This window comes from Betta splendens, chromosome 14 (assembly GCF_900634795.4).
Source record: "Betta splendens chromosome 14, fBetSpl5.4, whole genome shotgun sequence".
Taxonomy (NCBI): domain Eukaryota; kingdom Metazoa; phylum Chordata; class Actinopteri; order Anabantiformes; family Osphronemidae; genus Betta; species Betta splendens.
The window spans coordinates 9,721,128-9,965,153 of NC_040894.2; the positions used below are offsets into that span (position 1 = coordinate 9,721,128).

General features: G+C 43.4%; 26 protein-coding genes and 1 long non-coding RNA gene across 63 annotated transcripts; 8 read left to right on the forward strand and 19 right to left on the reverse strand.

Moving 5' to 3' along the window:
- Nucleotides 1–16,889: 16,889 nt before the first annotated feature.
- On the reverse strand, nt 16,890–21,562 carry znf346 (zinc finger protein 346). Of its 5 annotated transcripts, none has more exons than XM_029173923.2 (7): nt 21,419–21,562; nt 20,207–20,310; nt 19,826–19,921; nt 19,490–19,637; nt 19,107–19,340; nt 18,893–18,992; nt 16,890–18,779 (listed from the first exon to the last, which is right to left on the reverse strand). In XM_029173923.2, the coding sequence occupies exons 1-7, from the start codon at nt 21,543–21,545 to the stop codon at nt 18,572–18,574; spliced, it is 1,017 nt and encodes a 338-aa protein (XP_029029756.1). In that variant the 5' UTR covers nt 21,546–21,562; the 3' UTR covers nt 16,890–18,571. The 5 variants fall into 5 exon arrangements, with proteins under 5 accessions (XP_029029756.1, XP_040929723.1, XP_055370672.1 ...); XM_041073789.1 differs by having other exon boundaries at nt 19,490–19,640; XM_055514697.1 differs by lacking the exon at nt 21,419–21,562 and adding an exon at nt 21,284–21,394 and having other exon boundaries at nt 19,490–19,640.
- An 876-nt stretch (nt 21,563–22,438) lies between these two features.
- LOC114869581 (heterogeneous nuclear ribonucleoprotein A/B-like) lies at nt 22,439–26,847 on the reverse strand. Its single transcript, XM_029173927.3, has 9 exons — nt 26,698–26,847; nt 25,626–25,810; nt 25,257–25,425; nt 24,798–24,956; nt 24,329–24,460; nt 24,106–24,205; nt 23,682–23,828; nt 23,199–23,286; nt 22,439–22,796 (listed from the first exon to the last, which is right to left on the reverse strand). Exons 2-8 carry the CDS (start codon nt 25,784–25,786, stop codon nt 23,216–23,218), a joined length of 939 nt encoding a protein of 312 aa, XP_029029760.1. The 5' UTR covers nt 25,787–25,810; nt 26,698–26,847; the 3' UTR covers nt 22,439–22,796; nt 23,199–23,215.
- Nucleotides 26,848–28,462: 1,615 nt separating this feature from the next.
- btg4 (B-cell translocation gene 4) lies at nt 28,463–30,439 on the reverse strand. Of its 2 annotated transcripts, none has more exons than XM_029174541.3 (4): nt 29,955–30,439; nt 29,495–29,632; nt 29,131–29,404; nt 28,463–28,936 (listed from the first exon to the last, which is right to left on the reverse strand). In XM_029174541.3, the coding sequence occupies exons 1-4, from the start codon at nt 30,125–30,127 to the stop codon at nt 28,757–28,759; spliced, it is 765 nt and encodes a 254-aa protein (XP_029030374.1). In that variant the 5' UTR covers nt 30,128–30,439; the 3' UTR covers nt 28,463–28,756. The 2 variants fall into 2 exon arrangements, with proteins under 2 accessions (XP_029030374.1, XP_029030373.1); XM_029174540.3 differs by having other exon boundaries at nt 28,463–28,966; nt 29,955–30,434.
- Nucleotides 30,440–30,678: 239 nt separating this feature from the next.
- On the reverse strand, nt 30,679–41,293 carry slc25a14 (solute carrier family 25 member 14). Of its 2 annotated transcripts, XM_029172944.3 has the most exons (9): nt 41,159–41,293; nt 40,474–40,575; nt 39,755–39,893; nt 39,265–39,359; nt 36,395–36,480; nt 35,844–35,939; nt 35,514–35,638; nt 35,186–35,399; nt 30,679–34,938 (listed from the first exon to the last, which is right to left on the reverse strand). In XM_029172944.3, the coding sequence occupies exons 2-9, from the start codon at nt 40,535–40,537 to the stop codon at nt 34,897–34,899; spliced, it is 861 nt and encodes a 286-aa protein (XP_029028777.1). In that variant the 5' UTR covers nt 40,538–40,575; nt 41,159–41,293; the 3' UTR covers nt 30,679–34,896. The 2 variants fall into 2 exon arrangements, with proteins under 2 accessions (XP_029028777.1, XP_029028776.1); XM_029172943.3 differs by lacking the exon at nt 41,159–41,293 and having other exon boundaries at nt 40,474–40,770.
- Nucleotides 40,766–46,428, forward strand: LOC114869089 (glucose-dependent insulinotropic receptor). Of its 5 annotated transcripts, XM_055514518.1 has the most exons (4): nt 40,766–40,863; nt 41,025–41,088; nt 43,363–44,905; nt 45,129–46,428. In XM_055514518.1, exons 3-4 carry the CDS (start codon nt 44,344–44,346, stop codon nt 45,803–45,805), a joined length of 1,239 nt encoding a protein of 412 aa, XP_055370493.1. In that variant the 5' UTR covers nt 40,766–40,863; nt 41,025–41,088; nt 43,363–44,343; the 3' UTR covers nt 45,806–46,428. The 5 variants fall into 5 exon arrangements, with proteins under 5 accessions (XP_055370493.1, XP_055370492.1, XP_029028772.1 ...); XM_055514517.1 differs by lacking the exon at nt 40,766–40,863 and having other exon boundaries at nt 40,957–41,088; XM_029172939.3 differs by lacking the exons at nt 40,766–40,863; nt 41,025–41,088 and having other exon boundaries at nt 42,312–44,905; nt 45,129–45,196; nt 45,277–45,489.
- A 136-nt stretch (nt 46,429–46,564) lies between these two features.
- On the forward strand, nt 46,565–51,525 carry LOC114869088 (NLR family CARD domain-containing protein 3-like). Of its 3 annotated transcripts, none has more exons than XM_029172935.3 (7): nt 46,565–46,638; nt 47,317–47,535; nt 48,355–48,453; nt 48,647–48,724; nt 48,824–48,932; nt 49,018–49,258; nt 49,347–51,525. In XM_029172935.3, exons 2-7 carry the CDS (start codon nt 47,339–47,341, stop codon nt 50,945–50,947), a joined length of 2,325 nt encoding a protein of 774 aa, XP_029028768.1. In that variant the 5' UTR covers nt 46,565–46,638; nt 47,317–47,338; the 3' UTR covers nt 50,948–51,525. The 3 variants fall into 3 exon arrangements, with proteins under 3 accessions (XP_029028768.1, XP_055370491.1, XP_029028769.1); XM_055514516.1 differs by lacking the exon at nt 46,565–46,638 and adding an exon at nt 46,662–46,929; XM_029172936.3 differs by lacking the exon at nt 46,565–46,638 and adding an exon at nt 46,949–47,086.
- Nucleotides 51,526–51,640: 115 nt separating this feature from the next.
- Nucleotides 51,641–52,918, reverse strand: LOC114869092 (interleukin-1 receptor accessory protein-like). Of its 3 annotated transcripts, none has more exons than XM_029172945.2 (5): nt 52,734–52,918; nt 52,621–52,662; nt 52,475–52,537; nt 52,237–52,366; nt 51,642–52,070 (listed from the first exon to the last, which is right to left on the reverse strand). In XM_029172945.2, exons 1-5 carry the CDS (start codon nt 52,783–52,785, stop codon nt 51,875–51,877), a joined length of 483 nt encoding a protein of 160 aa, XP_029028778.1. In that variant the 5' UTR covers nt 52,786–52,918; the 3' UTR covers nt 51,642–51,874. The 3 variants fall into 3 exon arrangements, with proteins under 3 accessions (XP_029028779.1, XP_029028778.1, XP_055370496.1); XM_055514521.1 differs by having other exon boundaries at nt 51,931–52,125; XM_029172946.2 differs by lacking the exon at nt 52,621–52,662 and having other exon boundaries at nt 51,641–52,070.
- Nucleotides 52,919–52,973: 55 nt separating this feature from the next.
- rnf121 (ring finger protein 121) lies at nt 52,974–59,608 on the reverse strand. 2 transcript variants are annotated; one of them, XM_029172941.1, is made up of 10 exons: nt 59,525–59,608; nt 58,863–59,036; nt 57,864–57,901; nt 57,516–57,657; nt 57,143–57,297; nt 56,921–57,028; nt 55,853–55,973; nt 55,635–55,768; nt 54,620–54,721; nt 52,974–54,192 (listed from the first exon to the last, which is right to left on the reverse strand). In XM_029172941.1, the coding sequence occupies exons 2-10, from the start codon at nt 58,938–58,940 to the stop codon at nt 54,072–54,074; spliced, it is 999 nt and encodes a 332-aa protein (XP_029028774.1). In that variant the 5' UTR covers nt 58,941–59,036; nt 59,525–59,608; the 3' UTR covers nt 52,974–54,071. The 2 variants fall into 2 exon arrangements, with proteins under 2 accessions (XP_029028774.1, XP_055370495.1); XM_055514520.1 differs by lacking the exon at nt 59,525–59,608 and having other exon boundaries at nt 58,863–59,108.
- An 88-nt stretch (nt 59,609–59,696) lies between these two features.
- Nucleotides 59,697–64,615, forward strand: LOC114869905 (ribonucleoside-diphosphate reductase large subunit-like). Its single transcript, XM_029174458.3, has 19 exons — nt 59,697–59,886; nt 60,515–60,603; nt 60,713–60,890; nt 61,098–61,198; nt 61,280–61,339; nt 61,422–61,461; nt 61,549–61,711; nt 61,802–61,943; nt 62,025–62,108; nt 62,200–62,361; nt 62,506–62,585; nt 62,666–62,867; nt 62,953–63,102; nt 63,200–63,421; nt 63,502–63,578; nt 63,673–63,808; nt 63,895–63,990; nt 64,072–64,260; nt 64,350–64,615. The coding sequence occupies exons 1-19, from the start codon at nt 59,868–59,870 to the stop codon at nt 64,539–64,541; spliced, it is 2,382 nt and encodes a 793-aa protein (XP_029030291.1). The 5' UTR covers nt 59,697–59,867; the 3' UTR covers nt 64,542–64,615.
- A 390-nt stretch (nt 64,616–65,005) lies between these two features.
- LOC114869904 (short transient receptor potential channel 2-like) lies at nt 65,006–69,422 on the reverse strand. The gene is made up of 12 exons (XM_029174457.3): nt 68,751–69,422; nt 68,455–68,655; nt 68,216–68,380; nt 67,963–68,137; nt 67,677–67,877; nt 67,445–67,607; nt 67,265–67,357; nt 66,971–67,163; nt 66,766–66,893; nt 66,619–66,691; nt 66,410–66,527; nt 65,006–66,333 (listed from the first exon to the last, which is right to left on the reverse strand). Exons 1-12 carry the CDS (start codon nt 69,420–69,422, stop codon nt 65,513–65,515), a joined length of 3,003 nt encoding a protein of 1,000 aa, XP_029030290.2. The 3' UTR covers nt 65,006–65,512.
- Nucleotides 69,423–70,876: 1,454 nt separating this feature from the next.
- On the reverse strand, nt 70,877–84,095 carry rb1 (retinoblastoma 1). Its single transcript, XM_055514556.1, has 28 exons — nt 83,828–84,095; nt 83,373–83,493; nt 82,836–82,939; nt 82,358–82,492; nt 82,215–82,253; nt 82,049–82,098; nt 81,752–81,862; nt 81,520–81,659; nt 81,336–81,413; nt 80,986–81,095; nt 80,802–80,879; nt 80,576–80,663; nt 80,374–80,490; nt 80,231–80,287; nt 80,086–80,117; nt 79,853–79,929; nt 79,513–79,733; nt 73,989–74,107; nt 73,711–73,865; nt 73,473–73,618; nt 73,266–73,370; nt 73,071–73,184; nt 72,817–72,965; nt 72,690–72,720; nt 72,420–72,562; nt 72,192–72,238; nt 72,007–72,067; nt 70,877–71,197 (listed from the first exon to the last, which is right to left on the reverse strand). The coding sequence occupies exons 1-28, from the start codon at nt 83,935–83,937 to the stop codon at nt 71,122–71,124; spliced, it is 2,814 nt and encodes a 937-aa protein (XP_055370531.1). The 5' UTR covers nt 83,938–84,095; the 3' UTR covers nt 70,877–71,121.
- LOC114869636 (lysophosphatidic acid receptor 6-like) lies at nt 75,417–77,921 on the forward strand. The gene has a single exon (XM_029174023.2). The coding sequence runs from the start codon at nt 75,788–75,790 to the stop codon at nt 76,883–76,885; it is 1,098 nt and encodes a 365-aa protein (XP_029029856.1). The 5' UTR covers nt 75,417–75,787; the 3' UTR covers nt 76,886–77,921.
- Nucleotides 84,096–84,858: 763 nt separating the features above from the next.
- Nucleotides 84,859–90,964, reverse strand: slc6a7 (solute carrier family 6 member 7). The gene is made up of 14 exons (XM_029173429.3): nt 90,728–90,964; nt 89,440–89,641; nt 88,930–89,061; nt 88,610–88,820; nt 88,068–88,206; nt 87,822–87,956; nt 87,632–87,735; nt 87,433–87,557; nt 87,232–87,344; nt 87,019–87,156; nt 86,852–86,951; nt 86,615–86,733; nt 86,344–86,517; nt 84,859–86,206 (listed from the first exon to the last, which is right to left on the reverse strand). Exons 1-14 carry the CDS (start codon nt 90,797–90,799, stop codon nt 86,036–86,038), a joined length of 1,935 nt encoding a protein of 644 aa, XP_029029262.1. The 5' UTR covers nt 90,800–90,964; the 3' UTR covers nt 84,859–86,035.
- Nucleotides 90,965–91,333: 369 nt separating this feature from the next.
- LOC114869305 (SLAIN motif-containing protein-like) lies at nt 91,334–94,823 on the forward strand. The gene is made up of 7 exons (XM_029173430.3): nt 91,334–92,380; nt 92,563–92,696; nt 92,781–92,885; nt 92,973–93,068; nt 93,149–93,448; nt 93,592–93,720; nt 93,807–94,823. The coding sequence occupies exons 1-7, from the start codon at nt 92,034–92,036 to the stop codon at nt 94,070–94,072; spliced, it is 1,377 nt and encodes a 458-aa protein (XP_029029263.1). The 5' UTR covers nt 91,334–92,033; the 3' UTR covers nt 94,073–94,823.
- A 149-nt stretch (nt 94,824–94,972) lies between these two features.
- Nucleotides 94,973–107,342, reverse strand: taf1 (TAF1 RNA polymerase II, TATA box binding protein (TBP)-associated factor). Of its 6 annotated transcripts, none has more exons than XM_055514555.1 (41): nt 107,023–107,342; nt 106,538–106,652; nt 106,232–106,355; nt 106,035–106,151; nt 105,718–105,840; nt 105,219–105,460; nt 104,907–105,122; nt 104,576–104,818; nt 104,239–104,473; nt 104,042–104,149; nt 103,764–103,931; nt 103,523–103,650; nt 103,158–103,265; nt 102,798–102,971; nt 102,531–102,704; nt 102,287–102,391; nt 101,979–102,179; nt 101,753–101,894; nt 101,410–101,540; nt 101,241–101,321; nt 101,011–101,160; nt 100,804–100,923; nt 100,556–100,731; nt 100,234–100,466; nt 99,931–100,138; nt 99,684–99,849; nt 99,294–99,505; nt 99,101–99,209; nt 98,921–99,019; nt 98,651–98,828; nt 98,500–98,567; nt 98,272–98,394; nt 98,053–98,145; nt 97,866–97,950; nt 97,687–97,754; nt 97,172–97,288; nt 96,730–96,837; nt 96,470–96,565; nt 96,065–96,293; nt 95,794–95,965; nt 94,973–95,531 (listed from the first exon to the last, which is right to left on the reverse strand). In XM_055514555.1, exons 2-41 carry the CDS (start codon nt 106,649–106,651, stop codon nt 95,309–95,311), a joined length of 5,967 nt encoding a protein of 1,988 aa, XP_055370530.1. In that variant the 5' UTR covers nt 106,652; nt 107,023–107,342; the 3' UTR covers nt 94,973–95,308. The 6 variants fall into 6 exon arrangements, with proteins under 6 accessions (XP_055370530.1, XP_029029259.1, XP_029029258.1 ...); XM_029173426.3 differs by having other exon boundaries at nt 99,678–99,849; XM_029173425.3 differs by having other exon boundaries at nt 104,239–104,485.
- A 573-nt stretch (nt 107,343–107,915) lies between these two features.
- On the reverse strand, nt 107,916–112,602 carry fam76b (family with sequence similarity 76 member B). Of its 2 annotated transcripts, none has more exons than XM_029173907.3 (10): nt 112,080–112,602; nt 111,087–111,151; nt 110,946–111,000; nt 110,658–110,813; nt 110,397–110,581; nt 110,241–110,291; nt 110,068–110,145; nt 109,798–109,930; nt 109,595–109,696; nt 107,916–109,039 (listed from the first exon to the last, which is right to left on the reverse strand). In XM_029173907.3, exons 1-10 carry the CDS (start codon nt 112,164–112,166, stop codon nt 108,950–108,952), a joined length of 1,002 nt encoding a protein of 333 aa, XP_029029740.1. In that variant the 5' UTR covers nt 112,167–112,602; the 3' UTR covers nt 107,916–108,949. The 2 variants fall into 2 exon arrangements, with proteins under 2 accessions (XP_029029740.1, XP_029029739.1); XM_029173906.3 differs by having other exon boundaries at nt 109,798–109,933; nt 112,080–112,600.
- A 1,286-nt stretch (nt 112,603–113,888) lies between these two features.
- Nucleotides 113,889–119,276, reverse strand: mtmr2 (myotubularin related protein 2). Of its 3 annotated transcripts, none has more exons than XM_029173905.3 (16): nt 119,028–119,274; nt 118,559–118,661; nt 118,465–118,482; nt 118,287–118,350; nt 118,100–118,194; nt 117,928–118,029; nt 117,654–117,758; nt 117,490–117,573; nt 117,260–117,409; nt 116,967–117,155; nt 116,608–116,793; nt 116,304–116,510; nt 116,113–116,205; nt 115,917–116,030; nt 115,645–115,821; nt 113,889–115,552 (listed from the first exon to the last, which is right to left on the reverse strand). In XM_029173905.3, exons 1-16 carry the CDS (start codon nt 119,105–119,107, stop codon nt 115,388–115,390), a joined length of 1,932 nt encoding a protein of 643 aa, XP_029029738.1. In that variant the 5' UTR covers nt 119,108–119,274; the 3' UTR covers nt 113,889–115,387. The 3 variants fall into 3 exon arrangements, with proteins under 3 accessions (XP_029029738.1, XP_029029737.1, XP_055370645.1); XM_029173904.3 differs by having other exon boundaries at nt 118,287–118,353; XM_055514670.1 differs by lacking the exon at nt 113,889–115,552 and having other exon boundaries at nt 115,913–116,030; nt 118,287–118,353; nt 119,028–119,276.
- Nucleotides 119,277–119,927: 651 nt separating this feature from the next.
- On the reverse strand, nt 119,928–122,121 carry cwc15 (CWC15 spliceosome associated protein homolog). The gene is made up of 7 exons (XM_029174610.3): nt 121,966–122,121; nt 121,362–121,506; nt 121,018–121,130; nt 120,815–120,918; nt 120,632–120,742; nt 120,388–120,518; nt 119,928–120,256 (listed from the first exon to the last, which is right to left on the reverse strand). Exons 2-7 carry the CDS (start codon nt 121,490–121,492, stop codon nt 120,127–120,129), a joined length of 720 nt encoding a protein of 239 aa, XP_029030443.1. The 5' UTR covers nt 121,493–121,506; nt 121,966–122,121; the 3' UTR covers nt 119,928–120,126.
- Nucleotides 122,122–124,643: 2,522 nt separating this feature from the next.
- Nucleotides 124,644–128,505, reverse strand: LOC121202727 (uncharacterized). 3 transcript variants are annotated; one of them, XM_041073748.2, is made up of 2 exons: nt 128,451–128,505; nt 124,644–127,733 (listed from the first exon to the last, which is right to left on the reverse strand). In XM_041073748.2, exon 2 carries the CDS (start codon nt 127,612–127,614, stop codon nt 126,316–126,318), a length of 1,299 nt encoding a protein of 432 aa, XP_040929682.1. In that variant the 5' UTR covers nt 127,615–127,733; nt 128,451–128,505; the 3' UTR covers nt 124,644–126,315. The 3 variants fall into 3 exon arrangements, with proteins under 3 accessions (XP_040929682.1, XP_040929684.1, XP_040929685.1); XM_041073750.2 differs by lacking the exon at nt 128,451–128,505 and adding an exon at nt 128,352–128,412 and having other exon boundaries at nt 124,644–127,618; XM_041073751.2 differs by lacking the exon at nt 128,451–128,505 and adding an exon at nt 127,760–128,337 and having other exon boundaries at nt 124,644–127,618.
- A 3,463-nt stretch (nt 128,506–131,968) lies between these two features.
- LOC114869765 (uncharacterized) lies at nt 131,969–132,480 on the forward strand. The gene is made up of 2 exons (XR_003788211.3): nt 131,969–132,131; nt 132,212–132,480. It is a non-coding gene; the product is annotated as an uncharacterized LOC114869765 (long non-coding RNA).
- Nucleotides 132,477–137,290, reverse strand: plp1b (proteolipid protein 1b). Of its 2 annotated transcripts, none has more exons than XM_029174239.3 (7): nt 137,118–137,290; nt 135,011–135,197; nt 134,757–134,913; nt 134,351–134,528; nt 134,064–134,137; nt 133,823–133,888; nt 132,477–133,187 (listed from the first exon to the last, which is right to left on the reverse strand). In XM_029174239.3, the coding sequence occupies exons 1-7, from the start codon at nt 137,119–137,121 to the stop codon at nt 133,116–133,118; spliced, it is 738 nt and encodes a 245-aa protein (XP_029030072.1). In that variant the 5' UTR covers nt 137,122–137,290; the 3' UTR covers nt 132,477–133,115. The 2 variants fall into 2 exon arrangements, with proteins under 2 accessions (XP_029030072.1, XP_029030071.1); XM_029174238.3 differs by lacking the exon at nt 137,118–137,290 and adding an exon at nt 135,512–136,076.
- A 2,052-nt stretch (nt 137,291–139,342) lies between these two features.
- LOC114869577 (neuroligin-3-like) lies at nt 139,343–153,451 on the reverse strand. Of its 3 annotated transcripts, none has more exons than XM_029173917.3 (7): nt 153,311–153,451; nt 148,893–149,564; nt 147,068–147,127; nt 146,219–146,368; nt 145,224–145,409; nt 142,896–143,685; nt 139,343–141,511 (listed from the first exon to the last, which is right to left on the reverse strand). In XM_029173917.3, the coding sequence occupies exons 2-7, from the start codon at nt 149,371–149,373 to the stop codon at nt 140,722–140,724; spliced, it is 2,457 nt and encodes an 818-aa protein (XP_029029750.1). In that variant the 5' UTR covers nt 149,374–149,564; nt 153,311–153,451; the 3' UTR covers nt 139,343–140,721. The 3 variants fall into 3 exon arrangements, with proteins under 3 accessions (XP_029029750.1, XP_029029749.1, XP_029029751.1); XM_029173916.3 differs by lacking the exon at nt 153,311–153,451 and adding an exon at nt 152,743–153,101; XM_029173918.3 differs by lacking the exons at nt 147,068–147,127; nt 153,311–153,451 and adding an exon at nt 152,743–153,103.
- Nucleotides 153,452–156,481: 3,030 nt separating this feature from the next.
- cchcr1 (coiled-coil alpha-helical rod protein 1) lies at nt 156,482–162,237 on the forward strand. 2 transcript variants are annotated; one of them, XM_029174512.3, is made up of 19 exons: nt 156,482–156,570; nt 156,831–157,134; nt 157,222–157,389; nt 157,496–157,613; nt 157,791–157,985; nt 158,240–158,403; nt 158,497–158,611; nt 158,762–158,872; nt 159,255–159,398; nt 159,494–159,604; nt 159,815–159,921; nt 160,010–160,122; nt 160,201–160,273; nt 160,483–160,601; nt 160,706–160,894; nt 161,146–161,247; nt 161,412–161,530; nt 161,617–161,758; nt 161,834–162,237. In XM_029174512.3, the coding sequence occupies exons 1-19, from the start codon at nt 156,501–156,503 to the stop codon at nt 161,941–161,943; spliced, it is 2,574 nt and encodes an 857-aa protein (XP_029030345.3). In that variant the 5' UTR covers nt 156,482–156,500; the 3' UTR covers nt 161,944–162,237. The 2 variants fall into 2 exon arrangements, with proteins under 2 accessions (XP_029030345.3, XP_040929675.2); XM_041073741.2 differs by lacking the exons at nt 161,617–161,758; nt 161,834–162,237 and having other exon boundaries at nt 161,146–161,314.
- Nucleotides 162,238–169,876: 7,639 nt separating this feature from the next.
- gria3a (glutamate receptor, ionotropic, AMPA 3a) lies at nt 169,877–209,535 on the forward strand. 5 transcript variants are annotated; one of them, XM_029173896.3, is made up of 17 exons: nt 169,879–170,293; nt 170,643–170,801; nt 176,791–177,030; nt 185,363–185,550; nt 191,480–191,533; nt 191,801–191,962; nt 192,240–192,407; nt 192,492–192,596; nt 193,841–193,948; nt 195,291–195,497; nt 196,488–196,861; nt 198,574–198,772; nt 202,015–202,262; nt 202,977–203,091; nt 207,652–207,900; nt 207,991–208,060; nt 208,099–209,535. In XM_029173896.3, the coding sequence occupies exons 1-15, from the start codon at nt 170,203–170,205 to the stop codon at nt 207,895–207,897; spliced, it is 2,664 nt and encodes an 887-aa protein (XP_029029729.1). In that variant the 5' UTR covers nt 169,879–170,202; the 3' UTR covers nt 207,898–207,900; nt 207,991–208,060; nt 208,099–209,535. The 5 variants fall into 5 exon arrangements, with proteins under 5 accessions (XP_055358057.1, XP_029029731.1, XP_029029732.1 ...); XM_029173897.3 differs by lacking the exon at nt 202,977–203,091 and adding an exon at nt 206,491–206,605; XM_055502082.1 differs by lacking the exons at nt 207,991–208,060; nt 208,099–209,535 and adding an exon at nt 206,491–206,605 and having other exon boundaries at nt 169,877–170,293; nt 207,652–207,791.
- Nucleotides 209,536–209,658: 123 nt separating this feature from the next.
- Nucleotides 209,659–227,339, reverse strand: thoc2 (THO complex 2). 2 transcript variants are annotated; one of them, XM_029173895.3, is made up of 39 exons: nt 227,183–227,339; nt 225,154–225,209; nt 224,280–224,371; nt 224,018–224,069; nt 223,833–223,903; nt 223,519–223,640; nt 223,279–223,412; nt 222,881–223,041; nt 222,690–222,782; nt 222,134–222,289; nt 221,642–221,814; nt 221,318–221,513; nt 221,196–221,234; nt 220,948–221,078; nt 220,497–220,598; nt 220,258–220,342; nt 219,683–219,776; nt 219,443–219,523; nt 219,214–219,310; nt 218,932–219,049; nt 218,657–218,836; nt 218,342–218,506; nt 217,907–218,182; nt 217,527–217,668; nt 217,123–217,280; nt 216,897–217,025; nt 216,606–216,737; nt 216,326–216,510; nt 215,744–215,919; nt 215,420–215,522; nt 214,884–215,269; nt 214,711–214,769; nt 213,139–213,174; nt 211,982–212,113; nt 211,782–211,848; nt 211,553–211,695; nt 211,288–211,358; nt 210,614–210,660; nt 209,659–210,514 (listed from the first exon to the last, which is right to left on the reverse strand). In XM_029173895.3, exons 1-38 carry the CDS (start codon nt 227,245–227,247, stop codon nt 210,633–210,635), a joined length of 4,686 nt encoding a protein of 1,561 aa, XP_029029728.1. In that variant the 5' UTR covers nt 227,248–227,339; the 3' UTR covers nt 209,659–210,514; nt 210,614–210,632. The 2 variants fall into 2 exon arrangements, with proteins under 2 accessions (XP_029029728.1, XP_029029727.1); XM_029173894.3 differs by having other exon boundaries at nt 209,659–210,660.
- Nucleotides 227,340–227,745: 406 nt separating this feature from the next.
- Nucleotides 227,746–240,051, reverse strand: stag2a (stromal antigen 2a). 3 transcript variants are annotated; one of them, XM_029173635.3, is made up of 35 exons: nt 239,727–240,051; nt 238,977–239,091; nt 238,212–238,340; nt 237,995–238,073; nt 237,582–237,740; nt 237,321–237,417; nt 237,122–237,198; nt 236,767–236,971; nt 236,510–236,661; nt 236,235–236,308; nt 235,902–236,025; nt 235,709–235,807; nt 235,554–235,633; nt 235,170–235,277; nt 234,803–234,911; nt 234,488–234,605; nt 234,272–234,375; nt 234,094–234,186; nt 233,764–233,853; nt 233,469–233,672; nt 233,313–233,383; nt 233,084–233,171; nt 232,920–233,000; nt 232,753–232,845; nt 232,467–232,641; nt 232,228–232,367; nt 232,039–232,140; nt 231,660–231,808; nt 231,431–231,559; nt 231,144–231,352; nt 230,800–231,031; nt 230,597–230,707; nt 230,395–230,509; nt 230,191–230,268; nt 227,746–229,802 (listed from the first exon to the last, which is right to left on the reverse strand). In XM_029173635.3, exons 3-35 carry the CDS (start codon nt 238,253–238,255, stop codon nt 229,779–229,781), a joined length of 3,813 nt encoding a protein of 1,270 aa, XP_029029468.1. In that variant the 5' UTR covers nt 238,256–238,340; nt 238,977–239,091; nt 239,727–240,051; the 3' UTR covers nt 227,746–229,778. The 3 variants fall into 3 exon arrangements, with proteins under 3 accessions (XP_029029468.1, XP_029029469.1, XP_040929664.1); XM_029173636.3 differs by lacking the exon at nt 238,977–239,091; XM_041073730.2 differs by lacking the exon at nt 238,977–239,091 and having other exon boundaries at nt 239,908–240,046.
- Nucleotides 240,052–240,183: 132 nt separating this feature from the next.
- epd (ependymin) lies at nt 240,184–241,678 on the reverse strand. Its single transcript, XM_029173637.2, has 6 exons — nt 241,521–241,678; nt 241,405–241,436; nt 241,169–241,306; nt 240,891–241,077; nt 240,728–240,809; nt 240,184–240,621 (listed from the first exon to the last, which is right to left on the reverse strand). The coding sequence occupies exons 1-6, from the start codon at nt 241,594–241,596 to the stop codon at nt 240,495–240,497; spliced, it is 642 nt and encodes a 213-aa protein (XP_029029470.1). The 5' UTR covers nt 241,597–241,678; the 3' UTR covers nt 240,184–240,494.
- Nucleotides 241,679–244,026: the final 2,348 nt, after the last annotated feature.

Genomic DNA, 244,026 nt, shown 5'->3' on the forward strand with positions numbered 1-244,026 from the left:
CGATGGTAAACCTGCACCGGCTACAAACGAGCTGCACCCATTCATTGTGATTGGGACTAATCTCCAATCCAGAACGCGTGAAGTCGGTGAGGCCCATTCGTCCTCCAGCGGCGGTTTTCAGCTCCTGGTTCACTGTTTTCAGCACGAGCACCGTCCGAGAGCGCCGCTCTGTTTGTTGGAGCAGCACCGGACCCATTGTCATCACGGCCTCAAGTATGAAGTGTCAAACCAACGTTTCACCTGGTGTCTGTAAGCTCAGAGCCATTAAGTGTGACTGCAAACAGCCTCCGTTGAGTCTCACCCGTCTCCCCTCGTCCTCATTTATATTGTTTTCCCATCAAGTGTTCTCCGTGTGGGAACCACATCACCCGGATCGCGTGGCCGTTGCCCGACCAGATCATCCTCTGCGGTTTGTCACCCCCCCCCCCCCCCCCCCCCCCCCCCCCCCCCCCCCTCCCGTGGCTCAAGAAACCTTCAACAGAAAATAAAACTGGATAAGCCAAAACCATTCAAGAGGCTTTCAGCCGAGTTCAAGAGGTTGTCAAGTCGGGCGGAGGACGCCGCGCAGCGATTTGTTTTTCTTTCTGTTTTTCAGAGGTGTAAAGGGAAAACAGACAGCAGATGCCGTGCAGGCGGGGGGCCTGTCTGGCTCTTCCCTCCCAGTCCTGATGACTTCTTACCACTCGCTGAGCCCGTCTGCGTCTTTTCTCATGTTAACTGCTACACGTGGAGGGTCACGGCGGAACTGACATGTTTTCATTTCGTTTAATTTCAGGGCTCGAATTATAACTAGTAGACTTTACTGGCTTGTTAAAAAAATGGGTGACAGTTTATATATATTTTTTTAGCTTTGTGCAGAGTTAATAAACGAAATGACAATTGACATTGAAGTCATTAAAATAAACCCCCAGTTACTGGCATAAGAGAAGATATAAGAGTATTGAGGTTATATAGACTTTAGTTTACCATTTTAGACTTACTAATATTAATATTAAGTTCAAAACTGAACTGTACAGCACAAACTGCCAATAAACTGGATGTGAGTACATAAAACCTTGTGCAGCTCTTTGGTGTGCGGAGCCATCGTGACGCCCTGGCTCAGCGGTTTTCAGGACCTCTGCTTCATGTCTGTTAGTGCTTCGGCGACCACATCACAGGTCCATCCACACATGGTGGAGAGGTTTCAGAGCCGCGGCCATGTGTGCGCTGCAGTAATTGGTGGTGGGTGGTAATTGTCCCGGCGTCACCGAGTGGGTGTGTTTGCGTGTGTGTGTGTGTGTGTGTGTGTGTGTGTGTGTGTGTGTGTGTGTGTGTGTCTCCACAGCGTCTCCAGGTCTCTGGTGTCTCCAGGCTGCTGACAGTTTCTCATTAGACACTTCATTACTGTCAGGGCAACAGCAGCAGACCATCCAGCGCTCGTCTCGTTCGCTCCTCAGACGTCGGCTCCAGAGACGTGATGGAGACGTCAATGGGAGGAGGACGGAGCCCGTGGCCAGGTTCTCCTCGCATCCACTTGAATACGTGCAGTGCTTGAGTACATTTTTTAACTTTCTGTCTGAGTTTAGTTTTCATTCTTTCAACTACATCTCTGACATCTCTCTGTAACAAAGCTTTAACAAAGGGAAGCAGTGTTTGAAACATTTATCCATTTTGGAATAGTTATCCTTGTTTTTCTGTGTCATTCAATGTAACCAGATTTTGTACTTTAAGCCAAATGGGAAAAACTCAGAAATGCTCTTGGCTTTGTTTTGATGCATCAGCTAAAGGTCATCCAACCACAGGAGAATCAATTACATGGAACTGGAGGCTGTGGTGTGCAGATATTTCATCTTTCAGGAAATCCAAAAACCACGTTGGGTCTGTTTTGTGATTGCACTGATTTGCTCCTCAGTCAGATTGCGCAGGCAATTTACTTAATAAATGTGTTTATGTAACATCTAATACAGCAGCTCTCCACAAGCATGTTTGGGGCATTGAGGACACTAAGCAGTGATTTCTGGTGTTAAACTCACAGGAGACTGTGGTAGCAGAGACATTTTTCCGCGATATTACTGTTTTTACGAGCCATAACCAAGCTGTCAAGCTACTTTTAACCTGTTGTTTCTGATATTGTTAATGACAATGATGTTCTAGTGCCATTTAAGACATGCTCCAGTTTAATTGGTCGTATGAGAAGCTGTCGACAAACAGCTCAGAGGACTCAACCGAACCCTCCTCTCTGCTTCCTCCCCTCGTCCTCCTCCCAGGTAAACGGACTGTGACTGACGATTAGGCTAATTCATATCAGATCCTCCTCTCCACCTCACTTCTCCTGCAGGAAAACAGGAAGGAAGGATTAGAGCGACGCGCTGTGCTCAGTTCCGGAGAGGCTGGACGAGTCGCTGGGTGGAATGCACACACGCATCGAGAGAGTGAGAGTTCTGAGTCACGCTGAGCACACGCAAACACACTTTCTCTCAGTGACTACCGCACACACTAAAACCCCTATTAAATCCTTTAAGTGATCATGAGCAAACAAATATCACAAACAGCCGAGGGAAAGCTTGCTGGATGGTGGATCTAATAAAGAAGTCACAGGGTGAGGATGATGATGATGAGGGGGCCAAGACACAATAGGGTCCTCAGACTGGAGCCAAGAACGGCAGCAACATTTACAACCTGCATTAGGGTTCAGACGCAGTCATTACAGCCTTTTACAAGAGCAAATAAACAGTCCCCTGTGACTCGCATTTGGGTTAAGACACAACAATTCCAAACAACATGTAAAAAATACACTGTGGCTGCAGTTGGCCAAGGAAACACACGCAGTTATCTTGGACAGATATCTGTGACCTTGAAAGGCGGTAATTGAGCGGAAAGAGGATGTTAAACATCCGCTGGTGGGGTTTCGTGTGACTGCACACACACACACGCGCACACACACGCGCACACACGCACACACACACACACACACACACACACACACACACACACACACACACACACACACACACACACACACACACACACACACACAGCAGTGGCAGCAGCGTTAGTCCCAGCCTGGCCTCTTTCTGGCATTATCTCATAGCCTGAGCACTCCCGCTCGCGCTGAGGTCGGCCAGCTCCTGCGTACAGAAGCATTACGCGCATCTGCCTCGCATTAATCGGCAAATTATGGTAAAACAGCGCGTCAAAAGACATTACTGAGGGTCGGAGTGAGGTGCTGGGATGTGTGCTTTTCTCTCATTCCTCTTCTACATTCATTTAAGCATGGGTAATTGGGTTTTGCGTAAAAATGTATGTATTTATTTAGAAGTATTTAGTTCAGGAAGGCTTTTTTAACTTGAAATTATATCAACATCAAATACTGATGACTGCTCAGATAAATAGGTCACATGGACCCTGCTTCCACGTTCACAGCCAGCCTCTCTGCTTGGGGCCTCCGTGACGCTCGTTGCCATGGAAACTATTCAAAGCCACAGCCACCCCATCCGTGGGCAGCTAATAACACATGTACATGGTTTCATCCAGTTTTAGGTGATTTAACAATCGATGGAAGCTGCAGTCTAATGTTGCCAACTGTAGCAAATTATAAAAGTGTGAAACAAGTGGGTCTAAATTGGACCAACACACTTGGTTCTTTTAAATTTCTTTTTTTTTCTAAGTCTAAGGTCAGCAGGACTTGTCCTAGCAGCACCATCTGACCTCTGAATGCTCCCAGTGGTCAGGTCTCCCTCCTTCTCGCAGACATCTCTACAATGAATAACCTCTCTCGCCTCTCACGTTCACTCCTAAATACTGTGTGTGTGTTTGTCAGCACTTTGCTGTACTCATCCTCCACAGGTGGTGACTCACACTCCCCCGCCTGGCAGTGTCACTTTGGATTTAGATTTAACAAACTGTGCCAGAATTCTCCATAGTTCACAGAATTTTAAATTGTTTCATTGTTTATTTATTATTTATGTCTGTGTCAGTGATACATATAAGGCAGGAGAAATAAATGGAGCCTGTGTAAAGTTGACAACCTTTAATCCTGGACTTGCTTTTTTTGCAATCTGAGAGAATTAGAATATGCCTGATAAAGTGTCACCTTTTAGATGTTTGGCATCCTGACATATGCACGTTTTACTGTGTGCAGGCCCAGACATGTGAGGGGTCACGATGCCTGTGGCACACAGCCTCCGATGTCAGGCCATTCAAATTATTTCTGGTTTGAAAGACCTAAAAAGATCTAAATTAATAAAGAGTTCATAAAATAAGTATTTATTTCCACAATTAAACTGAACAAAAATAAAATGTGATCTGCAGCAACAAAATGACACAGTTCTGTATATGTGTAGGCTGCAGTAAATCAGCTGTTCATGACTAGTTTTCCTCAACAATCCAAAACTTGCTGATGCTCTACTGGCTTGTTCTTAGAAGTCTTCCTGGAATTTCTTATTCTCTCCTCCTCTTCCCTTCTCCAAAAACCCCTGAGGTTTATAAGTTCAAATCTTCTCGGCCTCATCTCTCACAATCTCATTTACATCCCAAACAACTCCAGTTTGCCATTTCCTGCAGAGTCAAAACCGCAGTTTAATTTGCCTCGTTAAGGCTAAATGTGGAATGTATGTAATGTGTGGGTTTGCGTTGCTCGGGCAGATGTTTCCGTGCCGTCCAGGAACCACAGTGAACACAAGCAGCAATAATGAGAGGGGGCGAGAGATGCAGACCGGCAGAGTAGGAGAGAGAGAGAAGGGATGAGAGCGAAAGTGAGAAACAAAGAATGAATGAGTGGACTGGCTCACTGTGAAGTCTAATGCATTACAATGCAAACTAAAAGCTATTAATTATAAGTGTAACCACACCCCTCTAAAATAAACTGCACTGTTTGTTATGCTTTAATGGCAGCAGTGCACAGTGGATGTTGTTCCAAGAGCAGGTGCAGATGCAAAGATTGCTAAAAGCTCCTCACGAGCTTTCTAGTTGTCTGGGTTCCACTGGTTTGGTCTGAAACATGACGATGATGCTCCATAGCAATGTCCTCTAGCAGATGCCTGTAGTTTTTGAGATCAAACATTACAGCTTTGACTTAACGTTACAAAGATAAATTCTTCATAACTTAATCTCTATGTAGCGAATGGGAAATTAAAGAAGCTTGACTCAACTTGTGTCTGACGGTTTAATTGTGCTTTGACTGCTTTATTACCTCCTGAGCTCCAGGTACTTGGCTCCCCTTAATTCTCTCAAGTGGTGTGTTGACAGTGAAAACAAGCCGGGGAACAAACGCCAGGAGGGATCCAGGGATCTGATTGCACGGCCTCAAGCCCCCTACTTGGCCCGGGCTACAAGAGACGTTTGAGGGAGCGATGGACAGTCATACAAAGGCTTTGGAGTTCAGCCAGTGTGTAAGTTCTTTAAAATGCGCCTGCTGGAATGCCACCTCAGTGAGAGCATGCTCACTTTTATGGGGAAGCGTGCTTTGATTTTGTTCCAAATTAGAGCGTGGAGCCCAAACGGAGGCTTATTCAAGGAGTGTGGACTCGCGCCAGTGTGAAAGTGAATACGTGAAATTGTTTTACAATGATATCTGTACACACAGTCTTATACATAATAGACAGGCTTGACATGTTTTTAGCTTCAAGGACAAATTTATTAAATTACATTGTTTCAAATTAACAGATATGAATCCAGATTTTGTTGGACACTGTTTGTAAAGATCTGTGCTTCTTGATGTCTTTTGATGAAGCCAAGAATATGTCCACTGTCAAGCTAAATGAAATACAATAACTAGGTATGTCAATGAAAACAGCTGTGTTTTGTGGAATTAATTCTAGTTTCTTTGTGAAAAGTGCTCTAATAAGTTTAGGTTCTTTATTTAGGCCATAAACCACTAAAGGCTTTGTCCAGATGCTCTGCACCAAAGGCTAACACCCAGTCCTCCTGTGTGGTTATACATCCATGTATTCTGATGTTTCAGTACACACTTGTCTCTTTTTATTTATGATTTAATACATTTTGTAGATGTTGAGGAAAATAAACCATAAATCATAAAGTATAGTCAAAAGTATAATTGTCAGTGATTTACGCTGCTGACATGAGACTGAAAAACAAGTCTGTGGCATTTCATCATTCCAACATTCTTAGTAAGTCTGATACTGTCGGCCAACACACGTTCACATATTTACCCAGCGCCTCATGTATTTATTGGAAAAGGTGGAAAACCAGTGACTCCAAGATGCAAAGGGAAATTTAACAGACTTGACAGACAGGAAGCTGTTGATGAGGAGGGGTTTGGTGCAGGAGGGGAAATCAGGTGAAATAGATTGCTCCAGTAACACACATAGGAGAGAAAGGAGGAGAAAACCTGCTAAGGACAGACTGACAGTTGGATAGAAAATCTATGACCAAAACTACAGTAAATCTCTGGAGAAATATCTACTCCTCTGCAGTGACGCTCCACATCCTCCTCCTTCTCTACTTCTGGTCTTCACACACCCTTCCTCTTAGGCAAAGCGATGTCCCTCAGGGATTTATGACGTTTTTTTGAATCTTGACGGTTGAATGTCTTCTCCCATCCTGGCCCCACTTATCTCACACGGTTTCTCAATGCCAGCTGTTGTTTTGAAAGCTGTGAGTGGAAGGTCTGCAGGTCAGGACCTGGGCAAGACTCCTACACTTCTCAGTCTGGATAAATGCAGGCATTGTAAACGGATGAGAACATGCGCATGAATATATATATTGCTTTATTGTATGTTTATTGATAACGCTGTTTTAGAGAGACCGTTGATTTCTGGCCATTCAGAAAATATAAAGTTGTTTTCTTAGGCTGAAGCAGAATTGCCTGGATGGAATATCACTATTCCCTTGAAACGGGGTCTCGTAGGCTTGACTCAATGTGAGCTTTGTGCTCAACATCAGGGAGGGGAAGGTGAGTTCAGGCTGTCTGAACCATGACCTTTGAACCTATAGGTCACATGTCCCTGGAAGCCATTTTTGAGGCCCACAACTACACAGGGCAGCTGGGAGGTATCTGTCTCACCCAACAGTGAGAGTACAGATCTGTGGCAAATATTCTTCAGAGGTTTCAAACGAGATTCTGTCATGAGCCCAACGTTCCCACCCATCCACCCCCCGCTTGATGCCTTTTTGCTTCACAGAGATCCCATTTCATAATGGGCCAGACAATGAACTATTTAATTACTACTGTGTCATAGAACTGAGAAACAAACAAAAAAATGTAGATTTTAATGTTGAAAGAAAACTTAATATTAGGATAATATATAATATAATATATAATAATGTAAAAGGAATGAAGGGACATTCCTTCATAATTTCTATGCAGAGAAGTTAGCATTTATTCTTCTGTTAAGACACCTCGGCAAAACTACAACTAGTGCCTCCTGATTTCCTCTGTACCTGCCCCAGCAATGATCAGACTGAGAGGGGGCGGAGCCAGATTGAGAGGGGGCAGGTCCAGGCTGAGAAGGGCGGAGCCCATCTGCTGGAGCGGAACTGCTCAGTCCGCCATTGTTTTTCCTCGCATACGCTTACAGCACTAACATTCAATGGCCATAGGTCATGCTGTAGATTATTTAGTAGACACCGAGTACTTCAGCACAGTCTGATATTCGTGGTTAGTTGTATGAGCCAGAGTACAGCGCTCCAATATATTACTTACTCGGTGCTCATTCCACCGTTGTGTCCTAGCTGTGTTTTCTGGTTTCCTGTCGGCATCCTGAACCTAGTTTCCAGCTCCTCTGAAAGTATCTAACCCAAAACTGATCACAACAAATACACACAGCCAGCAGTAGAAATCGCAACTTCGTCCAAGAGAAGCCGTCAGCCGTACATTCATTGCAGCACTGGGATATTCAGCTGTGCTTCTATCAGCCCAGAGAAGAGACACGATGCATCTGGTGGCCTGTTGCTGGACACCTGCTCTCTGCTGCAGGCGGACTCATCCTCCTCCATACAGCGTAACTTGTCAGCGCTGTACTCTGGCTCATACAACTAACCACGAATACCAGACTATGCTGAAGAACTCACTCCCAAATCTACAACGGGACCTCTGATATGTTTCAGAAGCTGGATATTTCTTTCTGTTGTTTAAGTTATCAGCAGATGATTCAAAGACTGGTCCTAACAAGGCTCTCCTTGAAAGGAGAGAAAGAAGAAAGGTGGGTTTGGTGCCTTTGTGTTTTGACATTTACAGGTCAAATGTCCCCAGAGTCCCTGCAGGATTCAGTTTTGTGCAACAACCAATTTAAAGAACAGCCGGGTGAAAAGCTAAATTAAGAGGGTACATTAGATGGCGCTGTCATATAAACACAAATATTTTCATGCATGATACTGATTTGCAGTGATCAGTTAATGTTTAATGTGGGTAGAACATATAGGCAGTGTGAACCATGTGATCCTGGTGTGACCTTGGTTTGCAGAAGTATACATACATTTTGTTTGGAGTGGAAAGGGCGCCATCGTTTTAGGCGGCCAATGTGAGCTGAGCCTTGACCTTTAACCTCTAACTTAGACTACATGCATGACTCTATAAGCTCAGGTCTGCTTGTTCTTTACAGGCATTTAGCAACTAATGGTTTGATGCCATTTACATTATAGCTAAATATAACCAAGAAAACAAAGTAATTAGTTAGTAGTTATTATTGTCACCGTTATTTGAATTTATTGAACAAAAAAATCCTGCGGAGCGTTTGTGCTTTGTGCTTTTGGTTCAAGTAACCTACATTCACCCAGTAAGAATTCTACAGACCTACAGCAGAAATGATGCAATACAACCTAAAGAGCATAACTAATCTGATGTCTGGGTGGTCCAGGCATCTCTCATAGGAAGTGACCAGCAGCTAACGACAAAGTTCAACTTGAGCAGTTAAGTCAAGCCATGTGGCTCTGGGTGAACAATGAACAGAACCAAATCCCGCACAGATCCTGGTAATGTGTCGGGACTGTGATGCAACGTTCTTTCTGGCCTCTGGGTCAGGATATGGCTAAGTCAAGCAGCAAAACCTCACCACTGTGCCCAGTGGGTTAAGTCTAAGCCCCATTCAGAAACCATCATCACAGTCCAGTGGCGGCGGCTTCCGTGTGGAGACAAAGTGCAGGAAATTTCTTGTCTTTGTCCACTAACCTGCGCTCTGTGGCTTCACCCTGTGTCTGGACAGGACAGCTGTACTGACTTCCACAGCAAAACACCAATTCTATATTTTACAGGCTACTGTTAACCACTAAAAGGCATTTCACACTCTCTGGCTGCCGCTGGAGGAATCCCAGCGAACGGGCACATTCACACCCATCACATGCACACAACACAACAAAATGTGGACAGGATGAGACAGCGGAGCTTTTTTGTTGTATCTGATTGAATGAGATATTTACAATTCATCTGTGTGTTTGTTTAAATTTACAAATCATCATAAATATGAATATTTTAACTTGCTTTCTGTGTCCTCTGGTGCCTAAGCCCAATATTTCATTTTTTTAGGAGCACATTGTATTTTAAATTAAATTGAATCTATTTCACAGTCTACTTTTACTGGCCCTTTTACTCACCGTGGGTTCTAGTCTAAGTGTTGGTGTTGAATGTTCTGGTTTTCTCAGTCTATCATATATTTTCACCTCACTGTTCTCTGATTATTTTATCAGGCAACACAAACACACTGAGGCGAGGTGCCAGGAGCCTGTCATCCTCTTCTCCGTGACCATGAAACTGTGTAGACATTGCTCGTGTTGAAACACGAGGCCGACATCCTGCTGTGAATAATGTGCTAATTACATTTGGCCTGTGGTTGTTGCCGTAATAAAATCTATCCGGTGCTTCAGGGCCCAAAGGTTGAAATCTGATCTGAAATCCAAAATATACACTTGGACAGTCTCTCCAATCTGTTTCCTCTCAAGTCCTGGCATGTTGGACTATCTCTCCATGCAGAGTGTGTTAGAGTTAGTTAATGTGTGTGAGAGAGACAGAGGAAAGTGTCTGAAACTGTAATTATTCTCATTTTCTTTCCTCCTGCTTTTCTTTATTCTGCTCTATAGTGAGTGAGATTTAATAATATCTGTGCTACATGTCTAGAAAACATTTGCTATTTCTTAAAAATACATATTAAACAATAAACGTTTAAATAAATGTTTGGTTTTTTTGTTGTTAAATACCATTAAACCTGGTAAAACATTACTACTAAAATGAAAAAAAAGATTCTCTACATCCTCTTCTAGTGCCTTTAGATTTTATCAGTCCTCTGCTTCACTGTGTTACGGATCCACCTGTTCCTTGTGCTCAGATCTGCTTCCTGATGCGGATGTGGGTGCACGGGAATAGGGATGACTCCGCAAGGAAAAGAGTCGAGTTGTTGTTTTTTTTTGTAATCGGAAGAGTGTGTGTTATTATCCTCCGGATGGGTTTTGTGGTGGAATGTGGCAGAGTTGAAATTTTGAACAGTCTTGATCTGTTTTAGATACACCGGAACAAAGGATGTGCTCACGTCTCGTGTTTTTGTTGGCTTTGTGTTTTACTGTTAAATGTGGTTTTGAGCTTCGTGCCCCCCCACCACACACACACACACACACACACACACACACACACACACACACACACACACACACACACACACACACACACACACGTTAAAGATTCCACAAACAACCCCTTTCCTCTGCCGTTGCACAATAACAGAGCAGAGGGCTGTAATCTGTTAATACTGGCATGATAGCGTGATTGTTCAGCGTAGAAAAAAAAAAAACATTGCTGGTCCTTAAGTGTGATGGAGGTGGGAGAAACAGATTACACAGAAAACCACTTCCAGAGTGTGTTTTAATGCTGACAGGGTTCCTGCGGAGGCTATTATGCTTATGCCATTAAACGCAGCAGAACGTCCTCGGTGGAAGAGGGGAAATGCACCATGAAAACCTATAGGTCCGGCCAGAAGAGACAGAGACAGAGGGAGGATACGCTGCAGAGGAAGCACACAGGAAGCAAACACGGCATGTTTTTTATCCCTGCAGTGCCAGCACCGCTCCACTCTTACCCTCCTTTGACACAGGATGGGGGGGTGACATCTTGTTTTCACGCACACCACACACACACACACACACACACACACACACACACACACACACACACACACACACACACACACACACACTTCACCACCACATTTTACAGCTGGATGAAGAGCATCAATGGGAGCAGTAATCGATTGGCCAGACAGTAGACATGGTGTCCACGCCGGCACGCCAGCCCAGGATTTCCTGGCTTATTCCACAAAGGTTCCACCAGATCTGCAATGAAGAAATAAAAAAAGAGCATGTTGGGAAACCTTCTAAACAGGTGGCGGAAGCGCCGGCCTGTGCGATGGCTGGTAGCAGGACCATATCAGCTGGCGAGTCACTGGAAGAGCTCAGACCGTCGCACACAACAGGTTACAAAAAAAAAAAAAACAAACAGAGGGGGAACGAGCGGCACCTTCAAACGCCGCCGCCGCCGCCACATCAAACGCTCCGAAGCGAAGCCAATCCTCCCTTTCACTGTGGCATGAGCCTGCATGGAAGCTGTCAGGCCTCGTTAGCAGCGAGACGCCCACAGCCAGCCTGTCTGCCGTCCCGGCCGCCCGCCGGCTCCTCGGCTCCTCGGCTCCTCGGCGCGGGACTCGTCCCCGGGTCTCTTTGAGCGGGGTTGAAGGGTGCGTGAAGGCGACGGAGACGGAGCCTCGCAAACAGGAGGGAGGTTATATAAAACGATCCACTGGCACGTTCGCATTGAAGGCTTCAACAATGAGCTGGGATCCCCTGTGCAGCATCCTCCACTGAGGAGCTGAGCATCGGTGACTCCCTCATCCTTCCTGTCCCCATTCTTAGCTTCTGCTTCCTCCTCCGGAAGGAAGCCTCTTATCAATGTATGTGGCTTCGAAGGGGAGGGGGCGGCCTTTCCATTGTGTGACCAGGATGACTTTCAAAGTCAATTTACATTCGGCCTATGAAGTCTAAAAGCCGTAATCACTTGCCCTAAACCTTAGTACAAAACTACAAAACCAGCGAGATTTAGAAGGCCGCTTCCATCCCCAGGAGCATACTGTAAATCCTGTCTTACAGGTGGCTCAGTCTCGCCCCAGGGAGCTGAAAACTCCCCCTCGTAGAGTACAAGAAACAGAGGGGGGTTTTGTGCTGAAGGGAAATGAGAGAGGCGGTTGATTATCAGGCCCAGAAGCAAAGGATCCCCATCCCCTCATTCTTAAAACCCCCTGAGCCCGGCTCTGAAGCCTAATATGCTCTTTTATCCCCACTGATTTGAAACACAAAGGCACTTGGGCAGCATGATGCTGAGGGAGACATGAGGTGGAGGGAGGAGGCGGAAAAAAAAACTTTATCACTTCCTTAAGTAAAGCACAAAACACAGATTAGCTCATTCTGAGTTTTTCATACCCATTCAGAATCACTGTGTTGTTGTCAATGATGCAGTGACGTAGCGCAGAGGCAACGCATCAACCTGAGGCTTTGTCGCCTGGACGTTTCCTGCAGGTACTCAGCAGACCCCCCCTCAGGTGAGAGGGAGCGGACGGAGGGTACTGACCCGCAGCTCCCTAAACGCTCGGAGGTCATGCAAAACAGAGGTGTTGGATTCAGACGGGCTCTTTGTTTCGGCACATCGTTGAGCTCTGACCTGCAGACTCCTGAAAGGCGGCCATTGTACTCTGGAAACCCGCCTTCCTGTCTCGTTGTTTTCACTTCATGTTATGAACTAAATGAGGAGCATTTACTGCTCTGGGCGTTAAACAGTTACAGCTGTGAGTCTCTACAGGCATCTCACACCTGGATTTGGCTGCTCATCCTCCCCTTCCTTTCAGAGCTTCACTGGATGGGCAGCATCTGTGAACTGGGACTTAAAAATACTTAAAATTGCTTTATGTTTGGATTGAGAAGCAAAAAAATCAAAACCAATCAAAACCAGAAATAAAAAAAAACGCATTGAGATCAAGTTAACACCTTCGTGCTCGCCCCCAAACACCCACTGACTGTCGAGCCTCTGCAGATATATTCACATCTCTCTCCCGCGGACACGCTGGTCGTATTAGCGGGCGCTGAGCCTGGTCCGAGATCTGCTTCACATTGACAGGATCAAAGCCTGGAGAGGGAGCTGTAGGGCAGTAATGTTTTCCTCGGGGGAGTCCTCTCCCTGGGAAAGTGCAATAGGTTAGAATATCAATGAGACGTGCCTGAGAGCGTAACGGCTCACCTGTTGTCTGACTGCGGCTCTGGCACTGCTGCGCCGTGGTCTGGAGGCCTTGGCTCGTCTCATGTCCGCCTGCTCCACGGTTCCCAGCAAACATTCTGACACCGGATAAATCACCCACCGCAACCTGCGCTGCAACTCGAGAACAGATGGGGCCGACAGTTTTCACTGTGTCTGGGGTAAAAACACCCAAAGCACTCAGTTCAGGTGAACGGTGATCACACAGACACCTTCAGAACTAGAACCTGGCCCGTCTGGACCTTTGAGCTGATATGAAGATGTGAACCATATGAACCCGTGAATCAAGAATTAAAACACTTTCTCATTTTACATTCACAGACGACTGCACTGTTTCATTAGCGGCATGTTTTTATCAAGCGCTATTTTTATATGTGCAGTTTCTCTCTGTCTGCAAACACACACACACACTGATACCACAGGGTGATGGCAGCCTCGCGATACAGCGCTCTGCTGTTTATTACATCAAGGCCTGACACAGGAAAAAACTGAACATAAAACTGCTCTCTGTTTATTTTGCCCTCCGTTTAAGAATATAAATCTTATATCTGTAAATATTCAGGGGATCAACTTCAGCTCTCTGACCATAAAAGGATCTAAGAGAAAATGCAAAGCCTCAACATCTGGTAAAATAAGGCAATCACAGCATGTCAGCATTAGTCCATAACTGCTTCATGGTGGCGAGAAGCTTAAATTTTACTGATTGCCCCTTTAAGACTCCCGAGTCCCTGCTAGAGACAGTCCTCACAGACCTGAGACAGGAAACACAAAACGGAAACATTCAGTTGATCCAGCTGTTTTCTCCCTTTCTCCCCTTCCTCCTCTATCTGTTTCTGTCTCATTCACCCCTCCTCCTCCTCTTCCTCCTCCTCCTCCCTCACTTTCTCTCTCTTCTGTGTATCAAGTGTCTGGAGGAGAAAAAATAGGGCAGTGTAGAGAGAAGGAGGGGTATGAACAGGTGTCTGCTGACGCTCCCAGCAGCCTGCATACTGGTTTTACCTTGTGCTCCCAGCTGCTGTCTCGTGCACACGCACACGCACAGGTGCGCACGCACACACACACACACACACACACACACACACACACTCCATGACATCTGAAAATTCCTATGGATTACTTCTAATTCTCTTGACAGATGGACACATGGTGCTTGTTTGTGTGTGTGTGTGTGTGTGTGTGTGTGTGTGTGTGTGTGTGTGTGTGTGTGTGTGTGTGTGTGTGTGTGTGTGTGTGTGTGTGTGTGTGTGTGTGTACTTAAACTGGGGTTGTAACCCAACCACCCAGCCACCTGCAGCAGACGGCTGAGAAACCCCTGAGAAAAAAGGGTCCACACACACTCGCTTGCTTTCTGTGTGTGTGTGTGTGTGTGTGCGCGCGTGCGTGCGTGCGTGCGTGTGTGTGTGTGTGTGTGTGTCTCTACATTATTGACATGGCTGCTAAAGTCATGTAAAAAGGCCCCTTACAGGAAAGAGACCTACTCTGACATAACTGTTGCCACATCAGCTGATTGTTCAGCACTATGTTGACCGTTAACCCCTCATTAGGACCTTCACTTACCACGGTTCCGCAACCAACAACCATTATTAAACAACTAAACTTGAACTATTACCAGACCAACAACTCTAGATGTTTCTCAATTTAAGATAGTACTGAAATCAAACAAAAGCTTGCACATCAGAGATACAGACACAAACAGAGGATATGAGTGATTAATTATCAAGGAAGACGCCACACGCCCCCCTATCCAGGTGTCTGCCCCCACCCAGGTGCACTCCTGCAGACATCAGGTAGCACAGGAGGCAAATGCTGCTGGTCCTACATGGCTGTCTGTCAGTAATAAAGTGGCTCGCTGACTGAAGGCTGATGGGAAATGAGACTGCTGCATGCTGGGGAACGAGCTGATGACAGCCAGATTGGCCCCACTTCCTTTTGGCTGAACATTTCTTCCCAGCGGTCTGTTGGGTTAGCGCCCTTAAGCAGACAACAGAAAAGGATAAATAATGTACATCAAGAAAACGAGCTATTACAAAAACCTCAGTAGACACGCAGGGCCGCTCTGGTAGGCACCGTGGTGTTTTCTTTTGGATGCGGGATGTGAATCGGAAACCCTGCAGACAGATCAGATGCCATAAAACAACTTCAGGGGATGAGCCTTGTGATTTTATCCACATATGAACCACAAAGTAGAAGAAACCGGATAAGGCATCACACGTGAGACGTGAGTAGCAGCTCCGTGTTTGCTCCGTATGAGCCAAAACCTCCACAAACAAACTTCCGTGTTTAGGAGAAATGTAATGATTGAGAATAATGTGAAGGCCGGGCCAGCGTTTAATAGTCCAACATACAGCACAGCTCATTAGAAGCAGAATGGAGCCTCTGGCTGAAGCTTCCATCCAATGCGTTGGTTTTACTCTAAGAACAAGAACAAAAGAGAAGAACATCTGGACTTGATGGATGAATCTGCATTCAAACACACATCATTGTAACCCAGCATTAGGTTTACATACAGACAATGAGAAACACAGAGTGATTCGCTTTTCACACAAGCTTCTCCCAAACACGATCCGACAGCCGAAGCATTTATAAGGACAGGCAGGCAGATGCAACTGACAGGACAAGAGCATTGATTCAGACTCATACACGCATGGAAACTGTAAGACGATACTGTTGGAGTATAAACATTAAAGCTTACATATAAAGTTCTTGTTTTAGTTTAATTAATATCATGAATCCCATTCTTCAGTCTCTATGTGCAACTGAAGGTTCAGGCTTGTTTACGCAAGGCCTCCGACAACTTTGACTCCTAAGGAGCATTTTGCCAGGAAGCATCTTATTGTGAAATTCTGCTGTGTGCAGAGCCAGCAGCGGACTGAAGCATTACATAACACACAAGTCACATAGTTAATGTCGGACACGTTCATTAACAACAGTGATCACTCATCCACAACTGCAGAACAACATTGTGATTGCAGCAAGTGATGAAATAAACTAATATCACATTTGTTTGTTATTGGAGGAGATTCCTAAAGTAATGTCTGAAAGCATCTCATATGAGATTGGGCAATAAAAGAAAGGGATGAGGGACGATGTAGAAAAACCTGCTCTCAAACATCCCTCGGCAAACTTTAAGATTTCCCGATTTTAAGGTTTCCTGTGAGATTAAAGAAGCCACTGATGAAGCAGCAGCAGCAGGGTTAGAGCGCCACCAGGTGGACGGGTGCGACTAACGTCTCTTGGCCTCGTGTAATCCCACCTCCCCTGTTTTTACACGCATTCTGTACGTTGGCCCGCTCCAGCTCGTTTTTCTGCTTTCCCGTCCATGGCTCAGTCCACGCTGCTCTCCTGGGACCTCCTCCACGCCGTGAAGACTGCTGTGAAACACATCGGACGTTCGTGTAACGGCACATAGTCGCGTTCCAACTCGGAGCAACTGGTCTACAACCTGTGCAACCTGCCTGGGCTGCAGATATTACTGCCACCAGCTGTGACAACACTAGTAAAAGAGTCAGGACACGAGGAGAGAGCATTTGTCTTGCCCGTGTCTCCTTGTTGCACCGAAGCAGGTGAAACTGAGTCACAATCACTTCTGTTTTTAAAGTTCAAGTGACTTACTGTCATGTGGTGATGGGAAAACCCTTGTTCCACCAAACCCTAATAAAAACAAAGTCGCTCTCTTAAAACACGTATTTACTTAATGCATATTCACAGAATCTTTGCCCTTAAGTACATAACCTAAACAGAAAAACAACACAATGATGGTGAAAAGATATAGGCCATTTGTCTTTTATACATCATAAGCTGCACAATATGGAAGAGCCCTCTTTGTGACAATACTTCAAAAAAGAACTTCCTTTTAGCTAAAAAGTTAAATATTAAATACTAAAAAAAATCTATTGTCAACTTAGAAGCAAACAACAAAAACTATTTTTGACATCACTTTCTAATTTGACATCACTCTTTAAAATCTCTGCGGTAAATATTGTAATGTTTACTGTTGACAGTATTTATCAATGTACTGATCCAGAAACTCTATTCATCTGAAATATGACAGTTTTCATACTTGCTGTAAATCCTCTCATCTCTTTTTTGTAACATCCTGTTTTTTTCAACTAAAACTCTTCAAATTAAAAAAAATCATATAAAATGACATCAGCTCTACAAAATACAAATAAAGACTGACAGTGTGGATTTGATGAATGTGAAGACATCGCAGGTTTGTGAACTTTAACATATTTCATCTCTTAAATAAATGAGCTGCTTGCAAAGATTTTTACTGTCACAATATTCTATGATGAAATATTTCACTATTTTGCAATGTGACCAATTATAAAAATAAAATTATTTACATTGACCAAGAAAAACAATGCATAAATAAACCTTTTAGGAAAATGCTTGAATAAATTATTTTTCAATTATTGTTCAGTTTTTCACAACTACAGTACTAAAATGAGAAAGAAATAAAACATGCCGGGTCAAAGAAAATAGAAAAAGAAAACTTGCAAAGGAAATTTGGACCAAATGGAACTAGTGTGAGTTTTATCTGGACTCAAAGGTTTTACACAGTTAGACAGCAAAGACATTATCAAAACTGGCCACAGTTACTGACCTCCCTGTGCAGATAAAATTAAAAAACTACAGACATGAAGGGAAAATGGCAACAGGTACATGTGGTGCAGCTACTATGAATCGGACACGTTGGTGGTGGTCAAATTATTATATTAGCCAAATGTATCAAACTGACAGGACTCCACGAAACTGCATATTGATGATGTACACGAATCACATCCAGGCCAAGTTTCTAACCTCACTTCCATTTTGGTAGAAGCTCAAATGAGTCCAACAGCATAAACTACCATCGTGGCTGTAATCGGATCTGATTTAAAGTATATTTACTAATTTAAAGCAAAGTCTAAAATATGAAATCCTATACAATGTACGAATTTCTTGCATTACTTGGCCAGTAAAGGTGATTAATCAAAATCAAAAATAGCATTTAACTCTTGTTGAAGTAAGGTACTGGGAAAAAAAAATTCTAAAGAAAGGTTTTGTGTCTGTAAAAAAGTTGAAGCCGCAGATGTTCTTTGCTTGTTCAACACTGCTGAATCTCTGATCACAAACACACACACGAGGTCAACAGAGGAGAGAACTTCAATAAATAAAAGAAATTCATGTTTCACAACATGTTTTAAGCTGGGAAAGTGATACTTCTGGTCTTCTGGTTTGGGTAGAGAACCTACTGAGAAGCTGGAGGTCCTCGGAGGCTGATGGATTTTTAATGTGTTAAAGGGGCTGGTTGTTGTGTCTCATTCCAGGTCCTTGACGCAAACCCGTACAGTCCCTCCCAGTCCAGCCTCAGGTGTACTGGTACGCCTCGGAGTACTCCGTGTCCTCAGGCGTGTACTGGTTATCTCCAGCTGTATACTGGTCACCTCTGGTGTCATACTGGATTTGCCCAGTGGCATTGCACTGGTTGTCTCTGCTTGCAAGCTGGTTTTCACCTACGCGTGATTGTTCTGCTGGGTGTTTGTTTCCTGAAACACTCAGGCCTGTTTTCTTGACTCTAAAAAACAAACAACAACAAAAAATAAGATGATTTTGTCAGGTTTTTCTGGGGTCAATGAATGAACCAAGGTACCTGAATAAAGAAACTATTGAGTTCAGGTGAGTACTTACTGGTTCTTATGTTTGGCTCCACTTATATGAGACTGGTACTGCTCCACAGAGTTAAGTTCAATGTTGCAGACAGTGCATGGGTAGCCCTTTAGTGTTGAAGCTGTAGACACACACACACACACAAAAAAGGCAATAAACTACACCCTCATGTCCACAGCATCCAGCAGTGACGTGTGTTCCATAACTCTATGAGGTCCTGACTGTGGGGTCTGACCTGGTGCTGTAGAGGGGCCGTACGTCTCCATCAGTTTGAGCTTGGTCATCTGTTTCCGATGCTTCTTGCCGACGTAGTGCTGCTGGGCCATGACGGGGTTGTTGAACGACGCCTGGCAGATGGAGCAGAAACGGTGTGGGTCGCTGTCGCTGATGTTGCCCACTGTCAGGACACTGCTTGTATCATCTGCACTTTGCTTTTTTAGCTGAACTGTTGGTGCTGATTGGGACGCTACTGTTAAAGCCGAAATGCAATAAAAGACTTTCAGGGAAAAAAAAACAAACTGATTTAGACTGAACTTTTAAAGAACAAACAAAGGTGGTGGAAATAAGATGAAGATAATGGAAGGTCAAGCGCTAGAGATTCGGATGAGTGCTACATACCTGGGGTCTGAGGAACAATGTTTTTCAACCTCAGGTTCTTGGCGTGAACTTTGCCTTGGTAGTGTGACTCGGCCACCACAGGAGCAGAGAACGTCATGTTACATACATGACACACCTTCAAGCGGTCTGTGTCTCCATTGTTGCAGTCCTGCTGACACAGCAATAATTTAGTAGTTTAACGTATTATTGTGTTTATTTCATTATTTTTGTTCTCTTATGTTCTAAAATCCACAATATTAAATATTGTAACTTATAAATATGATATATATTACAATATATCCTCATAATGGTTTGCAAGATTTGTGTTGCTTCTTGAAATGTCAGAGCACTACTCACAGTGTCAGGTGATTCTGACTTGAGCTTTTTAAAACCTTCCTCCTTCTCACCACGCAAGGAAATATAACGTCGTACTTTGTTGGCATGTTTCTTGCTCTAGACAGACAGGCATAAATTAATAAAGTGAGAAACACGTACCTTCTCATTAAACAGCTTCACCATTTTCACAGCTTCTGTGTTGAAATTACTGTACATAAAACGTTTCCATGAACAATGTAACAATGAATAACTAACATGAGTTGCATTAATAACCATATCTCGCAGCTTACGATTGGGCAGCTCTGCCTCATGTCACTGAGCAATGGAGCATAGTAGCACTGTTAAAAATAAGCAAGGTCCCCTGATATGGAAACAGGAGCAGCAGACTGTGAGCTCACTGACCTGGTAATGAGTCAACTTCTGAGACTCGGAAATTAGGACAGCACTGCAGATTTTACACTGGGAGTCAGAAAACAGGTCGCTGTGCTCCTTTATCATCTTATTTACTGCAGGGAGGAAAGAGAAAAACAGGAGGTTTCAAATTAGGCTACGTCTTCTGGGAAACAGCATGGCACCAGTTCAAGACACAGAAGCAATTTTTCTCTGACTGAGAGACTGAGTCATTGTTCCTGGCGAATGCAGTTTGATCTGGGAGGAAAAACTGGGGAAACACTACAGTGATTTAACTAGTCCGAGGCCTCATCTGGTTAAATATGACATTGTAGAAGGATATCAGACCTTAATGTATATTACCTCAAGAGTTTATATCAGCAGTATTTATTCTAGGGTTGCTAAGACAGAGGCAGAAACACACAACAACCACAAGAGAGAACACAAAACACGTCGTTTGGAGATTGAGTGAGAAAACTATTACTGCTTCACAACAAAATCTTTCATAGTGTACAAAAGATGTATAGTACAAGTGCCAACCTACCTTAAAGACAATGTATCTTTAAATCAAATCACGTGGCCACGTTTAAGTATTACTATCAATATCCTATAAACAATCCGATTACTTCTAAAGATGTTCATCTAATATGTCATCATGACCACATGCGCTTTACGAGCTGCTGAGCTTGCAGTTGTTCTTGTTTGTTTTGGCATCACATGAGAGGTGCAGAATGAAGTTACACAAATGGAGAAACATGCAGGCAGGAGGCTCTCATTACAACCCGTTTAATATTAATGCACAGATATAAGACATCATTTAAAATAACTCAACTCATGCACAGCTTAGCTCCACGGTACCCAATCAAAAGTTCTAAAGTATCTTGCACGTGTCAAACAGGATAAAGTGCAGCCCGCATGTCGTCTTAACCTAACGTGGAGGCGCCTGTCTCGAGCTCCATGCTGCTCCACATGCAGGCGACCCCTTCACTGTCACCATGAAGTAAGATCGGATACGGAGTTGCTCTCATCGACCTTGGAGCCCCACCTGCTACAGCTAGCTTAGCTCTACGCGAGCGCACGTTAGCAAACCTGCTCCCTCATTCTGCGCCCAGGGCTGAACCACATGAAGGTGACAGCAAATAGGATAAGTTCGTCTCCACTGTGCACACCGGGCGCACTGTTATACTTAAAGAGAGGCAGCGTTGGTAGAGAAACAAGCCATACCCTCCGCCGGCCCCGAAGGTAAATAAGGAAAATCATCGGAGTGCATCGCCTCGGCCATTATTTCTACCCGCAGCCAGTAGAGTCCTGCTGCTGCTTCTTCTTCTACTGATTTAATGACAGCTGCCATATAGAGCTACCGGCCGTTACGACACCTACCGCGCCGGAGTGTGGCCAGGATGCTTCCTTCAAATTCCTTTAGATAGCGTTAATATTGCTGTAATGTAGGTATCACTCACTACATTTTGATATAAATATGATTTACCTATTTATATTTAAATAGCTATAGCAGTTGCACAGGATTGTATTGAGCACTGGTCGGCGTGCGCCTTTAGGGTTTCCGTAGTGTAGTGGTTATCACGTTCGAAACCGGGCGGAAACATGTTTTTTTTTCTGTCAAAACCTACTTTAAGCTTTTTGTCGTTTTAATACCGTAACTGCCAGTTAATTGAGCGTCTTCGTTTATAAAACGTGCCGTGCCTTAAAAAGATTGCCATAACATTTCTATTTTATGCCTGTTTTAATGCAAGGTAATAATTTCATTTACACTATTTTGTCACATTTGTAAATAGTTTTTAATGAATATAATTAAAAACTATGCAATATCCATAAAACTAATATGAATTTACACAAACTCTGCTACACTACACATGGATGTTGGTGGTGGTTCTTGGGCATTGATCTAATATCCTTTTAAAGTTTAAACCATAAATAAAGCCACATTGAAGAAACCATTAGGTACCAACAACTGCTATTTTATCAATTTAAACAAATATATGATTTGAATCTTTAAAAGAACCAATGTCAGGAAAGTGATTCAAGTCAGAACAAATCTTAAATGAAATGTCTCATACTGTTGGCACTGTGCTTAATGCGCAGATAAGTAATTTGCCTTTTTACAAATATTTTTTTGTACTGTGCAAATGATCCTTTTTAAAAGCCTCATATTGACTGGTGCAATACATATGGTTGTCCAGTGTGTGTGATGCTCATATCGAATAAATAAACTGAATTGAAGAGAAGTTACTGAAAACTGTTTTATTTGTCAAAAAAGCTCCTTTACAGCGCCAAGATTTCCAACCTGTAAAGCCAGCAAACATGTAAAATACAACCCTTACAATACAATAGAATCAAAACAGGTACCAAAAAGTACAGTAAAAATTACACTTCCACTGATGGAAATGTGGAGGAAGTAAAGGGGAAGGAAAAGAAGAGAACACCAAAGGGGAAAATAAAACCTAAAAAAAACAAAAAAAACAAAAAACACATGGAAAAGTTACATTTCAGATGTTTTCTGTACAAATGGTCTTCTGTCATAAAAGAGGTCGCGTTAGGCCCAGCAAGTCTGTTCAGCCGTCGGTGTTAATACATCACTGAAGTCCTGTGGAAACAAGTAACAAGTTTCAGTTTTTAATGCTACATAAAAAAGGACAGGAATAAATCGGCCTGGACGAAAAGGATATCCAACTATACCAGAGAAGGTTCTATGTGTGTTGAACACATAAGGCACACCTACTCAAAAAAAAAAAAAAAAAAAAAAAAAGCCTCTTATTTGGTTTTTTGACAAAGACACTAAGACCACACATAGAACACAAAAAAAGCATCTAGTAATTTTTACATACGCAATTGTGGCAGTCTAAAACCTGTCTAAAACCTCACAGATTGGGATGGCCTCATTAAAATCAGGTACATGTTAATACAAAAACAAGTCACTAATTGCAGAAAAAGTAATTTCAAATGAATAAAAAAGTTAATAAAAAAAAAAAAATAAAAAATCCCATACCTCGCAATACCATGTGATCAGTATGGCTTGTAGCTGGTCTGGTGTGCCCCCCGTCTTGGGGTTTTCCCATAGTTAGCACTGCCTTGGCCTGTGGGGCACAGGTAAATAGACCGGTCATAAACCTGGCCATTCATTCTGCTCCGCATCAAAAAGTAGACATTGAGCATAGGAAGATCTAGCAAGATGCTAAGGATTTCTGGGTGGGCAGGGGTAAACAGAGTCTACTCTGTGAGATATTAGAACCTGGCCCTGTTACAAATGCAAAAAGTAAAAGCTCAAAAACACGAATTTCGTTTACAAAAATGCAACGCACTAAGTGAATTTACCATATCTCTGCAGCAATGCTGACCTTATGGACAAAATTATTGTTGTTACTTGGATTACTGCGAGCATTTGAAACAGATTCGCAAAAAGCATAATTGCTTCATCTGAACATGAGCATTTAACCATGGGTAACTCATGTCATAGTGCTTGTGTACTTACTGTAATCATATCCCGCTCCATAGCCATAGTAACCAGAAGAGTAGTCATAGTTGCCATAGCCACTGTATCCACCATAGCCATAGCCTTGGTTACCGTAGCCCTGGTTCCAGTAGTTTCCATAGCCCTGATTCCAGCCCTGGCTTTGACCTGAAACAAAAAGTTTTTTTACAACCCAAATGTTCTGAAATCACTGCAAACAGACAAAGGTCACTAAGGAATTTGGTCAATATGCTAGTCCAGCATTTCTTCAAAATCACTAGCAGAGGTAAATTGAAGTTAGACTCTGCTCTAAAAGACAAAACCTGTATGTAGTAGAACATAACAGCATCTGGTTACAGTCTTTACATAAGAAAATAGTCAGAGACTGACACAAAACAAACACTAACATAACTCATCCTAATGTAATGTCCTGATGTTCCCATACCTCCTCTGCCCCTGCCTCCCCGACCTCCGTAACCACCACGCCCACCTCCGTACTGCTGCTGCTGGTACACCTCCTTTGGCTGGGCGATCTTTAGTTCACACTTAAGAGACAAACACGTTGCAGTAAAGCATGAGAACCTTGACAGTTCTAAATAAAAAACAGTTTTCACTAAATAATCAAGCACTGATAAGTTACATTTTGCATCCTAAACCACGTGACTTACCCTGCCACCCTCAATGTTGTGGTATTTCTTCTCCAAGCACTTCTTGACGCTGGCTTCATCTTTAAATGTAATGAAAATGAACCCCCTCCTTTTCTTTGATTTGGGGTCAATGGGAAGTTCAATAGTTTCAATCTAGGAAAGAAAAATACTGGTTATTCAAATGACAATATTTTCAATAGAAAATGAACAAATTAAGCGGCTTTTGGGTTTTCAACCACCTACTTGTTAAGACAGTAGCTTAATTAAGGTACTGGTGTCTGGTTCAAATTTAACAACACTCCACTGCTGTGGACCAGTAGCAAAACTACTAGCAATACTTGTATTTCGTGTGCGCATATATAAACAAATATATAAAATCAGGAGCTGCCAATCCTTCCAAACTTCTGCTTAAAACATTACACTTTAAAATTAGCCAATGGCGGAGCGGGATCTACACTGGAAAAATCAGGTGTGTAGGACTACAACTGACCTCGCCAAATTCCCCAAAATATTCCCGGATTGCATCCTCTGTAGCCTCAGGGTTCAAACCACCGACAAAGATCTTCTTGACAGGCTCCTTCTTCATGGCCATCGCCCTCTTAGGATCAATCTGGCGTCCATCCAGTCTGTGTTCCTTCTGTTCCAGCACCTGCAGACCAATGTGTTATCATGAAGCACTACTACACAACATTTAGAGCAACCACAAAACCAGGAAAGGGGAAGTGCACTCTCATTAAAACTAAAATCAAAATGTTAAATAGATCTGCACTACTGTGGTTGTATAATAAATAGAGTGTTTGTGGGCATAAAATAGTTGTCTTACACCAGTGCCCGATAGCACCATCCACACTTATCTAATCTAGCAATATTACACTGATTGATTTCTGCATTACTGCGCTGACTGACAGATTACAGACAAACAGTTGTACCAAGTTTAAAGATTACTTACTTTGTCAACACTGGCAGAGTCTTTGAAGAGAACGAAGCCAAAGCCTCGGGACCGACCGGTGTTTGAGTCCATTTTGATAGTGCAGTCTGATACTTCGCCAAATTTACTGAAGTAGTCTTTCAAGTCCTTTTTACTCGTGTCCCAGCTGAGGCCACCCACAAACAATTTCCTGCAAGAATAATTAATTGAATAACACAATTGTGCTATTAATTACTTACTCACTCATTACAATGATTAATTTGTAGTATGATTAAAATGCACAAACAACAAACTTGTTGAGTTGGAAACTACAAGAAAATTCTCTTTAGGTGAAGTTTATATTCCCATTTACTTGTGTAGTGAAGTGTAGCTGTTGTACTGCATACTAACCCAGCATCCTCCTCCTCTTTGCTGGCATCAATTTTTCCTCCATCGGTCTCATTGTCCTCATCAGCACCCATCAGCTCCTGCTCGGCTCCATTTTGGTCATCCTCTCCCTCATTGCCGTTCTGCTCTGATGTCTCCATGAGCAGACTATCAACATCTGCCATTGTGATAGTGGTTTCTTGAAGAGACTGGAAGACACAACAAATAGGCAAACTTTTTCAGTGCAAATTAAATTTGTGAATGTGACAACAAATATGAATGACCAGAAAGTAATAGAATATGTACAATGACCTCCTTACCAATTAACCTTTTATTAAAATTCCATAATAGAAGCGACAGAGGCACAATAAAATGCCTGCAAATACGATTTTAACATCACTTCATCAGTAATCAAGCAATATAAAACATACTGTGCCTAAAGTTGAACAACATGGTCCTAACAATCAACACCCCAACCATCTGAACAAACAACTTTTTTGTGGGATCTGCAGCTACTTAGAAGCTAACACAACGTAAAGGTTTCGCTGCCGATGTAAACGTCTTATTCTGAAACATGCCACCAACATCAAAAGCAATCAATACACAAATCAGCATCAGTAACGTTAGATGTAAGTTAACATACGAGTTATAAAGATATATTGCTGGCGAACACACCGCAGGACTACACCAGCGTGACGGTGCTTATGGTGTATTCAAGCAGACCGCGCTTTGCTGTTACCGCTCGCTGAACAGATTAGGCCGGCCTAGCAACTTGGCGGCTAGACCAGGGTAAAGAGGCCTGTGAAATCCTTCTATAAGCTACAAGTAAACCCTCAAATAATTAGTCATAAAAGCTTATGAGCTAAGATTTTTACCACAGTAGCTAGAGGAGTTGTTTACACAGGGTAATATGCACTTTAACGTGTGCTAACGCTGCTGTGGCTAACAAACTGCTAGCTAGATATTGAGTTAGCATGAAGTCGCTAGCCATATAATAGTAGGTCGCTGGTAAACATCGGATGGTAACGATCTATATATTGAGCTGCACAGCCTCGTTCGTTTTAAACAACACAAACAAAAATAAACGCGCGCTTACTTTAAAGAAAATACTGGATACGCCGACTTGCTGCACAAAATGGACACTCTCCAAATTCGCCGCTAACTCGTGGCAACATATATACGACCGGATGTGACCAAGCGCTAGAGCATGTTGCAATGACAAAATTTGTGATTGGATACAATGCACTTAGGTGACATTGAACACGTTAACTGATTGGCTGAATGCATGCGCGACGGACGAACGCAAACACAACCTGTCGTTCCTGCTTCCGGTGTTCTAAATCCTTCTAGAATCGTTTTATATACAATGAGACAAATTAAGCATTGCGTAAATAAGTGCGGTGTGCTATTTTTATAACAACGATGACATTTTCATATTTCTGCTGAAATACATTGAAACTGCGAAACAGTTCCACCAACGAGAGCTAACGGAGGGGATTTAGGCTCAAAAATTAAATTCCGGGCTCTCACTGATGCAAATCCTTCGTTCCCACTTATGTCAGGGTGAACTTATAAAATTAAATAATTTGTGATTATTATTTTGTTCTTGTGATCGTTGTGCAATTATATGGCAGTTATATATAATGGACTTGTTCTAAATGAAAAAAAAGGCTTGTTATGCCTATTAAATGTAATAATTTGGCTATACATCGACATTTAGTGTATCCATCCATCCATCCATCCATTTTCTACCACTTACTCCCACGCAGGGTCGCGGTACTGGAGCCTATCCCAGCTATCTTTTGGGCGAAAAGCAGGGTACACCCTGGACAGGTCGCCAGTGCATCGCAGGGCTAGTGTATTCATATTTGTTGATTATTTTGTGTGTAACAGTCTAAAAACAAATAACATTTGGAAAGAATGAAGGATGATCTGGTAACCGGTAACAATAAACTGCGTTTTGGAACCCATAAGCATTAGATGAATTCATTTTAAAATAGAACCAACTACATTACTGTAGGTATCGAGTACCTGCTCATTTGACTTCTATGCACACTGCAAATATTTTATGACTTATATATTATATCAGGATAAGCACAGTTAAAACTACTTTCAATTACTACAGTGGCTTATAATGGAGCACACATTCAACAGTAAACCTGCACTCAGCAGTCATAACCTTTGTCATTTTACTTGTGCTTTTTCTGCAACGACTTATCTCGTTCTCCAAGAAAGAAACCGAGCTAAATACCAAACATCCTGGATTAATACTGAAGGGGGTAAATATGGATGAAATCTAAGAATGCTTTGCATGCATGAATTAATAGCAAATCCTTTTGCTTTTGTTGCCACTGACCGCTCACCCTGGCAACGTGATCCAGACCTGCCAAACACAGGCAAGTTGAGGCATGACTGGAGACATGGAGCAGAGTCTAGTGTAGCTGTGGAGACGTTTCTCCAGCAGTGGTCACTTGTGGTAAACAGATCTAAGAGAACTGCAGCGATCGCAGGTAAGAACTCTTTTCACAGTTCAGGAATAGTGCACCATTGTTCTGCAATTTTTTGATAGAGTTCTCTCTTAAGTTATCAATATGAATTGGTCAAGTCCAACTGTGAACAGATAATATCCTGTTGCATTTAGAAAAAAAAGGAACAAATGTATTAATATGTTTATATTAACAGCATTTACTGCAACATTACAGCTTTGTGATGGACCGCTTGGGGTGGTTGTGCAGGCAGTGTTGTTAGCCGATTGTTGTTTAGGAACAATCACTAACTACACTACCAGTCCAACCACCACCACATTCAGCCACTCAGTGGAGATATAAATTAAAGAAAATTAAAGAAAAGGGAAACGCCAATAACCAGCAGAGCAGACAGACGCTTTATTTCTTTTCAATGACAAGTCCATGTTACTTTATTCACACTTACTTTTAGTTTAAAAACATCTAGAATGAAGGGTTACATTAAAATACTGAATATTTCACAATTTAAAAAGTTAATGCTTGACCAGCATTAGTCACATACATATATTAAACTTATTTCATTTAAAGAGACACCACTACCCTGTAAAGTGTGTTGGGGGTTGATTCAGCATCAGAGCTCAGATCCTGAGCAGGACCCCAGTTCTGTGTGTAGGCAGGAGACTGGGCTGGCTAGCGGGATTTGCTGACCCAATGGTACTTGTCAACCCGCGGCCCCGTGAAGGTGAAGGTGGCTCGGTAGGAGCTGAAGCCTTTCTGACCAGAGAACTGGGAGACTGGGCCTCCAGCTGGGGGAGCGTGAGGCGAGAATGTGTCCCCAGAAAAGGGCTTCCTCTTCTCTCTTAACCACATCTGAGGAGCACCAGCAGAAAACTCACTGAACTGGAGAAGAGCAAATTGTTAGGACACAATGGGAAATATGTGTATGAGTCTGGCATTTACATTTATACCAACTATACTTTTATCATTAAACTCATGTTGATGTTTTTACTTAATTTCTGTGCATGCAACCTGGCAACGAGGATGAAAGTGCAGGCTGTACCCACCCGATAGACGCTGTTGGGGTTGCTGACAGTTGGGATGGTCTTGGGTTCAGGGTTGGTGGGTGGTACCGCAGCAGAGCAGAGAGCTGACAGGCTGCAGCAACTGCTGCTCAGGCTGTTGTCTGCACCTCCATCCTCCTCATCGGACGAGTTTCCTGATGGGATGTCCAGGCTCGCGCGCTCCACGGCGTCATGGATGCGACGGGAAAATTCCCCATCCCCCCGACGGCAACTGTCCACGGCCGAGACGCAGAACGGAGCGCTGTGTTCACCGTATCTGAAAGGAGGATGCAAGAAATGTAAAGTTATGTTTGACTATAACTTTATGCCCCCCCCCCAAAATTAAGATGGGGTTTAGTGGCCTGACCTGCAAGAAACCTCTCCTGGGTCGACCCACACCGTCAGCTCCTGGGGGAGGCCGAGATCCTCGTACTGCACCAGACTGCGCTCGCAGGCCTGCTGCAGCACTGGGTCCCGGAGCCACACGCGGTTCGTACGCAGACACCTGGAAGGTGTAGGCGGTGGCAGGCAATTGTTTTTTTTTTTAATGGAACATTTTTGACTTTAGAAGACATGTGTTCACATTTTACCAATTTTATTTTGTAGCAATAAAATGTTTTTTAGCAGACTCATTTAATCATTCAAGATTTTCCAGCACACAACTGCATTTTTAAAAAAGATAGTATCACAATGGACATGATGTTTTTAAAGATTTGTAGTTATAACTATTGTGTAAGTTATCCAACCTTAGATTAGTGGAATAATGAAGTAAAGCTCATCAACCAACGCAGCCCAGACAGTTGTGGACTGACTGGAGGTTCACTGACCTGTATGCCTGTCCCTTTATTGGAGCTGCTGGGTGCCAGTGGTTCTTGTAGTTTTCAAACAGAACAGAGGTGAGGGCAGCGGCAAATCGCTCTCTGCTGTCGTTGTCCAAGCAGCCGTATCTCTTCACCAGCCGAGCCACAAAGAACACGGCAGCAGCAATCTCCTCCTTCATGACTACACACACACTTATCTAGACTCTAGTTAAATAACACAAAAAACTAAACTCAAAGCCACACTGTTAAAACCACAATAAAATGTGTAGGGTGATCCTACTGTTCCAGGTAAGGCCCAAAAATTACATACAGTAAAAATGACAAGAAAAACTGTGAATCAAACAGCAAACATATTTGCTGCTGAAGCTCTAGAGAGAACTCAGCTGTGACTTCTAATACTCAAACACAAATAAATAACCAGGCCTATAGATTCACATGCATCTGTGTGTGACAGTAGCTTGTTCAGTCACTGACTCTTTAGTCCTCTTGTGGGTTTAATTAACCACAGTTCAGGTGGGTGACAAGGTGACACAGCTGAATGTGGTCTGACTTGATGACTCTGTGTGTGTGTGTGTGTGTGTGTGTGTGTGTGTGTGTGTGTGAGTGAGTGAGTGAGTGAGTGAGAGAGAGAGAGAGAGTAAGGTAACTTATGTTGAAACCTTTCCTTCAAACCTTTTCTTAAGTCAATGCCCAATAACCTCATTAGCCATAAATAATAATAACCCAGAGAGAAACCAGCACGTTATATTTTATTTGAGTGATCACTGAATTAAAAAATAATAAAGCCAATTTATTCATTCACATAAAAATGTAGTACTTTGTACCTGAATATGGTGCACCACCATAGAAATTCATAAAGTAAAATAGTACAGAGGCTGTAGATATCAAGCTGAGCGGAGACTGGAGAGCACAAGCTCAGTAGAAGTGATAACATCATTAACAAAAAGACTTGACTGGCACACAATCTGTGGACAAACAATGGCCCCCCTAAAAATTCAGAATGATGACACATTTGGACTGAACTGTAGCTTGTGACCAATGGCGTCTCAAAAACCTGATTTGTTTGTAGATTTCACAACTTTGGCCTTTAATAGATGAAATAATCCTTAAAATCTTAGTGAACATTCAAAATAAGACAAACATTTCACCCATCCTGGTTTTTACATAAATTTAACCATTTAATCATAAAATCAATGAAAATCAGATCAATGAAAATGATCAAAACAGAAAGAGATAATGTTCTAAGGGAAAGTGAATATTCTGTGAAATGGATGATTGCTGTGATTAAATGAAAGGAGAAAACCTTCAATCAGATATCATAAAACATTTTCTCTCAACTACAGTAACATTTAATATCATGGGAGCGCTACCAATACCACCTGTGTAACCGTTTCCTGGAGTGTGATATTACACAGCTGGAGACAAACCAACAACTTAAGCTGTGTGTTATCTACCAACTTAAACAAAAGCAGGAGAAAAAGCTGTCTGTTTCCAGCATTGACTGCTTAACAAGCACCATCTTCACCATAAACTGTACAACCGTGGCATCATCATCAGTGAAAACCATCTGATCATGAAAACTGGACAGTTGAATTGTTCATAGAAACACCAGTGTGTTGTCCTTGATGAAATATCATACTATCAACCTTTCAAAGCCAAGGGCAGACGTTTATCTACTTATCTACTAGCTGCAGCTAACGAGATAGAAAACCAGAGGCTCCTTTTCTGTCATTGAATGATGAAAAATATCAGTGTTTACTGTGGGGTAACAACACAAGATGCATTTTATCTTAATGCATCATTTCATGAACTAATTTCTACAAATTAATAAACTAAATGAATGGAAATTAATAGTTTGCTTAATCTACACAGAGAGAATGCAGTGTTTTGAAGCTGGTTGCTGGCTGCAAAACATGCTGAAGCACATAAACCCAACATGTGTTTTGGACTTTGGGGGAGCTCACATTTTGGCAAATGAAATCGATAAATTAGATCAGATCAAATAAAATATATCATAAAAAGGAAAAAAAAAACATGGCAGCTTGAGCATGAATCGCTTTTATAAAGAAATCAAAGCAGGAATGAAAAGCAGCATCAGCAGAACTGATTATATTATAAATAAATCACTGTAAGGCATCAACATAAAAAGCAAAACTTCCAAATAATTTCAAATACATAAAAATCAACATGAGCTTAAAAATGAAACATTTTTAAACATATACTTCTACAATCTGTTTGTAGAAATTACATCTCCCACAACACACAAGTTAAACTACAGGACATTCAAGTGAAAACTGAAAAACTAAAACCTTTGGACATTTTAAAGGCTGGACAGTTCTTAACATGAAACACAAAGTGAATACACCCTGTTGATGTAACAATAAAAAGAAAAGATGAGAACATACCCCCACTTTCAAAATAGATGAATACAGTACAATAAAAAAGAGTACACAATAGCACACCTGCTGATTATCATCTGACTCAAAAGAATGTAAATGTTTGATGAACGTGATTTTTTTTTTTACTCACTCTGTAGGAGAAAATTCACCTTCCATTGTTTTTGGGTTGTGTGTGAAAATATCGGAAGCCAGGTGAAAAAGGCATATTTAAAAATGTTTAAAAATAAACAAATTGATGTCTACATGTCAAAACAGGTTTCCAACAACTCTTCTCAGATGTTTGATATTTATGTTTTAAATCCAAAACTAAACACAATAGTCGTATTCCTAAAATCGTCACTGGGCTCAGTGCATCGCTGCACTTAGACCTGTTGTCACCTGAAGCTAAGTGGACAACTTAAGGTTACTGGTCAGGACGACAACATAGCTTTACAGGAAAGAAACATTGACAGATGAAGTGGGGCTGGCAGTGGGTCTGCGCTCTACAACTATGAGAAACAGTTCATGGACGGTTTAAACGGCTCAGTAAAGCATGAGGACTGAGGTAACGGAACACATCTCCTAAACAAGCTAAACTCTGCTAAAAGTCTCTAATCTAATCTAAACTAATCCCACAATGTGATTAAAACATAAGGCTGTAACAGTGCAACTCGTCCAGGACTTCATCATAACAGAATCCTATTAGACACATTCGACACAATTTACAACAAGCTGCGCTCAAGCGTCAAACACAATCAAAGACTCTTCAGTCTAAGAAAGGCTGAATGAAGTCTGACACTATTTTCTACCTGTGGTCTGAGCTGCACAGTGGGAGAACAAAGCGAGCACCAACTTAAGCTGGTGTGATGAACATGACACACTTGACTGTCATGAAAATCAGAAGATCAAATGGTAATGAACAACTTACTCTGCTTTGGTGAATACAAAACATCATAATAGTAGTAAATATAATAGAGATTACATTTAGACTGGAAACACTTTCATTTTGGATTCTGCAGTGGATGTGATGACCTGCTGTGATCTGGTAAAATGTATTCTCCTTTAAATTAATCAAATGTTCCAACAGTAGGTTAATAATTTACATAATTTTACATTAAAAAGAATGGTCATTAGAAAGGATTGGACGTATATGTGAGGGATAAGTTATTTATATGTGTCCTGAAGTCAAAACACAAGGAAATTCATATTTGCAAATAATAATAAATTATATATTATAATAAATAAAATTGAATCTGTTGCAATTATGTTTAAGAAATACTGAACAAATAAATTGGGTTTGTTTTCTACTGACTGATTTTAGTGAATGTGACTTGCAGAAACATGTCATAGATGTCACAGCACTGTATTCAGTTGCATCGCCTCCCCAATACTCCAGGCTTCTGCAAACCAAATTTTACAGGAGATGCAGCATCCAAATGAAGCCCACCTGCAATAAGCAGAAGCTAGACTGGTAGAAACATTTGGCATAAAGAACTAGTATACCAGCAACACCAGCGACCTCCTTCCCACCATGACAGAAAAAAACAGCACAAAGCAACTTATGTACATGTGAACATGCTGAAGATTAAATACATGCACATTAACTGTGTGGGAGAGTTTGTACAGTACTGGATCATTAAAATCCTGCTCGTAAGTCATGAACTCCTAATACTGCAGCAGACTGAACTTCTTTGAGTGTGACGAACCTGGATTCAGCCCAACAATAAATAATAATTAAAAATGTCACTTTGTTGAGAATAGAAGCTTCTATATGTTCCTCATTATTTCAGAGTTGGAGAAGGGTAAAATGTGTCTCTGGTTTGTGACATTGTACCGAGACTAAAATCACAATATGTGGTGCTGTATCATGTTCAACACAAACCCGAACTTATCTGCTGCTGAGCATTTTTTCTACACTGTTCCTTAATGAAAGAGTGTAGTTTGTTCTCAGTGTAACTACAGTACAGTAACAGTCACTTTGTCTTTTGTACCATTCATGCAATTCCTCAACATTTCTTGCCGAGATTATTCATGCATTGCATTTTCCCCCTAAATTACAGGGTTCCCACACATCAAGTCTTAAATTTTAAGCTTCACAAAGTGCTTAGTCACAAATGTCTAGACTAACAACCCAGAGGCTCAGTACTGAATTCATTGACCTTCTTCAAATCAAACATTCATAAACATCCTTTTTACTTGGGTTTCCACTCACCCAGACCCCAGTGGCAAACTCCACCTTTCTCAACATCTCAATTCAAAAAGAAAAAAGAATCAATCTTCATATACAACCAAACAATTAGCTTAGCTGCCTGGGGAGTGTCAAAGGTGACAAAGGGTGGGAGTAACCATCAAAGCATAGGTCCTTAAAACTGTATGAAAACAGAACTAGGGGCAATATAAAGAAATAAAAACTTAATTTGGATAATCATGAGTAGAGACAGTGTGTGCTGTATTACTGATGTGGATTAAAGGAGACTGATTATACTTGTCAAATCAGGTGCTGTCGTGCTCACATCCCACTTTTCCCCACACAGTCTAGTAGACCGCTGAGGTCCAATATTCTGCTCCTGTTAAAATGGAAGCTTCTTCAACTGCTCAAAGGTGATGAAAAACTGAACAGTACATTAAGGAACATTTTACGGTTCATATGAAAATTTAAGGCTAGAGACTTTCTGAAATTGAGTTCTTTGTACAGCTAAGAGTTTTCTCAACAGGCTCTCAACACAGTAAGAATTCTAAAGCGGACTTGATGCAACACATTAAAATTAATTTCAACATGCACCTCCAGGCCAGAGCTGATCATAAGTCTGTTTCTGTTTTTTCCCATATAAAGAACTTATGTACATTTTAAAAGGATACAATGATGTTCCAAGGCCCAAGTCGCAGCCAATTAGGCCAGAACCCCTTATAGAGGGCAAAAAAGCCCTCGTTCTTCCAAGTTTGCATCACTCCGTCCAGTGTTCCTTTGTATAATGGGTTTCCTGACAGAACTCGCTGATTCATCATGCGGGTCCGGACCACGTCGACAGGGTTGGAGGCCAGCGCCCCCGCCAAGCCACACGTGAAACTTGAACTGCACACAAATAAAAATCTTAATAGACCACTGCAAATATGTAAACCAATCATTGAATAAGAAATGTACAGCATTGGAAATGTTTCCACATTTGTATACAGTATATAAACGTACATGAAATGCGTCAGAATAGTGTCTCCCATGAGGCCAGAGCGAAGCAGGTGCTTCTTTGTTATGTCATAGACAGGAAGTTCCACCCCAACAACAATGGCTGCACGCTGTGCTGTAGGAATGACACCCTGGGGACCAGATAAAGAAAATGAGGGTCAATAAGGCTGCTTGTAAATGTATATTTGAGTTTAGCAAACATTCAGAATGGTGATAAACTGAGATGTCTTTAAATATCACAGTTTAGCCAGGTACGTCCAATTAAAAGCTGGGCCAAATAAAGCAGCCGATGCATATTTTGATCTATATCATCTTCAGGCTTAATCCAACACTCACTCTCCACAGCCCCCGGGTTCCCTCTGTCTGGTAGATGTTAATGAAGTTGGACATCATGCTGCCTTGAAGCAGGCTGCCCTGTGCCTGCATTCTGATCTGAAACAAAATAATAACATTTGTCTGACAGGGGAAAAACAGTACTTCATTCTGTGTCACACTGGGATTTGTTCATATCATAAAGATACTTTAAATCATCTTAATGCTCAACACAGCAATGTTAATATATTTTCCTATATCAGTCAATATCAATATTTATTGAATAGTTGCAGAATCTTAAGGCTTGTTTTTCTTGTAATCTCATTAAGAGTTAAAACAGTAATAATAAATTAATTGATTTCAATTAAAAATATAATCTAAACAAATAAAATTATTTACTTTAAATCACTAATCATAAAATCCTTTTCAGCTTGTATTGACTCTCTGGTTATATTGCATTAATGTTGTAGGTTATTATTATAGTAGCATAATATAAATAAATAGAAGGTCATAAAAGTGTCTAGATCTGTTTTTATCACTAACAGGCACTAAAAGCTATAAACTACAGGCTTCACCTTGAGGACATCAGTAGGGTTGGCAAGAGAGGACGACAGGACTCCAGACACAACACCACAGAAAACATTGATGACCATAGTCTCATCTGTCCAGGAAGAAACAAAAAAGGTTGCTGTTTATTTAGACTTCGTGTCAAAAGCTGCAATAAAAGACACCAACAGAATCCCAATAAAATTCCTAGACGTACATTTAGATTAACAGGCATCTGGAAGGATTATATATGCTCCCAGATCTCAAAAGATCAATCATGCATGCCAATGCCGATATAAATTATCTATTTACTATAACTTTACACACGTAGAAAGTATGATGTCCTCATGGTCAACAATCATCATCAGTTATATTATCTCTAATGAAAACTGTAAGCATACACTGCTTTGGACAGTAGACACAAGTAGGTGGAGGTAACAGTTTTAACCCATGAGAACCTGTTTGCACACAGTTAATTTTTACACAAATATTTCCTTTACGTAAGAATGGTTTTAGGAGTTAAGACCAATTAGTGTCAGACTAAACAGCTAATTAGAGCTAACAGAGTTTTTATCAATCCCACAGTCTTCTATTAATCTCATGATGTGTCAAACTCCACCCACCTTGCACTGCAAGCAGACCAAATTAAAACAACATTTTTCATGTTACGGCACATTACGGACACTGGCAATAAATTAACAGGAGCAATTGTTAGCAATTAGTCTTTGCAGAGTTTTCCAGTGTTAGGATGTGGTGGATCACATTAGAGTGGAGGAAGAAGCAAAAAGAGAGGTAGACAAAGTAATAGCTGAATTTAGAACAATAGTTACAGTGATCCTTGACCAATCTGTTAAAGTGGGGTCCCTCCACCTCTCATTTTTTTGGGCAGGGGAACGGGCCTTCGATCCCCACCACAACCACAGGACAAACCCAAGCCTGTATCAAAACAAGCATTCAAGACACAGTGGCACCATTGCAGCAAATGGCAGGCAGTGTGGAAAGGCAAATAATCAGGGGTGTTTTGTATTTTGGCAAATTCTTCAACAGCCAGTTATTAGTGTGTGTCTTTCACCCACACACTCACTTCTGTTCTCCTACTTTGATCTGTTCTATTATTGACATATCTAGTACATATACCAGTATACACAATATTATTATTAAATATTAACTATGAAATGTTGACAGGAATAGAGGAGAAGCAGAAGGAGTGAAAACTGAACTGAAATGATCCTGAACTAAGGGAGAGAGTGTTCGTATCAAACGATGAAAAAATAATGAACGAGAAAAGGAGAACAAAAAATAAAAGCCAGATATAGAGGCAATAAGGAAGAGGGGGCCTATGGCCAGAAACTTCCTGAGTCCCAGAGCTGTGCTGGCGCCAGCCAATTGTTGATAAATGTAGCACAAACCCATTTTCACTGATAACTCAAGGGGTTCTTTTTGTCTGTCAACAGAGAGGAGGATTATTTGAGTCCACTTTATTTTTTATTATGACTTTCAAATATGATGTGTGCACCTTTATTCATGTAAACAAAACACCTCAACTCTGCTAATACACAGTTCAGTACTTGGGATCTGAGACACTTACTGTATCTTACCAGTTGTGAATGGTAAGATACAGGTACAGATACATGAAACAACACAAGATCGATGAAAGTTACAATTGGAAAAGTTGCTTTTATTTAGCTGCAATTTAAAAAAAATTTGAAATAAGGCTGTTACATTTTGAATTATTAACAAAGAATGTCACCTTCATACAGTTATACCAATATTACACACAACAACAAATATAAGGTTGTTGTGTAAAGCAGAAAAGCTAAAACCAGAGACCAAGAATGAAATAGAAAACAATTTAGGGTAGTGAGAGCTTATAGCATCAGAATGAGTGTAGTTGAGTTCTCCTTTCCTCTCTTTGTTTCTTATTAGGATTGCAAATTAGTGCTGGTAGGTTAACAATGCTTCCAGGCAGGTTAACACAGGTTGCCACAGAATATCCAACCTCATACTTGTTGGAGCAGTTTATATAGCAGTACGCTCAAAGCCACGTATGGTTTACATGCTGCAAGTGGACTCTATTAGCCACAGAGACAGCCTACTAACAAAACATCTGCACATGCAAAGTGTCCAGATAAACAAAGAGCAAAGCAGGGCTACAAGGTGCTCGTGTGGTTTGAATTCATTTGCATCTTCAACTGGAGTAAAAGAGACTACATTTTCAGAATAAGAATTAATAAAACATAGAAGGCAACCAAAGCAGATGAACAAACATTTTGGTTACCTGCCTGGTAAATTTAAGTTAAGAAACATAAACCAACAATTTTTTTCTGAAGCCTAAAAAGGAGTTTAAGAGGAATTTTAGATGCTACATAAGCAGACAAAATGAACCATTCCAGAATTTGAGCCATTTACAAACACACACACTCACTATGGAGGGTTAATAAGAACAAACAGCTCCACTTTGGTCACATCTATCCATAGTACATTGTTGCAGATGAATCAGCTTTCATGGTCTTTTCAGGCTTTCACATGGCAATTATATGTGTTCTGAATTTGCATTGTGTTGTCAAGGACTGTAACTTTCAGAAATGCTTTCTACTTGTCCATAATCTTTGCCATCGTAAAACATTAAATTCTAAGTGAATTGGAAATGGTTTTAATGTTTTTTTATGCAGGCACAAATGCTGCCTATAAATCAGAGTTACACTTGTCCCTCTTAGCATTGTATCAATACACACCTGACTGCTCCAGCAGCCCTCACCTAGGGGTGCTATGATGAAATATGACAACAGTTTATACACGATACCGCTTGCTGGCAGTGTTGCTAAATCAGGTGTTTAACCCAGGCAGAGCTTAGAAAGGTAGAACACAAGATACTGGAGATACAAATAGTTTCACCAACCTTCTGGATGACTGACAAACAGCCTCTTCAGGGAGTTGTAGGTTCCTATCTTAATAGTCCCATAAGACGCTTGTCTCAAAAGAGCAGGGGAAATCCTTAGAGAACAGAAAGAACAGGCTTAACCTTGACCTTCTGGGAAAGCATTTATTATTAACTTTCCTCGCCCAATTTGACTGTCAATGCCTGGCATGCTCATTCTCATATCTTCCTCTCCCAGCTTTCAAAACTCAAGAATATGCTTTCTATTTGACTTGATTACTTTAGAAAAACTATAATTCAACCACCCACAATCTTCTGCAGGTGTTGAACACATGCTGTGCCTAACAGCATGGAGCATACTGTACCATAAATATGTAGCAAGAAAAGGTAACCAGACTTAATTCACTAGGGTAAACCAAAGTAAATCTGGTGTGATCTTGAAAAATGAGTAAAGGCCAAAGTGTAGATAGTCAGACACTGTTATATGTACAGAGCCTCAAAAGGTTGTTACCCAGAATAAAGTGCCCGAATTCCTTCTTCTTTGCCAATCCTGAAGAGGGCATGGAACATGCCTCTGTAGCGCACCTCTGTGTACTGGGACTGCCCCTGGACCTGAAGCCGGGTCTTAGTTAAGTCAATAGGAAATGTCCCTAAGGATTAATAAAACAGTATTATTAATATAATACAACTTGAAATAACATCAAAAACAACTGAAAACTAAAAATAACGGCATTCAGGGGACAAATGCTTGATTGTATGAAGCAGCATACTGCTGCTATATTAGAAAACAGGCTTTCAGGCAACGTTATCTATTCAAATAATAAACAGCACTACAACACAACGTCTACAAAAGTGAAGAGGTCTGAATTAAGCTGAACACTGAAAAGCATATAAAACAGAATAAATGTGACAAACAAACAGATGAAAGATACACACACACACATAAAATTAGCAAACACTGACTTATCTCTAACTAACTAAGTGTAGTCGCAGTTGCAGGACAATCTATAAAATGTGCAGCATACAGCTTTGATATGTGTTCAAGTGGATGCATCATTCCCTTTCTACGCTACCATCAGCTCGAAGACGCAGAATTTCCTACAGCTATACTTCACTGAATTAAAAGAATATTGGTAGAAACCGTGCATATTGCTTATATCGTGATAGAATGTAATATCGATGATACACAAATGCATAAACAGCGTCTGCACGCCGTGGTGCATCACGTACCAAATTCTGCGACAATCGAGGCCATCCCTCCGTAGATGAACGGCTTCCAGTTTAAGTTGGACATCTCCGCGGCGGCGGCTGCTTCCACCTGCTGCAGCCCCGCTAAAAACAAGAGTAGGCCGCCCAGACAGAGGTCAACACAGTGCTGCAACTTCAGACAATACAACATGTCGAAAAACATTGAGTCCTAATGATGCTACAGATCAACGAGGCTTCCCAGCATCAGCATCCCAGCGTACTGCGCCGGAAAGAGAAACCGCTGTGTTGAACACCGCCAACAGAGCCGTCGTATTAGTTTTGTGGTTGCTTATTCGCTGTGACGTCCTTCAATCAAAATTTGAAGCGATTCAATTGGCTGCTGTGCCGGGTAGGGCAATCCACGAATAACAGGTCGGGGACAGTAGCACTGTTATGAGGAAATTAAGTTATTTATTACCGTAGGCGCTATTTATGTTGTCAAGCCACTCGCCGCCTAATTAACGAATAAAAGCTAATTATCTCCCTGCTGTACAGTTTGAAGAATATAAAACGTGTTTTATCTTATCTTATAGATAAGGTCGTACCAACTGTTTGGAACAGTTAGGTCGAAGCAGATGGCTACAGCTAGGCTAACAGGTAGAAAGCTAACACTTCTGGAAATTACTAGCCCGCTTCTCCTCGAGGTTACTGATTATCAACTAGTTACCGTTACATGCAGCCGTGACGTCACGTTTCTGTGGTTTGGATAAAATCCGCGAACGGTTATTTCGCCCGGTTTTCCATGTCTTAACACGGACGCGTGTCTTGACTTTGACAAAGTGCACGCAGAAAACTTCTCGCCTGCTGCTAGCTTGCTATTTTAGCCAATGTCAAAGTAGACGCAACAGAACGGGCAGAAACAGGATGTTCGGCGGAACTTTCAAAATAATTTGCGCGTCAGACGTCTCAGTTCGTTATTTTAGTACAAGACGTTAATTTATAAAGACAAAAAAAACGTGGACCTCTGGACCTGATGGTTACCGATAAACACAAAAAACAATAGAATTCTTTCACATGAACTTGGCTTTATTGTAATGGAACTCTACAGTACATTCAAATTAGAGTCTGCTGAAACACGTACGCAGTCACTGGCCTTATTTTGGTCTGATGTGGTCGACAGCATTTGGGGTCAGGTCTGATTTTCCTCAGCTCATGGACTTGTGTCACAAAGCAGCTCTGCATGATTTACTCTAATGTAGCTGTAAGTGAAGAACAAAGCATCCAGTGCAGGTATTGCAACCAGTAGCTTCCTTCTTGCAAGCTTGTTCTCTCTATGTTCTTCAGTCTTAAGCGTATACAGACATTAGAGCTGCCAAGTTCATAGTGTGAGCTTGAAATACATTTGAATGATTGGGGGCTGTTTTGCACCTCTTTCACCACACTGCAAATACTGTGTGTCCAATGTCAACCTTCATGAGGAAATTCATTCAAATATATCAGCGCAGGAGGTCAGACACCACTGGCTTGATGGATATCTCTACAGTATAAGAGTTGAGCGACACCAGTGGATCTACTGGGAGGCATGTTTGATCACAGCGTGGTGCGCAGCAGTCGAATGACACGCTGGTAAAGCTGCTGGACGACTGACACCAGACTCCTGTGGGGGGCCAATACAAGAGTAAGGGTGGAGTAAAGCCTATAGGTTTAATATGTGAACACTCAGACTCACCGAGCTCTGACAGAGAAGCAGTTGTTGCGGTTTGGGTGGAGACAGACGAGCGAGGCCACGCAGTAAACACAGCACAACAACATGGACAGCAGTCGTCTCTTCAAAGACATCTTCAGTCTGACAGAATCACAAATGCAGTCTGTCACTTTCACTGTTTCCAGCCTCACATGAACTGGAAAAATGGTGGTGGAAAAAGCACAAGGCATAGATGTTATACTTTACAGACCACATTCTTCAGTCAAGAAAATTCTTCCCTTCAAAAAAAATGAATCAAGGCAGTTTGTTGAAAGTCAAACGACCAAAACACCAGGACCTCAGACACAAATCCAACTCTGCTGTAGACATCATCAACATCACCTTAACAATCCTGTCCAGATGAACCGCTTCCTGAGCTGTTTCTTAGTGAATCCAAAACTTTGTCGACGTCTCACTTGTCAAAACACTTAGAAGCTCCTAGAAGCGAATTCCAGGTCCAGGTAGCGTTACAAGGATCTGTCCCAGCGGGCGGAGGATGGCAGTAGATCTAGGTTCCCTGGCTGCTGCCGGGCCCTGCACACAATTACTGCTGACCCACGCTTTGTGGTGAAAGGTCCTGAAAGGTCTAGCAGGGGTGAATAACATCCCTACATTGTGTGTCTGTTGAAGTTATTTTGGTTTGTTGGCAGGGAGAGGGTATGAGTGGGAATAAAAAGAGGATCCTTCCTCTCAGATTGATGTGAACTCATAGTGAACCCAGTGAAACTGTGCTCCAGTGTAAAAGTTTGATGATATGTTTGACTAATTGAGTTGGATAGTGTGAAAACAGTCAGTGCTTGTTGAACATTTTACCTAGGATTTTTTTTTCTATCAAGGTCAAAGTTATTATTTGGTTAATATTTCCACATGCAGCAGTGTTTAAAATGCCTTTTGAGATACTCACTTAATCGTTTTTACTTAGAAAGTGATTCATGAACAGTCCTGTCTTGACTTGTGTCCAGGTCAGACATCCTGTTTTAGCTGGACACAGTCAAGATGAATTATTAACCAGTTTAAATTTAGCTGTTGATGCCTCAGCTCTGTGTGTTTTGTGTTTTTCTATAAATATTTCCTCTTAGCCTCATATCAGCTACTAGTTTGAGAAGCTGGTGTGATGCCAGATGATGTTTTGAGTTTGCACAGTGAGAAAGCATCATTAGCCGGATCTATTTGTGTGTGCATCCTAGTGGAAAATGGTCCCATCATGCCAGATGTCTCTCCCAGGGATTCTGGGTCCAGACCAGGATAAGAGTTTAACTCAGCTGTTTGCCGTCAGAGCAGACAGGGCTCCACTCCTCTCCACTGACGACGTGTTCCTAAACATTACTGGCTCGCAGAGCACAGTTATCTTGAATGGACATGGTGATAAGATGTCATTACACTTAGTTTTATATGCGTTTCTCCTGCCGTAAAGGACTGGATATCTGATGGTTTAAATGTCAAATGCTTTTAACAAGCAGCAGCTTGTTAAGTGATGTTTCAGGCCTCATGTGTAATTTTATAAGACATCTTAAAAAAATACATTACTGTTTTTGTGTTGAACTGATACTAAGGTCTGGAAGTTGACTCCGACCAATAAAAACTACAGGTTTTTGGGTATATATCTGTATGTACATATATATATATATGTGTGTGTGTGTGTGTGTGTGTGTGTGTGTGTGTGTGTGTGTGTGTGTGTGTGTGTGTGTGTGTGTGTGTGTGTGTGTGTGTGTGTGTGTGTGTGAGGGGAGGGGAGTGGAGTGGAGTGGAGGGGAGGGGACAGGCTGCAGATAATTCTGTGAGTGTTTTCGTCCTTGTGCATTTGTTGAGGGATCTTATGGAAGCGGAACACAGGAGTGGGATCAAATAAATGTTTTGGGACCAACCTTCCGTCAAGATAAAAAGATACTGGATTAAGCGCTGGAGCGTTTTTACATTCTTCATCAAAAACCTTTTAATGCTTGCTGTCAGATGTTTAGCAGCTGGACCAAGTTGTTTGACATGACATTTGATATTTTATTCTTCGTTTTTACACAGACTCAGTGTTTCTCAAAGTTTTGTTTGTTTTGGAGCATCTGGTAATTTGTTATGATGGACTGTGACCGGTATCAGCCTTATTCTCACTGACGTGGTATCAACCCAAAGCAACAGCACACAGTCTTTGTGTATTTGGGCTTTTTGTTTCGTAAATGTCATATTTGACTGGACCAGTGAGCGCTGAACCCTCAGTTACAATGACTCCTGCCTGTGTGGATTCCAACGGGCCAACAGCCCAGACCGACGTGAAGCCTCGGATGATGGGTGTGATCCTGACCATCGCTGCCTGCCTCATCATCTCCACAAACCTGCTGGTGGCAGCTGCTCTACTTAAGCTGATCCTCAGAAAGAGCAGCCAGAGCTGGTGCTTTGTCCTCAACCTGGCACTTGCCGATGCCCTGGTGGGTGTCGCCATCACTGGCCTTGCTACAGAGAACTTCACCTATGTCACTCGGAGCCAACACAACCACACGACTGCTGACACCCTGACAAATGGCACCCTTCTAGCTAAGGGCAAGACGCGATGTTTGATGCAGATGGCCTTTGTGGCGTCCCCCTGCACGGCGTCCATTATGTCCATGCTCCTGATCTCACTTGATCGCTATGCAGCCATCAAAATGCCCCTGAGGTATTCTCTGCTTTCTGGGAAAGCGACAGCAGTCGGGTCCTTGCTGGCTCTTTGGATTAGCTCCATTGTTGTTGGATTCTTGCCAGGTGAGACATGCAAACTTGAAAATGTATAATTATTCTTTGATGAAACTATAATTAAAGTGCATAATTTTATGACAAAGCATTTAGCTGATATTCATTTGAGAATTACAATTAAAGTTCAGGTGAAAAACAGTGGTAGTGATGATGGTGTGCAGGTTCTTGTGTGGTATCATGTACAAGAGAAACCATTGTGGCCTTGAAAACGATTTACACTTCTTCCCCTCAGTCATGGTGCGGCAGCTGCAGACAGAGGGGTACAGCGGCTTCTGCGCCTTCTTTTCTGTCATTCAAGAGGTGGGCATCATCATCCTATTCAGCACATGCTTCTTCCCCGTGCTCTCAGTGTTCGTCTACATTTACCTGGACATCCTCAGGATCGCCTGCAGCCACCAGAAGCAGATTTGCCAAGTTCGAGAAGCAGGCTCCAGGACGGCTGACGACCAGGACCATCAGCAGTACCAGCATCTGCAACACAGGAGCGGTTACTGGAGTCATGTCAAGGCCCTTAGGATGGTGGCGGTGCTCGTGGGCTGCTTTTTAGTTCTCTGGTGCCCCTTCTTTGTGGTGTGCCTAGTGCACGTTCTGTGTAAAAGCTGTGAACTCACGGATGTACTACAGGATTATCTGTGGCTGCTGGGACTGATTAACTCTCTCATCAACCCGCTGGTGTATGCTTTTTGGCAAAGGGAAGTAAGGATTGAGTTAGCGGCCATATTTTCCTGCTTTACAATGAGGTCACTGGCTTCTGGACCAGCAGGTGTCATAGAAAGCGACCCGCAGCCTCCTGTGCTGACTCACACCTGTGTTTCGGGTGGAGATGCCCTGAACCCTTCAAAGTCACAGCTAATTACCTGTATCGACGAGTCTCACACTGTGCCACTTTCAGTTACAACTAGCTTGTAAAAGAAACTCCGAAACCAGGGAGTGTGAATATGCTTTTAGAGAAAAGGACGTGGTGATTCCCCAGAGTGGAAATAAAAACAGACACCTCAAATAACACAACTTAATTAACAGTGGTACTGTGTTCACTGGTTCTGTAGTAGAATCACTCTGTCCTGTGCAGAGACACAGGGGTCTCACCCCAATGTGATAATAAAGTATAAACTACAAAACATCTGTTGCTGTTTTCTTAAGTCTTTACTTTGAATAATCAAGGGTTTTGAGTAATGCATGTGCAAAATACATACACGAACAAATAGGATTGGATGATTATAACTTATAGATTCAGGAACGTTCAGGAATACTGTGTTTTACTCATAGCCTGTGGCTGTGAGTAGCTCTTATTAAGTGGATTAATACTTTTATAACTATTAACTAATAATAATGATTAGATAGCAATTAAATTCAAACTTTTCATTATATTTACTTTACATAATATACTTTTAATTAGGGGTATGCAACTAAAATTTAAAGAGGTCCTGTTACACAAATTTCTTGGAAGCAAAGGTCCAGAAAATTCTAATGTCTAACTATTTACTCCAATATATTATTAAGTAGCCTGCAATTTACTGTTATGTAACATCAAACTGAGCATATATTAACAATGTTATCTAATTTAAAAATGTATATATATAATATTTTAAAAATAGGCAAGAATAAAACTGTTCTGTTAAATAGAACTGTGGCCTCTAACGTGTATTTCCCTCCTCTGGCCAATAGGGGTCAGAACTCGCTACTTACATTTTCCATCTGATAGAAGAAGAAGCTTTGACTTCCTGACATCGGCTATATGGAAGGTAGGGTCGCGTTTACTAATGTCATAAAGGAAAGCGTAATAGCATTATTAAATGTCTACTACGAAAACAGTTTTTTATTTAATTGTGCGTAGAACATACTGGCAGTATTTAGGTTTGAGCCTTTCAGCTACAGTGTGTTTATCCCACGTTGTAAGTTCGAAGCTAAGTATAGTTAAACTAGCAAAGCTAATGTCAGCCGCCTCTTGGAGGATCATAAAATACTTTGAAACACCATACTACAATTCCAAAAATACCATACTACAATACCAGTAATACCATACTACAATAGCAGTAAGTATACTTTAAGTGCGTGTGGAGAGAGGCGTGTAGCAGGCTGTGGTCAGACAGACACTGTCGCCAAGAACAGCTGAACAGTTTCAGGTGGATGTGCTCACTACACGTTTAGGTGAACACATTCAGATTAAGAAGAGGAGGGAAACTACGCACAGTACGTTGTTTTTGTCAGTCTGCTGATGGGGTTTTTAATATTGGTTTATAACTGTATGAAGTTAAAACAAAATTCCACAGATGTGGAAACCTGTAAATCTGGTTTGGTGTAAAGTTTCCTGTTCTACACAAAGAGGACTTTGACTGCTCACGTGTTATTTTAGTTCTGCGGGTACAGGAGAACGACCATGGAAGACAGAAAGTGATTACTGCTTGTGTTTTTCCTGTTAGTTGTTGGCTGACCCTCTGTGAGATGATGGACGTCACTGAAACGGAAGTCACACCTCCAAATAGCGCTTCACTTGGAGAAGCAGCATCTGGACGAGGAGAGCCTATCTCTAATGACGGAGAAAATGATGGTGGTGATGATGATGATGATGACCTCTACTACATCCCTGAGAGAAGACCTTCTCTGGACCTGGGACCAACTCCAATGGATACAAGCCACTGGTACACGTTTTCCTCATTTGTAAACATTAGTATATAGAGGTGGGAATATGGTTTTACATTCCCAACATTTGTCTGGCTTTAATGGCTGGCAGGAAAAATAAATGTAGGTGCAGTCCAAAGAATCTTTGTCACACATATACCTATACTTCTATTATTCTGTATCTAACAGGATGGCGTTATGGTAGCTCACTAGTGTCCTCTACTGGAACTGAATGAAGAACATCTTCATTCACATTATTAAATTAAATTAGTTTTTTCCTCTCTTAGTTTTAGGAACAAAATTACATTAAGCACAAACATATAAATGAGGCAGGAAGAATAATCTGAATACTTGTCTTTGTCAACTTTTCACTGACTTACATGGTTTTAGTGCCTGGTCCAGGGTTGTTCTTTTTTTTTGTTCTTTGTTGCTGTACACCAAGTCACCTTTCCAGTTTCACACACAAAAAAAAACTAAATGAAAGAGAAAACATAAGTACAGATGCCTTTCCATCATCAGCTGTTGACCAAGACTGGTTTTGTAAACAAAGCAAAGCACTAATAATATAGCACCTGAACATGAAGTTTACAAGTTTCCTTTGAAGTAGTAGTGTTAACTGCGTTTTTTGTTGACTTGCAAGAAATTTGGCATGTACTCCAACATGATACTTTTGAAGGTGCTTGACTGATTGACATTATGTTGTATATTGCACATCTGCCACCTGAAGTATTTCTTTTGACTGTATTGCAAGTAACTATCTGACTTGGCAAAGCTTAAATACCAAGCGGAAGTGTTTACATGTCATGAATTAACAAACTGACTGTCATGCATCTTCTCAGGCATAACATTGACCAGGCCTTGTCTCCAGCTCTGAGCTACAGCTCAATGTCAAGTGAGCAGGACACAGATAAAATGGAAATGGACAGTTTGCCAACAAGGTACGAAAAGACAAATTATTTGGCAAAACCCTAAGTCTGTAAATCTATGCATGCACTACATTATAGACACATTAAACATGAGAGGCAACATTATACTGTACTTTGTTGTTACTGTCAGTGTGTCCATGGAGAAGTGTATTAGCATTTCATGGTAACATTTTTTAATATATTATTGTCTTTTCCTCGACTTTAGGGTTCAGTTTGAAAGAAGTGGTTCATTTTCAAGTTGCTACACCTTGGACAGTGATGATTGTGAAATAAGAATACCTAAGTATTGACAAATAGCTACGTGTTAGTGTATTTTCTACATATTACATTGCTTTGATAAATATGTTTTAATCTGTATATACCTCTACTGTCACCCAACCAGGGTTAAAAGTGAAGAGGAAGTGGTGTCAGAACCTTCTGAGTCACCAGAGGTATTGGAAGACATAAGTGAGTTTAGGCACCCTTCTGTGACAGTGGCATTCACCTTCAAGGTCAGTTTGTGTTCATCACACTTTCAAAACACCTTCTGGTTCACAATAACCTAATAATTGAAAGTCATCCATGTTTTGGAAACAGGTTATCTGTAATACACTTAAGAAGCTGACAGAAGGAGATCTTAACACATTTAAGACGATGCTGTGGAAGCGCTACCCCCAGGCATTCATCACTTCTCCCCAAGGCATGGACATGCTGGACCTTGTGGACCGGTTGCTTGAGTGTTACAACCTTGAAATGTCTTTGCAAATTACCAGAAACCTTCTTCTGGAGATGGGTCTGAAAAAGATGGTCGACTATATGCAGATTTCGTGCTTCAGAAGTAAGTTCTTATATTGATATATAGTATATTATGTACTACTTCTGTTTTTGCGTTGAAACCTATTCAGAAACAATGTCCTTTTTTTCAGATGAAGTCCGCCATGGTTTATGTGAGATTCTAAAAGAGAAATACAGTGAAGTAGATGAGGATTTTTCTGCACAGGGAGAGAAGAGGCCTTTTGATGATGTCTTTACAAAACCTTACATAACTTCGACATGTAACAATGGTCCAAATATTGACCATGAAATCATGACCATAGACAAGCTGAGCACCAATCGAGATCCGGGGAAGGAAATACCTACCAAGGATATTTTGAATCCTGAACTGATGCAGAAATTAAATGTTAGGTTCATGCTAATCATTGGAGCGCCAGGATCAGGGAAATCTATGGTTGTCAGAAAGATAATCCTCGACTGGATAGAAGAGCGGGCCCACAAGCATGTAGGTTTTCTGTTTCCTTTGCCATTCAGAGAACTCAAACAGTTCGAGGGTTTGCAGGTTTCACTATTGGACATAATACAAAAGCTCTACCCACCAACAATAAAACTGAAGGAGGAAGATTTTCGATCTGAAGACTGTAAAATAATGTTTATATTTGATGGTCTTGATGAGTATCCGGAAAAGATTGACATGGACAACGCTGAGCTGCTCAGTAACCCCGTACATGTCAGCCACCTGAATGTCATAGTGGTCAACCTCCTCAGAGGGAGACTGCTCTATCGCGGCCTATTCATTGTCACTACTCGGTCACAAGTAAAACGCTACGTTCCTTGGGACACACATTGTGATGAGATAGAGCTACGTGGTTTTCATGACCCTGACAAGGAAGACTACTTCCAGAGGAAATTTAAGGACCCAGATCAAGCAGCCAGAGTGATTGAGTACATCAACTCTTCTAAAACCTTGCGCATTATGTGCCACCTGCCCTTGTTCTGCTCACTGGTTGCTGATGAATGCCAGGCAATATTCAGAGAAAAGGGAACTCAGGCAGAGCTGCCAAGGAGCATCACCTACATGTACACAAAGCTGCTGCTTTTGCTCATACGCCAGCGACGCAAATTCAGAGTTCCAGATACTAGCCCAGAAAACGAAAGAGACTTCCTCATCAAACTTGGAAAGTTGGCCCTCTCTATGCTGGAACAATGCAACTTCAAGATAACCAAGACTGACTGGAAGGAGTCAGGAGTCAGTGAGGAGGAGGCAGTGTTGCACAGTGGCCTGTGCATACATTACACAACAAAGCCATATGTCTTGTATCAGGAGAAAGTCTTGAGCTTTATCCACCCAACCATGCAGGAGTACCTGGCTGCTCTTTATGCATTTCTCTCCTTCACAAATCAGACAAAGAACCTTTTTGACCAGCAGCGGAAAATTAATTTGAAGGTAATGTTGGGGAAGGGAACCGACTACATGGAGCTGTACAAGAGCGCCGTGGACAAAAGCCTGACGTTTGAGGATGGCAGACTAGACATGTTTCTGCGTTTCCTCTTTGGGATGGCTATTAAGCCTAACGTGGAACTTCTCCAGCCGTTCTGCACGTCACCTGTAAAGTGGCCAACATTCGTCGAAGATGCTGCTGCCCTCATTAAGAAGAAGTTGAGGGAAAATTTGCATCCCGGTAGGAATGACAATTTGCGGCACTGTTTGGAGGAGCTAGGTTTGCCATCATCACAGGCAGCATCCTCATGATCAACGTATATGTCAAGACTCACATTGGGCACCAAAACTGCCTGTTCTAGCAACATTTAATTTAACCATTATTTACACTAATGGTTCGATGTTTAAGCATAATAATAAGTCAAACATGATCGCTTCTAGGTACATTGATGAACATGAACTGTGGTAACAGAATCTTTTAAACAAATGTATGCCTGAGTGTGTTTCAATTTGTATGTGCCTTCTTATAATACACATTAACCAAATGTTCCTGGTATTGGAAATGTAAAATGTATTAATTACTAATATTGTTACTAATATTGTTACTACTGCTGTGTTTTAAGCATTCAGTTTTTTAAAGTAAACTGTTATGGGAAATTACTCTACTTTTATATAAAAAATTATTTTGATTATTTTTGATTTTGTGTTTCCACGTTCACCACAGTGCATGAGGAAGGCTGCTTAGATGAATATTTTGGTATATAATAATAATATATAAAGGAACTGCTTACAGTGTTTGTAGTCCGTATCACTTCCCTCGCATCACTGACCTTTATGGAATGCGTTCTGCCAGTTCATCTAAACTAATTAAATAACTGAACTATAGGAAGCATCAGCATCATGTCCAGTTCCACCTGTGTGTTCAATTACTTGTGTTAGTGAGTAAAGTAGTAGATTGATTGATTTGATTAAATGACTCATTATGAGCTAAACTTTTATGGTTCAATAATGTATAGTAAGTACACATGGTAAATATTGTCGCCAGAAAAGACAGATTTCTACATTAAAGAATGCATTGAGTTCTATGTACTGTAAACAGTTTTCTTTAATAAGCTACAATGCATTATTAACAGTGTTAGGGTAGCAGGGAAGAATATTTATTGTCAGTTAATATGTTATTTCATTTCATTTTTAAATGGAAAAACTTCATGACTCTAGAACTTATATAGAAAACAAGTCTTACAATCTGCGTTTTCTTTTTCGTGATTTGCAGTCTGGATTTTTCAGATTTCTGGCTTCTGACAGTTTCATGTGCTTCCTGGCCATTCCAAAAGCATTTGTCACAACACAGGTGTAACTGGACTTGAGGTCCTCTGATGTGACATTCTTCAACAGCAAAGTCCTCTGTAGGATTGCACCATTCTCCAAAGTTGTTCTAAAATGGTCATCACAGCACAGGTACAGGGTGTGTTAATGATTTATCTTCAATGCTTTGTAAAAAAAGAGTAATCTAGTTAAAGAATAATGCAAACTCAAGATTTATGCCTAACAAATTATGCATGGATTGATCTATTCAAATATCTGATGTGTTGAGTACTTACTCCTCTGGTTCAACTAGTGTGTCATTGTAGGGTACGTTCTCAGGGAACTCATTATTGACAAGCCAGTAAATAAGTGTGACACCATCTTCAGAATTTGTTACTGCATCGCAGTGAAGAATGAGCGGCTTACCTGCAAGGCGACCAAACACCGCTTCAACACATGTTCATAAACAGCTTTTGAAAAGAAAGGTCCTGTAAACATTAAATATTAGACAACACATAAATGCAGTGGTATTACCTAGACATGCATGCATGTGGACATGGCGTGGCCCAATGATCTCTGGAGATCCACCATGGGAACCTGACAAATGAATTTTGTTGAATATAAATGTATCATTTTTTTTAAATTAAATACTACTTTATAACCTGTAAAATATACTGTACCAGACAGTCCATCTGTAAGCAGCAAATACACCGATGCCAAAGCTGTTGTAAAATACAATACATGAACCAACCCTATAATACAGTAACATGAAGTCTTAAGTATTATATACTACCTTTGACAGCAGATGACAGCCTCATAGTGATGTCACAAGATGGATTTGGCATCTAACTGCTGTTTGGGAACTATATATACACAAACCCCTGGTGACTTCCCTACGCCTACACATGTGTGTACAATGGGAAGTTTTCTAAGGTTACATGAAATAAATAGCCCCAGTCGTGTGATTTCAGTGAATGAAACATAATGTCACTATTAAACATTGAGCTGAGCCAAAGGATTCTTGGACAACCACTAAACCATGAAACATTTATTAAGTCATTAAACATTGACAGTTTGTGTTAGCCTTTTGTACAGTCCTGATGGTACTGAACAGTGCCTGTAAAACCATAACCAGCCTTTACCTTACAGCGACCTGAGAGGCCAAGTAAATGGGAGCTGGATCACATTTAAAGTAAAATTGGTACCATCTAAACTCCCAGTGTGTTGAAGGATCATTCTAGGAAGCTTTTCATCCTCGTGTTTTCAGATATAACTACTGTAGCTTGAACAGTAAACAATTTTTTAAAATAAATGTTAATTGAATTATGAAACCATGTATGCTAATCATGCAGATAAATTTTTGTTTCATGTGGTAAAACATTCTGTGGCCACTTTAATATAATGGAGAGTAATAAAATTTAACTAGTAGGACTCGCAGCATGGAAGAGGGAGTTTAACGGACTGTATATGTTGTTTTTCTAAACCTGAGTATTTCAAAGAAGGTAGTAAAAAACACTGGTGAAGCCAAAACAATTCAACAGAGCCAGATATTGTACAAGGGAAGCTGCAGTAACTAAAACAGTCCTATTTTAAGAAGTACTGTGCAAGGAATACTTCGTTTCTCCATGACGACAAGGCCTCACATGATGTATGACTTACACACACAATATGATTAATGACAAGCAGGTCTCAGTCAATGACACATTTCCAATGCAGATCTGTAGATTTGGTTTCATTCCTTTCTAGAACAAAGGGGAGATGGTTTGTTTTGATTTTTATGGAGTTTATTACGCTTGTGATTTACATGACGATGAAAATTTCTAGTAAGATCCCTAAAAATAAGTATTAGCTAACACTTAAGACATAAATTAGTCCCCTCTAATGGCTTTGAGAACCACTTTACTAGACCATAAAATGCACAAACCAATTAATACAGTGTGAATCCTGGGAAATTGACAAAAAAATTTAGATTACTAATAAAACTCAAATAAACCGTAAATACAGACAATATGTGCCTATAAATATGGACAAAAAGTAGAGTTGTTTGAGTTGTTAGGCCCTCAGTCTTTTGAGCCTCTGCATATCTTCTCCATATGGCTAGTGTGTCCATTTCCAGTGACACAGTTCCAGATCACTCCAGACCCAGGATATAGTTGATACCTTGCACAAATCCAATAATAACTGGCTGCCAGGCCACCAAGTACCGAAGCCAATCTAAAAGTTGTCCATACATGACATGTGGCCGCTCCCAGCTAGAGGTTGGTCAAGGATAAAAGTCTTTATTAGCAAAAAAGAAGGGTGTGTCTTAACAGGAGGTTCCAATGTGAACCCCCACTAACTAATCAGCATGAGTAATAGGATTTGTTGTGTGGTATTGCCTGGAAATAATGATTCATCCCACATAAAAAACAGGAACTACAATAAAAAAAATTCACACAGCAAACGTTATGGTGAACTGAAAGAAACCCTTTGAGTAATTTCATGACCCACGGGGTTCCTAAACAATTGTAACATGTTATGACTGGTCAAAGCTGAAAATTACTTTGTAACTTCCACTTGTTTGCCTACTCTACACAAACTGTATATAAATGTTATTTATTATTCTACCTATGATTTAAACAGATTTACAAAGAAAAACAGTTAAGCTCATATGTGAGGATTAGAGGCTAGAAAGGATACGGGTTACTAAACATCCTCTTCAAATCCACCTTCTCTTTGCAGTATGGGCACATCTGCTTCTTTCCGACAATACACCATCCTCTGATGCAGAATTCATGGAAACTGGATACGTAGTTAAGGCTTCATAAAGAAGTTCATGAGAAGCAGTTAAAACAGAGACTTAAGATGTCTTACTCACAATAGTCACAATAAGAAAATAAAAGCATTTAATATTTGTACACATTGTGTATGAATCTGTCAGAATTACAAAATATCAAGCAGAAAAGGGGGTGTATGCAAATTTAAGCTAAATATAACTGATCATGAGATGATAGTGGCCCCATTTTAGATGATAGGGGTGTGTTAATCATGTGATGACTAGTGACTGGTAAACCTTTGTCATCATGAATTCAAGGCCTGTTAAAGCCAAAATGGATGTAGTATTAGTGAAGTGGTCTCTATACAAATGACAGGTTTTATAGGTAGAAAAATATCTTTAACTTATATTACATTTGTAATTTTCTGCTGCTGATTGTAAATCGCTGGGTAAACAACTCAAATGACCAATTTGAAATTAAACCTGTGAAAATTAATGTGAATACTAATTAATACTAAGGATTTCATTACCCATTTGTTCCCACAACAGGAAAATTATACTTGTTTAATTGTACAAAGTGTACAAAGTTGTCTGTTTACTTTTGTAAATATGTTTACAAATTACAACTGAAATTAACAGAATATTCCAATTATAATAATCTAAAGTCATAAAGTAATAATTAGACATAAAAAAATAAAACAGTAAATCTGGAAATTTTAAATTTATGTCACTCTAGATAATATAACAGACATGACCTTTACCTAGTATAAGCAGACAAACATAATCGTGGGGGAAGTAATACAACTCAGAAAGGTCAAGCTAGCGGAGTTCCCTTTGGCCTGTTAAGATTGACGCAGTCCTGGCACAAGCCCATGACTACCGGTACAAGTTTTGTACTATTGTCCACCATGACAAAATCATATTTCACCAGAAGGATACACATGGTTGCAGGATAATCTGTATGTATTCTCAATAATTCCCTCCTCACTGACGTCCACGAGGATAGGCTGACCACACACAGCACAGATATTATCAGAGAGGTGCTTGGTTGGCATGCCGGATGCACTGTAATACTAAAAGACAAAAAAACAGGACAAGAAAAATGTCACATGTATTTGATTTTATAACCATTACCTTCCACAGTGGGTCTACTTTACCCCAACAGTTGAAGCCATGAAGTCTGCACACATCTCTGCAAAGTCCCGTCCTAGTACCCCATAGTACAGACCATAGAACAGCAGGGAGACACCGAAGTCCATTGCATCCTCCGGCTTTATCCTACACAGAGAAGGCACTGAATGAAATCATGGCTCTGACTGCAGCACTGTTCAATGTCAATTTTGGTTTAGGCTTTGGGACTAATAGGAAAAGCTTATATGTTTTTTAAACATATCCAGCTATGCAAACATTACCTGTACATACATTGTATTTTGATAATTACTGAACACTTGGGAAATTAGGCCAATGGCTGTGCCTAAAATGCAGTTAGTAAGGTGTTGTAAGGAAGTTATAAATTTGTTGTGGCCTATAATTAAGGAAGGACACCGACAAAGTTCTCAGGTAGCTTCCCCCTAGACTGTAAATAAACAGTCCTCCGACAAGGCAAACTGTGAGCCACGTTAACGGTCATAAGTAAACTTTGTGTGTATGAGTAACATCTTCAGGTCTTCAACTCCATTAGAACCTGCATAATTTTCAGACTGGCTAAACAAGAAACAATAGCCCAAACAAGGAAGATGACTACTGATTATCAATATAAACCATATACTAACTGTATACTGGCAATAGCCAGTAAATGATTAATTTGATCACAATTATGCATGATGCATCAATTATTAGTGTTTAAACCAAAGTGACCTAAAGTTATTGCCATCCAATTATTGATTATTTCCTATCATCTCATTTTGTGAGACCAAAAGACTGAAACCTAAAAAAGGTTTAATTTACAAAGAAGTCTTACAAAAGACTATTTTATCAATTGTTTTACAATTTTCTATCCCAACATCTCTTCAAAACAGATGCATAAAACAGTTATCCTTGTTACAAATTCAACCATACAGTAATAATAACTTAAGTTTGATACAGAAAAAGGACGAGCACTATTGAGATTCAGGTAAATAATGGATGTTGGGCATGAGAGAGTTAGAAAAACAACATCACCTAGTGGATGTTGTGTGCTACAAGTAGGATCAAGACCAGGAACAAACTCATTTCACTATACATACCTGAATATTAGGTTAATACCAAAAAGTGTGAACATGACGACACTGTAGCCAACTATTCCAGTGGCATAACTGATCTTGTAAAGGAGGAGAAACCACTTGTACACCAACCTACAGTAGATAAACAGGAGTATTTAAGAATAGGTTATCCACACTACAGTTAAGGATTAAACTGTGCATGATCTTTGTTTACAGGCATTGGTAAATTGTAAACAATGGTTGTACCTTGGTGTGGTGCAGGCCAGTGGCTTGCGAGTGGCACGGTAGGAGATATACGCGGTGATGATAGAGAAGATAAACCATGAGGTCAGGAACCTCCACCAGTGAAGTTTGGTAGTAAAGTAGAGAGGAACTACCCACATCTGGAAGAGGGTCACCAACTGCAAAAAAGCAGAGTGGTTACGTTAGATGCATTTACATTAGATATTAATTATTAGAACCATCAATAAATGTGTAGACATAAAACAGACACTACTGACAAAATTCCACATTTAGATTGTGTGAGACAGGATGGAAAATACTGCACAATTTATTCCATCATGACATAAGGGTATACAGAGTTTAAATGCATTACGTCGGTGTGTCTTTTGTGACTTACATTATATGACTTTGGATGTCTTTGTTTCCACTGCACAAGGACTAGCTGTGCAACAACCAGGGTGACTATAAGGATCAGCACCATCTCAGCATGCATGGCCTCATGGCCTTTATGTTTAGCGTGCATTCTAGCGTGCTCCACCCTGCAGAAGAAGATGATAACTAGTTAAACTGTAGGAACTACACTGTTATTCTTTGTTAACAAATCCAATCTCTCAATTAGAATCCGTACATTTTTTTCATTACAAACATCTCATTGTGTATTTTTGGTGAACAGACAGGAGGTAAAAAAATAATCCTGAACTAAAAAAGGCTATACGTGTTCCAAAACTAAATTATAATCACTGACCTCCACTTCTCCTCTGGTGAAAGCTTGGACACATCGAACTAAAGGAAAAAAAACAGTAAAGACAAAATAATAATACTTTTCAACAATTAAGCGGCAAAAAATAAAAATTAAAAGATCTTAAAATCTACTAGTAAGGACAATAAATAAACTGGTAGAGGATGGGTACACACCCTATTTATGAGCTCTGCTATGTGCCCTGGTTACAGTGAGTCACCACACTGATATAATTGAAAAAACACAACAATACATTGGGAGTAGCTACCAGTCCATCAAAGTATAAGCTGTGTACGTGTCACATACTGAAAGACACAGGGCACAACTGCTAACAGGTGACATTATTCATTTACAGCTTTAATTTCACACCATAAACACGTGGATCTAATGAACAGCATAACAGCTCAAGTTGTGGCTTTCAGTTCACTTTGTAGTGTAGCGTGAGCTAATGCTCTGACATCATCTAGGCTTGTTGTACCATAAACTGAAATCCCACAGGAAGTGATTTGGTTGCTTTTACAGCTTGACGCCGATTAAAAAAAACAAGACTATGCGTGACCTTTGACCCGATGAGCCACATCATCTTTACACAGTCAAGTAATCACAAATTTTAAAGCAATTTTCATGAGAATATAAAAACTCTACAAACACGCTTAATAAAATAACAAAACACACAGCTACAGACCTGTTAGCGAAAGGCCGACATAACTAACTACAACCACTAAAGGATTGAAACGTTAGCCGGGTAGTTAGCTTAGCATTCTTAATGTGCTCTCAGGGCGTTTTAGCGTGCACTTTTGTCTATGTGAAACAAAGCACAACCATTCACGTTTAGTGTAAATACCATGGATCAGCAGGTTAACATGAACAAACAGCGGGCGGCTCTCTACAGTAGAGCTAAACCCGAGTACTAGCTAGTTCATGGTTGACAGATTGTGGTCCAAGTAGGCTAGCCTCCAAATGCTTTATATTTTGTAATAAATAGCTGTAGCACGTTAGTCTTACCTGGTTCGGCTGATCGTGATGCTCCAGTCCATGGTCGTGCTCTACACCATCAACTTCCACCTCAAACACCCCGGCCATCTTCGGAGTGCTTCTTTACCGTTCCGGGTCCATTAGCATTAGCAACAAACTTACAACGGCCACATCCGGTCTAAGTCACCGGTCACGGCTTGTTTTCTTCAAAATAAAGTGCCAAAAAATGTAGGTCAAACAGAACACCTGTTTCTGTCTGTATGTGCTGCCTCTATTACTACAGCAGTGTATAAATATCCATTTACGCGTTCGATTTAGTATTTCACCATATACTATAAGGATAATAGTTTGCATTGTTTTTCATTGTATTTTGTATCAGGGACTAATCTAATCTGTAGTCTCATTTTACACCACACTATTTTAATGCTATTGTTCACCCAAATTACTATAAATATCTATTGTTAAAACACGTAATTTTAACACAGTTTTGTATACTACTGCTTAGCTTAACATTTTTCAAATCAAGTTTGTTTATATTTCAGAAGTTATGTAGGCTTGCTTGTTTACTGTACCCCTGCGTTTGTTTATGTAGGGAAATGCACTCAATGCATCTGCAATTAGCACTCGACTCAACTCATAGAGACACATTTATATAACTACGTTACGTATAACGTCAAAGAAATAGCACAGACCAGTAAGATACTGCTACTAAAATTGAGCTGTTGTTTCCAAACGTCCCGCCACATTTCGCCTGGAGAGGCAGACCGGAAGTTATGACACGACTAAGATAATACATGGTGATTGGCTTAAAAGTCTGCCCGAGTCGTCTCTGGTTGGTCGAGCCGATGTCACAAAGCAGCGTTTGTGGTCTGTTGATTATTGGCGCTCTCTCAGTTTAAGTTTCAACTGTGTGAGCTGATTGTTCTTGCAGCTGTAACCTGCAGTAACAGTTTTGGACGACATTTATTTTTTTTATTTTAACTCAGTGGACAATTTCAGCAAATACGCTCCGAGGAAAGCAGCTTTGTTGGCAACATGCACGTCATTAAGCGAGGTACAGTAGAGTAATTTTAATGCTGTAAATTATTAAACAAAACTATGCAAACCTGGAAAACCCTTAAAATTTAATTGAGCCATGTTTGACAAAACACCAGAAATAAAAACTTGCTCAAGCTTTTTGGGGCTTATTAACATGTGATTTATGTTTATTTGTGCAACGTGTAAATCCTCGAAACACCAAACAAAGGCTTGACTGAAGTAGCACACTAAAAGTGATTAACCTTTTCAGTTCGCACTGTGTTGACTGCGGTTTGTGTGCATGCAAGTAGCATGTGTTTTAGATTTAACTCAAATTAAAATGTCAGTGATGAGACTTGAAACGCGATTGTTTATTGTTCCGTGCATTATTCGCGGTAATTTGCACACTAACATTTTGAATGTTCACGATTTAATGTTTATATGTAATGTTTCAGAGGAGACCAATTATTGACAGTTATTAGACAAGTACAGCACCCAAATGTAATGGCGCCAAGTAGTAATACAAAAGTAGCGTCCTTTTGTCGTGTGTAACTGGTCTAACAGGTGTTCAGGAATACATCAACAGCTGACAGCATTGCTTTCTGGGCACTCAGACTTAATTAATTTACTTTAAAATTAAGAAAAATCCTGTTGTTGTTTTTCAGATGGACGCAAGGAAGCAGTTAGTTTTGATAAGATCACCTCTCGCATCCAGAAGCTTTGCTATGGACTCAATTCAGACTTTGTGGACCCTGTAAGTTAAAACCGCCACAGTGTCGCCATTACAAACGTTTTGCAGAGCAACAGTGTTCGCAAATACTCACGGGTCATTTCCGAACCCTTCGCCTGTGTTTTTCACTCAGACTCAGATCACGATGAAGGTGATCCAGGGTCTGTACAGCGGTGTCACCACTGTGGAGCTGGACACCCTTGCAGCAGAAACAGCTGCGACTTTAACCACTAAACATCCAGATTATGCAGTCCTGGCTGCACGAATTGCTGTTTCTAACCTGCACAAGGAGACCAAGAAAGTGTTCAGTGGTGAGTAAAATGCATTTATAAATATTACACTACAAGTATAAAGTGCAAAGGATTACACAGAACTGTGTGTGCTATCAGTAAAGCTTAGTACAGTGTCTGACAGTGATCAGGGTATGTTGGAGGGTGTGGTCTTTGTTTTAGATAAGTTAAACAGAGTATAATGATTAAACACTGTACACATTTTTATTTTTTTTTGCATTCTTACAGATGTAATGGAGGACCTGTACAGCTATGTCAACCCATTAAGTAGGCGCCATTCTCCCATGATCTCCAAGGAAACATTAGACATCATCCTTGAAAACAAGGATGTGCGTGATCTTTAATAACATTTTTCTTAGCTTTTAATAGCTTTTATTTTCGCTAAACGTAATGTCCTATGTTCTTTGCAGCGCCTGAACTCAGCCATCATTTATGACAGAGACTTCTCTTACAATTTCTTTGGGTTCAAGGTAATAATACGGCTTAAGGACTCAGAATTATGACAGCTCACTGTGAGACTGAGGATAAATCATGCTCTTTTTGCTCTAACAGACTCTTGAGCGGTCATATTTGCTGAAGATAAATGGCAAAGGTAAGGGTATATTTTCTGAGGAATAATTTTTTTTTTTTTAATTAAGTATTATCTGTTTTCTATTCTAATTAACCTGTATTTGTGTAGTTGCTGAGCGACCCCAGCACATGCTCATGAGAGTGGCTGTTGGAATTCATGAAGGGGACATTGATGCAGCCATTGAAACCTACAACCTGCTTTCCGAGAAGTGGTTCACCCATGCCTCACCCACTCTGTTCAATGCAGGCACCAACAGACCACAGCTGTCCAGGTGAGGACTACAAAATGATTGGCACTTGTAGTCTCTGCTTACATTCTACTCAAAATTGCATTCTAAATGAATTTGTTTGGATTTCTGTAGTTGCTTCTTGCTCTCCATGAAGGACGACAGCATTGATGGTATTTATGACACGCTGAAGCAGTGTGCCCTTGTCTCCAAATCAGCTGGAGGCATTGGAATAGCAGTCAGCTGTATCAGAGCAACAGGCAGCTACATCGCTGGGGTGAGTTAAAACAAGCAGATGGTGGAGCTTTTATTCACATCATGTTCATATTATGTACTCAAAGCAGTTAATGTGTTTCAGACAAACGGAACGTCCAATGGCCTGGTTCCTATGCTTCGTGTGTACAACAACACGGCGCGTTATGTTGACCAGGGTGGCAACAAGGTAAAGACCCGGATTTACAAAACGCACCCAGTACGGTCATTGTGGACATTGTTATTAAGCGTATACACTCTGACCCTGTATTTGGTTTCAGAGGCCTGGAGCTTTTGCTGTGTACTTGGAGCCGTGGCATTTTGACGTGTTTGACTTCTTGGAGTTAAAGAAGAACACGGGTAAAGAGGAGCAACGGGCCAGAGACCTGTTCTTCGCCCTGTGGATTCCAGACCTCTTCATGAAACGTGTGGAAAGCAATGAGGTGTGGATAATGCAGTCAGTTAGCTTAGTGTTGGTTTCATTCTGCAGGCATTTTCACATCGGACTCAGTTTTGGGAGAATCAGGCCCAGACATCTGAGTACTTTAGGCACAAATTTTTATATTGTTCCTTTGTTGTTCCTGCAGGACTGGTCTCTGATGTGCCCCAGTGAATGTCCTGGGTTGGAAGAGTGCTGGGGAGAGGAGTTTGAAGAGCTGTATACCCGGTTAGGATCAGCCTTTCCTCATTCTTAACAAACGGCTCATTTCTCTGCTGACTGGTCAAACGAATCCTCTTTGTCCTCAGATATGAGAAGGAAGGCAGGGCCAAGCGTGTGGTGAAGGCTCAGCAGCTGTGGTACGCGGTCATTGAGTCTCAGACAGAAACTGGGACACCATACATGCTCTACAAGGACGCCTGCAACAGGAAGAGCAACCAGCAGAATCTGGGCACCATCAAATCCAGCAACCTGTGCACAGAGATCGTGGAGTACACGAGCAAAGATGAGGTGAGGGGGTGAAAGCAGTATTTGCTCCTGTTATTATACCAAGAACATGTCAGAACAGTTGTGAGCCTTTATCCTGTTTCTTCAGGTTGCAGTTTGTAACCTGGCATCCATTGCCCTCAACATGTACGTTAGTCCAGAACGGACCTATGATTTCAAAAAGCTAGCATCTGTCACCAAAGTCATTGTAAGGAACCTCAACAAAATCATTGATATCAACTACTACCCAGTACCTGAGGTATGTCTTCTCATCTGGTGTCTCTCACTCGACCATGCTTCTTAACCTGTGTGATCGGGGTTATTTAATGGCGCCTATCCTCTGTGGTGCTTTACAGGCTGAGAACTCCAACAAGCGTCACAGGCCGGTTGGAATCGGCGTGCAGGGTCTGGCTGATGCCTTCATCCTCATGCGGTATCCATTTGAAAGCCCAGAGGCCCAGTTGCTCAACATTCAGATCTTTGAGACTATTTACTATTCGGCCCTGGAGGCAAGCTGTGAGCTCGCAGAAGAGCTTGGTGCCTATGAGACCTACGCCGGCTCCCCTGTCAGCAAGGGGGTGAGTATTTTAGTGTCTCAAGCACATCCTGGAATAAAATAGGCAGGTTGGCTTAGATCCTAATGGAATTTCTTCTCTAGATTCTTCAGTATGACATGTGGGGAAAAACGCCAACCGATTTGTGGGACTGGGAAGCTCTGAAGGAGAGAATAGCAAAGTGAGTCATCTTCAGAGTTTTCTCTTGATTTTGCTATTTCTCCACTGTGGTGATGTAGCTCATTGCCCCCTTCTCAACCTCTGCGTGTTCCCAGGCACGGTGTGAGGAACAGTCTGCTCCTGGCCCCCATGCCCACAGCTTCCACGGCCCAGATTCTAGGCAACAACGAGTCTATCGAGCCATACACCAGCAACATCTACACGCGCAGGGTGCTCTCTGGGGAGTTTCAGGTCAGCACGGAGTGCATTTGACTTGGGGTCTCTAAAGCTGTCCTGTCATGGAGGGAACCTAACTGTATTTTGTGCCTCCCTTAAAGATTGTGAATCCCCACCTGCTGAAAGACCTCACAGAAAGAGGTCTGTGGAATGATGACATGAAGAACCAGCTGATTGCTCAGAATGGCTCCATCCAGGTAACGGGTGACACTTAACAACAGCTCCTCTCATTAAGTTATTCAGGCTCACAGTGTCTTTTTTGTTCCTTTTCTCTACAGGATATTGAAGAGATCCCCGAGGACCTAAAGCAGCTCTATAAAACAGTGTGGGAAATCTCCCAGAAGACCGTGCTCAAGATGGCGGCAGACCGCGGTGCTTATATTGACCAGAGCCAGTCCCTTAACATCCACATTGCTGAGCCAAACTATGGCAAACTGACCAGCATGCATTTCTATGGCTGGAAGTTGGTAAGTGAAGACTGAGGGGTTGGAGGTTTGATCCTTGTGGCATCATAGTACAATAAAACATCCATAAAGCATTCAATCTTTGTGTGCAGGGCCTGAAAACTGGCATGTACTACCTGCGGACGAAGCCTGCTGCCAACCCCATTCAGTTCACCCTGAACAAGGAGAAACTAAAGGAGGCCCAGTCAGTGAAGAGCGTGGAGGAGGAGACCAAGGAGCACAACATGGCTGCCATGGTGTGTTCACTAGCAAATAAAGATGATTGTCTAATGTGTGGCTCCTAAGGAAAGTGTTCCTTTACAAAAGATGTTTCTATATTCACATTTTTTTCAAGATATATATTTGAAACTTCTGTTTTTTTATACATATCTGTTGTATCAGATCGCACAATTTACGAATCCTTGCAGTTTGTATTTAATGTTTACCAGAATGCCAGCATTAAATTTATGTTATTGCATGTTTGTATAGAATGTACAGGGCGTGATGAATTATTATATGCCCTTTTTTTTATTTTGACCTCTGTGTAGTATGTCTTATTGATGACTGTAGGTGCCTACAGGAACATGTATGGAAATTAAACTTATTACGATGATAGAAGTTCTTTATTTGGTACATGACAGCATTAAGTAACGGTATTGTCATTGGAATCCTTATGCATGTACCTTCATATTTGTAAATGTTAAATATAATTCATCACCCATTATTTGCATAATAGATCTAAAAATTCAGTTAGATACTTTGGAATAATAGCTTGTTAACTGGGATTTAATGGCTAGTGTTTAATAAAATATGTAGTCATTTAGGAGAAATAATAGTATCTGTGACTAAAGGTTGGCTGGTGAGGACATGGATTCTGTAGCAGGATAAACAGACATTAGTCAGGTATCACTGTAGCAAAGGGAACTCTGGGGGCCCTGTGTCCTGGGACAGATGATGAAATAATAAACTGCTACTGTATGTTCATGTGAACCCATGGGAGCAATAAGTGTAAAACAAGCTGAGACCTGCGCTGTTACACTGTAGCATCAGGTGTGTGTGGCACCTACTCAAACACGGAGGCAACGTAAAGCCACAGCCTCAACAAAGAGCTGATGTTTCCGACACGTTCGCGAAATTGTTTCATGAAAATGATGTATTTTACTTTTAAGAGTAGTGATTATTACACAGTTATAACTACTTTACTGATCGGTCTGTTTGTCTACAGTGAGTCGTGAATTGATGGCTACTGCTACAATTTGGTGGCTCATTGCTCATTTTAGGATGCGACAGAAGGATCGGTATCAAACTGATCTGTTTCTCCCACCATCCCATCAATCGATCCCTCCCCCTCCCTGGAACCGAAGCCTGTGTCCTGGGAGCTACTGCTTCCTGAAGGCGAGGGAATGGTTTTCTTTGCTTCATGTTGCGCTGTATTATTCCCAAACTTCCTACTTGTTCCCCGTCTTCCCTCCATGCCTTTGTCTTGCAACTCTATGTCTTCGAACTTCTTCACTAATTTTTTAGTGTCTATTTTTTCATTGCTGACTTCGATGAACTCGTTTTGCTCAGTGATTGTGTCTGTGACCAAGTCTTCTCTCTGATTTACGTTCTCTGTATTCACCTCTTCTTCTGCAATATCATCCCCCACTACCTCCTCCCTGATCTCACTATCATTGTTTTCATTTGTGTCCGAGTCTAACTCTTCGTTCTTGTCCTCTATTTCTAGTTTTGCTCGACCTTCCTCCATCGTCATCAAATCACAGTCTGTCACCTTCGTCAACTCGTCTGATTCACATTGATCCTGATTCTCTTGAGGATCTGACTCCAGCTTTGAATCAAACTTTTCTTCGTCCACCACTTCCTCTTCATGGTGAACTGTCACTTTAACTAAAGAGCCTGTTTTCACTGGTCCACTGTTAAAACCTCTAAAGTTGTTTTTGGCACCAATGATGTATTTTCCCAGTATTGACGAACCATCCTGAGTCAGTGCATCCTTTGACACATTTCCATCATTCATCAGTAGCTGCTGGACCACCTTCATGTCACCGTGCATTCGGGAGACAGCTTTGCTCAGTTCAGTGATGCGATTACCAATATCTGAGGGAAGCAAAGACAAAATCAAACACTTTTTGTTTAGAAAAGTGTAAGCAAAGCCCAGTCTGAACCTTCCTACCTTTCCTCTTAGCCTCCTCAAACTCCCTGCGAGCCGACTCAATGTAGCGCTGCACCAAAGCCTTGATCACCTGCCGCCGGTAGGACAGCTGGCTGTCTTCAGGTCCCTGATTGGGTGACTTATCACATAACGCATGCTTAGTATCACAACCAGCAGTGATTTACTAGACTCCCACCAACTCCTGCATTTCAGCATTTACCCACACTCACCATGGAGGCTATAGGAGGATACGTTTGCTCAGAGCTTGAGGTGCAGCAGCAACAGATTTGCCTAAAGAAACTCCTAAAAGAACATTTAGAATGAATAAGCTGGAGAAACATTATAGGACAAGGTCTTTTATACATAGTGGTGCTCACCTTAAAAGGTAAAAGAAGGCCTTTGGTGAGGGGATGATGTTGAAGGGCACAGGCATAGTGAGCCCCTCCCTGAAGTAACTCAGGTACAGCTTTGACCTGGCAAATTTCCACTCAACATCAGCATCATCCTGAAACAAGATGGTTGTAACATGTAGACCTAGCTTAAGTTTCTACTGTTTACTATAACATGCAAGTATTTCTTTACCTCAATTTTCTGAAAGGAGTTGGTGATCATAGCAATGAGCATGTTGAGCAGGACAATGACGATGACCAGGGTGTAGACGCCGTAGAGGATCCGTCCTATGAACTCTGCGAACACGAACTGTGGCATGTCCACGTACTGCTCGTTGACCACGCCGAACATGGTCCAGAATAAGAAGCGGAACGTCTCATTAAACCTGCAAAGTCAGGTCAGAGTCATTCATATTAAAATCTGTGGCCCTTGTGTAACTTTTATTGACCACTGCACTAAACAAAGCTGAATATCCAACATTCTTACTTGCCAAGTTGTGGCGATTCGACATAAGGAACATAGACATTATTAATACCACACAGAAAGGCTGTTCCAATGATCATCAGTATGAACATAAACCTAAAAGGAGAAGAAACAACAACAGCAACAACGTTGGTTCTGTGACGTGCACAAACATGATGCATAATTAAGTGGGACAGGTTTCACCTCATCATATCATCGATCATCTTCCCTATGGAGATCTGCAGCGTTCCCAGAGACTCGTGTGCTGGCAGGATGTACGCCAGCCGCGTGAAGCTGAACATGCTGGTCACCGCAAACAGCACCTCCGCCACCAGCTGGGGGTCCTCCTGATGCCAGTTGTCCCGCGCTGAAGGAGGGTTTCAAACAATGAAACTCAAATCACACAGTCTGGAGTAGGAAGGGACTGGTTTCTCACCGGTCTGAGTGAAGTAGGTGCACTCGGCTGTGTCGTTGTGGCCTTGGCAGAGGAATTGACCTTTGAGCATGATGAGCACTCGTAACGAAAAAGATGCCAAGTACATGCTGAGCACCATTATGTCCAGGAAGTTCCACCAGTCCAGCAAGTAACTCCGCATCCCCTCGATCCACACTTCCTTACACTCGTACCAGAAGAATCCTACAGGAAACAGCCAGTTTGACCTGAGAGACAGCCGTTCTCTGTCATCACTGCATCACGTGCGCCATAAAGAGGGAGAACCTACCAGCCACCCACACCATGTGGAGCGAGGTCTGTAGGATGTTCTGGTCCCGGGAAGAAAAAGCGTCTCGATACATCTCCATTGTTATCGATTCTCCAAGTAATATGATAAGAAACCATAAATAGGAGGCTGAGTGAAGGATGAACTTGATAACAGGAATCTTTAGTATCTTTCCTACCTGTGCAAAAAAAAGAAGTGAGGGAAAAAAAAGGCATTACTATAAATGATGGCAAAATCTGCTTTTGGAGACAATCACCTTTGACTTCGGTGCTATCCAGTAGACGAGGCAGAGGAGGGGCATCGTGAGAAAGATCCCCACAGAAACGAAGAGCTTCCAGGCCGTCCTGCTGCCTCTCCAGCCGGCCAGGTTTCCACACCAGATAGATGACAGCACCTGCTGGCAGATCGGGTGGGCCACGAACTGGGGGGGGGGCACGGCCATGTTTAATGTCTCCTTCCCCTCATCCTTCGCTGACCTCCACAGCGTCACGCTACCTGTTTCTGATTGAAGTTGACAGCCAGCCGCAGGCGGGACAGGTTGGGGATCCCCTCCTCGAAGGCCTGCTCGTCCGCGCGGTCGTGGCTCTCGTCTCCAGAGCTGTTCAGGATGGTGGTGACCTCGCTCTGGTTGCGACACATGCCCAGCAGCTCCACGGCAAACTCCTGACACAGCTGCTCCAGGTTCAGATACTGGGGCTGCAGGAGAGAGGTCCCCCAGGAACGTGAGTAGAGGAACCACACACACACACACACACACACACACGCTAGAACCGCTCAGAAAGTCCCCACACCTTGAACTCGGGCTCCTTTTGCGAAAGCTTGCGCAGCTCCTTGCTCAGACTGAAGGCGCTGAGCATGGCGTCGTCAGAGGTGATGGACAGGTAGGCCCGGCTGGCGATGCCACGGTAGGTGTTGATTCGGGACAAGGAGAACTTCAGCAGGTCGTACTGACGCCCGTTGCGACACTCCAGACAGGCACAAGAGATCTTGTGGGGCCACGGGATGACGTGGCCCTTCTGGGTCAGCATGGTCACTATGTCGTACAGGTCCTTCTGGCAGGCTAAGGTCAGAGGGGTCACGCCAGGAGCAAACTGGGAGTTGTCAATGGAGTGGTCAAAGATGGCTTGGGAGAAGGAGCGCACGTCCATCTTGTTGCCTTTCTCCTGGTCCAGGCGGTCCAGCAGGCGCTTCACCACTCTGGGCTGGTTGGTGTCCACGGCGACGAGCAGGGCCTCGTGGATCTGCCGGAAGTCGAACTTGACCCCCTGTAGCAGGGCGTCCATGGCGTCCTCGTTCCCCAGGCGAATGGAGAGGTTGAGGGCCTCCCTCCACTGGCGATCCTCAGACTCCTCCAGCTGGCGGATGATGCCGTCGCCGGTCCTCAGCAGGCCGCCCACCAGCTCCGATTTCCCCTCCTGAATTGCGCTGATGAGCTCTGGGGGGAACTTCATCTTTTTGTTCATAATCTCGCGCCATTGCTCAGGCTGAGGGATGGAAAGAGACAGTCAGCAGCGGCAAAGCACTCATTAACACCCTGTTATGTGTGTGCTATTTGTGTACTAAATTTAAACTGCACTTAAAGTTGATTTCTAGCAAATAAAGATATCATATTCTTATTAAAACATAATCATTTATAATGACACACTTTCCAAAGTGTTGTACAGCACAAAAAATAGATTAAATAAATGAAAATGGCTGATATCAAAAAGAATTAATAGCAATTATGTCTATGAGAAACATTTCAAAGAACAGCCTTGAAAGACAACACTGACTCTGATGAATAATATGGAATTATTGAGTTATATCAGCCTTTTTGCCCCTCTTGTGAAGCTGGTTCCGACAGATGCCAACTCCCTAGGAGCTCAAGATTCTGAAAGGTGTGTAGAGGGTCTGATATACTACAGTAAGTTTAGAGTATTTATCACAAATATACTATAAAATAATACAAATTAATACACTGGAGAACCTTTTACTCAGTGAAAATACAACACAATACAAACAAAAGCTGCACTTACAGTGAGGTTTTCCATCCTTGGTGATAGAAACCAATCCAATCTGGATCAATGATCCTAGGGTGAAAACAGAATTAAATCCCTTGAAGTCCAGAAATTACCCAGAGATAAGTGAGCTTATTACACAACGACTGAGGACTTTGGCGTCCTGCTACTAACTAACGACAAGGACTCCTCAAACTCACTAACAATTCAATTGAATCCCCAGCAGGCCAAGACCAATTAAAATGTAACCCGCTCATAATGGCTGGCTGGGCCCAAACCAACCTGCTTCTGCATTCAAAGAGGAATTAAGTCAGGTGTCCCCAGTGAAAACAGCGCCCTGGTACAATTAAGGCAGCTCTTACCAAACAGGCAGCAGCTGTCAATGTTTCCCCAGAGAACCTGGAAACAAAGCAAAGGGAAAACGGGCAAAAGAATCACCAATTATTCTCACTGCTCCCTTTTAATGCACTTCTCTTTTGGAAACCTTTTTGTCCAGTTACCAAAATTATAATTGTCATTAATGCGAGTGCTGACCAACAGCATTAAACAGTTTACTTTATTATTATAGAAATATTCTTAATATGTGCTTATTAATGAGATCCTGGCACCATCTCAGAATATGCAATATCTAAAATATGGACATTCCGAATTAATAAGTCTTCAGTCTTTGCATACATTTGCACGACAGAAACTAAAAAACAAAAGACTTTTTCTAGGTAATGCTTGTTTTTTTCTATAGCTTTAAAGATGTGATTCAAGCTTAAGTGTAGTTTCATTTGGAATGAAGCACAAGCAGTAGAGGTTTTATGTATCTCACTAAATTGTAATGTTGTGTACGCTTGCAGTTTTGCACAGCAGAGGGAGCAAAAGAATCACGGTTTCCATGGAGAGTTCTTGCTACCAATAAACATGACTGAACATTTTTTCTTTTATGAGGTTTTAATCAAATCAAAAGCAACTAATTGCACAATTTATTCTATTTTGTTGCATTACTTATTTTGCAAACACTAAAATCATAAAGGATATAATGAAAACAAAGAGACAAATATCTAAAAAGGTTTTCTTCTTGAAAATCTGTAATGTAATTTAAAATACAGAAATATAACAACACTGTCAGTGCATAAAGAGAACAAACGCAAAATAAAAACAGAAAACATCATCATGCTCAGTCTATCAAATAATTAACCACTCGTCTGGCTTTGGCTAGTGTTGCTTTTAGGAAATCAGAGTCGTGCTGACACCTGCATGTAAGGACAGTGGAGAGAAATAATAAACAAATTATATTGTCAGAAAGTACAAAATGAACTTATTTTAATTTAAAAACTCCGGTAGAGAATGTTTTGATCAAGCCCACGTTTCATTTTCTTTATATAATGCTGTAATGTGTGTCTTCCTCCCTCAAGATTAAAAAAAAATAATAATAAATTATCCAAGTTACACTAAGCAAATATGACTGCAAACATAAAAGTATTCCTGGTGCTGAAAGACATTTTTTTTATTTGGTATTTTTTAAACCAGCCTAAAATGTTGCTATAAAACTATTTACAGAGAGCAAATGGATTTCCTTCAGATGATAGATGGAATATTTGTTTGCGAAACTACATAAAAACAAACTACATGGTGTGAGCGATTAAAAAAAAGAATATAAGGAAGTTTCAGAGTAAATTATTAGTAAATGTGTAAAACTGCTGCATAGCAAGTGATTTAAATTCCCTCTTGTTCCTCCTTTCTGAAGAGAGTAATACTACTTTAAAAAACATAAGCATAATGATGACCATAATAATCAATAATTAAACTGCAAAAAGAAGACACACAGATATTATCACTCCTAAAACCAAACATACTTGAAGAATTAAATTCAAACGATTATAATTCAGTTAAAACTCTCAGTTAAGTCAACAAAAAAGCATTCAAACATTACTCTTCAAAGGTAAATACAAACTAAAACCTAATAAATGTACAAGGTAACTCAAGTTTCACTGAGTGAAAACAGAAAGTAGTGTTCGCGTCGTGACAAACAGTGCAGGTCAGTTCAGTAGTTTTCCGTTACTCCTTCTTTGATTCTGCGTCCTCCTTCATCTTCTGTTCCTGCATGCGAGTTCGAGTGGAGCCTGAGAAGAACGAGAGAATAAAATGCAACTGTTAAAGGAACGCATAACCACAGGCCAGTTCACTAACACCAGGAACACACGAAGAAGAATGAAGAGGGCAAATATGAAACAGCTTTTCACTTACTCATCTCTGCAAGTTTCTGTATCAGTGTAGAATCTCCACCAGATTTGCTGCAAAAATGTATAATATTAACAATAACAATAACAATAACAATAATAATAATAACAATAATAACTATAGATCCATCCACCCTAAACCCTCACTCAAAAGAAATGTATGTAAAAAAATGTATGAAGTCAATTTTACCAATCCAGTAGTAGACCATGAAAAATATAAGCACTTGTAACCAACCTGCCATCAGCTTCATCTTGTCCATCCACATCAAATCGTAACCTCTTCAGAGGTTTCGGGGCAGAGCCGAGATCAAGAGTCCTTTTGAAGGAGCGATCGCTACTGTTGACCATCTGGTTGATCTTCTGGAACCGATTCGACAGCTGTGGTTTAAAAAAAAACAAACAGAGTGGCAGAGTGAGTGAGAAAAATAGTACTTTCATTGTAAAATAAAAAACTAAATCCGGATTATTTTATGCTCAAAGCAAACAAAAGATGAGATGCTCGTACCCCAAAAGATTCACCAATGGACACCAGCATTCTGTAAAGGGAGAAAAAAACTGAGGGTCAAACTGACCTAACCAGAAGGTGATGAATAATATGGAATTATTGAGTTATAAGAGTGTAAAGAACCCACCTAGAACGAGGAGTCATGATACCCGGCGACATACGCGGGTTTTTCAGAGGGGAGATGTAGACATTGTTGCTGCCTGGCACACGTAGGGGAGAGTTGGGAAACTTGTAGGGGCTGCGTGGCATTTGTGGAATCGGAGAGAGAGTAGGCGGCTGAAAAATAATAAGCCACAACAGTGAGAAGGTACGGCGGGTGTGTGCAGTACATTTATCTTACGATCGATGTCAAACTGAGCGTCCTATAGAGAGGTGTCTCACCCTGTTAGACGCGTACTGCAGGATATTGGTTTTCAGCCTCTGCATGAACACTTGGTTATAGAAGACAATGATGGAGTCGTAGTGGCCGTCGGTGATTAACACATTCTTAAAGGTCTGCAACATGCCAGGAAAACTGATGATTATTATGATTCAATGCAAATCGAGAAAAGGTAGTGATGAAATAGTAAAAACCACCTCCTGGTTGGTGTTGGGCAAGTTCTTGTAAGCCGTGACAATGGTCTTGAAGCGCAGATCAACACTCTTCACTTTGCATATGGCATACATGGCTGACATCATCAACTACAGAGGAAAAAGCACTTAGAGGGTGCAGAAAAAAAAAACGCGTATACAAGAAACAGACAAATAGAAATAGGACAGACGGCTACATCTTCATCAGGTTACCTGATCAAGGTGCCGATCTCGCATCAGTTCGTACTCAAACTGGAGAGTGTGCTGGAAAAGGGTCCATATGATGGGCTCCAGTTCAGGATGGGAGGACAGCAGGTAGGAGCAGAGGATCTTCAGCCGCATATAGGCCAGACGGTACACTTCAGACCAGACACATGGCAATTAAAACTAAATGCATACATGTTTATACATAGCTATACAGGAGGTACTTGAGGGACACTTGACAAATTACATTTCTTATAGAAGAGACTTAGGGAATTGGACTTTGTGCGCCGTGGACTCTGGCTGTTCGGCTGGTTTGGGGCCTGAGAGGAAGTCTGAGAGCTGGATGCAGCAGGCGAATCAGGAGGTAAGACACGAAAGCCCGGACGCACAGGAGACAGATATCTGTAGGCATGACAGATCAGTTTATGAGCGTGATCGTTTATGACTCAGGGCCATTTTACAACGGCCGTGTCATAGTTGCCAAACACCCGCCGCCAACACGTGACGGTGTCGTCGCAGACTTACAAGTCAGCTGCAGTGTGGTTGTGCTGCAGAGGTTGGCTGAAGCTGGCCGTCGTCTCCACCTGCTCCACTGCCGCTCCACTTTCATGCTCCTGTTTCAGCAGCTCAAACAGCGAGGAGCCCTGAGGAGGCGAAATAGTCACATTAAAACAAGCACCACACCACAGTGAATGGGGCCAAACACAGAAGCTTTTTCCTGCTGCTAACTGAAATGTGAATTCAGCTGTGATGTACATCTACCCACATGCAGGTCAAGGTGAAAACTTCTTCACCTCTGTTGCTTTTAAACACATTTCATCTAATCTGTGAGGAAAAATTATAAATCCTGCTGTTATCCTAACATTAACATTATCAGTGGGTATTGTTGTCTGTAGAGGTTAGATACTGTATATGATTTACTGCATGAACCTTTACTGTTTTTTATTTATTTATGTATCTATTTATTTTTATTATTTATGATTAGTCAATTTAAATTTACCTTAAATAATCTTCTATTCATTGTACTTTACCTTTTACATGTGTAAAAAAAATGTATTTTAAACATAAGAAGTGAGCTGACAGAGCCATACGTAATGTTGACTGAAGGATACTCCCTTCAGTTGCTTATCTGCCTTTAGTGATGGTCATGGAAATTCCCTTCATAAAAACAAATCATTTATCAACCAAAAATACCATGCCACCTCAAATCAAACTTTCAGACGCATGCACTAATTTGCGTTGGCCAACAAACACTAAAACCCATGCAGATCAGTATTGCAGTTGAAAATGTGGAAGTGCAGACAAAAGCAAATGAGCTCACAAGGAGGTGGGTGCGGTTTGCCAGCCAACGTAACAGAATGACGGCAAGTACAGACCTGGTATTGGAACATTCCTCCTATTAGACCTGCTGAGACCGGGTGACCCCACTGACATGGCTGAACATACACTTCAGGGATGTGCAATTTCTAACGTACACTACTCACAAACTTGACTCTGTGAAGCTACTGACACAATTTATGAGTACTTTATTTTACTGATTTTTATAATCATTAGCAACAGCGCTAAATGTTACGAGGTCCAGTAAAACCATTAAATCAAGCAAGTATTCAATATCAACTGCTCAATCAGGTTTTAAGGTCACACTTAAATTAATTTATTTATTTGTTTGGGGGGGGGGGGGGGGGGGGTAGAATTAAGCAATTAAATATTGTAAAAGTGATTTAAGTTTCTGGATCTGATCATCATGAATGAATCATACAAATCGCTGCCTGTAACTGAACAGGGGGAAAAAAATGGGGAACTATGTCCTGATATAATCTCAAGTCAAATTTATAGTAAATGTAAAAACAAAGCAGCAGTGGGAGGACTTTGACCGTCAGAAAGGCTCCTCCCTGACGGCACACAGCCCCTGATTTGCAGCCTCTTCTGAGGAAAAGTCGCACACCACCTCAATCCAGTAACGGCTGCACGTGCAGGGCTGCTGCAGGAACCAAAAGGAGAACAGGGGAAGGACTAAACGACTGCTCACACGCAAGAAGCGAGGTACGTGACGTGTACAAGCTGGAATCAACATTATCTCACGGTGAAGTAGAACTGAGAGGATTAAAAACTCTACTTAAAAGAGGATTTCTGGAAATATAAAACTTTCGTTCCACATGAGGAAAAAACAAGCTGACAAACTGAGGATATAAGACAGGTATTCTTTGGATTTCCATTAACATTTATTAAAATATATATTTTTTCCTGCCTGTTGGCTGGACTTCTAAGCTGAATGTGGATTTCTGGCTTTCACTCGGTTCCAAACGTACCAGCCTGATCCGAAGATGAAAAACAGTTCACTAGAACTTTACGTCAGTCCGCTGAACGGCACGCAGAATGACATGAACTGCAGCAAAAACGATGACTTCAAGTACCCTCTGTACAGCTCCGTCTTCAGCCTGGTGTTCGTGGTTGGACTCTCATTTAACCTGGTGGCTATTTACATATTCAGCCACACACTGAAGCTGCGCAACGAGACCACGACGTTCATGATGAACCTCATCGTCTCGGACTCTCTCTTTGTCCTCAGCTTGCCTTTTCGGATCTTTTACTTCGTTAAGCGTGTCTGGCCATTCGGAACGTGGCTCTGCAAGATCTCCACAGTCCTGTTCTACACAAACATGTACAGCAGCATCCTCTTCCTCACCTTCATCAGCCTCGACCGCTTCCTGGCCATTGTGCACCCGTTCCGTTCCCAGACTATTCGTACCAAGCGGAACGTCAAACTGGCCTGCTGCGCCGTGTGGATAGTAGTAATTTCTGTGGGCATAGTCACGGCCATTCACGTGGACACAACTTCACCCAGCTCCTCAATACAATTCTGCTTTGAGAACTTCTCCAACAAACAGTGGCAGTCTGAGCTGTCCAAGGTGGTGGTGGTACTTTGCACCGTGGGCTTCATCGTCCCACTGATGGCCAACGTCTTCTGCTCGGTCATGGTCCTGCGGACGCTGAGGAAGCCCAACACCATCAGCCGCGGTGGAAGCATCAAGAAGGCGAAAATCTTGAGAATGATCACTGTGCATTTGCTCGTCTTCTGCTTCTGTTTCATCCCATACAATCTAAATCTAATTTTCTACACTCTGTTTCGCACCAACGTCCTGAAGCACTGCTACGCTGAAGGGGTGGTGCGCACCATCTACCCCATTGCTCTGTGCTTAGCCGTGACCAACTGCTGCTTCGACCCCGTCATCTACTACTTCACGTCAGAGACCATTCAGAGCTCCATCAAAGACAGGTCTGTAGTTTGGCACAATGGCGCCAAGTTTTTCAACAGACTACATACAGAGAGTGGACAGAGCACTCCGGTCACGACACCAAGAAGTGTGACGGTCGGGACTCTGCGAACAAACATGTTAAATAACAAGTATATGGATGAATGAGAACCACTGTGTTTAATGTGTCAGGATAACTAGTGAAACTAAATAATGGGGTGCAAGTGGAATTAAATGGCCTGGCAGGTCATGACAGCACATCAACACTGTACCATCCACTGGACATTACAAAGAATCGTGACTCTGAGGCTGTGACATTGAATCCTATTCAGTCAATAAGTGAAATAGAAAGGGAGATTCTGAAAATAGTTTTCATCAGCATGTTGACGCAAACTCTTCATAAGTACTTATGAAGACATACATTATTAAAAGTGCCTGTTGTATAAGCCATAGTCTTGTGCATATGTATCTGTTGTACACTGTAACAGGAGTCCATTGGCTGCTGCTGAACCAGTATCACAACTCTTTTTAATGCACTGTACATTTCAGAATATATTCAAGAACATGTAATCGAAGCAAGCTCTACGTTTGCGACCTCGTCCTGAAACGAGAAAAATATACTGATATGATAAGGTGTGACTAGCATCTGTCTCATTCTAGTCTTATTAGTCATAAAGCTACAAGTAATGTCGGAAGCAAACTTAACCACAGGTAGATATTTGGAGGTGTGGTTGATAACTGATGGGTGAACTGCACCAGGCATTGCTCCAACTACAACATTGGTTGTAGTAATTGCTGCAACTTTTCATAAAATTTGAAAGAAAAAAATCGTTGTCAGAGTGAGTTTGTATAAAAATGTTGCACACTATAGTTGGGTATGTTGTAGCTCAAATACATGTGACGTGTGTAATGCTGAAGGTCATGCAAAACCACATTCCTGCTGAGATGCACAGAAGCCTCGGGGTGACTTAATAATGCAAAAAGACGTCTTGAGAAACAAAAGCAGACAGGAAACAACACGCTTTCAGAAAGGACATTATTCACAAACCGCAGAACAGAGTTGTCTTCTGAGCTAATGACTCAGGTTAGGTAAACACCGCAGAGTCAGAAAACTAACATTGTGGAAAAGTGACACGATAATCACACAGATTTGTAACAAAGCAGTAATAATAATTAAAAAAACATACCATCCCATTGTCATTAGTAAGGATAATCAGACAAAGATAAGATTAGCCAGTTATTAACAAATTTCATTCTGTACTTCATATGTTCATCTAATTCAAAACTGTCTCAAAGGTGAAATAACAACATGTCATATTCATATTATTATTAACACAGTCTAGTCGATATGACTACAGTCAGTAGTCATATCGATGACACTTACACTGATGAGACAGTGTAAGTACGGAGTGGAAACAAATCTGATGTGGATAATATGAATGATGGCTTTCAAAAAATGAAACCTTTTGATGAAAGATACATTTTCACAAGTATCAAACTATTTTCTTTTTTGGCTTTTAACACTAATCAACATTAATTGATTTGTCTCTTATACGCACTGAACAAGCACTGAACATTATTACTGTCAGCTTTGTGAAAAGCTGAGTGAATGATTAACTACAACCATATGTGCAGGTTTTCAACAAGCAGCCATAAACACAACTGCTACCGTGAATTATTCATTTTCACAATATTCACATGTGAATCTACAAACCAATTTACACAAAGGTTTGACTATAACTTTTTTTTTTGACTATAACTTTTAATTTACAGACAGATCTGGTCTGTCATGTTCAATATGTTATCATTATATGATAATGAGAGGTCTCGTCAAGACCACAGTTTAAATGTTTAATTGTTTTTAGCAGATGCTGCCAATCATGATCCCTCCCTCCATCTTGTGTTTACACGAACCAAAATAATTTCCTACTTGTGCTTGTGAAACAGTGAGGGGTCAGTACTTGAACTGAATATGACGAGTGTTCTAACACCTTCTGCGTAACAGCACTGTGCACACCAGTTATGTGCTAAAGCCCCTCATATTCCTGCTTGGGCTTGTCATGAGTTGTCTGGGTATGCACAAACAGTGTCTACACACAACGAACAGTAGTCATAAATGTGAATTTCTTGTAATTTACCTTTCTTTGAGAGTCTAATGGTGTCTAACAACAACAAGACCTGGCCACTTGCATGTTGCACAGCTGCTATGGGGAGCAATCTGGTACAAATGCTCAGTGTGACTCTGCCTGCTGGACATGGCCTCGCAACACCACTACACCATCACCCTTAAAGCTCATTTCTCCCACGTCTCCTACCAGTCCTGAGTGGCCTTCACCAGCTGAGACACCTCTCCCACAGCCAGAACTGCAGGACCCAGCACATGCAAAATCCACTTTTTTGACATTCTAGTACATTTACATTTATATGACTCTCTTTAATCTCTTTTATCTCTGTTTAATCAGAGATAGCCATGTGCTCCAGCGACACAGAGAGCTAAGCAACTGCTGCCGTGATGCAAGGTGCTGTGTAACCCACATAGGTTCTCTACAGAGTTGGACTCTGGCCAGTGTGCAGTCTACAGGGCTGTTTGGCATAAAAGACTGCTTATTTAGACACTAAAGTCCAATATTCTTTAGCATGAAAAGCAATATAAGCTGTCTCCTTTAATAGTAATAAGAATATATATATTCTTATAAAAATTCTAGAGCTGGACATTTATATCCCATTACATAGATGTACAATTGATTAAATGCAGTGACATTCCCATGCTGTGGTAGTAATAAAACAAAACTGACCGTTCTCCATGCAATCCTCTCCATGATGAGATTCTCACAGGTCTCCAGGTGTTTAATGACCTCTTTGTTCAGAGTGGGATCAGCCTTAATGAAGCTCTCGATGACCTTATAGAAGTCAAAGGCAGCGATGTTGAACGTATCCAGTATCCAGGGGAAACACACATCGGTTTCAGACGGGTCTCCGCCACCACTGCCGTATCCTCCACTCTTAAAGCCGCTCTCTAGAAATGAGGGGCACACAACATAATTACAACACATAGGCAACATGTTTACATATTTGTAAAATAAAATTGCATTATTAATTAGCAGAGCTTATTAGTGAGCAGATGTCAGGACACACCTCCATATGTTGCCATGACCACCTCCAAAGCGCAGGCCAACAGTGACGTGTGGAACGTGGTGTCATTGAGGAGCTTACTGGAAATTAAGTCATAAGACTCATCTTAAAATAATGAACGTCACTACAGACCAAAACTACAAAAGTAATTTATATAGTTTAGATTAAATGCACATCAACACAGAGGCATCACAATTCTCCAGTAATTGGAGAACACTGTAAAAACCACAACATACCTGAAGTTTTGTACAGACAGACGTTTCTCTTCCTTTAAAGTCAAAAACAAAGTATATATTTCAATTATACCAACGCCCAAATAATTAAAGAAAAAAACGTATAGAATTTAAATAAATGACAAAAATTTGAATTGAACAACTGTACCGATTTCAGCATTTCCTCCATGACTCTGTAATACAGTCTCACACCGAGGGTAAATCTCTGACAGACAAACACAATATGCATGTTAACTATTTCAGTCCTTTCAGCACAGCGCATGTTTCCACTGCTGCTCAATGAGTTCACACCTGTTTGCCAAGTATTGCAGAGCGCGGACCGACAGCCTGAGCAAATCTTTCACTGAACACTTGTTCAAACGTCTCGAGTCGCTTCCGCACGTCCTGCGTTGGGTCGATAGTGCAATTCTTTAACAGGAAAAATGAGAACACAGGCAGTGAGATGCAGTTTTTGAGGGAGCATTTTTTATGATTTCCACATTGTGGTGCCCACCTTGAAATAGGTAGTTAGGGCAGTAGATGGCTGGTCCCCATTGGAGGTGAGTCCACATCTTAACTGCTGAATGGAGGTCATGGCAGCTCTGATGACAGAAATGTAGATATGCTATTACAAACTGTAATAAGCCCAACAACATGCATTCAAATGCAAGAGAAATAAGGTCACAAATGTAATTTTCATTTTCAATTTACACAAGGATGAAAAGAAAAAAAACCTTTACCTAATTGGAGTTTGGGGAGGGATGAGCACAGCATCATCTTCTGGCAGGTTCTTCTTTGGAGTTCTCTCCACCTGTGTTCTGAGCACAAGACACTACTCAGCAAGTTTCTTTAAATTTTATTCCTTTAACAGATCATCAAACCCAAGAGCTAAACACAAAAAAGCTTAGGAAATGAGGAAATTACATCTCGACTTTAGGTGGAAGAACGGTCTCATCTCCATCAAAAAACAGTCGTCCATCAATGTCTCTACTCTTGAGGTAGTGCTCTTCATATTGTTGGTCGAGGTCGTTCACCTGTGATTAAAATTACATACAGACTAATTATCTAAAGTGTATCATTATTCTTTCTTCTCAAACTAATCAAATGAATGAAAGATAATTTACTATTAGATATGTACCACAGATCACCTGCTATTACTAGTATGTATCCATCTGTAATAATCTATCCTGAAACCCTTATGAATATAAACAAATCAAATAGCAAAAGCTAGAAGTAAGTAATCAGTTAGAAGAGAGAAGTAATTGCCTCTATACCTGAGGAAAATCTGGGGATTTTGAAAGATCCAGCGAGTCCAGGAAAGCAGAGAAGCTGGTCTGGTAAACATTCTTCACCTGCAGTTACAATCACAACTGGCATCATGAACAAGAACATTCAAAGAGCAGAGTTTTGTCTATGTTAATAATAACTATATGAGCTGCAAAGGGACGAGAACCAGACCTCGTCTGCATTGCAATCATTCTCCTTGCACAAGGTTTCGAGAAGCTCCACATCCACCTCTGGCTCTGGAGGTCGGGGCTTAGCTCTGCTCTGGTTACGACGGGACATTCGTTGTGGGGGGCTTTGAGCTTTGCTTGTGACTGATTTTGAAAGAAAACATTATTAACATAACATAATTTGTTTATTCATGAGAGGTCTTACAGACAGATTATTAAATAAAACTGTGGCTCACTGTAAAGAGGCTGCAGAAGCTCTGAAGGGCTGCGCTTGACGACTAACTCCAGTGCACAAAGCAGCAGCTGGAATGATATGACAAGGTCATCCTCCATCTGCAAGGTCCTTCCTGCAGACAGCAAAGTAATGTATGTACGAATTATTATCACAATGCTACTGATTCCAACTATGAAGAGAAGAAGTTTCCAGCTAAACATAAGGGAGGAAGGACTGGAAACAAACCTGGAACAACATAAAAACTAATTATTATTTATATCAATGCCTTGATCCTCATTGTTTTTAAGGTTTAACTTACCTTTGGCCAATAGAAACATAGTCCAACAGCTGCGCATGGTCTTCCTTTCCCTTAAAATTAAATACTTGAACTATTATTCACACTCCAGTATCACATTTCAACAAAAGGCAACAAAGATCCTAAAAAAACTCAACATTTCCGTCTTGTTAAAAAAAAACAGACTTACGTGCCATCAGGAACTTCAGCAAAGATGCTCTTACATGTTCTGAAACCCGAAGACATATTTTAGTCATTTACATTTAACGGTGTTTCAGTGATTTACGTGGATCAATGACCTGGAACGGATTAATGTTATATGTTATGACTTACTTCTCAAATCTCTGGTACAGAGCTAGCATCACGTCGTATTTCTTCTCCAGACGCGTTAGTGCTGAATTCACCTTGGTGCTGATTGTATCCAAGTTCACATCCAACTTCTTCACCAAAGCCACAAACTCTTTAACACTACAGAAGAATGCACATGCGCAAAAATAGATGAAACAAAAACAATAACAAAACCTAAAAAAGAACATCTAATCTGTTGGACTGATTAAATAATTACATATGCATTAACTATTAAATAATGGCAAGGCAGGATAGATTTTTCTCCTTCAGAGACAAAACATTTGATATATGACACATCAGCATCAAAGTGCTCTAGTATTGTGGGTATGCTCATGAAAAATAAATAAATAAAATATGCAGCATATCCTCTCACTTCCATTACAGTTTAAGTATTTATTTACATAGGTTAAATAACAACAACATTCTGACAGATATTTGCCAATAACCTGGATCGTGTACATACCTTAGACTAACTGCCTTCAGAACCTGAGTGAAGGTAAAACAAGCGATATCCATGTCTGTCGCAGTCACAAACAGACAAGCTCCCCACAGCTTTTGCTGCTTACGCTGAAATAAAAGTGTTTGAAGTTTAAATCTTACAAATGTCAAAAGCTTTAATAGTCACTGTTCACTGTTCTATAATTATGAACAGTTATAACAGAGAACATTTTATTTTATAAAAAGAACAACTGCAACCATAATCAGACTATACAACTGTGTGTTTATTTAGCTTCATTTCAGTCTGTTTAAATTGAATTGAACAAAAAATTAGATATGGTTTAAAACAGAAAGTCATTATTTGCACCTGAACAACTTACAGCATGAGAGGAATACTACAAATAGTCACTGAATCAACACCACCTCCTATATTGAATGTTGTAGAAACTAATAAAAACAAGTTTGATCTAAAGACATTTAAAGAAGCAAGTTGTGCCCAATGTGAGAGGATGCCAATGCTTTTACTGGGTGGCACAGCATCAACATCGACATAAATACGTACAGCGTCCTCATCCGCGGACTCATCCACACTTTTCCACAGCGTCCAGGCACGGTCACACACCAGGTCGGTCACATGGAGGCTTTTGCACAGGGCAACGAACTCCGCGTCCTTGTCTCTGTGCCTGGAGGTGGACAGGCCACACATCAGCATCACGGAGAGCGCAAACAGAGATGACAACAGCCCCCTGGAGCCGGGGCACGGCGGACACCTTGTGTTATAGCAGTGTTACAGGGCATGTAGACATAATAAGAGACCTGCTATTTGTGACACACGTATTTGCTGGCACTGCTCGTTTAAAGCAGCTAGTTAGCTAGTCCTCTTAAAAGCAAGCCAGATAACCCATGAACTAGCTAAACGTTGGGCTAATCTGTCGTTTTTTTACCAAGTAGCGGCCAAGTCGCTCGCTGGAAGCCAACGAAGGCCGTGGCCTGACTGGGAAACCTGACTTTTCTTACTTTTTAACAGAGAACTCTGAGCCGTCTTTCTTGTCTGGAGAGGCGCTTTCAGCCCCAGGCTTCGGCTCCTTGCTCTGTGACGCCGCAGAGCTGCGTTTTTTAGGTGGCATCCTGGTATCCCGGCAACAAACAGGCCAACGTTACTGTTAAAAGCAAAACGGTGTTGTTATTCTGACAAATAACAGTTCCTACGTTTAAATCCCACAGCACGAGTTCCGTGGAAACAATTCAACCTAACCCGACTGACTTCCTGCAACAGTGTGCGTTCGTTATTCTACACCGCGGCGCGCGGCGGTATGTCGATGTGGGCGGTTACTCAACTGTCCGACGCCGACACGGTTAATATTTGCAATCCCTGGATTATAATGCTCTTTACCGAGTGTTTCTAACAGTTTAGCTCTGTTTAATTCCAGCGCTTTACACCCAAATCATAAATTACCTTATGTTTATCTCAACATCTGGTCAGAACACAGGAAAGTGTACGTTCGCTTTTGGGCACTTGAGCAAAGAAAACGAACAAACCCTAACTCACGGGATAAAAACGCGGGAAAACCGCTACGCAATATCCGCTTATTAGCATTTATCCCGCCAGCGAGACGTTCCACAAAGAGCGAAACTAGGTCACCGGCCAGTGTTGTGGTTGACGTCCATTTCAGCTCGTCTGACCTAATTTTGTAGTCATCACGATCTGTTTTATATGGGGATTGTTGTGTCGGTCTTGTGTTCCCATTGTTTAATGTTTGTATAGTTACACGTACCTTTTCTTTATTTATAAAGGACACGTTCATCCCATAATTGCAGTAAATCAAGCTTCTGACATATTCGTAAACATTTCCTCTCTTATATATTAGCTCCAGCAAAAGTCAATTTAAAGAGTCTAAGGTTTGGTTTAAATGTACAGTATGTGAATCCGTGCAAACGTTGCCCTCTAGTGGTGAAAGTCGCATGTTTCTTCAAACTTAATATTATGTTGAGCAACCGGAAATGTTGTAAACAGTAAGTGAAAAAACAAAGAAAATTATTAGCACAAATATGAAGGCAGAACATTTTATAATTATTTGCATGACTGTACAATAGAATGGCAACAGGACATAAAGGCAAAACAATTAAAGTAGAAATTTCATGACATGACATATGATCCCAAAACAACGAAACATGAAATATTCCTGATTCAAGACTTCAAAATAAAAGAAATACTTGAAATATTATGTAAAGTGAGCTTTAATATAAACACACAAAAAATTGTGTCACCAAAAGCCTTTAATAAAATGCTGACGCCACAAGTCTGGCATGCAGCACATACTGTATTTATTTTCATCATGACACAATATTACTTCCAAATTTAATCTTTAGGTTTACAAAAATTTTTCAGAGAGGTGCCGTTTAGTTACACAAATCTGAAGCAGTCTATTTCAACAAGACCCTTTTAAAAATATAAAATAAACATTAAAACAGTTTGAATGTCCTTTGGTTTCAAATTAGTGTAATAATGGAAGGATTTTTACTGATATAGTGACAGTGATCACGTCAAGTGGACAATGCATTCAACCACTGAGGTCCTCCTTAGACACATCTAACACTGAAGGACTCTAAAGGCGTGTTCCTGTAAACACCCACTCTGTCTCCTGTAAATCTAAGTATTCCTATTTAAAAGCCTGCACATTATAAAAATGTACTTCCATGTATTCTGGAGCAACAAAGCCAGCAATCAGCAGGTACTGCTCAGTGAAACGCCCGCGGCCACATAAGACTGAAATTTGTTGAATAATTTGTTAAATTAGATTTGTTTTTCTAGGAATTCATTTTAAAAGGTAAAGCGGATTAAAAGTATTAATGTGTCCAGGAACCTGATGATTTGTGGTAATTTCTTGACATCAGTCGGTGCAGCACACATTTTCTGTTCTGTCGTGTACGTGACGGATAAAACATAATCCCTGATGCACATGACTGCTGCGATGAACATTCATTGCACTGCTACTATGAAAATAAATAGGATCAGAATGACGCTACTGCCGACATCCCAGAAGAAAGAACAAAAAACATTATTTAAACATAGATAACAGCTGTGTTTCTTATGCACTGCCCTGCAGAATCCATAGTCAGGCACGGCCCCAGAGTCAAGCTGAGGGGGGGTCAACGTTCAAATGTATTAAATGTGTCTCTTGAGCGTGAAATTCATGGTCGTGCGTTCATCATCGCTCCGTGTTGTCACGCGTAGCTCGCAGACTCCCACCTCATCCCAGTGAAGTCCGTGTCTGTGAGTGTGACGGTGAACGGCGCCTCCACTCGCTCCGGCTCCACGCGCTCCTCCACTCGCCCCGTGCTGTTCAAGTTGTTGACTCTCCAGGAATTCAGAGGTCGAATGGCTTTCTGGAAGCGCTGCGGCAGAGAGTCGATACACGTCAGTCCTCTTCATGTCATTGACTGATATATATTTAAATAGCTACAGTGTTAATCGCTTTGCGAGGGCTGTAACTGAAGCTAAGTGGACAGAATCTAATAGTGGTGATACTGACGTCTTTCAGCGTTCCAGTTTCGTTGCAGATGGCCACTATAGCCCAGATGAGGATCTGTAGACAGCAGGTAGCGCCCATGCACACGCCCAGAGCCTTGCCCCATCGTGGATACACATAGGACCCGTAGTGGAGCGGCGTGTTGTACATCTCAATGAAAATGTATGTCAGGATGAACTACAGGCCGAAGAGAGAAGCAGTGATCGGAGAAATGCTGCAGATTGAAAGTCATAGCTCTTGGATTAATATTAGTGTTAATGACACCAAAACTCACCAGCAGAAGGAACGGGGTGCAGAAAACCCAGCACGCTTTGAAGTAAAGCAGCACTTTGCTGCACCACGGGGGGCACTGGCAGATCATGTCGATGATGTCCTGGCAAAACTGGTTGACTCCTGAGAGAAATGAAACAGGAATGATTCACGGGGAGAAAACCAGGATGAGCACAGAAATGTGTGGCAACGGGTGAACATCACGATGATGAAGGTGACGCTAAAGGGTGTGAGATGCTACCATAGAAGAAGGAGATGCCAATGCACATGAAGAGGGTGATGATGATGAGGCCAAAACTAGTGCTGAAGGAGTCAATGAGGGTGAACCAGTAAATCCCTCCCTACGGAGACAGACAGCATGAGCAACCGAGCGTGATCGCCGACGAGAGACGTCCCAAAGCCACTCACGTCGGTCACTAACAGGAGACCCATGAGGTAGAAGCAGAAGCACAGAGCGCCCAGGAACATGGACTTGTGCAGCGTGTTTCCTCTGAGCTGCGGGAATTCGTCCAGCACGGCGGTGGTGATTCCCTCCATGTTCCCAAACTGGGAGGAGAGAAGCAGCAGGCGTCACTTCACGGAGGCGGATCGCGTGACACGATGAGCAGTATGAAGACTTACCAGAGTATCGACCCCGAGCATGAAGAGCATGAGAAAGAACAAAATAGACCAGAACACGGAGCCTGGCAGCAACGCAAGGGCTTCTGGGTAAGCGACGAAGGCCAAACCGGGACCTGGAGGTAGGAATGACAAAACGACTGATTGGACCTGGAAAAGAAGGAGACGCCGCCGGTGAAGAGTCATTTTTTGATGAGTAAGCACCTGTGTCGGCCACCTCAGCCACGGGCACGCCCTTCCTCCACGCCATGTGACCCAGGATGGAGAAAATAGCGAATCCCGCAAAGAAGCTGGTGCTGCAGTTTCCGATGGTGATGACCAGCGTGTCCCTGGAGGCGAAAGCGCCACGGTGAGAAGGGGCCGACGCGGACGCGGGCGCGGCAGCGGCGAGGCGCGCGCTCACCTGATGACGTTGTTGTCAAACTTGTTGTAGGAGGCCATCGACAGCAGCCCCCCGACTCCAATGCCCAACGAGTAGAAGATCTGGGACGCGGCGTCGTTCCACACCTGCGGCGGCACATAGAGAAATACATGCAGTCGCTCCCATAGACGCGCGCGGACGGCGTGAAAGCGGTGAACCGCCGCCTGGGCACCTGTGCGTTAGCTAAGCGGCCCCAGTCCGGCGTGAGGTAGAAGGCGACGCCCCCCAGAGAGCCCTCCAGCGTGGCGCCTCTGATGATCAGCACAACCAGCACGAAGTACGGGAAGGTGGCGGTGACGTAAACCACCTGAGGACACACAGCAGGCTCCCATTAAGGCTGTGTGTGTGTGTGTGTGTGTGTGTGTGTGTGTGTGTGTGTGTGTGTGTGTGTGTGTGTGTGTGTGTGGGGCTTCCTCACCTTGCCGGAGCTGCGGATGCCCTTCAGCATGCACAGGAAGATGATGACCCAGGCAGCCAGGAGGCACAGGGCCAGGGGCCAGCGCACGGGGCCCGGGTCGTGGAGGCCGTCGCTGTTCACCACCCCGAGCACGCGCTCGCTGGGACGGACAAGCGCCAACAGGCGGGTTAGCGGTGCGACACATTCAGAAGAGAAGCTGCCTCGTTTGATTCGGCTCAGCAGTCAAAACCGGGTCGCGGCTGCTTTCATGGTGTGACCATGATGATGTTATAGGTGTATTAAGTTACAGTTTAGAAAGTTCTTCACTATGCTTTTCATTTACAATTTACTGACTGTAGCATTAATAATATTATAATTATAATAATTATAATATATATAATTTTCACATCCCTGTACAATAAGTCAGCCCTAAAAGTCTCATTATTTAAAAACTTAATGATTTATTACTGGCAAGGTCTTAGGTGTATTATAATGAAGGGTCCGTAAATATTTAAAAAGGAGTTTTTATTGCTTCCCAAATGAGAGAGTGGGGCATCACTTACTTCCAGAAGATCTCTGTGGGGCTGAGGCTTCTGGCCGAGGAGCTGTTGCCGGTGCTGGTGTTGCCACAGAGCGCGGCGTTGCCTATGGCGTCACAGGACCAGGGCAGAGGGCTTTGGAAGGAGCTGCCCAGGTAATAAAAGGTCCACGCTATGATGACGTTGTAGTAGAGGCACACCAGCGTGGACACGCACAGCATCCCGATGCCGATACCTGCAATTCCAGAGGAACACGCGCCTCCGATCAGATCTGATCTTATCATCGCCTGCCTGGTTTGAAATACGGAAACGCAATGTAATAGCCGCACTGACGTGGTCGGTACCTTTTAGCAGAGGGCAGCACTTCCACACAGTGATGGGACCGGCTGCTCCGTACTGGCCCAGGCTCAGCTCCATGAGGAAGAGCGGCACGCCGGTGAAGAAGAGCATAATGAAGTAGGGGATGAGAAACACGCCTGGGGGGGTGAGAGAGGGGTCATGAGCAGACGTTGGCTTTGTGCAGCCACAGGCGGCCTGTGGAGGCAAGTTCACTCCCACAGCCTCCGTCGACGTGGCCGTCGCAGACAGATGTTATCCAGCTACCGTCAAGCTCCAACATGTCGGATTACACACGAGGATGAACACTGGGCTATACAGGTATAACGCAAGCCAGGGTGTCGACAGCATTAGGAAATGCTCTGTGTTGTGCTCAAGCGGTGGCAGCTGCTATGGCAACCTGTGGAATGACTGAGGATTGGGAGTGCTCCCCGAGGAGCCGAGGAGCAGTGAGTTCCTCCTGCAGCAGAATGTCACAGGGTCGGAGTCGGGCTTTTATGGCACCGCCGTCCACTCACCTCCTCCGTTGCGGTAGCAAAGGTACGGGAAGCGCCACACGTTCCCCAGTCCCACGCAGTATCCGATGCAGGAGAGCAGGAACTCGTACTTGCCGTCCCACTGCTCCCTGGCCGGAGGTTGGGGGGGGGTCGGGCTCGTGGGCCGGGAGTCGGCTGTTGAGTTGTATCCGTTGTGGGCGACAGTTTGCCCACGCGCGGAGTTCTAAAAACGACAAACAAACGCCGGGAAACACGGTGGGATCAGACGCAGAGAGAGTTTAACCTGTTTGTGAGTGCGATCGAGCGGAGTGTTTCCTCCATTCATCGCTAGATGAGGAACAGAGGCGCTATTTTGCGACGTCGAGCTGCAGAGAGGAAGTCTGACGGAGGAAACATCGGAGCTTCTGCTTTACAGGTTCTCACTGTCATTGTAAAAGTTAAGTCATTAATAATTCATTATCTGGCACGGATGCAAAAACAACAGTTCCCTCTCCAGTCGACGCCACCGTTTGATTTTGCCACTTGATTTCTAGTCGCAAAGATGAATGTTTATTTTATGATTATTATTTTAATTAAATTTTCTGAAGCTAATGTCAGTCTTATCTAATAATAAAGTGTAATATTCAGCTTTATTACCTCAAGCAGACATGCAATGAAAATTAGTTTTATGACTCGTTAAATGATGAGCAGTTAGAACCTAATAAGGTTAATGACCTTTACTGATGATTAATAAGAACTAATGGATTTTTATCATTCAAAGCAGAGGAAAAACAAATGACGTTTAATTGTTTGCTGGATGTCTTCAGGATTCCTTGTATCAGCGGGTTTTCCATACATGTGTATGTATGGAAAACACATGTTAATATGTAAACATGCAAAGGCAGGAGACTCGTAGGAAGCAGGAGCTGATGCACGATGGCCCCTAGAGCAAATTAAGCTCATGAAAACCTCATTAACCCAAATAACGACCAGAGGACAAATTTACCGGAACACGGTAATTAATTAATTGACGCACAATCAGTGGGAACTGCTCTGTTCTCTACGGGAATAAACAATGCAGAATCCGACTCCAGCGGTGAGAAAAGTTAGGCCCGACACCCGCGTTGAGTGAGAACTCAGCTCAAACTGGGAGGGAGCCCGCAGCAATGCGGACGAGCAGGTCGGACCGCTTCATCCTTTCCCTGCCGTCACCGCTCACCTCCGGGACCCGGGGCGATCACGGTGAACCGGCTCCGAGTGGAGCCTCGACCCGGCGCCGGGTTCGGGTTCGGGTTCGGGTTCTCGGTTCGGTGCAAGCACCCGCTCTTACCTGCGCCGCGCTCGCTGCGGCCGCGGCTCCGCGGGCGCTCGCCGGCGTCGCGTCGCCGCCGTCGCCCTGCATTTCCTCCGGCACGGGTGGCGCCTCCTCGCTGGCTCGGCTCCGGGCGGCGCGCTTTACATTGTGAGCGGAGACGCTCCCGGAGGTGAAGCGGGTCGCGCGATGGAGCGGCGACGGTTCGACGGTGTCAGGCGGACGCAGCGCATCGGTGAGACATCAGCGATGACGATCAGGAAACAGGCCGGTGGGCGGTGAGGTGGAGGCGCAGGGAGGCAGCGCGCAGGTGCAGACGCCTCCTCCCTCCGACCTGTTGGTGAGAGATGGAGGCTGCGACTTCCTAAACTCTCTAATAAACTGACTGGGGTGTGTCTTGTTTCGCTACAAAGGTGAAACCCGGCCGAGTTAACATATCTGGCCGATACGTGCAGGAGCGGAGCCCAGCGGGGCCCCAGGGGTGGACGCCCCCCCCCCCCACCAGCAGCCGGGCGAAACTGTTCTCACTACAAGTATATACGCATACAATTAGAAATACATTATATTCATCATTAATTTATTAAATCAAGTATTCTTAGTACAAGTGTGGAATAGTATTACTGTTGCTTCGTTTTGCACCATTTTACTGTGTTTTCTTTTTGTCCGTCATGCTGTTGCTGTAAACAAAGAATTTCCCCATTGTGGGATTATTAAAGTCGTATCCTATCCTATCCTGTAGAAAATAAAACGAGGATGTGATAAAAAAAAAAAACCCAGATGTCTGATCACACTTCTCAGCTTCCTTTGGTGTGAGCAGCATTTAACATCCAAGTTAAGCAGCGGCTCAGTACAACAACCTCCATGAACGGAAACAGTAGCAAGGACTATACTGAGAAATACACCTTGTTTACTCATAAACTCTCATACAAATCCATGCTATTGGGGATGTGATATACAGTTTGATTAAACCAAACAAATATTTGCTTTTTGCTTTACATATATGGGTCACTGTAGTCTTGATGGTGTGATGTTAAGTGGCTTGTTTTCCTATTTAGTAGCAGCTCACTAACTCTTTAATCCACGTAAGCCTTTGATGCTTCACTAAATCCACCCAATCTGTTGAGTGTCTATACTTAACAGCCCCAGTCAACAGATCTGGGTCAGTAGATGATCGTGAGGCTCAACACTTGCTAATGTTTGAACTATGGGCACACCTTTAAAGAATTCTACAGGTTGAACTGCGGGTTTAGTTTAGCGTCTTCATTGTGGATTGCTGAGGTGGAATAAACCAAAAGTGGACGAGCAGCTGAGGAGGTGTGAGAAAATGGAACTTCAAGAGCAAGTGGAGCACGACTGGAGCAGATACTACAGCAACCATCACCTCCACAGTGAGCTAAAAAGCAGCTCTGCAAAGCTGGAGAACGATTCAGATTATTACTGCAGCATCTGGACACATGAGGAACCAAGACTACGCGGTTGCAACAGTTACTCGTTTGCTGTGGACGCTAGAAAAAGACTAGAGCATCTGAAGTCTGGCTACAAACCCACCGTGGACCGACCGCTGTGCAAAATGACCTGTCAAAGTGACATTGAGACAAAAAGAGAAGAGTCTGCTTTGGACTTGGTAGAACTAATTGATGTGGAAGATGAGGAGGAGGATGAAGAGAGCTGGTAGGTGCAGTCAGACTCCACACACTAGTGCTAGCAGCTATTGAGGATGCTAATCAGGAGAGTTAGGCTTATGTTTTCTCTTAAAACAATGAGTAAAGCATCCATATCGTCAAAGTGTGTTTCATTCTGGCCAAATAAAACCACGCTTGGACAGGGGACGCGTAACCTCCGATTTGTCACAGGTTATACAAGTCTCCAAAGCAGCGGGCGCCTGTTGGGAGCGAGTCTGCTCTCAGGTGGTGCCGACACGTCCTGGATAACCCCAGCCCTGAGATGGAGGCGGCGCGACGTGTGCTCATCAACCGGCTGGACCGAAGTAGGCAAAAAGCACTGACTCACGAACCACAAAATGGGTTTTAAGCTCCACGTTTTTTAAATCGAGGGCCATTCTCGCTGTCAGGCTCCCACAGTCCCTTCTACAGACGGCCTGCAGGCAGGGCCACCGTGGGCTCCTCTACAGACAACACACCTGTCAGCTCAGCACAGAATCAGTCTGACAGTTCAGGTAATGTAATACTGACGACTTTGCATTCTCAGGCTCTCAGGCTTGCTTCTTTCAGTCACGTGTCTTGGATTTTTCATATCTGCTCAGATAATAAGATGAGCATCTCCAGTGACCCCATAAATCCGAACTACAGACTGCAGGACATGACAGATGTCCACATTATGGCTTGTCTGCAAGAAGCCAGTGAGTATTTGAGATTTAAATCAACGGTATTCAGCTTGCTGCAAACTGGAAAGAGGTAACTGTGTCTGTATTTATCCCAGGTCTGCGACAGAACTTTGTTTCTGTATCATCTGCTGCTTCATCCAGGAGAGGCTCTGAGGCACCAGCGATGCTTCCCTCTTATTTCAACAGCAACAATGAAACTGTTGATGGTATCGGTCCAGGAAGTAACAGACAGGCTTCGTCTTCCTGTCGTTGGCAGCAGAGCCTGTCGTCGCTGATTTCTTCCACTTTGCAGTCACCGACGTCAGCAGCTAAGCCCGGCTGCCAAAGTCCCAAACTGGCCAGACTCCATCAGCAAGTCACCCAGTTCAAGCTGCTCAAACGTGCCCAGAATCAAGGTACGCAGAGCACGTAGTTACATAGACTGTGTGTGTGTGTGTGTGTGTGTGTGTGTGTGTGTGTGTGTGTGTGTGTGTGTGTGTGTGTGTGTGTGTGTGTGTGTGTGTGTGTCTCGTGGATAAAACTATGCCACGTTCCACAGCAACATCAACAGCAAGGACCAGGTCGCCTCTGAGGACCAGCCTTCGTTCCCTCCAGGCAGTGAGGAACAGCCGGAGTTTAGAAACTGATGACTGGCATCCCGCTGATCACACTGACTGTTCTCCACCAGGTTTGAATCAACCTTATTATTTTTGAAAACTGTTGTTGCACATGTTTTCCCAGTGAACTTCCATCCATAATATAAATGTGTCGTAGGTGTGTCATATACCAAGGAGGGCTCCAGTGGCTGTTCTCCATCACTGTCGGCAGCATCCAGGGACTCGAGTGGCTTGTTGCCCTCGGTGAGAGACTCGGTCCGGACTGCAGCCATTAAGGGACTCCACAGGTCTCAGTCTCTCAGCCCCTGCAGGATTCCCCACGCTGCTAAGGCTCATCTGTCCCTTCACGGACGTGTCTTTGCCTCATCTGAGAGGTCAACCACGGTAGCTTGGACCAGAAACACGCCACCTGCTCAGTGGTAGAGCACATCAGTGTGTCACATACCTTGTACATTAATAAGCTGACTGAGATCTAAACGACCTTACTCTAAAATATCATGTAAGAACAACAATGGGAGGACAGCATCAAGTGTCCTGACGTCTATATTCTATGTTAGACATGTTAGACATCCTTGCGTATCAGTGTAACAATGTAAACTATTGAAGAGTATCGAAGTCAAAGGAATGTAAACATGGGGCAGGGGCAAATAAGTGAACCCATGCAGACGTCCTTGAATAATAGTCTGTGCTGTAGCGTCAGTGATGTATCATAGATTCTGAAAGGTTTTACATAAATTTCACCATTGATCTAAATGTGGAAGTTCAGTCAAACTTCACTTTACTGGGTGAGCCTACGGAGGTGTTGCAACAGGAAGCGTGTAGATGTTTAACCAGTGGCTGCTGCATAATAGAAGCGGTGCTTGTTACCAGGAAACAGAGCTGCAGTTTCCTTCTGACACTTCGGTGGGGACTGCATTCTGCTGATGCTTTTTGTGGTTATGACATAGTCGTACAAATGCATTTCCAATTTTAGCTTTTGCTTTATATTTTTTTCATTCAATATTCATATACTGTAAGGTGACAGAGGGGGTGATTGTAGTGTAGACGTCATTAAATGCATCTTTAGTGTCTAGTTTGAAATTTAAGATCTAATTGTTCTGATTATCTAAATTTTATACCAAAATAATAGTTTTTGTGTAACTCTATGTCATCTAATTTGTTTTTGTATCTTAAAGGCTGGTATATAATGTAAATAAAGTAAATATAATATTAGTTCACATGCAAACACAAATAAGAGAATGCCATGGCTATTTTTTTGCAGATATTGAAATACAGTCAACATATTAGAAGTACAGTTTGGTGTTAAACCACATTTTGTGTGTCCATTGTTTATATATTTTATTGAGTTTTGTTTCAAATGTTTTCTGCTGACTAAAACCAAAGGAAAGACAGTAAAGAAAAAATATTATTTAAGCTGAATGTCACAATGATTTAAAATTGGAACATACTACCAATTAAAGCACATAGTACAAATGTTCATTCAACATATAAAAGGCAAATTAAAATTTACAGTGTGCACTGTTCTGAGCCAACAGTACAGGAGTAAGATATTAACATTAGACATAATGTACAAAATCATGTACAACCACAGATTTACTTGAAAAAAACTCCATTTCCAATCGGGTAGTACAAACAATATCTTTTGATACTGTGCATAAACTAGTTGTCGGAGTCCATGTCACTGTCTCCTCCGATAGATCGGAAGTCTTCGCTCTCCTCGTCCTCACTAAGTTGGACCTGGGAGAGCACGGCTGGGCCTCTCCTACGTGCTTCATCTTCTTCATCTTCCTCCTCCTCCTCGCTGATGCCATATTCCTCTCCATTCCCTATGCTGGAGTTCTGCAACTGACTTCTGCTCTCCGTCTCCTCATAGCTGCCATAACTATGATGAGACAATCGAAAAGATCTGTTAAAGTAACAGCACAAGCAATGGGAACCATAAATAATAATGTATATAATAATCATAATGTTGATCCTAAACATTTGTATGACTATTGGGAGTGATGCTGAATAAATGAAGCCCCTGGAATCCAGAGACGATTTAAGGCTAGTGGCAAACTTCTCCAAAGAAAGATTGTATATTTCATGAAGAAATGAATTGATGAATGCATGAGTATCACTCATTCAGGCCAGGCCTTTTGTACCTGACATTGCTGTCTTCCATATGAGGCTCATCGGGTCCGTTCTCTTCGTATGACATCATGCTCTCGTCCTGGTCCATACCCATGCGGGCCGTTTCATGAGTTCTCCGTGGTGGAGGAGGTCGCACGTCCAAGTCTCTGTCAGAGTCACTGCCACTCTCTGACAGCTGGATGGCTAAAGGAGACAGAACACAACAGAACATCAAACAATGGCTGCAATTAAGCTGTGACTATATTTTGGTGTAAAGACTATTACAGCTTTAGGTGGACTTACAGGAGAAGGGGTTGTCACCCTCCTCTTCGCTGGCATCATCCTCTCCGTCAGACATGAGCAGATCCTGGTACAGCACGCTGGCTTGAGCAGGTCTGTTGGATCGTCTGTCCTCACCGTCCTCGTCATCCTCATCATCGTCTTCCTCCTGGTCACGGACCCGTCGGTGAGGTGGCAGTAACATGTCTTCATCGTCATCTTCATCCTCCAGATCTCCCTCGGCGTCCTCTGCCTAGAAACAGGCCAGACAGCTCTGTTAATTAATGCATTATATTTACCTCTAAAAAAATACACTAACACAAGTTGGTGGTTCTAGGTGAGAAGAACCTCAACCTGAAATGATGTTGATTCTGATTAGATAAATGTGTAACTGTACAGTAGCTTTAGTGATGGCAAGATCTTTCTTACAGGAGCAGGAGTCTTGGGTTTTCCATCATCATCCTCCTCAAAGCCTTCAATGTCCACGTCTGATTCTTCTTCCCCGGGTCTCCTCATGTGGCGTCCCTGAGTGGCACGATCAGGACAGTCTCAAAACACTATTAAAATCAGCTGGCCAACTGTTGTTTACACTGTAAGGTTCCTGTGCAGGATTGTACAGGTACTACACAAAGTGGTGGTCTGATCATAGTTTGAGAGAGGTGGCACATTGATTCGGTCTCTCTCCATACCTGCCCCCCTCTCTTCTCTGGAGCAACCACTAGAGGTCCCTCAGAGAAAAGGCTGCTGGGCTCTCTGGGCAGATTCCCTGAAGCCCCACTGTCAAACAGATCAGCAGGCTGGCCAGCACCACACAGAGGGGCGTGCACACAGACAGACAGACAGGACATGACAGCAGGAGTGAAGGAGAAAAACAGGTTGGGAAAAAGGAGCCACTCAAGAGAAGAATCGAAACTTTAGACCGGTGAAGGTTTACAAGAGGAAAGTTAGCGCTGAAACGTGTGAAGGAATACAAGGGCAGGAGAAGCACTACAGGGTGTGGTGAGGAGAGTACTGCACATAGAAAGGTTTAGACTGCCCGCTGGGGCTTATAGAGAGCTAAAGGCCTAATGTCCATTGACAGTGTTCCAGACTACCATGAGTCACCAAATTAGACCCTGGCTGCTGCCCTACCTGTGGTGTGTATGGCCCTGGAGTCATTGGGTCCAGACTCTCCAAGTCTGCTGCATCTAGAGCTGCCTCCTTGGCGGTCGAGATGTCCTTCTCTAGCTGAGTTAAGTGCTCATCATACTGTTAAACGCAAATACATGATAATTATGATATGACATGATAATGTCCTACTCAGAAAAACTACAGTATTGTTACATTGAGCTACGGGTACAGTCCTTTACGAAATCAGTTCTTATATTGATTCATATTCAGTGTTTGGAAAAGCTTCTTTCAAAAACTGAAATATTAAGTTCCTACTTAGAGACTGATGACTATTACTGAAAACAATCAACAAAATACTTCATAAAACCTAATTATGTTTTATCAGTTCATTACATAACAACAAATATTAATCTTATGCCCCAGTATTGATTTACAGCGTTGTCTATTGACAATAAAGTCAGAATCCGTGTAATTACCCATATTAATAGTTGGCTTTATATTACCTGCCATGATAAAAATAATCTGACAAAACATACCTCTGCCAAGGTCTGTTTACACACATTGACGATGTCTAGGGCTGTCTTGGTGTACGGACTGTCAGACCCTGTGAATGACGATAAGCAGAAATGAAGTATAAATACTGTATATGCTGTACTTGTATTGTAAGACATTTTACACAATACTTTGTTACAGGTCACACTAACACTGATGTTACCGTTATACTTGATACTGTTGGCGTGGATGAGACTGACATCTGAAAGAAATGCATCGCGGTTCTGGTATTTATGTTTTGAGATGTACTGTTGAATAAAAGGCAAAGACAGAGAAGAGCATTAGCAGCTAGATGTTGCAGGGTTATTGAATTTGTTAACTTGAAGTTGGACTCTTTGTGTGATTCTTACCTTGCGGATGTTCTCCAGGTCCATGGGGTTTACAATCACCTTATAGTAATCAGGAACAAACTTTTTGTTGACAGGATGATGGAATGGCCATGACTACGGAAAGAGGAGGGGTTGAACAGCACAGGTCTTTAACCTATATTATGTGTTGTATTGGAAATTCAGAAATACATCTACAAAAATTGAAATTTTATTTGTAATAAGGAAATGTTTAAGACTCACATCAGGAACCACCATCATTTTCTGGGTCACAATGTTGTCCAGGATGAATGAGAAGGCCACCTGATCGTCATCATCCAGGAGAGGGTTGATGGCTTTCTCCAGCCTCACCAGTCTGTCCTCCTTCTGCAAACACATACACACAAACACACACAAAGATGTTTTAGAGTTAAAGAGGAAATAACCTAAAAAAGGAACAAGGAAGATGTGAAATAAAACATTTGCACTGACCTCTTTCAGTTTAGTGTCACACAGGTCCAGCATGGACTGTGCTACTTGTGTTATTGGATGCTTTGCCCCTATTGGAAGAGAAACAAAAATCTTAACAGTCACGTAGAGTTACACTAAAGGTTAACTTCAAGCGTTCTAGTAAAACCTTTACCATTGTAGGTGGCACTGTTTTTGACAATAAGCTCCACGGCTTCACGGAACTCCTCCCTCGATGGATACATTCGCTTGCGGACGTTCTCCCTCAGCGTCTGCAGGTCCATGGGCCGAGTAATGATCTTATAGTAGTCTTTCACAACCTTGGCATTGACTGGAGTGTGGAATGGGTATGTCTAGATAGAAGAAGAGAAGGTATTGGAGACACAATAGAGCATTGGATGAAGAATAAAAGGAAAAGTAATGGGTGAAAGGTTACAAATCCTACATTGGGATGATCCCGCATGTCATTGATGATGCTCTCGAGCACAGAAGACAAGGTCACCATGGGGTCAGTGCGTCTGCGGTGGATGGCCTTGTGGGGTTTCTACACAGGGAAAATGCTGTTAGCTAAAGGGACCGAATTCATAAAGGGTCAAAGCGAATTATAAAACACGTAAAGACATACATTGAGATAGTCGCAGTGGACAGCACTGCCTACACGTCTCTTCTTCTTTTGTGGGAGCTGTTGCTTAGGGAACTTGAGCACTAAAGACTTCCTGCGCACCTCATCAGCACTGTAGGAAAATGTTGCATACTGTAATACAGGTGTAGTTGGACTCTTTGATACAATGCATTACTTGAATTTCATTTTACTTTACCTCTCGATGAGTTGTTTGCCCAGCACAATCTTAGTACCCTCCACCTTGATCAATTCCTCATTGTCGTTATGGATGACAGTCTTTTCCAGCTCCTCCTCCTGTTCCTCTGTCATAGCTACTGGGTTAGAAGGTGGAGCGTTGGTCTGATAGTACAGTGGGCAGAACTTGTTGGTCCTCATGTGTCCAATGGCCCCACATGCGCCGCACTTTAGCTAGGAAAAAGAGGCAAACATTAAGGAACACGACCAAGACTCTACCGGTGTTATATGATGATGATAATGCCAAAAGAATGAAAGCAGCTAATGGACGTAAAATTTGTTTTTAACAAGATAGAAAGGCGGGTGAAGTAAGAGAGAAAGAGTAGTACTTAATCGGCAAGCTTACTTTTACCTTGAGGTCTGGCCTCTCTTTGACCTTCTTGGCCTTCTTCTCCGGTGGACCCTTGATCTTGTCTTTCTCTTGATTTCTCTTCAGCCTCCTCAGCTGCTCCTGAATCCGTCTACGCTCTTTCCTCATCTCTTCTCTGTGCTGCTCATCGAAGAGCGCAAACTTTCGTCTGGAAATAAAACATTTTAATAATAATTTTAGCATGACATGGCTTCAAGGCTGTCCTGCCTTACGTCACACAAACACTCACATAAACTCCTCATCCTTGGTGGTTCTGATTCTTGTGTAGGCGTCAATAACTGCAGCCTTGCGTACGGTTTCACAACGGACATATTCCTTGCCATCCTCATCCCTGAAGGTCCGATAGATTTTAAGTCGCCTGCCTGTGGCTGAAGAGTTTAAACTGGTGACAGAGGATGCGTCATCATCCTTGTGGGAGCTGGTGGACAAAGAGCTGGCTATATAACAAAAAAACAGAGGTATAAAAGACATTTATTATTTAAAGAATAAACAGTATATTAGACTTAATGACCTAAAGACTAAGCAGACTCACAAAAGCCTTTGCGTCGATCCTTGCGCCCTTTGTTGTCGCGGTCGCTCTCCTCCCCCATCAGCATCCTCTGCAGCTCTTTCCTCTCCTGTTCCTCCCTCTCACGGGAGAGCTGGGAGCTGGTCTTTTTGTTCTGCAGCATGTTCTCAATGTTCTTTCCCATCTCCTCAAAGTCACTGTCCTCAGCCGAGCTGCTGTCTGTGTCCGTGGAGAGCACCTCTGTCGATTCTAACACCCTGTGGTGGGGGTTCACATGAGAAAATGACTGAAAGACTGCTCAGAGGATCCTTAAGAAAAAAAACAGGAACGTGAGTGAGTGCCTCACTTGTTCTGAAGGTCAAAGATCCTCTGACACTCTTCCTTGTAGCGTTCCTGGTGTTCAGCGACTGAGAAACGAGAGCCTCTGGCAAACTTGCTCATGGGTCCCTCACCTGAACGTGCCTGCTCTGTGGACATGGTTCTCACCACGTCAATAACCTCCCACCGTGAAAGCTTCTTGATCTAACACAAAAACACATTGTTATGTAAAATCAATTACAAGTAATATGTCACATGTAAACAACAAAGCCTTACTTCTTCCTCAGGAACACCAAACTTGCGCAGCAGCTGCTTGGCATTCTTGAGCGAGAGCCTCCTTAAATCAGCATCAGTGCCCGTCACTGTTTTCTTTTGTGGCTGTGGCTCCTTGTCATCCTGAGAAGAAAAAAAACCCACACCAAAGAGTTTTCCCTCACTGTCTAGACAAGCATCGATTTACAGAGGTAGACCATTTATAGAGACCTTCTGCTGTGTAGGCTTGTTGGGTACTTTGACGTAGGAGAAACCCTCTCCACATCCTGTAGGATCAGCCACACCTGTAACTTCCAACAGACATTTCCCCTTCATGGCAGAAATGAAGGCTCTTGTTGTGTTCCAAGGAGCTGTCCGCACCTGCAACGAGTGGCCAACGTGGTTTGAAGAAAGCATTTTTAGTTGCTAATGTAATGAAAAAGACGCAGTCAAATCAATACCTCATCATCAATCTTCATTTGAAAGTCCTCCTCGTTCTCCTCCTCTGGAGCAAAGAAAGACTTCTCGCCATATCCAGCATCCTATAGGTGTGATATATCCTGCAGTTAAGTAATGCCACAATACTCATAAGGATTAATCATTGACGTTACTAGGACTCAGAACAGTTACCTTAAGCCGCTGCTCTGCCACTAGCATGCTATAGTAAGCACAACACTGCTCTGGAGCCACCACAGCTCTGATTTCCTCTTCTGTAGGCAACCTGAAGTCAGGCTTCAACACCCACCAGTTAGAGTCCATTCCTGGTAAAATAAAAAACACACAACTGCTAGTAATCTTCCAGAACGTAGTGAATTAAGCCAAAACAAAAAGAAAATCCACAGTTGGTGTCAAAAGCACTTTCCCTGCTTAGTTTACTGACACACACACGTTCTTGCCACTCAACACTGCCCTGATTAAACTCAGTGGGGTTGGTCCAAAACAATAATAAACAAAGGGTGCGGCATTAACAAACCTGTACGCTTGAAGTCAGCACAGAGCTTTAGTCGTTTCCTGATGCTGCTCTCTGAGTGAGAGGGGAAAGCTTTTTTTATATCCTCCATGCGGATTCTCCGGGGACGATCTTTGCTCTTCCAGAACAAGCGGTAAATGAACACCTGCAAATAGCAAATGAGACTGTTTAATATATTTGCAAAATCACTAGTTGTTTTCTCCTGGTGAGGTCAAGCAAGTGAACACACCTGAAGGAAATCTCTGATGTGGGTATTGGCTCGCTTGGAGTTGGGCCCAGGAACCTCATACAGGGGGCACTCCTGGCCAACAACAAAAATATCCACAATCTCTCTGACGTAGTAGCCATGTCGTGTTCGTATAACCAAGAAGTCAGTCTCTGGCATCTTGTGCAGGTAGATTGGAGCCCGGAAAAGGTTGTTTTCAAATGCCTAAAAGAAGAACACAACATCTCACAATTTGCCTTGTTAACAAAAGCAATGGTGCTTTATGGGTTCACATAATTTGGAACTGAAATGTTGACTGTGATGGTACTGACCTGCAGCAGCTGCCCAGGATGCAATGAACCCAGAAAAGGGGACGTGTGGCAGTACACGGTCTCTCCATATTTACAGTCAGGTGCCCCAGGATCCTTCCCAGGTTTCTACAGAATGCAGGGACACCACAACATATTATATCTACTCCACCAAGAAACAATTACTTATAGTGAAAAGAATAGGACACAATTCACAATTTTACATCTATACAGGACATATCCGCATTTACTGGTAGCACAAACTTACCCTTTTGTAGTAGTTCTTGATCTTTGTTGCCATGCCGACTTGCATTATGAGAGGAGGGTATTCTTCACTGTATTCTGCCAGGATGAGATCTCCATCTTTTCCTGTCAAGTCCTGTGGGGTTCGCATGAAGAACATGTCTCCACCTCCTGCTGCCTGACGCTCCTGCTCTCGCATCTACACAAAAGAATGAATAAATATTAATACATCTGTTGTCAGTCATAATGTAATATGATAAGGTAAAAATGCTTGTTTGGAGAATAAATTTACCTTTGCTTTTTTCTTAATATGCTTCAGCAGGGGCTGGACAGCATGAGGACCGGGCTGAGCCAATGCTCCAAATGAATACTTCTTCAAAGCCAGTCTGTGGAACTGCCGTAGCTTCATTGGTCCCATGTGAGTGGGGAAGAAGGGCTGCCTGAGCTCCAGAGCTGGGATGGAGTGCTGTTAAAGACAGACAAATGTAAACAGTTTACATGTAGCTGCTCTTGGTCACTCTCATATTTTCTAATGTATACTTCACCCATTCAAAGATTTGTAATGATTGAATTATTGTGTTCTGTTGTATCAAATCGGTACTTGATGTTATGCCCCTTGTTGCTTAACCTGTGCTTTTGTGGGACTGCATACCTGAATGATGTTTCCACCGAAGGTACCTCTCAGGCCCTGCTGCTTGGGATAGTAGAACTCATCATTGGAGAGGTTCCACGGATCTTTCACTTCTGGCTGGGACATGTTCTGAGAAAAAACACAGTTGAGCACTGCAATTCAACCCTTTAATATTTTGGATCAATTATTACAATATAATTCACATTCCACATAAGGTTTCTTAGGTACAAATATCCCCTCAGTTTGTTTTCATCATGTCTGTTCCATTTTAATTTTAAGCCAAATGTCCTCATTACAGGTATATTTCTCAACTTCCTATTGCATATTAAATGAAGGGACAGATCATGTCCATGGCATTTTGCGTCTAGCCTGAAGAAGCATCCTACCTGCTGTGGCTCATCTTTTATCACTCCAGTCTTTCCCAGCAGGATGCGGCTCTTTTTGATTGCAGTTTCTTTCTTATTCTCCTTTGATGGCGAGTGGGACGTTGTTTCCTCCTTTTCATCAGGAATTTCTACAAGAGACAGCAGATTTGTACTTGTCTAAAATAAGCTGCTTGTAAATTGCCAATTTAGAAAGAACAGAACAGGAACGTGTAGCCTGACAAGACAAGATTTCTGACTATACCTAGAATAATATTCTCATCATTGGGATCCAGTGTTAGAACTGGAGGCATGAGGATGTGATCCATCTCCTGGTCATCCCAGATGATGCTGTCCTCCCAGCGTCCATATACTAACTCTTCATTGTCAATGGGGAAAATCGAGAACCAGAGACAGTCGTCTTCCTGAGAGGCTGCAGAGAAGTCAAAACAATTAAAGGAAGTGAGAAGTCAGACTAAGAAAGAAGCATCTACATTCATCAGATGGACTCTAATTTGTTCTGTGACCTACAAATAAACTCACAGTGATTATCATGGTTGTTTTTTTCTCGCTTAGAGCCAGTGATTGAAGAGGTTTTTGTCATGGGTGGAGGTGTAGGTGGCACCAACTGGGAATTACTTCTTGTCAGACCTGGGAAATCATATATGGAATTTTGCAGGTTTAGGTATTTGTCACTCAAACTTTAAGTCTGGGATCCATATGCTGTAATGTCATCTTACCCTGCTGCGCGTTGTAGGCATTGGCGTTGCGGGTCATGCTAGAGGGCAACCACCCTGCCAGGCTGGCCCGCTGAGTCTTGGTGCCTTTATGTTTTACATCCTCCCCATTCCAGATAATATCATCCTCCCACTGCAGCTGAGTCACCATCAGGAAGAGCTCATTCTCCAGAGTTGCTGGGTCTTTACGTCCATCATTATCACCATTATCAACGTCATCACCATCTTCAATGCTGTCCTGTTGTTGTAACTAGAGATATGTTATAAATAACCCCAGTAACAAAATCAGTACAGTAGATGTTTAGTAAAGGCTATTTTATAATGTCTGCAACCTGAATACCTCTTGAGGAGTCTCTGTCATTTCTTTAGGTGTTTCCTGCTTCTGAGTCTCACTAGAGTGATCTTCTTTTAGCTTGAATCCGTAGTTAAAATGGCTCCCATCCTCAGGAACACCAAGCATGTCGTACCATAGCTGGGCTGGACCATATCTCCATTCTGCTACTTTGGGTCGAGACTCTGTCTCCTTGTCTCCATCACCACAGGTTTGGGAGAACTTTGACTCAACCGGAGCCATCATGGTTATCTGGATAAAATATAAAACACATAAATGTAAGCAATAAAAAGTATGCGATATTGATGGAGTACTAGCTAACAATATGAGAGTCTGTTACCTCATCATCAGAGAGACACTGCTCTGGGGGTGGAGGGGGAGCATACTCATAAATCCAGCCGGACTTCTTCTCTGGGTTTTGTTCTGTGGGTTCCCCTTCTGGAGGTGGTGTTCCCGGCTGAGGTTCCCGATGCTTTCGCTTTTTCTTCCTGCGAGCACTCCTCCAAACTGATGGCATGTTCTTTCCAGGACCAAATAGTCGTAAGAACCTAAGCACCTGGTTGGAGAACCAAGACAATTAGTGCCCCTATATGTCATGATTTAAAAATAATGATGGTATTATTTTAGATAAGCGGCTGTAAAGGCATTTTACCCTTCCAGGCCTAAACTCTGGGAAGAGTTGTGTGACACCCGGCAGTGCTTTGGCAGCATCTTTCTGCATGATACCAGCAAGTGGGAGGTTGAGCCTGTCTGGTGGGCTGCCAGAACCTGGTCCCTGGCACGGACGGTCCGTTTCTGACTCGGAGTCTGAAGAACTGCTAAAGTCCACCTTATCACCAGTAGAAGATGGTGCAATGATAGAGGGGAGAATGATGCCGTCACCATCTTCTGCAGCTACAAAAACAGAGAATGACCGATCATAAGTAAAGACAATATGAATTCAACCTGAAAATACATGCGTTCTAAATACTCGATTATAGCTTGAAATGGTACTGAATATCCCTTATTAAATGAAAATTCACTGCTTGTCACAACAATCAAAATATATGACCATTACTCAACAGAGCTGCGGCTCTGTAAACAATTCAAACACAGCTTATCCAAAATTACTAAATAATATGCTAGGTAAATGTAGGTAAACAAGTCCTTACCATTTGTGCCCTGAGAAGGAGGTTCCTCTTTCTTAACAGATGTAAGAAGACTTGGTGGTGGTGGTGGAGGCATAAGCTTAGAATCAATATCCTCACAGTCTGCATCATAATCATCCTCATCATCTAAAGCATATGGAAATATATTAAATAGCCATAGATTATACACAGTAAAAACACACACATCGAATACAGCAAAAATTTAATTTTTGCTGTATTCGATGTGTGTACGAAAATAAATATAAGCAAACATTTATGCAATCTTACTTAGTATTTGTTTCAAGATATTCAAATAACTAAAGTGAGGTGAACATAAATACCAGTTTTCCTGCAGGGCTGCATAGACTCCATGGCCTGACGATACTTCTTGGTCTCATCTTCAGCAACTTCACTAATGTCTGAATAATCCACTGCATCTTCAGTGCTTTTAACCCAACCTGAATTAGGTAACTGAATGTAAGTACCAATCCATAACATTTCTGCTTAACCTATTGCACAATGATGAATTCGCCCTTACCCTCTGCATCCACGCTACCAGAGTCTCTGCTTTCTTCTTGATCGCCATCCTCACTAGCAGTGATCTCTGTAATAAGTGAGCCGAGACCAAGGTTACCCAAACCAGCCAGATGCTTTTTGGACTCCTGGGGTGAGGAGAAAAAGCGCAAACACAACAAAACATTATAATAGCATGAACGGTCAGAGAATACACTTACGAAGCTGCAACAATATATTTATGTACCAAATGACTAAAGTAGATTAATGCTATGCATACAGATAGTACATCACATCAAATTAAAGTTGGTGCACAATTTAAAACACTTACGTTGTCCAGTACACTGTCATCTTCTAGCTGCCCATCTTCATTGATGTTTCCAAAGAGGAAACCAGTAAGAGAGAAAGGACGATCTTGGTCCTCATCACTGTCGGAATCCGACATCCTGAAAGGTCACAAGAAAAACATTTAGACCTTTAGATCGTCTCTCGATCTCTCCTAAATAGCCTGCGTGATTAATGAGACATCAGTCATGAGTAATTGTAATTTGCATATGTAAAGTGAACATATCACCACTTCTGTACCTTTACAAAACTTGAAACTATACTGCAAATACCCGTTTTTACTGCTGTTGACAATTTCATATTCTACTGGTTATTTAGCTTCTCCCTGTACACTGTAGGTTAGCCGCAACAACTTACACTGTTCTTTCTTTTTAGCATTTACAAATTGTGCAGCAGCAAAGTCACGGCAGTTGTAGTAGTTTGGCGTTCAGTAGCAACCATAGAAGACATATTAACGCAAGATGCACTTACCTTGAGATACTTCACGTCAGATTCAACAAGCTTGGATTTACTCAGCTTGATACAGTTACGTATTAACGCTAAGTGTTTACTACAGAATGCTAACGTTAACGTGCTAACATTACAGTTAAATTAGTTAACGTTAGTAGTTCTCTAAAATCTGGGAAAACATATTTTTGTTGCCTGCGTAAACGCAGTGAAGTCGAAACCACCCCACAATCATACGTTTATTGTCTTTACACGACCTGGTGTGATCGAAACTCCCCTAATTTGTGCATCATCTAGCGCTGAGCGCTGCAAACAACGTTAGCCAAACTTAGCCAGCGTCACTTCCATGTGACCCGGAAGAACAACATGACGCGTTCACGAACTCATCGTGAAAGTGGCATTTGCCACAAAGACGCGGGCTTAAACAATCATATACGGTATTAATCAAGAAAGAGTTAAATTCTGAAGAGATCACAAATATCCAGGCGACACAGTGTATTACTAAGCTGTACAATGTTTTTTTTAACCAAAAGGATGTTTTATTAGGGATTTTCAACGCTATCAATACTGTGTCTAATAACACTGGAATAATGACAGTAGAACTTTAAAAACAAACATCAAACCTTTTTAAGTAGGGCTGAAATAAAGTCACTTGAAACTTTAGATTCCAGCCAAGGTGTTGTCATACTAAGAAAAATTAAAAGATAAAAACTTTATTGTGCCTCCGTAAAATCCTTTTTATATTTAAATAATTTATCCCCCAAATGTATTTGTCCATGTCTAAGACATGTTTTTTAAGATTTAAAATAAAAAATGCAAAAAAGTGTGCTTGCTCCTTTTCCCTATAGCCAAATCAGATCCCATAATCTGAAGAAATCTATATCCCATCTATACGGTCAATAAAAACAAAGCTTCAGTAACAGTTTAGCCAGTTTTAATTGTTTTAAAACACTTGGAAAAAAGTACAAAAGTGATCCTGGACGCCACAGTATGAAACCAGCCCAATAATGCAAGGTGAAAGTTGTGTTTTTTTAAAAAGCATCTTCTACTGACATGTTAATTTCAACTGGCCTTACCATACACATACTGTACTCACTAAAACAGATACAAGCAATATTTTAAATACAATGGCGGACCCTAGTAATACATTTACAAGTGATTTTTAAAAAAAACTAATTAAAAGGTGGGAGGGGGAAGAGTCTGACCACAATGTCAACCAGTATCCAGCAGTAAAACCATGCGTCATTACACTTGAGAGAACCAGCGAAGCACTGCAGCTGTCACACAGTGAGACACAGTGGGTCTCAGACATACTTTTCAAGTGTTCATTGGTCATTTTGCAATTTGTAACAGAGAGATAGAGAGAGATAGAGAGAGAGTTGAGCAGCAGCTCGGTGGTCACCTGTCCCACGTTTGCATATATTGTAAAGTTGCGCTGTGTCTCCAGTAAGGAGAACTTGTCTTCCGCAATCGCATCCGTTTAGAAAAATAGAACTAAATGCTATCGAAGAAAATCCCAAAATACGGGATATTCTCCTAGTATGTTGTGAGGAAATATGAAAGCTAAGAAATACAGTTGAATAAATAAATCGCATGACATCCATAAGAATTAAGTGGATACACTGAGTCGACAGAATGCTATCCACATATGCACACCATGCTTTTTTGGCCCGGCAGTGTTAAAAACGAGGGCTTCATCCTCCACTCCATCCAGAGTCACGTCCTATGATCCAGTGGAAAAGTTGCCATAAAATATCTAAAATGTGTTGACATTTAGAGAAAACAAAGTTTCTTTGATTCAGCAATGCATTTCCATGTCTGACATGGTCTCCGGCTTTACCAATCAAGAAGTAACTGATGCTGATGGCAATGAGGAAACACAGGGAGGAGACCTTCACAGTGTTGCAACAATGAAGCCGCTCTGTGTTGTTACCCGTTGGCTGGCTTATTGTTAGGGCAGCAGCATTGAACTTCCTGTTCGGTCAAACTTTTTTCCTTTTGAGAGGGCAGCCACTTGTTTCATCAACTCCCTGTTCTTGGCCTGTGGAAACAAATGATCATCCGTGTTAGGATACTTACACATTTCTAATGCCTCAGGAGACTCATATTCAATAAAACCTGACTAAATGCAGTTTAGCTTGTAGCATGCACACTAGCTGGAACCAGTAGATTTCACAGCATCTACCTATCATTTGTTTATTGCTACAAGATTAAGGCCTTTCGCAAACCATTATCAAACACTGGGATCAGGCCGGCCGCAGCGCAACATTTACTAAACAGCAACCAGAGATAACGCTGAACACCACAAAGTTTGGCAGGAAATGACTTAACTGACCCACCCATCATCTCCATACCAGCAGACGGAACATTTATGTAACAAATGAATCATCTATGCATCACATTGACAGAGTAACAGAATCCTTGATTCAAATCAAGTCTGTACTTAAAAAATATATATAACTTCATGAATTATATAAGATTGCCTAGTTCTGCTTGATATTTTAACAGGGGATTGGAAGAGGGAATAAAGGAGCAGATATTATAATTAGCATGAGTGAAACATTATCATGTTGCATGTTTACACATAGTTTCTCACCTGCTGTTGCTCCATAGCCTCTTTGTGGGACTTCTCCATTTGATTCATCTTAACTCTCATGTTGGATTCCTGGTACTGAAAGTCTGCTTTGAGCTCTGTAAGCTAGAAGGATGTTTTATAATCAACACCTCAAACTAGTACAAGCAATAGCAACAAGGCTTTGACTCATTGGTGCCGGATATCCAGTGAGGCTGTTAATGTACCTTCCTGTCCTTCTCTAAGATGGTCTGATCCCTCTGTTGCAAAAGTCTCTTTAGTGACATCACCTCCTCTTTTAGTTGGCTGATGAGAATGAAGTTGTCTGTTCCTCCAGAGTCCATAGACTGGGTGATGGAACTACTGATGTGGGAGAGAGAGGAAAGAGTGGTAAGGAAATAGACTAAGTCAAAGTATGCAGAACAAAAATAAAGGCAGGCAGGATTAAGACAAAACATTGTGTGAAATATCTGATTTTATTACAAAAGCTGTCACACCTGTCCCCATTGGATGGCTTCATCTCCAGTTTTGGTTTTTTCTTTGGAGTCTCCTTCTGAATAGAAGATGATTTATGGCTGCATAAAAATAAACAAATCAAATAACAACATTCAATCTAAAACAATTGACTAGACTTTTGGAACTTAACGGAGATAAAGAGAAAAAAAATCACCTCGGCTTCCACAATCCCTGCTCCTGCTCAGGACTCAAGCTCCCACTTAGTCTGCAAAAGATGGGCAGACTTGGCAAATAATTGCATACAGCAGATAGGCTGAGCGGCCTGGTGAGAGAAACGTGGCAGGGAGAAGTAGCACAACACAGAACGTACTTGTGGTGTGAACTGCTGTGTCTGTGTTGGTGGTGGTGGTGATGATGGTGCGATCTGGAGTGATGGTCTTTCTCGTTCAGGGACGAGGAGTTGGACGAGCCAAAGCCTTTCCTCTGCTCCTTGGTCTTCTGCAGGACCCGGCGGTAAGACAAAGTACAGAGCCAACATAGCAGTTTCCCATCCACCTGCACAAAGGTAGGAGACAGCAGTTGAACGTAACCATTACACTGTATATTAGACTGCGCGGGCTCTGGTTTGTACCTTTCTCCTGCCTTCTTCCTTGCGGTCAAAGGCGCATTGCTGTTTGCATTGTTCGCATGTCTGTGGAGGTCCATATTTCTTTTCTGAGTTAGTGCAACGCTGACACTTTGTTCCAATAAAAGCTGCTATGATGTTACAGTACTGACAGGGTTTGGGCTGCAAACAAAGACAAAACACAGTGATAAAGTATTTTCACATAATGTTACTTTAACCAGATATGCACTAAACACTGCAACTGGATCAATGCAACTGAAGTTAAAAATGCTTCGGGACAAACTTGATACTCACCGTTCCGAACTGTTTGACATTCTGGGCACATTTCTTGCAGATTGTATTAGTTTTACTGCAAAGAAGAAACACATCAGTGCAAAGGAACTCACTCAGTATGAACAAAAACCCCATGAAAAGGAAGTTAGGTTGCCATCTCACCTTTCCTGCTGAAACTCAGATCTGCAGTATGTGCACTTCACTATTGGGTGTGCGATGCGACACTCCTGTGGTAACAACACAAACAGATGTTTGAGCACACGTGGGCAGATATGTAGCACAATTTCCGATGGACACATCTGAAACAATCCTGCCTTAAATTTGTTGAAAATACCACAACTTTAAATTGGTTATGCAACACCTTTGACTAAAATATTTGCTTGTGTACAAGTAAGCACAGTATTGTATAATGCTTTTGTTCAGTTAATCCAAACATCATCATAGCAGGGCAGGGCAATGTGGGAAACCTCAGCACATAAAAGCATTCTTGGATGACAATCAATAACTTAGCTAGCATTTTCAGATATTTAACAATTCTGGACAGAGAAATTGTTAACTGCATCAACTGACCTCACACTTCAACCGTTCTGTCTACAGTTACGATACTTCAATATACGAGTAAGACCCAATGAGAGCGCGTGAGGCACGTTTATGGTTGCTGTACATTGTTGTCAGGTGTTCTCATAAAAGTAGAAATCAGTGCAAACTGATCACGGATGAAATAAAGTTGGGAACTTAACACTTGTTGAGGATTTGGCTTCCAATATTGCCCTCTCGTGTTACACCACTGTTCTTACAGAGAAACATCTGTTCCTCAGCTTTACACAGCAACGCAGCATATGAAGTTGGAAAGTGCTTACAGTAATGGTAGTTCTTTTTGTTTTCATTATATACACTGACGCATGGATAAATAATCATCAGCTAATTGCGTAATATAATTGTAGAGTTTCTTTAGAATAGCCAGCATGGTCGGGTAGAAGGATCCACTGCTGCTGTTGTGACTGTGCTAGCCTTTCCATGTTGGACAGATAAAGGCTCTTACATAATCGGAGCCTGGCTAACTTGTTGACTGCCGGCACACGCTTGTAAACACTTCAAGATCAGATGTGTCAACGTCTCGCTTCCAGTCATCCTCGATCACACACATTCCCAAACCTTGCACAGCTGCTGGCCCTGCGACAGCTCCTCGAAAGGATACCGCTGGTTACACTTCGTACAGGCGTACAGAGCCGACGTTGCCATTCTGGCCCAACTAGTGTCACAGAGCTAGGAGGGTATAGCAGTGCCCTGCTGCAGACTGAACGGATTAACGGCGCTATTACTTTTCAATCTGCTTGTAAACTGAAAACTACAAAAACACAGTGTTGGCATCCAGCGCTAGCTAACGTTAGCTAGCTCGGTCAGGGAGCGCAGAGCAACAGAAATAGCTTAGCTGGAGGGAGCAGGCGAAGAACAATAAACTCCAAATATCTGTGATCTTTCACTGCTCATACGTTATCCGATCACACAAACTTGCATCAGCACTAACGTCAGATACGCAACCCGTTAACACAGATCCGGCTATGTATATTAAGTTTCCACTGTTCTCGCCAAGAAATGTATTTTCCTGTTTTCCTTCTCTCTTTTTGTACCAACGCCGTCGTCGTCATGTAACCGGAAGTGGCCGACGGCTCCCGAAGAAGAAAGGAAACCTATCGCGACACAACGTTGGTCCGCGGGATTTACATTTTGAAACGCTCAGAGCCAATCACACGTCCGGGTTCATTCAACTCCGTTCCAATACATCGAATCACGCCCTTTACTTACACTTTTCTTAGTGGGTTTAATACTTAAGTAATAACTGAATAACTTATTATTGTAATATACATGCTTTTATTTACTGTTTTATTTCTGTTTAAAATTTTATTTCAACCTTACCAAAAAGAAGTATTTTGTTAGTGTGAAACTTCAATATATACTAGGAATTAATGCGCTTTTTATTCTAATGTACTTGTATAGTTGTATCACATTTTATTGATTTATTGAAAGTGTTCGACACAGTCCAACGTGATATTTTAAATGTATTCTCCTTCATTTGCGACATTTGGAGGACTTGGCCACTTTGTGACCAAATTATCTCCCCAGTGCATTAAATATGATGATCTGTGCAATTAATTTGTTTCTGTTAACCACAAAGGGGCTGCCACTAGGTTGTGCAATAGGTCCCCTCTCATTCATTTTTAGTTTTATAACACAAGTTAATTTATAACAAAGACTTGGGTCTAAACGTCACAGAGGATGCTATAGCTTTCCTGCAGCAATCTCGTCCGTCAGCACCTGAAGAGTTTGCCAGGATGCTCTTCATGGACTTCAGTTCCACCGTTAATTCCATACAGAGGCGCATGATGATCCAGAAGTTGTATCACCTTAATATTTCCACCCGTCTAATTTACCTCATACATAATTCCTTCAGCAACAGGCAGCAAGCAGTCAGGCTGGGCTCTGTTGCATCTCTTTGTCTTACCACCAGTACAGCAGCACCGCAGGCTGCGTGCGAAGTCCTGTTCTGTTTGTACTCTACACTAATGACATCCTCAGTCCATCACCAAGCATAAAGTATTTAAAATATTCTGATGATATTGCCATTATTGTTCCACTCAAAGACAACAACTCCATCATTGACTATCACAGCACTGTTGCACGTTTCACTAAGTGGTCTGAGGATAAACACATAAACCTCAATGTTTGCAACTAAACCACTGCAACTAAATCACCAAACTAAAGCCCAGGTGAATTATGCTGTGATTATTGTCTTCTCTGTTATTATTGTCACTCTGTTATAAACATTTCTGTTATTGTGCTGTAACGTCTGTACCTTTGTCAAATAAGTGCAGTGTTTGTGGACAAGAATTTCTCCATGGGCACAATAATGTAAGTAAATTAAACGTGTCAGATGCACCTTTTTCATAAAATATGTTGCAGAAAGACTTGAAACTAAGTTTATTTGTATCACAATAGCACAATAATAACATTTCATTTAGGCTTGTTTAATTAATGTGCACAATCAAGAAGAGAGAAAACTAACAATAATACATTTTATTTTAGTTTTTTGTTGTTCATAAAAGTTAGCTATAACAAAATAAACAAAGTCTTGTTTTAGCATTTTTATTAACTGAATTGATACATAACAGTTTGACTCTGCTGTTGTATGAAAACAAGTTTTGAAAGTTTGCTGGTTACATAAAAATGAGCAAACCTTTAATAGCTAAATATATCAAATCCAGTATTGATGCCTGAGTATAAAACAGACTGAATGGTCATGCTACTTCTTTTAAAGCGACTGCAGTTTCATAATTATTTTAACTCCAATGATAACATTGGGAACCTAGGATCACTAACATACAAATTAATTTAACTGGGGCACTGCTACCGTTTGAAACAGTTAAATCCAGGATCTGGACCTGAGGGAGTTCTGCTCACGTCACATAAATGCTCAAACAGTACTGAGTCTTACTCTGAACAAGGCACCGATTATCATTCATCTTAAATCAAGAATAAACACCCAGAGCGTATTATAGTTAATACATATTCTGCTACACGCGCAAAAAAAGAATTGTTTGACACTAGGTGTAAAAAATGTAATAGCATTCTGCATCATTTGGGACTAATGAACTATTGCATATTCTGGCAGCTTATTAAGGGAAGAAATAGGGTCATGTTAAGAATATTGCTTATGATATGAGACCGTTTATTTATGAATCACACATACTAGTCTGGACTAAAATGGTAATAAATAATGTTAACTAGTTAGAGAAATGAAACCTACAAAACCTTAGTCTTAATGAGAGCAATGTTGTGTGACATTAAGTGTCCATAAAACACTTACGTTTAATGCACTGTATGACTATTGTAGTTGGCAGATGCTATACTTTTAGCCCTTTATAGCTACATTTAGAACATTTAACAACTCCCAAAGCCATTCAGTTAGTGTTAGAATGACAGTTTCAAGCTTAAAGTAACTAGTATTTGCAGCATTGTTCATCTTCACAACTGCTACTTCTCATCAAGTCAATATCTTACAAACTTGTTCAGTGCAGTGGGATGACATTAGTGTTCCTATAAGGAGTGTACAGTAAGGCATATGAATTGAATTTAACCCGAGGAACATTTTAGTGTACTTCAACTAAACATTGATCGTAGGTAGGGTAGGTGGATTTGCTGGACCACCTGTCAACCCTGGAGGAATTGTACAAAGCGCCTGTAGTCAAGACGCTGAGCCAGACGCTGTTCTGATGCAAACAGATTCTACATGCACCTGCAAGTACACTCACCTGCTTGACAATCAGAGTTTGGGTGGTAGTGTATAAACATGGCTTGTCACCTATTGTGGCAGTTTGATACACAGGTCTTTCATGGTGCCATTTGTGGCCTTGTTACTACTCTATTGCACCTTCTTATAGGAGTGAAACTGAAGCGTGGTTTTGTCAAACAAAAGTCTGCACAGGAGTGATGGAGCGTGTGGGGGAGCCTGGCTGCTCAGACGAGGAGGAGGCCGATCGGTTCGTCACCTCTCGCTGCAGGTCGTCCACTCTTTTCCGCAGCTCAGCGCGCTTTGCTAACAGCTCCTTGTAGCGCTGATGAACAGGTTCCTGGTGAAAGGAAGAAATGTTTGGAGTTTGAAATACTTCTGATTGGAGCTGGATTAACAGCCTACGAGTAACAGACAGGATTCCTGGCGGACCTGAGGTCTCATGCGAGGGTTCCACCGGATGTAGTAGCCAACCCAAAGTTCCAGGTGGCGCAAACTGACTACAGGGAACAGCACATGGTTGGAGTAGTTCACATACAAAGGATTGGTGAAATCCTCCAGTTGGCTGTTAATGTAAGACCACAAAGACACCGTCCTCTTTGGAATCTCCTGCAAAAAAAGTCATAGAGGCCATAAAAACAAATGTTCAAAGAGCCTGCCAATACATTTGCAAATGAAATCACACTCCTAAAAGACTTACGTACTTCCTTCAACCTCTGCTGTTCACTGTTACACAGGAACGTCCCGAACAGGCAGCTGTACAAGTGGTCCAGGATGGTTACCAGGAAGTATTCATTAAACTCGAAGGCTGCGGGGAACTTTAACAGAAACAGATTTATCAATATTTATGTAAGGTAATCTTAAAGATGTATTCACAGGTAAGTGTTCCTTATTATTTACTTGACGAGTCAGCTGCCAGACACAGTCGATGAACTGAATAAAAACCGGTGAACGGTCGGCGTCTGTGTGGTTTTTATCTCCATGACCAATACGCTGGAAGAAGAAGAGGAATAGACGTCTCATCAGTGACGCAACTGAAAAGCCACCTGACCTTTCAATGGAAAAAATAAAGTGGGCCAGAGCCTGTTTACCAGCTGGAAGCGGTGCCCGAAGCTCAGCCACTCTTTCTCTAGCAGCACCTCGAAGCCACGAATGGTACGGTAGTAGCCGTCCAGCATGAGCATGGCTAAAGAGGTGAGCTGTGCTGTGCGGTCCCATCCATCACTGCAGTGAACCACCACTGACGTTTTCCCAGACTCTACTTTATCTGCGATCCTCAGAGCTCCTGCCAGGATCAGCTAAAGGCACAGGAATACACACACTTGGTCAAGAGCCTGGACTTTAACCTCCTTCTTCTCTCAACTGACATTTAAAGCAATTCATCGTCATCCTCACCTTGATGTGTTCAAGCCAGTGAGTGGACTCCAGGTTGGAGAACCAGTGCGAGTCCTCTATGTTGGGGTAAACCACATCCTTCAGCTTGCGAAGCGACTCCCTCATCACATGGATGTTGTGAATGTCCAAGAACACCAGCTCAGCGTTCTGATAAGCATCCTCACTTTCATAACCGCCTCCTTTCATCTGGCACAAACACGTGCAGAGTAGACAAAAACACACTCAAACCAACTCAAGCAAATTGTGTTGCTACTGACATTAACCTCAAACCCTCATGCACAATATGTGCACAATATTACATAACAGTATTATGGTGGTTTTGCTCTCAGTAAAATTCAAATAAGATTAAAAAGATTAACCTTGTTGGCAGCAGCGTTGACACTGGGCCTGGCATCAAAAATGAAGAGTTTATGTGACTGAGCGTTAGCATCCATGATGGCCTGCAGGTATTTCTCATCCTCTTTGCTGCGCTTGCCGTTCACCCCAACCATCGGCTGACTGCAGCGTGTCACTGTTGCCTGGCTTTCCGGATGGATCCAGGACAACACCTACACACAGAGCACAACAGAATATCAATAATAAAGTCAATAAAGTGAAGCAGTTATACAAGGCATTATTAGATTTGCACTGGAGATGAAGAAGGGTCACCCACAGGGATTCTTCCCTTCGCTCGGAAGGCAGCTACCCTCTTCAGCTCTTCGTCTGGTATGTTGACAGGCACTGCCAGAGTTGATGGGTAGGTCTCACACAGCTCATAGTGATCATTAACTTTGGTTATCCTCCAGCTTTCATTGGGTATGCCCTTTCAAGAAACACAAATATAGCTATATAAAAAGAGTTGTCCATTTTTGAGCCCAGCAGACTAGTCTCCGTGTCCAATACCTGTCTTTTGTACTCTGTTATGGGATCATACACCTTCCATCCATTTTCAGGAAACACCTGAGTGTATTCAAAGGCGTAGATTTGCTAAAGAGGATGGGAGAATTAAACATTAGCAGCTAGACGGAGGTGCAAAGCCAAAGTGGCACTGGCGGAAAATCACTCACCAGACCATTGGAAACAGGAAACGCAAATTTCATCAGCACTTCGAAAATGGACTTCCTGAGCGTGTCCTCAATCTGTTTGTGTGCAAAGCGTAGATTACGCATATCCTGCAGAAGAGCAGAAAGAACTGGCCTTAGCCACGCTCTCAGGTCAAGGGACGTATCAGTTTCACTGCTGTAGAAACCGTGTCTAGGAACAAGTTACTGTCTAGTATTTGAACAGCATTAACTGTAATTTACTCCGTATTGTCCAGTATATGTAGTATTGATTACACACCTTGCAAACTAGTCCATAGGACACATCACGGCTTGATCCAGCTGCAATCCTTTCCACACGACTCACCACCCCGAGGGGAAGGTCCAACAAAAACGCTGGTTCCTAAAGACAGACTAATGCTTAACAAAACAAACAAGCAAATATTCATTGTTAAAAACAAATCGCAGCATACCCGGTCCATGCATTTGAAGAAGAGCCTGTAGTTTGTAACGGTCACGCTTCCCCTCACTGCTCCAGTGAAGGGACAGACATAGGTGACATCATGGGCTACAGAACACAACAAAGCCAACAAATGAAACACAAAACTACCGCAAACTAATGTGATTTTGGTTGTTACTGCAGCAAATGAGAAATCTCACCCATGTCTTGCACTTTTTCATTTGGAAGTAACTGTGGTTCCTCCTTGACTGAATCTCTAAGCGCCTGCTGGAAACATCGGACACAACATTCACCTGAGTCTGGGCTCGATCCCGTGACTCCAGTCGAAAGCAAAGCTCAAAGCATATGAGATAATGTGAGAGCCATGACAGGACATACCTTAGGTTTAGGCTTCACCTGAAAGGCACATAAAACAGAGGAGTCATATTTCAGTCAGTGAAGCAGCAGAACATTTGACTCAACACATACGGACCCGCAGCTCTGGGGAAAACTCGGTGGAGGTGGACACAGAGTCGGAGGACATGGCAGAGGAAGGCTTGACCTGAGCGGAGCGGTCGGACCGAGACGTGGATGAGCTGTGGAAAGATGAGGAGACAAATGTTAGAAGGAAATATCAAAGCAAATCAAAACTAACAAAAACAAACAAAAACAGGTCAGTCCATATTGGTCTGTTTTGTTTGTTTTTCTCTATTGTCAGAGAAAATAGTAATGTATTCAATTTTATGGACTTTAGTAACTTGATGATTCCATATTAATGAATGAATATGAAAACTAATCGATAGTGACCTAATTTACTGTTCATGTCAATGGTGGTCTCATAACGGCGTTACCTCACCTACATTACAGAAGCCGTTTCTAGTTTAATAGAGGACAGTGTATTTTAGAAAAGTACATAAGTAAACTCGCAGAAGGTGTCGGGCTGCGTTTCGCTGTTTAGTTACCTCGACAATGAATCAACACTTGGCTGTCGGGACGAGGTTCGTTTGGAGCCCAGACTGTCGACGCTGCCGCTCTTCTCCATCTCGCTGCTCCAGATTAAAATGTCTGGATGATTGCTGGAGTATGCGGCTGCGAGCCGTGTGTCGACTGGGGAATGTATTTACAAACTCTCTCGGAGTGCAGCAAATCCCCACAAATAAAAGGAAGCTGCCATGTTTTTTTCCCAGCAGCCTCCCAGTCCTGTCACAAGGAGGCGATTGTTGAGGATGGCGCCCCCTGCAGGCGACACGAGTTTCCTTAAGGCGCAGTCTCAGTTTTTTGGGATTTTTGTGCTTTTGGATTAAATTTGTTTATTTGCAAAACAGGCTTTATAATTTTTGAATTTATGATGAAATCATACAATGTGCATCAGTATACATACAGAGCTTTGTGCCTCTATACATTCTTTAACTTTAATACTTCAAACTTAGTCTTATTCCTTATAAACCTTAACAGGCTTTTAATTTTCAAATATACATATTAATGTGAAATTTTATATTTAAAGTTACACATTTTAATGCACATTAACATGCCAACACAAAATATCATTGTGAATTTTTAGTTAATAAAATGTAGACATTGTCCCAACTAAAGTTCTCCTAGGATTTGAAATAATCTACGTAAAAATCAACAACTGCATGTAGAATAAATTCTTAGAATAAAGAACAGAATAAACGCTTTAAATAATAATGTGATTAGAAAATAATTTCAACTGTTGGAATGTTTATATTATACATATGTATTGATCAATATAAAGAGGACACGCTCACCCCCCTCTTCATTTTCTTTCACAAATGTCCTCCTGTCTAATACTACAGGAAAGCTACAGGAAAGCAAGGTTGTATCACAATTAACAATTTCACTCAACTTTTAATGAGCTTTATTGGATGCACCTCATCAAGTCATTTATATACAGCACTTTATCGGTTGGCGACACAGAAAGAAATGCATCTCAGTACAGAATGGATTTAAAACCCGTGTACCATACTTGGGACATAGGACAACTGAAGGGTTGGGCACAAAAATCTGATAAAAAAACAAAACAAAAACACAACAGGTCATTCACTTTACATATTTCTCCATAAATTTCTTGTGGAATTCAGAGCGCAGGGTATCGTTCACAAAGCGTTTCTCTTTCCGTGCCTCGTCCACTCCTTTGGCACAGTTTTTAAACACAACATCATCGTCCCACCTAGAAAGATAGTAATGGATAAATAAAAACATGTTTAGGGGTAGATAAAGGCAACATTTTACCTCAATAATTATTATTATCATTATTATTAATTATGCATAGGTGTGTGTTTATGTGTAAATGTCAGATACCTTCTCTTAACCCTGAAAGTAGTTGGAGGCTGGTTTGTCTTTTGTTGTTGTCCGGCTAAATTAATCAATGGATTTCCACTCAAGATATTCTCCATACGAATCCTCTCCTCCTCTGCCTTCTGCTCACGCTCCTGATGGAAAAGTAAAATAAATGAGTAAACAACACAATGACCCATTTGTTAACTTACTGATTATATCCAAACAAAAAGTATTAACACATTAATGCTATAAAATGATACTTTACTTTGCGTTCTTGCTCTTCAGCTCGCTCCTTCTTAATTTTCTCCAGTTCTGCCAGGAGAGCAGCAGTGTCATCGTCATCACTCTCCTCCTCAGAATCTTCATCCTCATCATCCTAAATCACAATCCAACATGACTGGTAAGCAAGGTGCGTCATTATTACAAATGTTCCAATGGAAGCACTTACATCAGTCAGAGGATCATCTGCATCAAGGTTGGCTGCTGGGATCTGATCCAGTCTGGGCCTCTTTGAAGAAGATGACGATGAGGATGAAGATGATGTCGTATGCTCTGGATCAAATTCAGATCAAGGCAGAATGTAAACTAGCTGTTTCCACAAACACTATATTTTATTTTTAAACACCAAGTCACACATTTGCAGATACAAACCTCTTGGTCCCCTCTCTCTGGTTTTTTCACGTGCAGCCACTCGCTCTCTCTCCTCCAGTTCCCTGCGGAAATCTCTGGCGCGCACCTCCTCAGGAGCATCCTGGGTAGGTTGTCTGATGTAAATACAACATTTAAAAAAAACAATTAAATACAAAGAATAATAATTTAAAAAAATGTATATTAGATCCAGTGCATATCTAACTACCGGGTGAGCAGATAGAGCATCTAAGAAAATATTTTATTATGAACCTTGGTGACTGGGAAGCCAGCCACCAGTGCACCACCCAGTAACATAGAAAAACTTCCATTTAACACTTAGTTCCATTTAGTTCAGATCAGCTGACCTGTATTTGATCTTTGTGTGACCCGGAAGATCTCGACTGGAATACTGTTTGGACAGGGCACTCAGGTCCCCTTCGCCTTTACCCCTTCCTCCTCTTGCTGGCTCAAACGTTGGTCTTGCAGCTGTAGTCATCTTTGATGGCTGTGCTGTGGCAGAGCCATGAAAAAAACAACCATCATAGTGGAAAGCAACGTTAAACATAGTACTCAACTATACTTAATAACATTGTCAGACCACAGAGCTACATGACCTGAATCAAAATACCAACTGTTTTTCAAATATTGAGATTAGTGGCAAAGGATGAGGATTTTTTTGCCACACAGAATTTCCAGTTAAATCCCCAGTTAAACACACTTTGATTTTAGAGTAGAGAAAACCCCACAAACTAATAGTACAAAACAGCAGCTAGCCAGCAAGCCACTAAGCTAACATATTGCTAACATGCTAACCTCGTTTATCAACACTAGTAGGAAGGAAAACAAGGAAAACTTCCTTCTGTGTATCAACTTTCAACACTAACTACTCAAGGAATTGAGTTATAATAATTGAAATTAAGTCGATTGGGGAAATCATTGATATTTTGGAAGATATTTTAAAACACTTACAAAGCTGCAACCACACGACAAAAGAAGATCCGATGCGTCACAACGACGTCACTTCCTAAAGAAACGTTAGTGAATAAAAGATGCATTCACTGTAACTCGGAAATCACTGCAACTCGGAGAGAACTTAGAGATATCAATGATCAAAGCTTTAGTTCGATTTTTAAAGTAACATTTAAACACTACACAAAGCATGCGATGTTGTCATTATAAAGTTGGAGACATATTACTCAGTTAGATCGGTTATTTACAGCTGTCCAGGACAACATGTGCAATGTTTTAATGAGGTCAATAGGGGGCAGAGAGTATCAGCTGATGCTCGCTCCAGATGCTCTTTCAGCGTTTATGTTTATTTATTATTTTTTTAATCATACAGTGCAGTAAATCCGTAAACTTGTACCAGTACTAAAATTCACATTTTAATATGTATCAGTCACTTTTATTTAATTATCCCATGAGTGCAGATATTTGCTATACATGCACTGTGTCAGTTTGTAAAACAGGAATGATTATGAAAGTAATGAGTGTAATTAGGTAAAAGTCATCAAATGTCCACTAGAAAAAGCACCAGAACTTAGCAAAAGCCACACAAGTGAAGTAATATTGATCAGGAATAAAGTTTATCCAGTAGACATTGTGTTACAGAGAGGTTTATTCAGTACAAGTGTTGTCTGGATGACTAAAGCTGGAAGACATTTTAATAAAAAAGAAGGAAGTTTAAATATCATGCATGTAGATGTTCCCTAAACTAGAACCAAACATAGCAAAGTCAATGAAGCGCCTTCTTTGGGTTTTGTTATTTGTGAATGTGCATGCACATGCACAAAACACAAGCCTCCTCCTGTTTCTTGGCAGCATTACACCTGTTCCCATTCTACCCTGTCTGTTCTGTAGCATGTGTGAAATAGCACTTTGTCACTGATCAAAACAACAACAGCGCTTCTAATTTGTGAAATAAGTCCCTTCAAATTGATGGCACAGTGCAAATGAATCCCTTGGTACGGACTGTGTGACAGTAAGTTTCTACAGAGTCATTTAAAAGCTGAGTTAACCTGGACCAGAAAATTGCTTATCATTGTTACACTGCAGGTAACATACTTTTGCTTTTACAGTATCTCAGTTATGTTGGATGCATATTTCTTGCATGAATGGCATTTAGAGTTTCTGATAAGGCTGCTTTCAAATCAGGTATCTCTTGATTCCTACCATCTACTCAGTCGTAAGAGCAATGTTTTACAATATATTTCTTCGAAACTCAAAATGAAACAATAACAGGTTAAGAACAGAAAGTTAATCTGAGTATAAACATGTCACTTGAAAACTTCTCAGGAAGGAGTTATTTGACTCTGGCAGACTCGTCCGTCCACTACGTGGCAACAGCTTCCCACCCACCCACTTGAGCAAATGGAAATGACAGGGGGTGGTTCACCTGCTTGTTCGTCTGTGTCTGCGAGAGAGACACAGAGGAGGCTCGACAGCACCGTGGTCTGACAAGGCAAACAGGTGAGAGGCGGACAGAGCAAAGTGTCTTCATAGATTTTTTGTTCTCTAACTTTGCAAGGTCAGGGCTCATTTAAAAGTCTGAGTCAATTTAGTAATGTTTGGAATAATTACTTTGACCTTGTCAGTTGGTTCTGGGACACCCCTGGAAGGAATGATTCTAAAAGCTCATACGTCAGAATGATAATAGATAACAGGAACTCAAAGAGCAGAGTGATTCTGTATACAGAGGTGGAGTGAATGGTAAATACGGACTCTGTGTAATAGAAAAAGCAAATTTTGATGAGGTTTTAATTTAGTTTTTTCACCAATTGTTTAAACCTTTGTTTAGGTTTTTATTCTGACATTAAATGATCGTGACCACAGAGTCATAAATTAATTGACACAATTGACAGCTATGTGGTCCTACATGTTCTAAACTCTGACTCTCCAGGTGTGCTTAGTATCAAATCATGAATTACATACACTTACATAAAGAATGCAGTTTACAGGTTGGGTATAATGTGCTGTACACTTTGGTAAACTTTAAGCTGTTCACTGTTTTGCTTTCTGTTCTATTTGTTTGAAAGTTAGGGACCAAACCATGAACAATTCTATTTCTCTTTAATCTAAAATTCTTTTGTTGATACCAGGTTGAACATCAGCATCATGTCAAAAGGTAAAACTTTAATTAGTATCACATCCTACGTTAAAATAAAAATCTCATGCAATCATTGTTTAAGTTGATCCTGACACAAAGTAAGTTTCTTTCGTAGAGGTTGACAGAGCTCAGGTGTTAAAGACCACCAAGGTCCGGACTGCACTGAAGACTGACGGCAGCTGGATCCACAAATCTAAACAGGGAAATGACAGGCAAGAAAAAACTCTTTGTGATTTGACCAGATTAATCAGCTGAGCAAAAACACCCTGCGTCATTTCCATCATTCCTGCTGATGAGCTACAGTATGCTGTGATAAAACAAGCTGTGGAGTTGCTGTTAGTTACGGACAATGCGAATATGCATACTACATTCATGACAACTAGTTTTATCCTGCAGGACACAAAGCGACGCAGAGGCTGGGCCCGTTCCAGCCAAGAACAAGTCCTTCGTCTCCTCTGCAGCCAAGAAATTTGAGTAAGTGCTACCAAATAAATTCAAATTCAAATATGGTTATATATTTATATAAAACAAATGAAATCAATTTAAATAAAAACTGACAGTTTTATTGAACAATTGTTTCTCATAGAAAGAATCACTTTAGGCAACAAGTTACTAACATTACTAACGGTGCAATGCCCATCAACTGACACTGTTTGATGTGAGCAACAATGTAGAAACAGATCTGCACAAACTGATCGTGTGCTTTGACTTTGTTGAGTTAATGAATAATAAATAATTGTTTCATGCTCCAGGAGGAAATCGTCTGTGATATTAACATACATAAACACTGACTTAGCCCAGAGGCTGCACCACAACAACCTCGAGTACGATGTGAGCTGACCAGTGCTCCTGAGTGATAACGCAGTCACCATTCATATACACCCGCTTATCTCTTCTCTGTCCTTCGGTTTTAAAATATTAATCTGACTTGTATAAATATTTAAAGCCTTGTATGTAAATTGTGAACATAAACGTTAACCGATCAAAACTAGAGTCGCATACAAAACCATCTTCCTCCTTTGTTTAAATAATCTTTAAAATGTTGATACTGTTTGTGCACAGTAATTGTACTTATTAATACTTACAGTACTCTGTACTGCCTCACCTTACAGCCAGCTCCATGTATTGCATTGATATTACATCACTAGACTTTAACACATACAGTACATGGCACACACACAAAAGTAGCACAACCCTTTACAGGGAATTATTGAGCATATGGACATTTTGGTCCTAAAATATTGGATCAAAAATCTTCCTACTGGAGTTTGTCCCTGAGGTCATACAGTAGTAATGCAATATCTCCATTCTACTGAGTAAAAAATAGAAAAAAATAGAATTATGAATTTAAATGTAGCATAGGACCAATCTTAGCTTTACTCAATATCTACTAAAAGACAAAGGCAATATATTCTACCTATAAGGTAAATTTAGGATGAAACATAAAAACACGTAACATGTCCTCATCTCACCATCAGTACATGATAAAATTTAGTTTGATCAAATGTGATCACCTAAAATGAAATGTCTACTTCTTTTGTTTGTATATATTCAAATTCATATCCAATGCAGTGGGCAAATAGTTAAACTCTTGTATTTTGTGTGTACAAAAAAAAACACAAACCCAGACAAGTTCAACAGGGAAAATCCCTGGAACAACTTTACTTGATTTCATCCATATGCATAGAACTCACACCTTCTCTGGTGTCTAAATACAGGACCTGCTTCTTTGTATCCTGCTGTTATCACAGACAAGCTGGGGCTCACTTGGACCCTTCCTCGCTCAGCAATCAGTCATTGCCGAACACCTCAAACTGTTTTTCTAGAAACAACTGTACCAATTTAAACAAATGATGTCCGATAACAAAGTATTCACAAAGGCTGTGCCCAAGCCCAGGATTCTTTTTGTTGATCATCACAAATGTCAGTAGGATACTGAATGTGAAAGGGGTTATTACTTTAGAAACAGGGCCCAGAGGCTCTTGTTTCACTGCAGCTTTCTCTGGAGAAATACGCTGGAAGCACCTCACACTTAATTTGAAAGACTTGCAATTAATATCCCACATCATTTATTCTCAATGAACCAACAATCCGAGCACTCTTCAGGAAGGCTGGGGGAAGCAGGAGTGTTCAATCAGGCTATGTTGAATGGAGTCCATCGCTCTTTCCTCAAAAGGTGCAACAGGACGACATTAGTCTTCGATAGCAAAGAGCTATGAGGAGGGTCCAGCAGCTGTGAATTCTCCGACAGTGTGCAGTTCCTGCACTGCTGTAGTCAAAGAAGGTCCAGCTACTGGGCTCATGCTGTGTGGTGGCAATAAATGGCCTTCGTTAGCGGTGAAGTGGTTCAGTGGGTAGATGCCACATTTCCTAAAGCCTTCAGTGACAATCCTGACACCCTCCTCTTCCTTTGCCACCTGATACGTCCCTTTAAATACACTTGAGAAATCTTTTTTGCTTACAGCAAAGTGACTATCAGCGGCACTGCCGTCACCTGTGAGTGCTGCAAAGTGCTTCTTCAGGAGCACAAAGAGACCTGCATCAAGCGGCTGCAGGATGTGAGAGCAATGGGGCGGAAGGCAGAGAAGGATGATGTCCTCCTTACGAGCCGCCTCCACCACCTCGAGGTTCACGGGTGATTTGTGGCCGTCAAAGATTAGCAGCAGCGGACGCTCTTTCCGAACGTGCACGAGAAAATGTTTGAGGAACCATTTCTTAAAGAGGTCAGAGTTCACACAACCCGACTCTGACCATCCATAGAGGGCATTCGACGGCCCTTGTGTCTTGTAACACACTCCCCCTGGATAGGCTTTGGAGTAAATGATAAACGGTGGGATGTCCTCCCCAGCTGCGTTGAAGCAAGCCAGGATGGAGATATGGTCTCTGGAGCCTGCTGCTGCCTTGCATCCCACACTGGCAGATTTGGGGAGAAGGACCCTCCTCCTGCCCAGCTGAAACCCTGTCTCACTGCAGTTGAAGATGTGGTACGGCTTGTCCCTGAGTCCATGAGTGTCCATGACGGTGGTCAATAAACGGAAAAACTGATCCACAGCCTCCTTCCTCACACACACTGTTCTCCCACGGACGACGCTGTCCGCCGGCTGAATGGTGATGTTTTTCTCCTGTCGTCTCCGGAAGTTAAGCCACCAAGTCTGGCCGAGCTTGGAAAACGCCACCCTCCGATGTTGACGCTTATAAATGGACGAGGCAAAGGACACCAGCTGTTGCTTAGTGAGCGGGAACCCGTACTTGGACATGTATAAGGAGAACTCCACTAGCTGCTCCTCGTCGGAGGACGTGATGAGCTGAGCCGGCCCACTGCGACTTCCTGGTCTCACGCGCCCACTCACTCTGTCCCCCAGTGAAGACTTGGGGACTCCAAACTCCTTGGCAGCCTGTCTCACTGTGCACCTCCCGGACTTCACCTCGACCAGCGCGTGCTCCATGGCCTCTTCTGTCCATTTCTTCTTCTTCTTTCTCCCAATTTTATCAAGATGATTCCTTGATGGCATTTTCCTAGGATGGCGACAGAAAGTCACACTTTAACGAAACATCTCTTGCATCTGTCATTTATTGCTTATGGCACAAACAGAAGCATTTGTTTCTACAGTTCAAGATGCATTTATTCCATCTAGAAAAAAAACAAAAAACACAAACCGTCTTAGGATCAAAATGGCCACGTTTGGACTAGTTGTATGTCAACACTATGAATACACACAGCATAACACAGAAAGCCACAATAGGAATACATAGCACCTAATATGAGGGCAGACTTTATAACCAAGCTCCGTGTGGAGCAGGATTCTCTTTAATCCCAAAGAGAAGTCGTTTAGCTCCCCTCTGTTCAAATGATAAAACAGCGAATGAAATGTACGTTAAACAGGTAACTGTTATGAAGGACGCGCAACACCGAAGCATGAGCGGAGTCATAATTAGTCAAGAATCGGAAGCTAACGCTAACGTAAGTTCACGTACGTGCAGGAAACCTCAGTTCTTCTAATGCTAGCTAGTACAACAGACACAGTTCATGTGGAATGTTTGTCAATGTCAAACGACGATGAATGAATCGATCAAATCCCAGCTACCGCTCACTGAAACTTAACAGTGGTTTTACGGAGTTTTACTTTACAGAAAACTGCTCGACGTGTGTTGCCACTAACGCAAAACACCGCAACGCTGCTGTTCTTTAACGACATGTGAAGCCCGGTGTGTTTCAGAATAAAAACCGCTTAAGCTTCGACCTTAAGACCTTAAGCTTCGAGTTTAAGAGTTTATTCCACCGTCGCTGTTTCCCGCATGTGGGTCGTGTTAACCGACAACGCTTAACTTGGAATAAGCGTTTATTTACCTGCCAAGCAAGAAAAACGCAGCTTCACATCTGAAGCTCAACTGAGCAAAACCGGAAGCTCTGGGGTGTCTTCAAAATAAAGGTCTGAAGGATCCCTCGGCAAAATAAGAGGCCAGCAATCACAGAATTAAAAAGACAAAATATCTAAAATGAAGTGCAATAAGCAAAGGTACAATTTTAATATAAACATTGAAATAGTTGGATTTAACAATGTCTTTTACCATCATCATATGTAGAAACCGTTTTCTTTTCTTTATAAACATATATGTAATTGGGCTAATATGGGCTATGATACTGTGATGTTAAAGGTAAGCACACATATGTAGAATGAATCTAACTAAGCAAAGCTAATGAATCACATATGGATCATTTTATTTCACTCTGACAAATCAGGAGCTGCAAATAAAGAGAAGTGAGTGGGACAAAAAATCTGAGATTGTAAATGCCAAGGCTCTTTTCAAGGTGAATTTCTTGTTATTACCCAATAGATCAGCAGCTTTCACGGAGTCTACATCGAATCCTTCTCCAAAAAAGACGCAGCTTACTCCATGGAAAGGGTATGTGCTTGCAGAATTTAATTAAAAACAATCTGTGAAACTGCTCATCTGAAAATCCTTTTGCTACATTTAAACCACAACTTGAATGTGGGTTGAATATGTTTTTATAAATGTATTATTCCCCTTTGTTTTTTTGTTTTAGTGATTCAGTTAAGAAGGGCAATATCAAATCACCTGCTGGAGAATTTAAAAATATTGAGGCACAACAAAAAAAATTAGATCCCACAACAGCTGCAGAAAACAAGGAAGCACATGCAGCTGCACCGCCTGATCACTCAGATGCTGAATGCAGCAAGGTCTCTGGAGATGCCAATGTAAAAGACCTTGGAACCTCTGATTTGGTTGGTGAGAAATGTAAAGACCCCGCTGAAGGTTCTGCTCCAAATGCAGTCCAAGTCAAGCCTGAAGAGTCATCTGGAACAAAACCAGCAAAAGCAACACCTTCGGCCCCTGATGTTGTAAAACCAACAGAACCACCTGCAAAGGAGAGTTGCAAGACCGCCCCTTCAACACAGGTTGTGGCAAAGACTGCAGAGGCTAAAGCTAATGTTGAGCTGACCCCATCACCTGAGACTCCTGCTGTTGAAAGCACAAAGCAAAATAAAAGCCCCGCTCCACAACCAGTTCCTAATACTGGATCCAAATCACCTAATCAGTCTGCTGATACTGGTGAAAATAAAGACCCTGTTCCTGTTACAGTTGAACTGAAGGCAGTGGAACCTGCAGTTACAACAAAGCCAGTTAAGGCAACACCTTCGGCCCCTGATGTTGTAAAACCAACAGAACCACCTACAAAGGAGAGTTGCAAGACCGCCTCTCCAACGCAGGTTGTGGCAAAAGCTCCAGAAGTAAAGACTGCTCCACAAAACAGTGTGAAACCAGTTTCTGATATGGGATCCAAATCAGCTAATCCATCTGTTGGAGGACAGTCTGTTGTGGCTGGTACAGACAAACATAAAGACCCCTCTGCAGTTACTTCTGAAATTCCAGTCAAACTGAAGGCAGTGGAACCTGCAGTCACAACAAAGCCAGTAAAGGCAACACCTTCGGCCCCTGATGTTGTAAAACCAACAGAACCACCTGCAAATGAGAGGTGCAAGACTGTTCCTCCAACACAAGTTGTGGCAAAGACTGCAGAGGCTAAAGCTAATGTTGAGCTGACCCCATCACCTAAGACTCCTGCTGTTGAAAGCACAAAACAAAATAAAAGCCCTGCTCCACAACCAGTTCCCAATACTGGATCTAAATCACCTAATCAGTCTGCTGATACTGGTGAAGATAAAGACCCTGGTAAGGTTCCTGTTGCAGTTGAACTGAAGGCCGTGGAACCTGCAGTTACAACAGAGCCAGTAAAGGCAACACCTTCGGCCCCTGATGTTGTAAAACCAACAGAACCACCTACAAAGGAGGGTTGCAAGACTGTCCCTCCAACACAGGTTGTGGCAAAGACTGTGGATTCTAAATCTAATGTTAAGCTGACCCCATCACCTGAGACTCCTGCTGTTGAAAGCACAAATCAAAATAAAAGCCCTGCTCCACAAATAATCCCTAAAACTCCATCCAAATCACCTAATCAGTCTACTGATGCTCAGGTGAAAGATCCCATTAGAGGAAATTCTGTTGTGGCTGGTACTGAGCAAAATAAAGACCCCTCTGCAGTCACTTCTGAAGTGCCAGTCAAACGGAAGGCAGTGGAACCTACAGTTACAACAGAGCCAGTAAAGGCAACTCCTTTGGCCCCTGCCGTTGTAAAACAAGCAGAACCACCTGCAAAGGAGAGTTGCAAGACCGCCCCTTCAACACAAGTTGTGGCAAAAGCTCCAGATGTAAAGACTGCTCCACAAAACAGTGTGGATCCAGTTTCTGATATAGGATCCAAATCATCGAATCCATCTGTTGGAGGAAATTCTGTTGTGGCTGGTACTGAGCAAAATAAAGACCCCTCTGCAGTCACTTCTGAAGTTCCAATCAAACTGAAAGCAGTGGAACCTGCAGTCACAACAAAGCCAGTAAAGGCAACACCTTTGGCCCCTGATGTTGTAAAACTAACAGAACCACTTGCAAAGGAGAGTTGCAAGACCGCCCTTCCAACACAGGTTGTGGCAAAGACTGTGGATTCTAAAGCTAATGTTGAGCTGACCCCATCACCTGAGACTCCTGCTGTTGAAAGCACAAAGCAAAATAAAAGCTCCGCTCTACAACCAGTTCCTAATACTGGATCCAAATCACCTAATCAGTCTGCTGATACTGGTGAAAATAAAGACCCTGTTCCTGTTGCAGTTGATGTGAAGGCAGTGGAACCTGCAGTTACAACAAAGCCAGTAAAGGCAACACCTTCGGCCCTTGATGTTGTAAAACCAACAGAACCACCTGCAAAGGAGAGTTGCAAGACCGCCTCTCCAACGCAGGTTGTGGCAAAAGCTCCAGATGTAAAGACTGCTCCACAAAACAGTGTGAAACCAGTTTCTGATATGGGATCCAAATCACCTAATAAATGTGGTGGTGATTCTGCAATGAGGTCTACTGAACCAAAGGTGAAACCTGCAGTCACAGCAGAGCCTGTTGTAAGGACAACACCTCCAGTAGCTGAGAAAGAAGCACTGCCTGCTAAAATCACCACTGAACAACAAAATATGACTCCGCCGCCTGCAAACAAGGTGGAAGAAGGTGGAGCTGCTCGAAATGCATCCTCTGACCAAACCATTGAACTGACAGATGCATTAGATGAGGTACCACCCACAGCAGAATCTGTTCCTGAGCCTGTGAACGATCCAAAGCACTCTCACTCAAAGGGGTCAGAACCAAACCAGTGTGATGACACCAACAGGTACGTCCATTCGAAAACAAACCTTTATTTACTGCGTTTTATAAATGTAATATTCACTTCTACTGTGAAATGCATCTCATGGTTTATTGTTGCTATTCATTGCACTGTAGCACGGAAAAGTTTCATTTCGCTGCATTTGTACCACGCAGTCTCGGTTTTCATGCTTTTTAAAAATGACTCTCTCATTACCTCAGACAAGGCAAGGCTGTTTGTTCATTCTGTGACCAAGTCATCAGTGGAAATGTCAAGATCACGTTCAGTGACCCACCACTGACCTGCCACAGCGAATGTCTCAAGGTTAGTTCTGTCCTTTAGGAAACATGCTAATCATACGTCATGTTTGTGGTTCTACCTACATTGACTAGTATATTTTGCAGTGTGGTGTTTGCGCCAAGGACCTGGGAGATTTTCTGATCCCCATTTACCTGCACAACCAGTTGTTCCACTGTAAAGGCTGCTTCGTAAAGGCCCTCAAGACCTGAAGCCCAAGGGGGACGAATGTGTCATCACAGCAGTCTCATGTCCCGCGGTGATTAATCAACAACGTTTAAATGAAGTACTTTACAATAAGCATAATATCTTTATTAACAGTGTATGTATACATGGGTATCGTCTGTAGTTAAAATAAAATCTTAGAATAAAATGGTTTAATCAGCTTTATTGTGAAAAGAGCACACACAGCACTAACACTGGTAAACATTAAGCACAAGTCACCTCGAGGCAGGTTATGGAAGCATCAGCACTTCTGTGACACAGAATCAGTTACATTTAAGCCGGAAACAAAAAACCCGATGGCAAAATGGATCCAGATATGTATTTCTTCTTTTCATTGGAAGATTAAAAAATGCATTATGACCGAGTGTGTATTGCAAGTGAATGCATAATTGAAAGTTGGAGGATATCTCAAACCAAGAGCCCTGGTACATTCACTGAATGCTGTACATGCTGTTAGCTTAGTAAGGTGACCCCGTAATTATTCAGGAAAAGTGATACATCAAACTTCACAACAGCATCAGCACCAGTGAAGCTACACAAGGATACAATTAGATCACAACCAGAAGAGGTAAATGAACAACAAAGCTAAGAGACGCATTGCTCATGCGTAACAGTGATGGGAACCGTTCGTCTGTTATTGGCCACGTCTAAAGAATTACTAGCAGGTGATCCAGGCTTTTTGGAAGTTGCTGTTCCCAAGAGGACAAACAGAAGTGTAGTGCTGCACATGTTGACTGTCCATCCCACAGCCAGAGAATGGGGTCGACTGAGATGGAGACGTTTCGATTAGCGGATGCCTTTCCTCCCCAGAAACCGCAGGACGGCATAGTTGTAAGTGGTGGCGACTAGGTACAGAAACTGAAAAGGCAGAGAGGAAACAGTTTAAACGCTGAGAGGCTGGGTTTCTGTGCACCACACACACAGTGTGTGTGGGTCAAGCGCATGAAGTAATTTCAGGTCATTTAAACGGTAAAAGAATATGTCGCTAGAAATGTCAATCCATGCAGCTCGGCAGCTCCGAGCAGCTAAGGGTCTGAGATATAAATGTCTGATATGGTGGCGCTGCCAAGCGAAGGAGGTGATTGACAGGCTGCTCCGGGTGCTCAGCGCCCGTTAGTCCAGATGAGCAACATACTTTGCTGCATACAATATCAGTGAGAACAGGAACACGAGGACAGACACGCACTCATATTCACGGTCGTACTCAAAATAGAGTCACCAATTAACCTAAGAAGGACCAGCAGGGTTTGATTTGCACCTGTAACCTTCTTGATGTGAGGTGACACTGCTCAGTGAATCCCTATTAAATAGATTCAGCTCCTGCGCATTAGAGAAGCAGCAGAAGCTTCAGTAACAGATACTGCGACACTGGAACCAGAACTATCTGCATACCGGGTGCCTCTAAGGTATTGTTTGAACTTGAAGCTTCAGATGGAGACGTTTCGCACATCAAATGCACTACTTAACCTGACCAGAGAGCAGTTAGTGCTTACCAGAGCCAACAGAGTGATCCCAGCACCAGCGAATGCAGCAATGTACAAGTCATAGGTGACGTAGAACTGTAGGACATAACAAACAACAAGCCAGTTTTTAGATTCGTACTCTGTTTGTTTTATTCTTAAAAAGCCCACTTTCACACCCATTAATAATTTAGAATAGATTTGCCCACTGATGTTTATGGGAGGATGTAAACGTGAAATGGTCTAGAAGGGAAAATGGGCTTCTTCTACTCACTTCACTGGTTTTGCAAATAGATGCCAAGGTCATTCCACAGGACTTGCCTGGCATCGCGTTCCAAGGAAGCAGACCTTAAATGGAGGCATTATGTAAGTGATGTACAGTTGCTGAATCACGATGATGTCACACGGTGTAATAGAGAAACAGCAGTTTAGACAGGGTTTCACATTATTGGATCACTAATTCAGCCGGCCGCTCTGAAACCAGACGCCGGTGATTAGTCGGGGACACATTAACATTCAGCACAAGTGGACGCGCAGTCACTCATTATAAGGATGACGCACCGAACTGCCTGGCGTCCATGCAAATCCAGCCGTGCTGATTTATGCTGGGGGTCGTCTCGGCCAGGATGTTGATGTCGTGGCAGGTCTGCTCCATGTTGAACAGGAAGAAGACGGGGATGGCGGTGAAGGCGAACACGGCCAGCCAAATGAAGGCCAAGATGTACGTCACGATGATAAACTGTTAAAGTAAAGGTTGCAGCGTGTAAGTTCAGCGCAAACGTGACAAATGGGAAAGAAGCTCAGGTCTCAGTGTGATGAACTACATGTTATTAATGCTGCTTCAGATTCACAATCCTGTGTAAAAACGAATGTTTCACTAAGGTTAGAAATCATTTTAAATGATCTGTCGTCCTATTAATCCCGCCCCCCACTTGCTCCTCCTCCCCCCTCCTTCCCACGTTCTCACCGTCAGGCTGAGGCAGCGGCCGCACTGGGTGCTCCGGAATTCACCGAAGGTCTGCTTGACGGCGCTGGTGGCGTAAAACCCCTCAGCCAGCAGCAGGATGCCGTAGAGGAAGAAAAACGAGGCCAGGCCATAGATCACGTACTGGAAATACTTGATACTGGGAAAGTCATGGAGAGAAGTCAGGGAAACGCCAAAAGAGCTTTTTGAAGGTAAAATATGCATATTTGGAGAAATAAATGCAGCACATCACTCACAAAGATGCCATGACCATATAGTCCTGAACGTTGCGGGCGAAGTAGGTCTCCACAAGGACTTCGGTCTGGGACAGAGCTTCATGCCCACAGCCACAAAATAACGCCATGCCAGCATAGACCAGCAAGGTGGCCACCAGGGACGGGTAGGGCACTGCCCCAATGCATCGGACACAGCAATCATAACAACCTGAGGGGGCATAATATATCAGCACACAGGCGGCACACACCGCACAAACAAGTACACAACACATCTACGCCGCGTCGGGGGAGCTAAGAAAAAGGCAAATCCATGAGCGCACACCGAAGCCCCACCGACAGGTAAAAAAGCAACCCAAGCTAAACTAGACAGCGGGGGACAAGCTGCAGCTCCCAATCCAGCGTCCAAACAAAAACAGGAGAATCTCATGCACTTGGTCCAGTGTAAGCTGCGCTGGTGAAGCGGGTAGCAAATATCCACACGGTTAATAAATGCATTGACAGAAATGGGATAGAGGAAAGCACCTAAGGCTTTGCAAAGCCAAGGCTGTCTGACCGGAAACATTTGTTGCTCTCGATACCCGTACTCCACAACAAGAAAGGTCCCGGTGCCAGCCGCTGGTGTACAGTGCTGCCTGCAAGGTGTTGCTACTGTAAAATAAGCCCCTCTGTGCTGATTTCATCCGTATGTTAAAGCTGCTCTGCTCGTACCAGCACCCAAGAGCTCAGCCCCTACTGACTCTGGCCCGGCCCTCTTTGTCCAGCGGTCACTGCCGTCACCAGGCGAGCGGGAGATGTTGGTGCAAGACTGGCTTCAGGACCCAGAAGAAAGAGCTTCTCTTTGTGGATGGAGATACAATGTCCATTGTCTTTGCGACGATCGTTGGGGAACAAAAGGCAGCGATGTCAAACGAACAATGGCCACAGTAGTATGTGGTGGCAGGGGGTCACCAGGACTGTCCCGGCACCGCTGGCAGGGTCACGGCTCAGGCCACCGCCATGTACAGATGCTGAGACCAGTACCCTGACACAGAGTGTCAAGGGTGGCGGGGCTGGGTTCAAGTGTTCAAAGCGTGGGTGGAGAAGAAGAAGAAGAATATATGGGCTCATTTAAATATCTACACAACAGCAACAGCACCACCACCACCACCACCACCACCACCACCAACAACAACAACAACAACAACAACAACAACAACAACAACAACAACAACAACAACAACATCATCAACACCAACACCACCACCACCACCACCACCACCACCAACAACAACAACAACAACAACAACAACAACAACATCATCAACAACAACATCATCAACACCAACACCGCCACCACCACCACTCAATCATTTCACAGGATCTTGGTTGGAATGAATGGAAGCTGAGAGTTAAACAAACTGCTATGAAAATATAAATAGTAACAGCAGGAAGACGGCTGTAGCCAAAATACTGAAACGATGGTGCCTGCAGACGCCCACGCTTCAGCTGTGCTGCAACAGTAGGTGCAGTGTGACAGTCTTATACTCTCTATTTGCATTCAGTGCAAAAAGCAACAGTTCATTTTTACAGTAGATGCCAGATAATCAATCAGGAATCTGAAACAGTTCAAGTTTCTAAAGTGCAAGTTTCCCCTCAAGTTGTTTGCGAGTGAGAAAGAAAGGGGTCAGCAGATGCAGTTCTCATGGAAAGATGCTGATATGCAGCCAGGACACATGTGGGAGTGTCTGACCTCTTTCACATGAGTGACCTGACATGGCCTTGGCATGATGAGAGTCACTGCCCGGCTGAGTCTGAGTCCAGGGCGGTGAAAAAGGATTAAAGGGGAAAACCAGGAGTTTTACTATAAGCACGCATTACTGTATGTTAAACTGTACTATATGCTGCAAACAAGGGAAGATGATGAATGGAAGATGACTTAAAAACACAGGTGTTGCTCTTAGAGTACTTGAAATAAATCAAAGCACAGAGTTTATATGCCTTAAATATTGCACACAGTGCAGCAGGGCAACGTGATGTCTACGGACAGAAAGGACATATTAAAGGCAACACTAGTAAGATATTGAAATTCACATTTTCACATCACATTAATAAAACATGATAAGAGATATTAAAAATTCTGTGCACTCACCCATGTCCAGAGAGAAGTGCGGGGTTATTGAAGTTTTTGCTGGGCGGCTTTGTGACTGTGATATGAGGATATGACAAGTTATTCCCCGCGACTCCTATATGAATCTGACTCGCGCTTTTGTCCCATCAACAATAGATAGACCACATCTCCACGAGTCACATCTTAAAGTCACAAAGTCCCATTTCAGTGGCCAGCGGTTATTTATGGGGCCAGTGATTTAGGCCTGGGTGCGGGGGGCAGGACACTTTGTTGACAGTCACTGTACTTTAGCTGCTGTGTGTAATACGTGTGAAGGCTCAAATAGGTCTAATCTTTAGCAAGAGTAGATGTTTATGTGTGCACACCTGCCACAAAGTCAGTTAAATCATTTCAGAAACTGGGAAATGTGTTAAATCAAAGCTTTTTCACTTTCAACAACAAACGCACAAATTGTCATTGTGCATGTTTTTTATTGCAGATCTAAATTATGATACATGTGAGTTTGGAGGATTCAAACTATACTGTTCATTATCATGCAGGTGTTCTTGCACGGTGCACACTGAGAGATCCAGACCTGTGGGCGAGAGCAGCACCTCCACAGACACGCAAAGATAAAACGTACCAGAGTTAAATAAATTTAAATGCCAGTGACTGACATTGATGAAGTTGACTAACAAGGGTGACATTGACGGTCTGGTCCAGCTGCTGCTCTCCCTCCCTCCCTCTCTCATGTTTGACCCAGTTGATGTCAAAGCTGGGCGCAGCACAAAGGAGCCAGTGTGAAGAAAGCACCATTTTCTCACTGGAGAGGTCTCTCGTTTTATTTGAGTTTTTTTGGCTTCACTTACAAACAAATCCACCCATTAAATGACAGCAAATGAATGTCTTTGCCAAAGCAACAACGCATACACAGAATATGAGGTACTGATCTGTTGTTAAATACGTCCTTTTTAGTTGATGCATAAAAAATTATAGCTGCGCAAATTGGTAAATTATTTGGTTTGAGTTGCCAGGTTTTATCCTTTTGTGCAGTAAAAACCTCGAGCAATAGCAGATGAAGTAATTAGTATGTAGAAAGGATTAATGATGCAGGTTTTGTTAAGATGATAGTGAAGAGTGCAGAGGAATGATGCCTTTGAAGCGAGCGAGAGCCAGAGACAGACAGAGACATGAAGCAATAATTAAAGTTGGGACCGCGCGTTAGTGTGTATAATGGCTGTCAGCTTCACTCGTGGGCTGTGAATAAGCGGTAATGTTGACAATCAAAGGATTAGGTGGGAGGACAAGTTTTAGAGGCTCGCTTAGCTTGGATGACATGAAAAGACAATTTATGAATAAAGCATGTTCCTCCGAAGCTGATGCCGACGGTGGTCAGGGATGTGAGCAGCTAGGATGATGAATTATTGGGTAACACTTAATAAGGCGGCCTGAGTCATTAGTTAATGCATGAAGTGGTTTCAAACAAGCATTACTCTCAAACCTTTCAGCTGTGTTAATGTGTTATGATGCCTGTGTCCAAATAGATTTTGCATAATCAGATGGAAAGTGGTACCTACGCCATGAACGGCAATGACAGCTTTCAGCGCGTATGTACTGTACTGTATATGAGATGGAGCATGGCGGCCTACAGTATGTGTCAGTTGTCTTTACAATTGTCTGCGCTCGCGATAGACGCACGCGCTGAATGAATTCAAGGGAGGAGGAAGCCTTTAAAGATGTCTGAACTCCTGCTACGTTATCTTGTGACATGAATGAATGAATGAACAAAACAGCCATCAGACACACAAACAAGCCAACAGGCCCTTGTCAGACTCAGACCGAGGAATTAAATCCCAATGACCCCCTGCGGTGCGTCCCCGAATGATTTACCTGCGCACGCCATGATGACACCAACTGGGTGTTTGTTTGCTGCCGCGTTTGATTTTGCGTCGGAATAATCCGAGACCGTGTCCACGTTTGATGTCTGGGCGTCTGCGAGCGGCTAAGTGTGTTTTAGCATATCAAAGCTAGAACCCGGCGTTTCGGGAGGAGTGGAACAACAATAGTTAGAGGAACATTAAAGAACAAATGTGGGAAAGGAGCACTGTGATGTCGCTGGAGGTGCCACGCGTCAAAATAGATCAGTTTCGCTGGAGAATCGTAATTGGGTTTAGTTGATCAAGTCGTTCTCCCCACATCATACAGTTTATTGTGTACTGTCATTAGATAACGTGTCATGAAATCCCAATTTTCAACAAGAGTCACTGTTAGTTCCAAAAATCTTTTAATAGTCGTCTTATTTCGATTAAACAACAATATGATAGGTTTAAATCAAATGTCCATCATGTCCATTCAGCGAGGGACGACCCCTGGATATATGTTGGTATGACAGGGCCGGATAATAATGTGAAGGTTTCATGAAACTCATTTTAAAATGCGAGTAACTGAGTTGGTTACATACAAGTACAATTTAATTACAGTTAACTTCTCAGAGACCTTACAGTGTTCATAAACAAACAACAAAGAAAAAGTCGGTCTAAGTTTATTCTGTACAAACAAGCGAAGCCAAAAGAAACACGGTCGAAGCAAATGGGTTCGGAGAGTGAAGCAGAAGTTACAGGTGGAGTGTATTTATTAAGCAAAGATTATGGACACAGGAAAGGGAAAAATAGCAAGGATACTCAAATAGACTACAATAGATTACACAACACCACATATGCAAACCTCAATGGTTCGTTTGACACGCTGCCTAATTTACATCTCGGTAGCACACTTCTCCCTCGCACACCCACACACACAGACACGCACACACATACACGCACACACACATACACGCACACACACATACACGCACACACACATACACACACACACCCACACACACAGACACGCACACATATACACACACACACACACACACACACACGCACACACACACACACACACACACACACACACACACACACACACACACACACACACACACACACACACACACACACACACACACACACACAGGAGGCCTGCACTCTGCTCTTCCAGATAGAAACGCTTCCCTTCCACCCGTCCTTTGTTGCTCGTGACCAGTACTCGAGCAAAACCGCCGTCCACGATCCCACAGTTATTACTTATCTGAGTTACGAGACGTTTGAAAGTAATTACAGTAAAAATACATTTTCATAATAAGCAATGTACCATGAGAAATATGTATAAAATAGCTTGATAATAGTAATAGTAATACTGCTTTTCAGCTTTTTCCAGATCTCATCTTTGTCCACCATGAGTTGAAATGTCACTTTGTTCCACAAGATCAAAATAGATATCACAGAGTAAGAAAAAGCTTCCCATACAAATCCAACTGTATAAACATTATACTAAGTTCTTGCTAGGTAAAGTTCCAAAAAAGCCAAAGTGAAAATGAAATGCACTTTTTCTTTTTCAATGCCTTTGAAAGTGATTATTATAAAATGACTTTGCAGTTAGACTTCCCATTATGAGAGAGCGAAGGCAGGATGTTGGTGGTTGTGCACCTTTGGAAACAACAGAACAGAACATATTCAATTCCTATTTAATCTATACATCCTAAATACAACTTTACATTCCGCTTCAGCATCCGTCCCAGCGCTCGCCTCCCTCGCCCGCCAGGCTATACCCGCGTGGTGGAGTGGGTGCTCGGCAGGCCTGCGGAGCTGTAGCCGGCGGGGAAGGTGCTGTATGGACTCATGTTGGACAGGCCCATGAGGGAGTTGGGAATCATGGTGATGTTGTTGGGCGTCATCAGGGGGATGTCGTCTGGGGAGCGCCGCTGCCCCAGCGAGTACTCCAGGCTGGGCGAGACGTGCAGCGGGTTGTGGAGGGCCTCGCACTGGTTCCTCTGGGACGACAGCGTCTCGTCCACGGTGGCGGCGTGGCCCGTGCCGTTGCCCTTGGCGTCGCGCTGGGGGCTCGGCTGCTGGGACGTGTCCTGGCGGCTGCGCTTGTCCTTGCGGTAGTACAGGGCGGCGAAGGCCAGGACGTTGAGGAAGAGCAGCGACGCCCCGACGGCGATGGTGACGCTCAGCTCCGTGGAGTAGTCCCTGGGGTTGGGCATGATGAGGGGGCCCATCTCGCGGCCGCCCTCGCTGTGTGCGGTGGACACGGGCGCCCGCCCCGTGCTGCCCGAGCGCTTGCCGTTGGACTGCGTGGGGTCGAGCGGCGTGACCTTGGTGGTGGTGGAGGAGTAGTGGAACATGTCGTGGAGGTTGTAGAGATGAGGCACCAGGTGCTTCCAGAAGGCCACTTTGGTGGCGCGGTAGTGGTCGCGGATGCGGGGCTTCAGGCCGATGTGCAGGTACAGCTGGTCGTAGGGGTCGTACTTGGACCAGGCCACCTCCTCAAAGCGGTTGGCTTTGGTGTGGATGAACTTGGTGTCCTGCGGCACCGGCTTGTTAGGATCCCTAAAAACACAATAAAATGCCCTTTTACGATAATCACCTTACAAATGAAGGCATTGAGTCTTCATATTAAATAAGCTCACCTAAACATTAGTTCTAGCCATGTTGCCCAGCCCTGATTCTGTGCTACTAAAGCAACGATTTCATATGCTAAAATAAAAACACGAGGGTTTCATTAAAACGCGGGTGAAAAAGTTCAACACAATGTAATATCAGCATGTTTCCTCCAGGGCTCAGCATTCCCTCGTTCCCACACACAACGGCCCACAGTGACCTGCGCCGCCTCCGCCTCCCACTAGGCTCCAGCGGGGCATCAGGGGGACGCCTCCTCCCCAGCGGAATTCACTTACACGTCACTTATCTTCAAAAGCACACGGCAGCAAATCTTTGCCTCTATATGACAAATTGTGAAGCGGGCTGTCAGGACGGGAGCTGCGCGGCTTCATTCTTCCGCACTTTCAACAGCACGCTCTTCCAGTGCTGAGCCGGAGTTAGTGTAATATCTCGTCAGCATCAGCATCAGACTTGTCTTGAATAATAAACTCCCACTGGCCTAAAACTGGAAAAATGTATTAGGCTAAAAAATGTCTCCTGTTCTTTGAATACTTTGAAATGCCACTGCTTGTGATGATAATCTAACAGGAAACCGATTGATAGGCAGCCACAAACATTTTTATCTCTAAACCACATATAAAAGCTTCCATAGTAAAGGCAGAAAGAGGCGACCTCTGCACAGGTTGCCTGAAATGACAGCTCACTATAAAGCAGACTGGTTTTATAGAGTTCACCTTTACTGCCTCCTCGATGTTTGTCTTTAACATAACCTTTATCTTAAACACAGAGGAACTGCTTTATGTGAATGAGTAAATCCCTCTACGTCTGCGTGAAGAGACGAGGCTTCGGCCGAACACAAGTCTTTAAAAAGAAACAGCCCGACGCTTCAGGAAACGGGGCTCTATTAGTCGGCGTCCGCGGGATTGTGTGCACGCTGCAGTTTTCCCAAACAATGCGACTCTCCGGTGGAGCATTACCTGCCTTTCTGTCGCCGTTGGGCTGGAGCAGTTCCATTTACTGAATACGCTGTTTGTCAAAGGTGCGGGTGCAACTTTAAGATATTCCAAGTGTTTTGTAGTCAAACCAATTACAGCAAGAAGCCCAACATACAGTGCGGGCAGACGTATCAAGGGATTCAGACTTTCTTTCATACTTTTTCTTCTTGTGAACTAACATAAGAGGGTTGAAATTGTGAATGTGGGAGTTCAGGCTGCGCTTAATTAGGAGACACCACTTAAAGATGAATCCTACCACACTCTGACTATTTCTAAGACAAGGCAGTTGTGTAAAATAAGACAGTGAATGCAGTCAGGCTGCATTTGCTGCTACTCACCCGCTCTTTGCGAAGTTGGTCCAGTAAGTCATAACCACGGCGCTGAGCATGATGTCGTTCCTGGAGAAGTTACACGGGAACAGATCAGTGGGGCCCACCATGGGGATGCCGAACACGTAAGGCACCTCATCCCCGTGGGCTGAGTCGGACCACACCGGCTTCATAAGGCTCTGGCAGTGGTGGTAGAAGGCGTAGAAGTAGGTAGGGGAGCCGTAGCGAGCGTGGAGGTCTGCCGTGACCACCGAGGGCTCCACCCACTGGTGGTCGGTGAAGAGAGCCACCAGGGTCTTTCGCCTGGTCTCCGGGTTGTCCTTGTCAGCCCAGTCTGTGTACATGAACTTAATGGTCTCCCTCAGTGTGTCCTTCCCTTCCGGGTAGCCGTACAAACTGTCCACAAAGTCTGACACGGCAAAGTCAAAGTCGCTGCCGGACACGCCATCCTCCAGGTCCATCACGTTCTCCACGAAGCGCAGGCCCTCTCCCTGATTCACCCCGAGCATGATGTCGTAGTTGAGAAACTCGCCCTGCTCCATGAGGATCTCCGGGTCGTCCGGGATGACGTCTCCGTCGATGACGGGCCCGAAAGCCACGCGGTACCGGGCGGGCTGGATGTCCTGCTCCACCAGCTCCTTAGCGCTCTTCTTCTGCAGGCACGAGACCATCTCCATGGTGTCCAGCACGTTGCAGCCAACCCTCTCGGCCAGCATGCGAGTGTACTTGACCGGCTGGTAGTTGACGGCCCAGCTGGACAGGGCCGAGCCGCTCTGAATGATGGCTCTGTGGAACAAACCTTGAGACAAAAGAGTCAGGACAAAAAGACATAGGACAAAATCAAGGAGAACAGCGGTTAGTGTCTTAGCTCATTAAATCGTTATTACAATGTTTTCAAGTAACTATAATAACTAGTAATAAACCAGTAGTAAACATGAATTAGAATTTTTCATCAACTTACCTGAAGTTGGCCTCTTTTACTGCCATTATAATAGATAAATAAAAAATACTTGCTTTTCTCTTATTTTCTTTCCCTTATTTGTTTCCGGTCTCATTGCTTTATGCAAATGACAGCGGCAACATGTTGTATTAATGATCAATTTGCAGCGCTGCCTCTGCGCAGAGGTGTCTAGTTTCTTTGCACAGCATATTCCCAGATGCAAAGTAATCGTAGAATTGTTAATTCAGCGTGTGTCTCGCGAGCTGCGGCCCACACATAGACTTCTGAAGCCAACTGTGTGGCGGAGGATTTGTGCAGGGAGCCAAATATGCAGTAACACTGATCCCGCGATGTTGATACAGTAAACACGCCGCGCCACTGTAATGTTTATAGGCGCTGCGTCACCTCTGTCTCTGGGGAATTGTGTGTCCAAACCTAAAATGACAAGTGAAATCTATCACGTCAAAGAAATGCTGCGCTGAGGTTAAGGCGCGGTACGGAGACGTAAGCGCAGGGACAGTGTCACTTTCTCCTTCTTTTGCTGTCATTTATGTGACATTTTTTCAGGGCAGCAGCTTGCGAGTCTAGTTCAAAGACAGCCGGAGGTCTTTGTGCATTTGCTGCAGCCGAGCCGGGGCATCAAATACAAATCGCACAAAGGACAGTCGCTGCGGCCTTCCTGGCATTGATAAAGACGCACCACTCCTGCCCTTCTTGTGAGTCTGACCGCCATCAATGGGAGGACCACCGCAATAATACAGCGAGGATAAGAGGTTCGTTTCCCAGCGGGCAGCTCCTATTGAAATAAACACCTTTGATTCTTGCAAGCAGCTATGAGTAAGTGCACCAATAGGTATAAATTCCCCAAATGCCAAGTTTAAAGCTACCAGTTTTTCAGTGTATAGCTTATTCTCCTTTAAGTGATATGACAACAGTTATAGATAAAGGAATTTCCCATGAAAAATGCATTTGTGTGTGTTTGTAAAGGGAAATTTGTTAGAAAATTGTTTTGCTCCCGCTTCATCCTTTACAACACAATGAGGCAAGTAGAGCAGGCTAAATAAAATGTGATGTGATGCGGAGGAATTGAGATGATAACAAGCGATGATCACAGGTGAATGTGATGATATGCTAAAAACTTTATTATACTAGTAGACCTCTGTAAGAGCTTCACATTTTAAGAGGCAAAGCTTTTAGGCTGATTAGGCAGAGGAGTGGGGCCCGAAAGCAATCACTTACTTAACGAATACCCCCTTTACCCCACTCCCATATCACACGGCTTGGTCTCTCTGGAAGAGAGCTACGCTTAAAACAAAGGGCAAAATTCTGCAAAGGATTAAAATGCACGATTTGCATTAAACAGCAAGAGAGAGATAGATGGTAAAGCAGCTTCTTACCCTCTGAGTGATGGGACAGTGTCAGCAAACTGACGCAAGATGCACCGATCCCAGATCCGAACACAGTGATGCGACCTGGGTCTCCTCCAAAGTAACCGATGTTCTTACTGATCCAGCGGAGAGCTTGGATCTGGTCCAGGAGCCCGTAGTTTCCTTTTGCTGCCTGGTCACCGGTACTGAGGAAGCCTGAGGAGCACAGAGGCACAACAGGGCCTGTGCTGAAATAGAAACCCACAGTAGCGTTCACGGCTTTGATCTGAGGTTGAAGCCCAGCAGAGCATCTGAACACACTGACACCGTTTCCCCTCAGGTGTAAATGCGCCTTTGCTCTCTCCCACCGCATCTGTAAAAGCCTCCAAGTGGCGGGGGCCCCAACAAAGGTGATCAGGTCTCATCAAGTCTGAACCCTCTCATTTCTCGCTTTCAATATTGACTTCTCAACATTTCTCCTCAGCGTCTTAAAACAAATGTCAGCAATCTGCACAGAGGTTGCTCTTACAGCTAATGCTGTTATTTACTCTCCTGTCTAGTCTCATCTATAGAACGAGGTGTTTGGAATGCTAAGCGGGGGTAAAACAAAGAACCTTTGACCTTGTGGATGTTGCACTGGTGCACAATGTATTTAAATGGTGAGGGCTGATGTTCTCTGTACAGGTTAGATAAATCTATCCATAGGAAGATACATTGTGTTGTTAGCATGGGTATACAGCAGCTTTTCACCAACAAGGACAAGGTGTGATATGTACAGTGGTTACATCACTATTCCTCTGAGGACATCTGGATGCAGACCTAGCTATGCCCTGCTCCTGAGATCTCCAATCCCGGCTACTTACTGTGTATTTTCTCACACTGTTTTGCAGTTTTCTCTCCTGTAGGTTAATAAGGGCAAGGACGACGTGACACCATTATTACAGCTTATTGACTCGGTATAAACACAGCTAAGTAGCGTGGCTGAAACGCCATTAAGTGTAACCACACGGACACGCTGTAATTACCTAATATTCCAATCCTGTAGTTAAGCGTGACGACGACCACGTTCCCATAGCTGGCCAGCACGCTGCCATCCATCATGTTCCCAGTGCCCTCCATATAGGAGCCTCCATGGATGTAGACCATCACGGGCCGAGCCTCGGAGTCCCTTATATCTGCAACGTCAACACACACACACACACACACACACACACACACACACACACACACACACACACACACACACACACACACACACACACACACACACGCATGCTGAGCAAACAGCTGCAGAGGCAACCATAATGAAATGGGGAATAATGGAGCACCGTGACTAAAACTGTATACTGCAAGTGTTCAGTATGAGGTATGAGTAAAGACTGCTCAGAAAAGGTGCTAAGAAGCAGTGGCGGCCCGTGCTCTGCAAGCTGTAATGACGTGCAGAGAAATGCATGGTAAATACACTCCGACAAGGGCGGCGTGAATAGATCGGTCAAATACAAAACAGCTCTGAAATTTTAGAAAGAGAAAAACTCTTTTTAAGTAATTGGGATGTGTGTAGTAATTAACTAAAAAGAAACAACTATAAGATTTCAGGCGATACAGAGATCATTCTCTTTCTGTAGGATCAGTGTGCATTGCAGAAGAGCTGTACCACTTTCTGTAAGGGCTCTAACAGTGTTTGACATAAAGCTTGAGATGCGGTAGCATCAAGCTTATGTAATCATAAAAATCGCATAACATTTTGGTTTTCCACTCAAAATAAAATACCCCCCCCCCCTCCTCCCACCTCCCCGCCGCCCGGATCCTCCCGTCCAACAAACCTAAACTAAAAGAAATCATGCATCAAGACTGTGAGCTCTTAAAAAAAATACCTTCAGATATATGAGTCTCAGCGTGAGAGAACGCCGCTCCCTTTTTCTTGTGTTGGCTCCCTGGGATTCACATGCAGGAAGAAGAAGTGCAGAATTTAAAAAAAGCATATTGAGTGTGTGCTTCTTATTTAATTTACAGTCCAATCCAACTGACAGAATCAGGAGACCAGAGATCCATAAATTTGAGGCAAAAAGAAAATTAGCCTATTTGCATACAGTATGTTACACTTTCTCCTGTAATTGCTTCCTGACAATTGCTGTGTAGGCGACATAAAATCTTTGGAGATGTATATGACACAATCACACATACATTAGGACTTAGAGTGACGGGGACAATTAATAAGTGTTTATGATGTCAAGAAATAATTGTCCCTTGATAGACATTGCTAGTAAGTGGCCCATAGTGTAAGTTTATGTACACAGGCACATGCTCACACAGTTACCTCTGAATGCTTAATTATCTCTGGATTGTTGTATTGATCCAGCTGCCGGAGCTTTGACAAGTGTAATACATTTCGCATGGTTCATTTTGTCTCCGTGCAGCGCTATATTCTCACAAACTGTCATGCCAATTCTCCAGATAAACCACTGCAGGATAATTACTAACGATACGAGGTATATATTACTGAATAATTAATAACCTCTGACTTCAGTGGTGCATTGAGCCAGACAGAGAAATCACAAAAAGGGCGAAACGCCGCGATTTTCAGTCACCCATTAAAATGGGATGTGTAAAAATGTTGAAAATGCACAAACACTAGGACAAACAATGAAGGAAGAGAATGCTTGAGGTGCATTATAAATAAACAACGACCAAAATCTATAATGTACAGAAGTGATCTGCCATTTCCTGAAGAATTTGAATGCAAATCTAAAACTAGCATTGACCTGCTGGAGGTGGTGAGGCCTCGAGGCAGCGCTTGGACCGGGGGCTTTACACCGTTCCGGTCAACTCCGCGGCAGGCGGCCTGTTTAACCGTAGTTGCTACGTTGCTATAGAAACAAGGCTCCGCTCTGAACGCTGGCTGTTTTCGTATTACACCGGCACTGTCTGTGGGGGAGCCAATATATTCTCGGAGGCCATGTAGTACTGTGTAATGAAGTAACCTGAATTAGAAAGGTCTGTTTGTCAACATTAGGTGGAGGAAACGCGGCCTCGCCGTGGTGCTGCACTGCTCCGCTAATCCGCAGACGCACACCAGACACACAAACGTTCCCCTGCTGCTTAATTTCACAGTTCTATTAGGATCCAGTAAGCGATAGACAGTTGACTCCTGTACCTCTCTAATTGGCCCCCAACAGACGCACTGTCTGAACAAAGCAGGGATTTAATGGAATTTAGACGAATTGTAATTTTTTGCAAACACAGAACTGCTGAATTCACTCCACCACTTTTTCAGGTTCAGCCCTAATGGTTGGAGGTGTCGTCCAAACATGCTCGACTCATCATTTTAACAGCTGGAAATGATGCTGGGTTTGGACGAACCAATATCTCAACCACACCTTCACTTAATAATTTATTATCCATATCTATTAGTGGCAAACCCAGCACATCCTCCTATATATTTATATTTACTGATGTCTCTCTGTGTTTCTCAGAGGCATCCAAGCAATGCGGTCTGTTGCCATGGCTACCAAAATCTGACTAATTTCCTGCCTATCAATGGCCATGTGATTGTTGTATCAAATGGAAAACGACTGCAACCAAAGTCAATGATGACATTGCTTCTGATGAGACATCAGCCGTGGCATGAGCGGCACTCACACGCGTGTCACAGGCCAACATCAGCACCACAGCAGCAACAATCGCATCGCGGCAACTCACCGTCCTCTGTCGGAGCGTAGATGTTCAGGTACAAACAGTCCTCGCTCTGGTCTTGAATGTATGTGGCTACTGTGTCCAGGTTGTAGGTGAACCATATGGGCATCATGATCTCTGGCACGGTGTTGTGGATGTTCTGGGGGCACACGGGCATGAAGTGAGTGGCGTTCTTGACTCCTGACCATGAGGACGGCTGCTCGGGGGGCATGAAGCGCTTCTCGCCCACGGGCGGAGCGGCGTAGGGCACCCCCAGGTACTGGTCCACGGGCCGCAGCACCTCGCTGGGCACGGGAACCCTGAGGCCTCGCAGCTTCCCAAACTGGGTGGTCACCGTGGGGTAGAATCGCTGGCTCGTCGCCTTGGTGAACGACCAGCAGGAACATAATATCCACCAGAGAAGAGCACAGTGGGTGATGGTTACAGTCCCTTGCTGATGGAGCAGGTGCGCGGGCAACAGGTGGTCTCTGAACGTAGCCAGCCACATGGTCTGGGCAAGGCAGCGCCCTTTGCACAACACAAACGCACACTGTGGTGTCTGCTTAGTCCCGATGCAGCGACTGTGTCAAACAGACATCACCCTCTGTGGCCTTGACTGTGATGACGCTCGAGTCCGGGTGCACCTACGCCAGGTATGGGCCGCTCCCGCTCCCGCTTCTCATAGCAGCGCACTAAGATCTGGAAAAACAAAACGATCGGGACAATTAGAGGATGAAAACCCCACCATTGCACCTCCTGCTCCTCGCAGACCCGCTTCCCTGTCGTTATGTAAGCGTAACATCGCTACGCCACATCCACTGTAACACTCCAGCGCTGGTAACCTTTCCAGAACAAATTGCAGTTTTGAAAGATTTATGCTTTTACATGTCGAAATCTCGGAACGCTGATCTGTGTGCGACCGAGGAGGAGGCGACGGGAGGAATGTGAAAAACGCACCGATGTTGGACTGAGGCCGCAAAAGCATCTCAAGATAAAAAAGGTGTTAAACAGGCCCTTGTCTCGATAGGAAGAAAGTAAACAGACAGGATTTCAACGTGCAGCCGTGACGGACGAGAGACTGAGAAGAACGTCTGACCGACACGTCTGTACCTCTGTCTGTTTCCCCTGAGCAACACCTCAGCTCCTGACGTGCTCATGCACAGCTGAGGTGTTAAATATTCCCCGAGCAAACGCGTCTGCTGGGATCAGCCCAGCTCCAAGCCCTGCTCATAAAGCCCAGTAATTGCAGGTTAATTGAAAGTCTTAAGGAAGGTTTATGAGCAACAATGGATTCTTTGACACTTCTTTTTTTTGTTGGAGTCGGTATCCGCTGCAATCAGGGTTGTGGGTGAGCTTCATTCTGCTTCTGTGATCATAAAAATCTTTTCATTTTCCCGCTCGCATGTAAACACCACACTCGCAGCATTACAAACACACTTTAATTGCCTTTTCATGAAGTGGATGCAGGGGCCTCTATGAAATCCCTTTCAGGGCTACATTAAAGATTCCTCGACTGGATTTTTTTAGTCATCCCCGGAAAACCGGACCGCGCGGCGCGGGGAAACAAACGTTTTCTTCACACGTGCGTAATCACTTTGAACCTAATTGCAGAAACCAACTGCTGTGTCTGCGCGATGACAAGCGATAACTAGTTACGGCTTCTTCGGCGCGCACGCTTCAGTGAACAGGAGACTACGCGTTCATTCATAATTAGATGTGCATACTCGATGCTAAATAAAGTGTCAAATGTTGGGTCACCCACGGAGAACCACAGGCAACAAACTGCATATCGCTTCTTCCAATTAACTACTTTGCAGCAGAAAAAGCAGCTCGTCTCCTCCCTGAGCGCGGGGCGGCGGTGGGGATAATATGCTCAACACAAGGTTCTCACCGGCTCATCAATGAACACAGCAAAAACAAGCTTGTTAACCTAATCAGATTTATTGACGAGCGGTGCCTCGGACGCTGTCAAAGACTGCAGCTAAAGGCTCTCTTTCAACCTGACAGATCTGTTGGGAACGTTTTCTTCCTGGGAGTATGAGAAGCTAATTAAGCATAGATGTGGTGCATAAGCCCCCAACCCCCCCACCAACATTTTGTTTACCCTAGCAGAATGTAAACACAAACAAAGGCTGCTCATTTTTGCAGGTGTAACGAACGCCTCACGTGCCAATTATTAAATCTGAGGTAATATTATATTTGAGAGACATCAGCTACGCCTCAGGATAGTCCTGCGCTAATTAATGCATAGGAATCGTCCCCGTTGCCAAAAAAGATGGAGGTTTATCTCAGCCCCCGTGTGACAATAATGTGTAGCTGCCAAACCACTGAATTGGATGGAGACGCTTCCGCAGCTGGACATCTGCTCGCGCGTTTGTGGGTCTTCCATTTCACAAAGCGTTTGGGTTTTATTTGAAGGTGAATAACTAACTGCTGGGGAAGTGGTTTGAACTTATCAGATTAGTGGTAAAAGCGCATATAATTGACATCGCCGCTCAGGCCCGGCTCGTTGTGTCTGGCTAAAGAGCAGCTCCGGCAGTAAGAAAATAAGGCACTGCTGGGGCTGCAGCAGATCAAAGGCATAATATGAATTCTTAAAATGAGCGGCATTTCCTTTTATATTACACACGCACCCATGGTATTAGCATCAGTATATCAGCAAAGAGCTGCCAGTTGACATGGAATCAAACATATGATTAAATTACCTGGAACAAAGCTGAGGTAGCTTTTCTTTAGACTTTTATCTAGTTTTACTGGTTGTAATGGAGGCGGTCGAAGCGGCTGAACGCTGCCGTCGTCTGAACCGTGGAGTCGTTCCTCTCTGACTTATGATCTGCGATTTGACAGATGTGGATAAAAGCTTTGGGCTATGGCTCACACAAAATGGGCCAAGTAATAAAAATGAGCCATCACTCAGTCCGGTTTGATGCACTGCAAGTTTTTGGGGGGTCGTTTAGACCAGCAACGAGCCCGGATACGGAGGAGGGAACACATGCAGGAAATACGTCCTGTCAATTAAATAACTCAGCAACTGAGTGATACGTTCAAAAAGCAAAATGTTTTACAAGCGGATGCTCTATTTTGCTTGACAATTCTGCAGCAGTCGGCTGTTCAGCCTGTGCATCTCAGTCACGCAACCTGACTCTGATACACTTTCAGATCCACTTATACTAATACTTTAATTGTAATTTGACTGACTTGATCCTAGTTGCAGACCCAATGTTATAATCATGTTTTACTATAGAATTACTATCTCTACGCCCACATCATTGACAGACACACAATTCAACACTAATTCACCACTAATAAAAATCTCTGGGACAGCATTATTGATCATGCTGGCCCACCCCGGGGGCCCTTAACATGAAAGCATTTGAAAAGAAGCCTGCGTGTCAGACAACAGCAAAGCGCCGCTAATGCCCTTGTAATTCAACTGCTGCGAATCAAACCAGCTTTTGTGGATTCCCCAAATACCCCTCGTTTAGCAGCGCGATAACGCGGAGATTACTGCACATTGATGCACGGAGGAGCGCTTCGCAGACAACGCGCAGGTACCGGTCAACATAACGATCCGTGCTTTAAAACGAATGCAATGATCCCAAGCCGGGGGGGATGCAGCCACAGCCCAGGCATCGACACGCTGCCGTAGTGTGTGCGCTGCCTCACGGTGTGACTGGTGTTTAATCTGGGTCTAGGACGGTGTAATATTGGGCAGATTTGGGGAAAATGTGGCGAGCCGAACGGATGGCCCAACGTTTTCCGCCGCCGAGCAAACGCTCACAAACGCATATAAAGATTAGATCAGATGTTAGTGATCAACCCGCACCGAGATTTGCCCCACTGGAAAAAAAAAAACCCCATCATTAGGTTAACTCACCTGCTTTCACAGAAGGAGATACGCGCTCCATCTCGAGATTTCCTCCTAACCATGCCCGTCACTTTCGACAATGGAGCGTGTGCGTGAAATATTTCCGCGGCTTCGGCATCAAACGCGCGGATCTCCACTCTTATCTCCTGCTTCGCGCGGGCTGCGTGCGTTGCGCATTCACGACGCCAAGGTCAGGATCGCCAACGGTTTTAATGGAGCGCCCACCATAGAGATCTCTCTACGGCGCCCACTGCCAGCGCGTTACTAGGCAACCGCAGGGATACGCCAGTGCATCACCCTCCAACCACCGAGAAAATCCCAATTTAGAAACCATCAACTAATCACCTTAACATCGAACGGCGCTCGCGCTCTTCTCACTCACGCACACTTTGCGCCCCGGCAGAATCTACACCTGAGCACCAGAAAGACCAAACAATTGTCCGGGCTCGTGTGGAGAGGTTTAGTACATTTAATTCGACCCGGGCTCTTTAGGAAATCACGTGGAAAATTAAATGGAACAAGCAAAATGTAAAACCATCCTCCAAAATGTTTTATAGGAATCTATTTTTCATCATACCTTTTCTGATGAGCCTTGCAATAACAGCCATTAAACGCCAGGGTCCCCCGGCAAACAGGCTGGACGGTGCCTGAGAGGCACCGAGACCACACTTACAGACGGGATGAAGGCTTCTCTGTTCATTAAACACTACCATTACTCGTTGTCTGGGCCTATTTTAAATATGTAATTATTTAAATAGTGCTTGCATCATTTATCTATTCAACTGTTTTCCTTCGCAGGGATGCCACACAGGAGTCTGCATCCAGACAGATGCTGACAGAGCAAACGTTTCTTTTGGCTACTGCTGTGCATTTACACAGCAACTTCCTTCCCTTGACACGGATGCGGCCTAGTGATGTTAGCTTTAAGCCAGGTTACCAAAGCCAGGAGAGTCTTTTTTTTTCATTACAACGCCCACATTTATTGATGCTGAAGCAAGGAATAAACTCTTTCTCTTTCATTCTCTCTCACCTAGTCTTACAACAGAAGTTTGGGGGAAGATGTTGGAGGAGGATTTGATTTCTCCGGGGAACGGTGATACCTGTCTTGCACAAATCTGCAGAGAAGCGCTCAGCTGCACAAATCATTCTTTTGAGCTGCTACAGGAGGTTTTCTGCTCTGCCTTTTAATAAAATATATTTAAAAAATGTTTTATATGTAAGAAACATGCACAGTCAAGGGTTCTTTAAAATCATGGAGTGATTTGTTTGTTTAGGTTTATTTTCAGATGGTAAAGTTTCTTTTTTTATAAGTCATTTCAGAATTTTGCGTAATTAAACTTGCAACCGTAATCTACATGTATAAAGATCCAAAAGTTTTACACTAGCTCCCAGTGGTCATCTTGGTTTTCCATACCAACAAATGCTGGAGCCCATCTGACACATACACATTTATTTTGCTTTCATTCAACCAGACATCATACAGCAGTGCCATTGTTTATCAGGCTTCTTTGCGTGTCTTTGGCAAAGTTCAATCTTGACATTTTGTGTTGCCTTGCGCCAAATCAGAAGCATTCACCAATCTGCTTTTCACTGAGTGAATAGAAAGCTGTACGGTACCTGTTTTAATTTGGCATCTGATTCTTTCTCTGGACCCTGAGGTAGAAACAGCTGAAGAGAGGTTTATCTGCTACTGTGTAGCTCAAACCCAGACCATTTTTTGATGAGCCTTTTCAGTGACAATTCCCAAATGCCTTAAAATGTTAATTTTAGTAATCAAACATATGTTTCAAACTTGGACATTAAACATTCCCCTTGATGAACTCTTACATTCAAGTATATGTCAACGTAAACAAAGCTGAATCTTCATTATGACATTTTTAACATCTTGACATTTTAGGTATCATTTTGTTAATGATAATGATAATAATTAATCAGTTTAATGTGGCCCCCTCCAAATCTTTTTTAACCTCGGCTGTTCCTCTGAGCCTAATGCAGCATAATTCCCATGATTCTCCTTCAACAACAATCCCCACATATTTATAGTTTTTTCTGTGGGACTTCAAGATTATTGGTGAACAAGAATAGTTGCCAGCCTCAAATACACAAACTCAAACCACCACTACTTTAACATTTAAACAAATCCTTCTAGATTTATTACAAGTGATGACATGTTATTATCAACAAGGAAGACGGAGAAAAAGAGTATAGTGTTGAGAGAACCTGGTCTCCTGCAGGAGAAGAGTGTTGGTCCTGGAACCCCATGGTCCAAGATACAAGTTATCTACCGATCCATGGGGCTCGATCCATCAGCTAGACATTTGGCTACGTTCTAACTTTTGACCCGATATCATATCAATGATCAACAATAAGTGTTTACTCAGAAGGAAATATTTCTTTCCTGGAGTCTGTTTCAGAAATTCCCTTGACAATAATTCTGCCAAAATACAAAGGTTATAGAACAGTCACTCTGACCTGTGAACATGACCAGAACAGACCCTTGATTCTTTAGAAATTGCAGCAGACACAGTATATATTATAATATAATCCATAAATATACAAGAATAGAAAGAAAGAAATTTGTAGTAATAGATATAGCAATATAATAAATTATTTAGTTAAAATAATTTAACTAAAATATTTCTTTGTTCTTTTAATATACTATAAATAGATGTGATTACACTTTAATGAACCCCAGGGGGAAAGTGGGTCAAGCCAGCTGCAGAGAAACGGATCCGAGTGTAAACCCAAACAGCTGCTAAACACGCCTGAGAGAAATAACCCAACAAGATACTGTGTATGAAAATGTAGTGGTCACAAGCAAACGCCGTTCTTCAGCAGAAGGTGATCACATCTGCAGATTCACAGCAGAAATGCAGTGAGTGCAGAATAAGCGACCACGCAGTTCAGTTAAGTGCGCGCACAGAAATCTGTCAATAGATGCAAATGAGATTTAAATTATTTATATAATGACCCTTCTACAGCATGATGGGGCAACATAAGCATCAATGCACCCCAGTTTAAGAAACCAGTTTAACTACAGAACTAAAGTAGTGAAGCTCACACTTATTGGCCTTATTCAGTGGCCCTTTTCTTTAGCAGGAGAGATTTTTACTCAGAAATGATGCCACTGTCAGACACCCCTGGGTGTTCTTGAGGTGATGAAGTATGAGGCGACAGAATTGGTTTAAGGTTATTTTTTCATTAGGTGCATCTACACGAAGGATTTTTTCCACTTATAACAGCCATGTGTCTCAGTAATGTCTGCCTTCAAAAGCTTCAGGGAATCCCCTATAAAATAATAGCATCCCATAATCTTCATAAATTTCACATGCAGGCAGATGCAACATATTTTACACGTTATGTTTTGTTTACCCACTGTGATGTACCAACCAGTTTATACTGTTTTTGCCTGTAACAAGGAAGCATAGCATATTTAACGGTATATTGTGCACAGCGCAGGGTTTTATGTCTGCAAGACAAAACTCTGGGGAAAAAGCACAATGGCTGCGGTTCCTTCCACTTTCCCGTGGTGCACTGCGCACGTGTAGTCTGTGGCAGTTACGTTTGATAAACAGTTTCATTTCTATCTGTTCTCAACCAGACGTTTTCATAAAAATGTTCCAGGCAGCTGTGATTTTAGATTCGAGCATCGGGAGTTGACTGACAAAATTAGACTTAGTTCACATTTCCAGAGGTTAGCGGCGAAATCGGTCACTAAGGCAACGACGAATGACGCGCGAATGAGCCCACGTTTCCCCCCGTGCACGATGGACAGACACAACATTGGGGAAGAAAAGCTTATAGCACCGACTGATTTCATGCCATCGACGGGTTCAAGTAAGTTTGCTTGTTGTAAGTTAGTCGCGTTTTTGGTTCAATACAAATGCAGGTGTCCCAATAAAACGCGTCTTAAAAGTGTAATGTAGCTAGTTTTGCTAATTGAATGTCAGCTAGCTTCAAGTTAACGTTAACTAATAGGTACAATACGTAGCCGCGATGACGTTCTTTGTGTTTTAATGTTCTTAACTGCAAAACTTAAGCACAATTCCGTTAGGTAGTTACACTTAATCCCGACTAGTTAATTTGCTGTCATGTAGGGCAGGTCCAAGAGGATCTGGTACCGCCGTCGCATTTCGCTTCCTGTTTCCCTTCTACTGGAGCAAACAGGGGCGTTCAAATACAAGGAGCACCCCCAACACCAATTTCTTGGATGAACCCGCGTGTACCAACAGTAACCTTACCAGCAGCAGACAGGAGCGCAGCCAATCCATGGCTCGCTATCACGCAGGCTCAGCGGGAAATCTTGGAACTGAGGAAGGAAAATCAAAAGATCATGATGTTACAAGGGGACAACATACGAGGAAGAGTCTCTGTGGAGCAGTCCTCAGACCTCAGGGCACGGTATCGCACAATATGTTTGCTGTAAGAAGTAAGAATATTTGTCACCTGCATCACATGTTGGGTACATGATTGGCTCCTGCTCCACAGATCTGCAGAGAGAAGTGAGCAGTGGTCCAGATGGGACTCAGAGTGGCATCTAGAGGCACAGAAGCACAAGACTGAGTCTGAGAGGTTGAAGGGGCAAGTGGAGGTCCTCAAAGAAAGTGCAAGGAGACATAGAGAAGAAATGAGAGACAGAGACAGCACCGTGAGCAGGTAGGAGATGCGCTAATGCGATTATGCAATTTCTAACATTTCACAGATTAGCTGTGAACAAAATTTAACGAGCTTAACATGTCACAACCCTTGTACTGTGTGACAGACAGAGCCATGAGCTGGAAGAAATGCGCGAAGAGCTTTGCAAGGCCAAGTCTGAACTCACCCAGCTCAGGGAGGAGCTCGTTCACAGCAATGCACAGAAAGACAAAATAAGCTCAAGGGTAATGCTGCTGGTGTCAAGCACTTTGAGAGTTATTAGTGACTGTTTTTGGCTTTTTGTTCTGTCTTGATTGTAGCTAAAAGTCACATGCACACTCGCAAGCTTTATTTTACCAAGTGCATCAGTAAGTGATTTTACATTTCAATATGCTTTAGTTTTTCTTTGTTATTTCTTGCAGCTTGAAAGAGTAACAAGGGAGTCTGCCGAGGAAATCGCAATGCTCTGCAGAGATGTAGAGAGGAGCAAAGAGGAAGCCCAGGAGCTTGCTATAAGGGCTGAAATGACCAGGTTACAGGCTGAGGAGGAGGCTAAGCAGCAGACGTATAAACTGTCAGAACAGCTGGAGGATATGCAGAGGAAGCAGGAACTGGAGGTGTGTATGCAAGGAAATTTTAATCAAAAACCTTATACATATTGATGTTTGACCTCTGTTCACCTCACAAGTCGCTGTATCCAAAAACTTATATCAGTAGATATGTGCTCTGTTTTAATATCACTTGTTACAGTAGTTTTTGTGCAACTAGCCTGTCACTTTGACCTTCCTTAGGAGGGAAGCGAGTAAAAGAGAAATCTGTTTATCTATTATTTATGTCTGTTAAACAGTTCTGTTATACTTTTCAATTTTAGCTGCAACAGTTGAGTGATTCTCACAGTGCAAAGTTAGATGCAGCAAGACAAACAAACACTGAGCTACAGGACAGACTTCAGTCCATGACCTCAGAAATGCTGCAGCTAAAAAGCACTCTGATGGCAGTATCTACTGAAAGAGATGGGCTAAAAGACCATTTGAGGTGCCTCATTCAGTCGAAATCTGAATAAATTTAAAGATTTATAGTGCTTTGTTATAACATTCACTGATTTATTTTCTCTGATGCTGTTTCTAGCAAAATGGGACAAGCCTTTGAAACACAATCTGTAACACTGCACAGCCTCAGAAATTACATCGGCCAGGTTGCCCCAGAGAATGGAGAGAAGGAACAATTAAATGACGCTGTTAAGGTGAAGATAATAAAAACAGTATTGATTGCAATTAGTCCAATTTGAGGTAACTGCATGGAAAAGGACGTTTTCCACCAGTCACATAAAAATATGTGACTGGTGGAAATATATGAAAAAATATTTCCCATTTTATTTTTGTATTTTTTGTAGAAATTGAACAAAGAGAAAGCAGCTCTTCAAAAGACCACAGAGCTTTTGACAGTCAGACTCACCTCCTTGAATGAAATACTCACCCTCCAAGAAGAAAAAATTGTGAAGAAGGTAAGGGAGTGTCCATTACTTAAAACCTAAATATTTTCTGACCTGTTTGCATGTTGAAGACACCTCCCAAACCAGAACATGATAATGAAATATTTACAGATGCATTTTTATTATATTTTATAATTAACCTTGAAGCTTTAGTTTTTTTTCACTTTTACAGAAACCTAATTGTCATAAGTAGCTTTTTATTCTTTATTCTTTGGTGAGGTTATACAGAGGTTGTTCTGTGTGGTTGGCTGCATTTATAGTAGAGACTTTCTTGAAATCTCTTTTCTCTGTAAGAGCAAAAGAATCACTTGTAACTGATGAGCTTTAGAATGCTTTGGAAAATATGAAGGGTGATTTGTATGCAGAGTTATCGTGTGTCTGTGTGCTTTATCAGACCTCGACAGACCCACTTATGAAGAATAGATCCGAAGGCCTTCAGGTGCTTCAGCTGTGGAGAGAGAAAGTGTTCAAGCTATGCGTCCAGCTTCGCACAAAGGACATTGAACTAAGAGGAGAAAAGGATAAACTACTCGCAAAAGTAGGAGATTGGTCACCTATTATGCAGTATCACGGTATAATCATGCTCAGAGTGTTTTCATCTATGTTTGCGTTGTACTATACTTTGCGTTCAAGGTTGCATTCATGGAGCAGCAGCTCCAACAGGAGCAGCATCGTGCTAATGTGCTCCAACACGGTTTGGACGACAAGGTAGCTGAACTGGACCTAGGGAAAGTAGAAATGGAGGTAAGTATTAGGGAAATTGATGTGATTAGCAGGGATGACTACAATTTAAAATATACACAAGAAATTTGGGACTGCTTAGACAAATCCACTACTGCACAATATGCTAAAGCTAATAAAATATAGCTGGGTTCTTGGCAGAGTTTATGAAAACATTCTTAACTCACTATTTTGGCAGATTTGTGTTAGATGGATGTGAAATTGTCTTCCCAGACTTTGAAACAGGAGTTGGCTCAGGTTCAAAAGGAAAACTTTCAACTGAAGTCAAAGAGCCAGAAAGTGGAAGCTCAACTTAAAAGCCTGACAGAGACGGCGCAGAGGTAAGACAGATTATAGGAATAGAATGAACACAGCTGTCAGTGTTTTGTGATAAATATTACTATTGTATTTTGACATTTTAACCCACAGATGTAGTCTGGCATTTGCAAACAAGGTGGCAGAAATGGACGCAGCTCAATCAAGGCTCAACGCTTTTACCCAGAGGCTAACTTTTGCTAATAGACGAGTGGAGACAATCCAAGGTTTGATCATATTGGAGGCTGCTGGAATGACTGCAGGGGTAGAGAATTAATGCCCATTTTGAATTGCTCTTGCATCAGGTTTGTTAATGAGGAGGGCGGCTCTACAAAAAGTTCAGCAGGCCAGTAAACTGACAGAACAAGCTTCTGACAGGTACAGCATGATGATGCATTTTTCTTTCAGATGATTATTACCAAGTGATTGAACAAATGTATTTTTATATCTCCATGTCATTATTTGTGTTTACTTTCTCTACTTGGAGTACATCTGATAAGAGGAAATTATTCACTTGCTTTTTGCACATTTTGCAGTTATTTCTTCTTTCTCTGTTTCTATATTGGCTTATGTGCATTGCCCTGCAGCATCGCAAACCTCCGGACTGAGCTTAGTTTGGTGTGTGAAGAGAGAGACAAACTCACACAGGAGCTCAAAAGAACCCCGGAGCTCATAGAGAAAACTCTTGTGGACCTTAGAGAACAGTGTGAGCACTCAGAACGACTTAGTGTAACACATTGTCTGCAGCTCTGTTTGGTGTCTATATTTGGAAGTGTACATTGTGTGTCTCTCTTTGCACATGTTTCTCAGATGAAGGCAAACTGAAGCAGCAGCAGCAGGACCTAGAGCAGCGCTGTATGGAAGTCCGGCTGGCTGTGGCTGGCAGAGAGGCGGCGGAGCAGGGCCTGCAGCAGGTTCAGGCCCAGCTGGAGGAAAGCAGGGTCAACCTGGAAAAACTGTGCACTGAGTTGCTCATCCAGCAGGAGCAAAGTGAGAGGGGTGAGCTACTTTTTCCAGCCTTCACTCATCTCAAGAATGCAAACTGCATTGCCTATTTCCAGAAATGTCCTTAAAGTGACACTTGTCATCTGTCTGAAACCTTGCCATGTCACTATCTGTTATGTGCTATCTTGATCTCAAGCTAATAATTGTTCATTTCAATGCCAATGAATGTTTTTTAATAAATCATAAATCATCTTGCTAATACTTGGTAATGTACTCTGTAATGACACATTGGTTGTTTCCTTTAGCCCTGCAGGAGAGAGTATCTGAGATTGAGGATCGCTGTGGTGAGAAGCTGAGAGAGATGGAGGTTCAAGTCAGTACAGCCCGGAGAGAGCACACCAAAGCAGGTAGCAGGATTAGTGCTGTTCTACCTCAGCCAGCAGCAGCTTAACACCGGGGACTGAAGTCATATCTGTAATGCAGACTGTGATCTAATATGATTGGGATTGTTTACACAGTATATGGTACCATTTCCCACTGGCGTTTGTTCTGTGGGTTTTGTCTCATGCAGTTATGACTTTGCGGCATTTTGAGAGAGAGGCAGCAAGAAAACAGTCGGAGATGACAGAAACTCACACAAAGAAGGAGCATCAGAGTATACAGCCCAAGGAGATGTGCAAAACCCTGCCGGTAAACCTTCAACAGCAAGGACAGACGAAATGTAAATTCTGTTTCCATTTCTGTTCTTGACCTCCTGTAATCTGAATGTGTTCCAGGCCACTTCTGCTGAAGGAGGGAGGACGAGTGAGGATAAAATTCACACGACTCTTGAAAGCCTCGCAACTCCCAGGGAACAGCAACAAAAACATTCAGAGTGGAGCTGCTCTGTAGAGGCACAAGTCCAGCTACCTGCAGATGGTAAGAAGGGTCCCGACTCAGGTGTGAGACACGTACGTGGCTGTTCTAATCAAAGTCCCGTCTGCGTCCCATCAGAGAGACTTCTGTCTGTTTTGGAGGAGCTCCACACTCTCAGTGCTGCAGTGGTAAACAGCTCTGAGGACTCTGCAGATGAGGAGGAGCAGAATAACTTGCTGCACAGTTGAAACATGTACAGTAGATGGGGGCAGTGAACACACTTTTACTTTATGCAAAAGGTGAGCAATGATGATGCTTTAGCTTTAAACTTGACGTTTTTAAAAATGTTATAAATACATGTTACAGTTTTTATAATAAATATTATTATAATTAATATACGACTCATAAATAAACTCTGTTGATTCCACAATGGACTGAAATATTAAATTCTTAGACTGTGTCTAACTGTAATAACGTATTTTTTTATTGCAAAGTACTGCTATAATGTTTATTACAAATAAATCTTAGGATTTGAAGTCTTCTTTGTGACTGACTGCCTTCTCTCTAACACGATGGTCAATTGATTTCATATTGACAAAAATCTATATTTTCTATTTCAAGTTTGTTTTAGGGCTCAGTTTTAAATTGACTTTGCTTTTGTTAGATGGACAATGATAAACATCTTGATAAACTACATAACTGTGCTATTTGTCATGTTGTCATAAGAACTAATAATTTTTGCATTTGCCTCAAATTTTAAGCCTCTGGGTAAAATCGTCTTATGAAAACTGAGAAGTCCAGATGTTTTTAACAGCAGGGAAAATGTTTTGCAGGGACCTAGTCATTGCCTGAGAGGTGATTCATCATGGTAAGCACAGGATGATCAAATTACAGTTTTAAGTGTTTTATTGGATTTCACTAAGGTTCTGTTGCCTATAGCTGATGTTTGAGTTCACAAATGGCACATAATGACTGAGAACATTTTAATTTCTGTCGTATGTTACGCACCCTAACTTTGTTTAGTCTAAGTTTGAACAATCATATCAGATCGTTTTAAAGGCAGTATTTCATTAAATCTTCTATCTCATTTTTACCTTAACTATTTCTTTTTGCTATTTTGGATATTTTGGGTATTTTGTATAACATCACACAATCTTTCAACATGTCTTCATGTTAAATAAGTGTTTTAAATTAAACATTTGTCTATATTTAAACTGATTCATGGCAGTCGAGCGTCAGCTAGATCTGTAATCTTGTGCACTTTAATACCAGCAGAGGGTGATATTGTCCAAGGCAAAGGCAGCACATGCATTTAATTCCAGGATTGTGCTGGGCTGGACTTGGCAGAATATTCTAGATATTATTTATATTACGATTATATATGTACTGTTAACAGGCATTTCTTCTTTAAGGCCCTTTTCGTATAAGATATTAGAGGACAAGTGCACGTGTAGTGATGAGGAATCCACCATCAGTCAGTACTTGACTAGAGGGAACCTTTTCAGACCTGCTTAGTGTTATATTGAATTCACACATATGAAAGGAGAGAACAGGACTAGAAACAGTTAAAACATCCATTGAACAAGTTTTCCAGTGATGCTCTGCAGCCTGAATAAAATCAGCAGGGTGGAGCGATAGATACCAGACAACACTATGGTTAACGAATAAATCATTTAGAGCAGCTCTGCAATCCAGACAACACATCAAACATGTTTATAGGCTATTTTCATTTTTTGATATCACTGCTGACTTTATTTGAATGCCTTACTGGCTGCTGTGTTGTGTGGATCACTTGTGTGCAAACACCCTTTCGTGTGGTTCAGAGGCGGATGCTGTGCTGTCAGGGTGCAGTGTGTCAAATCAGAACATCTGCTGTCATCTGCCCTGCCTGTCATCAAGTGTCTGCGTCAAGCCGCTACTGTCCTTTGTGGGGTAAACAAAATGCCCAAATCTGCTGGTTCCTTCCACTGTTTGACTCCCTTTAGTGATATATGTTCATTTCCAAGGAATGAATAATAATTTCCTGGTCCTCATGCAGTTCTATAGCACACTTACTGTATTTAAACCCTGAAAGAATATTTTATATTTATTTATTTTTTCCTCAGATCAGATTAGATTAGATTAGGTTACAGGATTACTAACCTTTCCCATCTTCATCGACTCCAAAGCTTTTCGCTAAGATCTTGCAGTGGGTATAAAGAAGGAAGATAGAGCTTCAGCTACTGAGCTTAGGGAGCAATCATGTCATAGGAACTGTGGAACGGTGATATCAACATGTGTTTTGTTTTCCAAACGGCCTCATTAAACTTGATCCGTGCTCAGTGAAATCTCCACCTGTGCCAATCACCTTGTTTGGAGCTGAAATTGCAGCCCCCCCTTCGGGATGATCAGCGTAATTTAGAGCGCGGCAGTGAGGCGTTGACAGTGTTTGCTTGATGCGTGAAGGAAGCACCAAAGAAGAAGATACATTAAGGCTGTGATTTATTTAAGACGGAGCTACAATTCCTTTACTTGTATATACTTCAGTGTGAGTAGTCAAAAAGCCTGTAGTCTGTGGGATTGGACCCTTCACACCACGGGTCCTTGGGCTCCTACAAGCAGCACCGGTTGCTGTGTTGGAGACGCTCTGCCACCAAAACGTCCTTTCATTCCCGCTCTTGCCCATATTTTTCCTGCTTCTTACCTCCACTTCAATGACTGACTCGCGGTCAGGTTCGGTGTGTTGCAGATTGAATCTACATGAAAACACATTACTGCTCCCTCGTGTCCTCTTTGCATTTGTATCAGGATGAAATGCTGGCAGCGAGCGTCGCGTCGCTGTTGGACGAGCTTGCAAGCAATTTCCATTGGCATCAGCTTCTACTGGCAGGACTGGGATGAGCAGAATGGAAGGAACTGGGAAAAACTGTTTCTAAAAATACATATCGCGTATCGAGATACATGTGTTGAGTAAAGTTTACTTCTCGGTTTATGTAGTAGAGGGACAGAAAGCTGTGTCCCTAACGCCATCTGTTGTTGACATCTCGTCAGGCGGAGAATGGGGATGAGTCATGTTTGAGAAAACAGAACATCGATAATTAAAATTTTCGGGCTAATTTGTTTGTTCTGCGAGCACTTTGCCTGTGGGATGTTTCGTGAAAGATGTAGGAATGTCTAATCAAATCTCCATTAATATTCATCTGTTCTGCTGCACCTTGGCTCCCTCTGGTTACCAACACGCTGCTCAAAAAGACGTCCTTATTACCAGAGTTTTAGAATCATTTTATCATCTCCATTTGTGAGCAATCTGTTCCGCAAAATATCGTTTTGATGGAGGTGCTGCGCTTTCTTTCAAACCCACTTTTAGTTGAGAGGATTATGATGTGACAGTTTAATTACACACTCCATATAGTAATGGACAAGTGGACGGCCCCCCCAGTGGAACACGCTGTGTTGTGTACCATCGGTTTCTCTTTTTCCATCATGTCATCATCACAAAGCACAGATGTAGTCAGTCAGAAGCTCATGTTCATGCTTAGAATTACATAATAGGACAATAAGTCTGCTTATGCTGCAGCATCAGCAATTCCAGCTTAAGTTAACGAAGCTATTATTAAATCAAATTCAAATATATGATGAGTTCTGTTGACGTTTAAAGGATCTCTGCAGCTCTGACTGTGTGTCCACTTTTTCGAGAGCCTCCAGGTTCTTCGCTGCAGCGTTGCTGTGGCACGGTGAGGAAGCCTGATCGGCCGCGGCGTCTCTTAAGTCGCCCTGTTTTCTCTGTGAAAGCCGTATCATGGCTGTAGCTCCGTGATTCAAGGATTGTCTTTGTCACAGCCGGTTTAGATTATTGTCGTGCACTTCCCCCGTGTGTAACACAGTCATGCTGAAGTCATCTTGGTCGGATGTTTTGCTGGCAGCCCCAGAGTCCACTTACTAACTTACTCATATTTGCTCTTTTTAAGTCCCTAAATGCTGCCTCTCACTACACTATCAACATCATTTAACCAACTGTAAATCCTTTCATGGCAGGTCTCCAGTCTGTATTTTCCTGGACGCATCATATATAAGAATAAGTACATAACGAACCACAATGATCATGCTTTAAATACTCGATGATGCCATTCATTATCATTTAGACTGTATAAGCTAACATATCACTGAGCCTTTAAACTACTTCACACTGCTTTGTTAATTATCCCTGCAGTGAATTTGCCAGGTGGCAAATACACCCTTGTGTCTGTTCATTAGGCCGATAAACAGCCTGTCCTCTGCTCAGTAAATGAAGTTCCCTGTCCACATATTTTTCTTATCCACTTACTCAGCTGTTCCCTGTACGATTAAATGCACTGGAGACAACCGGGTAAATCACAGTGTCATAGAACACAATACATTACCAGTATTTGTAAAAATAAAACTGTGAATAAATTAGGTTTGTTTTTCACACATAGGGCTTTTTTGTTGATGCCTTTTTAGTAGCGGAGCTCTGTCCGCGCGCTATGAGAAGCGGCGCTTGCTCTGCCACTTGATCGATACAGAAATTTGCCTTTGATGGATTTCCATCAGGATTCAAGTAGATGTCCGTTGTGCACAGGATGAATCATAATGACTGGGCGATTATCTGAGCTTTATTCTCATGTATGCACATGCATCCATCTTGTCTTACAGTCTTTGTCTGTAAACCAAAACAGAAGTATTAATATCGGTTCGCATTTTCAGCAGCAACTGTAAAACATAAACACTGGAGCGAAGCAGCAACGTCTAATGCTACTGTAACGAACACAGCCGCTCTGCAAACGTGACATTGTCGCTGTCTGCTCCGCCTGATCACGTTCACGAACACATTTGTTTTGCTCTGACACACAAGCTTCAGTGCAACAACATCAGAACTGCTTCTAACGAAGTGATAACCTGCGGCGGCGGCGGCGACAGCATTGCACCACACAGGATTTGAGCTGTCGGGATCAAACAAGGCGGTCTCTATTAGTGAAGTGCAATGAAGTGACAGCCAGTTTAGTCAGATGCGGCTCAGAACACTGTCTGCAGCTGGAGCTTCAAGTTGAGCCATAAACACAGCAGAGCCGATTCACACACGGCCTTGGGAATAATAAAACCAGGAGTTTCAACGAGGCCTTTTATCTCCTGACCTCTGGGTGTCTGCATCTTTCATCAGCTGTTACTTGTATTGTTTGGTTACATGTAAAAGGACACATTATTACTTTGGGTGATATTAATAGTAATAAACCCAAGTCTGCTGCTCTATGACCCAGACTTCCTCTTCGCTCGCCCCTCCTCCCTCACCCACAACGTAACGGCAGCAGATACACAGTCGCCGTGTTTGAACTGAAGATTGTTCGTAGCTGGATTTGTCATCATTAATTATCCAGCCCTCATTTACGTTAGCTGCCTTAGGAAAATGAGGCTGTACATGCATCAAAGCACCGCTGTGCACTTTTCAATTTTCCCAGCAGGCCTCGCGCCTAATGTCACCTTAAATGTAAAACACATTTGCACACGTGGCTTCACACGCAATTTCACAGGTTCCAACTCCGACTAATGGCGCCGAAAATAGAGGTTTTGATTAAAATAAACAGGCAAGGAGACAAGCCTCAAAACATATATTATTTGATTTAATAAACCATTAAATGAAAAACATAAAACACATGAAGCAAACGCTGCTGAAATGATTCCCTCGTACTTTTCTGAGATGAATGCCTGACTTTAATGGGCGGGTTTGCATCTTTACGCCGGTCTCGCCATCTGCTGTGTGTTTGACAGCGGAATGTTAAAGAATGAAAACAAGTGAGTGACCTTTCTGATTCATTCCTGCGGATGGCTCATGTGTCTGATGGTGAGTGTGTGCTCCGCGTTAGCACTGGATATGTCTGTATTTAGGCCAGTCCACTCCCTCAGGCCTCCAACTTGTGTGCATAATACTGTGGGTTATAACAGGCGATTGCTATATATAAAACAGGGTTAGCTTCACACACGCTGATGGATCGGTATTGACAGGTGACTGAGCATCCTCGGTGATAAAGGCTCATCCGTCCTCTCTCAGCATTAACTTCGCGGCCTCACGCTGGGCTGCAGGTGTTCGTGGACCACGTCCGGCCTTTTTGGAGCGGCGCCAGTCCTGCGTCGTGCTGCTAATTGCGCCATATGGGCCCGCTCTTCACAAATGCCATTTTCACTTAAACTCCTCGGGACGCCGAGGAAAAGGGCCGGTGACATTTACACTCAATTGAGTCGCGCTAAAAAGGCGGCGAGCGGGGGACTCCCCCGAGCAGATCTCATTTGCTCCTCCGGGAAGTGGGACGCGTGCCCACGGTGGCTGAAGTGGCGGCGCGATGATAACCTGAAAGCTCTCCTGAGCACTCCTTCGCTTCGTTCACCGAAACGCTGTCGAGCCCCACCGAGGGAAGCTGTAATCCGCTGTGAAACCAGAGAATTTAGTCGCAGACCCTGCTATGTCACACTGGCATCAACGTACAAGCTCTGCACACCTGGATTTGAGCAGTTTATCCCATTTTTCCTGCCAGATCCTCTTAGACTCCATTCGTGTGGATGTGAGGAATCTCTACTCTACAGTGACTCTACTGTGGTTTTATATTAGTGTTGCCAGTGTAATGCAATAGAATGTAGAAAGTCAGATATTGTGCTATATGTCTAAGGAAAGGTCACATCCCTCTGACGGGACCCCCCCCCCCCCATTCATGAAACGGAGCTGAATTCTAGTGGAGCCGTTCTACTTACTGTGTCACATGAAAGATTGGAGCAGTGTGCGAAGCATTCAATGATTAAATCACATCCAGATCAATAAGCACAGCTCTCTAGCCTGTTGTGCTGCGCTGGCTTTGCAGCAGTGGAGATAGAACGCTCTAATCATTTACAGTGCATCTCCCTCTCTCTCTCTCTGTTTGTGTGTGTGTGTTACATACAGTACACACCTGCATGCTGTAAATAATGGACGCACACGCTGTACGCAACTCGTACAGAGGATTCAGTCGGTGCTGCAGACACCGATCAAGTCATTTCATTCTCGTGTCTTAAAATAAATAAGCGATTAAAGACAATGGACTGAACAGGAAACTGTCTGTTTGTAATTCAGCATCTTTCGCCCACTAGTGCAGCACCGAGGACCCTGCCTGCCTTTTATTGCACGCTACAGTCGAATTGAAAATAAGCACAATGAATAAAACTGGTACATTTCAAAGCGAAAACTGCGCTAAAAGCTAAAAGGCAGGTATCAGTGTGGACGCTGTGTCCGCTTTAACTGCTGAGTGTAGGTTAAAAGGCAAAAAACGTCCACAATCCCTTTGGCGGCGCGTATCCGAGGGTTGTTTAGCTGCGGTTCCGCTGATATGACTGAGATGTAGGGCCAGACATTACCTAGCAACCGCCTTTTAGGGCGCAGTGATGGACGCGGCTGGTGCACTGGGCTCCTGCGATGAGCGTCTAATGAGCAGCGCTTCCTTTGCAGGGTAGGAGTTTGGATGGAGGTAAATCCCAGGCAGTCGGAGTTGATCCGTGTTTAATGATCCCTCAGTCCTGTCAGGTAGATAACAACAAGCCTGCCCTGCTCCTGCTGGACTCCCTGCTTCAACTATTTATGTTGCCAACCAAAAAAAAAAAAAAAAAAAGAGTGTGACTTCAAATGACTTATGAGTGAGTCAATAAGGATTCCAATGATCTGGTCCAGCAAGCAGTGGTTAAACAGCGATAAATCTGTGCAGTCTTTGCGCACACGCGCCTGCAGGGGACAGCCTAAGATTGCGTTGCTGGCGCAGGACCACATGTGCCCGAGTGCTGCCTCCACGCAAACACGAGAGGGAGGGGGGGGGGGGGGGGTGCTTGACACATGGACGAGGAGGTACATTTACTCACGCGCACACACACACACACACGCACACGCACAGGCACGCACGCACAAATCAACAGCCGCTGTTGATCCGCGCTGACTAGATGCTGTGGTCTGCGCCGCTCTGCGTTTGCGCCCCGCACCAGCGCCAGCGCGGGCTGCACCGCCTCGCGCACTAACTCTGCATTGACGTGGGGAGGAGGGGGAGGGGGTGCTCTTATTATAATTCAACGTCAGACCAAGTTTGATAAACGCCCTCCCTCCCCCCACTCACCTCCCTCCCTCCCTCCCTCCCTCGCTTTGCGCCTCTCTCCCTCTCCGTGGTCCATTTCAATGGTCTTAATTCACAGTGCGGAGGGAGCGTCTTTATCTCCTCCTCCTCTACGACCATCTTTGTGATAAAACACTGGCTCTGGGCTCCCAGCAGCAGCAGCAGCAGCAGCAGCAGCAGCAGAGGCTGGCACTGCAGTTGCGCTGGCACACGTTCAACGTGGGTGCACGCAGGGAGCGAGCGAGAGAGAGAGAGAGAGAGAGAGAGAGAGAGAGAGAGAGAGAGGGACCCGCCGCATCTTGTGGATTTCTTTGCGAACCAGCCCGTGTACATGGTTCTCCTCGCCGTTCCTCTGGCACGTTCTGACCGGGAGTTGGGCTCACTTCGCGAGACACAATGTGGCAGCGCGCGGCGGCGGCGGCGGTCGCGGTTTTACTGTGTTGCGTCGGGGACTCGCGGGCAGGTTTTCCAAATCAAATCAACATCGGTAAGTTCAACGGGTTACGCACGCACGCACACACGCACGCACGCACGCACACACACACACACACACACACACACCAATGCAAGATTTCTGTTGATTCGCGCTGATTAGGTCATTTGCATAAATCACTGCCAAGTTCAGCGCTCGCGCAGCTATGGAGGGGGGGTTAAAGCGTAATTACGGGCATTTTGGTAACAATTAAGTTTCCAAATGATCCTAAACTTTCCTTATTTCATTCCTCCATCTCAGATCGAAGCGCCGTCCTCGTCGGTGGCGTGAGTGGAGCGCGCGCTCCCCGTTAGTTGGGAATGATGTAATTAGAGCGCTGTCGTGTGTGACTTTTCTCCCGTAGGTGGACTGTTCATGCGCTCCACTGTGCAGGAGCACAGCGCCTTCAGGTTCGCCGTGCAGCTGTACAACACCAATCAGAATGTGACGGAGAAGCCCTTCCACCTCAATTACAATGTTGACAACCTGGAGTCGTCCAACAGCTTCTCCGTCACACACGCCTGTGAGTACGCGCCGTGGACGCCACAGTGTTCACGCGCAGCGCCCGGACAAATCAACACACAATCACACACATGTTGACACGCCGCGACTGAGGCTCCAGTAAAATGGGTGGGAACCTGCCAAGCGCCAGCGAGCACAAAAGCCCAGCCAGTCCTCTTAAAACCCACCAGCTGGACGCTGGAGTGCGATGCTCTGTTACTGGCGGCACCCTGTGGTTTTTGGGGAGTCGAGTAATTCAGTATGATGAAGATGTAGTTACTCCATCAATGAGCTCGAAAGTGGAGGATCTCAGTGACGCTGACAGAGTTTTGACTTCTGATGACTTTGCAACCTAAGAGTATATATTGAGTTTACAGAGTATAATAAGGACAAAACACTTCGCCTAATATTCATAAGCAAATGTTTTCAAACACCCCATCAAGCTTTAACTCCTGAGTGCAGCTGTGATGGACAAATCGCTACTGTAACAGTAACATGCTGAATCCATTCAGTCATCTCTGCAACATGATGGATTTGATGGGACGGGCCGTGGAGTGTGAGACGGCTCCCTAATTGGTCCAGCAGTCGCTCCTCTGCCATGTAGGGCACCGAGTTCTGTCGGGGGAATTCATTTGCTATCCCTCTTCCCGCCAACTGCACGTCGCGCTTCACGCTAAAGTCTCAGCTTCAGCTCCGGACGCCGTCGGTGAGAGAAAGGCCCGAAACCCGAGGCCGCGCGCAGCCTTTACGCCCTATCGCGCGCTCACACCTTGGCGCGAGCGCAGCCGAGCGCTGGGCGATTACGCGGAGCGGCGGCGGGGTCAGTGCCTTGCCCGAGGGCACTTTATCAGTGGCTGCCGAGGACGAGATGGGCGTTACATGCTCGGCTTGTTCGCGCCGGGCATGAAATGCACACCCTCCCGCGTGGGCCCGTTTTCACCGCCAAGGGGCCAAATGCAGTTATGTAAAATGAGTCACACAGAGAAAAAGTTTCCTCGCGACAGCGTCAACGGGCTGTTTCTCGTCCAGTCCTGCTTATTGGCCGTTCGGATCATTGATTCTATAGGAGCGGCTGCGTCTTTAGGATGATCCGTCTGCAGGAATCACACTCTTATTCGGGCAATTTGGCCCCCGAAGCGGCCGGGACAGAGCAAGCGGGCCCTTTGTTTCTTAGAGATAAGGGTAAAAACCGAGCGCCGCGGTTCTTATTATAGCACTTTTCTGGCAGGTGTTGATGTAGCAAGCGAATGTGATGAGTCTGATTTGCCACATTTACACTTTGGCAGGCGCCGCATGTTAGTCACTGCCGTGCTGCGGCGCCCGTCGTTCATTTGGATATTGGAATACGAGCAAGTGTCAGGATGACGGCGACTTTGAGTTTACTTGAGTCTTATGATTCTAGGAACAGGCCGGGAAAGGCTTTGAATTAAATAAGCTCAAAGGTGTGGGAAAGCGAGACGTCACAGTTGGCCTGAAGCTGTTTTGTTGCCGTTTGTTTATGGATTTCGAGTGGAATAAAGCAGGACAACGCTGCCGTGCTCCAGCTGGGTCAGTGTATAGTGACTTCCCAATCCCTCATGGCAAATGACTGCGCTATTGGCAGCGCGGATCGATGGGTGGAAGGCTGTAGTCCAGTGGTGTGTGTGTGTGTGTGTGTGTGTGTGTGTGTCTAGTTAGTTCCCCGATATGGAAAAATCCATTCCCCCCCTCAGCTTTTACTCCGACGCCGCCGCGTTTCATTGCAGATGCAAAACATTAATAGCGAAACAAGCTCTAAACACTCAGTGATCCGTTGCTGTTCCACTGTTCCACCCAGTCGTCGTCAGTGAATGGAATGAACTCCGACAAAGAGGACTCCTCCGTGCCGCCGCGTTACTCTCTCACCAATTTGTGGCTGGAGCGAGGATGCAGGTTGTATCGATGTGACACCTCGCCCCGGGCCGGGACGGAGCGTGTGCATGGATGCAGAAGCGCGGAGGTTCTATCAATTAGCACCGGGGTCAGGGCGCCGAGAGGCAGCGGAGACAGAGCCTGGCTGGACGCGCACACGAGCTGGACTGGGCGGACTGGGCGGACGGGGTGTGACCACGGCCTCCTGCAATAAGTCACAGGACCAATCAGAAACTGCGATGGGAAAACTTCCACTTTCACTTTTCTTATCTAAACTGAATCATCGCAGAGCAGAACTCATCCGGAGATGAACTCTGATTTGATCAAACATCAATCTGACTGCATGCTTCTTGCTTGAGAGTCTATTATAGCCTCCCATCCTCCCTCGGCTATGAGTCAACCAGCGTGCTCAGACAGAGGCAATGTGTAGGCAACGGACGGTTCCCACCGAAGCTGCACGCACATACATATCTACATATCCTCCTCCTCCTCCTCTACCGCATTATTAGGAGTTGGGCGAGTTCTGCACCGAGCCGTGTACGAATAACCACGACTAGCTGAGAGGCTTCACAGGGAAAGAGGTGCGATTCTTCACCATATCAAAGGTTAGGATGAATATGGGATGTTTGCTATAGTTAGCATTGGTAAACAAACACGCTGGGATGTAACCTAGCAGCACCGAACAACCTTGGATCTGTCGTAGCCATGAGAACTAATTTAAACCGACAAGTCATGAATGATGCATGAGCACCAGAGACAAGGTTTTCAAATTGTTTGGCCCGAGGAGAGAATTATGAATGATAGTTTCCATCTTAATTTACAGACTCTGGCCGGCGTAATAAACACGTCCACGAATGACAAACGATTATTGGAAGCGGGACGGTTTTTACGGCGGCGTCGGAGCCGACGCGGCGCCGTTGCGAGCGAACGGCGCTCACCTGCTCCTGTTAAAGCCGGATCTGGATCCTCGAGGCCCTTGAGCGGAGAGCGACGCTCGCCCAAAGGCGCGTCCCCGTGAGCTGCTGCTGTGATGATTTGACTTCAGATATGGATTTTTGGAGGAACATCAGAATCTCCGCTTTCTATCCGCGCCTCAGCGTTTGCTGCAGTGCTCCAGTGGTACCGTGCTCCTGTATGTTTGCACAGTGGGCTTTTATTCCTCCATTCCAGCCTCCAGCAGCCGGGGGCCCTCGCCTGCGTGTCCCAGCTGTAGAACCCCCCCGCTGTCCTGTTGTTTTAGCATGTGGCCGCATCCAGTGGCGCTTCCCAGATTAAGGCTAATCCAGCGAGCGCTGCCTCGCTCCTCCTTTACAACGAGCGTCTGCAGGGGGGAACCCACTGGAGGGAACCGCGTGCTTCCACAAAGCTGGAATCTGCACACAAGGGGGAACTCCAGCCGCCCATTCGCCCCCAGCTCTCCTTTCCGCCGTTGGTCGTTTGAGGTGTGGATGGAAACGTGAAGCGCTTGTGCCGCGTGTCGCCGCACAGGACGCGCGTTTGTTCGGCCACGTGAAAGGAACGCGAGGCGAAACGCCGGCGCCGCGGTCCTCAAACGAGAGCTGATCTAAAAATACAGTGGAATCCGTTTCATTCCACATCTACTGCGCCGTAAATAACAGTTGTGATGCGAATCTGGGTTTGATGGGTTCTTTTTTTGACTTTCACGTAAATGCCTTGGCTTGATTAAAACTGCCACGAATAGAAAGGAGCCGAGTCTTTGGGGTCTCAGTCTCATGAAAGGCCAAACATGAGGTGGAGTGAGTGCAGCTTGAAGGAGGCTGTGTGGTGGTAATGATGTAGTGATCGACAGCGAAGCTTTAAAAACACATCAACCGCGGTTGGAATACATAAGTTATACAGTGATTTAGGATCAATCATTCCACAGTCTGAGTGGGACCTGCACCTTCACTCTCTCCATCCTAAGTGGTTTTAACCATGTGCTCCGTTTCAGACTTGGTCTGTTATTTGACACAAGCTCGCTTATTTATTCAAAACCACTGCTGCCTTAACTTTACTTCACTACTGATGAAAACTGAATCCAGACGCTTCACTTTTTTCCACATCTTTCTGCTGAGACATGACTTACAAATGAAGTTCACACTTTCATGGCGGCCGAGCACACGAGCTGCGTCGGAAAACACGCGGCAGGAGCATTATTGGACTAAAACCATCCAATGCGGCGACGCCGCTAATGTTGTGCAGAGGAGCAGTGGAGGAGGTTACGGCGCGTTGAATCGTTCGTCGCTGACTTTGATCCCTCTCCGGCGTGTGCAGGGAAGGCTCCGGCCTCCGTGACTCCAGACGTGCAGCAGCACTTAGCGGTGACGGTAGCAGAACACATACGCCTTGGACTGCGGTGAAGCCAGTCTGCTGTACGTCCTGTCCCGGCGACACTTTAGCCACTGCTCCTTGTTGCTTGAAATAGCAGGTATAGTATGTACTTCCTGCAAATCCGCCTCAGAGATCCTGCCTGTTCCCATAAGAAACCTAACGCCTTGTGCTGTTGTTCTGAGTAAAAATCAAAGGACCAATAAAATCTATATTAAACTCTCAGCAGTTCATTGACTGATTAGAAACTCTGGATAACTTTATAATATTTAACTTCTGGATTATTGGCATCACAGGATATTGTTTGGTGTAAGGGGCTTGTTGGACATTGGACACTGGTCCAAATATTCTGTTTTCGCCTAGTTTCTGTTCTCCTCTTAACCCCATTCTTTTCTTCTGCCGTCGCTATATGCAGCACAGGTTCTGCTTGTCCGTCCTCCTCTCACTGAACAAACGGGCCTGGGACAAACACGGCAGGTCCGTCCCCTCCCTCGAGTCCCCCCGCTCTCTCCTCCTGTAGCTTTGCGCTCAGACTGTGGTAGAAAATCAATTCCTCACCAGGCAGCGGCAGCCGCACGCGCGTAAACAGGTTATTTATTATTGCTGCAAAAAGTAAAGTTGTTGTGCTCACGTTCTCCAAATGCAGCGTTTAATGCCCTTAAATCTCAAGTCTCTCAGCAGTGACACTAAAGAGAGATGCTCTCCTCATCCTCATCCATTTTTCCCATTTATGCTTTCTTGTATGAAGCACTGCATGAGGCGTTATTCTTACCACCCCCCCCCCCCCCCCCCCCCCCCACTCCTTACAACAACATGGCCTTAAGAATTCACTTTGTAGGCTCGGCTGTGCACGTGTGGCACAGGTTCAGCTCTATACCTCGACTCCGGAGGCAGGATTGTTAGGCGATGGGGAAAATCAAACGGACGGAGTGGCGAGGGGCGAAACTCTCCACTCGGATTCCAATGATGCGGATAAAGGCTGCGCTAGGATTCTGGACAGAGTCTGCAGAGCAATGAATAGCTCCCCTTCCGCGCTGTATTAAAGCAAATGACGCGTGTGGTCATTCCTGACCACCATCAGGAGAGTTAACCGTAGCTGACCAGTGTTTACAGCTCCACCAGCCTGAATACACTGTATATGATTTCATTAGTCCTGCCGGTTTAACCTTCACGAAGCAAGCATCCATTATTGCTTCCATTTTAGAATTAAATTAGATGATATTTATTGAAGTCAGAGGGCTGAAATTCCAGTTTGACTTTTCATAAACGAGGCGATTTACTGTGTGTGGAGGTCATTTGTGGAGTCGAGCTTGCTGCTTCCTCCGGCCCACGTGATGCGTGGAGGGCCCATAAAAAACGGACTGGTTAAACTGGCGAAGGACGAATATGCTGCCGTACGGCCCGGTTTTTCCACGGGACCTCAGGTGGCGTCAAATCGGGAATCGCCGTGAACCTCTTCTACTGCGTTCCTGTGTATTTGCCCATTAATAGTTGTGCCCAGTGCACTGATCCCCCCCATTACATCTAGCTGATTACCCCAGCAGTTGCATTCAGATGGAGGAGAAGTGAAGGGCACCGGGCCGCGCAGCGTCGCCGGGGGGGGGAGCAGACATCCCACATGGCGCCCATTCATTCAGATGCAGATAAAGATTAATGTCACCATAATTTCCCTCTCATCCCAAGTTTTTCAGCCGGGCCCTGTTCATTCGTGGGGCTCAGCCGTCTCATTTCCGAGGCGTTACGGAACGTGCGCCCGTGCCTGGACTGAACCCCCGCTCTGTCTCTGTCTCCAGTCTGCTCCCAGTTCTCCAGAGGAGTCTACGCCATCTTCGGCTTCTACGACAGGAAGTCCATGAACACGCTGACCTCCTTCTGCGGGGCGCTGCACACCTCCTTCATCACGCCCAGCTTCCCCATCGACGCCGACGTGCAGTTCGTCATCCAGATGAGGCCCAGCCTGCGCGGCGCCGTCCTCAGCCTGCTGGACCACTACAAGTGGGACAAGTTTGTGTATCTGTACGACACGGACCGAGGTGAGAGCGGCTGGCAGGTCGAGCTCCCGCAGACGTGTCGTCACGCGACCTAGACGATCGGGCTTCAATATTGAAATCTCCCGTCCCCGATTCGCAGTCTGCCGGGTGTGATACATCCAGCGCCATGACAGTAATGATGCCCGTTTACTTCACTAAGTGTCTGAATGCTCACATCAGCCCCCAATAGCTCCTTGCTTCCGAGGAATGAATCATTCGCAGGTGCTGCTGATCCACCGCTGTAGCGCAACTCCCGACTGCCGAGCCTCTAATCCTCAGTACTCTCTGATTACCATTGACTTCTAATTGGATTATATAAAGACAGCCAAACATAATCTCGCTTCCTGCGTGTGCTTCTTGGCCCGCCGCCCCCTTCATGTAGGCCAACTATTTACAGAGTGGGTCTGTGTCGTCCTCCGAGGGTCATCGCCAGCAAGTGTGTAACGCCACAGCCCGTCTGCGCGTCGGTGCCGCTAATCATAACGTGTCTCATGCGACGCCATTCGAGTGGTGGTGACTGTTCAGTAAATGCAGGTTATCCGGTTGCAGTCGCAGCCGGAGCTGTTCAAAACGGTGCGTTCAAAGTATTTTTAAACCGGCGTGGAGCATTTCTAGGACGAGTGCGTCCCTTTTTCACTCTAGCGCCTCGCTTTATAGATCTCCACGTTAGGTGGGTGTCGAATCTGCTGCTCGGTCGTGAAGCGGCCTCTCACCAGAGCCATTTTGCCACAGCAATTCTGGTACAGAGTGAGAGTCATTCCCGGGCCTTATAACAAACTAATTCAGCAGAGCGGCTCAGGAAGTTGCGTTGTGTATGTTCAGCATCATGTTTCATGACCTCATTAGGAGGTTGTTGAGGCGGGGGGAGGGGGCGCCCGCTTTTGACTGATCCTGCCAATGTATTTCTGTGGCAGATTGCAGGAGCCGATAATTGGTTGGCTGCTGTGGTCGAGACAAAACTGATTAAGCGCTTTATAGCCTCTCCTGGGCTCAATCAACCTTCTCAGAAGTGTTTCCTGATGTGACCCTCGGAGCTCTGCTCGACTTTGCTGGTCTCAGTCGCCCGCGGCGCCGCGGCTGACGGGCCGCCATCTGTAATAGTGCGCCCGTTTCCACAGTGTGACACAGTGTAAACACTGTAGTTTAGGACGGATCCCCACATGCCGCACAGCTTGTGTTTGCTGAGAGGCCGACTGGACGGCCCATTTTGGCTGCCAGTCTCCCAGCGCTCCTCCCCATCAAGGCTCTGGAGCAAAATAACCACCAGTCATCCAAATGTCTGTTTAATTGTCATTATAGGAGGAGGGCTCAATTTGGGGCTAGAGAGGGACTAATATGCCACAGAGGAATTCTATAAAGGCGCGTGTGTTGTTAGTCACTAAACGAGGAACTTTCAGTTTGTTTTATCAGTTGGGTTTGGACGTCTTTATCCTTGTGTACGTGTAGGTGTGCAGGCTATGAAGCGTCCTTGTTAAACAGACTAATGGCCGCTGGCGGAACAGACCTCTCAAACCCAAGAACATCTGGGCCGCACCAGCTGGCTGCTGAGAGTAGGATCACACCGGGTTTTTCATATTTACTGTAGCTAATTTACTGCTAATTGCGCAAACTTAGACACTGCATGTGTTCAAGCACCGGGTGAAAAGGCATCAAAGTACAATGTGCATGCGTGTTATCTAATGAACGCTGCAAAGAGCTGTTCCAGGGTGCATATGCAGGTGACAGAACAGTCCTCAGCGCTTTCTTCTCTTGCCTGTCTGGGCCCACGCTGCAGTCGAACAACATGAGCTGCACCTTTTCCCTCCGGCCTGACAAATGGCTGTAATTGTGAATTTGCATTCAGTTTGCAGTCATCCCGCCGCTGAATGTCTGCCTGGTAACGTATGATTAATTGCATGCTGATAGAGAGACGCGCTCTGCGGTCAGGCTTGTTATCGGAGAGTGGAAGGACAGACAGACAGACAGGACGGCACCAAGCAGTCGTTTCCGTCCGTGAACGCACCTTTACTTCAGCAAGGACACGGTTCAATAGGTAGCGAACCCCATCTGCTCCCTCCTGTGGGTAATCACCATTTTCCCATTGCCCCCATAATAAACCCATGCTGTCCCGCCATTCATGGACTGCATTATGCATCATAGCCAGCATAGTGAGAGGAAAGGAGAGCGTAACTGGGATACACATGTAACAGAATTGCCAACTAGTGACTGAAAGGTGCTTTTCTGTAAGATGGATTTCAAAGGATTCAGGAACAAAAAGACATGTAGAAGAGAACCAAGGTAAGACAGAACTGCGTCGCATGTAATAAACGTCCAACTTAGAACACAGCCTTTTTTTCCTAGCGTTGATAGACACATTCATTTTTTGGCACCTCACTTTTGAGAATTCTCCCACATTTAGTATGTTGAATGTATTCTAGTTCACCCTTGGGAAGCGCACAGCTGATAGCTTTACAGCAGGGAGTGGAGTGTGCTTAGAAAGTCCACACTCCGCTGTTTGTGTGCATGTGTGCATCCTGTGCACTGACCTCATTGGTGAAAACCTCAAAGCGGGCTGCGCGTCGCCTGAGCAGATACAGCTGAGGTGTTAGCTGCGTGTTTCTGCATGAACCGAACCTCGTCTGTTGTCAAACGCTCACTCTGCTCTGCCAAATGCCCAAAAAGGCATCAATTGATCCATGCACATCCACGCATGCAGAGGCAGCAGCTTAGAAGCAGCATCACACATGCAAGCGTTGCATCATGTTACCTGCAGACTGAAGTAATGGGATCTGTATCTATAAAATCATACAAAATAGATAGTTCACTTACTGTAGAAATGACTTAGGAATAATAAATTGCGATTGTGATGAGCTATTATAAGTTAAACACAACTTTGTCTTACTGTATGGACATAGTTGCTTTCAAAGATGAAGACACATCTACTGAACAGATTGGCTGACAGGCTTTTGTTGCAGACACGGTACGAGCCTAGTGTAGCTAAGGCAACGTTCAGAAAGATTTTTATGTAACTACAAACAGTTGCATCACATTTTAGTTTTTGTTCCTTGAATAAGTGAGTTGCGATAGTTACACATGCTCTGTACCGTGTGTGCTATCGGCTCAGTGCCTGATCAGGAGGGCAGCTGGAGCTGGCAAAGATCATAGCTTCAGCACCACGGACAGCTCCTGGGTTCTTTCTCCTCTAGCTCCCTGTTACCTCGATTTTATTTCTCATTCCATTATTCATGCTGTGCCTGGATGCGTTCAATTTTAACCTACAGACAAAAACTAATTAAAAAAACAAACAGGCAGAGAATGAGCAAATGCAGACACTTCCAAACAGGTCATAACAACAGTTATAGTAGAAAAGACAAATTAGGTGCTACTGAAACAATACGTCTGATCTTTCCTCTTGCTGCAGTCGACCATGACAATGTGACAGTGATAAACAACCCCACAACACTGAAATGGAACTCACTACTTGATAATCAGACAGCTTGTATTTGTTTTGTATTGTTGTTACAGATATTATATCAATGAGGGGTTCTGGGGCTCTTCATCAACAGTATCAACACTCACAGCAGGACTCCGTCTTATTAGTGTCATGTGACAGTAAATGTAATTTTACATCACAGATCAGTCATACAACATAGCTGCATGCAGAGTTCAGCTCATGAATTATTAGAATAAACTGCAAAACAGCACGAGTTGTTGTGTGTTTGACAATGTTTGTTCAAACTCACTTTTTCCAAGTAGACGTTCTATGTAGTGAAATCCAAACCACTGGTGCCCACGTCCAGAGCTCTCACCAGCATAGAGGCAGTATGTGCAGTCTTACCTGATGACAAAATAAATATGACCCAAAATTAAATTTAGTTAGAGTTAAAGTGCACTGGAAAAGGTAGAAACTCTCTAAATGAATGGGGCAGATGGAGAATAGGTTGTCTGCACTACTTCAGGTTTGCTTTGTTTTAATAATATCTACACAGACACAGTTGTGCCACTGTAGTCACTTTGTTATACAAGAACATAAATCTCACTATAGCTACAAATGACTCTGAAGCTATAAACTATAATTGATACCTACTCTATGTTACTATATATACATACATGTATATACATATATATATATATATTTATATTATATCATATTATATTATTATAATATAAGATTAATTCCTATTGTTCCTTTTTGCTGCTTACAATACTGCTGCTTAAACAATCAATCCACATGGTAATTTTAATCATTGATTGTCTAATCAGTCACCAGGTCCTGCCCTCCCTTTGTTAAATAGCTGTTCACTCCTGCCAGCAGCTCAGCGAGAGGTTTATTTTAGCCAGAGCAGAGATTCTTTCCTCTCAGCACTGTTGTCTCAGCTGTTCGCCGATGAGGAAGGAGCGGCATCTTGAGATGAACAGAAAAGAAAATGAAGCGGTACAAGGATGAAGCGTGAGGGAAGGAACAGAGGAGTCAGCAAAGCCTTTGTTCGTCTCTTGCGTCAGAAAACAGCAAATGGCACAGAGGGCCAGGCTCTGTCAAATATGCTGTCAGAGGCACCAAGTGTTTCTTACCGGGACGTTGGAGCCCCCTCCCATTGTCTTCCAGATCCAGCTCCAACCTTAGTACCGGGCCTGGTGACTAAACCATGCAGGTGACTAATAAAAAAAACCCTGTGCATCCAAATTTGCCCAAAAACATTTCATTTGTTTGTAGGGTGAGCGGTTAGACTTAATAATTATGCTACACTGTACAGTCGCCTTTATATTTATTTTATGGCTAAATGATTTTTTAATTCGAATCTGCTTCAGGACTATCGCAATTTTATTAACTTTTCGCCGAAACTCGGATAAACAATTATGTAAACCAAAACCGGAGGACAAGCGTTCAACATTCTGTTAGCAAGTTTGCAGCTGTCATTAGATAAGAAATAATCTGTTTGATTAGCTCCGATTGTGGATTTGGCAGCGGTGGGTGGTGTGGGGGTGCAGGGCGCTTTGCGGTTCAGCCAGTTTGGACCGGGGAGCTGTTATCTGCATTGGTCTGCATTGGGCGTGGGCGTCGTCAGGCTAATTGTACTCAAAAGTGTCCTTTTACTGTCAATCGGCAGCTTTAATCCCCTTCATTATTTCCCCTGCCTCCGTGAGCGCCGGCCCGCCGAAAAAACAGGGTTCTCTGTGGAGCCACGTATGAGCCGGAGAGATTTTGTTTCGGAGATTACTCTGAAGTAGCTCCAGTGGCTTTGTCTGAGTTCCCTCTGGTGCCGCGCTTAGCTGCGGGCGCCCCATGACAACGGCTGCGGTTCAGACGCCTTAGAGAGAATTTTAAAGAGGTCACCTTCTTCTGGGGGGGCTGCACACACCACCCTCAGCCGCCACGTGAGCCGCTGCTCAAGACGGAGCAGAGGAAGCACGCGGGCCGGTCGATCAGGTCAAATGTGACAAATCTGTGGTCAAAAATGATTCTGCGATATATGAAATTAGTGAACGCTTTTATTGTGACGCGTGGAGAACCACGGTGTTGTGAAGCCAATAGCCAAAGCCAATCCTGTGAGCAGAGAATAGCATATGAGAGGAGAGCTGATCTCCTGGGCAGTCGGAAGTGGGCAACTAAGCTCGTTTACTGAAGGGAGTCCCGCGCGCCGGCCAAGGCCGCTTTGTGCTCCCGCTTCGGCAGCTGCCATCGTCTGCACAAACGCCCTTCGCTGCGTTTTACGGATGAACGTCGAAGCCAAGTGTGTGTTGTGTTTGACGGGAGCGCGGCCTGGTTTGTTTTAAGCGTCACTGTTGGATGGGGAAAAAAAAACCAAAACGTTTTAAACAACTTTCCAGTGTCTTTCCTCCTGCGCTGGATTCACATTAGGCCACCGGCCTCCACTCGGAGCCACTGTCGGCGGTTGCTGCACTGAAAATGTCAGCGCTCATCGCAGCCATTGTCACCCGGCTGCGTATCCGGTTCACGTCACTGTTTATCTCTTCAGGAGACCGGTCGTCAGAGCCACTAAAACTGATTTCAGCCAAGTGGAGACGCGGCCGTGAAAGGTTAAAGCCGTTTTCTTCTCCTACTGTTGTTTTTTTGCTTCCTCCAGCATGTTCGTAACCTACGGGATGAGGCGTGTGACGCAACGCACGGCTCGGGTTGAGCTGAACGTCCGGTTCGGCTGGATGCTGCGGTCTGAACGCTGAGAAACACTTAACTGAGTCACATTTTCTCTCACATCAAGGCTGTTTTTTGCAAATGTGAGAGAAATGATTTATGTTCTATAAATAGCCGTGTGGAAATATGCTCCTGGTTTTGAATATGTATTATGTTTCAGCCCAGGTTGCTGCTGAATAAATGACTCTGTGAATGCCCTTCATGGCTGCCCTGCCTGCTGGCGGCTGCAAAACGCACCATCTGTTGACAAAGTCAAGCAAAACTCTGGGACCCAGCGTCTTTGTCGTCCGTGCACATCGGTGTCGATGTTCGCGGGGAGAATCGGGCGTCTGCTGACGTTCAGATCTCGGGTCCAGTGGTTAATGACATGGCGAAGACTCTCGACTCCTGACAGACGCGAAAGGTCTGTGCTCATTGAAAAACAGAAAACATGCAGCTTGGTTTTGTGACAAAAAAAAAAAAACCCTCCCCAGAGAATCATTAGTAAATCCTCCCCAAAATCCCCTTTCCTAAGCAGCTACTAGCGTGTCTTAAGGTGTCACAGATCCAGCTTACGGGGCTCAGAGCAGCAGCAGACTGGGAGGAGAGCTGACACTCTGCCTTTTCATTTCCTGTCTGCCGCCGCGCCCGATCCTCGTCCCGATACGCTCCGGCCGATAAAGGAGGACATGCTTCTGCCTGCTTGACCCGATAAAGTCGACCTGCAACCGGGCTCGACCCGGCTCCGCGCCTCCTCGCCCGCCGCCCGCGGGCTCCATGTCCGGCGAGGACCGCTTGTCTTTAAAGGCCATACGTGATGCGAGGGGTCCGTGCCGAGCGCCTCGCTGTGAAGGTCGGCAGCGGGGGAAAGGAGGGCAGACGTGTCAGCTGAGTCTCTGTGCTCTGAATACTTAGGAGCTGTGGCGGACACAGGGCTCACGTGTCCGTTACTGACACTGAATGTTCAAATCTTACTAACGTTATTGTGAAATGGACAACAAAAATGCATTTTATAGAGGAAATGTTTCATTCGCCTTGGACTGCTTTTGCTTTTACCATACAGTGAGTCATCATAATCAGTTCAACTCATTTTGATTAACATTAGCACAGCAGTAACCTCCTGTACATTTTAATTACATTTTAAAAAGTTCACCTGGTACAGAAATATTTATATATATATACTTGTATAAATCTAGATGCTGCATCTGTATTTATCTGGTTTCTGGCCTTTTTTCAGTTTTTGGAAAACAATCATATCCACACAGACGACAGCTGTGAGCTGGATGCGCTTGAGCTGTGTGATCTGTGATGCGCCTGTCACAGATTACATCTGGGCATAATCATGATTTATAATTCACAGCCGCGTCACGCTGTGACAGAGGTTCTGTTGAACCGGCATGGACGCCCCAACACAGCAGGAGGTCCTGGCGTCTGGGAACAATCTCGATCGCCTCCGCTTCCTTTTAACAGCGACGACGCTCCGTCTCTGCGGCTGTTTGAATACAATAAGCACGTTTACCGGCTTTATCTCTTTTCGGCTGACTGAAAAATGCTTTTTGTGACCAGTGTTTGCTGCTGCTGACTGACAATCCGTAACTCAGTAAACTGCCCGGATTCCCGAGGGCGCTGCTCAGGCAGGTTACTGTTAGCTCAGCTACAGCTCCCTTTCTCTGCCTCATCTCCTCATTCATCCCTCGCTGAGCCCTGCATCGTAAACACACCGCGTCTTTAGCCCAGCTGCTCCTTTAGCAGTTTTATTATTCGCACCATTGAACTTTTCAGACATGGCGAACGTGACCTCTGTGACCTCCGCTGAGGCATCATGGGACATTTAGCAGATTCAGTCATGCTGTGTCTCCTCTGTCTTTGTTAAGGGCTTTAATTGAATCTGTTGAACCTTTTGTCATTCTTCTCCAGCTAACGATTGCGTCTGTACCGTCTCATACTGGGCCATTAAAATCAGCTTCGCAGACAACCTCACATTTATTTGGGTGCATTTCAGATAATTGCTCAAAACAGATCACAAGCTCGACGAATTCAGCGATAAACACCTCACTAACGTAAACAGTTTGTGTGTAATAAAAGGCCGATCGCTGCCTTTAACATGTTGCTAAGCGCAGCCAAAATGCCCTCGCGGCAATTAGACTCTCGCATCTCGCATTCGCGCGCGCGCTCCAAAAGCGACAGTTGTGTGATGGAGCCCTTCTCCATCTGCTCCTCCAGGTTTTGCCATCCTCCAGGCCATCATGGAGTCGGCGGTGGCCAATAACTGGCAGGTGACGGCCCGCTCGGTGGGGAACATCGTGGACCCCACCGAGTACAGACGCATCATCGAGGAGATGGACCGCCGGCAGGAGAAGCGCTTCCTCATCGACTGCGAACTGGACCGGATCAACCTCATCCTGGAGCAGGTACCGAGCCAGCACGCGCTTAGCGGAGACAAAATGTCCTGTTTCTGACGGAATGAACGCAGGCGGCAGCGTTTCTATGTGGAACTGTGGATTAAGACGCTGGCTCCCTCTGCTCCCCCGCGTTTCATGTCTTGTGCTGCCGTTGCTGTAAACACTGGGAGCGCAGCGCGATTGTCTCACATCTCAGCATCCTCATTCAGGGGACGGCGGTGAAACAGGGTACATTCAATCACAGCGCGCTATTTGTTGTTTTCGGTGCGTGCGTTGTTTGAGGTCACCTGGGCTTAATTCACACGGGGGAATTAAACAGCCTCCTCGTCCTTGTTTCCTAGGTGACGACCAGCGCGCAGTTTTCCCACGGGCCCCCATTCACACACAGTGTTTGCAGAAGCGCGCGGCACCGGGGAGGGTGGTTAAGGACCGGGTTCAATGAGGGTTAACTGTGAGTGCGATGCTATGGATGTGGTGAAGCTGCAGACACTGTGCACGTTGAGCTCGTTGGACGCGTAATCGCGACCCCGTCTCCACCTTCCGCTCGTGCCCTCGACAGGACCATCTTCATTACCGCCGGCCTCACCATTTGGGCTCTGACCTTCACGGCGGATCCGTCTTCATTTCTCTGACACACGTCCAAATATTTTTAGTCACGGCGCGGAACATTTTCCCTTAATTAAGACGCGCCGGCTCCTCTCCGCCGCTCGTGCTGATGCTGAGGGTTTCTGCAGATATTCTCAAATCGCTCCCATGTTAGATTGAGGTTATCCAATCACATTAACGGCGCGCTCCCCGTGTCACGTCAGACTGATTCCATCGTGATCTCGGCTGCCGTGCACTAATGAGAATAGTGGCCTTGTCGGCGGCGTCCTTCTGACAAGTGTCTCTCTGGATGCTCAGGGATTGCAAGACACACCGGGCCTCTCTGGAGAATGACTCCTTATGCGAGCTGCGACATCAACACATGCTTTAATGTAATATCAGCTCCCAGCGTAAGTAGGACACACTGTCCCGTAACAGCAACAACAATGAGCCTACTATAAATAGCCTACCCTCCTAGCCTGGGGGAAGATCTCTCATAAAGGAGTGAGCAAACAGCCTGATCACACACAATTCTGGACTTGAATTATTACTATTGAATTATTCTATTCAATTTGCATTGTTATGTCCACCCACTAATTCATACACACTTCATCATTCGATTTGATACGAGGCTGCTGCTGCAGGATCCCGGTTCTCCCCTCGCGGCTCCCTCGCCGCCGTTGAAAGTATCAGTCAGCCCATCCCCTCAGAAAGGCGACGGCGGAGCGATAAACACCTCGGAGGCGTCTCATCAATAATAGAAGCGGGGTGGATTTATAACGGCGACCTCAGAGGACCCGTCACCTCCAGCAGCCTCCGCCTGCCGCCGCACGGTGGCCTGTGCAAACGCAGGGAGCTTGTGGGAGTTGGGTTTCTCTGTCCTGGACACCCAGAGGTGCACTGGAATTCCACTCCTCGGTGCAACGGCATGAGATTACATCGCTGCGATAGCTATTTAATATATTTGCAGTTGTTGCTTTGTGTGGGCGACGGCTGCACAGATGCATGGAAGTGTTATTCTCTGTGATGCTGTACAGAGGCACCGCTTTGCATTTAGCCGCCATCGGCACCCAACATGCCCCCAGTCCCGATGCTCAGCGGGTGTTTACCACCACTGAGCCTGTTAGTATTACTTCTGGTATTTAGTCCTGTGTCAAAGTAAATGACATTTTGATGCTTTGGGATAAATAACAGAAACAACAACATCATATCATCAAGGAGCTGGAGGCAATAGTTGCAGTAGACGCCGAGCTAGAACTGACTGTTCTCTGCATCTAATTTCATGTACTGCTACCAGTCTGAGTATGAGGGTGCATCATGAATAAAACCATGAGCACAGACAGTGGCTCCGTATGCGTCTGTGTTTACGCGTGAAAACGTAGTATTTTGGTGAGAAACGCTCAATGTAAAGATGATAAGACAAGACAAGTGGCACCTTTAAGCTCAAAAAGCCAAAGGAAATTGAAGCACGTTACTGGAATTATAGGAGGAAACCGCAAAAAACTAAACAAAATAAAGTAAATTGACACTGGTTGTAATAGAAAATGAGTTTGTACAGTTTCGTTAGAGGCCACCGGTCCAAGAGAGACGAAGAGAGAGAGAGAGAAGCCTGAGTGAAAGGCAGCATCAAACGCACACAAGTGCGAGAGCTGGCAGGCGAAGAAGTGAATCACGCATCGCGGAGACATTATAACTTCATACGCGTTTTTTATACTGTTGCAGTTGGCAGCCAATGAGAGGAAGCCGAGAAGTGAGGAGCTGACAGCTTCTGCAAAGGGACGAACAGCTCCTCACCCAGCAGAACAAGGCACGAGAAACCGCGTGTGCTTCACTAATTGCACCGCGTTATTTAAAAATGGCAACATTCATTTTGTATCGGACTTCGGAGAATCTTTGTTTGTAGTCCGAATAACGCAAAGACAAAAAGCGTCCTGAAATCTGCAGCCGCCGACTGATTCGCGGCCGTGTCCTTCCTCCTGTTTTCTGTCCTCCACGCACTTCTTCGTCCTCCTTTAAGCAGCGTGCGAGTAATTAGCCCGCTGGCGAAAGGGGACGGCCGCCAACCTCAGGATGCCCGTTCCACTTCTGCAGAAGGCCGGTGACAAATCACTGGAACAAAGAGGAGCCTCCGTCAACGGGAGGAGAGTCAAATCCTCTTGAAGGCACTTGGGCAGACGTCCAGCGCTGCACAGGACTGTGGCTGCAGCCCGCTTAATTAGAGCGCGTTCCCTGTGGAATATGGAGGCTGATGGGCCCTCATCAGACAGAACACCGTGGACCTGTGTGCGCAGGCGGCAGGAAGCTAGAGACGTCATCAGCAAAGAGTTCAATACTAATGGGCAGATGCTGCAAAAGTCTTATTTATGTCTAAAAACAAACGCAACTTCTTATATAAAGAATGTTAAATAATAATTCAGGTGCTGAACTGAGTGACTTTAAAATAGAAGGGCAGACGTTTACATTATTTATCCTGGAAAATCCAGTGGTCCAAGGATTCATTCGTATTCTACACATGTCATGTTTGTGCGAGCATCGAGAAAATAAAACTCGTCTCAACACAGATCCGCTCGGACGAGAGCGTGAAGAAACTGGCCAAACATCAACAATGCAGAGGACGGAGCACTGGGCCGTGCAGGTTTTCTTCCCCTCGAGCTGTTTGACGACGCCCAGAGGGTCGTTCCTTTAGCGGCCGCGGCGCGTGACCCCCTCCCGCGTTCCTGGTGGTTTCGCGCGCTCGCGGAAAAGCTATTATCCCGGGGGATCGTGAAAGTGGAGCATCGGGATCCTAAAAATATTTGTTATGCCCAGATTCAGCTTCTTCAGCCAAGCGCTGCCAGCAGAGGAGGGAGCAAATCCCACAAGGACATCCTGTACTGTACATGTGCGGCGCTCGCGCGGTGACACATTAAAATGAAAATATAAATAGGCACAACAAAGTTTTAGTACAGTAACTGTGGATGGAAGCATTTTTAAACGCTATACTAAACCCTTCTCCATGTACAATGACACTGAACATTGGCTGGGCCTGTTGTTGTCTGTTCTATTTGAACAAGGGGAGACATTTCCTCATACATAAATAAATCACTTGTATTGACTCGACAGCATTAGATAATTAATTGAACGTTTAATATGCTTTGTGTCTAATTATGGTCCTGTCAATAAAGCAACAACACAAGATGGGTAATTGGTGCATAGTGAATATCATGGTTTTAGCTTTTCATGCAGCAGGTTCAATAAGGAATTGATTAGTTTCACTCCGGTTTAATCAAGTGCAGTCAAGAAAAGTCAGATTAATTTAGTTCGTCTCAAGACACTCAGGAAAATCCCCAAATACCACGACGCTAATTTGCTGATTAGCTGCATAAACGCTGACATGAACCTCCCGGAGTCCCGTCTCCTCTCGCTTTATTTACCGAGTGGAAGGAAGCTGAAGTTGTCGAGCCAGATTTCCCAACTTTAGAATAGTTGTCAGCGTCTGAGCCGCTGCCAAGTCCACGACTCCCGCCGCAGCTGTCGGGGGATTTTCTGTTGTTTTTCGCGCAAGTCAAAAGATTCTAGTTTCTGAAAGAAACTCTCGACACCGAAGCCAAGTGACGGAGCAAACAGCAAACACGCGAGAGTCAATAAAAGCCGCACAGAAGGTAAAGCATCATCGAAACGCGGCCTAATTATTCTCACAAATAGTAGAATAATTGAACACCAGCAGCATTTCACACTAGGCTGTAGTTACTGTAGTTCACAGCGTTTTCCAGGAGGCAGGTGTGTGTGTGTGTGTGTGTGTGTGTGTGTGTGTGTGTGTGTGTGTGTGTGTGTGTGTGTGTGTGTGTGTGTGCGCGCGCGTGTGCTGCCTCGCGGTTACGCTAACCCGTGGATGTTTTCAGCGCGCCGCTCTAACAGCCGCTGCTGCTGACAAACAGCGGCTTCATTAACTGCTCGCTGCGTCGGCGCGTGTGCACGTGGGTCAGCGCGGCTCCCGCGAACCACAAAGGCCTGATGAAAAGCCTTTCAAGGCAATTAGGAAGACAATAGGCACAGGAGCTTCCAGGAGGGTTTTTTTCGTCTTTGCTGATGAACAAACGCTGATGGAGGGTGAAACGACAAACTCGATCAAATAATTTGACATTTTCAAGGAAAAGAAGCTGGATTTATCATTAGAACGCTGCGGGTTTAGGACGTTCGCTAACCCGGTTACTCGCCTTTTATGAGGATGCTGATTTCTTCTGTCGCCATGGAAACCTAAAACGCTGTCTTCCCCGCTCGGTCAAGGCATTGGAGAGCTTGATTTCCCCACGTCGACGTCCCCTGGAGGACACCAATTGCGCTGCTATGTAAACACACAATTGAGCTGCTAATTGGCTTTTTGCGGCGTGTGCAGACATTGTTCAGGAGCAGCTGGAGGAACCTGGCTACTGACAGGAAGCGTGTGCAGACCCAGGGGCTGAGAATGTCACAGACAGGAGTAGTAGACCTGTAAAAGATCCAGCACATGGAAGTCTGTGCTTGATTCAGTGCTATTGTAATGTTTCCCATCTGTAGCTTATGAAAGCTCTGCAATATGATCTCACTTTCACTCTGGACATCTAACATTTAGATGATTTCAGTGGCGGAGTATACTTATAAAAACTGTGGGCGAGTGTAAAAAGTGAAAAGACCAGGGAAAAAAAAAACAAGCATCCGCCCCCACAGGATCTTTTTGAAGCATGCTACTCTGCGGTGGAGAATCAGAATCGAGGCGGATACGACGCGGGAGAATGTGAGCGAGAGAGAGAGAGAGAGAGAGAGAGAGAGAGAGAGAGAGAAGGAGAGAGAGAGAGAAGGAGAGAGAGAGAGAGAGAGAAGGAGAGAGAGAGGGGGGGGGGGGGTTAGCCGGCGAGCGCATCGCTCTGTGTGTCTGCGGGCTCCGACAGGTGCTGTACACCATTGTGGGTTTAATTAAGTCTAGTGTGTGCGACTGAGACAAGCAGGAGCAGGAGATGTGCAAGAGAGAGAGAGAGAGAGAGAGAGGAAGGAAAGTTTGCAGGAGCATTGGCCTTATTTTACATGTTGAAGTTAATGGAAAGGTACAAGAACTATCATCATCGTCTGTGTGTGTGTGTGTGTGTGTGTGTGTGTGTGTGTGTGTGTGTGTGTGTGTGTGTGTGTGTGCGTGTGCGTGTGTGTGTGTCCGCGTCTCATTGCAGAACGCACCCTCCAAATGTCTTTCCCGCCTTCTCTCCCCTCCACCGACCGCTGTGTGTTTCCAATCTCACGTCTCGGCCGTTTTCTGCATCGCGGCCCCATAAATGTCCCCCCGGCGTTATTAGATGTGTGTGCGATGTGTGACTCACTGCGCGTCTCCTCCTGCGACTTGTAGGTGGTGACCTCGGGGAAGAACAGCAGAGGGTACCACTACATCCTCGCCAACCTGGTGAGAGCCTGCAGCGCGAAGCGACTCCACACAACACGGCGTCTCACCGCTCAGTGTGATGCAATGTAGTGCAAAGGAGGCGCCGGAGCCTCTCACTTAGTCCTCTCTATATGTGGTCATTAAAGACTTACTAGTGGGTGCAATAATTAAGCAGAACTGAGAAGGAGGCCTGTGATGGACACGCTCCGGAGCCTCTTTGCCCTGTTCTTTGCCGCTAATGATCCCTCGCCCCACCACCAACCGGCCTGTTGTGCTCCCCGCTCTCAGGGCTTCTCCAACTTGAGTCTGGACAGGGTGTTTTCTGGCGGAGCCAACATCACAGGCTTCCAGATCATCAACCCGGACAGCCCCATCGTCCAGCAGTTCCTGCAGCGCTGGGAGCGCCTGGATGAGAGAGAATTTCCAGAAGCCAAAAACACTCCGCTGAAGGTCAGTGAGGCGAAACGTGACAACGCGGCCGCTACGTTTTTAAAAATACCTTCAAAGAGCCGCTCTTTTTTCCCTCCCTCGCCTCCCTCTTCTCTCAACTTCTAAGGTAGTAACCGTTGAAAATGTGTCAGCGTGAATCTTTTCACTCATTTCTAAAATAACCCGTCCCCTGCTTGTCCTTGGACGGAGGCAGCTTTCACGCCCCAGCGACTCTCCTGTCAATCATGGCGCTCCTCTTTGATTGGATAAACACGCCGCCGCTGCTTCTGTCTTGCAGTACACGTCGGCGCTGACCCACGACTCCATCCTGGTCATCGCCGAGGCCTTCCGCTACCTGCGGCGGCAGCGGGTGGACGTGTCGCGCAGGGGGAGCGCGGGGGACTGCCTCGCCAACCCCGCCGTGCCCTGGAGCCAGGGCATCGACATCGAGAGGGCCCTCAAAATGGTGAGAGCCGCCGCCTGGTTCTGCTTGAGGTCCGGCCTCTCCTTTCTTCTGTTGTAACGAGCGGTTCTCGTTGTTCTCTGACAGGTCCAGGTGCAAGGTATGACAGGAAACATCCAGTTTGACACGTTCGGTCGGCGAGCTAATTACACAATTAATGTGTATGAGATGAAGTCAGGAGGCCCCCGGAGGGTAAGCCTCGCCTTAATGATGATGTCGTGTGATTAACTACTCCTCTGCGCACGCGCGGCGCGTGATATCGACACCGGCGCCGCGTTTTAATAAACACAAGCAGCGCTGTAATCGAAATTTAGACTTCTCTCGGCCCGCTCCCCTGCACAAGGATTTGGGCCGAAGCTGCCGGCGGCCCAAAAACGCGCTCCCTGAGAGGCCGGGCTTTAGCTGCAGATTGTGATGATGACATGGGTCAAAACCTGGAGACAGCGCATTAACGACGATCCGGAAGCAGCTCGGAGCCAGAGATTTAGAAAAAGGGGAGCTATGAAATCAGACAGACAGACACACACACACACACACACACACACACACACACACACACACACACACACACACACACACACACACACACACACACACACACACACACACACACACACAGACCCATGACCCTGAACTTTAACGAGGAAGCGGCCCCATACTGTCCACATAGCTCATCTCACAAGGCAGCAGACATCACAGCGCGAGCCAATCTGCACTGACAGCGAGTGAGTACGGCTCCTTACAGTGACCACAATGATCAAATGTTGACTTCCTGCCTAAAAACACAGGGCGCCAAACGACTGGCTGCCGGAGTCCCGTCGGCTCCGGCAGACGCACAGCGCCGCTTGTCTGTGTGTCAGACTGCTTCATTAGTGCCACGTGTGGTATTAATGGACGACCGGAGCAATTGGACCGGTGCTGTTCATCCGATCGCGCTTTGAGGCTCCGCTGGTGCTGGTTTTACTGTTACATAAGAGAACATTCGCTGAGCCAGGAATAGTTTACTCCTACTCCGCTGAAGTGGAGCCCAGGTGAAGCAAGAAGCACCACCAGGAGCTTTTTATAAAAGAGTGCAAGCTAATGCAACAGTTTTCAGCTAGAGAGAGAGAGAGAGCGAGAGAGAGTGAGAGAGAGAGAGAGAGAGAGAGAGAGAGCGAGAGAGAGAGAGAGAACAACAGAGAGAGAGAGAGAGCAAGAGAGAGAACAACAGAGAGAGAGAGAGAGAGAGAGAGAGCGAGAGAGAGAGCGAGAGAGAGAGAGAGTGAGAGAGACAGAGAGAGAGAGAGAGAGAGAGAGAGCGAGAGAGACAGAGAGAGAGAGCGAGAGAGACAGAGAGAGAGAGAGAGAGAGAGAGAGAGAGAGAGAGCAAGGCCCTGCTGTGAAATGTCTTCTGCTCCACTTCTTTTACTAACCCTGTGTATCTGTGTCGTTTTCAGATCGGGTACTGGAATGAGTTCGAAAAATTTGTATTTATAATGGATCAGCAGGTCACCAACGAGTCCTCTTCTGTGGAAAACCGAACAATTGTGGTCACTACTATTATGGTACACTCTTAAGCAGGTTTTAAGTGTTTCACCTTAAGATTTCTGCCACTCAAGGTCAAGGTGTCCATTGTTGCAATCTGTCCTGGGAGGGTAGAATTAATTTATTTTCAGTTGCTTTCCATCCACTCACTACATGTTGAAACAGTCGACTCACAAAGAGTGTTTCAACTGTATCCGTGTGGGTGCCAAAGCATTTTGGTTGTTTTCTATCATAGTGGGCTGTTGTAGTAGTGACGTCACAATAACGGCTTTGGTAACGATAACTGTAGAGGTTAGAGGTCACCATCGTAGTCACATTCAGTGCGTACGTAAGTAACAGCGTTTCCCTCTCATCGAGTAAACCGTCGGTGACGCCGCCCGACGCCTCCGTTGTCGACCTGCGTCCCAGCATTTCACCCCATTTGAGTTGAATCGGAAGAGCGGGTTCTCAAGTAGGGCCCGGTAGTTTAAAGGTCAGCTGTCATCGGCCATCTTTAAATGTAAAATAAGGTGTTCCCTATCTTACATTTAAAACCATGGACTCCCGTTGCTTCTGACTTTGCCTATTGTGTGTTTCATCTTAGGCAAATTCAGAATATAATGGTCTCCTTCTGCGACTGTGAATAAACATGCGAATGCCATTTGACGGAATTCGGTTGAAAACAGGAAAACATCTCCATACGTTGATGTTAGTTCATCTAATGGAGTTTTAATGGCAAACATGTTTTACATTGGGGCGGATTTACATAACACTTTCTCTCCGAAGCCCAGAGCTGCTGGGGATTAGTCAAACAATGCTATTAAGACAACAAGCAGATTACTTTATTGTCACGGCGGAACAAATAATACGAGGACTTGGACATTTTTTTGGGTTCGGTCATTCAACCGCTCTTCTCAGTTTTTGCCTTTAATCAACCTGTAATCTCTGCTGTCACTGACATTTACTCGATGAACCGGAACAGCGCTCCATTCAGCTTGTTCTGCCCTTTGTGCAAATGCTGACGTAAAGCACATGCAACCCCAGCTTATGGCTAGACGCTGGACAAGGCTGGCATGAGGGAGCCCCGTGTTCCGCTTTGCCTCCTTCTCTATGTATATATGCACACGCAGCTTCGCTCCCCCCGCCGGCCCATTGGCCTATTTACTCCAGCAGCAGCCTGCTTCATGAATCTGTCAGTTACATGCTCTCTGCTGTGCTTCTGTGCCCCCCCCCCCCCCCCCACATCGTCCTGTCTGCCACACCTGCATGCGTGCATGCGTGCACTGCGGTGCCAGTCGAGCCCCCCGTGTGACCCATGAAGTCCAAACCGTTGTGGATGTGCGCTTTCTCTGCTGTGATCTCAAAACTATGTCTAATTAACAGGAAGCTCCGTACGTGATGTACAAGAAAAACTATAAGCTGCTGGAGGGGAATGACAAATATGAAGGCTACTGTGTCGATTTAGCGTCAGAAATTGCGAAGCATGTCGGGATAAAATATAAGCTGTCAATAGTGCCGGATGGGAAGTACGGAGCCAGGGACACGGACACCAAGACGTGGAACGGGATGGTGGGTGAACTGGTCTATGGGGTGAGTGTCAGTCCTCCTGTGTGTCTCATGAGGGGAGGGGTTTATCTGTGGAGTCAGTCCATTGGTGAAAGTGAAGAATCAGCATTTTCCGTCTGATGCTAGGACGCCATGTAGTCGCTCAGGCATAAAGAGTCCCGTCAGATTTCAAGCAGATCGAGGCGAGGGGGGGGGGGGTCCTCATCCGAGGTTCAGCTCTAAAATCACCTTGACTGCTTTTATCGTGGCTCCCTCACACTCGAACAGGCCCTAACAAGACGATTTGCATCTTTTATGAGAGCTCAGCTGCTGAATGAATAATGCTAGAACGCTCACCCAGCGCGGCCGAGTCTTAAAAGCGCTCTGGCGCAGGTTGAACACCTGTAGTTTATGGAAGGGTGAGGATTAAGAGGCCGGACGGACGGCGGCGACCCCCTGTTGTAATTAAAAGGGCCGTGGCAGCGTTACTGCATTAAGTAAGATTTTACTTCCATAAATGAGACTTTTGGATGTAGATGAACCTCGCATGCGAATATAAAACACGCAGCTTCGGCTCAGCGATGAATCATCAAAGTCAAACATTCGATCGCCGGCCGATGAGGCCCGTCGGGCGCCGCGCGGGGTCCGACGGAGGTGAGTTTTACAGGCTGATTCACATTCCGCCGGCCGCTTACATAAGCCGCTCCGTCTCCATCTTCCAACCTCCTTCTTAATTCACGGAGGAGATTTGGCTCCAGACAAAGGCATCAGCCGACACAAATGCTGAGTGACTCATTTTCAAATGGCAGGTTCCCTCTCTGCCGGATTGTACTGTATATTGTATATTCTCGGCTGCTGGGTTTCACCGCGTCCAATCTTGTTATTCCGTGAATGCCTGGTTGTGTATATGTGATGTTAAGAGCGCGTGAACACGGGCAGAGCTCACAGTAGTTCCGTTGTTGTATTAATATGTAACGCTGGATGTGTTTTGGTCTGTCGGCCTAACTCCCTGTGCTCCCCTTCCTGTCTTCACAGAGAGCTGACATAGCCGTCGCTCCTCTAACTATAACGCTGGTACGAGAGGAAGTGATCGACTTCTCCAAGCCCTTCATGAGCTTGGGCATCTCTATTATGATCAAGAAGCCCCAAAAGTCCAAACCTGGAGTCTTTTCCTTCCTGGACCCTCTGGCCTATGAGATTTGGATGTGCATAGTCTTTGCCTATATCGGTGTGAGTGTGGTTCTCTTCCTGGTGAGCCGTTTCAGCCCATATGAGTGGCATCTGGATGAGAACGATGAGGCCAAAGACCCTCAGAGCCCCCCCGACCCTCCGAACGACTTTGGGATTTTTAATAGCCTGTGGTTCTCTTTGGGCGCCTTCATGCAGCAAGGATGCGATATCTCACCAAGGTTGGTTGTTGTGTTCGTTGTCCACCACCTCTCAGTTGCCCTCCTCATCTCGCTGCATTTTATAGTCCCAGACATACGCGTCCACCCTGCCATGGTGCATATAGGTTATTTTGGGCCTGGGTGATGCTGCTGTCCACATAACCTCATGCTTCACTTCACTGTGCTTCCCTTCCATTTCTTCCCCCCCTCCCTCCTGTTTGTTTTGAAGCTGCATGCTGGCAGTGATGCTCTGCATCCACAAAATAACTTCTATCCACCATGCTGAGGGCTGTAAAATGCACAGGGGTCGTTATCTGCCATTCGAAGCATCTGCTTGGCTTCCTCATGACTCTTGGAGGGCTACCGTGTTTTTGCTGCATGTCCCATTTTACGGTCATCATCACTCGGTGCATATAACGTGTTTTGTGCCAACAACCATCATCAGCACCATAACCGCACGGCAATGCAGCGATCATCCAGTCAGCCCCGCCATTCATTCATACATATGTCTCTTCACTCATCACTGCTGTGACCTCCCCGACCTCTTCTTCAAGGACTTGTGCTTCAGATGTGCCTTTTGTTCTATCGTATGAGAAGAATATAGAGAAACCTATGATAAAAGCTGGAGTGTGTACAGATCTGAATGAATGTGAAACTCTGTTTCTTTAAATGAATTCAAATTATTTGCACAAGGAAATATCACTTAAGAAGTCCTTCTAATATTGTGGATAGATTGGATTAAGCCACGATTCGTTGGACGGTTTAGCGTAGGTTCTGAGTGTCAGCCAGTAAATGACGAGCGCATTTCAGTGACTTGTCTCCACTGTTTTTGGTTTTTCACCTACTTCTGCTTAGTGGGAAGAATGCGTGGTGAGTTGCTCTATTAGCTGATTGCCTTTGAGGCTAATGCATCTCACTGTTACACTGTTTGATGCTGCTCACCTTGAACTGCACATATTAGAGTAAGCAGCGTCTGGGAGATGCACTATGCCGAGATGAAAATCAAGTAAATCGATAAAAAAATGTTTTGAGAGGAGAATATTATTTTGTGACATTTTCCACCCTGACAAAAATGTACTTTTTTGCTAAATAGAGCTGCAAAGAAGGTTCAGCAGCTCTTAATAAAATATTTACAAGTCAAAAGCATTACATGAATATCATAAATGCCTGAATATGTTGTGATGATAATATATTGGGAGAAATCCAGAGCAGTGCATGTTCAGTGCACCATGGTTGTACTATGCATGAGTCTGGGTTTGAACTGCAGGGCTCTGGTTTGCAGCTGCAGCATCTCCTCCAAAGTGGAAACTGTAGATTTGTTTGAGGAGCAGTCTGGCTCATCGCGCGTCCTCGCTTCAGTAACAGAGCGAACCTGGCGGCGCTTTTGCTTCAGATTCCGTGTTACAGTGACAAATGACAAGATCAAGCAGAAGCGGATAAAGAATAACAGGAATAACAACCTGAGCAGCTGTTTTATTGAAGTAAATACATGAAACTCACGCGACAGGACGACCCGCGCTTCTGGATTCGGCTGCTGTCAGACTGGGCATTTTTTAGCGATATGAGATCTCTTCTCACCTAAATTAGCTCCTATATTTGAATACATTCAAACAGTTTTTCATCATCAGCCTCTGCAGTCCTCGTACAGAAAGGCCTCTGCTTCCTCTCCCCACGTTCTCGGCGCTGGTGCACGCTGCTCTTACGTCTCCGTGTGCCGTCTCGCCTCCTCCCAGGTCTCTGTCGGGGCGTATCGTCGGAGGCGTGTGGTGGTTCTTCACGCTCATCATCATCTCCTCCTACACGGCCAACCTGGCTGCCTTCCTCACCGTGGAGAGGATGGTGTCGCCCATAGAGAGTGCCGAGGACCTGGCCAAGCAGACAGAAATCGCCTACGGGACGTTAGACTCAGGCTCCACTAAGGAGTTCTTTAGGGTAAGTGTCTCATCTCTGCTGTTGTTGCATAGATGGAAATTATTATATATAACTCTTTCTGCATCCTGCCTAAATGATTGTTAAATGCTTGTTATTATCATCATGCAAATGAAGTCTTGCTTTTCATATGTTCTCTTTCTGGGACAGTTAAGCTCCGACGTCCGACCATCTGCAGAGTCGTAAACCAGACCCTGAGAGGCCTCGTGGCGCTTCCATTAATATGAGAATTCATTTCTATCTTTACCAGTCAAAAGTGCTGTCAAGGCAAAAGCGCGAATACACTAATAAAGGTTGTGTAGTGCATAAACGTCTCCTAATGAAAAACAGATAGAGCCTCAGCCCTAAAATTACTCCTAATTTAACGTCAATTAGCGTTGAAAGGTGCTAGCTGCTAGTGAGCGCGCGTGTGTCCTTGAGGTGTTAAACCACGTTGACACACGCATTTAAAATTTTAGAAATTCTCCATCAATCTGTGGGGGTAGATGTGTCTTCGCCTCTGAATAATGAGCATTGTGTCTCATTTGTTCCATGATTCATAAAGAACGAAGTGGAAAGAAAGGAAATGACAGCTCTGTGTGATTATCAGGCCACTTCTGTCCCTGTGTTTGGAACTTGGAAAAAGAAAAACAGTCAAGCTCTCCAAAATGTCATTGTAAACAGAATTTGCGGGCAAAAAATAAATAAATAATTACAATTTCAGAGAAGACACGCTGTTCCTCTGAAATGGAAATGTCATTCACATCCTATGTCCAGCTCTGAGCCGTGGCTATTTTTAGTCCTGGTTGGTCTCTGGGTGTGATGGCTCCGAGTGGGTCTGAGGCGAGACGCTTCATGAGTTTCAGCCCTGCATTTCTTAGGAGGCTTAGGATCACATCTGCAATCACAGCATGTAAACACAATGGAGGTATCGAGCGGGTTTTCTCGTAGGGTCAGACTGAGCGAAACACTGAACTGAAAAGGAAGGAAAAACCTTTTTTCATTAAGAATTTATATTCAAATAGTTTCTAACCACTGAACAGTGACCAGGTCCCGGTCCAGAATGTTTAATGCTACCATTATAAACAAGTGACACAGTCCGCTGGGTTCCTGACTCCATCTGTGGAGGTAATGTTATCTAAGAGAATGACCGACAGGTGCAGCATTATACTTTGTGTGTAGGTTGCTCATATATCTGAAGATTCAAATTCCTTCCTGGTGAATCATCACATTAAAAGCAGCTCCGTTTCTCCGATGTGCAGCGTTTGGCAGCCTGTGATTAGCCAAAGGTGCCGCAGAGGAGGTCAGTGACAGGCGTGTGGCGACAAAGAGCGCTGCCAAACTCAAAGTGTGGGAGCCTCTCTGAGCCTTGGCTCCAGGAACACTACGGATTAGTAGGAGCCCCAGAGAAAGAATCGGCCCCAGCACATGTGAACATGACCAACCTGAGCAGTAGTAACTTAATATTTGTCATCCAAAGGTCAGACGCTCACTAAAAATAGACACAATGTCCCTTTACTGTTGAGAAATGATCACAAAGACACTCAATTGTAGTCATTTTGTGTCTCTCAGCCTTCAGTGTACAATAGGACAAGTAAGAGGGGTTTTTGTGCACCTGTCTGTGCCCAAGGACACATTTTTACGTTTTTTTTATCCAGATATGAGCACAGGAAATACAACATGCCGTTTCATTTTAAAGGCTGATTTTCTGATTGAATGCTTTTAGTTAGACTGAATCTCGGCTTTTATTTCTATTTAACATGCTGCTAAATGAGTCGTGCTAGTTACTTCATTTATTGGGTTTCTCTCGTCGTTAACATACATTAAATACGTTTTAATGGCGCCCCACCGCCGCGGGCTGATAAAAATAAGACACCAGAGTGAGCGCACATGCTTTGTTTGTCCTGTCGTCTCCGTGGCGGGTTGACAGCGTGACAGACGCACACAAAGGGCCGTGAATCACGCTCAGCTGCTCGGTAGCTGCGGGAATCTGACTTAGGCTGTTGTTTCCAAGCCGGGATTTAAAGTAAACCCACATATGTCACTGACCAGATGACCTGTGGTGACGTCAGGTCGTGACGGAGCCGCCGTGGATTCATTAACGTTTGGTTAAAGTGGGATGATTCCTGCGTGTTTTGTCGTCTGACGGCGTGGGGGGGGGGGGTCACGGATCTCCGCTAACCTGCTCCCGACAAGCGTGCGGCTTCATGCAGAATTGCTGTTTTCACACTACGGCCCGGCCTGTCATCCGCTATTATTGTCACGTTAAGAGTGTTTACATGAACACTCGACCGAACTGAAACCGCGCATATGTCAAGAGTGATTCACTCGCCAGCCCGAGCCCACAATCCATTACGTCTCCGCTGAATTATTTATGTCGCCGCGCGCGACGCCAGCCAGACACGGTTTGTCAGTCGGCCCTGAAGTTTTCTTGCACCCTCACCTACCACATGCGACCGAGGCCTGAGTCACACAGTCTGGATGAGAGCGGTCACAGCCTCGCCTCGTCCAAATCCAACACCACGCGCGGACGCTTGTGCACGTGGCGGCTTCCTGCCACTTCCTGGACCCTCGCGCGCTGACGAGCCCCCCCCCTCTCGAGTTCTCGTGCAAACGCACAAGGTTCCCCCTCATCGCCGCGAAGGGTAGGTCCCATCAGCCCAGTTCCACGCGCCAGTCTCCATTTTCCCCCTCCGCGGCAGACAGCTGTGTACTCTGGGTCCCCGGTGGCCGGCGATCAGCCTCGCGTCGGCCATTTTTAGCGGCGCGCCGCTCCAGCTGGCAGCGGACCGGGCCGCGGAGTGACTGAGCCGGTCAAACGCGACACCAGGCAACCGCTGCCACAACAAGGTGGCGTTAGAAGATTAAAGCTAAAACATTTAGCCACGTCCTTAATTTAATCATGCTAAACACACGGAGCTGCTGGTAGAAGCACAAACTGAGGGTGAGGAGGAGGAGACGAGGCCCGTCTGCTAATATTGATACTAAACACGGGCTGCACTTTACTTCTGCGGAGCTGAGGCTCCCGGCCGCTGGCGCGAGGCCCGCTAGCTCCGCCGCACTGCTCCCGTTTGAAGGCTAAACCCGCGCGCACACCGTAACGGCCGAGCTCCAGCGGGTCACGAGGGCATGAAGACTCCGACTCCCGGCGTGACGTCACCGATCGGAGCAGCACGCTACTGTTTTCACTGTTGCTGGTGTTTTTGACTAAACCGCCTCTCTCTCTCTCTCTCTCTCTCTCTCTCCCTCTCTCTCCTCAAACGCAGCGCTCCAAAATAGCAGTGTATGAGAAAATGTGGTCGTACATGAAATCTGCAGAACCCTCAGTGTTTGCCAAGACAACACCAGACGGGGTTGCCCGGGTACGAAAGTCGAAGGGCAAGTTCGCCTTTCTTCTCGAGTCCACTATGAACGAGTACATAGAGCAGCGGAAACCATGTGACACCATGAAAGTGGGCGGCAACCTCGACTCTAAGGGCTATGGTGTGGCTACACCGAAAGGCTCTGCATTAAGGTGGGTGGGATAATATAACAATGTCCTCTATGTTGTTATAGTATTCCACCTACCCTGATGTCTCCTTTTGTCATTCTCTTCTTAATTCTCCTTTTTTTTTCTCAAGTGCATCACTAAGTGAACAGTGTTATGAGTTCATTTTACCCCCGAATCCACACATTCAGCCATTTTCAGTTGTGTGTGTGTGTGTGTGTGTGTGTGTGTACCTGGCTCGTGTCTCGGTTGTTGGTTTACTACTCACGCACCACCTGAATGTCGATGTTTCACACCCCGGCCCAACCTTGGTTGACCCCCCCCCCCCCCCCCCCCCCCCCTCGTTTTTCTGTGGTGCCCCTTTGCATTGCTTCGGATCCAACACTGGAATCTACGTGTGATTCATTTGCTAGTTAAAACGCTGCTCCGTCAGTTGTGATGAATGTTGCGCCGCATGCTGGATGTTCTTATTTCTAATTCAACAATGACAGAATGTCCCCATCCCGCACACTTCAGTTACGAGCGATGTAACCCTCCATGCCACCTCTCTAATATTTAACCCTTTCTTTGCTGTAAAAATGCTTCTTACCCTTTAACACTAGTGAAATTCTCTACCAATTTGTCCCTTCCGTGCTCCCCCTATGAGCTATTGATATTCATCACTATTTTTGACTAATATTCTATATTAGATTTCTCACGGACCTGTTCATTTTCTTACAAGTTATGTTTTATCGTTTCAAGAAATGCTGTTAACCTGGCAGTGTTAAAACTGAATGAGCAAGGCCTCTTGGACAAATTGAAAAACAAATGGTGGTACGACAAGGGAGAGTGCGGCAGCGGGGGAGGTGACTCTAAGGTCAGCCTCAATGTCACCAAAGTCGGGTATCCTAGAACAGAGTAATCGGCAAGGCTGGCCTCACTGACCGTAGTGTTTGGAGCTAAACGCCAGTTAAAAAGATATACTGAGAGTTATAACATCTTTATTGTGCGCCTGTGATCAACTGGGAACCCTTTACTTGGCTAATGGAGAAAGAAAAAGCCCAATAATGTGAGATAAGCAAATAGAGCAGGAACCTGTGACAGATTCAGCTAGTGTTTTGTTTGACCTGTGGGCATGAAAGCCGGACCCCGTCTTCTTCTCTGGTTTTTATATTCACAGGCCAACGTTTGAGCCGTCTCACGTCCCTTTTAGTCGCCACGTCCTAATGGCGTGTGCACTCTCCAGTCTGCCGCCGCCTGGGAGTTGTTAGGGCAGCACGGGAAACAGCGTTGTCTTGAGGGGACTAAGCATCGCAGGCAAACGTGAGAATTCTAATGACCAGAGGTGACGACTAACCGTCCAGACTCTTTTTGTCCGACGCCCTCTCACTCAAATCCAGCGTGAGACTGACAGAACCCTTTGGTTGGTCTTGGATCCAAGGCCAGTCAAAGCCCATGGCCGCCCTGACCTGGTGAACCCTGCAGTAGAAGAGTGTAAGAAACGACCAGGGGCTCCATTTATACAAGGAAGCAGCACAATAGCAATAATACTAATGATGCTGTTATGTTGAGATCCAATCTGCATGATCTGTCTTTAGGTTTTAGTGGCTCTGCAGAGGAGCTTGGACCAGATCATCTATGAAATATTGGGTGTTGATGGTCGGTTCTGCTGCACAGGCTTCCTATAAATGAGGCCCCTGACGCCAGGGCGCAGCAGAAAGTCCTGCCGCGGCTCCATCTCTGCCTCCGCTCCTCCGCTTGCATCACGAGCGCAGCGCTGCGGGCGAACTTCGCCGTTATCGGCTGCCGTCGTCCATTCCCGAGTGAGCGGGACGTGGACGCCGGCAGCGGATAACGCCGAGGCGCCGCTTCCTTTCGCTGCCAATCTGCCACCCCCCCCCCCCTTAAAAAAAGACGATCAGTGTGACACTGGAACAGCTGACTGACACACTTCTTTGTCCTCATTTCACTTTCAGAAATGCATGTGTGGATAATTTAACAATGAAATGGAAATATATTGTATGTAACTACCACTGGGAGAATACAGTTAATGACACGATCGATGACACATGTTCAGTCAGACGTTCTCACCGAAGCTCCGTCAGAACCCCAGGCAGAAAAGCAAAGTGACGCTGACTGATATAGAACATCCCCGTGGGTTCTGACCGCGTGGTCCACATTTAATTTCACGGCACCCGTGTTGTTCGTGTTTCCATCCGTGTCGCTGTGGTGCATGCGTTGGTCCTTTATGTGCCTGTGAACGTTTTGCATCCTGTCGTCCTGTTCTTCAGAAAGAATGAAGGCACAGATCTCATTAGACTGCGAGTGAAGCTAAAACACTACTACACTAATAGTACGGCATCATAATCTACAGTAGCAGCCAGGAGCTCTAGGATGATGTCAGTGGTGTGTTTATATATTACTTAATTATGTGATTTAAAACATTAGTAAATACTTAATTGTGTTCCTACAACATTCATATAAGTACATCTAGATTGTCTAATGTTATAGATTCATATCTTATGTCAGAGGTCAGGGATCGATCACAGACTTCCTCTATTTGACTGTAAATATCCGATGGAGCTATTCATATAAAATACCTTAATGCTGCAATTTCGTGTCTGGGACAAAATAATTACAACCCCAAGCTGCTTATGGAGGATGTGCAGGTTGTGCTTTCATTATTCCTCCTCCCATGGTGTGTTTTTGACAACTGTCTCTTCAGAGCAGCCCTTCAACCACCTCCACCCCTGCGGCGTCTCATACAGGCTCCTGTGGGATAATCACACTTATTTATCGCCGCGCTCACTCATTTTGGGCGTCGGTGTATTTTCCTGTAATTTCGTCCCAACGCAGGGGCAAACTGGGGGAGTTGACAATTCATAGCCCGACATCCAACCTAATGCTTGTGGCTGATGCTGGAAGATGTTTGCATGCAACCTATTGAGGTCAGGCAGAAGAAGTCAGTTTTTAATGCTGAAAGGGAAACTGGGGACAGAACCTGGACTTCACTAGATGATTTAAAAGCACATGGCCACCACCTGGTGGTGTCTACAGGTCCTTAAGTGAAGACCAGCAGCATGTGTGTGTGTTTATAACAAAAATGCTAGAGTAATTTTTCCTTTTATAATTAAAATAATAGGACACATGTTAGTTAATGGATCCAGTCGATGCTTTACTCATTTGAACGTTATTCCTGTGTCACCTGAGCCCATATGAATGTAATGAAATGTTCTTCTGTGCAGGGAGGGTAAAGCCTGGTCAGCAGCAGCACCAGCAGTGCCTTGCTCAGAGGCTTCTCGGGTGCGGCTGTTAACCCGGGATCACGTGATCGCACAGCTCGTTCGAACGGGTTTAGCCGAGTGCGGGAACCGAGTTTTTCTCAACAAACCTCTGGCGGGAAACGGAACATCCCACACTCTGTCCCTCGTGCGTCTGACTGGAGAACAGGGCGGCAGCTCATCCACTCACTACCATCGTGCATGACGTTTGCTCCGTTCAAAGCCCAAATCCCCGCAAATCTACCCCCCCCCCCCCCTCCAAAAACGGGAAAAACAGTGGCGAATGCAATATATTTGATGCTGTTGAATTATAAGCACTGATCTTTGTTCTGAAAGTAAATGAGTGCAGAGATGCAGCAGTCGGGAAGCCGAGCATAATGTCTTGCAAAAGCACCCTCCACTTTAATGCTCCTCAGGGGGTTCGGTCCAGACGAGGCGTCTTTAGACGCGCGTAGCTTTCCTCGACCCCACGTTACAGCAACACAAGTAACAGCAAAACAAACCCATTCTTCCACCACTAGCGTTCCTCCATGGTAAGTACACAGTCGATTCTTGTGATTGGTCACAGTGATTTAATGGGGGCCTTTTTGTGAGACATTAACCTCCAGTAGCTGTTAGTGGAATTGGACGGCTGTTAGTCAAGGAAGGGTTCCTGTTAGATCCGCCGTGCTAAACGAGACCCAGCGGCTTCTGTCCCCTCTCATTCTGTGAAAGCTATGCAGCAGCTGCTTTATTCTGCAACTCCAAATCGTTTCTCTTCCTGTGATCAGTGTGTGCCGATTACTCAAAGCGATATAGGTGGGGTCCGGCGCGCTAGGGTAGTCTGGATTATGAAAGGTCATATGTTCATATATACTGCAGTGTTGCTTGCTATCTATGATGTGTTGGCCGGGACCCTGCTGTATCGCTTTGCACAGTATAAAGTAGTTAAAAAAACAGTTGAATAACATAAAATAACATAATAAAATGTTATTTATGTTATTTCCCACGTGAAGAACTCCTGTAAACCTTGCAGTATTGAAACTCAGTGAACAAGGCATCTTAGACAAGCTGAAAAACAAATGGTGGTACGATAAAGGTGAATGTGGAACCAAGGACTCTGGAAGTAAGGTCAGTCGCTGCAGGTCTTTTCATACTGAAATGCATTTTGACCTAACTCTTCATACGCAAACATCCGAAGCATATACATTCTAATCGACATGCTAATCACGCGTATGTGCTTGTCTGCTCCGAGGAGAACAATTAAACCCTAGATCTCCCTCCACACATAGTGAAATTGACATCCACTCCGATCATGAGTCATCACATTAAGTTTTTAAAGTGCAGCATGCTCACACACAGCCTCTATTCATACCATTCAATTTTGAAAAGTTGAACCATAGAATTGCAACCATTATACTGCTATTTTGTCCCCCGGTAAAACTAGCGCTGGCGCTGGCGCTCATCTGTATGCAGGCCGCGCGCGTTAACCCTGACATCACCGGCTAGTTTCCCAAAGGCATCGTTATTCTGACAAAGTCGAAACTGACCTTTAAATACCACCCGAGCGCAAAACGGTCAAGCGGTATTTAAGAGTCACGTCTCATAGATGGAATGTCAGCATCAGGACCACCCCCCCCCCCCTTTCCCCACCTCCTCCACATTCAATTAATTGCAAGAAAGTAATTTACCTTTTAGATTAAAATCGAGAGAAGTCCCCTTTAGGATCACGAAATCTCCCACAGGCCCGCGATGCAGAGGGCAAAGCTCCCGTACTGTACATTCAAATAGCAGCAAAATGGTTCAATTCGCCTTCCACAGCCTGTCACTGTGATTGTACCGATGCGGTGTGTTGAAGTTGAGCAGCTACAGCGTGCTAGTGAACGGGGGGTTTAACCTGTAGACCTGTACGACCACGACCGCCTTCCTTTAGAGGATAGTGAGCAGCTCTCTCTACATTCACCTTCACAGCTCTGCAGAGTAGACAGTCCAGGCAGTTTACCTACTTACAAACATCATTAAGCGTGACTTAACTTCAGCTCAGAGGGTTGAGGGACACGAGTAGCGACCTTTTCCAGTTTGTGTCTAGTCGCAGTGTAGCAGGATGCACGTGTACATGTGTTCTTGAAGCCGCTTGAAAGCGTCTTAACGGTGGTGTCTACCCCCCCCCCCCCCAGGACAAGACAAGTGCACTAAGCCTGAGCAACGTGGCAGGAGTCTTCTATATACTGGTCGGAGGCCTGGGCCTGGCTATGACCGTGGCCCTGATAGAGTTCTGCTATAAGTCACGGCAAGAGACCAAAAAACTGAAGCTCACAAAGAACTCGCAGAACTTTAAGCCAGCGCCTCCGGCCAACGCCCAGAACTTTGCCACATACCGCGAAGGCTACAACGTGTACGGGACGGAGAGCGTGAAGATCTAGAGGGTGAGGCCCTTTCACTGCTTTTTGGACTTCCCAGCATGCTTTGCAGCATTCAAACTGTAACGGATCCCCTGCACGTCTTTCGTCCCGCAGGGATGAAACGTGCACACTCTCCCTGGTGCATCTGGACGGAAGCCGCCGCCGCTCTGCGTGACCCCCGACACCCCCCCCCCCCCCCCCCCCCCCCCCCCCCCCCCCCCCCCCCCCCCCCCCCCCGAGGCCGGCTTCCTGGAGGCAACAGCCTTTTTTTCGCCATCAGCTTGCGCACAAGCCTACAAAGTCAACAAGCGCTGGTTGTGGGCCGCGAGGCCCGTCACACTCACAGAGGGCAACAGGGCTTCTGCTTCTGGAATCATGGGACTTGCCTCTCGCAGTGCCTTATGGAGCATTTGAGCATCGCGGCAATGCAATTAAAATTCCACTCACTCAAAAACGACGACGACGGCAACAACACAAAAGAAACACCGGTGGAACTATGGGGCGAAACGTCATACGGGACGACAATTAGATAAACTGTTGTAATTTCACTTGTTTTCTATCTGAAGAAAAAAAAAAGCCATGATTTGCAGTGGAAACAGAAACTGGAGTACGGACATACTTTTGTGGTGAAACCTTAAGTTGGATAAATGTTATATTTAGTGAAGTAAAGTCATTTTTCTTGTTTTAGTATAAGGATATTTTCAGTGTCATAATATTTAGGACAGGCATCGATCAATAGGGTTAAGCATCAGTAAAGCGGACTTCACACTCCCCCGATTCTTACTTAGACACTAACAATCTGAACGTAGTGGTCGTCTGAACCTGCTTAGGTGGCGTCACTGTCGAAGCCTGTCAGACATCATACACACTGACTCTGTATCCACTTAGATGCTTGTTTTAATCAACTGCGTGAGACTGCATTTCTTTCAGCTGCCACCATTTTTCAAACAGCCATTTTTATTATTGAAGCGGCGATCACGTGGTGCCATACTGGGACAGCGGCCTCCTTTTAACGTGACAGTGGTTTCAATGGTCTGACACCGTGTACACACTGGTTCCCATGTAAATGCAACTTCTGCATTCTTTGGTAAACGACAACGCGCCATAGCTTCTTCTGGTCGTTCAGCACAGGCTTCGTGTGTCTATGCATCACGCAGGAGGTGAGCTGTACATTGAGGAAAGAGCTGCGATAGAAACGCGTACGTTCCCACGAGCAAACGTTTGATGGACTTACGGAAGAGCCCAAAACTGCTACAACCCATGTATGCATACATTTGTTTCGATCATCCTTTTCTCCCCTGAAGTGCATGTGAATTTGACGGTAATTCTGCCAAACTGCAACTTGAAATGGACCCTAGTTCAGTCAGTGTCCGATGATGATATTTGATCCAGTTTGGTTTGAAGTTTTTCCGGGTCATTTGTGAGAGTAACTCAACCATGGGAGTTGCATGTATGGACACACTGAACCTCTTGGAGAGGCCATGTACAAAGGATTTTATTACATTTCCTTAATAAAAACAGGTTTATATTCACCTTTTAGATGTTCATCTTTTTTACATGTAAAGACAAATTACATACGTAATGTCACTGTGAATGTTGGACAAAGGTATTTTGTCAAAAGATCATTTTTACCCATTAAAAACAATCTTCTGCCATTTATGAATTTGTTCAATTTATTTTCTCTATTAGTTTTTTGGTAACAACCTGGATGACTTGACATCATCTCAGTGTTTCTATGCTTTCTGCCTTCCGTTTGAGGTATAAGAATAAAGAGAGACAATATGAAAGTGACACACTAGGAAAACTATTGTTTATTAAAAAAAACAAAAACAAAACAAAGCTTACACTCATTGAGTACAGCAGATAAAATCTCCAAAAGTGATTCTGAAACATTTGGAGTGCAGAGTGTCAGAATTTATTACAATTCTACATTTTCAAATCAGAAATTGAAGCGAAACTGGTATTTTTTTTGTTTTATAAATTATGTAAAAACCAGATTAACACAAAATCACAAAAGTACTTTCAAGGACAAACCAACCTAAAAAAAAGAAAGAAAGAAAGAAAGAAAGAACATGATGTGAATTTCATGTTACCCTCTTTATTATTATACACAATATACAACTGGTCCTTTGAATCGCTTTCCTCATTTGTGACTGTCTTACACAGATTAAAAGTTGGAGATAAATAAATAAAGAGTATCTAAATATCTCAAACAGGATGAGGTAAGTGAGTACGGAAAGCGTGTTAACTCCAATATAAACGAGCAAAGGGCAAAGCCTGACAATGTACAAGAAAACAAAATTCAAGCACAAGAATATTGAACTCATTAACGGACGCTACCAAGATAATTTAATACAGTAACCAATTTTCTAATTAGAGTAATAATGTTGTGATTAGAGCAGCAGCTTTTGCTCGTACTGAAAGAAAGAAACCAAATAACACTATCCAAAAACAAACAAATATTGCAGCTTGTTTATACTGACGGGGGAAATAATGAGGTGATCTGCAGGTGCAGATGCTAACACGGCTAACAACACTTGGGAAAGAAGAACACGGGCAGAAATTAGTTTTTAAGAACATAGTACAGATGGAGTTCAAATGTCTTGCAGATAAAAGCACAGCTTCTCCAGTTCTGCTGCTGCACACGAGGATCAGAGACAAGGAGAAAAAACACACATCAGATACTGACAACAGGGCTGCTGTATCTAGTGCTGCTTAGAAGCTGAGCGCGGCTTACCTTCACTGATTAGTGCACATTATCTGTGCTTGTCAGAGGACTTATGAGTGTGACCGTTAAGGTAGATTAATCAAATACTGAAATCCAGTACTGAATTACCTCTGAACACATTTGTCAAATTACATGAGCGTGTACATCCTCCTCCACTGTACAAGGATGATACTAAAAGGCTTGATCTACTACAGGGCAACATGATAGTTCAGACAGTGTCTGATAACACTAACTTATATTCAATTACAGACAATGATTAAAATATTATTGGATTTCACAGGCGTCAGTGTGCAAATAAATGCCAGTAACGAGGGAAGTGAGCAAACTGGGGCTGTGCTGCTTCTGAAACCTAAATAAAGGGCACAGGGGTTTGAGGAGGAGAGAGGAGGATGCAGGTTTAGGAAACTGAAATTAGACAAGTCCAATTGTTACAGGCTGGGGATTAGTGCACTAATTATGTTTACAAGAAAGTCCTGTTGGCTGGCTTCCCAATGCAATATGGCAGTTATGACAACCCTCAACATTTATTGTGTGCAAATGTGTTTAGTGGCAGAATAAACGGAGGTAATCTCTCAGGGTGGAAGCAGAACCGCTGCAGTGAGTAGTTAAACCCAACACATAACAACACTACAGTTGATCTCCAAACGAGCCTGATCAGCCAGTGTCGCTGTGTTTAAGGATATTGCTTTTTTTCTTCCTTTCCTCCGCTGCTCTCTCTCTTTTCTTTCTTCTCTGCTTTCTCATGTCTGGACTCCTGGAACATGAAAGTAAGGTCGTCAGCTCAAAACTACCTTCAACTATAGTGTTTAAGTATTAGGGTGTGACTGAGCGTATTGGTTGAAGACAAAAACGATGTGCACAAAGGTCAGGAACTACAAGCAACCCCCCCCCCCCCCACACACACACACACAGAGTGTGTGACGTGGTCGAGTGAGCAGCTAAACTGACCTTTTTGCCTCCAGATGACGTCCGCTCAGGCTTCACAGACTCTGCCTTCTCTTTACTAGAAGATTTCGATCTTTTGCTCTTCTCTTTCTCAGCTAAAAGTGGGGAGTCAGATGGACTTGTGCTTTTGCTGTTTTTGGAGGAATCTAGAAAAGATGACTCTGTCAGTTTGTTGTGATCACATTGTGGTTTATGAGCGAACGGCTGCGTTGGACTCTGAGGACAGACTTACTGGTTCCATTCTCATCCTTTCTGCGTTTGGACTCTTGGCTCGTCTCACGGTCATTGAGTGTGTGGTCCTAAAACAACACGTCAGTCAGTGGTCGGGTGGCTGCCACTTCATTTTGAATCCAACTTGCCATGAGCACTTGCTAACTTCAGAACAAAGTAATCACAATTTCACCACGACGACCTTTGCTGCAAAATACTGACTCGTTTTCTGTCTTTTCGATCCTTTTCTTCCTTCTTCTCTTTGGATCGACTCTGTGAGTTCTCCAAATCTTTCTTCTCTATCTCCCCCTCTCTGCTCTTGGACCGGTCTACTGAATTGTAGATGATGTGGTGCTGCAAAGATATTCAAACGCCAACATAACAACATAGAAATGTTAATGCTGTCAGGGCGGCCTTAGTCGTTACTAAAAGTAGTTTAGTAATTAATATGGATCTAGACGACTCCAGGTAGGAGTTCACTGATTAGATCATCCCCAATCCTCCTGCAATTTAACATAATTATTAAAATGTACTTTGCAGGAAATCTATCAATCCTATTTGTGCGGGAGCATTAATGTTACGCCGTTGGTGAAACAGGTAATCAATCACTTGGAGCAACAGTGCAAACTACAACACAGAAAATCACTTTAGCAAACGCAGCTGTAACAGTCTCTCAGGAGTGTGTGTACAGACATACATAAAACATCCCTGCTGCTGTGTGTTATACATCACTTACAGCATTATCTACTCATGTACTGATAGCAGTATATAGAAATCATATTACACATACAACCCATACGTAACCTGTCTAACAGAAACTCATGGTCCTAAGCGTGCACACGGCTGCAACCAACCAATCGTTTTCACACTCTAATACGCAAGTATTAGAGATAATAAACAAGGCGAAGAGTAAAGCTTGTTTTGCATTCATACTAAACTTCTATCAGATTTATTAAACAACAGTGTCAGAAATAATCAACGTGAAGCTAATCCTAAAGTCAACTATGCTTCTTGGATGTTAATGCTTTGGGTTTAAATTAGCAATTTGTATCATCGGTAAACAATTAGACTATGACAGGATGAATCAGATAATAATTCTGATACCAGCTCAAATATTGGGCCTGGAAATTGAGAAACTGCCAATCAAATGAGCTCACCTGAAAATACCTTCACACAGCTTTCAGGATTACAACCATCTTCAGCAATCGTGACGGAAATGTCAATCGTTAAAGTGTGGGAGAAGCTCTGCACACTTAATTTCAAAGCCATTACAAAAGAATGTATGCATTTCGTCTGCTTTGTTTAAGACGTTTCATGTAAACCTGACACTTCAGGCACCTGAACAAAGAAAACGCTTTAGTAGCAAAGTCAGTTCAAACCTTGGATGCGGTCTCCTTGGGTTCGTTGTTATTGTCCTGTAGGGATGAATGGAGATGACAGATGAGCTGGGAGGGGGTGGGGGTTGGGAGGAGGTTTGTCAGATAGCAGTAGAGAGTTGGAGGAAGGGGTTTGGGGGAGCTGGGAGTCAGGGCTGGCCGGACCAACAGCAAACTTCTCCCTTGAACACTGACCTTCAAGGACTAAGGCTTTGAAAAGGTTATTACATAGAGAAGAGTTTATAAGCTCAACATCTGGAATGTCAATACTTAAAATAGAAATACCCTGAGCATACATGAAATAACTAATAGCCATAAGACTACAGACATGTTTCAGGCAGCATAATATATAAGTTCTACAGCGCAGCTGGTATTCAGTACATCTAAAGTGCAAGTGCTATAAATAATGTGTGTATATATATATATATATATATATATATATATGTGCCTGTGTTTCTAAGACAAATCACTCATAACTCAAATCACTTATGTGCTTTACTGCATCCCTACATAGGTTAACTGTTGCTGTCACTTACAGTTCAGGAATGGATAAGACACATGGAGCCTATTTCTCTGGAGGAAGAGTTAAATAAAGACCTATCACAAGCTTCCAGTAGGTTTGGGCAACACTCCAGACGGTTCAGGCTTCACCCACTCTTTCCCTCATTCTCTCTGTAGGTGCAGGCTTTTATTCCACTCTGCTTTTTGGCTGATTCAAAACTGCGACACTTTCTCCGACGATCTCCGTTGCTGGTGACTCTGATTCTCCACTGAACGGTTGCCAGGAGGTAGTACAACTGTAGACGCTGATGGCTGGTAGCTGTGGGGATGCTGCAGGGGCTGGACCAGCCCGGGCTGCCTCAACATGCGTGGTGTGACGTGGAGGCTGCATGCAGGCCGCTCTGACAAACGGAGACAGAAGGGGGATGGACGATGCAGCTGCAGCTGCAGCAGAGAGGTGCTGGGTTTGCTGGACGCCGTCTGACTCGCTGCTGGATCCGGGGACGTTGAGGGGGAAAGCGAAATACTTAACATCACTTTAACAAATAAATCTTCTCAGCTTGCAAAACGGGGGGGGGAAAAAAAAAAATCTCGGGCATCATTACAAGTAGTGAAATACTGCTCTCCGTGGAAAAAAAAACATCTTTGCCACTGGAAAAGACGAAAGCTCTTGACTTGACAGGCCATTTTACATCAGGTGAATAATATTCTCAAAAAATGCAAAAAATCCACAAGGAATATAGAAATGCTTAAAAAATTCCTTCTTCCCAAGGCACACCGACTGCTTTCATTAATATCAAAATAGATAAATATTTCAATATGAAAATACTCAATATACACAACATTCTCTTGGCTAAGTCCTTGGGGAGTTTCCTCCCAATTTCACAAAAATATGCTGAAGTCCATGGAATTTTTCTTCAACTCCCATGGATGTGTTTGGAACTTCCAGATGTCATGCCTGCAATTTCGACAACTCTCCTTGATGATCTTCAGGGCTGCTGGAATGTGCAACGGCAGGGAACGCTCCGGCAGATAGAGAAGAAACGGGCACAGCCTTCCTCAAGCCATACTAACCTTAACAGACGAGGAGTGGGATGGAGAAGAGTGAGTGTCGAGCTTTCGTCTTTTGTGATCTGCAACGATAAAATGCAGCGAGTGTGAGCTTTTGGGAGCACGAGGCTTCTACTTAAAAGCCTAATTAGAAAGATTACTTTTATTGATGCCGCAGCTGGAAATAAGCTTCTTACCCCTCTCAGATTCAGCCGACTCTGATCTGGGAACTGGTGACTTGAGGGACCCGGCCACAGCACTCCTGTCTCCTTTCTCCTTGGTCTTGGCCTCCTTAATGGCATCGCGCTCCCTGGTTGGCTCCATGGGCTCCCCGTTGCCGGTTTTGGCCTTGTCGTCTTTGCTGATCTTTTCCTCTGCCTTTGCTTTCTCGCGGTCGGCCTTGGGCGTCTTCTCCTTACCCTCACGAGCCGCCCGCTCCTCCTTCCCCGCTCTCTCGTCTCTCTGTTTCTCCCGGCGGTTCTCTGCCTTTGTCTCGGGAGTGCTGCCCGGTGTCTTTTCCTTCTTATCTTTTTTCTCCTTCACACTCTTCTCTTTGTCATCCCGTTCTTTTACTGCTTTGGAGCTGAAAAAGGACAAATATAATATAATATTCTGCTGATCCAACAACAGGATTAGACCTCTGGTAGGCTGCACTATTGGAAAGCTGCCATTCCTAAGTGTCTTTTAGACTTGGTTGAAGTAACTTTATATCAGGGACGCTGTTGAGGCCTACCTGTTCACAGCACTGTTCCCGTTGCTGGTGGTCACTTTGGCTGCTGCACTGTTGGCTTTGTTCACTGGCTTTGTGGACCCCTGAGATTTGTCTTTTCCCCGATCTGCATGAAGACAATATGAACACTACTGATATACATGCTTGCTCTGTGTTTAAATTAGTGATCTTTAGTCATCTTAATCTTTCTTAAAACTAAGTAAGCACATCTTAAATAGGAGTAGCTGAGGTTAGCAAAGCACAGTAAGGATTCCAACCACATGGCAGGCTCACTAACCAAATAAAACTTTCGATGTAGTGTGTTAAAAACAACTGTGCCCCACTCACCCCCCTCCTCTGAAATCCCTTCTTCCGTCTTGTTTGCGCTGGTGGCGGGCTTGCCTGTGCTGCCGGGGCCGTTCTGTTGATTGGCTGGCGTGGCACTGCGTGCTGGCTGCTCCTTGTGATGAAACTCGTTTTCAGGGACCATGTGCACCTTCTGGCTTTTCAAACGACCTGAATAACTGCAAGACGCATAAGGGGTTTGCACAGGGCACAGACAAATCCTCAAAAGAACTTCTGAATGTCACATGGTGTAAATAAAATAACTCTGAGAGGCAGAGAATGTCAAGCATTAACATTTATCAACTTTAGCCTGCAAGGCCTGAATCAAACGTCAGCTGAACTAACCTCCCATGTCTGTCCTATACTGTAGCTATAAAGGTAATGATCATTCGACTTGCCGAGATCTTCTACAACCTTTCTAATCTTCCATTTTCACATCAATGCTATAATATCTGGGTTTAGTCAACATACCAATGTATTCATTTATTAATGATTTGGGCAAAGTTCTACCCATATTGTCATGTTAAATTACATATGTTAAGTGTACGCTCCGCACAGAGCGAACAACACACAATGCTGTGTTACCCCATTGCTAAGGCATAAAGGTCTGGCCTCTTGTCCTTCTCCTCTAGGCAGATCTTGTGGACCCGAGCCTCTAGTGCTTGGCCGAGGTTGAGGACCTTAGGGTAGCACGGCAGGATCTTTGTAAGCACAATAAGTATATTCCTAATGTGTGTGTAATCGCCTGTCTCCAGGCAGTGAACTGAAGCCTGTCAGGGACAAAGAGAGAGGACACCATTAATCCACCAAGTCAAGTCAATTGTCATTATGTTTCATTTATCAATATTATTTTCAAAAAGCTCACTTTAGTCAGCATGTAGTGCCATTTGTGCACCACATGCCTAAAGTTTTCATAATCCAGTTGATCTGCTTTATTCCCACCATCAAAACCTGTGGCTCTGAAGATGGTCAGGAAACCGGGGTAATTGACACACTCCTACAAACAAACAATAAAATATTATATATTAATTCTCAGATCATAATGGAACAGAATACAATACAATAAAATAAACTTCAGTAAGCCCCGACTAGAGATTTACACTTCAACTGAATGAATATGTAAATCAAAGTGTAGCGAGCAGGATGAAGTGGACACCTTCTCATAGGTTGAGCGGTCACTGTGCCAGCGGGTCACTGTCTCCAACATACAGCATAGGAAGCGTCCATAACGATGGGACTCATTCTCTGTACAACTGGCCACAGTGTAAATAATAGCAGAGAACACCTGGAGCACAAGAGAAAATGTTTGCATTAGTAAAGTGCAAAACAAATCCACACTCTATAATGGCTGCAAGGAGGCTGTGTAGAAGAAGTATATATACCCTGTCGTAGCACAGGAGGGTGCAGAAGTTTGGTGTCTTCTGTTGGTGGACCAGCTCGACGAAGCGGGCACAGTAGACGGCATCGATGGAGGAGAAGATGCAGCGAGGGAACAGACAGAGCTGCAGGAACTTTGTTATGGTCTCATTCTTTGTGGATTCTATCAGTAGGCATTAAAGGTATATTAACAACAGAGACAAATGGGACAACAAACAAAGGATTTCTCTATTACAGGTGCTGTGGATGTCATATTTGTCTCAATGTCATCAACTAGTCCTCACATGTTAACTGCTTCTACTATTGGAACAAATCCATGTTTTTGTCTATAAAAAGTAATCAGCTACAGTAAAACTTTCCGAGACCAAGATGCGCCACTACTGTCAGGCACAAACATCAGGAAACTTACTGGCCAACAACCAATTGTCTTTCTCCAGTTTAAGGCGGTGAAGAACCCTCTGAACATGTTCCGCCTGCTTTTTCTCTTCCTCCTGAAGTTTTTCCTGCAGGGCAGTACAACGCTCTTTCTCCTTCTTTTTCTTATTCAAGGGCTACATTGGGAATGAATTAAAGAAACATATAAGATTAGCTAGATTAGCTTATAAGATAAGCATAGAGAAATAAGTTCAGTAATAAGATCTGAAGCTTGATGTCATTGTTTGAGAACAAAAGGTATTATTTAAGCTGCAGCAGTAACACTATGTGGTATTGGATGTGGCCCTTTAATGATGTGATTGATGTGATCAGAGCTCTGTGCAGTGGATATATGTACTACTACGAACTACTCACGATCTCTGGGTTTTCCTCAATTGCTTTGATCTGGGCCTTGAGCTTGTTGACCTCACGCTCATAGGCAGACTGAGGGACAGCCAGGTCGTACATGGTGAGGGACCAGAAGGTGGCATAGAACTGAGGACGGAGGTCGTCCCAGACTCTGGCGGGATGGAGTGACACCACCGCTTCATGCACTGGGGTCATCACTTGCTCACAAGCAGTCACATACTTGTGGGCCTTCTGCTGCTGGCGGTTACCTTTCTCTGCTTTCTTTAGCTCATCATACTTAGACTGTGGATAAAGAGCATTAGGTCAAGTCCTTATTTTCTTTGTTTGTCTGAAATTTTGTCTTAGTGAAAAAATAAATTGTTCTAGCTTTGATCTTATACAAACTAGATTTTATGAGAAATGATAGATTCAAGACCTTAAAAAAAAAAACGATCCACTCACCAATATCTGATGGGCGTACATTGGTCGAGAGAGGAAGAATGCAGCATCGTGTGGCGTGTGGAACTGGTTGCAAAGAACATCAATGGAAGGAACCCGTTTGATGTAGTCCTCGGTGCTGAGGTTTGAGGCCAGAAAGCCACCAAACTGCACCAATGTGTCATGGCACTGCAAAAACAAGAAATTACTTTGAAAACAATAGCAAAAATACTAAGTGTACAAACATGTTTTAGATTTATCTCAGTACATAGGAAGTAAGCCATTTCTGAGTGCCAGCAAATTTTATTTTTTTGATTACATTTGGACAGGGTGTAATACCTGATCATAGAGGTGGCCAACAAGCTTAAGATGTTTTTCTCCACCTTCTAAGAACACCACACCATTTCGCTGCTGAGCCATTAGCAGACACAGTGGCAGAGCCAGTTCGTGGTCCAGCAGTGCATCTTTCAGGCGCTGCGATGACTTCTTTGTGTTCCTTATTTGGCCAAAATACCCGCCCTAATGGTAGAGTCACGAACAGAATGAGAGTTCCACGTATGTATACAGACTTTTTCAAAAGACCTTTAGAAAATCCACAGTATTAAGGCATGTACCTCAGCTTTGAGTTGCTCCCCTCCTGTCATGGCCTCCAACTGCTCTGATGTCATCTCATCAGTGATTTCAATGCCAGCCATCTTCTGTACCACCTCTTTTAGAATCAACAGGTCAAAGCTGTAAGGAAGAAGAAGACATGCATTTCACGAGACAGACTTTTATTTAACCGTCAAAATCTGTTTTTATTGATTGATTAAAGGCCATGTGTAGAACCAATAAAGATTGAACAGAGCATACGCTGCAAATCACATGCTTTTTTCACCCGATGTTGAGCTACGTACCTCTTCCCTGCTTTGAGCTGATTTGTAACATACTGAAGAAGGCCAGCCAACTCAATTGGGTATTTTCTGAACACAGACCCACACAGACTTGCCAGACCTTTGTAAAAATGAAACACTCATTTAACACAAATGTTAAATACTCATTTAAATGTCAAACCTTTTTAGAATTTTGCACTGAAGATGAATATTATGGTAAAGTAACAGGCCAGTAAACTATGAGGCCACATACTCTGAAGCCATGAAGAGATTGTGGTGTCATCATGCTTCATCTTCTCCTTTTCTGGATTAGCCAGAGCCTCAATGATGCAATCTAAAAACCAGAGTTAAGGTCGACAACCCAGAAATTAGGACCAACCCATTCACACATGTAACCCACTAACAACACATGCATGAGACAAGAGTTACAGACACACATGTGAATACACAAAATCTCATCTGAGTGATTGAACTGGTAACAGTGAAAGGATACAGGCCAAGACATCATAATTAAGGGATGTGAGGTACTTCAAGGAATCCACCACTGGAACGATGAGATTGTCGTACCACTGGATCTGAGACAGCATCTGTCAAACACAATAGAAACATAGATAATATAGAACATTCTTTAGTATTTCTCACCAATATGCCCCTATTACAAATATGTCTAAATCATCAAGGTTGTAGGAGAATATATCTACGTGTTAAAGGTGCAGAGCAGTAGGCCATGTTTATGTGTAAGGGTGTAAATGTATACAGGACGAGACTTTGCTCAAGCTTGAAATCTGTGCAACTGTTCAGGCACAATTTGTGCTAAAAGAGGGAGAACATTAATGCTAGAATTATTGAAACAAAAAAGAAATATGTATTGTATATATCACTACTATATATCACAGGAAAGCAGGTTACACTTTTCATTATGTCATGGTTTGGAGTCATGGTTTTTAAAGAATTTCTAGAGCTCAAGACTGTGGTGCTACATGGTGTAGAACAGCACAAATTCAAATGTAATTCTTTTGGCACTTTGTTGACATCACGCAAAGTTTAATTATAACAAAACACACTTACATAATCAAAGAGAATGGTGGGATTGCTATGGCTCAACTTGCCAATTTGCCTTCCAGACTGTTTCACATTGTCTTTGGTCAACCGCCTAGGGAGCAGAAGAGTACACGATTAAAACACAAAATGATGGTAACTTATCATACTCACCGGCACAAACGGGGGAAATACCGGTTTGAAGCACACTACTGAAAGCGGGGAAGATTGTACTAGAACGGCACACTTGATTCAGCAAAGTGACTCACTTCATAATGTATTTGGCTCTTTCCACAGTCTGAGCTTTGACTTTAACCAGTAGTGGATGACTGGAATAGGTTTCATTCTTCCATTGTCCATATAACCTGTACCTGAGGGAGCACGAGCAAACAAAGAACAAAAACATTAGAGATATAGGGAAAAAAAAATGTACAAGTGTATATAAGTGCTACTGATTTCATTTATTTTAATCCATAACACAACCAAAAGTGAAACAAAATGAAATAATTAATTCAAAAACTTAAATAAAAAAGGAGATAAAAACAAAATTGCTGCCTTTTTAGGGAAAAATATGATTTCAAAAAAGATGTTTTGAAGAACTACGTTACACTGTGGGTGTGCTATTTTTCCTTTCCCAGATAGTAAACGCCACCCTGGAGCACTGCCTGAGGCTTTACTACCGCAAAACTCACATGTAGTGTGTGAGTGTGTGTGGCTCACCTGTGTTGGTAGGGAAAGAGTTTGAAGAGGCCCCACAGCTCCTCAGACATGCAGGCGTTACACTCCATCAGAGAAAGGGAAGGCAGAAGCACTTGGTCTGCAATGCTCAGGAAACAGCTCAACAATGTGTCCTGCGATGAAAATAAAACATGAGAAAAATCTCAGTAACATAAACTACTGAGATATATTTGCAAAGCTCTAAATGTCTTTAACACCATTGTTCAACACTAACATATTTGTAAACCTACCATTTTGTCCTTGACATCAGGTCTCCCATCACTTTGGTACTGAGAAGCATACAAAACCACAAAATGAGATCGAGGGAAAACAGTACTGAAGGCAGCACTGGTAGTAATGAGGGCTTTTTTACCTCTTTCATGAAGGCTTTGCCCAGGCGCACAATCTTAGCGAAGAGGATGGGGTCATGGGAAAGGTGAGGGCCTAGGTAGCAGAGCATGCTGAACGTGTCCCTGCGTAGGTCTTCAAAGTTTTCTGCAGGCTGAGGGGCTCGCTTGTTCTTCAGTGGATGCATTACGCAACCTCTGGCCCCTTTAGGCACGCCAGCTCTGTGAGGTAGGAAACACATTATCAGACTCTGAATTTTACTCAACAGGATGCTAAACTGGAAGACGAGGTACAAGTAAACGTTCATGCTGAGAAGGAAGCGAGGCATGCAAAAAAAAACACACGTCACCTTCTGTAAAGAGGCTCCACCATCAGGTGCACAAGCTGGCACAGCGCCAGTGCAATGGCCTTGTGAGAAGTAGCATAGAAGAAAGGCATCTGGTCCATAATACTCTGGGCATGGTGCCAGTCTCCAATTTTAAGCAGTGCTTCTAACAGACCAAGCTTTTGGTTATCAGGTGGCTGTGAGCACAGAAAAGAGCAGCAATTGAGTGTCTGTGTATTACCAAATATGGCAAAGCTCAGAAAATCCCAATAGGACTGTAAACCACACAGCTTTTGCACTTTTATATAATGACTTTTTAAAAGCCTTTCTATCTTTTGATGGATGATGAAATACATGATACAGTAAGCGAGACAATAATGACCAACAAACTGGAATAAAACTATTTACTTCAGACTTCTTTCAGTATTAAAATGTAATGGAAGAACTCTAAAAGTTAATATAAGTTGAATTAATGAATCATGATAGGCTTTAAAATGTCATTTCCAAAATGGATACCTTCTCATTTTTCTCTTCCTCCTTCTCCTTCTCCTTTTCTTTGTCATCGTTTTTTTCTGAGGGCAACACAACCATTACCAGCTTGCGGGCGATCTGCTTGGCTTCTGAGATGTCTCGTTTGTGTTCTTCTATTATGGTGGCATCTAGTGGCATAAGCTGGAATCATAGGGGACATGAAAAAAGTAGAGCATGAACAATTTGTATTACAGAAGGTTCAGACTACATAACATTTCAGTCTGATATTACAATACAAACAAAGCAGCTGGTGACACAAATGAAATACCATAAGATAATCTGTTAGGTCTTATTACATTACTAACTGATTAATTATGGCTGACGTTTGCTAAGACGCTTCATAGGTAAACAGCCTTTATCTACTGAGACAATTAGCTGAACTAGCTTCTATGTCAATGAAGATTCTAAGACATCCAGGTGTCAGGAAGTTGATTCATGCCATGTAGACTCCATCAAGTTTTAAACATTCCGCTACATTAATCAATCTGATGCGTCCAGATGACATGACTCATCTTCCTATTGGCAGCTGTGTTTTTCTTACATGTACATAGAGATCTTCAAGCTCTATCAGGTTGTGATGAAGCAGAGCAGCAGCAATGTGATAGAGAGATTTAGGGGTTTCCTCATTTGGCTCCTGGAGAAGGAAAAGAAAAGGATTAAAAAAATAAATGGCAGATTTTCTTATCAGTTTTTGCACACATTTAGTATTAGTCAAAGAATATGTATTCTTACCTGGTAGAATTTAAATTTAAAGCCCAGGATGTGGCAAAGGGTGAGTGGTTCACACATGTAGGACTTGATTAGAGACAGGAAAAACTCATCTTGGTCAGATCGGCTCTCGTACACCTCCAGAATTATGTCCAGAACACGATTAGGGTCTAAGTTGAAACATCCTGGAGGCAGAAGATAACAGCCTAGTTACATTGACTGTGCTTAGACAACACCTTACAAAGTGAGGATCAATTAACAGATTTACGATAATGAACCTTTACAGGACCTGAACAGAAGCATAATTAGACTCTAGGGTCCAAAGTCTATATCAATTTTCATTTATAAAACACTCATAACTTGCATCCTCAGTCTTTTTTCATCTTAGGCTTCATATCTGAAATTTCCAGTAATAACATTACCTATGAGGGATTTGATGCTCTCCAGGACAAGGTGGCTGGTGACATTGCCTGACAGGTCTTGGCCAAGCTCAGTGATTAATTTGGCGTAGCCCTCATTTTCCTCTCGTAGCAAGTTAAACTTCTGTTGCTTGTAGCTGTGAAGAGATAACAAATTTCTGATGATGCAAAACACAAAGTAGCACATTTTCATTTTCCACTTAGCTATCGTAGGTCTAGGTCAAAAATCTGTGCTGCACTCACAAAAGTTTTGTTTTGATTTTTACAATTTTCTGATTGAATTGATGAGCCTGTTTTATTAGTCCAAGAGATTCAAGTGTTTCTGGATCCAGTCTCTCTTTCAGGGTGGCTTCTGGAACAAAAATCTGAAATAAAAACACTACTGGTTAATTTTTTCATATTTGAGTGAAAGAATAAGTTACATTACATCACATTACTCTTTAAAGGTAAATATGGAGAAAAAAATTGCAATTATATGCAGTATGTAATTGTTTTGCTACTGTATTGTAATGTGACACTTAATTTACCTGATTTAATAAAGTATGCATTGTTCTTACCAAACATGCTCCAACCAGCTGTGTGTAATGGTCTCGTTTGTTTTTATCTTCCAGGGCACCAGTCTCTATATCTGTTAAAAAGATTAAATATCAAAAAGAGAGTTTCACTAGAAGCTATTTTTATAGGAAACATTAATCCAGTATTTCAGACGTAACAAATCTTAAAATCCAACAATAAAACATACCTAGAATACAGAACACGTCAGCTAAAATTGATGACATATCATCTCGGAGTTCCTGAAGGGGAAAACAAATCGACAAAAATTGGGTCAGCATCAAGGCAAGCTATGCACATTTACCAGTTTCTTCAGGCAACCATTTAAATTTCTGAAAAAATACATGCAACATTAGGTGCATGTAATATTCACAAATTTGTAGATATCTAAACTAAAAACACAGACATGTACAATATTGTAAACATCAAAATAGAATGAGAAGCTTTTATACCATCATGTCCCCAAGGACAGTGACGACAAGGTCCAACTTCAGGTTCCCCTGTACAACTTGCCAGCAGAGCTCATACAAAGCTGCCTGCATGTCTGCAGAGGTAAGCAGACCCAACACAGGAAATTTGTAAATCATTTAATTGTATATACATATAGCACACAAGAAAAGGCCAAACATTAAGTGGCCCCTTCACCAAAATACTTTACAAAGGCACTGCGAGCAAAAGTCAAAGTCTTAAATATAAGCAAGTCGCACTGGAGATGAAGGACTTTCTTGTGATTACATATAAAACATTATGTATTTATATACCACTGTAATGTTTCTGACAGGTGACTATTATTGTTGCGCAACATATATCAAAACTAAATACTACTGGAGAAGTAGTAGAACCAGCACTTGGCAATTTAGATAGACGATAAGAAGAAAAAAGATTTTATCTTACTTCCTTTACGTTTACACCTGAACTGCTCGAGCTTGTTGTGTGCTTATAAACACGCTACAAGCAGAATAGTTTTAATTGAGAGAGAGAAACTAGGGTGTGTCTTCAAATGGTGTTGGCATATGAGCTGGGTTGAGTTGGATGAATATTATTCACATAAGTGGAGTTAAAAGGACTGTGCTTTGCTTATGCATACGTGGACTCAGGAAGGCCTCTGGTTTTTGGCGCCTGTTCAAAGCTCCTGGCGTACTTGTTTTTATACCTTACAAACGTCTTTCCACCCACTATTCTGGTTGTAAATTTTTTGTTTTAAGTACTTTTCTTACACCACTGATCAGTTCAAGCTAAAAGAACTTTTGTATGTGTGCATAAGAAGGAAGCCTAAAAGAGCCTAAAAAAACAAAATGCAAGAATATAAGGTAGTTCTTAACTTACCTCTAAGCTCGCTTCCATGGTCTGTCTTCTCTGTGAGTTCTTTGCAGAGTTGTACACTATGAAACAAGGTAAAGAATCTCTAAAAAATCTGGTCTGAGAAACAGATTCACCAGTAATTCGGTGTCAGCAACCTAAAATAACAGGCAGTAATAACAGCCAACAATAAGTCAACAATTATAGGCGTCACAAATTTGTTGATGTGTTACAGATTGTTTTGTGCCTGTGTGTTTTCCCTGCTAAACAGAGCATGCCGTGGGCCATTTACTTGCTGTCTTATTAAGTTATAAGTTTGAGTATAAATCAGGGGTGTGAAACTCGGCCCACTCTTTTCTGGTTATCCAGCTCTCCCTGCCCCGGCTCCTACTGATAACCTAGATCAGATGTGTTCAGTCAATCAGCAGCTGGATAAGCCAACTGACACACCTGTTCAAAGTAATCAGCAGAGAGTTGGAAAAGCAGCAGAGACACACACACACCGCAGCTTGACAGATGTCGTTTAAACTGTAGACACAGGCAACAGGATTTCCTCTACCTCACTTTCAATGATCCGCCGGGCTTCTAGATGCAAGCAATGTTAATAACTGACTGATACTATGGTACAGTAGTGCATTAAAAAATCATATTGTATGGCAAAACAACTAAAGAACGTGCATAACGCACAGCACTGGAAATGCAGATTTATGTAGCTTATGTTGTAAACTTTGTATCACAATGGTTTATAAATTGACTGGTGCATTGCTGCTTCATCACAAACACACTGGCTGATGTGAGGTGCTTCATATTATGTGCACCAGACAAGACAAAAGATAAAACTGTAACCTAAAAAGCTAGAAACAGACTAAAATGAGACATTAATGCATTATTTTAATACTTATGAGACTTTGTTTTCTGGAATACTTTTACAAGTCACTTATAGCAAATAGCTGGAGCAACGTCATCTCATATTGGTTTATGTAATATTTCATGTGCAATACATTTATTAGAACTAGCCCATCTCGCTACAGGTTGGGTATTATGCCTCTGTCTGTGTGTGATCTTCAGGTAATGAATGAAGACCAACTATATTCTTGCGTTATAAGAACGATCAGCTGACCTCTGCCCTCAGTACTGGCTTCCAGATGTTGGTGAGCGTTATGTGCAGCTTTAGCCCTTTGTCCGAATACAGTCGGTTCACCCAGGTGAATTTTAACAGAATTAAATCAGGAGTTTGATTAGTACCCGATAAAACATCTAACTAGCTTAACGTTAGCCAACAGGGTGTAGCGTTAGCGTTAGCTCCACGTTGACCGATGCCATTACAATCTCATTTTAAAAGGTGTTTGTCCAGAACAAACGAGACCTTTAAATGTAACTAACTAGCATTTGCCTTCAATGCACCAGTTTACCAAGACAGACGATGTCTTAGACGCCGTAAAAGCGTCGCAGCTAGCGTTGATCTTAACCTTCTCTCGACAGCTATGGTTTCCCTCCAGTGGAGTGACTGCTTTCTTTATAACGAACAAACCGATGGTTGCGAAAGACGACTTACAATAAATAGTTTATTAAGCATCGTATGGGAAACTGATGGGAGTTAGGCACATATTGTACTTACATTTACAAGCCAATAACGGGATTTCGCTATAAATTAGGAGTTCCACATGAATGCTAACTAACGTTAGCTTAGCTTTGGTCATCGTGTTTACAAATGAACGGAGTGTATAGGTGGAGCGTAAGCTAGCAGGATTGTTAGAAAGCAGGTAAAAATGCATTTCCATTTTAAATGTACTTAACTGGTCCATCTAATAAACACGGTAACCAGCGTAACACGGTATCAACATGTAGCTACTGTATATTCTGCATGTTATTCAAACATTATTGTTAACGTCAGTGGGCCATTTGAGCTGTCCTTAGCCTGCTAACCTTATGCTAGCCCTAGCAACTTGGAAGGAACGGCCTTCACGGCGATGCTAGCTGCGTATTGTTTTAATCAGCCAACAATTGTTGAACCATTATAACCCGTAGCATTTTGCTGAAACGTGGATCAACTCACAATTCTTGTTTTCCTGATTTTTCCCAGTTCTTGATCCATTCACCAGGGAGGATAGGTGTCGCCATCTTCCATCCACTCAGCCCGGATGTCTAGTTCATCATGGTACACAGGGTCAAATGTGGCGATTAGCTGCTGCTGCTAGCTTACTGTTGCATGGTGGGACACCGAGGCTTGTCTCGGGTTCAGGCTTTGTTATTACAGTAGAACCCTAAGGTTTAAGATTAAGTTTAAGGTTCAAGAATATCACACACTGCACACAAATAAATAACTATAATTGTTATTTAACTCAAACTTACCTATGTTTGACTTTGTAACTGCTTTACTGCTACTGTTATAATGTATATAAAATATCCACAGAAATCCCAGTGCTCAAGGTATTATTACATGTGTGATAATAATACTAACAATTAAAATTAAAATTTGGAGTGACCATACTGGGCTTAAGAAAGAAGGCTAAACGCTTCAAAAATATTACAAACAAGATAACATGAAGACAATTCACAACATCTTCATTCATGTGCACCAGAATTGGTAGAATGGATTTGACAACCAGGTTCTAAAAGTCATGACATAGTTGCAGTGGGTTTATTCTGTTACATCTTGAGACATAAATACAAATCTTAAAGGATGCAATCGGCACTTTGTAAATATCAAAAACACAAATTTAACATACACAAATATTTAAATATGTGTGAACGTACAGATGTATGCACATTTTCAGCAGTTCAATGCAAAACAGAAAAGATTAGAAATGAAACGGTTAGTGTGGATTTACAGGCAATTGTAAGATGTATTTTTCTTATCTGCCTAACATGACTAGTAGTATTTAGTAAGACTAAGACCATGTGAAGTGTTTATCCAGTTTATAGGGAGATGTTGAGGAACTTCGGGATTTGCTTCTACCCACTAAATCAATAAACCTTTTCCAGAAAATCTCAACCTGCCAACTTACTGCAGGTGTACTTGCAAAGTGGTAGGCTAACGACCAATAGTCACATTCTATTCTTTAAGCTTTCCCTAAAAATTTCAAGCAAACTGAAAATATGAAAAATATAAATGCACCGATTCACAATAAATTACACATTTATAACTGCATAATATACACGTCTGGTCTTATAATAGTTTGACTAAAGAATTCTAAAACTTTGTCATTTTGAATAAGTCTATATTTTGTATATATGCAAAAGTGGTACAAGAAATAAATTGGCTTTTTGAAGAAATCCTCTGCACACTTGCAAACTGGGAAAAAACACACACTGCTTTTCAACCATATTTCAAATTCTTCCATTTAAAACAGAAAAGGTTGGGTTGGTGGTATGTTTGTGTTATTACTATTATATTATAGATACTATACAAAGGAGAAAGAGTCAAGATACTGTATATAAGAGATTACATGTTTAAGGTTGAGTCAGAATTTATGTATGACACATCTGATCCCACAAGATCCCAATATTAAAACATATTTTAGATGCAGACATTAATTTGTCAAATTACTACATTAGTGCAATGTATTACTTTTACTTATTTGTTACAGAGAGAAAAGAAAATACGAACAGCTGGCCATTTCTATAGAAACATAATTTCATTAAAAATGATTATTTCAGCAGCTATGTGAAATAACACGATTAGAAACCATTAATTTACATTTGATTGTCATTACAAAATATCTATAAATCAAAGTTATCTAAAAGGTATAAAAGCATATCACATACTTGTCTCAAATACCATCACACAGTAAATCTGAGAATACCGTATACCGTTTGTGCCAAGGCCTTTGAACAGTAGAAGACGCCAGTTCACATTATACTTTACTGTGTACATGTTTTTAATATATGGCTACATGCCATGCCAAAATCTACAGTTCACAAATACAAAAGGTAAACACAATATCACTGACTCCTTTACAAGGTAATGCAGTCTAATTCAACAGCCCTGGAATTATTGTTGCCTTTATCAGGCTTTAATGTTCAGTTCTTACTCAGATTGTACCAGCGATGAAGCTTTGACCCTATGATCAACAGTAAAAATATGGCTGTAAAATTTCCAAATTTAATTGACACCATTTTTGTGTTGTTAGTGTTCAACAAATAACAACTGAACCTTAAAGCATCATTAAGCCAATATTATCTTTGCAGGGCTGATCATGAAATTGTGCTCATCCCTCCTGTATGTCAGCCATTTATTTACATCAGACAATTTTTGTCTACAGAATGAAAACTATTAAAGGTGCATCTCATAATTTGAATTTCAGTCTATTATTGTCCTCCCACCATGCAACTGCCACATCTGTACTGGCACTTGATTAACAAACTAGTTTCACACACTGGCTATAGCAGGTCCAGCTCTGTGAAAGTTAACATCACTTTGATTTTTAGGACAACGAAAACAAAAGGACTTCTTTTGCAGAGTGGTAGAAGTCAGGTGTGTGAAAATAACAGGATAAAATTCAAATTCAAGCTCTTCCTTTCAATTTAAACAAAGGGTAAAGAGGCAAACATTGGTGTCTCACAAGCCATCCTTAGTAGTCCAATTTAATTTTTTATCCATCTTATGTTGTCCAAGGATGACACACTGTCCTTGACGCATTCCATTTGTACTAGAACATGGAAACGTTGAGAACCTAAAAACATAAAATTCAATGTAAACATCCTTTTAGAACAGTTTAAAACCTAAAGCAAGAGCTTAACGTAGCTGGGGACAGTGGGGACAGCTAGATTTAGCTTTAGAGTTGTAGCAGCATTTTGGAATAACAGCAATAGCAGTAATACACATATGTCAACATGTGTCCATTTGGATAAAAACAATGTAAGGAATAAAGTTAGTTATGTTAGTTGATGCCTGCACAGACCTGCTGCTATTTCACCTGTTCTCCTTGTGTCATTGCTTGTGAATGTTTAATTTTGGTATTGTACAATAATGTGTCTGGTATTAGTCAAATCGTTCACTGTAATTGTAAATCTGAAAACATGCCCATATTTTAAAAAACGACAACAAAAAGCAATATCTACCGAATCATCCATGATTGAAGATGGATCAAAGTAGTCTGGCTTTAGCTCGGTTCTCTCTCTGCGGTTCTTTGATGCCGGCTGAAAATTAACAGCGGAGTTAAAAAGTTAAACAAAAGTTAAAATATGCTGCATTCACTCTGACAATGCTGACACTTATGTTGATATTTCTTTTTACACAATTCAAGTGAACAATTTTGCAATTACCAGATCAATGTCCATGGTGTCAAAATCCATGCCCTCATTGATGTCCTCAGATGACATCATCACATCTTCCACTATTGGCTCCTCATCATCCTCCATTAGTCCTGAGCCTCGACGACTGTGGGAAACACACAAAATGAAAGTCTCTTGCTTTTTGGCACAACTCCAACCGTTTTGTTTTATGTGAAGAGCGCTGCAGTCTCACATTGCTTGCTGCATATGGTTTCTCATCTTGGCATACTGCATGCTAACCCGCTCTTGTTGCTGACAGGCCTCAGCTTGTTGCCTCTGTGTCAACATCCAAGTAACCTGGGTGCTGCAGGTCAGGATTAAATAACAACTCAATGAAATGATCAGTTTAAAAAAAATACAGTGAAAAAAGAACAGGAATATAAAATGGTCTTTTACTTGTAATCAATGGCAGCTTGATGATGATGCTGTTGCTGCTGCTGAGGGGTCAAAGGCTGATGCTGCTCTGTTGGTAAGGTGTATGCACCCGTGTAGCTGTCTTCTGGTCTCATCTTCTTTGGATCTCGCTGTACGGTGGAGGTGAGGTGGGGCGAATGCATCATCACTGGCGTCTGTGCGTTTTGCTCGCGGTTCATCCAGATTGCATCACTACTGCTGCAGCTGTTCTCTTCTACAAGAGGAAATATATTAAATGTCGTGTATTCTATTCTGTGAATTTATGCTTTGAATCAAATTGCACAGTGAATACGTTTAACTAGTATATTAATGTTGAAATTTCTCACCGTCAGGCAATTTCCTTTTGGTAGCAGTGGCTGACTTGGACTTCTTACTCCTGACAGTGGACCCTCGACTGCTGATCCCACTGATGACAGACATCGTGTCATCATCCCCACCAACCTGCAGGGAGTTCCTGTAGGAGATTAGTGGCAGCCAGCAGTCCTCTCGCTGAAGAGCCATTTGAAATGTCATGAATCGCTCCAGGTACATATGACTGTAGAAGTCAGAATGGCAAAAGTTAGCCATTTGCAATCCTAACTAAATCGCAGCAAGTCTTGCAGTTAAGACTTACACTGTTCTCTTGTCCTGTCGAATTAGTTTGCTGGAAAACTCACTCAATATATCCAAAAAAGCTAAATTCAGCGGTGGACCCCCTTCTCCTTGTGGGCTACGTTCCTTAAAAGCAAACTCGATTCCATCCCTATTAAATAAGGGAAGAAATTAATGAAGAGCATTGATTAGTCAAATACACATCATTGTAAGAATAACTTCCAGCTCACTGAAGCAGGGATTTTACTTACTTATGTAACATGGCAATGGCCTCCCTGGTCTTCATTTGATCCAAGCCAAAAGTTAATGAGAAACGTCGGGCAAGTTCTTTTATGCCACAGAAAGCTGACGATGACCGGTCGAAATTAAAGCCAAGTTCAGACAGCATCTCATTGAATAACTACGAGAATAAACAGAAGTATTCACACCTTAGAGGTTTAAATCCTACACCAAATGCATTTTGTCTCAGCTGCAGCCTAGTCTGTTTCCTGGAGGAGTGGAGCACCTTAGCTCAGACAAACACTAGAGTCACTAAAGTCATATGTAGTTTAGCATTACATTAAATATTTGTTGGCACATAATGTATCACAAAAACCTGTTATCTGTTATGACCGCAGCCAAGAATCTTACCTTCTGCAGGCTCAACACAAGTGTCTTTGCACATTGTATTTTGTCGATTTGTCTTGTTTTACTCATCGTCTCCTTGATGATATCGCCATAATCATTGTAATACTAACAGCAAAAACACAACACTGTTACCAACACCAGCAGGACAGGGGCAATTCATGGAAGTTATTTTAAAAATAAGTCCCAATTTACCCTCATGTACTGTTTAAATATATCTGCTCCAGTGTTTATTTCCACAACATTATAAATGATTAATTTGCAATAGGCAGCAAGAAGATTTCTTCTTTTGTGCAGTGCCTCAATTTTACTGGCCTCATCATCTTGCTGTCCGTCTGTAATACAAAAAAAAACAGACAGACAAACAAGGAAATTAGTCAGAGGATTACACTTTACTGTGGTGGCTTAAGAAAGGAAGGTTAGATGACTCTGACCTGTGCTGTTGTTGTCATCATCCTGATCAATGAACACATGATCCAGGATGAAATTGAGCAGCTCTGCCTGCAAAGACATGTCTGGTGTATAGACCAGTGGCTCAAGATGTTCCCGGCCTGAAGACATAATTTGGTGACTGAAGATCAACATCAAATCACATAGTATGGTGAAGGCCTGGAATGAACGCAAGACCATTTATCACTGACAAAGCAACTTTTCACTGGTACTGAAGAATGGTCACATAGATAAGTCATGGAGAGGACAATGCTATGTTCACAATCCCACCTGTTCTTTGACTGCAGTGTTTATGCTGCTGAGGTAACGCTGACACATTAGGCAAAAGGCTCTCATCTGCTTCCTCATTGTCACCATATCACCCTGAGGAGAGGAGATTATCAGAAATTAGTTTTTCTGCAAAGCATCCTAAAAGGATTTTACTCATCTGTTGTTACCTTCAAAGTGCTGCCCTCTGAAACCTTTGCCAGATGCCACAGGATGATGTAATGAGTGCATTGCATCGTGTAAATCACAATCTAGTGGAAAAAATATAAGGCAAAACCAATAAGAAGTGAATTCCCACCAAGATAAAGGTAGTAGTAGGTTGTAGCCATGATACCTGCTCAGGCATATCCCCATTCTGTAGTCCTGTGTTGAGCAGCCTGTAGTTGCTGGTAAAAAGGTCCCACTTAGAGAGATCATGTGCACTGAGGAAAAATACATACCATAATTATGCTAATTATTCACTTAAATAAATTATTTACTGCTGGACTGAAAACATATTAGTTTAATGAAAATCTAAAAAATATATATTTTTTTAAAAATCCAAAATACAAACATGTCTTTACTTGTGGAAAGCGCTTATCTTCTTCAGTGTGGACAGAACCTGGTAGGCATCATCTTCATCTGGTTCTTCACCCTGACAAACAGGAGACACAATTTGTCAAATGACAAACATTCACTTAGGCATCTGCTCAGGCAAACAAACATCTAAGAACACCCACCTCTTGCAAAAAGTCCTCGACAAGTCTAGAAAACTTGTCTACCAGCTCATCAAGTAGCTGAGAGCGGGCGATGTCCACGCGGTTGAAGATGGTGAACTCCTCGTTGCAGAGGTAGCGGTAGGTGGTAGAGCAGGCCTCTAGGACCTCAGTGTCCGTGTGCTTATCCACAACCTCCCAGATTTGTCGCAACAAGGCATCTAAATGCTTCATAAGATCATAAAACATGTAAGATTGTTTCACTGCACTCCCTTTACGCCTTTTATCATTCAGTATATGAGAGTTTAAATGAGCAAACCTTTTCTAATCGGCCAGTTGTGTAGATGTCGAGATCAAAGTACTTTGGTATTTGTAGTAAATTGGTCACCTTATCAATATCAACACAGTACTGTAACAAAAGACAAAACACTCAGTGGTTCGGAATTAGACCTGGTGCTTAAGATGTACTATACAAAATGTAGAACACAAGATAAGATAAAACTTTATTAATCCCACGATGGAAAAAATCTTTTGTGATCAGCAGCAATGAAACATTGACTAAAACAACAGACAAAACAGGATAGAATAACAACAGTATTGACTCTGCAAGAAAGATTAAACAAGGTAATAAGAAACTTTAAAATCTCACCTTTGCCAGTAGTAGAGGCAGTGCAACTGCAAACATCTCTGTAATACGTGTCCGATCATCCAGCTGTGTTTTCTTCTCCTTTGCAGTCAGAACCTTTTGCACACACAAAGATACACTCCAATCAAATAATCAAACAACAAAGTTGTTTCTATGTCAAGTGCGTTGACCAGACACTCACCCTCTTCCCTGTGCCCCGGCCCACTGGTGGGTGGCACTCACAGGCCTGCCGAAGGGCACAGAGCATGATTTCAACTAGAGCAGTCTCCTGGCGATCAGTCAGGGCTAAAAACACGGATACATGGAGTTACTTTTATGGTGATGGGCTTGTTCTGCTGAGTGAGGAAGAAACAGAAAGAATGAAATGACACTTGTTGTCTACGTGTTGTGTCCCTACCCTCCTCTCCTGACATGGGCTCGTCCAGCAGCAGGCTGATCATGGTCTCCCAATCTTTCAGCAGCTCTGATCCACACTCCCACAAGCTATCCACCAAATATGCCCCGTGTTCGTGGAGCTGTAAAAATGTTGAATATACAGAAATATGAGAATGCCAACCCAAATATTAAGACAACATTTAATTCAAATTTATTTTTGTTGTTTGTTAGTTTATCTAATCCAAATACAAAGCTATATTCATTTTAATATTTGTGGTTATGTGACTTTTTATTACAATAACCAATATTTTAAGATAAAGATGAAAGGCCTGGTTACTTCGCTCTCCAAGAAGAAGAAGACTGTAGTCTTGATAAGGCTGCCGTTGAGGCTCTGTCGACCTCTCCTGGGTAAACCTTCTTCCTCAGGACCACGATGGCTGAAGAGCCTTTATTCAGAGCAATAAGAATGTTTAAAAGGCCTGCACAACATTATTATTTTTATTTTATCCACATACATTACATAGCATTAAGGAACGTAGTATGGAATGGTACAGATGAGGTGCAGAGACCCCCCACACAGTGTTGCCTGGCTAATCTCGGTTCTAACACACTTATGAGGTGATATGTGTAATTATGCTGTTGGACTGATAGCTGGTACTCTTCTATGCTTTATCATCATCACACTACAACACTACAACACTTACTTCTTAAACAGAAATTCTCCTGCTGCCACAGCAATGGGTCGATGAGCTGAGTAAACCAGATGATACACACTCTCACAGTCCTCTGCTGTCAGAACCTCATCGCTACTCCTGTTAGATAAAATGCAGACACTCTTATTGATAAAATAAAACATTTAGGATAAAAGACAAAACTAACCAAATATTTACATCTGTAGACAAATATGGTGTTTTCTAATAGAAACACATTTCGAACAAAATGAAAAATCTATTTGTTATGAAGTTCAGTGAGATCTTGTGCTTTTTTTATGTTGATGTTTTCAGAATAATGTCTCTTCAAGCTCCTAATATGTTAAAGCCTGATCAAAAGTAGAACTACAACATTTAAAAGGCAGGACGGTTACTCACTGTAACACAAGAGTCAGAAGTTTAATGGCTTGCACTGCAACGTCATATTCTTTATCCAGAGTCATAGACACAATGCGGTCCTGTCAGTGAAAGTGAGTTGTTAGTGAGTTAGTAAAGGCTCCACACAAGAAGCTCTGATGCACCTTCTACCTCACCTTGAAGCGACTTGTGAAGAGCTCCAGCCGCGCACCGAGTTCCCTGTTGAAGTACAGGCTCTGCAGGGCAGTCAGGCACTTCAGTCGCACCTCACCTTGCTGGGGTCAGAAGGACCTCATGCAGTTACAAGCCAGACATCAAGTTTGCTATAACTTGTTTCTACACAACATGAATACTGATATGTTAGCTTACCTTGTCATGCATTGTCCAGCCTACATACTTCAGGTAACTGTCGTTGAGGAAGGCGTCACTGTACAGTTTCATCCACACTCCGATCTCCTCAATACAAATTGCTCGGATTTCAGCAATGGCATCACTGGCAAACAAGAACACATTCAACTCATACACAGCGAGTAAGTCTACAATATACTCTCATGTAAGTGATAAGGTTTTAAAATATCATGACAGTCTTTTCACGCTAGATGGCGCCATCGACTGAAACAACAAGGCTGTGCTCTGCAGCAACTTGATGAAGGTGCAGTCAACATACACTGTGTACCATATGTAAAATAAGATTTGTCGTACCGATATCTGTGAATAAACACGCCTTTGAAAATTGCATTCATCATGTTTTCAATTTCATCTTGATTTTCTTGAAGCTGAAAAATAAAACAAAATGATGATTAAGGTGAACATTATTATTTTTAAGAAAATTATTCTGAACACATCAAACCTGTGATTTTTTTTAAAAATCACTAACATGTGCATTGCAGCTGTTTCCATATGAGCAGTTTGTTCACACGGTTCAACATATTACATATCAAAGTAGTTAGTACTTAGTAAATAACTTTTCCTCTCACCTCTTTACGCTTCTGTAACAGAAGCTCCAATCTGTCATTGGCTCTTTTTGCGACGACTTTGTTTCTCTCTGCTTCATACTGTCTCTGTGTGTTGTCCATATTTATGCTCAGGTTCAGAGCAACATTGACCAGAGCTGTCATCAACTTCATGGCTGGCAAAAGAGACAACATTCAAATATACAACAGCTTCTGTGCAAAATTTGAACAAGTGGACAAACTATGAGCACAAATGTAAAGAAGTGCGTTTTAAAACTGACCTGCCAGTGTGCTTGTATGTCTGAAGGCCCTGACCTGCGAGTCAGAGAGGCCGGTGAGCAGCGAGATGACCGTGTCCATCATGTACTCGTCATATATGATGCTGTACTGACACTGACGCACCAGAACTGCAATGAAGTCACAGAAACTTATCCTGAATTTCTTCCACTGTGGTCCTGACAGAGTTAACGGATAGTCACCGCTGTCCTGTATGATCACAGCAAAGAACTCAGATTCAGGTGAGGAATGTTACACTTGTTTTATACTGTTTGTTTGTGTTAGGTTTTTCTCTGCGCTACATAGGTTTGTGGTTTAATGAATAATGCACAAATGAAAAAACATTGCAGTCTACATTACCTCATCAAACTCTTCTGTCATTTTTCGTATGATCTCTGAGTTTTGCATATGTCTGAACATTTCCCCACTCACAGCGCCTATTTAATGAAAAAAAACAGAGAGTTGCAGCAAAGTTTTAATGTTATTAGTATTATCATTATTTTGCTGTCAGACAGCCAGCAGAGAAAAACATGATGCATATAAATAGTCACAAACTCACCTTTACAGCCACAGCACTGAATGAAGAAATTGATTAGGTCCAAGAGAGCAACATCCCTGTCATGTTTGTATGCTTCGATCCAGTCATCAACAACAGACTAGAAGAAAAACACATGACAGCGTACGAGACCATTTATAGGTGGAACAACTCTAAATAAAACAACTGCATAAAGGGATGTATGTGAAAAGAAAATGAGAAAAGCATTAAATAAAACTACAACAGACTGAAGAATCTCTTTACCAAATGCAGATGTACACTCACCTGTGTAGCACTCTTCCCCATTTTGACCACCTCGAACAGGGTCATGTTTTCCATCCCATTCTCCTTATGATGGCCATTTATCCAGCCCACACCAGAGACCCTCCCTGCTCCCCCACCTTTGCCCTTGTCTCCAGTCGCCTTCTTGCCTTTCTTGGCTGCCTGTTGAGGACAAACATGTTAAATGGAAGGTGATATTTCTCCTCTGTTCCATGAAAAGGAAATGTTATATTGACATTCAGAAGGATAGGATTTGTCTGTTGTTTACTGCAGAGTCTTCTGGGAGGACAGTGACCTAACATTAATTTATTAATTCAAGCTGACATTTTAAGAAAACAAAGTCAGGGCCATTTCACAGCAAGGTTAAACAGGAAGAGTAAAATAATCTAATCTGTATACGGTTTGAAAACCCCTACCATGCCTCTTCCTGTCCTTGCATTTTTGCCATCAGGTTCCTCAAGGTCAGTATCTGAAGACAACTGAGATTCTGGCTCTCTGTGACAACACAAAGTGATTGCAGATACATTTACAATTAGACTTGTCAAAGAACATTCCATTTGTATTCATACAATCTAACACAGAATCAGCAAACCATGTGTTTAAACCAATGGAGCATTTCATTGATGCACTTACTGTGGAAACTGAAACTCAGTGTGTAAATCCTGCGCTGCTATCATTGCTTTAACATTTTCTGAATCTGCTGGAGTATGTGTCCTTCTGCTTCAGTGGACCCAAAGTACGATGGGGTCTCCCTAGGTGCACCTGATAAAAAGGTTAGCACAAGGTAATCATGAAATCCAAGTTTCCTGTGATGTTACTACCCAGTTCAGAAGACATTCACTCAAGGTGCTGATGATGACTTCCCCTTTCCTGACTGTTGATCAAAAAGAAATTCATTTGAATATTGTGAGTAATGAGGGGACTACTGCAACATAAGAAAGCACCAATAAGCACTAATGGAGTCAAAGCTTGTAAATGACCCCCATGAGAGAAAGAGACAAAGTGTGAGGAACTTAAAACAATTCCTACAGCTGAACACAAAGTTGTCGAACTAGACAAGATGCACCAAAAGGGTGTGTTAGGGTGAAATCACTGAGCCAATATTGGTAAATAAATGGCACATAAGTAATTCACCTAATGTACTACATATGCAAGATGCTGTTGAATTACAATAAATGTGAAATACTGTTAACCTAAATACAAGGAATTACTTGTACTTGTATCACTTTTTAAATTTTTGTTGGCTATAACAATAATGAGACATCAAGATGGGACGACTTTTATTTTGAATCAGTTTGCTGCTAATATTTGACCCCGCACCTTTCATGCATGAAAACGAAATTACTACTAAGAAAAAAAATGTTCTCTGGCTTGAAATTTGTGTGACATGTCATTTACCCGGACTGTTATAGTGGTAGATGCTCCGTGTCGGGAGTTACGCGCACTGTGACTCCGAACGGCGCTGTCAACGCGAGCGGGGCGTCCTGGGCAGAACCGGGGCCCGACTTCAGTCCTAACGCCAGAAATGAGAGCCAACACTGGGTTTGATCGCTGCAATACACCGTTTACTTGCATTCTTGTACGCGCAATAAAAAATTCCCACACTCATAAATGGGATGTTGTAATAAAAATCGCTTCTATTACTGCTAATCTGAAACTAGTTGATCGAAACGGATCTGACAGGCGCAGTTGTATACTTCCGAACTACAAACACAACCGCAGATGTTTCCGAGGCTGGTGACTCCTGTCCTCTCTCATCTCTTCCTGACGTGCCGTCTTTGGTAACAGCTCCCCGGCTGAGACGAGCTTCCCTCACGACATGTGATGTTAGTCGCGGCATTAGCCGCCCGCGCAGCCTCTCGTCGATCGTATCGTACGGACGCCAGGATTAGGATTCGCGTTGGGACTTTGATGTATTTTTCCGAATCGCGTCGTTAGCTTGACTAGCCACGACGCTAGCTTCCTCCGGCTAGCGAAACCGCCCACCAGCCACTGGAATGTCGCATTTATTAATTTGGTGTGTTTTAATGTATTTTCGCATTTGCCTTTGCTAATGCCTCCCGTTAACACCAGCGACCTACTAGCGTCGGAGCTGCATCGGTGCCAAGCGCCCTGCTTGTTAGCATTATCCGCCATTTTACAACTTACCTTGTTTTAAATCAAAAGCGGCCTGAAACCAGATTATCCAGGCGTTGCGGGCTGGACAATCGGGGTGCTTTCGTTAATTTTCTGCAGGACCCGTCATTCCCCAATCATGGGAAATGGTGTGTTTATTTGCTAGCTAACGTTAACAAGCCCCTTGGTGGCTAACATAGCAAGATACACTTACTATTTTCGTTGTTGCGATTGCGGCGCACACACACCACCTGTCGGTGGCTTCGAGAACTGCAGCTCACTGAGGCCCAGGCCTGTCGAGCCGCACGGATAACACGTTATACTGTATACAGCACTATAACATTGTATTATATATAATTGTGGAGTTGTTATGAAAACATTTCAAGTTAAACGTGTTAACTGTGAATATTCAATTGTACTCAATTTATAGAATTATAACATATTACAAAAAACATATTTACATGGATGAAATAAACATCTCTTCTCCATCTTTGACAGCATTGGCATTTTATTGTTCCATTAATTATATCTTACAGGTTTTGTAAGCGGTACAAACTTTAAAAGCCACCAACTGTTAGTATGACTACTTCTACAATCCGCGTCATATCTCTTTCCTTTACATCAAAATGCAGGTTTACAATATGATCCATTCAAAGTCATATCTTCATAGGGCAGTGGAGGATGTGATGGAAACAGTTGTGATGCAGTGCAGGGTCACTTGTGAAAAGGAGAGAAACGTCTAAAGTTCTGATAGGCCACGTTTGCACAGGGGTTTGATTTGTTCTGCCGGTGAAGCTCCCTCTATATGAACTCGTTGAGGAAACTGTTTACTGTCCCTTCAGGTGTTTCCTCCTCAGGCAGTCCATGACAAAAGGAAGGCACCAGGAGGAGATCTGGATCCTTGATCTCGCTTTCAACATCAGTGTTGCTGTCAGAAAGTAACAAAGAATGATTCAATCCCTATGACCTTAGAGAGAATAGTCTAAAGTCACCATATAACCCTCCCCGAGTGTCAGCACTCAACAACCGCTAACCTGAAAAACAGTGATGTGGATTCACTGAAGTAGAACGTATTCACAGGCAAACATCCCATAGTTACAGACATGGAGTAGTGTCCTGAACAAGACAGAAACAGATGTTACCCTTTTATTCCTGCCACCACAGTGACACATGCATTCTATACCGGCGACCTTTCACCTTTCATTTCTGGCATCGTCCCTTTCCACACGTTGAGTTTTAAACCCTCTCCTTCGATGGTTGGACTCCCAGAGTTTATTGTGGACGCGAACGTTGCATCATCGGGGATATCGAGAGGATGCATGGTGCACTGCAGTGCTTTTTTCTCACAGCTCTGGTTTTTGGTGTCGATCTCATAGAACACCCCCTGTCAGATGCAGAAACAGGTTAAAATGTGGAGGAGCAGTGAGGCTTTCAGCGGAATTTGTGGCATTGATGCAAACAAGGAACTCCGTTACCTCAGCAAAAAACATCAACAGGTCCAAGGCTTGTGATGTGTTCGTGGGGTGGCTCTCGTTCGATCTGAACCGTAGCTTCCTGCCCATCGAATCGTAAGTGAATGCCCCGAAAGCTTTCACATCACCCTTTAGATTCGTCTAGTTGCATTCACCAACACAAAGTAAGAGAGAGTTTGAATGTTAGACATTAAAACAGCAGAATATTGGCCTTGAATGGTGCATTTGGAAAAACCTACCACAGACATAAATCCTGTCATGTTGGGTGAATCTGACAGAGAAAAACATTGAAAACTTGAAATCAAAAACAACGCATCAAATAAAAAAAAAACGTCGAGGAAGCACGGATTCTTACGACATGGCTGGTGATGATCTGCGTGGGTGCTGGCGCCGAAGCACACGAAGAGGAGAAGCGTAGCGGCCGCGTACATTTTCCTGGTCCAGAGAGAGTCACGGTGAAGATGGAGATGGCAGAAACCGGCGCTGAGCTCATCTGGGCTTCAGTGGAGGCACTGCTGCTTTTATAGGGCGACCGGCTGGTGCTGAGCGTTGCGTAAAAAGACACAGGGTCGGAGCCCCCTGCACTTCAAACGTCAAGCTGTCAAAACATATCAGAGCCTTTAGCGGCTGGTGGTGACCCAATAAAAGGATTTCTTTATAGTCTGTCTCTTCTCTTGTGATTTTGCAGCTGTTGTTTGTCTCTGCTTGTCCCCCATCGGTGGGTCAAGTGAGGATATGTGTGGAGGCTAACGGGGTTCATGTCCAAAGCATACATTGATGAGAATTCGGCCCAACAAACTGCACCATTAGCACAGATTATGATTACTTACCGTGAGTATTTTTACTTATTAAAGCAATATTTAAATTTTCACTGTGCTTTCGGTGAAGTTTCACTTTTACTTTAAGAGGGTTCCCACAGTGCGGTGACGCTGCCTTTTATTTCTATGGACAATGTCAGCACTACTTTGTTTCTTCATCATCAAGTTGCTAATGAATATTTCTTTGCAATTTACAAAAAACAGTGAAATTGTTTCTTAATATTTTCTGCTTTCTATAACAGTTTTGCGTATTATTTTTGAAGCCCCCGTTGTCTTGTGGGGAACACACATCTAAATGAAAGTGTGCCTGGTACATGGATGGTGGGTCTAGACCTGCATATACAGTCTATGAAGACGTGGATGCAGCCTGTTTTGCCAGATATTGAAACCTGCTCTTCAACAACTCTCTGTTCCGTGACATCAGTGGAACAGCAATTCATTCACAAGACTATACTTCCTCCTTATTAAGGTATTTTTGTCAAGGTTGTGAACAGAGCTTGCAGAACTTTTGCAGAAGCTTTACAGTAAATCAACAAAATCATAAAATAAAATAAAAAACATACGCCGCACAATTTATTTCATTTTATGAGCTTCTCGATTCATGAAAGTAACCGTACTTTTCTTCTGGATTCAAAATTTCATTCATGAAGATAATTGATCGTTAGAGCTCTGCTGAATTGCGCCAATAGGCTTCACCTGCCTGCTAATATAAAATGCCCCCTTGCTAAAAAGCTGCTCACAGCTGATCACCAGATACTCTGTTTATCTCTGCAAGACAGATGAGTCATGACACTAAAGGAGAAAGTGCTTCTTTTGTCCTGAATATCTCGATCAGTAACAATATAAATGACAGCCACAAAATTTTAGTGCTGAACTTGAAAATCTGAAAATCGAAACTGAGGCGTCTTTTCCAGCGGCAGGTTGTTCTCAACCCCCAGAGTCTACTTTATTACAGTAATCCAAACTAAATAGAAGGCTGGGATGTTTACACCAGGTCATCTGCATGAGTCAGGTCACGGTGTGCTCTTGTCACAGCTACAACTGGGCTGTGCAGCTGCTTTTTGTTCTTCTGCACATGATCCTGTTGTTTCAGTCCGTTCAAGCAAGCAACTCAGTGAACTGTCCTGTCGGTGAGAAACACTATAATCATTAAATATCCCAGTTAAACCTGTTCATCATCACAAGCAACTGAATCTAAATCATAGTTCATTTACTATAAGTGGAATAAGAGAACTGAGTTCATGAGGCGATATTTTAAAACAGGAAGGAAATACATAACAAAACTAAAAGGGATGCCTTAAACCACAAATGGAGGCAAATTAGACCAGGAGTAAATTGTCACGGGGGGAATTTAACATGTTTGGGAATGTGGGGGCAGGAGGTTATGAAAACGAGGGAAGCCCTTCCCTTTTTTTAAAGCAGAACACGGCATTAAACTTTTCTGACCATAAGGAGAAGTTGACTCCGAGAAACCTGGAGTTACTCATAGTTTCCATAAGACCGTGGTTCCAGCGCAATTTAATAGTGGTTAGTTAGTGCTTAATTAGAATGATCAGTCTTTGTTCTAACCACATCATGTAATTGGTTTACACTTTCAGTGGAATCAGTGGAAACAATATCCTGATTAAAGCCCAATTCACGTCATTATTATTCACCTCTTTACTCTAATTGGGAGCTTAATATTGACCCTGCATGAATCATAAAAACAAGACTGCATCATAATGAATAGGAGGTTTATTGAAAGGTGCTGAAGTGGGGTTAATGACACTAACTAGGGCAGTAATAAACTGTCAACCAGAATCACAGCACGTCTGACTTTTCGAAGCTGCAAACGCCAACACACACAAACACCTGCGCTTTCAAGCAAAACGCAACTCCACTGACATGCCAGTATGACAGAGCCAAACCACGGCGAGGTAGGCCGAAACCACCAGTGGTTAGTGCTTCTAGTAACCAGGAAACTTCAGGGATTTTGTTAGAGTTTTTGACGTTTTGCAACCATATGCAGGACTTATCACAGGAAATTTGATGAAAAGATCTTAC

Excerpts from the sequence above, each read along its gene's own strand:
- LOC114869305 (XM_029173430.3), top strand. The coding sequence starts at position 92,034 with ATGGAACTTCAAGAGCAAGTGGAGCACGACTGGAGCAGATACTACAGC. Across the intron at positions 92,697-92,780 it reads CATCAACCGGCTGGACCGAA|GCTCCCACAGTCCCTTCTAC; the intron begins GTAGGCAAAAAG and ends TCTCGCTGTCAG. Across the intron at positions 92,886-92,972 it reads GAATCAGTCTGACAGTTCAG|ATAATAAGATGAGCATCTCC; the intron begins GTAATGTAATAC and ends ATATCTGCTCAG.
- plp1b (XM_029174238.3), bottom strand. The coding sequence starts at position 135,551 with ATGTTTCCGGTCAGACAGCCTTGGCTTTGCAAAGCCTTAG. Across the intron at positions 134,914-135,010 it reads TATATGGTCATGGCATCTTT|TATCAAGTATTTCCAGTACG; the intron begins GTGAGTGATGTG and ends TGACTTTCCCAG. Across the intron at positions 134,529-134,756 it reads GCCGCTGCCTCAGCCTGACG|TTTATCATCGTGACGTACAT; the intron begins GTGAGAACGTGG and ends TTACTTTAACAG.
- LOC121202727 (XM_041073748.2), bottom strand. The coding sequence starts at position 127,614 with ATGCCATCAAGGAATCATCTTGATAAAATTGGGAGAAAGAAGAAGAAG.
- epd (XM_029173637.2), bottom strand. The coding sequence starts at position 241,596 with ATGTACGCGGCCGCTACGCTTCTCCTCTTCGTGTGCTTCGGCGCCAGC. Across the intron at positions 241,437-241,520 it reads AGATCATCACCAGCCATGTC|ATTCACCCAACATGACAGGA; the intron begins GTAAGAATCCGT and ends TTTCTCTGTCAG. Across the intron at positions 240,622-240,727 it reads TCCACATCACTGTTTTTCAG|CAACACTGATGTTGAAAGCG; the intron begins GTTAGCGGTTGT and ends ACTTTCTGACAG.
- slc6a7 (XM_029173429.3), bottom strand. The coding sequence starts at position 90,799 with ATGCAGGGCGACGGCGGCGACGCGACGCCGGCGAGCGCCCGCGGAGCC. Across the intron at positions 88,821-88,929 it reads GTGCTGCCCTCTGCTAAAAG|GTATCGGCATCGGGATGCTG; the intron begins GTACCGACCACG and ends CTGGAATTGCAG. Across the intron at positions 87,157-87,231 it reads TGCTCGGGGTCGATACTCTG|TTTGGGAACATGGAGGGAAT; the intron begins GTAAGTCTTCAT and ends CTCTCCTCCCAG.
- LOC114869092 (XM_029172945.2), bottom strand. The coding sequence starts at position 52,785 with ATGCCAAATCCATCTTGTGACATCACTATGAGGCTGTCATCTGCTGTC. Across the intron at positions 52,367-52,474 it reads CCACATGCATGCATGTCTAG|GTAAGCCGCTCATTCTTCAC; the intron begins GTAATACCACTG and ends GTCGCCTTGCAG. Across the intron at positions 52,071-52,236 it reads ACACTAGTTGAACCAGAGGA|AACAACTTTGGAGAATGGTG; the intron begins GTAAGTACTCAA and ends TGACCATTTTAG.
- LOC114869088 (XM_029172935.3), top strand. The coding sequence starts at position 47,339 with ATGATGGACGTCACTGAAACGGAAGTCACACCTCCAAATAGCGCTTCA. Across the intron at positions 47,536-48,354 it reads CCAATGGATACAAGCCACTG|GCATAACATTGACCAGGCCT; the intron begins GTACACGTTTTC and ends GCATCTTCTCAG. Across the intron at positions 48,454-48,646 it reads ATGGACAGTTTGCCAACAAG|GGTTCAGTTTGAAAGAAGTG; the intron begins GTACGAAAAGAC and ends CCTCGACTTTAG.
- slc25a14 (XM_029172943.3), bottom strand. The coding sequence starts at position 40,654 with ATGTTTTTCGACATGTTGTATTGTCTGAAGTTGCAGCACTGTGTTGAC. Across the intron at positions 36,481-39,264 it reads GTTTGTCAGTCATCCAGAAG|ATGAGACTATGGTCATCAAT; the intron begins GTTGGTGAAACT and ends CTTCCTGGACAG. Across the intron at positions 35,940-36,394 it reads ACCCTACTGATGTCCTCAAG|ATCAGAATGCAGGCACAGGG; the intron begins GTGAAGCCTGTA and ends ATTTTGTTTCAG.
- LOC114869636 (XM_029174023.2), top strand. The coding sequence starts at position 75,788 with ATGAAAAACAGTTCACTAGAACTTTACGTCAGTCCGCTGAACGGCACG.
- fam76b (XM_029173906.3), bottom strand. The coding sequence starts at position 112,166 with ATGGCAACGTCGGCTCTGTACGCCTGTACGAAGTGTAACCAGCGGTAT. Across the intron at positions 110,582-110,657 it reads AGGAAGAAGGCAGGAGAAAG|GTGGATGGGAAACTGCTATG; the intron begins GTACAAACCAGA and ends ACCTTTGTGCAG. Across the intron at positions 109,697-109,797 it reads TCTTAGAGAAGGACAGGAAG|CTTACAGAGCTCAAAGCAGA; the intron begins GTACATTAACAG and ends ACATCCTTCTAG.
- stag2a (XM_029173636.3), bottom strand. The coding sequence starts at position 238,255 with ATGATAGCAGCGCAGGATTTACACACTGAGTTTCAGTTTCCACA. Across the intron at positions 237,199-237,320 it reads TCAGTGCTGTGGCTGTAAAG|GCGCTGTGAGTGGGGAAATG; the intron begins GTGAGTTTGTGA and ends TTCATTAAATAG. Across the intron at positions 234,187-234,271 it reads GCCGGGGCACAGGGAAGAGG|GTTCTGACTGCAAAGGAGAA; the intron begins GTGAGTGTCTGG and ends TGTGTGCAAAAG.
- btg4 (XM_029174540.3), bottom strand. The coding sequence starts at position 30,127 with ATGAAGGAGGAGATTGCTGCTGCCGTGTTCTTTGTGGCTCGGCTGGTG. Across the intron at positions 29,405-29,494 it reads CCAGGAGAGGTTTCTTGCAG|ATACGGTGAACACAGCGCTC; the intron begins GTCAGGCCACTA and ends TCCTCCTTTCAG. Across the intron at positions 28,967-29,130 it reads ACCCCAACAGCGTCTATCGG|TTCAGTGAGTTTTCTGCTGG; the intron begins GTGGGTACAGCC and ends GCTCTTCTCCAG.
- LOC114869904 (XM_029174457.3), bottom strand. The coding sequence starts at position 69,422 with ATGAACAAAAAGATGAAGTTCCCCCCAGAGCTCATCAGCGCAATTCAG. Across the intron at positions 67,608-67,676 it reads CACCTACTTCACTCAGACCG|CGCGGGACAACTGGCATCAG; the intron begins GTGAGAAACCAG and ends ACCCTCCTTCAG. Across the intron at positions 66,692-66,765 it reads GCCTTCTTTTACCTTTTAAG|GAGTTTCTTTAGGCAAATCT; the intron begins GTGAGCACCACT and ends ATGTTCTTTTAG.
- mtmr2 (XM_029173904.3), bottom strand. The coding sequence starts at position 119,107 with ATGGAGAAGAGCGGCAGCGTCGACAGTCTGGGCTCCAAACGAACCTCG. Across the intron at positions 117,574-117,653 it reads TTCCTGTTTCCAATGGTCTG|CAAATCTACGCCTTTGAATA; the intron begins GTGAGTGATTTT and ends CATCCTCTTTAG. Across the intron at positions 116,511-116,607 it reads ACTGGCTTGAACACATCAAG|CTGATCCTGGCAGGAGCTCT; the intron begins GTGAGGATGACG and ends CTGTGCCTTTAG.
- cwc15 (XM_029174610.3), bottom strand. The coding sequence starts at position 121,492 with ATGACTACAGCTGCAAGACCAACGTTTGAGCCAGCAAGAGGAGGAAGG. Across the intron at positions 120,743-120,814 it reads CAGATGATCCTCTGACTGAT|GATGATGAGGATGAAGATTC; the intron begins GTAAGTGCTTCC and ends ATTGTGATTTAG. Across the intron at positions 120,257-120,387 it reads ACTTTCAGGGTTAAGAGAAG|GTGGGACGATGATGTTGTGT; the intron begins GTATCTGACATT and ends CTATCTTTCTAG.
- LOC114869905 (XM_029174458.3), top strand. Across the intron at positions 62,109-62,199 it reads TTGACCAGGGTGGCAACAAG|AGGCCTGGAGCTTTTGCTGT; the intron begins GTAAAGACCCGG and ends ATTTGGTTTCAG. Across the intron at positions 64,261-64,349 it reads ATTTCTATGGCTGGAAGTTG|GGCCTGAAAACTGGCATGTA; the intron begins GTAAGTGAAGAC and ends CTTTGTGTGCAG.
- LOC114869581 (XM_029173927.3), bottom strand. The coding sequence starts at position 25,786 with ATGGCAGATGTTGATAGTCTGCTCATGGAGACATCAGAGCAGAACGGC. Across the intron at positions 24,461-24,797 it reads ATTTTGGGGAATTTGGCGAG|ATTGAAACTATTGAACTTCC; the intron begins GTCAGTTGTAGT and ends TTTCTTTCCTAG. Across the intron at positions 23,287-23,681 it reads TGGAGCGGGATATGATTACA|GCCAAGGCAGTGCTAACTAT; the intron begins GTAAGTACACAA and ends TGTGCCCCACAG.
- taf1 (XM_029173424.3), bottom strand. The coding sequence starts at position 106,651 with ATGTCGGATTCCGACAGTGATGAGGACCAAGATCGTCCTTTCTCTCTT. Across the intron at positions 99,850-99,930 it reads ACCAAGGATGAGGAGTTTAT|ACGAAAGTTTGCGCTCTTCG; the intron begins GTGAGTGTTTGT and ends TTTTATTTCCAG. Across the intron at positions 96,294-96,469 it reads AACCCAAGACTCCTGCTCCT|GCAGAGGACGCCGAGGGAGA; the intron begins GTAAGAAAGATC and ends GCCTGTTTCTAG.
- znf346 (XM_041073789.1), bottom strand. The coding sequence starts at position 21,545 with ATGGCAGCTGTCATTAAATCAGTAGAAGAAGAAGCAGCAGCAGGACTC. Across the intron at positions 19,922-20,206 it reads AGAAGTTGACTCATTACCAG|AGCAAGAAACATGCCAACAA; the intron begins GTCAGTGAGCTC and ends CTGTCTGTCTAG. Across the intron at positions 19,641-19,825 it reads AGTCAGAATCACCTGACACT|CAGGACTGCAACAATGGAGA; the intron begins GTGAGTAGTGCT and ends TTGCTGTGTCAG.
- LOC114869089 (XM_055514518.1), top strand. The coding sequence starts at position 44,344 with ATGTCATATTTGACTGGACCAGTGAGCGCTGAACCCTCAGTTACAATG. Across the intron at positions 44,906-45,128 it reads TGTTGTTGGATTCTTGCCAG|TCATGGTGCGGCAGCTGCAG; the intron begins GTGAGACATGCA and ends TCTTCCCCTCAG.
- thoc2 (XM_029173895.3), bottom strand. The coding sequence starts at position 227,247 with ATGGCGACACCTATCCTCCCTGGTGAATGGATCAAGAACTGGGAAAAA. Across the intron at positions 222,783-222,880 it reads TTAAATTTAAATTCTACCAG|GAGCCAAATGAGGAAACCCC; the intron begins GTAAGAATACAT and ends TTCCTTCTCCAG. Across the intron at positions 211,359-211,552 it reads CGTCATCTGGAGGCAAAAAG|GAGTCCAGACATGAGAAAGC; the intron begins GTCAGTTTAGCT and ends TTCATGTTCCAG.
- rnf121 (XM_029172941.1), bottom strand. The coding sequence starts at position 58,940 with ATGGCCGGGGTGTTTGAGGTGGAAGTTGATGGTGTAGAGCACGACCAT. Across the intron at positions 57,298-57,515 it reads GACATCCAAAGTCATATAAT|TTGGTGACCCTCTTCCAGAT; the intron begins GTAAGTCACAAA and ends GCTTTTTTGCAG. Across the intron at positions 54,193-54,619 it reads AAGAGGATGTTTAGTAACCC|CTGGGAGCGGCCACATGTCA; the intron begins GTATCCTTTCTA and ends ACCAACCTCTAG.
- gria3a (XM_029173896.3), top strand. The coding sequence starts at position 170,203 with ATGTGGCAGCGCGCGGCGGCGGCGGCGGTCGCGGTTTTACTGTGTTGC. Across the intron at positions 193,949-195,290 it reads TTGTGGTCACTACTATTATG|GAAGCTCCGTACGTGATGTA; the intron begins GTACACTCTTAA and ends TCTAATTAACAG. Across the intron at positions 202,263-202,976 it reads CCGAAAGGCTCTGCATTAAG|AAATGCTGTTAACCTGGCAG; the intron begins GTGGGTGGGATA and ends TATCGTTTCAAG.
- LOC114869577 (XM_029173917.3), bottom strand. The coding sequence starts at position 149,373 with ATGTGGCTGGCTACGTTCAGAGACCACCTGTTGCCCGCGCACCTGCTC. Across the intron at positions 147,128-148,892 it reads CTACGCTCCGACAGAGGACG|GGAGCCAACACAAGAAAAAG; the intron begins GTGAGTTGCCGC and ends TGTGAATCCCAG. Across the intron at positions 146,369-147,067 it reads TGAGACTCATATATCTGAAG|ATATAAGGGACTCCGAGGCT; the intron begins GTATTTTTTTTA and ends TTGACGTTGCAG.
- rb1 (XM_055514556.1), bottom strand. The coding sequence starts at position 83,937 with ATGCCACCTAAAAAACGCAGCTCTGCGGCGTCACAGAGCAAGGAGCCG. Across the intron at positions 73,866-73,988 it reads AACCACACTGCAGCTGACTT|ATATCTGTCTCCTGTGCGTC; the intron begins GTAAGTCTGCGA and ends TCATGCCTACAG. Across the intron at positions 73,185-73,265 it reads TGCCCAACACCAACCAGGAG|ACCTTTAAGAATGTGTTAAT; the intron begins GTGGTTTTTACT and ends GGCATGTTGCAG.
- cchcr1 (XM_029174512.3), top strand. The coding sequence starts at position 156,501 with ATGGACAGACACAACATTGGGGAAGAAAAGCTTATAGCACCGACTGAT. Across the intron at positions 158,404-158,496 it reads GGGCTAAAAGACCATTTGAG|CAAAATGGGACAAGCCTTTG; the intron begins GTGCCTCATTCA and ends TGCTGTTTCTAG. Across the intron at positions 158,612-158,761 it reads AATTAAATGACGCTGTTAAG|AAATTGAACAAAGAGAAAGC; the intron begins GTGAAGATAATA and ends TATTTTTTGTAG.